The sequence below is a fragment of the Vulpes vulpes genome, chromosome 8 (assembly GCF_048418805.1).
Source record: "Vulpes vulpes isolate BD-2025 chromosome 8, VulVul3, whole genome shotgun sequence".
Taxonomy (NCBI): domain Eukaryota; kingdom Metazoa; phylum Chordata; class Mammalia; order Carnivora; family Canidae; genus Vulpes; species Vulpes vulpes.
In genome coordinates, this window is record NC_132787.1 from 24,889,376 (window position 1) to 25,177,733 (window position 288,358).

At 41.4% G+C, this 288,358-nt stretch overlaps 4 protein-coding genes and 3 pseudogenes across 15 annotated transcripts; 4 read left to right on the plus strand and 3 right to left on the minus strand.

The window, feature by feature from the left end:
- The first annotated feature begins 7,595 nt into the window (after positions 1–7,595).
- Positions 7,596–61,765, plus strand: GYS2 (glycogen synthase 2). 3 transcript variants are annotated; one of them, XR_012002929.1, is made up of 17 exons: positions 7,596–8,065; positions 16,846–17,027; positions 21,422–21,613; positions 23,877–24,059; positions 30,124–30,268; positions 32,682–32,799; positions 32,982–33,102; positions 35,476–35,582; positions 36,517–36,576; positions 37,501–37,579; positions 38,361–38,474; positions 48,836–48,962; positions 52,427–52,522; positions 53,337–53,500; positions 54,920–55,000; positions 57,382–58,317; positions 59,477–61,765. XR_012002929.1 is itself a non-coding variant. In XM_025995578.2 (16 exons), exons 1-16 carry the CDS (start codon positions 7,945–7,947, stop codon positions 57,601–57,603), a joined length of 2,112 nt encoding a protein of 703 aa, XP_025851363.1. In that variant the 5' UTR covers positions 7,596–7,944; the 3' UTR covers positions 57,604–61,765. The 3 variants fall into 3 exon arrangements, 1 of the variants encoding a protein (XP_025851363.1); XR_012002930.1 differs by having other exon boundaries at positions 57,382–58,281; XM_025995578.2 differs by having other exon boundaries at positions 57,382–61,765.
- SPX (spexin hormone) lies at positions 61,759–70,308 on the minus strand. Its single transcript, XM_025995538.2, has 6 exons — positions 70,303–70,308; positions 69,640–69,720; positions 69,388–69,445; positions 68,186–68,245; positions 67,164–67,247; positions 61,759–62,725 (listed from the first exon to the last, which is right to left on the minus strand). Exons 1-6 carry the CDS (start codon positions 70,306–70,308, stop codon positions 62,667–62,669), a joined length of 348 nt encoding a protein of 115 aa, XP_025851323.1. The 3' UTR covers positions 61,759–62,666.
- Positions 70,309–75,772: 5,464 nt separating this feature from the next.
- Positions 75,773–89,649, minus strand: GOLT1B (golgi transport 1B). The gene is made up of 5 exons (XM_025995123.2): positions 89,451–89,649; positions 83,283–83,374; positions 81,547–81,725; positions 80,552–80,633; positions 75,773–78,211 (listed from the first exon to the last, which is right to left on the minus strand). The coding sequence occupies exons 1-5, from the start codon at positions 89,632–89,634 to the stop codon at positions 78,173–78,175; spliced, it is 576 nt and encodes a 191-aa protein (XP_025850908.2). The 5' UTR covers positions 89,635–89,649; the 3' UTR covers positions 75,773–78,172.
- A 64-nt stretch (positions 89,650–89,713) lies between these two features.
- Positions 89,714–134,572, plus strand: RECQL (RecQ like helicase). 10 transcript variants are annotated; one of them, XM_072765856.1, is made up of 17 exons: positions 89,731–89,836; positions 90,207–90,401; positions 90,871–90,958; positions 96,032–96,079; positions 102,555–102,752; positions 104,028–104,207; positions 106,572–106,678; positions 112,888–113,086; positions 120,729–120,895; positions 121,745–121,826; positions 122,782–122,930; positions 123,023–123,140; positions 123,860–123,998; positions 125,765–125,856; positions 132,259–132,478; positions 132,780–132,909; positions 133,714–134,572. In XM_072765856.1, exons 4-17 carry the CDS (start codon positions 96,064–96,066, stop codon positions 133,855–133,857), a joined length of 1,941 nt encoding a protein of 646 aa, XP_072621957.1. In that variant the 5' UTR covers positions 89,731–89,836; positions 90,207–90,401; positions 90,871–90,958; positions 96,032–96,063; the 3' UTR covers positions 133,858–134,572. The 10 variants fall into 10 exon arrangements, with proteins under 10 accessions (XP_072621952.1, XP_025850910.2, XP_072621957.1 ...); XM_072765855.1 differs by having other exon boundaries at positions 89,735–89,840; XM_072765853.1 differs by having other exon boundaries at positions 89,735–89,836; positions 90,207–90,276.
- A 65,173-nt stretch (positions 134,573–199,745) lies between these two features.
- LOC112917467 (cationic amino acid transporter 3 pseudogene) lies at positions 199,746–201,577 on the plus strand (annotated as a pseudogene).
- A 29,100-nt stretch (positions 201,578–230,677) lies between these two features.
- Positions 230,678–232,495, minus strand: LOC140593727 (cationic amino acid transporter 3 pseudogene; annotated as a pseudogene).
- A 45,558-nt stretch (positions 232,496–278,053) lies between these two features.
- Positions 278,054–279,808, plus strand: LOC112917468 (cationic amino acid transporter 3 pseudogene; annotated as a pseudogene).
- Positions 279,809–288,358: the final 8,550 nt, after the last annotated feature.

A 288,358-nucleotide genomic window follows, 5' to 3' on the forward strand; every position in this document is an offset into this window, starting at 1 on the left:
CAAAAATGAGATGATTATCAATACTGGGAAAGAATTATTTTTAGATGATTGCCTACCTAAAAAATGAAACACCATTTAAAAATCTATCAGTGCTAAGAGACAATATAATAAGATGACAAATACAAGATAACTATGTAAATATTAATGGCTTTCTTTTATATTAGAAAAATTCAAAATGGAAATGAAAAAATCTTATTTCCCATATCACACTAATGATAAAGGCTTTTAAATACATATAAAGAAATCGAATAAGAAAAGTAAAATAAAAGTCAAATCTCACATGAAAAAAGTTATAAAATTACTATTATAAATTATAATAAAATAACTTTATGTTATAAAATATATTAATGAAAAAGCTTGAACACAGACATATTTTATATTCCTAGGTGGAAAAAAATCATAATAGTATCTGTCCTTCCCAATATGAAATTATTTGAACTCCAAGCAGAATCTGAATGAACCGATGCTTTTGTTTTTGCTCTGGTGGAGTGAAAGATTTGAGGGGAGGGTGGTCATTTTGGTATTGGTGGATTTAACCCAGCACAATAGAATTAGATGAGACATTTAAAGGAACCATAGGAACATGGTTCTAGTTTCCTATTAAAATAATTACTCTAGCTGCTGTGTGGAAAGTGGATTGTGTGTGTTTGTGGCAGGAGGAAGAGGCAGGGTGATGTGAGCAGCCTAGTTAGGAGGAGTAAGAAGCTGAGGCAGTTAATAGGTTATACATGAGGATGACTTGGACCATGGTGGCAACAGAGAAAGCAGAGAGAAATGGGCTCTTGAAATGTAATGACCCCCAGTAGAGGGTTATCATGAGACAGATTACCAAGAAACACTGGAGAAAGCATCAGTTAAACTTGGGCATCTCAAAAGAAAATGCAGAAATGATAAGACTTTTCTCTCAGCCACAACTAGCTAAGGACTTTCAGCATTTCTTGCAAAGAAGAAACTAGAAATTAATAACAGAATTATCATTTGTTTTTGCTGTACAATCTTGTGCTTCAGTGAAATGTTTACAAATTGCTCATATGATGGGGCTCCTGGGTGTCTTCATTGTTGGGTATCCGACTCTTGATTTCAGCTCATGATTTCAGAGTCCTGGGATCCAGCCCCACTGAAGTCAGACTCCACACTCAGTGTGGAGACTGCTTGAGATTCTCTCTCTCTCCCTCTCCTTCTGCCCCCCACCTCATGCACTCTCTCTTTCTCTCTGAATAAATAAATAAAATCTTTAAAAAATTGTTCCCATTATTAATGGCATAATGTGAATTCATTCATTCATTCTTACCTAACTCTCTTAACTGTATTAAATCCTAAGAAATGAAACACTCCAGAGCTTGATATACATTAAATAGCTCAAATGGGGGCAGCCCACTTGAGCTTGGGCAGCTGGTGGCTCAGCGGTTTAGTGCTGTCTTCAGCCTGGGGCATGATCCTGGAGACCCAGGATTGAGTCCCACATCAGGTTCCCTGCATGGAGCCTGCTTCTCCCTCTGCCCCCCACCCCCCTCTTTCTCTCTGTGTCTCATGAATAAATAAACAAAATCTTAAAAAAATATATCTCAAGTGGGTGAATGCTACTTGAATTGTACTCAGTCTTCTGCTATCCAGAATAAGGAAATTGAGTGAGCAGTGTTTCTCATAGAATTTTGTTTTCACAAGTTTAATTTCTGTGTCATTCGTTGACTCTAGAGAATAAATTAATTGCACCAGGAGATGATGGATTCCTTTCCACCTGACCTTTTAGGCAGTTTTAAGGAGGCTAATTCTCTGTGAAGATGTTTTTCAAAAATATCATTCTAGTAAATAGTTACCATCACTAACAAGAGTAAAAATCTAGCTATTATAATCTTTTGAAATCCTCAAAAAAGTCAAAAGGGAAAGAAACAGGTGTTTAAGACAAATAATAACTTTCTCTTCCTGTTCTTCTACAGACTTTCCTGTTCCTTCCTGATGAAGCAGAATTTTTTTAAAATTTAATTTAATTTAATTTAATTTAATTTAATTTTATTTTATTTTATTTTATTTTATTTTTTTATAAATTTATTTTTTATTGGTGTTCAATTTGCCAACATATAGAATAACACCCAGTGCTCATCGGTCAAGTGCCCACCTCAGTGCCCGCCACCCAGTCACCCCCACCTCCCGCCCACCTCCCCTTCCACCACCCCTAGTTCGTTTTCCAGAGTTAGGAGTCTCTCATGTTCTGTCTCCCTTTCTGATATTTCCCACACATTTCTTCTCCCTTCCCTTATATTCCCTTTCACTATTATTTATATTCCCCAAATGAATGAGAACATACACTGTTTATCCTCCGATTGACTTACTTCACTCAGCATAATACCCTCCAGTTCCATCCACGTTGAAGCAAATGGTGGGTATTTGTCTTTTCTAATGGCTGAGTAATATTCACTGTATACATAGACCACATCTTCTTTATCCATTCATCTTTTGATGGACACCGAGGCTCCTTCCACAGTTTGGCTATTGTGGACATTGCTGCTAGAAACATCGGGGTGCAGGTGTCCCGGCATTTCATTGCATTTGCATCTTTGGGGTAAATCCCCAACAGTGCAATTGCTGGGTCATAGGGCAGGTCTATTTTTAGCTCTTTGAGGAACCTCCACACAGTTTTCCAGAGTGGCTGCACCAGTTCACATTCCCACCAACAGTGCAGGAGGGTTCCCCTTTTCCACATCCTCTCCAACATTTGTGGTTTCCTGCCTTGTTAATTTTCCTCATTCTCACTGGTGTGAGGTGGTATCTCATTGTGGTTTTGATTTGTATTTCCCTGATGGCAAGTGATGCGGAGCATTTTCTCATGTGAGAAGCAGCATTTTAAAAGTTTAAATGATGGATTTTGGTAGAAGTGAGTTTCTAATATTCTACACAATTAAGATAAATTTCTTAATTTTATTTCACAGATTGATACATATATCTCAGTATGTCCCCAGAGTTCCTGTGGTGATGAACTGTGCTAGATATTGAACCAATAGTGAGCAAAAACCTAAACAAATTTTTTTCTCACTTGTAGAATTCACTTAGTTTCAAACATGTAGACTTTTTGTCTTATAAAGCTATTTAGGTATTTTTAAAATTCCTCATTGAGATTTAACTAGTGTGAGACAAAATACACTTTAAAAACAATTTTCAAGATCTTTTTCTATTTTTCCACAAGTATTCTTTTTTTTTAAGATTTATTTATTTTTTATATTCCCCAAATGAATGAGACCATATAATGTTTGTCCTTTGAGAGACAGAGAGAGTGAGCATGACTGAGGGGAGGGACAGAGGGATAGAATCTTCCAAGCAGACTTCATGCTGAGAGCACAGCTCAACTGGTGGGGGAGGGGGGAGGGGGGGCGGTGAGGGTAACTTGATCCCCAGATTGATGAGATCATGACCTGAATGGCAACCAGGAGTCTGACACAACTGACTGAGCCACCCAGGAGCCCTTCCACAAGTATTCTTATGAAAGCTGTATGTTCTATTCCCGAATCAAGACCTGATTTTAACCAATTGCAAAGTTGAGTTTCTAATGCTTTCAGAAAAAAAAACAGCATCTTTGAATTTCAAACTAGACATGAATTTGATCTAGGATTTAAAGACTCAACATCAGTTTTTTTTAAGTTTATTTATTTTTTAGTAGTCTCTGTGCCCAACGTGGGGCTCAAACTCATGACCTCAGGATCATACATTGCATGCTCTACTGACTGAGCCAGCCAGGCACCCCTCAACATCACTTTTTGATTGCATAATTTAACTTGTTTCTATTTGCCCATCTCTCCCCTGAAGGTAAGAACTGCTAGGCTATTTGCCAATGAGATAATTGATTGCCTGTAATTTAACTCCTCCTTTAGAATTTGTATTCTGATCATTCATTTCCTGAACTTACCTGAGAGATATCTGCTCATACTGCAGTTACTTTATCTTTCTTGATTGGTTCACCCTCAGGAATATGTTGCCCCTTATATTAGAATTACTGTTTATCTAATTATAATATTATATGATGTATTTTCAGAGAGAAAACTTTTTTTTTCAAGAATGAAGGCATTTGGGGGAAATCTGAAGTCAGGGGCACAAATCAATTCTGTTCACATTCCTTTGATGAAAAATCAGTTGCATATCTACAGCTGGTCTCCAGAAAGCTGAGAAATGTGTTCTCAGCCAGGTGGCCATCTTCCCAGCAGGAGTGGGAAAACCAAGTTAGTACATCTTCTAAAGAGGAAGCATTCTTAAAGTTTGCTTTTATTCATGAAATAAACTTTTGGTTCTGCAAGAAAAGCTAATGTTTCTAAGTAACATCTCTAAAAAAATATGAAGGAAAAACTTTTTTTCCCCCATAATAATGTTAACATGCCCTGTAGATAGTAGAACAACACTACCTTTAACCAATCATTCATTTATTCTTAATTGATTTATTCATTCATTTGTGGATTTAACTAAGTAGTTATACATGTTTGGTGAAACATTGAATTAATTTAAAGTAATAACCTGGGATCACACACAGACACACACACACACCCCAAAAATCAAACTCATGTTCTTAATCACTAAGTTATCAATATGATGAAGCATGGACTTCCACACATGCTTATCTTCATTGTACTATGTTAGGAAGGCCTCTCAAAACAAAGAATAGAACATATTTACCGTATGTAGGCTAGTGCATGGGCTTAGAAAAAAATCTTTTGGCCTTTTTTTTAATACCCCCTCTATACCTCTCCCCTCTTCTCAATCTTCCAACCTACTTTAACACTAAAAGATTGTATAACCACTTATCAGGAAAGTGACTCCACAGTATTCATTGGGAACCATTTCAGTGTTATAAGAACAACTTGTTGTCTAGTCAAAGAGCAAATGTAATTGCCAATTACTTCTCTTCCAAATGTAGCACTTGAGAAATAACCCTAAATTGGTATCGTGAAAGATACGATTTTTAAAAAACTTTAAATGTGAATATAATCTAATATTAAATTTTACAATCTTTTACCTCAGAATTGTGTTTATAATAAGGCTAGGTAATGTCTAGGACTATCATGACTTTTCCTTTTGTTCTGACACCATCATATCCAGATATCAATATCTCATTTGTATTTAATGAGAACAAGCTTTTACGCCTTCTACACACAAAAGTGGAGATTTATGAGGTTGATAGAAAGAGCTAAATTAAAAAAAATACATCATCTCAAGGAGACATCTGATGAGCATTGATGGTAAAAGAATTATTTGAGGTCTCACGTACTGCTGGTTCCAGCAAGATTGGGAAGGTTTACCTAACAACACTGAGCCATGACATGGAAGGTAAACAGAGTAATTACCAACAGGTGTTATATCCAACAGAAAACTGATTTAGTGCAATGGCCATACCACCAGTAGAGTTTCTTTCCATTATGTTAAAAAAAAAACAAGTGAATATTACTAAACCAACCATTTCCATGACACCATTTAGGAAGGAAAACAGTTTAACACCATCACACACATTATTTGACTTGTTATCCTTGTCGTATTTGGTATTTACACACATATATATATGTTTGATAAGCTTCTGCATAGTATATATACCTCCGTTTGGTATAAAATCACCGTGTAAAAATATTTGGCAATCTTGAATGTGGTGGAGAATATCAGAAAAGCAAGCCTCTACTTGGTATTTCTAACCTCCACACAAGTATCCCTGCATCTAAGTAGAGCTGGGAGAAAAGGGAATTTAGCGACAGCCAGCTAATGGTCTTCTGAATTGAGACCAGGGCAGGAGGCAGATTAGCAGCTTGAGCTGGGCTGCCAATAATCAAATTCATATATCTACATTGCAATCTCTGGATTCTGAGAAGCAGGATTTGGAAGACACTCGAGGAGGGACATGCATACATTCTCTTCTCTAACCCTCACAACATCCTCATGAGGTAAATATTATCACCCCTACATTACAGGCTAGTAAATAGTCCAATTCTCACTGAGATAAGCCCATCTCCAAAGCCCTTATTTTTAACTATTTCAATATGCTATCTCTCTAACAACCTTCTGGTAAACATACAGCATTTGGCTTTCACTTTTGGCAGTGTTTGCTGTCATCTTTACACACTTTTGCTCCAGATTCTAATTTTTTAACTGATTTTTTTAAAAAATGGTCATATTGATTTTATTGAAAATTTAGTAGGAAAACTAAGGACAGGTGAACATTGACAAAAACATCACAAAATGTGATTGAACTTCTCAGGGTGACTAACTCTTTCCAGAGAGATAGGTAACTCTTTTGTCTACCTGTTCACATGAAGGCAAGGACTTGTTTACTGTTTATTAAAATACCTTCACTTTCTAGAATAGCAGCACATAGTAGGTGTTCTATAAATACATTAACTGACTCTTTTGGATATGTAGGTGCAGGCTAATCAAGCCTTCAATATCCTAAAGACTTACAAGATTATACACTGTCAAAGCAGATGTGTGATTTTCTAAATGTATCTAGTGACCTCTGCTGGAATACTTACCAAGGAAACCAAATACAAGTCTTCATTTTTCCCCAATTGCCCTCTCACTTAGTTTTCATTGAATGATAAAATGTTAGTGTGAGTGTGAAATTAGGGATTAGAATTTTTGAGAGTCCTTCTCCCATCTTGGAGGAACTCAATCTGACTTTCAACTCCCAATTTATCAGTTTGTGTTTTTAATACAAAGCTTAGAGGAGAATATTCGGGAATATGGAAAGCAGAGAACTTTTTCTGATTACTCTCCAAATCTTTTTTTTTTTTTTTTAGTCTCTAAATCTTATTGCATAAATTACTGCCTTTCTCTCTTTCTCCTTCTCTTTCTGTCTCTGTCTCTCTCAAACTTACAGACACACACACGAAAGAAGAGGATTCACTCACATAACATGGATAGATGAAGATCTATACCATGGACATACTTAATTTAGTTCCATTTATTTCACCCCTCCTGACTCAAGGAACAATTTTGAAAATTGTATTCACCATTGAAAAGAATTGGTAAAGGGCAATCTCATGTTAGGAATTATAGGATCAAAAGAATTACATAAGTCTATTTTTGAAGGGTCGTTAGGAGATGCTATGTTGTTGACAATGCTTACTGGAAGCGAAAACCCCAAATGAGAATTGAAGACCAGGAATTTCAAAAAGTCAGAGTAATGAGAGTGGGAATGAGTGAAAAAATCATCAGGCGATCCGATTAAACTTTTGAAAACAGTATTTTACTTTTTAATTTCCATCGGTTGGTCAAAATTATATACTTTGTATGTTATACCCAAAGACACACTGGGGTTTATACTTTTTTCATACTTTTTAATAAGAGTAATTAAGACGAGAGGAACCAAGATCTCTGCCTAACATCAAATTTAGATGATAAGCATAGACTATAATAATTTAATGCTCTAGAAATAGGAATCAAAAGCATATTTAGGAAATTTAAAGGGATTTAAGGCACTAAAAACAGTCTCAGTGAATTCTACATGTAATCCAAAGTGGTCTATAAACTTAATAAGGGGAATTTGCAAATCTTGGATCACTTTAGAAGTGACGAAATAAGCATTGATGACTGTATGAGTCTAGGAGTTTGGTCAAAAGGACAAGGGCTAAAGGTCTGGATTTGTGTCATGCTCAGCCTATGAGGATTCCACCTTCTGAAGGAGTGCTTGCTAAGCCCCAAACCTGAGGATTATACATGTGATAGAGTTGCTCAGGTCAATACTGATTGGAGATACTGTCCTCACTGGACCTGCTCAGAAACAAGAGCTGAAAATTCCTCCTTAACCTGAGAGTTCTCTGGGAAGCACATGAGATTTCATTTGACTGGTTTATACCTGTGAGAAGTTCCCCAAGCCTGAAATCTTCCACCCTGAACCCGTGCGGCTGTTGGCACACCGCTCCTGGGATCACAATTTGTTGAAAAAAGGATTCAAAAAAGTTTCAGAGAACTGGAAAAAGAATGCTCCGAGGCCGATCTCTATCTGTGACATCCCTGAGTGGGCTGCCTCAGTGGGAAGTTGAAGAGCTTCCTGTGGAGGATTTACTGCTTTTTGAAGTCGCTTGGGAAGTAACCAACAAAGGTTTGTACTACCCTGGAAGGTGGCTATTTGCCAGATTGCTGAAGAATGTATTAGGATTTCACAGGTGACTCTAGTGAGAATGAATTGGTGGTGAGTGAGGAAAGTATTCAAACTGGATGTAAGTTGAGGTTACATTTAACCTTGTCTATTCCAACAGGCCACCGAGAACTTAGATGAGGCTGTGTATCGAAGGGAGAAAACGTTGAAAATATTAGTCGTTGTCAGGGAATGTGCATTTAAACTAAAATTTGAAATGCATATTATGGCCAAACAGAAATGAAAGGCTACTATTACTCTTTTGCTTTTATGCTTTCTATCAACAAAAAGGCATAACCAAGTACTTTAGTTTAGGGAGAACCACATGCGATTGGGACTCTTTACAAACCTTAATGCCATGCACCATTAAAGATGATACAAAATACTTATTAATAATGTTGCCAATAATTCATGACCAGCTTGGAATTAAAGTTCTAACCTACTAGCTGCTCAGAAAGCATTACACAGGGCTCCTATTAAGAAGAATGAGAGAATTTCAAACTTAGAGGAATTCTATTTGGCACCAATTCTGATTTTCACCTTATGCTAAGTATTCAAAGTTCATAAAATGCAGCAAATTTTTAATAAAATTAATAATATCATACAATCAGAATAAAAAAAATCAATCCTGCTTGGGTAGAAATGCAGGAATGAATGTGAGAGAACAAAGCAGGTTTCTTCTCTGTAGTGTGGAAGCAAAGAGAATAGAAACCTTATTACAGAGAAGTGTTTTGTGAAGAGCTGTTTCTAATGTTCTTTTCCTAGTCACCTGGTGTTTAAAATGCCCAAAGTTCCTGGGAATGGAGTCATCTCTATTATACATAAATCCCAGTATACAACTTGAAATGAAGGTTTTTTTCTACAGAGCAGGCAGGAACTCAAGGATATAGCTTATTGGCGGAAAAAACGGTGGGGGGGAGTGGATTTTTAGACCAGAGCCCCTGAGTGAGTTCCAGTACCTGAACAGAGTCCCTTCTCCTTCCTTCTCTCCTCCTTTTCTCTCCATCTAGCAAACATTAATGGAGCATTGTCTCCCAGTGCTAGGAACACCCTGGCAAACACTGTTATTCCATGGAGCTTATATCCTGGCGACGCGCAGGCTGATCTCAGGGCCCAGAATGGTGACTGGTGGGCAGAAAATGCTCCATGGATTTTTTTTTCTTTGGAATGAAGAACAAATACATTTTGTTTTCAGCCCTACATGCCTTTGAACCAATTTTCTTGCTTTTCCCATACAAGGGAAAGGAAATTGTTTTATGGAGAAGAGAACCACGATGTGATTTATCCAATTGACATCATCTCCAGCATATCTTTATGCTGATGTTTATTACAGTCTGATAGTTTAGAAATTTTTATATAAAAGGACAACTATTGTGTTCATCCCTGACAATACATTGACACTATAAATACAGTTTTTAAAAACATTACTTTTATCTCCCCGCAGTTCATGGCAGTGATATGCGGCATCTTAGAATCCAACTCCTCTATTTCAAAGATGAAATGGATGCCTCAGGCTTAGATGATCAAGCAAATGTCAGGGCTGGAACTAGCATTTAGGTCTTCTTCAAACTCACTTCTCTTTTTTACTACCACACAAAAATTAAAAATTAAAATTATTGCCTAAGGAAATGTCCTATAGATGAAAGAACATAGGACTTGCAATCAAAGGCCATAAATTTCTAAGACTTCGAAAAAAATATTTAAATCATCTGAATATCAAGTTTCTTCTTGAATGAAACTAATGTAACATGATCCAGCTCTCTTATGATGTTTCATAGCAAGCAATGAACTCTATTCAGATCCAAAAAACAAAAGATTCTTACAGAAAAAAAATCCCTTTCTGCCATAATCTTGCCAATGAACAATGGATATGTGTAAAATATAACAAACGAGAGAGTCACAGTTAAATTATTGGATATTCATTCTCAGACTTCAAATAACACTTTCCACTTGTTCATATTACCCTTGACATCTATTGCTTTTATTCATTTAAACATTTATTATTGCTCTTCATTTATTATTCAATAAATATTCATCAAGTGTTGATTTATTAGATGTCAGGCACTGGAAAATGAAGGAGATAGAGCTTAACAATGCAGAACTGATCCCCAGTCTTCCAGAATCTACAAACTTGCAGGTAGAGACTGAACATGCAATTAGAGTCAAATGTGATTACAGTAAGAATGAAAGAACAAGATGCTCCAAGACTATACACTGGGGGCAGGGAATGGAGGTATCTACCTAACTTGAGGTTAGGAGATGAAACTTCTGTAAGGAAGAGACAGTCGAACTGACATGTGGAGAATAAATAGCCACTCGATAAGGACAATGGAAGAAGGATAAAGACGGTTCAGTGTTCTTTGTGAAGGAGCGGGATGTGCCAAGATGCAGAGGTGAGAAAGTGTACTCTGTTTAAAGATCTGAGGGAAGCTGAGAGAGGGAAAGGAGTGGAGGGTGAGAGCAGATGGGAGGGACCAGCAGGGGGGAGTTTGTGAAATTTATGATTAATTATAGGAATCCGTTGAATTTCTAAATAGTGCGAAGTGCTAACTCGGGTGTGTTTTTGAAAAAGCACTGTTACTAGTTGGGTGAGAGGATGCGGGAAAGTAGCAGACAAGTTAGAGACTGTGGCATGATCTAGGATGGAGAGTTTTGCCCAAATGTTAGAAATAAAAAGGTTTATTTTCTCTGACCTGCCCAAATCATGGTAGACTACACAATATTTGTATTATATTAAGGATATCTGAGATTAAAAAGACTTTAGTGAATATTGTCACAATTAATGATTACTAATTTAATACATGTGAATAATTCTGAAGTATAGTCACTAAATGAATGCTTCTTTTTAAAATTTTACTAAAAATAGGGGTGCCTGGGTGGTTCAGTCGGTTAAGTGACCAACTCTGGGTTTCAGCTTAGTTCATGATCTCAGGCTCCTGGGATCAAGCCCTGTGTGAAGCTGAGTGCTGGGTGTGGTATGGAATCTGCCTGGGATTCTTTCTCTCCCTCTGCCTCTCTCCTCCCACCCCCATGCACTCACACACTCTCTCTCTCTAAAAAAAAAAAAAAGAAAAGAAAAAAAATTACTAAACACAATTCATTTTAGCCCTAGGCCAACATGTAATATAATGCATATAATACTTCTATTTTCTTCCTTCTCAAAACGGATGCCATAGCTCTGGGTCACATGGTATGAAAGGCATATGGAAAAACTCAGAAAACTACAATCAAGATGGTATGATAGAAACTGATTATAACTGTGAGTCTGCTATTCTGAGGCGGGAGTTCTGAAGGTTGGACCTTGATACAAGTGGGCTTCAAAGAGTTTGTAAACTTTTAAAATTATATCTGAAAGTGGTGTGTGTATGTCCTCCTTTGGAGAAGAGGACTGAATGCTTTCATCAGATTTCCAAAAGCCTCAGTGACTGATGTGAGAACCACTGCTCTCCAGTTCCCCAAACCCTGGGTTCCTTTTTGTTAACCAGAAATGCAAGTGCCAAAATAAAAAAGCTATTTCCACTAAGTACTGTTTTTTAAATGGCTTTTCTCTAGGGCAGAATAGAAAGGATTCCACCTTCCCCAAGACCTAAAGATATTTATCTTTCCGCGATACCACTCATTTTCTCCCTCTGACCCTCCCACCTACCACTCTTAAAAATCTATTAATACTTTACTCCAGATAGTTACTTGCAGTCTTGCTGTCTACAGCCTGTGGACTCTGGGGTCAGACTTTGGGGTTTGGAATCCCAACTCCATCATTACCTGTATGATGTTGGATGGGTCTCACAGCCTCTATGTGCCTCAGTTTCTCTATTTAAAAATGAAGATAATAATAGCACCTACCTATAATGGGGTTGTGAAAACTAAAAGAAATGTCAACTGCAAATCTCTTAGAACAGTGCCCCACACTTAGTAAATGCCTTGTAGGTGTTAGCTTATGATTATTTCTTCATAAAATTCATTCATCAAATGAAGAAGTTGTATCATTCATTTTCCTACTGCCTTTCACTTTGAGCAATTCCATCCTTATGTTTTTAAATGCAAAAGCCAGGAGGGGGGAAAGATATGGATCGGGGTTACAGTAAGTAGGGGTCAAGTTTCCTTTGCCTGGCATGAATATGTGGTGGCCATGTCAGTGGCATCCCAAGCTTCACCACATGAAACATAATCTATGCAAAACCCATGCTTGGTACACACATATCTTCAAGATGAGCACTAGTCTCCTCACTTCTTTTTCATCCAAATTACCATGTCTAAGCCCCTCCTGTCTAAAACATCTAGAGTTACCACTGTGGTATAATCAGGGTAGGAGGTATCTATAGTTTTGCTTTAAGTATGTCATCTCCCACTGCCCAAGACTGCAGATGCTTCATTTTGAATCACAGACCCAGCAAAGCTCTAGACACATAAACATTTGTTGACCATTGTTGCCAGTAGTAACATTTACTCTTTCCTATCAGGTTTGCTACCTCAGAGAATGATGTCTAACGGTAAAATGACTGCCACTGTTCTGCTGTTCTGTCACCTTGAGACAAGAGGGCCAGATTAGTAGCTCTGTACACTGAAGTCATATAACTTCCCAATTCTGCAACTTTTAAGCATTTAAAAAATAGTGATAAATATCCCAGTTTATATATAAAATATAGTCAACCCTTGAACAACTCCATTATGAAATGAATGGGTCCACTTATATGCAGATTTTTTCAATAAATACAGTACTGTAAATGCATTTTCTCTGCTTCATGATTTCTTAAATAACATTTTCTTTTCCTAGCTTATTTTATTGTAAGAATACAGTATAAAATACATATAGCATACAAATATGTGTTGTTTCTGTTATCAGTAAGGTTTCGGGTCAATAGTAGGCTATTAGAAGTGAAGTTTTTGGGGATTCAAAACTTGTATGTGGATTTTGGACTGCATGCGGTGTTGGCACCCCTAACCACCACATTGTTCAAGGGTCAACTGTATATCCTTGCTATACATAATATATATTTAGAATAATACACAATATATTATATGTATTATAATATATGTATGTGTGTGCACGAGTATATATGTATATATGTGTGTATGTGTGTGTGTGTATAGCCTTATTTTAGCTGGTATCCACTTTCCATATTGCTTTGGAATCCTAATTTTAGCAATATCAGCAGTGTTTCTAGATGAAAACTTGGGGTTTTTGCTATCTCCATGGCATATGCCATGGGACCTCATCTTTTCTTTCTTATGAAAGGCCTGATACTTTGCCCTCACACTAAAGATAGCTCCCATGCTGTTGCAGGAAAATATAGATCAATAAGATACAAAGTACATGTTTGAAAGTGAAGGGCAAGTCCAAATTCAATGACCTACACTGGTAAAACAATAATTCATTAAAAAATATGTGTTGGGGAACCTCTGGCTTATACTCCAAATTTGAAAATAGGAATGACCCTATTTCTATGCCACTTTACCTATCATTAGCATGCCAGGAGAGGAGATTGGGGTAAGTTTGGTATCCAGACAAAGTTAAACGCTGAGGGCAAGTAGTTGGCATACAAATATGGGGAGGACAGAAAGAACGTAAAATGGAGCTTGCATATGAAATAGTGGTAAGATGATCTCCTCCCAAAAAGTCTGTACACGGAGTCTAGGGGGAAATGATTCATTTACCATTAGGCCTCAACCAATGTAGGACTGAATCTTTTTAAAAATTTTATGTTTTTATTCCTGATAGACTGAAAGAATGTATCCATAGTATTTATGAACACTCTAAGGCTAGCTGGGGACTATCTCTATCAAGTTTGAAGGCCTCAAATGGGAAAAAGAAGAAGCAAATTAACCAACAGTGTTTAACTTTGCATTTCAATTTCCACATCTAATCATTCTTTTTTTTTTTTTTGAGTAAAAAATTTCTCTTCTCCTTTTTGTCCTTCAGCAAATAAAAATGTGTTTGCATTTACTCAAGTGTATTTGAATTTGAAACACATAGTTTAACAAACAAGGATGTCCTAAGATCTCTGGGCAAGATACATAGTTGCAAATAAAAGAGTTTTAAGAATAGAAATGTGAATCAGGCAATATAAATATGTGCCATCAGAATCTGGTAACATAACCCCCTGATAAGATAAAGGTGAAGGAAATAAGTCTACAGAAGAAATTATTTGAAAATTTTGCCTTTGCATGGATAGTAAGTACGAATAAAGCTTATATATGTTTAAATATGTTGCCAAGATGTGACTCATATACTTTAAAGGAAAATCTTTTGATTGTTCTTGCAAATTATTTCTCTAAATTTGTTTTCCTCAACAAATGGTTTTGACGGTTCATAAAATTTTCTGGAATTTGGAGAAATATTTAGGCATACTTGATGCTGGCATCAATTTAAGTAGCCTCAGATTCATTATTGATTGCGTAAGTGAGTCACGTTTGTCCTGGTCTAGTCTAGAAGCCTCTGCTTGCAGGGTTTACAAATCATCTTCACATGTCCCATGCTACTCTCATCACCTGCCATCTGAGTTGTGATTGAATGTTCTTATCGTTCTTTGTTCAAGTGATAGTTTTAAGTTTCTTTAAATTTTCCATAATCACAAAGTCTTTTCTTAGACATGAAGTTCTTAAAGACAGTAAGTTTATGTAGGCTCACGTTAAAATTGTTTGCATGTAATAATTACACGTTGTGAGTTATATTAGCTCTACCATTTTATGAATTAATGAATCTTGTTACTTATATAATAGTGCCAACATTTGCATTTTGTGGCTTATCTCTTAAGTAGCAATTTATCACAAAGTATATTTTGAGTGGTTTGGGCTTAACAAAAAAATTGCAGATGGCAAATTCTAGCTTTTGGCCATAGATTGTGATTATTGGTATGACTATTTAAAGCCTAAATTACTGAAACAATGTAAGAGATGCAATTGCTATGTATATCCTGATGAATTGAAATAACTTATGAAAACTCATAGTAAAAAGGGGAACCTTTCTTTTTTTTTTTTTTTTAAATACACAAGTAATAAAATCACTCTAGGAAACGGAATTAAAGATTGGTGCCAGGATCTGTTTGGCTCTAGAATTTCACACAGCATTTCTTGAGTTGTTTTCTCACCTATTGCCCATGAACTGAGAATTGCTCAAGAAATTGATTCAGACCATTTTCATATTCTCACACAAGATGGTTGCTTAGAGCCAGCACAAGATATCCTCCCTAAGTTCACTGAAGTCTTCTTCTCCTTGGTCCTCCTGCCTAGCTGTGGCCTCTCAAACCTTTCCTTTTAAATGCCTATTACTCTCCACTTGCATGCTATGCTTTCAACTTAGGATCGTGGCTCTAACTCTACTCTTTGCCTAAAAAGTTCTTCCCCATGATAGCTGCTTGCCTCATTTATTCACCCTTTTAAATACTTACTCAAATACCACCTTTTCAATGAGCCCTAGTCTGTGATACTGCTGCTACAACCTGCCTTTTGCCCCTAAACTAAGTAATATTTTATTTCCGCTGAACAGATGAGCTAATGGAGCCTTAGACAGATTGAGTTAACTAGTTCAATTTAAGTTGTTCCAAATTTTTCAGTATGAAAATGCTTCCATAAATATCCTAATACACATATCTTTTGGCATTCTTATTTCCCTGAATGATTTTCTAGATGTAGACATGCTGAATCCAGAGTATCCATGTTTTTCTAGAGTATACGTATTTTTTGGCTCAGTATTTTATTTTTTTTAAGAATTTATTTATTTATTTTACAGAGAGAGAGAGAGCAAGCACAAGCAGAGGGAGCAGCAGAGGGAGAAGGAGATGAAGGCTCCCCATTGAGCAGGGAGCCCAACATGGGGCTCGATCCCAGGACTCAGGGATCACATTCCAAGCCAAAGGGAGACATCTAACTGACTGAGCCACCCAGGCGCCCCTAGCTCTGTGTTTCAAAAGTCATGGGAGCAATGCCAGAGGGGGAAAAATGAAAGACCACATGAAAATTTGTATGTGAGTCACTGGGCTTGACATGAGGGTTGGGCCAAGTATTCCCCTATTAAATGCTATCACCTCTTTTCTCTTGTCAAAAGGTACCTTGTTGGGTATCTTCCAAGGTAAGTGGCTCTTTAGCTTGAAAGACTTATTCATAATTTCAACAGTGGCTGTTACTTGAACATACCCCAACCCCCTCTTGGAGCAGTGTAGGAGAAGGAGTAAAAGGTGACTACAGTTGCTGAGTGTGTGTCTTGACAATGGCTTTTGGAGGCAACTTTGACACTTCAGTGTAGATAGACCTTCAGGCCAAGTTCTGCTTTACTACAGTCATCTTGTCAGATTGCCTTGAAATATTTGTATTTCTCGGCTGCTGTCAACCTGCTGCTCTATGATATGCACCCAGAAAAGGCTTTAAAATATGCATGAATTAAACCAAATAGTTACTATTGTGTGTCCTTTAAAAAGCTTCTTTTAGAGGAGTGCCTGGGTGGCTTAGTCAGTTAAGTATCTGCCTTTGGCTCAGGTCATGATCCTGGGGTCGTGGGATTGAGTCCCACATCAGGGTCCCCACAGGGAGCCTGCTTCTCCCTCTGCCTATGTCTCTGCCTCTCTCTGTATGTCTCCGATGAAAAAATAAATAAAATCTTTAAAAAGATTTATTTTATAAAGTTAAATAAACCCTTGTGCTTGATAAATCCTAAATGCTAACTTAAAAATGAGAACGAATTTCCATGCCTCATCACTTAAAATGAAATACTAACCTGAATGATAAATGGAACCTTTTCTTTTTAACAGTTGGTGGCATCTATACTGTGATTCAGACAAAGGCCAAAACCACAGCAGATGAATGGGGAGACAATTATTTTCTGATTGGCCCATATTTTGAGCATAATATGAAGACTCAGGTGGAACAGTGTGAACCTATAAATGATGCTGTTAGAAGAGCAGTGGACACAATGAATAAACATGGCTGCCAGGTAAGGGCTACTGATTGACACTTCACTCAGCAAGACCTAGGACACTGTTACGGAAGAATAGAGCACCATTTACATGAACTCACAATGGAAGATTATTTATCTACCTAGGGAAAAGGAGCAGGTTTGTGAGAAAGGTAATGAACTTGTTTGTAGACTTGAGGCACCTTGTGAAAACCATCAAGAAATGTCTAATAGGATAACAGGTTTGGAGTTCAGCAGAAGGTAGAGGATAGAAATGTTTTGGGGAAAGTCATTTGTCTTTAAATTTTAGTTGACATTATGGGTATTGATAACAGCATTCAGTGGAAGTTTATTGATTAAGAGCAAATGTATTGAGCCAAACCTTCAGGAATGTCAACATGTTAGAACATCTACATTAAAATAAAAAACTCAGAGGTTGCGAAAGTAGAAACATAGTCATGCAGAATCAAGAATGGGCAAGTCCTAATCCTCAGAACCTGTGCATATGTTACCTTATATAACAAAAAGATTTTGTAGATTTGAATCACATGGTGGAGAGATTATTCTGGATTATCTAGGTGGGCCCAGTGTAATCACAGGGGTCTTTATAAAAGAGAGGCAGGTGAGTTAGAATCAAAAAGAAGATGTGCCAATGGAAGCAGAAGTTGGCCTGATGAGCTTTGAAGGTGGAGGAAGAGGCCACAAACCAAGGAATGCAGGTAATCTTTAGAAGCTGGAAAAGGCCAGAAACAGATTCCCCAAAGGACTACAGAGGGACTGTGACTCTGCCAGTATGTTGATTTTAACCCAAAAGACCCATTCAGATTATTGACTCCCAAACGTGAAAGATCATAAATCTGTGTTGTTTTAAACCACTAGGTCTGTGGTAATCTGTTGCCATCACAATAGTTATAGGTCAAAACAAGGGAAGAGATAGTTTCAAGTATAAAGGAGGAATTAAGTCAATGAAGGATTTAACTAAAGCCAATTGAGTTTAGCAATATTCAGGTTATTCATGGCAATCTTGCTAAATACAGCCTCTAGGGAGAAGAGGGTTAAGTCAGATTGCAGTAGGTTTAGGAATGAGTGAACAATTAGGAAAAAGATATAGAAGTTGTGGCAATGATATTTTTCTATGAAGAAAAAGGATAATTAAGCAGTTTGGGAGTGATATTGTTTTGAGAATTAGTGTTTCATTAAATGTGAGATCTGATCGCATTTAGATGCCAAAAGGAAATACCCAGCAGATAGGAAGAAGTCAAAAGTTCAAAAGAAATGGACAAAGAGAGAAAGATCATTGAGAAGTGGAGAAGGAACACAATCTAAAGCACTACTGAGAGGATTTTTCTTCCTCCTGTCACTCAAACAGAAAACAGGGCTAGGTGGCATCAGTCCTGGAGGTGACTATGTGATTGACTGAATTAATGATTGAATTGATGGACAGTGTGTCTGAAATGGATAGGAAAGGAAGCAGACCCAGAAAGGAGGAGATGATGTAGGGAAAAATGAAGAGATAGGAACTGGAGATCTTGAAGAGAAAAAGGAAATAGTATATACCCTTGGGGAAACAGAGTAAGAGAAGTGGGGTATTGACGTTGTGATCAAGGAATAGAATTTTTTTTTAATTAATTTTTATTGGTGTTCAATTTACCAACATACAGAAAAACACCCAGTGCTCATCCCGTCAAGTGTCCACCTCAGTGCCCGTCACCCATTCCCCTCCAACACCCGCCCTCCTCCCCTTCCACCACCCCTAGTTCGTTTCCCAGAGTTAGGAGTCTTTATGGTCTGTCTCCCTTCCTGATATTTCCCAACATTTCTTTTCCCTTCCTTTATATTCCCTTTCACTATTATTTATATTCCCCAAATGAATGAGAACATACACTGCTTGTCCTTCTCCGATTGACTTATTTCACTCAGCATAATACCCTCCAGTTCCATCCACGTTGAAGCAAATGGTGGGTATTTGTCGTTTCTAATGGCTGAGGAATATTCCATTGTATACATAAACCACATCTTCTTTATCCATTCATCTTTCGATGGACACCGAGGCTCCTTCCACAGTTTGGCTATTGTGGCCATTGCTGATAGAAACATCGGGGTGCAGGTGTCCCGACGTTTCATTGCATCTGAATCTTTGGGGTAAATCCCCAACAGTGCAATTGCTGGGTCGTAGGGCAGGTCTATTTTTAACTCTTTGAGGAACCTCCACACAGTTTTCCAGAGTGGCTGCACCAGTTCACATTCCCACCAACAGTGTAAGAGGGTTCCCTTTTCTCCGCATCCTCTCCAACATTTGTTGTTTCCTGCCTTGTTAATTTTCCCCATTCTCACTGGTGTGAGGTGGTATCTCATTGTGGTTTTGATTTGTATTTCCCTGATGGCCAGTGATGCAGAGCATTTTCTCATGTGCATGTTGGCCATGTCCATGTCTTCCTCTGTGAGATTTCTCTTCATAAGGAATAGAATTCTAAGATTGAATATTTCAGGGGAGGAAGAGTTTGGTTTTGACAAGGATAACAATGCAGCCATGAACATGGGTAGCTGGAATGTCATGGGCATGAAGTTTTTTGAAGTCAATAAAGTCAGAAAACTATGACATAAGTGTGTGGGATAAAAACCTGGATTCTGAAGTTGTCCCAAAAAAGGTGGAAAGGTAGCCAGATGATTAGTAGAATAAGGAAAGGTAGTATCCAAATATACTACCAAGTTCCAAAAATGTCTTTATACACAAATAAGTTTCAGTGTGATTTTAAAAGATCCAAACTTCCTTCATACTCATCCCAGGAATATAGTTTCTGGGGGTGAAAAAATAAGGAGCCTTCATTGAGATGTCTATATGAGTAGCAGGATCTACAAATATGCAAAGTTTAAGATGGTATATGCAAAGTTTAAGATGCAGAAGATTTAAATAAAGGGAACTTGAGGTCCCAGAGAACACCAGGAGAATAAATTATAGTGAGTGTAGTGTAGAGAACATAGAAAAGTAAGAGAGGGATGCATGTTGTACTATCAGGATGAAAGAATGAGTCTTTGGAAGGGGCTTACATTTGAAGCTCTCATGAAAGAAGAGGGAGATGAAAGTCATGATGGTGTGACAAGTCTCAAGATTCTAAAACTTTTTTTTAAAGATTTTATTTATTCATTCATGAGAGACACACACACACACACACACAGAGGCAGAGACACAGGCAGAGAGAGAAGCAGGCTCCACGCAGGGAGCTGGACGTGGGACTCGATCAAATGGGCTTGTAAGCTCCCCGGATTCAGAAGTCACAGGGTCAATGACTAAGCAATGTGGACACGTCCAGTTTACTAAAGAGGCCTGGATACCCAATGAAGGGCTCTTAGCTTTTGCCAGCTTCCAAGGGTTTGAAGTGATTTATGGAGATGCATACCATGTAATAGGAGAATAAACATAGAATACAAGTTAAGACAAAAGAATGAGTAAATTACTCATTCAGAAAAAATAGAGGCCAAAAAGAAAGTTAAAACTTACATATACAAGTGATTATATAATTACGATTAGAAAAAAAGTGAAATAGCCAATACATTAAAACTTGCACAAGAGGGATCCCTGGGTGGCGCAGTGGTTTGGCGCCTGCCTTTGGCCCAGGGCGCGATCCTGGAGACCCGGGATCGAATCCCACGTCGGGCTCCCAGTGCATGGAGCCTGCTTCTCCCTCTACCTGTGTCTCTGCCTCTCTCTCTGTGTGTGACTATCATAAATAAATAAAAAAAAATTAAAAAAAACTTGCACAAGATAAAATAGGAATAAAAATTCAATTTGAAAATAAAACAGGATTAGACTTTGAGCTGCTAGATTAAAGAGATACAGTTATCTTGGGCAATATATTTAGTTAGGACACCTGGCAGCAACCATGTTGGGAAACACTTTATGTCATTTTTTTTTTTTTTTTTTTGTAGGAGGAATGAGAGAATCATTTACGTTTGTTTACAGAAACAGATTTTTCTAGCATGGAATATTATAGAAACAGATATTTCTAGCAGATTTTTCTAGTATAAAGTAAAATAAGTAACATTGTAGACATTATATCCAACTGCAAGTTGAAGATACATAGTAGTTCACTTTAGTACTCTATCATAAAAACATAGACCATGATATTAAATCTTAAAACCATGAGCTCAAGGTCACAGGAGAAAGAGAAGGGCAGAGATTACAGAGATCTAGATACTTCATCTTTAAAATGACCAAATTTAATGAAAGATAAGAATTTGGAAGTTTAGATGAATGGATGCAAGCCCGTTCTATCTTCAGGCTCAAATATCAGATGCTTTGTGTTACCACTACAGTTCCCTGTATAGTTTGCACTGTCTGCTGTTGAGTTCTGAATAAAGTTTATCTACTCTAAGCACAAATACCTTTTTCTCCCTGGTATAACTGCAAAGCTGTATGTTCTTTAATATGGCAGGTGCACTTTGGAAGATGGCTGATAGAAGGGAGTCCTTACGTGGTGCTATTTGACATAGGCTATTCGGCTTGGAACCTGGACAGGTGGAAGGGTGACCTCTGGGAAGCATGCAGTGTCGGCATCCCTTATCATGACCGAGAAGCCAACGATATGCTAATATTTGGATCTTTAACTGCCTGGTTCTTAAAAGAGGTACAGTTTATTGTATAGACATACAATAGAGGAGAAGCATAATTGTGCTCTGTGCCCAGCAATGATCCTGTGATTTTTAGATTAAGCTAAATAAGATGATGTCATTATGATTGTCCTAATACATTTCAAAAGAATCTGAGGAAATATTCAGCCTTCCTCTAACTAAATACTAGCCTTTAGAACAGGTTAATAATTGTGCTTATTAGCATGTACCACATGTCAGATTTAAATAGAATGGTGTGTATAAAACAACCCATTATATTGCCTGATACATAGAAAGTAATATATATACAAGCAAAAAACAGTATACATCATGCACTATGCACATGAATTCTAGACTTATGGGAGTAAAAAATAGCTTGAAATATTTGGTGTTGTTTATGCATGCGTACTTGTGCTACTGCAGTGGCTTTTGGATATTTTCATCATTTTCTAAGGGTTGAAGTGATCTCCTTAGTTGCGAAGGATCTGTTAGCAATGAAATATCCCCCTAAAAAAAACAAACCTCCCCAAGTCTGCCCAAGTCCCAAGAGCTTTAGGTACCAATTCTTGTGAAATGAACCAAGCCTGCGCTCTCAAGTTCTCAAAGCATGGCAGAAAGATTTCTTTGCATTTCTTGCATTACCTCAAAATGATTATGCCTAACTTAAAAATCAGATGGTGAGGGAAGAGCATCCTTAGCAAAGTGAGGATATAGTCTAAGGATAAATCACAGAACTATATGTTGGCAGTGTGTCCCCTTGACCACCCTTTCTTGCTGATGAAGCCATATTCAATAGTCACAAAAGGCTGCCTTGAGGTGAAGGGAAAGGTGAAGGGGCAGTAACATTACCTTGTTTTGGTGACAGAATAGGAGAACAGGGTGAGGGTGCTAACAAGATCTGGCTTAATGGCAATAAGCAGTCTTGTTTTAGCATTGGTTGGTGGAACCAATTTTTCTTCTGCAAACTGCCTCCCTGAGCCACCACCCCAGGGCTGCGGCCAGCCTGTGTGTGCATGTGTGCGTGCATGTATATGTTCATGCGTGTGCTTGTATGTGTGTGTGTGTCTGTTCTCATCCTTTCTGCTAAAGGAATCTAGAGAAGAGAGAAGCAAGAAAGTGAAAGCCCCAATGTTCTCTGAAGTAAAGCTATTACAGAAACAGAAATTTTTTTTATTCAAATGGCAAATAAAGACATTGACAAAAATCTAAGGCACTTGGGCAAGCCTTATTTTTGCTGTCATCTCTCGGCTACCACTGATCTGTGCAACTGTTAATTACTGTAAGGAACTTTTTCAAGAGCAGGTATTTTAAACTACAAAGGTCCAGCCTAAGTCAGTGGTTTTCACAGAGTATTTCCATAGGCCACCACCAGCAGCATTGGCCACAAACTTAAAAGACATGCAAACTCCTGTCCCCAGCCCAGAATTAGATCATCTGGCAATGGGACTCAGATACCTGTGCTTGACCAGCCTTCCAAGTGACACCGATGTCCTCTCAATTCGAGAACTGCCTTCTTGGGTGAACTCTCCATTTCCCAATTCTCTGCTCAGTCTCCCTGAATGTGCATCTTTTGCATTATCAGTTCTACTCCCTCATTGAGGAAACAGGCAGTCATAAAGGTAGTGAAATGCAAATATTAAATTTCTGTAAGGGTTAAACCAGGAAACTTTGAGGCAAGGAACCTGATGCCCCGTCTAGTTTTAGAACTAGACTGGGATTAGACCTGGGTCCTCGGCGTGTTACTAAAATAGGATTTGCCTCTAAGCAAATCATTAACTTTCTTCTACCCATTTCCATTTTCTTAAAATAGTATATTAAAGTGCTTTTGGCTTCAAAGAACAGAGAATCCAAATAAGACTGACTTAAAGCATGAAGTCATTTATTGTTTATTTCAAAAGAAGTTTGTAAGTAGGTAGTGCCCAGTGATTCGGCTGCTCAGTGTTATCTTCAAGGATATTATTGCTATTATCCATTCATCCATTCAATGAATATTTATTGAGTGCCTACTGTGCATTTGTTCTCTTAGGCCCCTCTGTACTTACAAAAATAAATCTGCTTCATTACCGAAAGGGAGGATTATACCACAAAAATATGTGGGCTTTTTGAACATGCAGCTAAATCCTATAAAACAATTCTGCTGGCTAAATCTGCATACTTCTTGCTTAGTTCTCTTTAAATTTTGCAAAAATTTATGGGCACGATAACTTTCCTTATGCTGTGGGCCATGGTCAAGATCAAGCTTTACCAACAACTCTTCTAAATGTTTCTTTTCTGATGTAGGTGACAGATCATGCAGATGGGAAACATGTCATTGCCCAATTCCATGAATGGCAGGCAGGAACTGGGCTGATCCTTTCTCGAGCTCGGAAACTTCCCATTGCTACAATATTTACCACTCATGCCACACTGCTTGGGAGGTATCTCTGTGCAGCAAACATTGATTTCTACAACCATCTGGATAAGGTAAAAAGTCCTCCCTCCTTCCCCCACCCAACCACCTTTCTTTCTGATCCTTGAACCTGAGGGATGAGAAGTATTGATCTTTACATTTCCATCTGCCAACCAGATGGCAGAAATGCCCTTTTAATGAATCAACATTCATGACAAAGCCTCCCTTGAGGTGACAGAGAGTTGATGCAGTTTAATCGTCAGAGTGCAGTAGAGCGTAGTGGTGACAGGCTGGATGTGTATCTACTTTGGAACAGTGAAGCCAAGATCCAAAGAGGCACAGCAGGTGTAAGTGGGTTGGACTCCTGTGTATGAAGCTAAGGAAACACTGTGAGGGTGCTGGATCCACACACAGCTCAGAGTGGCAGCTAGACCCAGTGTTCTAGGCGTACAACTCTGGGTCTTCCTCTCTCTTTCAAGTGAACAGATGGTCAGATTTCTCCTGTAACCCTGTGATGTATAGGTGGAGTTGGTGTGTGGGTTGAGTAAGACAGTTCTTTAAAACAGGGTCCTTGGTGACCAAATAATTGGGTTTCCTTATCTTAAAAGACTGCCCAACTTTATGACCAAGGTCATTGTGTTTTGACATTTTCTTTTATTTGCTGACAGCTAAGTCAGATTAATAAAATTATACCTTTTATATCACCATGTCAGTGATATCAACAAAGCATTTGAATACCAGAAAGTCAGGGTTTTATAGACTTGGTATCTATACTGCCAATCAAATGAACTTAGCATTTTTGGGTTCTGTTTACTGTCAGGAAAATTAGGAAGTTGGAAAGTTGATTTCTAAAGATTTCTGTGGTTTAAAAAAGTTCTAAAATTCTATGAAACAGAATATGTGTGTGTGTGTGTGTTTGTAATACATGAACACTTAGTTAATGGTAATGGAAAGCTTTTCTACTATCCCAGAGATGTTTTGAGTGTAGGAAAGCTCTTTCTGACAAACTTTAACATTTGCAAAGCAATATGTGGTCCTAAAGAGAGCTTTCCTATGAAAAGGTCAGTCTAACCTAAAGGTCAAATTGTAAACATAAGTTGTACATTTAAAATAAAGTCATCAGAAAGTCAAATCAGGGAAATTTCCTGACAGTATATGATAATGATACACTAATAAGGTCAAGCCACTGATCTTTGATAAGCTCAGCGATCTTGTTTCCTAGAAAAGAATAGACTTTGATTTTTGTGAAAGACAAAATATTGGAGAGGCGTATCAAATATTTTACTTCAGAACATCTAAGACCATTATATAGTAACAATTAATAAAAACAACTAATAAAATTCATTAGATAATATTGGTTGTTTTTAAGTAACAAATGATTATAGTGTGTAGTTACATATTACAATATTATCCCTTGGACAAAAGGTTAGTATTTATACCATTTTATCTTCAAATATGATGTATCTTCTCATCTTAAGGCTCTTCACTGGTTGAAATGTGTGAGCTGAGTCAGCCCCAACCCATCATTCTAGTAAAATATCCTGTCCAGCAGAGTGACTAGGAGATCACAAGTAATTAGGAACTAGATTTGTTTTTTTAAAAAATAATTTATTTATTTATTCATGAGAGACAGAGAGAGAGAAAGGCCAAGACATAGGCAGAGGGAGAAGCAGGCTCCCCACAAGGAGCCTGATGTGGGACTTGATCCCAGACCCCAGAATTACAACCTGAGCCAAAGGCAGATGTTCAACCACTGAGCCACCCAGGTGATTTTGAGTTAAACTCATAATTATTTTTCATAGAAAAGGCCCCCATAATCATTTCCTACAGATCCTCCTCACCCCATGCTCACAGTAGGTTTAGAATTTGGATGTTATATAATAAATTAAATATATAATATATAATATAATTATGTGTATATTATATATATGCATGAAAACTTTTTAAACATTCAACATAAGAAATGAGTCATAATTTAGTCTTTGATGCAAGTCCCAGAATCAGTTGCAGTAAGCTTTGGCTCAGGCAAGTAAATATGGGGGAGAGATAGGAACAAGAATGAAAGTACCTAACTTGTATAAAAGAGAAAGAGTAGAATTATTTTACTCAAAAACTAATTGCAACATGAAAACATGCTCTGTTAAAAGTCAATTCACAGGACTTTGATGTTGGTTTAAGTTTGTAGTTAAATTTGTTAATGAAAATAGCAACTTGGGGATCCCTGGGTGGCTCAGCAGTTTGGTGCCTGCCTTTGGCCCAGAGTGTGATCCTGGAGTCCCACGATCGAGTCCCACATCAGGCTTCCTTCATGGAGCCTTCTTCTCCCTCTGCCTGTGTCTCTGCCTCTCTCTCTCTCTCTGTGTGTGTCTCTCATGAATAAATAAATAAAATCTTAAAAATAAATAAATAAATTAAATAGCAATTTAATCATTTTCAGCCAGTGTATGAATATTCTGAAACTGTCCAAGAAGATATGTTTTTAAAAGATTTATTTATTTATTTATTTGAGATGCGGGGAGGTGAGTGTGAGTGGGAGGGCAAGGAGGAAGCAGGGTCTCTGCTGAGGGTGGAGCCCTATCAGGGGCTCAAAGCAGGACTTCACTTGAGGCTCCACCTGGGGCTCCACAGGGCTTGATCCCATGACTTGGAGATCATGACCTGAGCCAAAACCAAGAGCCGAAGGCTTCACTGTTTGAGCCACCCCGTCACCTCTCCAAGAAGATATTTCCAAATTCATTCTTATGGGTCCAGCCATTGACTAGTTTTCCCCTCAACAATAAAGGCGATAGGAATGCCTGGGTGGCTCAGTGGTTGAGCACCTGCCTTCGGCCCAGGGCATGATCCTGGAGTCCCAGGATTGAGTCCTACATCGGGCTTCTTGCATGGAGCCTGCTTCCCCCTCCGGCTATGTCTCTGACTCTCTTTCTCTCTGTGTCTCTCATGAATAAATATATAAAATCTTAAAAAAAAAATAAAGGTGATATAGCTACTGCTTTTTAAAAAAAAGACCAATAATTTTCTTATGATGTGGCCTCTTTTCTTGATGGCATTAGGATTTCTTGGATGCAAATGTAAGGACAGTGCTGTCTGGGATAAAAAACTGTGAAAGAAAATCGTAGACAATCGCTTGATGGATTTTAACTTTTCCATCTGACCAAATTTTGAGCTCATCACCTTAATCATAGAGTTATCCTCCATTGTCACTGGATGTTGCTTTACTGACTAATATGTACTTTTCCTCATTTTTTGTTCTTTTATACACACTTTCCTGAATTTAACAAAAAGTAATGAGATACATGAAAATGTAGGAAAGTGAGATTCATTGTCAAAATAACCAGGGCCAGATATGTTAGATATTGGAATTACCGGACAGAGATTTTATAGTTAATCTTTTAAAGATTTTACTTATTCATTTTGAGAGAGAGACAGCATGCACGAAGGAGGGGGGGAGGACCAGAGGGAGAGAGAGAGTTCTGGGCTCAATCCCAGAACTCTGCAATCATGAGTTGATCTGAAGGGAGGCACTTGACCAACTGAGCCACCCAAGTGCCCCCGCAGGACAGATTTTAACAGACTACCATATGCATGTGGAAAAGTGGACAACATGTATAAACACCTAGAGTTGCCGTAAACCACAGGTGTGGCCATGCATACCATAGGCCTGCATGGTAAGGGGACCATGGGACCAGGAAAAGGCACATGCCTGTCTTCATTGAGACCTTTCAGGTTCACCAGGCCTTTGCTGTCCCTCCCTTAAATATTTGAACACTTGGTTTACTCATTTAGAAATCCTATTTTCTTATCTCTAAATGTCTAGATGTTAAACGCTGTCCCATATGTGAAATCTTATTACTCTCTACAATAAAACCAACAATAATCATAGTAACAATAGCTAAAGGTATTGAGCACTTTCCATGTACCAGGCACTTTTCTAAGCATAAAACATTTCATAATTTTTCCAGAGTTATCTTTCCTATGCATAAGCTGTCTTTACCATATGATTAAATGAACCCTTTCGGTCCTTTTCATTGTACATAGGACAAAGGCCAACTTTCTAGCCTTGTCTATCATCTTCTCTTATACCACTGCTGCAGTCATATCAGATGCTATTTCCTACACATGCTATTTGACTTAATATATGTGTTCTTTAGGGCAGCTAATTTTTCAATCCAAAATAACCTTCTTCAAATTAAACTTTCATGTCTCGGTCCAAATGCCATTTTATTCATCCAATCAACTTGGAGGTACAAAGATTAATAAGTTATGGTCCTTGCCCTTGAAAGTCTTAAATTCTGAAGGTGATACTGACGATATGAACACTTGCATAGTAAGAGATACATTTCTCTATTCTCAGCCAGTGTGAATCAGTCCCACTCTGATCCTATGCTTTCCTCAGGCACTTACTCATTTCTACTTAATTTTAACCTGTTTTCTCACTAATCTATAAGCTCTTTGAAGGCCACAGAAACAATAAATTACTCAACAAATGTTGGTTGAATGAGAGATTTGGTTGAATAAATGAGACCAGTCAAATAGAGCTCTTAGGATAACTTCAGCTGATCTATGGATGCCATAGAGAGCCATGTTTCAAACATTTTCACAGAAACATTACAATATTACAGTTAAGAAAGAATGCTCTAGGAATTTCTTTGTTGTAATCTCTAGAATCATATAATAAGTCTTTTTCAGTATTTTTTTTTCAGTCTATTTCAGTATATGGTGCAGTAATCGTTGGGACTGACTTGTTGGTTGAACTGGAGTCTAAAGGATAGAAAAGTAGAAGAGTGCACAAGCTTGGAGTCAGCCTGATTTGATATCAGTTCAGGGCTCTGCTAAGACACTTAATAGGAATGTGATCTTGGGCAGGTTTCCTAACCTTTACAAGCTTCAATTTTCCCCTGCATAAAATGAAGACAAAATACAAACCACAGTTGGTTTATAAGGATTAAATATGATACGTGCTTAGAAGAGAGCCTGATCCACAGTGTTGAGCTTCTAACGAAAAATGCACCCTGCTAATATAATGCGAGTAACCTTATACACTTTTCTCTCTTAAACACTGCTAGTTTCATCTGCAGCTATGTGAGACATAATGTTCAGCTAAGCAATATGGCAAAAGCCCACAACTGTTGCCAACTATTTAATTAATTGTTTGGTGCTTGGCTTATTGGTTTCTGAAGTTTTTTTTTTTTTAATTTAAGTTAAGATACCCAGGATATCTTGTGGATGATTGCACAATCTAACACACCAGCCAATTAAAGTGATAATAATTATCCTTATTTTCAATATAGAGCTTAATGTCACCTTTGTTTCTTTGTTTATTGGAAAAATAAGATAAGGACCTTGGGGAAAGGAATTAGCTCAATATTTGTAAGATGTAAGGTAAGTAAATATTAAAATACCAAAAAATTAAGAATTCTATGTAATTATAGCAAAGTAAAACTATTTACTTAAGGGATTAAATAGCAGTTTAGAAGCAGAAGTGAAGTGAATAATACTTCTTAAATCATGCATAACTGTGCATTTAGTAATAGGTTTAATAAAAAGTTATTACTTTTTTGTGGTTATAAAACTTTACACAGAATTGAGGAAAAACAATATGGATAATATATGATTTTGTTTCACTTGTGTAGAAGGATCAGTATAGTTGATCCTTGAACAACACAGGTTTGAACTGTGCGGGTCCATTTATACATGGATTCTTTCAATAAATATATTATAGTACTGTAAATGTGTTGTCTCTTCCTTATGATTTACTTACTAACATTTTCTGTTCTCCAGATTACTTTATTGTAAAAATATAGTATGTAATGCACATAACATACAAAATATGTGTTAATCAACTGTTTTTATCATCGGTAAGGCTTCCTGTAAACTGTAGGTTATTAGTAGTTAAGTGCTAGGGTGAAGTCAAAAGTTAAATGGGGATTTCTGACTACACCAGGGGTCCCTGCCCCTAACCCTCATGTTTGTCAAGGATTGATTGTATGAGCAAATGTATATCAAATGTATATGTGTTTTTGCTTTTTCTTCCTTTTCTTTTCTTTTCCTTTCCTTTTTTTCTTTTCTTTTTCTTTTCTTTTTTTTCCCTTTCCTTTTCTCTTCTCTCTCTCTCTCTCTCTTTTTTTTTTTTAACAGTTTAACATAGACAAAGAGGCTGGGGAAAGGCAGATTTACCACCGGTATTGCATGGAGCGGGCCTCTGTCCATTGTGCTCATGTATTCACCACAGTATCTGAAATAACTGCAATAGAAGCAGAACATATGCTAAAGAGGAAGCCTGGTAATTATTATCTCTGAATTCATCACCCACCTTTCAGTCCTAAATGACATTGGAGTCTAAAACTTTTGTTTGAAACAAAAAAGTATAAACTAATAGAGGAAAAATGGCATCCACTGCTACCACCCAAATCTTTGCACATATTTTAATTCTCAATGTCAGCTCTGTTGTAAAACCAATACTGAGCTATATCCAGAACATAGTAGTGTTCCGTCTGTGCTTGTTGAATAAATGGGTTATGCTAGAAATGGGCTTATGCTCTAGGGTTGTCACAGTGACCTGCTGTGTGTAAAGCAAGTTAACTTTTCTATTTTAAGGAAACAAAATTACAAAAAAATATCAAAAATTTGTGTGAGAATATTCCAGTCCTACATCTTGTGACATTTCATCATTGATCCCATTTAGTAGAAACTTATTGTTTTACTTCCCCCGTGACCTTGAAAGCTTTTCTGAGACCTATCCCCAGATCTATCCAGAGGTTACAATGCTGAGAGACATGTTCATAGAATGTGATTCTATCACTTGGTCACAGCTTATTGGTCTAGAGGTAGATACCCAGCCTAAACTGGCCAATCAGAATGCTCCCACAGGAGGGAGTCTAAACAGATGGGTCAGTATGTATGCACACTTGTAGAATAAAAATGTCAGCTCTGAAACTTTTGGCAGTGTCCAGTTTTCTTTTATGTTCCATGGGATGCAAAAAGCCTAATTAGGGGCGCCTGGGGGTTCAGTTGGTTAAGACAAAGAGTTTTGATTTTAGCTCAGCTCACCGTCTCAGGGTTGTGAGATGGAGCCTGGATAGGACTCCAGGCTCAGCTGGGAATCTGCTTGAGAGTTTCTCTCTCCCTCTCTGCCTGTCCCTCCTTCATTCGTGCATGTGTATGCACATTCTCTTTCTCTCTCTCTCTCCTAAATAACTAAAGTCTTAAATTTTTTGGTTTCATTTTATTTTATAGATTTATTTATTTATTTTAGAAAGTGAGAGTACGGAGGGAGGGGCAGAGGGAGAGAGAGAGTCTCAAGCAGACTCCACATTCAGCACAGAGCCGGATGCTAGGCTGGATCATATGACCCTGAGATCATGACCTGAGCCAAAATCAAGAATCAGATGCTTAACTGACTAAGCCAACCAGGTGCCCCCAAGTAGCCTTGGTTTTAAATCCTATCTCTGTTACTTTGTAGTTTCTTGATCTTGTGCAAATAGCTTAACCTCTCTATAGATCAGTTCTTCACTTGTAAAATTGGGATAGCAAAATAACTTACTTCATATAGATTTATACAAATTAAATTAATATTTATCAATTACACTAGCATCTAGCACAAACTAAGCACTATATAATGTTACGGGAAGAGAAATACATTATAAAAGGGGATCGTTTACTATCCTGATAAGACTATAGGAATTATTCACATGAGGGCTTTCACTAGAAACCTTGACAACCTAAAATTGACTCTGCTGTGGAGTATAGAATTTGTCCAATTACTTAGTAAAAAAGCAGAAGAACTGGCAGTTTGTTCTTCTTTTTAAGAAAACTGACCAAGAAGTCTGGGTTGATTTTGTGGAATCATTTCAAAAGATAGCTTGTTAACTGTAAAATATCCTTCAAAACAATAGCATATTTATAATTCTAGCTCAAATCTCCTTTGCAAAAATGCCCATTGCCATGTGTTACCGGTTTTTTTTAATATGGCTTTTTTTTAAATTTTAATTTGTTTTTCCTGCTACTAAATGCAGCAGCCCATGTATTCAAGTCACTAGGTAGTTCCCATCTTGTACTCTGAAGAGTCTCTATCTTTCTTGTCACAAACTAATAATTATTCTTGAAAGCCAAACATGTCCTCCTACTTGAGTAAGTTCTTCTGGGAATTAGAAAGAAAGGCGTGACTTTCCAATTTTCCAAGTGAACAGAGCATTTCCCACACTTTTGGTCAAAATAAGATGCTAAGAGGTAGTTTAGTGTACAGCATGGTTAAAGACACAACATGTGGAGGGAGACTACATGGATTCTACTTCTGACACTTGTGTTCTTGGACGGATACCTTAACAGCTCTGTGCCTATGGAAATGCAGATAAGAACACCTGCTCCATTGGTTCTTGCAGGGATTAAATGAGTTACACTGTAAAGTGTTTAGAGTGTTAAGAGCAATAATAAGACATCAATAAATGAAAACTATAATGATCAGTATTAGTGCTTTTAATTAGATGTTTCATTGTACTAGTTAATGTTATTTTGGTCACTCACTCCTAATTTCCTATTTCAATAATTTATTGTGATGTTTTATGAATTTTTGGTTCAATGATAGAAACTAGAAGTGTTAAGAGACATCTAATTTTATGTATCTAAACAAACTATTTTTCTACAATGATACCCTCTCTCAAAAGATTTTTGCCATGATATTATTTTTGCTTTTCCAGATGTAGTTACTCCAAATGGCTTGAGTGTTAAGAAATTTTCGGCAGTACATGAGTTTCAAAATCTACATGCCATGTACAAGGCCAGGATCCAAGATTTTGTTCGAGGTCATTTCTATGGGTATGCTCTTCTTTATTTAAAAAAGAAATAGCGTGTGTTTTGGGGACCTATGGCATAGAGAAAACAAGACTGTTATAGTAAATGTTTGTCTTTCCCAGCTCTCTTTGAACTTTAACAGAATTCATTTGTACATTTTGTTGCTGTTGCCTTATTTCATTTGAAACTGTTTTGTTTTGTTTTAGTCATCTGGACTTTGATCTTGAAAAGACTTTGTTCCTTTTCATTGCTGGGAGATATGAGTTTTCAAACAAAGGTGCTGACATCTTCCTAGAAGCCTTATCCAGGCTTAATTTTCTGCTGAGGGTAAGAATGCTCTAGTAATGCCACACGATACTTTTATAGGAGGACTTTCTTCTGTGGAAAGTAAAGAACTTTCTGGCTTCTTAAGAACTTTCCAAGAGATATGTGGTTGTAAATACTTACAATGTCAACCTTATTTTAAAAATGGCTCTAGTCTTTCAATTTACAGGTTGGGATCACCAAGTTGTTCATTTGTTTATCTGCCTATGTTATCAGGTATTTTAAAGAGAGAACCACAAGATTATTGTGATATATTTTAATATGACATTATGACATTCTTTCCCCTGTCCCAAGAGTTAACCAGTTGAAAGATAAATATGAAAAAGTCAAGCAAATGGAGAACAAAATTTGATGTTTTTAAAACTGATAAAAACTTGAATGGAAGATGTGGCTTGGTATATGGCACCAATAGGCTTCCGGATATTGAACCTTACTATTAGACCTAGCTATCTCACCATATTGCTGTCCTCCCTCAACCAAAGAAGGCCTTCAGAGGAACCTGTGCCATACAGCTGGCAACCAAACAATTTCTCTCCGTTCATCAGGGCAGCCATACACAAACTATTCCTCTCCCTACTCACCAGCCATACCCCCTCCCTAAGATTAAGAGCCTTCAACTATGAAACCAGGAGATATCCCACCACATGGAAACAAGGAGGGGAAAGGAGGTTCCTACTTTCATGCAGATTCAGTTTTTGCTCAGGAAGGTGGGACTTAATATAGCTTCCCAATTAAGCCAGCAGTAAAACCTGTGCCAATAGAAGCAGCTATACAAAATGGTACCATGTAATAGCTAGTGATTAAAATTATTGGTTTATATTCTAATCCTATCATATAGATATAGAATAAATAACAATAAGCTACAGGAGACCAGTGTAGAATTTCAATCTTACTGAGATACCAAGACAATTTAAACTTTCCTGAGCTCATACTCTTCTCCAGTTAATATTTTTCCTTGGACATAAATTTATTTTTGCCTTAGAGCAGATATCGTACCAAGTATACAAAAAGATTCACTGATACCACTTAATAAGGAAATAATACATTAATAAAAATTCAACTCTAAAATAGGACTGAAGACCACATAGATTATTCTAGAATAGGCTAGAATAATCTAATTCCATTATTTCCTGGTATGTATCTATTCAACAAGCTTTATAGATGGACTCAAAGTTATGTCAAACATATATCATGTTTAGGGACATGATTAATCAATTTATCTATACATTTATTAAATAGTCACTTTATTTTTAAATATGAAAAAAAGCCAATTGCTATTCTAGACATCAAAGATAATTACAATACTTGGAGAAATTAAAAGAAAGTATTCTCTTTCATATAGTACATTTATTCTTTCATAACACATTGGCTTCTCTTGAAGAGTTTCCTATTCTATGACTTCCAAAGATTTTTATTTTTATTTTTTTATTTTTTTATTTTTATTTTTTTGACTTCCATAGATTTTTAAAAATAGAACGTAATTAATAGACTCTTGAAGGGGCCACAGAGTTTGTGGTGCCCACACTTTGGAGATAGTCAATTCCAGACTACATGAACATTCATATGTTCATGGTTTTAAGTAAGTTTATGCTTCCATTCTCACGACTGGATGTATCATTTCCTTCTGAGACATGCTAGGGAAAGGGGAAAGCAAACAGAGTATAGAATCAAAAAACACCAGTTTTAATCCCAACTTTACCAATAATCTGTTGTAGGAACTTAGACAATTGATACCCTCATGCCTCTCTTTCAGTTAGCAAGATGAAAAGAGAGCCATCTATTGTGCACAGTTATTGTGAGGATGGAGTTAAGTTATGCATTTAAAGCATCCAGCACAGTGCCTGCCACACCAGAAGTGCTGAGCACATTTTCCTTTGCTTGTTCCTGGACTTTAAGACTAAAAAACCAAAATGTAGCATTATGATAAGACATGTAACAGGAAAGTGTAAATACTCTTTTTGTGCAAATCAAAGTGAATAAAAACTAGAAAAAAAATAGAATGAAACAAAGCCAAACTCCCATTAATTTTCCAATATGAAATTTTAAAGACAGCTCAGATTGATGTGACTTTTTTTAACCACAGAAAAGCACTATGATATCACTAGCCATTGTTATATATTTTAGCTGCTTAATGAAAATATTTTATGTTTGAATTTTCAAATTGTTAACCAGCAGTTCTGGACTGAAAGCCAGATTTAAATTTCTGAGTAAGCTTCAGGAAGGTGGGTTTAATGTCTCTGTAAATCATAAATAAGTATTCCTTTTATCTAAAGATAATTTAAAACACTATATACTTTTTAAAGTTTAAAGTCTATCTGTTGACGTTTTCTTTTATCTTTGGTAGTTGACTTGTTATGTTTCCTAATCCCTCATTAGATGCATAAAAGTGACGTCACGGTAGTGGTATTTTTCATTATGCCTGCCAAGACAAATAATTTCAACGTGGAAACACTGAAAGGCCAGGCAGTGCGGAAACAGCTATGGTAATCTCATGTTTTTTGAATGTTCTCAAGCAATAAGTGTAAAGAGATTTTTTTGACATGCATAATTTCTGATATATCTCCTTGACTGTTTTATTCCTTACGATGATTATAGCACAAGGAGTGCTGGACAGCCTTACAATGATTATAGCACAAGACACTTAAGTGTCTGCCTTCAGCTCAGCTCATGATCCTGGGGTTCTGGGATTGAGCCCCACGTCTGACATCCTGCTTAACAGACGGTCTGCTTCTCCCTCTCCCTCTGATCTACTCCCCGTTCCTGCTTTCTCTCTCTCTTTCACAAACGAATAAGTAAAAAAAAAAATAAGTAAAGATTATTATAGCACAAATGCTACTTGTTTCTCTTCTTATAGGCTACTATGTCATATTATGTAGTGCCTATCAAACTGTTACTATAAAAACTTTGGAATGAGCCACCATGGACGGATAAAGCCTCTGCAGCAATCTTTAACGATGGGTTGAATTTTTAAAAATTTTATTGTGAAAAGAATTTTTTTAATGTGAAAATTTTAATGTGAAATTCACATTAAAATTTTTTAATGTGAATTCCACAATAAAGAGGTTTGTATAATGACTCCCTACATGCTCATAGCCCAGATTCTACAATTATCAATGAATTACCCATCTTGTTACACCTATACTTCCATCCATTCCCCCGCCCTGCTGTCCACATTTGCCCTAATTTCATCAAGTCAAAAAATGTCAAGCTCTGTGGGCTGCTCAGGGTGTTCTGGTGCCTCAGCTCTGGAGATTTTAACTCAAGCTAAACTGGCAACTAGGAAACACAGTAGAGGAGGTTCTACAAAAGAGGCCTGTAATTTCAAAGAATATAGTGACAAAACATCAGCATGGCCATGGCAAACAAAGATTTTGAATTGGGACCCTATTTAAATTAAAAATCTTTCAATTCATACAGGGACATTGCACATTCTGTAAAGGAAAAATTTGGAAAGAAACTCTATGATGCATTGTTAAGGTAGGTGCTGGGAGTACTTAACACTTCAAATATTATAGGGTTTCCCTATTCAAATTTAACAACTTAAACGCTATAATGTATTTCTTTTAATCCAGATGTAAAGGAATGAGTAGCCTTTGAATATGTATTATATCACGTGAACAGATCTTGTTTTATCCTTCATCTGACAAATTCTTAAGATAGGTTGTACAAATGAGAACATATTCACATGTGCAAATAGGTTCTAATTCAATGGAACTCTTATTAAGGGTTAATATATCAATGCGAAACTGAGGAAGATTTCATGAGTTTTTTAAGTCAAAATATATGTTGACTTTATATATTAAATACACTTACTTATATATTAAATTAAAATATTTAGTAACATTAAATAATGTTAATTAACCTATATTTACTTAATGAATAATAAACGTTTAAATATGTAATAAAATAAATAAAAAATAGATGTATAAAATCTAATCAAATCAAACTAAAATGTATTATAAAATAATGATTATATATAAAATATATGGATTATGTTATAATATGAAAAGAAAGCTCTGCTGTCTCCTGACTGACGATGGCAGGCATGCATCATTTCCTTTTACCAGTTATGTCACTTAAAGACCTTTATGTCACATAAACATAGATAGTTATGTCCACTTTAGAACATAGTACTCAAGAGTAGGCAAAATATAGTGATATTCTCCTCCTGGTGATTAACATTAATACTTTAAAAATGAATTTTAATTTTCTTTGATGCTATTGAAATTGTTTTTTTATCAAACTTCTTCATGTTTTAGGAATTTGTCTACGAGCTTCATCAGGAAATCATGTTTGCTTTATAATTATTTTTAAAGTGTTTAGAACGCTGTCTGACACATAGGTGGCATTAAATTAGTGCCAGTTATTTTTATTTTATGATGAACATTGTTTTCCCCACAGAGGAGAAATTCCTGACATGAACAATATTCTGGATCGAGATGATGTAACAATTATGAAAAGAGCCATCTTTTCAACTCAGGTAACAAAGAGTGCCCATTCCTTCCCAAGGTTGTTCAAATCTATTTAGATCAATATTTTAATTTACTGGAATGAGCCAGTTTGGAAAATGTACAAACCTGAGAACTAGAGAAGTCATTCTTATGCATTCACCTAAATGATAACTTTGCTTTATTTTCTTTTATGAGTGCTTCTCAGGGCTCCTTTAAAAAATGTCACGGAACTTATCTTGTATCCACTTTAAAAATTTCTATTTTTAGAAAGAAATAAATATATCTTTTTGAAAAACTGTGTATATTGCAATGGCAACAAAATTGTCCCTAAAATTTTCAAAAAGCATGGCATTTTGAGTCATGATAGAGAAAAGGTGAATATCTCTCGGTTGAGCGGACATTGCAAAAATGCAAGATAGGCATGTGCCGACATCTTGTCATAACAGTGAGGCAGCAGGCACCGTCAGAGGACAGCCTTGCTAGAAGGATCCAGGAGAGGAGTTCATCTTAAGATTTCAGGACACATTCATTCCAAACAAGTCCTAAAAGTAGTCAAGAAGTGTAGGCCTTTCTTATAGTGGCTGCAGGTGAGAAACAAAAGTATCATGTGTTCACAATATCTGAAGAAAGTTCTTCAACCTATTATCCTTCTCTGGAACCCACGCAAAACTTAGTCATCATCATTAGTGTCATCCCACAGGATGGAAGGCATAAAGACTGGTTGACATGTTGCCAATGACCTATTGTTGACGTTAGTCACACTTATTAATTCTTTTCACCACTGACATTTTCTTTCCTCTATGACTTCAGCGACAGTCTTTGCCTCCAGTGACCACTCACAACATGATTGATGACTCCACTGATCCCATCCTCAGCACCATTAGACGGATTGGACTTTTCAACAGCCGCTCAGACAGAGTCAAGGTAGAACTAATTGTTTACAGAGGGCACTTCAGAAGGATATAGAATATACTTCTTCAGAGCTTATTAGAAGCTTCCTGGGTTTGTTTTGACACCTATCAAATGATATTTCTAAAAAAAAAATTAATTCTGTTTCCTGTCTTGGGTAATTAAAGTATAATGATTGTTTTTGTATCATTCTCAACATTGTACAATATTGCCGGTAAAAATAGGGAAATTGCCTAATTTTTAATGATATGAATATATTCTAAGAATTACTTTAATTAGTGAATCTCTGAGATGAATATGAATTTTCTTCTTTCTTCCTGGTAAGTTCAATACTATGAGAAGCCTCCAGTTTCAGAGAATATGGCTAATGATATTTTTATAGAATTTTCTATAGGCCAATTCATTGTTTTGATGCTTGAGTTTGTAAATGATTAAGCACAGTGTGAACTGTGTGGATAAGACCTGGTTTCTGCCACTGTGGAGCTTAGCCTCTGTGATGTGTCCTGAGGGTGTACTGGGTTCCAGGCACAGTGCTAGGTGTGGGACATAAAAGGGGACATGTGAACAGACAGTTGCTTATCTCTACTCAATTCCATTCACCAGTATTCCAGATCACATTTTCATAAGAGTTTACCAATCTTTTCAAAGGTCCCACTTTTTCTTCTTTCTTTCACCTTTAGCAGTTGACCTGAGAATTCAATGAGTTATAAACCTTCATTGACCCTCACATAAAGATTTTGGCCTATTCTTACTTCTTTTCACTTAGGTTCTGAGGATTGCTCTGGGATCTCATTCCCTCTGACATTCTTGGGAAACTTACCTTTTTAACCCTCCCTTATACAGCAGGTTTACTAGCTCCTTCCCTTGCTGTCTACAAATATTTCTTAAATTTTCTCGCATTAAAAAGCAAACAAACTTTGCCTTAACCTGGTCTTCTCTTGATTTTTAAAAATGTTTTGGTATTTTCTATTCTTCTCTGCATAATTTCTTGGAATAGTCTACTTGTAAATTCATCCCTCACCTTTCATTCACTCCTTGATATAGCTGTGAATGCATGTGGTAGAGGGAGACAAGCTATGGACCTCCTGTTACAGGAATGTGAGAGATGATAAGGGGCCCTTACAAAGGCCATGTCAGAAGTGTTGGAGAGGATGGAATAATGGGAGAGGTGGTTACATATAGAAAAGATCAAACTTAGTGACCAATGCTCATTGGGAGGGGAAAAAGAGGGAGAAGGCAAGGATCATAGCCTCCTGGCTTCTGTATTTAGTCAACACTTTCTAAAAACTAAGGAATGATTTTATCAGAAGTTGGATTGAAGACTGCATCATGAATTGACTTTGGTGTTTGTAGATTGAGTTTGAGTTATGTGTGAGCTACTCAAGTTGAGATGTTTCATGGGTACTTAGAAAACATAGGGCAGGGATCCCTTGGTGGCTCAGCAGTTTAACTCCTGCCTTCGGCCCAGGGCATGATCTTGGAGTCCCAGGAACGAGTCCCACATCGGGCTCCACGCATGGAGCCTGCTTCTCCCTCTGCCTGTGTCTCTGCCTCTCTCTGCCTTTCATGAATAAATAAATAAAATATTTAAAAAAAAAGAAAACATAGGGCAATCATGAAGGGAGCTATATCAGTGCAGAGGCAGCAGGGGATACCTGCCATGCTGGAAGACCAGGCTGAATGAGCAGAGAAAAGTGTTGACCCAAGAATACCTTAAGATTGAAGAGGAGATTAGAGGAGGAAAAGTCGAGAAAAAAAGGAGCAAGAATTAGAAGAGAAAAATATCTCAGAAATCAAGGCAGGAAAATTTTCATGGTAGTAGATAGCAGCAGCTCATAGTTCAGAATTAAATGATACAAGCTGTTTACAAGATGTCCCATGCCATGCTATCCCATCCATTTAAAATATATTCTCCACACACGCATGCATGTGTACATAGACACACACATATGTGTGTATATTTCCCTGTGTCATAGAATTATGGGTGACTTTTATTTACTCATTTGTATTTCTGCATTTCCAAAATTTTTACCCCTAGCACACATCCAATAATAGGCAATAGGCTACAAATTTTTCCTTGGAAATCCAGAGATGTATCTCCCAAGAGTGCTCCATCCTTACCTTTTTCAGCATGATTGGATCTGCAGACACTTACCTCATGTCAGAGTGTATCAGCACTAACTTGACCTCATTCTCATGTAGTTTAGACCAGTCCTTCTCAATTTTTTTTCTCTTGGAAAGGAAATAGTGGTGGAAAGAAAGCCTATTATTTTCTTGTAGCTTTTTGTTTTACAGAACTTTGCATGTCACACTTGTATTTAAATCTGCAGCTCTTCCCTGAGGACTTGTCTGGTGTCTGGCATGTAATCTGTACAATAAATATAGATGGAACAGGGGGCATGGAGCCATACCTGTGGTTCATGCTTTCTTTGCTCTTGGGAAGATTGAGCCTGGAAGGTCCCTTGAAATTGGGAGCTGTAAACAAAGTAGGCTTTGCTGATCTATGTGTTTTTTGTTTGTTTGTGTTTTATTTTTTTATTTATTTTTATTTTTATTTTTATGTATTTATGATAGGCACACAGTGAGAGAGAGAGAGAGGCAGAGACATAGGCAGAGGGAGAAGCAGGCTCCATGCACCGGGAGCCTGATGTGGGATTCGATCCCGAGTCTCCAGGATCGCGCCCTGGGCCAAAGGCAGGCGCCAAACCGCTGCGCCACCCAGGGATCCCTTGTTTGTGTTTTAAAGTATGGTAACAGTGAAGCAATTTCTCAGGAATGGACAAGTACATTATTTCCTAAGTATGTTAAATACTTCATCCCTCTGTGTCTTTGCTGGTGTTACTCTCCCTTTCTGAAGTGCCTTATCTCAGCCATTCTAACAGCTCCTTTGAGATCTGACCTAGAAGTCATCTCCTCCTTGTGTTGGTCCATAACATGCATCCATCTACTCCAAGCAGAACAATTGCTTTCGTATCTGCATTCTCAAGATGCTTTATATCTACTGCAAATATAGGAATCATCGCTCCAGATTATTTGCATTTTTAAAATATGTATGTCTATCCCTCTGGTGAGACTGTGAGTTTTTGAGGCAGTGAATGTGTTTCATATAAATTTTCTCAGTTTTGGGGCAGCCCCGGTGGCTCAGTGGTTTAGTGCCGCCTTCTGCCCAGGGCATGATCCTGGAGACCTGGGATCGGGTCCTGCCTCGGGCTCCCCGCCTGGAGCCTGCTTCTCCCTCTGCTTGTGTCTCTGCCTCTCTGCCTCTCTCTCTGTGTCTTTCATGAATAAATACAATATTTTAAAAAAAATAAATTTTCTCAGTTTTCATCCTCTGAGAAGCAGACACCAAGACAGGATTAGATGTGAAAACACTTAATCAGCAAAAATGCCTGTGAAGGATAGAGATTGAAAACAAAAGCAGGCAGGGAGAAGTAGTCAAACACCGTGGAAAGAGGCGAGGAAAGATGAGGAGGGAAGGCCCACAGACTGCAACCCAGTTCTAAACACCTCTCAACTTTTATTTTCCAAAAGGAAAGTCAAATATCATTAACAAAAACTAGAATTAATAAAAATTAACAAATAGATGAAAAATATACACACGTAGCAGCACTGTGTAGTGACTCATAAAGAGAAAAAGCAAACTACTAACGTGGCTGGTCAGTTAGGGGAAGGAAACGCACAAACACACACACACACACACACACACACACACACAGAGGCACGTGTACCCCTGTGCCCACCAAAAAAAAAAAAAAAAATTTCAACAGTACAATCTATAGCTAACACAGATTCAGAATTATTTTCCAGTACTTCCTTTCTTAATACAAAAGATGTCCGTGTGTGTGTGTGTGTGTGTGTGTTGTGGTTTACTGTTGACTTATTTTGAATATATTAACATTACCACATTTATCATTTCCCTGTGTCTGAACTTTTCCTTTATGTTTTACTTTCATGTGTTTCATTCACCTACCAGTTTCAGGTTGATAGGCAGATGGGTGCCTTATTCTATGAGCAACTGAATGCAATAATTTTAATAGGGATTCATATTAGTAGGAGTAGAGATTTTCCAAACAACCGTTGCCCATTAAAAGAGTCACTGGTTATGCAGAAATGAGTTAGCACAGTATCCATCTCTGCCAGGTCCATAGGCTAGGGCAGCTGCTGTAGCTGCTCCAGAGGGGAGGCAGTTGAGGCTGTCAATCAAGATTCTTTGTCTGGCTTTTGATCTCTGACACTTAATCAGTTTGCAGATTGACTTAATCTACCTCAGCCTTCTCGTCTGTAAAATAGTGGTAAAATAGGCCCCCACTCCCAGCATTGTGGTGAGGCTTAAATAAATAATAGATCCTGCAGTTAGTGCAGACCATGGGGACATGGTATGTGGCACATAATATATGTTACCTTTTATCTGTACTTAGGCCGGCACATACAATGGGTACTCTATAACTTTTAGAAGAGAGGTGTAAACAGAGTTTGATGAGAGTAGAAATGAAGGATTTATCTCAGCCTAGAGACTTGATAATATTTTATAAAAGTGTTGACACATTAGCTAGATCTTGACTGACAAGTGGAGGTTTATCATTAAGATAACAGTTCATCATGTAGAGAGAGTAGGCAGGAGAAGTGGATAAAAAGGCACAGAGATATAAAAGCACATGGCTTCTGTAGAGTGAATGGAGAAGGAAGTTTGTCTCATACAAATCATGTTTATATGGACAAACTCATGAATATTTTGAGATTTTCATTGGTTATTATCACAAACACACAAAAAATAAAAGAATAGCTCCTGCAGGGGCACCTGGGTACTTCAGTCAGTTAACCGACCGCTTTCAGCTCAGGTCATGATCCTGGGGTTCTGGGATGGAGCCCTGCATTGGGCTCTCTGCTCAGCGGGGAGTCTGCTTCGCCCTTTCCCCCTTTCCCTCCCTCCCACTTGTGTGATCTCTCTCTCTTAAATAAAATTTACATATTTACGTTGCATATTTACAGAACTCTATGGATTCGTTCTCTCAGAGTGGATTGACAAGTTCTTTATATGAATCTCAGAGTGGATTGACAAATTCTCTATTTATTTGATTCAGGAAACATTGCAAATAATTTTGAGCTTGAATTTACCATCAATTCTGCCTCAGCAGTGTGCATAGTGAGAAAAACCTACAGTGCAGATTCCAGGTCCTGATCCTGTGCCAGCACTCTGTGAAAGTAAATTAACTTCCTGGGATCTTGATAGCCTCACAGGATAAATGTAATTAGACTACATTTTGGCTTTTATTTGTTTTTTCCCTACTGATCTGGGGCCTGCTGTGAGCCAGGTGCTCTGTTGGGGGCTCTGGTACACAGGATCTCATTTAATCCTCCCCATAGCCTTGGGATGACCTCTAACATCTCCTCCACCCTAGGCCTCTGTAATCGCTGTCCAGGGCCCAGAGCAGCTGCTTTCGTATTTTAGTTATGCTGTCATTCTGCTTGGCTGGAAACAAAAACAAATGAGCCATGGTATTTTCATGTGCCAAAAATGGGCTTTGGAGAGTACAAATTTTCCCAGGCTTGGAAATGCCGAAGTAGGCACAATGAGTTTTGAATCCCTGTTTGCTGATACTTGCCAGTACTATGGGCTGTGGATTTGATGATTGCCTAACACAGTATCTGTGTCTTTGTCTCTTTTCCTCATGCAGTACTTTGCCCATGATAGGAACTCAAATCATATTTTATGGAGGAAACTATTTGATTGATTGATTGATTGATTGATTTTAAAGATTTTATTTATTCATGAGACTACACAGAGAGGAGAGAGAGGCAGAGACACAGGCAGAGGGAGAAGCAGGCTCCATGCAGGGAGCCTGATGTGGGACTTGATCCCAGGTCTCCAGGATCAGGCCCTGGGCTGAAGGCGGCGCTAAACCGCTGAGCCACCCGGGCTGCCCTATTTGATTTATTTTAACTTTGTAACTTGTGAATCTTGTGTTTTTTATAAATTTATTTTTTATTGGTGTTCAATTTGCCAACATATAGAATAACACCCAGTGCTCATCCCATCAAGTGCCCCCCTCAGTGCCTGTCACCCAATCACCCCACCCGCCGGCAGGATAAAAAATCAATGTCCAGAAGTCAGTGGCATTTCTATATACTAACAATGAGACTGAAGAAAAAGAAATTAAGGAGTCAATCCCATTTACAATTGCACCCAAAAGCATAAGACACCTAGGAATAAACCTAACCAAAGAGGTAAAAGATCTATACCCTAAAAACTATAGAACACTTCTGAAAGAAATTGAGGAAGACACAAAGAGGTGGAAAAATATTCCATGCTCATGGATTGGCAGAATTAATATTGTGAAAATGTCAATGTTACCCAGGGCAATTTACACGTTTAATGCAATCCCTATCAAAATACCATGGACTTTCTTCAGAGAGTTGGAACAAATAATCTTAAGATTTGTGTGAAGTCAGAAAAGACCCCAAATAGCCAGGGGAATTTTAAAAAAGAAAACCATAGCTGGGGGCATCACAATGCCAGATTTCAGGTACTACAGATTTTGTACTACAAAGCTGTGGTCATCAAGACAGTGTGGTACTGGCACAAAAACAGACACATGGACCAATGAAACACAATAGAGAATTCAGAAGTGGACCCTCAACTTTATGGTCAACTAATATTCGACAAAGGAGGAAAGACTATCCACTGGAAAAAGACAGTCTCTTCAATAAATGGTGCTGGGAAAATTGGACATTCAAATGCAGAAAAATGAAACTAGACCACTCTCTTTCACCATACACAAAGATAAACTCAAAATGGATGAAAGATCTAAATGTGAGACAAGAGTCCATCAAAATCCTAGAGGAGAACACAGGCAACACCCTTTTTGAACTTGGCTACAGTAACTTCTTGCAAGATACATCCAGGAAGGCAAAAGAAACAAAAGCAAAAATGAACTATTGGGACTTCATCAAGATAAGAAGCTTTTGCACAGCAAAGGATACAGTCAACAAAACTAAAAGACAACCTGCAGAATGGGAGAAGGTATTTGCAAATGACGTATCAGATAAAGGGCTAGTATCCAAGATCTATGAATCTTGTGTTTGAATGAACTACCATTCTTAGGTACTAGTTTTGGATATTTTATCATTTTATTTCTTAAGTTTAACCTAGCTCCCATTTGTGGATCTCCTGAGATACAACTTATTTATAATGTTTATAAATTATTTCTAAAATTAGAGAAATGAGAATGTTACAATGTTGCTAGAATTAAATGAAGTAATATGTGAGAACGTTATTTTTAATATATTAAAATATCATCCAACTGTTATCATTGTTGTTATATATCCAAATTAGGGCTTTTCTTCAAAGTAATATCTTTGGGGATGCCTGGGTAGCTCAGTTGGTTAAGCATCTCCCTTTGGCTCAGGTCATGATCCCAGGGTCCTCGGATAGAGCCCTACATCATGCTACCTCCTTAGTGGGGAGTCTGCTCTCCCTCTCCCTCTATGTTCTCTCTCCCTCTCTCTCAAATAAATAAATAAAATCCTAAAACAATAACAACAAAAGCACAAAGTAATCTCTTTCGAAAAATAGACACTTATTCTTTGATTATGTTATATATTATGTATGTGTGTATGTATATTATGTATATATACAATATAAATAAGATATATTTATACGTGTATATTATAATATGTAGTACTCATAATATATATCATATAAATATATGATATATATTATACATTATGCATGTACATGATGTATATGAGGTATATGTATACAATATAAGTACTATATGTTATATATAGTATATATATTATATATCATATACATGTATATATAATCCCAATGCTTTTAAATCAGATTTTATTTTTAATAACTACTTAACTATGGGGGGAGGCTGACAAATTACCTAATAATGGTTCAAGAAAAACTTTAATAAATAGGAGAAAAGCAGAATTTTTTTCCTCCAGGTGACCAGTTAAGTAGCTGTTCTAGTCACAGCCTTCCAACATAACCATTCTTTCTCTTTCATTCTCATCTCTACCTTTGCATAACATTACAGGGAGTGGAGTCTCAGTACAGGTTCATACCAGCACACGAGAGCCAATCACTACATTTTCAGAAATTTGTGAGCCAGTTTTTAAAGTAGCTATTTTTAAAAAATTATACCTACTTAAAAATATGAATCAATCATATTAAAATGAAAAGTAATGCCCAAAACTCATCACATCCTCATCGTTTACTACATTTTACAATTATCCATGCATTTGAAGTTATTTTACCCACATGGTGGAAGTATTCTATAATGGTGTGCTACTGCCTTTCCCATTTCCAGTTCAGTGACATCACGTTGGTAGCTTGAAAGTAGCCATAGTGGGAGTATCTAGAGAGTGAAACTAGGCAATTATTTTTTTTATCAATTGTCTAGACTTAAGAAGGCAATGGAGAAATATTAACAATGCAGATTTAACCTTCAAAGGATTGTGTCTAGAGTCAATACACAAAATTGTGAGTGGCACGAAAATTTGAGGAAATATTTTTCCAGGATTCAAAAGCTAACATCCAACTCAGGAAAGAAGCCACTCATGTCACTGATGAAGTTCTGACATATATCTCTGAATGGGTCAACCCTCACATCATAATTACATCCGGTTCTCGGGTGAAACCAGAAATTGGTTCTGAATACAAGATTTTATTTAGCAAAAGTCAACAAAAGCATTCGGGAACAGTTAACTATCAAGAATTTATAATAAGGCGTACATTACATATATTTTAATAGACTCTCTTCTTTAGAGAAGTTTTAGGTTCATACCAAAGTTGAGCAGAAAGTACAGAAAGTTCCCACAAATCCCCACTGTCACACATATACAGCCTCTTCCACTATCCATATATCACACCACAATGTATATTTGTTACAGTTCATGAACCTACATTGACACATTATTATCCACCAGGATTCATAGTTACATTAAGTTATACTCTTCGTGTTTTACCTTCTTTGACTTTGATAAATGTGTAATGATATGGATCCATCATTACAAAATCATACAGAATAGTTTCACTCCGTTAAAATTCTTCCATGCTCTACTTCTTCATCCCTGCCCCTATCTGAACACTGATCTTTTTAATGTCTCCATAGTTCTGCCTTTTCCAGAATACCATATAGTTGGAATCATACAATATGTGGCCTTTCAGATTGACCTATTTCACTTGGCAATGTACATTTAATTTTTTTCCATGTCTTTTCATGGCTTGATAGCTCATTTCTTTATAGCATTGAATAATATTCCATTGTCTGGACAGTTTATTTATTTACTCACCTGTTAGAGGTTATCTTGATTGCTTCCGAGTTTTATCAATTATGAATAAAACTGATGCAAATGTCTGTGTGCAAGTTTTTTTTGTGTGTAGGTTTTTTGCATACATTTTTTAATATTTGGAAATTGTATGGTACACATTCTTTATATCAATAAAATGTATTGTAAATTTTTGTACCAATATATACTTAAATTTGGCTTTCCATTCTTAAACATTTACCAGAACACCACTGCTTAAAAGTCATGGTAAATCCTTTGGCTTTTACTATGAGTAAAATGGGAACCCACTGAAAGATCTTGAGCAGAGGAGTGGCTGGTATTTTTAAAGGTTCACGCTAATTGTATTGAGTAGAGACTTTGGTAGAATAGAAGCAAGGAGCTAGGTTAGGAGGCGATTACCTCCAGGTGAGAGAGGCTGGTAAGAGAGGAGGTGATTACTTCCAGGTTCAAAAGCGAAGGGTGAAGACTTCTATTCTGATCCAATCTAGATGAGATTCGTAGTACATCTCTGTCCCTTAGATCCACTTCCCTGGGCTAACTTGTGTCGGAGGCAATGGAGGGCGGGCTCTACCTAGCTCCCCTCTTTCCTGCTCCGGGTAGGAGCAAATTGAGAAATAAGACAGCAGTCCGCCATTAGGAAGCAAAATAAAACCCTTACTGTTGGGATGCCCAGTTGGCTCAGTTGGTAGAGCATGTGATCCTTGATATCAGGATGGTAAGTGTGAGACCCATGTTGAATGTAGAGATTACCTAAAAATAAAATCTTTATAAAAAATACCTTTATTGTCAAAACAATTTGGGTTGAAGGATGTAGTTTAGCATGGGAACAAAAATGGGCATATTAACTACCTTTCCTCTGATCTAGGCCTTGGAACATGAGAGAAAGTTCACAGAGTGAATACTTACACAGAATGGAAAGAGAGGAAAAAGCACCCAAGCTTATTTCTTTTTCTTTTTTCTCTTCTCTCCCTGAATCTAGAACACACGGATTCTACAGTATCAAATACTGAACTATAGGAGATTTTTGGTTTTGATTTATTTTCTTTTTTTTTCTCATTAGAATTTTCCTTTTTTAGGTGATTTTGCACCCAGAATTTCTATCTTCCACCAGCCCATTATTACCCATGGATTATGAAGAGTTTGTCCGAGGTTGTCATCTTGGAGTATTTCCATCATACTATGAACCGTGGGGTTATACTCCAGGTATGTGGCACATATAGATTGCGGAATATTTAAAATTTTATTAATCTATTATTTTATGCACCTGGATATAATATTCAAAGCTGATATGTAATTTCCACTAAGGTTAGATGATTGTATTACAAAGAAAAAGAATGTGTTGTAAACATTACGTGTTATTGAGTCATCTCTACCAGGCCCAGCTAGTAATATTAAGGACAGATTGAGTGCAAGCAGGTTTAATATGAGAAATGATGTCCTGCAAAAGTGTTCTTTCGAACTTATTTTGGAAATGTTTCCTTTTGAACTAATGGATGCATTTAATTTTTAATAGGTAGCACATTCACTTAAAGAAACAAATAGTATAAGATGGTATACAATGAAAAGGCTTTCTCACACCCTTGTCATTCAAGAAAGAGGTGCTTTTATTTACATGCCAGTTCGGTGGTAGGTATTATGACCAGTGACATCATTCCATTCAGATCCTCCACCTCTTCATCTGCCTTTTTTTTTTCTCCTGAATGGTCAATTCTCAAATGCACTACCTATTTTTCTTTTTTGTCTCCTAATAGCACTGTTGTCATTAGTATCAAGAGCAATCAATTTGTATTTGTACTGAAATGGCTAATACAAAGAAATGCCAATGGAAAGAATATAATACTGACTTTTCCAACTCATGTTCGTAGTCAGAGATTGGAAAATCTCTGTTTTTGTTTAAATATAATTTCATTTATAATGTTAAAAGAAAAGGTTCAGAAAAATTTGTATGCATAATTAATAAATTTTGCTTTCTGATTTCAATGTCATCATTGCCCAGCTGAGGGGTGGCAGCAGTCAATATTAGGGAGATCATGGTTGAATTAAAGAAGAGGAAGAATTTTTCTAATCTTTATATTTTGAGCCCAGAATTTCAATATAGAATTTTAAATTCTATAGAAATAGGATCTTTACATAGGGAGCAACATGAAATCTCTGCATCTTTTGACATAAAGGTCCTATTCTATCATTCTAGGTTCCACCAAGTATAATTTGCCAGCAGCTATAAAAATACTAAAACTTTTGGGGAAAATAAATAAAGGATTATCTCCTCTTAAAACATGACATAAGAAAAACTGTTGAACTAACTCTTCCAACTATCTCTTTTGTAGTCCTAAAAATTGTTACGGGTATCAGTTATGATACTTATAATGATGGTGTCTTTTTCCTTCTGAAATACCTACATATTATCTTAAATTGTTTATAATAGAGTATCTTTCTTTTAAGATACATAAAATGTACCCATTTCACTGATGAACTTAGCATTTTGTTATTGACTTTTGTTCCTATTATTTCTAGTAAGTAACATAACTTATTATCAAGGAAGTTTCAAAAATAGAGAAGCACAAAACCAAAGCCTGAGTGACTGAGGGATGTGGGGAATCAATTATGTCGGGGGAAGAGAATGTTCTATAATTTACAGCAGATTTTCCACCAAACGTCATTTTTATAGGACAAAGATAGACTTAACTCAAAATGATAAGGAGATACATCTAGCGTTTTAAGATAAAGACCAGCAAAAGTGTTATAAAAGGTAAGTAGATGGAAAAAGAAGTTTGAGAGTGAGTCATTCTCTGTTTTGAATTAACCACAGGAAGTTGGCCACTCCTCACCAAACCTGTAGTTACAGAAATAACAAGACCTCTGGTGGTATATAAATTTGGTATTGGTATATTAGATAATTCTAACTTTTTAAAGAATAACTTATTTGATACTAAGTTTAACATACTCCAGAAAGTATTAAGTCTGCTTTTTTTTTTTTTACAAAATCCAATGAATAGAAGTACTTATTCCATAAAAATCATTCAATGAACATTTGCAGAGATTATGGGTATCTAGCATTTCATTACATGTCTGTTAATGAGTATTTGATAAAAATAAGGTTCTGTGAACTTCCGGGAATTGTAGGCAAGATTCTTTATACATATATGTATAATAATTTTTCTGGGGAAGAGCTTCAGGTTTTCATTAGATTCTCAGATGGGTCGAGAATCCCTGTCCCATTTTCTCCTCCACTACCCTCTCCAAAAATTAGGAAACCACATCTCTCTAGAGATTGACCACCAGGCAATACTTGCAGAGCAGAAGAAAAAGTTACTGTTTAAATTGCAGTACTTCTTGATTAGTGGGGAAATCTTTTTTTTTTTTTTTTGGCCCATCCCCATTAGCTAACCAAGACTTTTTTCATTTGTTTTTATTGAAGTTCGATTTTCCAAAATATAGTATAACACCCAGTGCTCGTCCCATCAAGTGCCCTCCTCAGTGCCTGTCACTAAGTTACCCTAACCCTCCCCCCCACACCTCCCCTTCCACAACTCTTTGTTCATTTCCCAGAGTTGAGTCTCTCATGGTTTGTCTCCCTCTCTAATTTTTCCCACTCATATCCCCTCCTTTCCCTTATAATCCCTTTCATTATTTCTTATATTCCCTGTATGAGTGAAACCACATGATGATTGTCCTTCTCCGATTGTCTTACTTCACTCAGCATAATACCCTCCAGTTCCATCCACATCGAAGCAAATGGTGGGTATTCGTTGTTTCTAATAGCTGATTAATATTCCGTTATATATATATATATATATATATATATATATATATATATACACACCACATCTTTATCCATTCATCTGTTGAAGGACATCGTGGCTCCTTCCTCAGTTTGGCTATTGTGGACATTGCTGCTATGAACATTGGAGCTCAGGTGTCCCAGCAATTCACTACATCTGTATCTTTGGGGTAAATAACTAGCAGTGCTATTTCTGGGCCATAGGGTAGCTCTATTTTTAACTTTTTGAGGAACCTCCACACTGTTTTCCAGAGTTAGTCAACCAAGATTAATTCCATAATCAAATATAAATTCCTTGTTAAAAATGCAGATATCCTTGTGAGAGGTATACTTCTTTTTTAAAAAACTATCCACTATTTTATAAAAATATTGTATTAAAACAGGTGTTGACTAGAGGGTGAGTGAAGACTGAAGAGGGTATGAGTACAATGGACAATTAGAGAAGTGGAGGGATTTGTGGCAAGGGAAACTAATCTGATGGGAGGAGTTGCTCATGTCCAACACCCACAAACTCGTCACATACGTAGAGACACAGCTTAGAATGGAGCACAAAGAAAAACCAGCTGGAATGAAAGAGGTGGTATAGAGTAGCAGTATCAAACAGGAGCCCTGGAGCTGGGCACCAGGCTTTAAGTCCCAAATCTACACCATTCTCTGGCTTTGTGATACTGGGCAAATTATTTAAACTCTCTGTGCTTCAATTTCTTCATTTGTAAGATGGGGATAATGACACTTCACATGATTGTTGACAAGATTAAATGAGTTAATACATGTAAAGGACTTCATACTGTGCCTGGTACATAATAAACATCGCTATTACTAGGCTGGCATAAGAGGATACAGGAGCTGGCCTAAAGCCAAGTCTTTGTCTCTTTTCCCCTGGCAGCTGAATGCACTGTGATGGGTATCCCCAGTGTGACAACCAACCTTTCCGGCTTTGGCTGTTTCATGCAGGAGCATGTGGCTGATCCTACTGCTTACGGTGAGGTTTTTCATCATTCGCCCAACTCAAGAAGTGACCTCTAACCAAACAAAGCACAGAGTCTTTACCGAGCCTAACCCTAAAGCTATCCTGATGATTAAAGTAATGTTTGCACTGCTTATTTTATTAAAAGTAGATTTAATTATGTATTTCATAGAAAAGCTAAAAATTCTATTAATATTAAATATATTGATGTTCCAATAACTGTGACCTTAGAGTACGTAGGCTGGTCAGCATCATTATTTTAAAGGCCTGTGCCAAGGTAGCAAAATTCACTTAAATTGTTTAAGACTGCAGAAGAATTTGCCTACAACCCTACCCTCTCTGTGTCCGTGTTGCCTAGCAGCAAGAAGAACAAGATGGGATGGATTGTTGGCCTATATATGCCGATTTCCTGGTCTTCTTTGGCCTCCTTGTCACGGTTCTTTTCTCTCAGTCTAGAGCTGTGGTTCTCAGCTGCGGCTGTGTGGTGGGCCTGGGATCCTGAAAATCATTGATTCCCAGCTTTCACCCCAGAGATTTGGTAGTGAGCAGTCCCAGGGAAAATCACTGACCCAGGGTATCCCTCTACTGCCAAGTTTTTTTCAACAAGATTCATTGTGTTGGCTTTGTGTTGGTGACAGTTGTAAAACATTAGAAGGAGATCACAGAAGAAAGACAGCCATGGAAGGGAAAAGATGACAGAGGCAATAGGGGAGTCAGGGAGTGGGTAATGCCTCTGTGGGTGGTCTATGATGGAACCTAAGGAATGGGAAAAGAAACATTCTAAGGTTAACCCTATGTTGACCTGGGCTTTGTTTTTTGTGCTGCTCAGGTATTTACATTGTTGACAGGCGGTTCCGCTCTCCAGATGATTCCTGCAATCAGCTGACTCAGTTTCTGTATGGATTTTGCAAACAGTCACGCCGCCAAAGAATTATTCAGAGAAACCGAACTGAGAGGCTCTCCGATCTTCTGGATTGGAGATATTTGGGCAGAGTAAGTTAAGTTCGGGATCAAAAGAACCACTTTGAAAATCCCACTAGACTGGGGCACCTGGGTGGCTCAGATGGTTGGGCATCTGATGGTTGGTCTCAGCTCAGGTTGATCTTGGGGTCATGAGTTTAAGCCCTGCCTTGGGATCTGTGGAGCCTACTTAAAAATAAAGCAAAAGAAAAAGAAAATCCCACTGGACTATAAAAATATAGATTCTAGTCATCAGCTGCAAAGTCAATTCAGTATCATAATTGTTAAAATCTCAAGTGATGTTTTCATGTACTTTTTTTTTACTTAATATGAGCTTGCAAAATCCTAACCCCACACCTACATATTTATTAGTTTGAGTTTATAACAGCAAATCTCTCGGGATCTAGCTGTAATCTTACTAGTTATTTTATTGTCAGCATTTAACTTGACATATTTCATATATTGGTTCATGAGTAAGAGGAAAACATCTAAAGAAACATATTTATTTTGTTTGACTCTACCCGATAATGTGACCATATTCCTTAAGTACAATAGGAGTGGGAATAATAATCTTTTTCAAATGATAAGTACAGGAAATATCTCCTTTCAATTATTTTTTTTCTCTCCTTTCAATTATGCCATAGGTTTGTAAATACCCAGATGACATATATTATAGCACTGGATGATTTAATAAAAAATAAATTGATTTTGTCTTGACATCACGTATGTGCTCAAATACCACTAAACCCTCTCTGACACATGATAGATGCTGCCTTTTGCCGAGTTTCTCCACACACTAATGCCACTGCTCCTCAAAACCTGGGTGATTAATTGTACTGTCTATGTTTTACAGTAAAAGCAGAATGATAAGGCTTTTAGAAGTTTTGTTTCTTGGGTGCCTGAGTGGCTCAGTGGTTGAGCATCTTCCTTTGGCTCAGGTCGTGATCCTGGGGTCCTGGGATCAAGTCCTGCATCAGGCTCTCCTTATAGAGAGCCTGCTTCTCCCTTTGCCTATATCTCTGCCTCTCTCTGTGTCTCTTATGAGTAAATAAATAAAATCTTAAAAAAGAAAGAAATTTTGTTTCTTATCTAAGGTCTCAAACAGGACTTAGGTACAGTTTGTGTGATTTTTCAGGCCCCACCTCTGCCCTGTGTCATGCTGCTTCTCTGTAGCATGAAGCCAATATTTTCAGTCCCCTCAGCACTCGATTCAGAGTTTTCAGTAAGGCTTTTCCCTCCAACTTTTTGTAGCATTTCTTTCCTTATTCACTGGAAAATATTAAAACTGTAAACTATCATTTTTTCTGATTCTTAAATTTAGGGACTTTGGGTTATTAGGTTCTGTCATTTTAAAACTATTGTTTTATAACTTGGAGAAGAAGATTTTATATAATAACTTCGGTCTTAAGTTATATAATTTTTTTAACCTGTGAATTGGGTTTCCTATCACAGTATTATCAGCATGCCAGGCACCTGACACTAAGCAGAGCTTTTCCAGATGAATTCCATATGGAGGCTCCATCACCACCAACGGTAAGCATTTTATGTATTGTGTATTTCTTTTGAAAGCTAAATTTTGGGGCACCTGGGTGGCTCAGTGGTTGAGTGTGTGCCTTTGGCTCAGGTCGTGATCCTGGGGTCTTGGGATCAAGTTCCTCATCAGGCTCCCCACAGGGAGTCTATTTCTCCCTCTGCCTATGTCTCTGCCTTTCTCTCTGTGTGTCTTTCATGAATTGATAAATAAAATCTTTAAAAAAAAAGAAAGGAAGAAAGCTAATTTTTTTATGTATCACAAGTCCTGCCAATACCTTTTAATTTAGAAGTAGTTAAGGACACAAACTATTTTTTCATAATGTTGCCATAAAGCAAAGAATAGAGGAATTGACAAATCAGATGAATTCAAAGCCCTCAATTTAGAGTTAGCCTTATGCAGAGGATGAGCAGGCCATCAGCTAATTCATGTCATTAGAGAAGTACTTCCACACTGAAACTCTCCCTGCCTTAGTGCTTAAAACCGCTGTGTTAGACACCCATTCTTTCTGGAGTTATTGAAAAGTGAACTAACTGGCTTGCTTTAACAGCAGGTGAATTTGCTATCCAAGGAAATATCGGGTGACTACTTGGCAAGAGTCACATAGAGTTAATTCAGGAACCATGGGATGAATTGAACTAGAAGAGTATTTATGGACCAGTCAGCAGTGCCCACCAGGGAGTCTTCTTCTGAAGCTCTCTTAGATATTTATATTCATGAGATGAGCATAGATTATTTGTCATCACATTCACATAGGATATAAGATAGGAAGCATGGCTTGAAGTAGGCCAGCCTCAGGCATTTCTTTTCAGTGGGATTAGTCCTCATAGCAGTCTACATACATGGCAGTCCAAAAGCCACTCTTCTTTGCCCTGCTGCCCACCAGGCAAAAGTTTAGATGCAAAAAGGTGAGACCCATATAATTAGGTATGAGATCTATTTTAGCTTAATAGTTTTGTGCCCCACAGGAACCAATATCCCATGTAAATTTCCACAGTTAAGCTTCTGTGGCTCCACAAGGAATATATGCAAGCACAAGAGTCATCAAATTCAGGGACTCCCCAAAGCTAGATCTTCATCAATAACTTATAAATCTCTAAGTTCAGATGTAATTTCTCAATCAAGAGTCTCTTTTACCACAATCGATTTTGCCTAATAATAATGTAATGGTATTCCATCTTTATCAAGTGTCAAGGGAAACATCTCAGAAGTTAACCCAAGGTAAAATTTGCACATGTAGAAGGTGACAGGGTTTTGGAAACCTTTCAAAATACAAATTCCAACTTCATGTTCAGGATTTTAACAGAATTAATTGCTTCACTTGTTTAGAGGCAGTCGTTCAACTTGATAATTCGGCTATATTCATCCATTTATTCAACTTATTCAATTAATAAGTACTGAGCTCCTACTCTGGGCCAGGTCCTAAGTGCATGAATCAGCTCCTTTTCCCTTCTTTTCTTTGTCTTAAATTGCTTTCTGGTGAAATATCTGAACCTTGAAATGATGTATAGGTATCACATGATAATAATGTACAAAAGAGTTGAAATACAGAATGACAAGTGCTGTAACTATTTTGTACAGCTGTCCTCCCTAGTCAAACATGTGCTCTCTCAAAGGGCAAGTATCATGTTTTTCTTCTTTGTTTCTTCAGTGGCATTAGAGTGGCTGACCCATAGTTGTGCTTAGTGCTCATTTACCAAATGAATTATCTCAGTGAATCTTAGGTAGAAGAGAAATTTGATTAAACCTAGTGATATTTGCTCATTAACTGAAATTAAAGTAACAGGTGAAATTTCAGGGTCAACTAAGTGACCTGGCTTCTGAATTTCTTTCTAGTGGTGGCTGTCCATGGCATGTCCAGGATGCCCATGTTCTGCAATTTTGTTCAGCAAATCTGCAAAATGGCATTGAGACAGACAATATCAGCAGTGTAACATGATGATTGGTGTTAAATACTAGGGAGTGATCACAGCACTGGTACAAATCTTTGCTCTACCACTTACATGCTGCATGACCTTGGTCAAGTTATCTGGCGTCTCTAACCCTCAATTTTCTTCTATAAATGGGAAAAAACAAATTTATTGGTGTTGTTACAAGGATTAAATAAGATTATATATAAATAGTATATATATAATTATATTTAATAGATAGATAGATAGCACCTGGAGTATTTCAGGGTATAATGAAAGAAAGCTATTTATTTAATGAATCTCTTGAGTTTGGTGGCACCAGAGTCAAGAGGAATCAAAGATAATAATAGCCCTTGAACAGACCACAAAAAATATCCAACTATGTTTTATATTAAATGCATATGCAAAGTGTTTACATCATTGAAAAATCAAGAAGTTGTTACAAGTTTGTGACTTATTTTTGTCTTTGGCAGACCGAAGGATTTAAATACCCCAGGCCTTCCTCAGTTCCACCTTCCCCTTCAGGGTCTCAGGTCTCTAGTCCTCAGAGCAGTGATGTGGAAGATGAAGAAGAGGATGAGCGATATAATGAGGAAGAGGAGGCTGAAAGGGATCGGTTAAATATCAAGTCACCATTTTCTCTGGGCCGTGTTCCTCGTGGGAAGAAGAAGCTGCATGGAGAATACAAGAACTGAATTCCATGCTGGTCGAACAGAGCTCATGTAGTAAGAACAGAGGAAGAGTGATTATTTAAAGAAAGTGCTACACATTTAATTCTCTTCTTCTCAATGTTACAACGGGATTTATTCTCTGCCTATGAAGGGGAGAAGATGAAGTGAATGGCAATTTGGTAATTTCTAATAAAATTCAAGTTATTTTCTTTTCCCCATTCCTTTATTCCCAGTAAATTTAGGCACGAGGAGGAGTGTTCATTAAAGGAGGAAGACTAGAAGTATTTTTAAAATGGTTAATTTAAGCAATAAGAATTTTCATTTGCTAGTGTACATTTTGAAATTAGCATCACCATAATCCTGTGCTTAGTATTTATACAACTGCCGTATCTACCAAACAAGTCTCCTATTTTCCCCAAAAGGGATCCTGAACTGAGCCCATATTTTAAATAACTCGATCTTTAGTGACTATTTTCATGCTTCACATGACTCAGAGCCATAAATTTCTATCTAGCTCTGAACATAATAAAAAAATCCATAAGAAAAAAGCTGTCTTAAATCCAGATCCTGATACATAGTAATTCATATTTACAAGGTCACTTCTCAACTTAATGATGGGAAGATGTTACCACCTGCACTATACCATCTGACTGTAACAATTTTTCTATTCTTTAAAAGGAAAGCTGTTTGGGGGATCCCTGGGTGGCACAGCGGTTTGGCGCCTGCCTTTGGCCCAGGGCACGATCCTGGAGACCCGGGATTGAATCCCACATCAGGCTCCCGGTGCATGGAGCCTGCTTCTCCCTCCGCCTGTGTCTCTGCCTCTTTCTCTCTCTCTCTGTGACTATCATAAATAAAAAAAAATTAAAAAAAAAAAAAGGAAAGCTGTTTGGAAGGAAAACTTGGTCAGTCTTCAGTTTTTTAAAATCCAAATAAATTAATATATCGATATTTAATATCAAGATCAAAATATCAATTAAGCTTTCATTGATGTCTTGTTTTCACTTGTTTAGACATTTAAATAAGACAAACAGTATAAAATACCTGCTATGAAATAGTGCCTTATAAAGGATAACATTTGCAGCTATCTTTTAAAAAATTAAAAAAAGAAAATATAGAGTCTACTTAATTATAATAAGGGCAATGTCTCTAACACATCCATGATGTGCTTAGAGACACTGTTGAATGATTGTAGTTTAACATATTTATGCTTTAAATGTAATGAAATCTATATAGGTAAAAAAAAGAAACAATCCACAAACCACACCTTCCCTCTTGGACTATTATTTCCACAACTTAAGTATTATTACACTTAGATCACAATGAATAGGTTGTTTGGCATATCAATTGACCTGGATCTGCAGAGGTTTTTTTTTTTTTTTTTTTTCTTCTTCTTCTTCTTCTTCTTCTTCTTCTTCTTCTTCTTCTTCTTCTTCTTTTCTTTTTTTTTTTTTTATCTGGAGAAGTTTTAAACAAGTTTTAGTCTGGGGAGCCTGGCTGGCTCAGTTGGTGGAGCATGTGACTCTCCATCTCAGGGTTGTAAGTTTGAGCCCCACGTTGGGTGTGGAGATTACTTAGCAATGAGAAAGAAGAAAGAAAGAAAGAAAGAAAGAAAGAAAGAAAGAAAGAAAGAAAGAAAGAAAGAAAGAAAAAGAAAGAAAGAAAGTAAGTAAGTTTTAGCCTGCTCAGTGCTGGATTGTTGATGGCAACAAGGGAAGAATAATAGGCCATGTGTGAGATGGTTCAAACTAGTGGAAAAAAAATTTTTTTTAGGTTTTATTTATTTATGAGAGACGCACAGAGAGAGAGAGAGAGTGAGTGAGGCATAGACACAGGCAGAGAGAGAAGCAGGTTCCACGCAGGGACCTCAACGTGGGACTTGATCTCGGGTCTCCAGGATCACACCTGCAAGCCGAAGGTAGCGCTAAACCTCTGGGCCACTGGGGCTGCCCTAGTGGAAAACTATAATACAGCTCTCCTACTGTCTGCCCCATTGTTAAGAAAAAGTAGATGAAGGTGGATATAAGCCACAAATCAGGTCACAATGGAAGATGGTTGCAAACTCACTTCATTTAGAGGTTCAGGAAAAAGAGAAATAAATTACCTAAAACCTAATCCTTGAAAAATGCCTGTTGATGCCAATTAACCCAATGTCTACAGAGCAGTTTGGGAATATCTGCACAGGAAATCAGAAAATATGAGAGGGATTTGTATTACAATATAAACACTCATTTGCTGAAGTGTCAGAAAAATCTTATGATAAAAAGAGGTTTAATGTTACAATAACCATAAAAATATATTCCTAGTAAAGTGGCATAATGTGTATATTCAAATGATATCCGTGGTTGGTAACTGGCTAGTCCACTGTTATAGAAAGCATGAGGTTTCCTCAGTAAAATGGCTTCTTTAAAAATATATATTTATTTGAGAAATCTCTACACCAAATGTGGAGCTCAAACTCATGATCCCAAGATCAAGATTCTCACGTTCTTCTGACTAAGCTAGCCAGGAGCCCCAGTAAAATAGCTTCTTAATATAAAACTTTAAAATTCAAGTGCTTTTTTAAAAAAAAAATGGAAGAACAGTTCTCTAATTAGAAATGAGTACAAATGATAGAGCTTGTGGAAATTCACAGACTTGCAAACACCTGGTTTTGAGCCACCTAGTTCTACCCTGCACTCGCTCCTCTATTCAGAGAGCTGCTGTCCCTGGATTCCATCCCCTTCCTCCAGTCATTTGTTTGTCCTCTCCCCAAGACTGACAAAGCCAGGTGAGGAGCAACAGACAGGATTGTTAGTAGAAGACTGTTCCTAGCACAGTGCCTTATATACAGTAGCTGCACAAATGAATGGTCTCCCTGGGAGTAGAGGTACAAAAAAATTGATGTTTTTAAAGTGTATGTATTCATAAGCTGGAGTACAGGAACTATAGAAAATAGTCAATGTGTGCTTGACCAGCTGACAGAAGACTTTTTTAATGCATTGAACCACCCTCTTCCTTCCACGTTAAGAATTAGGGTGAGCAGAGCTGGTTTTACATATACTGATGAAAATATCAAATGTTGCAAGTGCTCTGCTAATTGTTTCCCAGGGCACAAGGAGGACTCAGGAGAGGGACTGGGGAGGCCTAAAGGGTGAGGATACACTTTTGTGAAGTCACATGGGGGGGGTACAACTGCCAGCTTCACACGGGGCAGGCAGAGGGAGAGGGAGAAGCTGGCTCACCGCTGAGCAGAGAGCAGGACCTGGGGCTCAATCAAAGGACCCTGAGATCATGACCTGAGCCTCAGGCAGATGCCCAACCCACTGAGCCACCCAGGCGCCCACCCAGTTTTAAAACACAAGCCGTACAAATGTGAACATCTTTTGTCCAATTTTGAAAAAGCTAGAAATAAAGAGAATTGCAAAGATATTCCCAGAGACATAGAATGTTATAGCAGCTGGGCATTGGGGCTTGTATGCAAATACCATGTTAATGAGGCACATCTGTACAGCAGAACAATATTCAAGGAATTCAAGCACGTATACAATACTTGGTACTATATATCATATGAATTGTATTCTAATGTGATACTGTATTGTTTTAATAATTGTTGCTTATTTAGAAAGTTTTTGAAAACTTTTAAAATTTCAAGTGTGAAATGCTTGAGATTTTTCTATTTAGTAGTGGGAAGAATTATTTCACATGTTGGGGTTTTAAAATAGTCTTGGAGTAAGCATAATATTTAAATAGCCCGTATGTACACACCTATATCGATGAGCAAAATCTCAATAAACTGGACATAGGTATTATCTAGAAAATCCACTTAAAGTCAAATCATAACAAATCACAGATGCCTATTACGATACCACGTAATTTTTTTAATGCTAACATATTTTTTGGAAGAGATAAATGTAACAATTACTTGAATATAGTTTCATTATTCAATTATGATACAAGATACAGACAAATCTTATAAGCAGGGTTTTAATTTCATAACACAGTGAAATTGTAATTCCAAGGTACAGGTACATTCACATAAAGAAATCCTTTAGCTTCTGAATAATGACTATATACTGATGACAGTAAGAATTAACAATACTTTCCACTATGACATTTATCAATAACAACTCTCAACTAATTAGGTGAAAAAAAATTAACATGTTGATCATATTGTAATTCCAAATAAATAGGTTATTATGCTCGCTGTGGATGTGTCTGTGTGTTTGTGCATATGTATTTTTTCAGACAGTTTTCAAAGTTTTGAGGAGAAGCAGATTAGGCATATCACTGTACACTGATGTTATCGGGGTGCCTTTATATAACATTTTAATGTAAAATACAGCCTAGAGCTTTAGTTAATTAGAGTAAGCAGAGTCTATTTAGCTGAGGAACATGAGTCATCTATGAAAAACCGGTTTATTCCTTTTGTACAATATACACAGGAGTGGAGTGTGTCTCTGGCTTATTTCCCAGTAACTTCCTGAATTCAGGGTGATCCCCAAAGAGCGCAAATGGGAGTTCCCCACTGTGGGACCCTCTACCAGCCTCACAGATTCCCTTTTCTCCCCTTTCAGCAGCTACATTGAAGGGTTCTTATTCAGGGCTTCTTCCCAGTCACCTCCATCCCTCTTCTCTTTCTAACAACTTAGTCTCCAAGATGAACCACTAAGAGAACACGCTCTGCTCTTTCCCATCCTGCCATGCTCCCCACCTCACCCACCACGGAGTTGGACAAAAAGGCAGAAAAGGAGAGGGAGATTTGCAGCTGAGTACAAGACGATGCAAAGGATAAGGGAATGAAAAAGTCAATGACTAAGACCCACTAGAGCAAGATGGATATTTGTTGTAATAAATAGAAAGCACGCTCTAAAGAGTCTCCGGCTTTATAATTATGAATGGGAGTAAGACACAAGGTGACCTAAACAGGACCAGAAGCAATGATGTTCTCAGCTAAGAACCCTACATTACCTTTGCTTCTGGGAAGAATAAAACTGGTTATGCATATTCCCATCATTATGACGAGTAAAAGGGTTCAAGGGCTTTATTTACATGGTTCATGTTTTCAACGAGAATGGAACTGTATTGGACTATAATCTGGTTTATTTTCACCAGTTTAGTAGACTGTCTTCTAGGACACTGGTTTGATCAAAGTTTTCTTCTCTAGCTGTAAGAAAAAAAAATACATAAACACATTTCTGTGTTTTAAAAGGGGAAGAGATAAGATGAAGAGGTCCTCAAGAAATAAACAATTAGTTTCCTAAATTCTGGTAACCCCTGCCCTTTGCTACTGAGAATCCGAAAAAAAAAAAAAAATGTGTTTTGATTGATTGGGTTCCTTCCTCCTCAGCTCAAGACACATAACAGAACTCACATTTCACATCAGACTTCCTCCAAAATGAATGAAACTGCAATGTGCTATGTTTGGTAGCAATCCGAAAAGGCTATGTGTCTTGCCTCATGTCTTAAATATCCACCATTAGAACCATTCGATTGTCTCTGGTAACTTCCTGTTAACAGTGTGTCTTATTTGCACTTTTGCACATATTCTGCTTATTTACTGAGCTAGACTAGGCCTGGGGAGGAAATGAGACAAAGAGAAGGGACACTTGTTGGCCGGATGAAATTGCCAAATTTTAGAGCATGAGGTATCACTTCCCGGGCAGGGTAGCTAAGGAGTCAGATGACAGCAGTTACCTGAGACTGTAACAATGGGTGGAAAAACTAAAACCTACCATAGGGCAGGGAGAAGAAGTTGCCAGAGTAACAGTCTCAGGAACAGCTGCTCTTTAAAGAGAAGGAAAAAACAAAAAACAAAAATTTCAGTAAGAAGGGCATCCTTGGGGCACCTGGGTGGCTCAGTGGTTGAACATCTGCCTTAGGCTCAGGTCATGATCCTGGGGTCCTGGGATTGAGTCCTGCATCAGGCTCCACACAGGGAGCCTGCTTCTTCCTCTGTCTATGTCTCTGCCTCTCTCTGTGTCTCCCATGAATAAAGAAATAAAATCTTTTTTTTTTAAAAAAGGGCATTCTTGTATATCGTGAGCTAAAATAACTCACCTTATAAAATAAGAGCCTATCAAATAATACTTAGGTACTTTAGAATAGAAATATTAAAGGTGGCTAGTAATTAACATATCTTATGGAAATTCAAAACTTCCCATCAATTTAATCAAGTAGATTGTGTTTCCTTATTTCATCACCAGAAACAAGATACTCTGGAAACATCAGTGAGCAAAAAAAATACATTTCTTTTCCAAGAAAGACTTGAGGTTGGGACCTTTAATCATCCACCCTTCTCTAAAGTTTTTTTTCTTTTTTTTTTTTTAATTTAAATTTTAGTCAGTTAACATCCAATGCAACATTTGTTTTCCAAAGTCTTACCTAAGGTTTGGAATGAAGATCCTTCTTCCCCTCCTTAAAATTACCTTCCCTCTTTCCATTCTAGCTCTTTTTTTTTTTTTCTGACTCCATGCATCTTCCCAGCAACCAAATCTAAAACTTCTCTTTTGATCCATTTTTTACCAGCAGTCTCCTCCTACTAATTTCAGCAAATAGTAAGTGCGCCAAATGTTGATTTTAGAAAAGATCACTTTGGAGGTAGCATCCTCTACCCATTATCCAACTATTTCTCACCTTTTCATTGCAAGAGTTCTGAGAGCCATGCTAGCTAGTACTTGCTTTCTTCTTGTCCCAAATTCCCTCTCAAGAAGGTTTCACAAGTGGCAGGACAGTAGCAAGTAGTGTCACTGAGCAGGGGCTGAGCAGAAATCTTGTGGCCTGCTGTTCAATGACCCCACCTAGCCAACACGATCTTCCTTTCTGGTTGATGTCTTCTCTCACTAACCATTACTCTACATGTGATGCTTTCATCACTCATTTCTTGAAACTTTCCACCCTTGATTTCTGGATATGCTATTATTCGGGTTCTTCTCTTAACATTCCTGCCTTCTCCTTGAAATGTCCCTTCACTGATACGACCTTCCTCCTTTTCCCTTAATCTCTAGGTATTCTATGAGGCAAATCCTTTATGATCTGCCCTTTCCTTTAAGGCCTCAGCTGTAACAGGCCTTAAAGAGATTTCCATTTTCATGGCTCAGCCTTTATTAACTGGTTCTGCATTTCCAGTTGTTCCCAAATCTGCCCAATCATCAGAATCATTTGGGGGAACTTCTCAAGGATACAGATTCTGAGGCCTCATTCAAGTTTTCAAGAGTCAGAATCTCTGGTGGGTCTAAGGCTGAGAAATTAGTATTTTGAGGAAGCTCTCCAGTTAATTCTATGGAGCCAGTCCATAGATGGATAGTTGAGAACCACTGACCTACACACTTTTACTCACTGGACCATCTCTGTCATCTCAGACTGAACCTTAATTATACCCATGGAAATGTTCATTCATCACCAGCATCACCATTTCAAAATGGGCTTGACTCTGGATTCCCTTTCATCTCCTCAGTGAATAGTTATCCCATGTTATTTATTCTTCTTTCCAGTATTCCTTAGAGTGGAACTTCCCCATCTATTCCCACTGACTGGCTGCTCCTCATCTCTGCAATCCTGCAGTTTCTATTCACATTCCTTGGCTTCTCCCTGATTCCCCTCTGCGATCTGTCTTCTTGGAGACAATGCAGTTGGCGGCTGGCCTGGCATAATGGAGAGTGCTGTAGAGTCACACCGACGAGATGTGAGTTAAAATCCCAACATAGCTTCTTACTAACTGCGTAACCTTAGGAAAGTAAATACACCTCATAAAGGTTCAATTTTCTGAGCCAGAAAGATTCTCATTCACATCTGGCACATAGTAGGCCTTCCTGTATTGTTCCAATTGTTACAGTTCTTATTGTTACTCTCTGGGCCATAATCACATTCAGCCTTCTTCACTGAATCATCACTATGCTCTGAATCCAGAGGGCATTTTACTGATTCTCAAAGAGTAAATTACCTTTGTTCTTTATCCCAGTTCCAGTAAGTACCTGCTGTAGAAGAGTGCGCAAGCTACTTAATCTTTCTGTGCCTCCATTTCACCTGGCAAGTGTGGATAATGATATGCTTACTTCCCTGGGTCACTATGATGGTTAAATGTATTAATCTATATCACATGCTGGCCCCCCTGCATTATGGTAAGCCCTCAACAACTATTAGCTCCAGGTAGTAGTCATAGTAGCAGATAATCATCATCCTAGCCCTGATATAACCACTCCACCTGCGTTCTGCTATTCTACTTTTCAAAAAAAGTAAATTAATTAATTAATTAATTAATTTAAGAGAGAGAGAGAGAGAGAGAGCACATATGAGCACAAATGCGGGTGCAGGAGAGGGACAGAGGGAGAAGCAGACTCCATACTGAGGAGGGAGACCCCTTGGGGTGGGTGCTGATTCCAGGATTCTGAAATCATGACCTGAGCCGAAGACAGACACTTAACCAACTGAGCTACTCAGGTGCCTCTCACCCTATTTTTTTGCTGCAATGGTTGTTCTCATTCCTGCTTACCCTTAATCTGCTTTCTTTTCTGCCTGCTGCAATAGCTGGCACCTAGCAGGCATAAGTGCATATGTGCTGAGTTATGTATTATAATCCCCTCTACCCACCCACTCAGTCCTTGTTCTGAGTTCAGAAGGCTCCCAATCCCACTCTCTTGCATTTCCTTCTCATCAGTACTTTTTTTTTTTTTTTACAAGAAAACCATAAGCCTTCCTTCTTCTTTTCCCCGCATGGTCCATCTAATACTAGGCCCAGATGATATATATGTCTTCTCTATTAGCAAAAGTGTCGGAACACTAGGCCAGAAGCTTGTGCTTTGAACATCAGACTACTCACTATAAATCTTCTAAGTATTTAAACATTTAAATAATGTCACAAGATGGCATCATTTCAATTTTTGAGAGGGAAAATTCTAGGTCTGTTTATTATGCTTTGATGATCTCTATTGTTAATAGTAATTAAAATTATGTACCTTGTTTCAATTGGCTCTCATAGCAATCCTACACATGTGTATAATTATTCCATTTTACCAGAAATGATACTAAGACTCAGGGTTATCCAGCTGGTAGAGCAGCAGAACCAGGATTTGAACCCAGCCTGTTATATACTCGAAAGCTCTGGCTTATCTATTACCAAGATGCCTTAATTCAACTAGTGGTTTCAGTGCTACATGGGCAGAGTGTCTCTAATTGAAGATACACCTAATCTTTGTATAGAAGAAGTTGTATAATGTAATGAAAATTTCACAGGCTTCGAATCAGAACTGGCCCATATCTACTGGGATGAACCATATGATATTGCTATATGCAAATATAAAATAGTTCATTTTCAGCAATTTCATTTGGTTGTAAGTGAAATAAGGTTAGGGTAGGCTCTGGATTATGAAATTAATATGAAATCCCCCAGTGTCCTCAAGGAAATGTTTTTATGTTCCCGGGGATTCCTTTAATGAGTAATGTACTAATGTTTATATAATAAACATGTCTGAGTTTCTGGAGCTGGGAGCAGCTGTTAATTATATTAAAAAATCTGAATAAAGGCAACTTTGTTGTATTCAACACAGAATCCCAAAAGTAATTAAAGCTAGCTGTCCTGCAGCTGAAAGAGGTCACTATACTTGTACCTTCTTGTGGTTTCTGCAAGGAAGTCAAGAGCAGAGCTGCTGCCTCTGGAAGAGTTAGTAGTTGGGGATTTGGGCTTCGCCTTTCTGGAGAAAAAAAAAAGTACACACAGATTCTATTAGCATTTAAATATTCCTATTCGGATATGCTATACATTGAAAAACCTTCTGAAAGAGACTTAATCCCTTAACAAATCACCCCCCACCCTTTACACAGAAGATTAATTTTTATGAATTGGAACATTTTACACTTCTCTGGGATGTTACTTACAATTGGTTATGTTGTGTTGTTACAGGTATGGAAGAGAATTTATATACTACAGAGAATTTCATGAAAGGAGGATGGATTAAGGTAAATTACTCTGAATAATTTCACCCTTCAGAGCATAAAATGGACTGTTTGGGGAGAAATATTTAGATGTAATGGAGAGTCCTCGGAGCATGAGCTACTTCTTTCCTTCTGTCCAAAGCTATTTGAAATAATAATCTACATTCTTACATGAGTAAGGCAAATAAGTCTCTGGCCCTATTCTTAATGGCCCCTACCTATGAACTATTTCTGGTTTTGAACTGCTTTAGCGCCCCTTCTAGTAATGTAATAGGGGCGTACATTTGAAGTTTCCAGGTAAAGTACTAATAACAACAAAAACATTTAAAAGGAAATCGTTAAAGGTCTTGCCATAAAAGGGGAGGTACATTTTAGAGGCAGTTGCACCATTCTCGCTCCCACTCCTTTCCTCCTGGAAGGTGAACCCCCAGGCCCGGCCCGGCCCGGCCCGGCCCGGCTCGGGTAGCTCCCCCGGGACCAGAGGGCCGCCGAGCAGCCGAGACCGGATTCGGCTTCGGGAGCCTCAGTTCCAGCCTCTGCCGCCCACAGAGCGGGGCACCGCGGCTGCGGCTTCAGCTGGGCGCCGGCCGGCTGTCCCCGATGCGGCTCCGGAGCCACGTCCCTGCCCGAGCGCGGCCTGCCCGGGGGTCCGCGGTGAGTCGCCGCTGACCCCAAGCCTCCTCCCTCGCTCACTCACCCGGCGGCCGGTCGGAGGGGTCCTTCTTCCGGCTCTGGTCCGAGATGAAGCGGCGCCCCTCTGCAAAGGCGAGACGTGGGGCTCAGCGCCCTCCGGGTGCTCCACATCGGGGTTAAACTGGGCTCAGCGCCGGGAGTCCCCAAGGCGCGACGGACGGGGGCGGCAGCGGCGGCCAGGGTCCGTGCTGCACTGCCAGTTTTCTGGAGCTCGGCGTGCAGCCCCGGGCTGGATCAGGCGCCCTGCCTGCGCCCTGCCCCGCGCCTGCCTGTCCGGGTCCCGGTCCCGGTCCCTGCCCGCGCCCCGCTCCGGCCCTGCCCGCACCTGCTGCGCCCTGCACCCGTCTGTCCGCGCCCTGCCCGCACCTGCTGCGCCCTGCACCCGTCCGCCCGCGCCCTGCCCGCGCCCCGCTCCTGCCCTGCCCGCACCTACTGCACCCTGCACCCGTCTGCCCGCGCCCTGCCCGCACCTGCTGCACCCTGCACCCGTCGGCCCGCGCCCTGCCCGCGCCTGCTGCACCCTGCACGCGTCTGCCCGCGCCCCGCTCCTGCCCTGCCCGCACCTGCTGCACCCTGCACCCGTCGGCCCGCGCCCTGCCCGCGCCCTGCCCGCACCTGCTGCACCCTGCACGCGTCTGCCCGCGCCCTGCCCGCGCCCCGCTCCTGCCCTGCCCGCACCTGCTGCACCCTGCACCCGTCGGCCCGCGCCCTGCCCGCGCCCTGCCCGCGCCCCGCTCCTGCCCTGCCCGCGCCCTGCCCGCGCCCCGCTCCTGCCCTGCCCGCGCCCTGCCCGCGCCCCGCTCTCGCCCTGCCGGCGCCCTGCCCGCCCGCGGCAAATGATCAGTGGTCGGGTTCAAGGGTCCATGCGGTGTTTCCCAGGCCACTCGAGTCTTCCTGTGCGGCAAGAGCCAGCAACGCCCCAGTTCGGGATGGAGAGGTTCTAATAATCAGTCTTTCTTTTCCACTGCCACACCCCCTGCTCTCCCCCTCTTTTTCTTTCTTTCTTTCTTTCTTTCTTTCTTTCTTTCTTTCTTTCTTTCCTTTCTTTCTTTCTTTTTTATATTTTTATCAATACCAGGATGGCTTCGATTATTTAAGGGAACAAAATCCATGTTATTCTCTCCCCACACACCTATCCCATGGATTCATGCACCCCTAAGGATCTTCCTTTATTGCTGTCGGAAGAGCAAAGTATTTGGAACTTACGTGCGCCCTTCAGATAGAGCATAGATTGAGGAGTCCAGTTCCTTCTCTCAAAGAGTCGCTACAACCCAGGGAGAAGAGAAAAGCAGTTAGTAAGACATTGTAGCTCAGTCTTCTGTTAGAAAAAAGAAAGGAAGAGAAGGAGGGAGAAGAGAGAGAGAAAGAAAAAGAAAAAAAGGAAGGAAGGAAGGAGGGAAGGATGGAAGGAAGGAAAAGAAGGAACACCTAGGAGCCCCAGGTTTTGCGTTTGCTTACCTGTGGCGCACTGCTGGAACTTCCTAAGAAAGAAAACACTAGAAAAAGAGCCAAGGTTGTTGCCACCAGACTTCTGAGTCCCTACAAGAAAAGATCAAAGAAAGTAATTTCTGTGCCTATAGCATCTCATACTTTGTGACACCTGGACAATTACAAACCTCTTACTTTTCCATGTGCTCTGTTTTAATAATACTCAGTATGTGGAGGAGAGGGGAATTCTCAGTCTACCTTCTACTTAACTTACAAAAGAATTCTTTTTAAAAAAAAAAACATTTAGAGGGAAGCTTGTGTGGCTCAGTGGTTGAGCCTTGCCTTTGGCTCAGGACTTGATCCCAGGGTCCTGGGGCCCTCGGATTCAGTCCCTTCACGGGACTCCCTGCAGGGAGACTGCTTCTACCTCTGCTTATGTCTCTGCCTCTCTCTGTGTGTCTATCATGAATAGACAGATAATCTTTAAAAAAAATTTAGAAATATGTTATTTTCATTACTTCACCCAAATGAGTGATTTTTTTTGGTAGCAAAATCAAATGATTGATATTTTAAGGCATGTTGTTTAAATATCCTTTAGCCTATAAAATGCCTACTAGAGATAAAATAGGTAAAAAGTTATAAAGCTTTTTACAAATAGCTTAAAAGTCTCCAGTAAATAAAACTTTTACTTACCTTCATGTTCGGCTCCTTTCCAGAACCTGCGATAACTGTAACTTTACCTGTCAGTTTTCTAATCTTGCTCTGAGAGTGGAGCTTTTAAATCTTAGTGTCAGGGACCCCTCCTGATCTTCAGTAGAGTTAGGGAGTCAATAGGGAATTCTTGTCAATATTCAAGATTGAGAGGATCTGACAATTTTTCCAGGGAGGTTTGTTTGCAGGAAGTAAATAAATGATTGATGAGTGGACATCATTTATTTAGATACTGACCACATCGGTGAGGAGATATTCTGAATATATCAGCATCATTGCTTTTGCTTTTGCCACTAGCTTCCCGTATTTATTATTAGTAGCAGAAAAAATTATTAACAAGCCCAGGCTGAATCAAAAGTAAATGAATCAAGTAAGCAAACTTGTCTTGTGTAGCTAGCTATCAAGCTATCACTGATGACTAAAGATGAATCCTTTGGGTAAAAATAAAAAGGCTAGGGAATCTTGATGGAATTTGACACCACTCCTTCACTTATGTATCCATTCAGTTATTTAATAAACACTTATTGAATGCTTATTACGTATCAGACATTTTTCCTTTTAGTTCAAGAGACACAGCCATGCATTAAAAAGACATGGTCTCTGCTATGTTCAAGCTTATTTTCTAGTCAGAGGAGAAATATTGTAAATTAATAAACAGGTAAATGAGGTAATTTGAAAATGGGGTGTGTGTTGGAGTTAGAAAATATAGAACCTGTGGATAAATGGGATGCGAGAGTCCAAGAAAAATAAATCAAGGATGAGTCTTGGGTTTCTGGCTTAAACACTGGGTATGATAAAGCCATTTACTGAAATTAGAGTGTTCATAGGAGACAGTTAAGAGAGGTGAATTAAATTTGAATATTAAAATTGAAGCATACATTAAGCTTAAGTGTGAAGTAGGCAGTTGGCTACGTAAAACTCTGCAGAGTTCAGCAAAGAGGCCACCAGCCTACAGAATTTTTTCTAAAGGCAGAAATGGTCAAGTTTAAGAATTAAGAATTGTAAGAATTTTAAGGCAGGAAAATGATTGGGATTGAACAAGAACTCTTAGAAAGTGAATGGAGTTAAGGACAGATGAGAGGGAAGAGCTTTGAAAACAAACATCTAGAGATGAGCAGAGGGAGAGCCAGAAAAGCAAGTTGAGGTGAAGCCATCAGAAAACAAACAAACAAACAAACAAACAAAAAAAGATAAATTCTCAGAGGCCACAAGACCATGGAAGCCAACAGAATATCCAACACTGTTGAGAGGTCATGTCAGATGAGCACCAGGAAGTGTGCACTGGATTTGGAAATATGAAGGTTTTTAAGGACATAAGCTAGATTGGAGTGTGTTGTTAGTGAAATAGAATATAAGGAAATAAGGATGAGTTCAGGCAGCATTTTTAAGTTAGCCTCACTACATTTCACTAAAAGGAGGAAAGGAAAATGAAGTTTTCGTTTTTTGTTTTTTGTTTTTTTTTTTTTAAAGATGAGATATTTGAGAGTAGTGGAAGCGTATTATTTTTTTGCCTTTTGGTAATATCTGAACCCTTTCATTTTTAAGGAATTCCTAAAATTCCTTAAATTATGAATTATGGAATTACGAATCTCTGTGGGAGGCAGAGGCTTCCTTCATTGTACAAGGTGAAAATGCCAAACACTTACTTTGCCAGCAACCCTCACAGGTAGGATGTGGGCATATGAAACAGGCTTCCCCAATCAGACACGCTGCCTCAGATGGGAAATTGGGAGCTTGGATGAAGTTGGAATCAGGAGAAACATTTTCTGGTGCAGCAGTGGTTGTGGTAAGCCTAAGTTTGTGGGGGCAATACTGCCTACAGTGCTGCAGTCAGATTCCGGGATGGTGATACCACCTGCAGTGTCCTGCTAAAATCAGGTTTGTTGGTTTCCCCTAATGACAACAAACCATTTGCATAACACATATGCTGACGGAGATGATCAGGAGGAGACATTGATGATGCTAAAAAGAAGGTAACTGCAAGAAGAAATGTGTAGAATGTGACAGGGAAAGGATGCAAAGGATGTCGATATCCAGGTGAAACAGTTACATATATAGGCAGATACTGAACAAGGACCTGAATACTCACCATATGCTAAGCTATTGTAAATAAGAAAGATAATCCCTTTCCTCTAAAAGTTAGTAGTTCCGGGCAGCCCGGGTGGCTCAGCGGTTTAGCGCTGCTTTCAGCTCACGGCGTGATCCTGGAGGCCCGGGATCAAGTCCCACGTCAGGCTCCCCGCATGGAGCCTGCTTCTCCCTCTGCCTGTGTCTCTGCCCACCCCCCTCTCGTGAATAAGTAAATAAAATATTAAAAAAAAAATAAAAGTAGTTCCTCAGGAATTAATAAGTATGTGAATCACCTGGGAATGTTGTAGATTCCGACTTAGTACAAGTGGGATGAGGTCTGAAATTCTGCATTTCTTTTTTTTTCTATTTAAAGATTTTATTTATTTGAGAGAGAGCATGAACAGGTAGGAGGGGCAGAAGGAGAGGGAGAAGCAGGCTCCCCGCTGAGCGGCAGGGGTGGGGGTGGGGACGCTCCATCCCAGGATGCTGGGATCATGACCTGAGCCTAAGGTAGACACTCAACTGACCGAGCCACTGAAATTCTGAATTTCTAATAAACTCCCAGATGATGCTGGTAGATATTACTCTACTGATCCTAGGATATTTCGAATAGTAAAGATTTAGAGGATATTAGTGATAAAAATGAAACTTTGGAGTCTGTGTGGCTGGGAGAATGACTAGCCATAGAAATAGCAAGGAGTATGGGGAGAGAACAGATAAACTTGATATCTGCAAATACTTGTGTAAGAGAGATTGGGATTTGAGCACTTGATATTTAGATTTACCAGCCTGTGAAGACATGAACACTGAAGTTTGGTTAGTAAATGAGAAAAGTAGTCTGTAGGTAGAAACTTTACTCCCTTTAAGGCATAAATCAAGCCAGAAGGAGCCAAAGCTGTTACTGTAGTGTTTCCAACAATCTTAGGAGAGGGGAAAGATTAAAAACCAAGGACTAATAGATTAACACCAAAACTGGATAAAATCTAGTATTTTTTAAATGTCAGACTTCACGATTTTAGGATTTAATTTCACGGGATTACAGCAACTTCCAAAGAAAAGGACGATAAAAGAAATAAAATTATACATGTGTTTGTCTCAAAGGAACTTGTAAGTGAAACCCAATTGCTAGGTCACCTAACAAACAAGCAAAATGCTGATTTCCCCTCTCAGTACCAAAAAATCAGAAACATTTTAGAAAGAGGGACAGGAAAATGAGTCACTGATAAAACTGTGTTCTGAATTTACAACTTTAAGGATAAACATATGATGTAGTTTGTTTATAAAAGTTTCAGTAATGAATTCACAAGTAGATGCTTTCCATCAAAACTGCCATATTCAGTATAATATGCAGCAGTGAGGAGAATGGTTTTGACAGATTATCAATATTGTAGTCTTATCAAAAGCAATGTGCTAGAATGCATTTGTCTAAAATGGCATTGCCTCCTAATACGATTTTGTTAAATCACAACGTCAGGGCTTTTACAGGTCCAACTTAGATGTGGGCTAAGAAAAGTTATTTGATAAAAGCCTTGACAGATAAGACCACTGAATTTTGTTCTGCTGACATTATGACCAGGTAATGGGGACTGGACAAATTAAGATAAACCCTTTTTAAAGGTGTATAGTCAATGGGGAACATTTTGCCTATAACACTGACTTTATCTGAATTCTTCCAGTTGACTGGAGCATGCCCAGGTCCACTTATAGAATAATGGCCACTGTTCAAGTTGCAAATTTACCAAGATTAGTGAGTATTGTGTTTTTTTTTTTTTTTTTGTATTGTGTTCATATAGAAAACAGTTCCTATCTTGGGTAAAGTTACATGGATAATATGGCTATTATGATAATAAAAAGGGCAAATTACTTCTTTGATGACAGAATGAAGGATTTTGGTATAATATGAATAAGCTCAATTGGTTCAATATTCTACTTTGGCTAAATTCTATGCCCGGCTGGTCTGCCCCATAGACCAGCAGGCTCACGAACAGAAGTAACTTCCTCAGAAGGCTATCAGTCAGATTCAGGGGCACAGAGAAGTCCTGCTATCCAAAAATTAAACTCCACATTCATTGCTGTGTCTACTGTCTTCCTTTTACTTAAGACTTAGAACCTCAAGAATCTCTTTTCTGTAACCAAATAATACAGACAGGTGAAAAGTTCTATGAGAGGACAAGGATGGACCAGCTATTTTGCTATAGCAGATCAAGAAAGACATGATAGAAGTGAACTATTCTTGATTAGGTCTTGAGAGCTAGTAGAGGTAAGGTGGTGGAAAAGTGTGCCAGGCACTCTACTTTTGTATCCTACCTCTTACATGGGGTACAGGTAGCAGAAGGGTAAAGGTGGGAAACTTTCAGCACAGAGGACAAGGTCAGAAAGAGGTCTGTTAAACAGATTTAAGATTTCTGGTTCACCAGGCAATAGTCAAGACCTGCTTGCAGTTCAAGTACTAGATTCAATAGGTACTTACTAGGTACTTTAAGTGGTAGACACGGCCAGTGATTTTTAGCATTACCAAAATTCATAATCAAAACATTGAAGTAGTTTTGCCACAAAGATTTCTTTTTTTTTTTTAATTTTTATTTATTTATGATAGTCACAGAGAGAGAGAGAGGCAGAGACACAGGCAGAGGGAGAAGCAGGCTCCATGCATTGGGAGCCTGATGTGGGATTCGATCCCGGGTCTCCAGGATCGCGCCCTGAGCCAAAGGCAGGCGCTAAGCCGCTGCACCACCCAGGGATCCCTGCCACAAAGATTTCAATATTGGATTATTCTTTCCATTTTGAGAAAAAAAGAAACATTCCTCCACTATTTCTAAATTCACTGTCCACTTTTTTTTTTAAACCTGGCGTCCATTTCTATTTATGATTACATTTAAACAATTTGGAAATGGAAAATGTGATGACTATTTTATGAAAAAAAGGAAAACTGCATATAAGGCTAATTTAAAAAAAATGAGGTGAGTTATTATGCAATGCTAGTTTTTAGAATTCCATCATAAATATACATTTGACCACTGTTAAGGACTGAATATATATTCTCCCCAAATTAGTATGTTGAAATCCTAACCATCAATATGAGGGTATTTGGAGGTGGGATTTTGGGGAAGCAATTCAGTTTAGATGAGGTTAGGAAGATGAACCTCCCCATGATGTGCTTAGTGTCCTTAGAAGATGAAGAGACTAAAGCTCTCTGCCATATGAGGACACAGCAAGAAGGCAGTCATCTGCAAGCCACAAAGAGCATCCTCAACAATAACTGAATTTATCCTCAGATTCTTTTGGACTTCCCAGCATCTACAACTGTGAGAAATAAAGATCTGTTTAACCCACCCAGCCTACAGAATTTTGTTATAGCAGCCCGAGCTAAGACAACCACCAATTAATAGAAAAGTACCCTTTTATTGAGAGGTAAGACAAGTGTATTTACAATATTCAATTGTTAGGTCATATACTCTGACTGTGAGACTTTTTGAAGCAGCAATATTCCAGGAATTACAATTTATAAGGGGAAATGAAAAACATTGCAAGTATGTTTCTGTTACAGAAAATACATTTGAACAATGCCAGGTACACTTAAGGCTAAGTAGTATTAGACCTTTTCTTCCATCTTTATAGCAATAATCAAAGTACATTTTTGTCACAAAGAGAGAAGGCTAATTTTGGAAAGGAAGAAACAATATAATGTACAGTGCTTTCTGTCAGAAGACTAATATGTTTAAAAATAGAGCCTCATCAGTGGTTCTGAGTAAGAAATATACAATGCTGCCAAGCAGTCCCCAACTCACATTTGAAATTAACTTGTGGACTCTTTGAAAACTGCTCCAGCCTCTCAATCTTACTAAGGACTGGGAGATTATCAAATCCTTTACACCAACTTCTAATAATACTTCTGAAGTAAGATTTTGAAAAAGAGATCTGTTACAGTGCAAAGAACATTTGGTAGAAATTCATGTCTACAAAGGAGTTAAATAATACAGATGTTCCTTACATTAGCAGATATTGTTCTTGTTCTAAAAAGATAGAATTATCTAGCCACTGAAAATAATATGGATCAGTCAAAAATATGTATAAGAGTCCTACAGGGCAACTTGTATAAGTCGATCCCCAAAATATGTATATATTTGACACTCTCCAAATGAGGATATTACTTTTTTGAAGAACATTAGACACAACACTAGGTCTCTTATTATTCCATGAACTATTGAGGTAGGAGTCTCATTTTGTCAATATCATCTAGTTTCACAGATTATGTCATAAGTCAAATGCCAGTACCAAAAGACAGTAATCCACAAGACTGAACCATTAAACTATATACCAAGTCTTTCCTTCTTTAGACAAGCAAGGATGGGAGTTTTCTGTGCATCGAGATTTAACTAAAATAACATAAGCTGTGATATATTTTGTAGACATGTTTGTAAATAAAAATCACAAATTTCAGTTATGATTTTGTGCATTAAAAAGCTTTGCAACTGTTAAAAAAGTAAATAGTGCAATCATTAGTGGTAAAACAAATAGTACTATGGTTGTTGAAATGTGTTCTTACATCTACCAGAAAAGCTGCCATGTCGGAAAACTACTAATGAAAAAATGGGCCACTGTCAGTCAAGCATCCATGGTAGAAAAAAAACAACACATTTTTTTAGTGTCATATTTTTAAGAAACTATAGCTCATTTAATTAAAATAAACTAACTTTAGCATGTGAAATTCAGATATTTTCTCCATGAATTCAAGATGAAGAGTGATCTTATGAAGCATTCAACATGCATATTGATTTTTGTTAGGAAAAAGCTAAAAATAAAGGGAAACTCCACTTTACATGAAAAGCTCTTACCAAATATAAGTTTAACCTTTTAACATGTTACATCTTAAAGTAAACATTATCAATAGTTATTTAATTTATGAAAAGTAAAATGATAAAATCACTACTAAAATAAAAACAATAAAACAAAAAAGAAAGAAAAACTACACCACGACAGAAAAATCCATTTGGTTTGCATCGTTTGGTATCTTAAAGAAAAGACTATCCAATGAAACAAGGCACGTAACAGACTACTTCGTGGTTTTTGTTAGATGCTTACATGTAACGAAGGATACAGATAATTAAGTCAGACTCTCAGGAAGTAGAAGTAGTTCCGGAGTGTTTAGTTATAAAGAATGACCTCTGCGTATTCTGAGAGTGAATATCTAGTTCAGATTTTCATCTGGCTTTAAAATATTAAGAATCAGAAGAACCACAAATGTTTTATTTTTACCATACATTTACAAAAAAAAAAGTGATTCATACATCAAAACTGGGTTTTCCTTGGTTTTAATACATTAAAATGACATAATCCAATCTAACTCATGCATCACTTTCAGAGACACAGCGCAACTGGAAATACTTTTACCATTCCAGTGGATATTTCTAAAAAGCAAATGCCTACAGTGCTCCCGCACCTCCAATATAAGAAGAAAAGAAACAGGCAGCAGAGTTCTCCAAGGATGGCTGTTTCACACATTGTGGATAAACAATAAAAATTGCCTTCAAGAGTTTCAATAAGTATTGTAACATAGATTCACCTCCTTTAGTTTGCTTGCTGACTTCTTAGATCACTTGATTAGAAGCCTGATCTCATTGCCTCTTTGTTAACTGCTATTGGTACTTTGTAGACTATACGTTTTAAACTTCTGTAAAGAACATTACAAGCTATTTCATGTAATTTAATTTTGTGCTGAATATTCTTCAAAGGATTTTATAAATAATACAATATTTTAAATGAGTCTTCAATTCATTCGTTGTTATACCATATTGTTGCTTTCTCCAACTTTATCTACAAACTGCAAGAAGAAAAAACAGATAATTAAAAGAAAACCCACAGCATTATAAAAACATATCAACATTTTAAACGTTGATTAAAAAACCCAGCTTTATAAGATTTGTGGAAATTTAAGGCATGACTGACAATGGTTATTAATCCAATACTACTCACCACCATCTCCTGACACATAAATGTGTATTAAAAATTTTTCTTTTCTAAGGTAGTTTTTGCATGACATGTTATGCATATGACTTTAAGGGTACAACACGAGAAATACAACACAATGAATAAAAAAATTGGATAAAATGAAATTAACACTGCTAGCTTAACAAAAAATTAAAAAATGAAAAGCTGAGATGTCAGCCATTCATGCATTAATGAACCCAATAAGGCATTTCAACTGACCATTACTGAGGATCTCTTCTGGGCCTATGTAGTCTTTGAACAAACAGATTTAACTCCATTAAGTTCAATAATTAACAACAGCTATTGACTAAAAATACTTTAAATGTGTAATCTGGGCTTCAGACTGCAAGTGGTAATGACATTAAAAATAGATGTAATGAGGCAAGCATAAATTTATAGCTCCTGAATATAAATTTTAACACACATTAATTTAAGTGGTTATTTACTTTGGCTACTGCACCCCAAATGTAAAGCAACTGGGCCTTCTTCAGCATTCCAGATGGTGATGCGAATATTGAAACAAAATAATTAGTGGAGATATTAAAAGTTATGTAACCCAAGTGGTCATAATACTATCAATATCTAGCAATCACTTAACCCTTCCTTTCATTTCACTATTCACATTTTTACTGAACCATGAAGTAATAATAAAAGGAAACATAATTTACAGCATAGAGTGTCTATATATACAAATACTGAAGAATCCTTAAATTAAGGACGTGAGTAATGACTATAACTGTATAACAAAGTTTAGGTGAATTCAAAAGCCATTAAGTAAAAACAAAATTGACTATACAGTATGAGTTTGGAGATTAATGCAAATGAAATCAGGACATACCCCCTATAAGCCCACATTCCAACATTTTATCTTCTTATAAATAGGTGATTGGCACATGAAACTAAAAGTTGCTTTGAAAGTACCATGGAGGGATACCTAGGTGGTGGCTCAGTAGGTTAAGTGGCTGCCTTTGGCTCAGGTCATGATCCCAGGGTCCTGGGATTGAGCCCCACATCAGATTCCCTGCTCCATGGGGAGCCTGCTTCTCCCTGCCTCTGCCTCCTTCTCTCTTCTTTCTCTGTCTCTCTTGAATAAATAAAAAAATCTTAAAAAAAAAAGAAAAAAGAAAAAAGAAAGTACCATGGATTCATTAGGATTTTAAGGTAAATATAAGTGGAGAGAAAGCACAACAATCTCTCTCCAAAGGTAGCTTCAAACATCTAGGTTGTTACCTAGGCTGTATTTTTTTTTTTTAAGATTTTATTTGAGAGAGAGAGAGAGAGAGAGAGAGAGAGAGAGAGAGAATGAGTGGGGCAGAGAGGGGAAGAAGGAGAGGGAGAAGCAGGCTCCCCGTTGAGCAGGGAGCCCACCATGAGGCTCCATCCTAGGAACTTGGGAAATGCAAAAGCTGAAAGCAGATGTTTAACTGGCTTGAGCCACCCAAGTGCCCCCAGGCTGTAAAATTCTGACTCTAAAATCGACTTGAGGTTGGAAATGAGATTTTGTCTTACAGCAAAACCTATTCATTCTTCAGTGGGTAAGCCATCCTTTAGCTGATAATCCAGTAAATGCTATGCATTCTCTCTCTAGAAACACTCTAGAAACATCTACAAACGTCTGTAAACAACTTTAGAAAGTTGATGGCCCAATTTGGAGGAACAGATTTGATGAGATCTTTCAAACTGTAGAGAGCTGGGAACAGAATTTTATCATCTGACTTCCAGTATAATAGTGCTTGATTTAATTGTCTTAATGCACGCTATTTGGTGACACAGTCTAAGAAAGAAAATATTTATTAGAAATAATGATGTCCTTTTTACATAATAGCTTCTAAAATTAGAAATCATGTAAAAGTTAATTGAAAAGTGCCTTGAACTCTCAAAAAAAAGGGTAGCATAGCATACCAATCTGAATTACATTTAAAATAAAAAAACTGATAGTATTAAAAATGGATGTAGGGAAATCAATTTCAGGTTTTTTTATGGTTAGCAATGATGATTTTCTCTGGTATTCATGGTAACCATGATCTATGGTGACGTGACAATTTATATCATAATAAAAAAACTTATTAATTAGGTATCAATTTCTTGTATTTCTAGGAGTAGAAAGCATCAAAGAATATTATTCTTGATATTGATGGTTTAAAAATTTTATTTCTAATACATGATAACTTACTGATCTAATTCCAGGTAAATTCAAGAGGGATCCAAGGACTGGCACTCTTCTAATAAAGCCAATGACCACAGGAAAGAAGCCCCTGGAAGAAGGAAAAAGGTTCTCAGAACTTAAAGATTCTTTATTATCAAAATCAACAGCTAACCAAGTAAAAAGAAAGGATCCAGTTAAAATTTTAAATGTCTTAGAGACTTCACATTTCAAATGTTACCTTTAGCGGTAATGTTTCTTACCTCTCCCTGAATTTGATCTCTTTCTTAATTATACTCCTATAGTATTTTGCTTATACACCTATCACGCATTACTACTATATCCTGCTGGTATCTTTTTGTCTCTTTCCCATATCAGAAGTGAGAGATTCTCTAAAGTATATTTGACACTAATTCATTCTCCCGTGAAGAAAATGGTGTTTGGCAGATAGAAGACAAAGGATATACATTTCTTGAATAAATAATTAAACCAACCTTATTTAAAGGTATTTTCTCACATTGACTACTGTTTATTCACTTGGCAACTAGCATTTGTAAATGTTAACTGATCAAAATCTACCACAGTGTATTCAGTATTAAATATGTACTAAACGAATTGTCACTAAGTGGCAGTAATTATGCAGTATCAGGTGCGATGTATTAAAATGCTGTATGCATGTATATAGTATGTATGTATCATTGTTTAGCTGATAAAAATAGCAAAGTGCCTTAACAGAAAGACAGTGCCTTGAAACCCCAATAAAACGAATTTTATTGTGTTGAAATTATAAGATAATATATATTCTATTGGCAAATATCTAGGTTTAATAAACATTTTTGTAGCTGACTGAATTATCTAGTAAGACTCAATAAAAGATTCAATGGAAACAAAAATCCATTTGAGAAAATTATGGTCTTTGTACCCATGCCAATGCAAATATCTGGGTTTTTGTAATAATTATTTGACATACTGGTTTATTAAAGGAGAAAAAGTAAAAGATAAAAAAGGCAAAATAATTGCCTTACCTGAACAAGAGAAAAAATCCATAAATTTCAAAGATCATGCCTATCAAAGGCCAACCAATAAGGACTACAAATACTCCACCCAGGAAAAATCCTGTAGCTTTCATTTTATGTTTTTGGAAGAAGAATCTGAATGTTCTTTCTAAACCAATGACAAAAGCCAAACCAGCCACAAATAAAACCTAGAAGAGAAAGAAAAAGGGAGGTAGAAAAAGTAGTTAACCATACTGCATAACTCTGAAAAGCAAGGTCAAAGCTAAATATAAAAAGCAGCACATCTGGCTCTTAGTGTGGGCAACTGGCTTGTGGAACTGAGGATGCACGCCAAGAGGTAGAATCAAGGAGTGGGTTAAGCATGTGAAAGTTGAAGTTGGATTCCACTCTTCTCAGTCCTCTTCTTTTTTGATTAAAAGGAGAAAAAGAGAACCAAAGAAAGATCAGATGTTATCAATGGGCATGTACATATGCAATGGTTCTCCCAGGCAAGCTAAATGGAGATGGCTTTAGTTATGCAGATGAGTGTTTGGGCAAAAGAGGAAGGCTGGTCATAAAATATGTCACCTGGAGGTACTCCTGGTTCTGCACACTTCACCACAGGCTACAGGAGTGCCTATGGATGGGAAAAATACTGACATGGCCAAGCTGATAGGAGAAACTATGTAAAGCCAGGAAAAGGATTCTAGTCTTACTAATCCCAGAATATGTGGTGGCAGCAGAAATAAAAATAAAGTTGTATATTTTCAAATATACATATATTTTGTATGTTTCCAGAGAGTGAGCAAGAAATGGTGATCTCTTAAAAGCTTATTTTCCCCCAGGTTTTATTCCTAATACTTGCCTTTTTTTGTAACTACCTTGAATGAAAATTTTAACCAAGTACTAACTGAGCCTAATGGTTAAGGTTCATAGGCTCAAATAGCAGTACTCCTTATATTATTAATTAAAATACAAATTTGATTAGTTATCCTTTATATATTCTAATTTCCAATTAAAAGCCCTATGGTAATATACACTTCAAAGATATTTAATATTATTCATTAACTTTGTTGTCTTATTAAAAAGGTTATGATTTATCTCTAGAACTCTTGTACAATCTTCACAATGGACAACAAAGCACATTCCAAATACACAACACACACACCTTTCTTGGCAAGTCGGCTGTTAATAAACAGATATATTAAAAGGTTTAAATGGGTTTTAAGGATCTGTTTGTTTTATACTACTGAACCAAATGTTTCAAGTCATATGTTTTAAGTCAAACATATTAAGAAATTTGGGGGTTACCAAGTCACCTATTTTGAACTCCTATCTAGAGGCAGCCTTGATTTAATCCGTTGATATTACATAACCAACACTCAACAGAAGAGTCATTCAAAAACCTGTAAATGCTTACCTTTTGTTTAAATAGTTTTCTTTTTTAAAATTTTATTTATTTGACAGAGAGAGAGAGAGAGTGCACAAGCAGGGGGATCAGCAGGCAGAGGGAGAAGCAGGCTCCCCGCTGGGCAGGGAGCCTGGATGAATGTGGGGCTTGATCCCAGGACCCTGGTATCATGACCTAAGTAGAAGGAAGATGCTTAACTGACTGAGCCACCCAGGAGCCTTATTTCTGATGTAAACAGAGAAGGTAATACCTGAGTAACAGTGAATTACTTCCCTCAAATTTAATAGCAGGCAATTATTCATTTTAATTACAGTTTCCTTATGGATTTACTTAAAATATATATTGAAAAACTCACATTTCCAATGGCCAGTAGTGCTTTGTCAAAAAAGAGAATCATTCCAAAGAACAGGAAAAACACTCCAAATCCTGTTAATCCCATTCCAATTTCTGCAATATAAGTTATATAGTTAAGGGTAGAGAAAAACAAAAGTTACATTAAGATCCCCATAAACTAAGTAAGACAATTTTTCAGTTTTTCTTTTGGTGGATATAAGAAAATAGGTCCTCCACATTGCAGGTTAACTTTATGGCATTCATTAAGTTCTATAATAAATTAACATCAGCAAACAACTCCAAAATTTAAATTTTTTTAAAAATTTTATTTATTTATGATAGTCACAGACAGAAAGAGAGAGAGGCAGAGACATAGGCAGAGGGAGAAGCAGGCTCCATGCACCGGGAGCCTGACGTGGGATTCGATCCCAGGTCTCCAGGATCGCGCCCTGGGCCAAAGGCAGGCGCCAAACCGCTACACCACCCAGGGATCCCAACAACTCCAAAATTTAAAATATAAATGGACATTTCTAATCCTTGTATGAAAGATAGCACTTCTCATAAACATACATAGGAAAGATAATCAGGATTCTAAACCTTTGATTATATATTTTTTCCCTCCCAAGAACTCCACTGGCATCAGACATAAGTATAAGGGTTTTCTTTTACTATTTATGTCCTTTCATATTCAATGACTATTATTTATATGCACACTATCTACAGTTACTCCTTTCCCTTCTTAAATTAATTCCTTCTTTAACTCAGTGGTAATGCTACCGTAGGTCGGCACAATATACTCTACTCCATGATATACTGCTTCTCACAATGGCAATATTTTGAGAATCACATCAGTGTCTCCTCATAAGTTAATTTTCAGGAGGTTAGGCATTACTTTTAACTTCTTGATGGTATGGATTTATCTTCTATAAATTATCTAAAGCATGAACCCATTAATGCATTTAGTGTATTAAGTCCTAAAATCCACTCTCCAAAAGTTTCAAAGAACAGTTCTACTGAATATTAATATTCTGAGGTTTTACTCTTTTCATTCAAATACAAAAAATTGTTGATCAATTCCTAGATGCCAGAATCTCTTCTACGTACTGAGTATACGGTGGTAAAAAAAAAGTGTAAGCACTGAAGTTTATGTTCATCCTTATAGAAAACACTAGTAATTTTATTACCTTTACATTCTCTTGGTCTTATCTTTTTAGCCTGAGGATTCTTAACTTTCTAAGATTACAGTTGTCCTTTTCTGTTAATCCTAAAAGCATAAGCCACAAAGTCACCCCCTTGGTCATTTTAGTTTTGCTCTCAGGAAATACTTACCAATCGTTATTTTACCTAGACACAGACTATCCGCATGAAATAATGAAACAGCAGAAACCATATTTTTGGAAACCCTATTTTAAATACACTATTAATGATTTCTGGTCTGTTACTTAACTTTTTGGCATTGGCTCCAGAAAGCCAAAATCTAGGTCATAGCTATTCAAAAAATTTTTAAGCCCTGGAAAATGTTCTGATGAGTTGAAAACTTCTATCATATACCTTTCTCTACATCCCCCACCTCCTCAATGTACAGTTAACTACTGCTTTCTATTCCAACTACCTTTTTTCCCCCAAAGTTAGTCTAAAAGAATTCAGGTACTGGTTTATAAATATACTGATGAGTTTATTCCACAAACACAAAAGCCTATGAAAATGGCTAATGCTTTCATGCTTAAATCCCTTAAGACAATTGATCAAATAACTGTTTAGCTGTCAGATATAATTTCCTAGAGGAAAATACGGACAAAGGAACAATTAAAATTCCATCTTTTAACAATTTAGTAGTTAGGATTTAGTCACTGGCAGTTGAGTTATTTGAATATGAATAATTTCTACCTTTTCATAAATCATCCTAATGATTACATATAAATCTTTTTTTTTTCCCCCAAGATTTCATTTATTTACTTTAGAAGGAGTGGGAGGGGGGCAGAGGGAGAGGCAAAGAATTGCAAACAGGTTCTGCACTGAGCGGGGAGCCCAACTCAGGGCTGATCTCATGACCCTGAGATCACGACCTGAGCCGAAATCAAGAGTCAGATGCTTAACCAACTGAGCCACCCCGGCACCTCCAACATTTTGAGATCTTTGTTCATCAAAAGGAAATTATATTGAAGTATACCTACTATGTACTGTTAATTTGCCATGAATTATCCATTATGAGGTACTTTACATGCCTTATGTAACTTAATCCTCCTGACACGATTGCAAGGTAGGTGTGACTACAACATTTTAGAGATGGAGCAACTTGAGGTTTAGAGAAATGACTGTCTAGAATCACCCTTCTGGTTAAGCATTTGAACTCAGTCCCTGAGCTTAACTATTATTACATCACACTGTTTCCCACAGAATTTTTTTCAGGTTAACTATATTTAATTAAATAAAACTCAAGGGCACTAGAGCATACGGAACTTCTAGGGGAAGCATGTTTGGGTGACTCAAGTTTAACAGGATTGGTGTGTCATCTAACAACTAAGTAGGAATTAGTAGAAGTATTAAAAATCAACTGCAGTGAAAAGAGACAATATCTGGATATGGTTTCCCATCCACTGCAATGTTTATACAAATATGTTATAATTCCTTTAACAAAACTGTGAGGTGAAAATGGTACCAGCCCTACGTTTCATGGACTCAGAGTTTCATAACTTATCCTTGCTCATAGAATCAAATGTATATGTGTGTGGTGTGTGTGTGTGTGTGTGTGTGTGTGTGTGTGTAGCAGGGGGTAGTAAGGTAGGCTGTTGGGCAGGAAAGTGGTGGTTGTGTGGAGTCAGGCTAGAATTCAAACTCAGTTTTGGACTCCACAGCTTACAACTGTAGCATGGGCACCAAAATATTGGTACTATTTCACCCAGTGTAGCCCAGGAGGAGATATTTGCCTATTACATATTTGCCAGAACTGGTACTGGCATGATGTTGCCAAGTATTTCCCGGCTTAAACGGACCAAAAGTTTCTAACTGGCCTCACTGTGCCCTTCCTCACATCCTGAATTCCCATCTTCCCAGTGCCTACACATTCATTAGCCCTCTGGTTAATAAAACCCTACACCGAGCTGCCTGTTCACCACCAGAATCATACTTAGTAAAATAAATTTATCTTTTGCTGTGCAACTAACAAAACTGCATTCCTCTTGCCTACATATGTGGGTTTTTTCTTTAAAGAATTAATAATCAGATAAAAGCAATTTAATAAAATTTGTCTGAAATAAAAATACACTGTGAAAATTTTATAAGGAAAGATGCTTAATCTAACAGCAATCACTGTTAGCATTTTTATATCTTATTTGAAATTTTTTTGAAGATTTATTTATTTATTTATTTATTTATTTATTTATTTATTTATGATAGGCATAGAGAGAGACAGCGAGAGAGGCAGAGACACAGGAGAAGGGAGAAGCAGGCTCCATGCCGGGAGCCCGATGTGGGACTCCATCCCGGAACTCCGGGATCGCACACTGGGCCAAAGGCAGGCGCTAAACCGCTGAGCCACTCAGGGATCCCTTATTTGAAAATTTTAATATTAGCTTTCTCTTTCCTTCTATGCCTTTTAAAAAATAGAAAATTTCATAATAAGGAACTCAACTGAATATCAACCAAATCGAACAACTCAACTGAAGATCATGGGAGAATTTCAGGCAATGTGACATAATGAAGTAAAGATCTAGAGGCAGTATGGGAACTATCCTACTCTGTTCCTCTGAATAAATCTTGTGTTTTTATGGAGAGGGGTGGGGAGAGTGCTATTATAGAACCCCTTAAAACAATCATGAATTGCTTTTTATTCTGTTCGGTGCTCAGTCACCCTCTCCCAGAATCAGAATACCAGAATAATCTTGGCAAATCACTTGAATGATGGCCAATTTCTGCAGTTAAACACACACACAAACACCATTTGAAATCCAAAGAGCTTTGGTTCACTAATCGTTTTGTGTTCCAATCCACTGTCCTACCTAAAACATTTGGCAAATAATAAAGAATATAATTTCATCTTCTTCATCAATTTAATGAAGGAGAATGCTCTGTAATTTGCCCATATTTCAACCCAATCCCTTTGTTCTGGATTTTGGAAGAATGTAAATCAGGTGCTTTTCTCTATAAGAAATCTTCAATAGAAGAGAATCTCTTTGCAAAGCATAAATAAAAAGTTCGTATTTTTAATCTATGTAATAATCAGACTCAGATAGAAAGGAAAAATAATATTTTACAGTTAGAAAAGCTGTGCAGAGACTAAGTGCTTTCTCTAATTAGCAGAATTAGAAATAAGTTCTAGCAATTTGGGTATACAATTCTTATTTTCTTGGACAATTTAAAGTTTGGGTTTCAGTCAAGAGGAACAGAACACTATCACAAAGACAATGGACTCAATATACTACACAATCCCTCAAAAAAAATCAATGCATAACTTTATAGGATATAAAGTGGATGGGAAACCATATCCAGATATAAAGATATACTATCTTTATCTACTGTTGTTATCTATCCTTGCTATAAAAAAAACACACTATTCTAAGACAAATCTCAAATAAAGTTTGTATCTAGTTTTCTTCGATGCTGGAAGGGTACAGTGAACACAAAGGTTTCTGAGCCAGCAGACCTGGGATAAAGCCTTTTTCTGTCACTTTCCTTACGACCATACGTTGAATTTCTTTTGAGCCTCTTTTAATTTATAAAAGAGATATACTTCTCCCTGCCTTATAAGACTCTTATAAAAATTCAGTGTAATGATTTATATGAAAGCACTTGGTAAAATAAAAAAAAATGTCTTTATACAATTGCTAGTTTCTATTATAACAGTAAAAAAAAAGGACTTTATGTATCTTTTTATTTTATTTTATTATGATAGTCATACAGAGAGAGAGAGAGAGAGAGGCAGAGACATAGGCAGGGGGAGAAGCAGGCTCCATGCACCGGGAGCCTGACGTGGGATTCGATCCCGGGTCTCCAGGATCGCGCCCTGGGTCAAAGGCAGGCGCCAAACCGCTGCGCCACCCAGGGACTTTACGTATCTTCTGATCAAAACAGGTGAGGCCAACAGACAAAATGGGTACAGTTCCTCGCTCAGTGCAGGTGGCTCCAAGGTGCAGACCTATCCAACCACAGAATGAAGAGCCTGATTGGGGAGGGAGTGTATATATATATATGACCTTAGAGGCTCTGTCAAGTTCAAGTCATCCATGACTTCAATCCAAACCTTAAGACTCCACTTTAATAGACTGTTTAGTTCTTAAAATCTTGAAAATCAAAGCTAAGCAGAATAAAAAATGAAGACCATGGCAGATAAAGTAAAGTGAGACGAAAAAAAACCTATCATGACCATTAAAAGATAGGACCCACACGGTTGGGCAGATATGTAAATAAGAAAATGATAAAAGCTGACAATAGGGTAGAAAAGTAGGAGTGTTATAATGAAATAAAAGGAAACAGCAATGCTAACCTTAGACGTAAGATACGCCTAGGGAACTCTATCTCAGGCACAAAGAGATGCTAAAATAACGAAAAGCCACAGAGCACAATACACAACATGAAGGAAAGCAATCGTTTCACTGATTATTACTACTGTGGAAAGGTGAGGCGTAGAAAAGTGAAGTCGTTTCAAGGAATTTTTGGAAAGTTGTTTCCAGAGGTGGTAGAACGCAAAATATTCAAAATATTTAAGTGTAAGCATATTAAAACACACACACACACACAAACCCAACACCTAAAGTAGATGACATTTAAAATACCATCTCCCAAACAAGCGGCCAGTGACTTGTGGAGGACCCCGAGTCTGTGATGCGCACAAACGTCCCCAACAGTGAGCCCCGCGAACCGCGCACCGCGCACCCAACTTTCTCTCGCGGCCATCTGCGGGAACAAAGCGCCCATCTCCCCGGCAGCGAGAGCGGCGAGACCCCGGGGCAGGACCGACACCCAGTGAAGGCTTCCCCCTCCCCCCAGGCCAGGCCAGCCACGGCAAATCCAGCTCCCGCCCCCGCCGGGCAGCCCTCCAGGTCCCGCGTCCCCAGCTCAGTCCAGCAGGCCGCCGCCCCCGACGCCGAGCTTCATTCATTGACCCGGACCGAGGGGCGGGCGGGCGGCCGAGACGGGCTCGAGCAACGGCTGTGCGAGGCTCCAGGCGGGGACCCCGGGGGCGAGCGCTTACTCTGGGTGTCTGTTAAGGAGATCATGGCTGCAGTAGGGAGGGCAGCGGCCACAGCACCGCGGGGCGTCCAGGGCGTGAAGCAAAGTCGGGAGGAAAGAAGCCGGGAAACAGCCCCGGGGAGAGCCGCCACGTCTTCCGGAAACACGCAGCCACCCCCCACCCGCGCTTCAAGGCTGCTTCCCATTGGCTAAGCCCGCCCCCGACACAGACCAATCACCGCTAGTCTTGTTCGGTGACGCACCTGGTGGCCACGCCCCTTCACCAATCAGAGAAGGCTGTTACTTGCAATTGGTTGAGGGCACCTCGCCGGAAGGGCGGATGCTCGCGGCTGGAGAAAGAGGAAAGCCTGGTGGCGGGAAGTTTTCACTGCCGAGCGGCTAGAGACTGTAGGTAGTGGTCCAGAGGGGCCGGCGCTCTGAGGTCGGAGAGCGGGGCGGCTGCGGTGGGGGCGTGGGTTCCTTTAACCCTCTGGGGAGGGGTTTTGGGGTAAATCTGCTCTGAAAGGGCTATTTTTTCCTCCCTTTTCCGTCCCGAGGGTGAGGCCGGGCTATCGCGGATCACTTCCGCAGGGGGGAAACGGGCGTGCATCCTCGCCCATCTCCGTGGAGCGGGGGCCTCCGGGGGCACGTTGGGCTGCCTACCCCATCCTCTTCCCCGTGGGAGCTTGGTTTGCAGTCTGCGTATTGGCAGCCACCTTCGGGAGACGCATCAGCATAGTGGGGGTGTTCTTAGATTGCTGTTGTTTCCTGAACGCAGGTGGTGGGCAGACGGGGGTGTGCTGTCGGAGGTCCAGAAAGAGCAGAAGGAAAACCAGGGAACCACTCAGGTAGCAACTTGAAAGTAGCAGTTTACTGTGCACCCACCGGAGAGACGACTGTGAAACCAGGAGCCCACGAAGGGAATGAGGCTCCGGGCGTATATTGTTACAAACCGACTTAATACAGTTAAGAAGTCAGTGACTGTTTTTTCTTCACAGTGATTAGAGTATTAACTTTTTCTTAAGTGATAGGGACTTGGTTAGTGGGGTTACCTCAAATAAACCTTGGGAAACAGTTTTAAGTTTTGCTTACGATTTCTGGAGGCATAGACAGGAAATTATCTAGGTCAAGTTAGTTTCACCAAATAAGCTCTATTGAGCTTTGACTAAACCGGTTTTGTCTGCTCGGAATTTTCAAGTCTGGTCTCCTTTTTTAAAAAAAAATGTTTTTTTTTTTTTTAACAGTTCTTCCCTTTTTGGTTGTTCTGATCAACCAGTATAGTATTTTGAGTTTCCACTGTTGATGTACTCTGGCTGAAGAATCACATTTTTGCTGTTGCCATTAGTTGAGTCATCAGGCTCAGGCTGGCCATTAGTTGAGTCATCAGGCTCAGGCTGTTCATCATCTTCATCATTCATGTGGTTATTGTTGATTCTATCCAGTTGTCTGATCCTGATGGATACCGTTTGGCCTGTGAGTGGCTGCTGACAGACCTTCAAAACCCTTGAGAGTGTGCAGCATATTAGAGAGGTAAATATGATTTAAGGAGGACAATAGCCAAAGATTGAAAAATTCCCAGAGGAGATTCCCTTGTGCCAACATTTAACCAACCAAATAAATTAACTGGGTTTCAGTTTTTTAAAAGGTATTTACATAGGCATAAGACAATGTATTAACAATTACATCTTCATGATGACTTGGGACTGGATGAAGGTGAGGATGTTTTATTTTAAGAGGCAGTGCTGGGCAGCCTCAGTGGCTCAGCAGTTTAGCGCTGCCTTCAGCCCAGTGTGTGATCCTGGGGACCTGGGATGGAGTCCCATGTCAGGCTCCCTGCAGGGAGCCTGCTTCTCCCTCTGCCTGTGTCTCTGCCTCTCTCTCTGTGTCTCTCATGAATAAATAAATAAAATCTTTAAAAAAAAAAATAAAGAGGCAGTGCTACAGGTGAACTTCCACCTAAATTCGGCCTCTCTATGCTGTGAGCTGTCAGATATTTAGTGAGACATATTTCAATGAAAACAAAAGAAAAAAGATAATAGTTCAAGAAAATTCTAAATGCAGTGTCTTGAGTTTGGAGAGAAGCCAGTTGAGAAAATTTCTAGATGTTGGATTCAAATTATCTTCAGATGGAGTGAGGGCAAGAGTAACAATCTGATAGATTTTTCCTGGTTTGCAGTTTGGATGTCTCTGGTTATCTTGCTGGGTGACCACATAGCAACAGGCACATTGTTCTTACATGAGCTCTTGGTGGTTTCCCTGAAGTTTATATCCAGTTGTCTAGCTTTAGTTTGCATGACTTTAGGAAAAGGGCAGTTTTATTTTCATAGTGATTCCAAATCAGAAGACAAAATTGTAAATGTTAGTTTGGAGAGTTCTAGAAGTATTCAGGATCCAGTCCAGTGTATAAGTAGAAAATAAAACTTTAAAGAAATTAACAGCAGTAGGATCTGATGTCCATAAAGATGTGTTACTGAAACATAGTTTTTCTCTATAATCATCCCATTTCTATCAAGATAACTACAGTTATCTATCAAGTTTCTATCAAGACTAATTTGTTCGCAAATTGAGTCCAGTTTCAATAAATTTGGACTGATTATTTATATAAGTGCAGCAAAAATAGTGATCGTACAGGCTCTTTTAAATCCACTCTGCTAGAACTTTTCATAAAGAATCAAAAAATAAAAATCTTAGATTGAACTTTTCAAGGCTCTTTGGGCTAAGCAGCCAAGCTAAGGACTTGTCTAATCGTGCCCTATCACAAGGAGATCAGATCGAGCTTATGTAAATACATATACTGTCATGAAAAATAAGATTATTTAATAAGAGTTTTTAAATTCTGGCGAGATCAGGTAGGGAGAAAAAAAATGTTTCAACCTTTGATTACAAAAGTAGGTTTTTATGAATCCGTTTCCCACTAAACTTTCAGAAATTCTTGCCCCATTCAGTCTGATGACCTTAAAGTTAGCAGAAACCTGTACTTGCCAGTCTTTTCCATTAATCTCTTTGGAGATGAAGCACTTTTGTAGGAACAGTTTTGCAAAAACTTAACTCCATTTCAGTCTTAGCTAGACCACACATAAAATTCCTTTCTTGATTCCTTTTCCATAAGCCTTCTACAACTTTTCATATCCATCTAGTTTTTATTTCATCATTTTCCTTTCCCATTCTGGAATAATCATTTTACTTTTGGGCAAAATTCCTTTCCTTCTTCCCTTACCAAAACAACAACAAAAGCCCGTCTTCTTCATATCTTTCCTTGTCCAAAAAACATGTTCTGTTTTAACTACTTTTCATACGCTGTTTCTTCATCCTTATTATTTCTAGTATCTTTAATTACATATATTCATTAGAATTCTTAACTCTTATAATATTTATAGTAAAAGCCAAGAAGTAAGCAATTGTGGACTGGCAAATTTATAAATACACAATTATAAAACCTTTTTAGAAACATACATTTTTTAACAGTATAGTTTTTAATTGGCAAAGGACATAGTTATTGATAGATCCAAGTATCTTTTGTCTCTAAAAATTAAAGTCAAAAGTTAGGGTTGTTGTGATGAATCCTAGGCTACTAAAGCCTGAATGAACTCTTAAGGTGGTTTGAGCAAGCCAGAGTAGGGTAAAAAATGTTGGCAGGTGCCAATAGAATTTAGTGATTTCTCATAAATAAAAGGATAGTTGCCATAGCGTGAATTTATTCAGAGAGTTTTGCTAGGAATCACATGGCAGTGATTATTTCCTTTTTAACTTTCTTTTAATCCTTATTAGCTTCAGGGAAAAATTATTAGTTGAGGTTGTAGGTCTTTAGTAATTCTCTTATGCCTGCTAATAATTCATTTTAACAAAATGATCAATCCCCAAGCTCCAAACTCCAGCAGGCAGAAATATCATTGGTCTATGTTTATTACAGTTACAGGTGTGGTTATATTTTACTTCTAGTAAGTGACAGATTACTTCTTTTCCCCATTTTTGGTAGTAATGTATAGTTTTATTTCAGTATAAGCTTAAATAAAGTTAGTTTCCTTAAATAAAGTATTAGTGATACTATAATACTGTACAGAAAAAAAAGCCCAAAGTGGATAAACTTGTTTAGTATTTAATGATTCAGTATATTATCTCATTTGGAAATGATTTAAGTATTCATTATTTAGTTTAACTTGATACAAACTTTTCTGTTATTTACGTGTATTTAAATTATCTGTTTTTAAAAATTATGCTTAAATTAAACATTAAACAGCTAACCATCTCAGGTTATTTTTCTTGTTGAGAGATTGTGAAGACATACTTGCTTTTATTTTATTTTATTTTTTTTTAAAGATTATTTATTCATTCATGATAGAGAGAGAGAGAGAGAGAGAGAGAGAGGCAGAGACACAGGGAGAGGGAGAAGCAGGCTCCATGCCAGGAGCCCGACTCAGGACTTGATCCTGGGACTCCAGGATCGCACCCTGGGCCAAAGGCAGGCGCTAAACCGCTGAGCCACCCAGGCATCCCCACATACTTGCTTTTATTAAGCCAACAAACTTAAACTAGGTTTTACTTTTCAAAAGTTAGGTCTTGTGAACTCGAAAAACATTTGGGTTAGTTCTTATGTTTCTGAGGGTTTCAAGAATACTTAATTTACAAGTGCTTATTTTTCTTTAAACCAATTAAATGGAGCTTCTTACACATTAGTTTTGGCACTACCATCTGGAATTAGAAAAATATCACACATCAACAATATGCATGCTTAGACGTACATAAACATGCAGACAGATGCAAAACAGATCTTATAGCTTTTGTTTAAAAAAATTTAGTCAAGAGCTGATAGCCATTATAATGCAAAACTCACTAGTTTATAAAAGAACAGTTGGATCCAAATTGTGGGACTAAGTTGAGATTACTACTCTGATAACAAAGGTTTCTTTTTTTCCTAAGTTCTTTTTGTTTGTTTGAATGATGTAAGGATCTTTTAAAGCTATTTTTGCAGTCATTTTGTCTTTTAGAAGCTTCTGTTTATCCATCAAAGAATGCAGTCCATGGTCACTGAGAGGTTTGAAATTCTCTCTTGTCAGGATCCACTTCTCTAAATTAGAGTTGCCCTACAGTGGCGACTGCAGTTCCAGAAGTTCACCCATTTTCCAAAAAGGCACAAAATCCTGGTCCATAAACCAAGTGGAACCCATCTTTGCCCTTAGATTCCCTAAGAGTTCTTAACTATGAGGAACCCTGTTTTTCAAAAGCTTTTCCAAACCAAAGGGAAACAGAATAGGGTAATTTACTAAGAAGCTTCAACAAACAAAGTATTGTGCAAATTAAAGTCAGCTCAAAATGGAGAGACTGCAGCTCAGCTATAAGAAAGACCTTCAGACTCTAGGGTCTGTGAGGAAGCAGTGGACTCAGTTCTATCACCATAGAGGCCTCAGTTGAGAGGGATGGTGGGGTCGTGGCTTCTTTGGATCCCATTTTTACACCATAAACTGTCAATAGTTTAGAAATATTGAAGTAGTAATTAGTAAAAGTTTACTGTGCACACACCAAAAAGACAGTTTGTAAACCAGGAGCATTCAAACCAAAACATGGAAGGAAATTCAGAGGTATATTGTTTATAAAGCAGCTTACATAGTGAGAAGTTCCTGCCTTCAAGCCTCCTCTCCTCCCACTTGCTCATATGTACTCTTAAATTTTAGCCATTCAGGGCAGCCCCGGTGGGTGCTCAGCGGTAGAGTGCCTGCCTTTGGCCCAGGGTGTGATCTTGGAGACCTGGAATGGAGTCCCGCGTCGGGCTCCCTGCATGGAGCCTGCTTCTCCCTCTGCCTGTGTCTCTGCCTCTGTCTCTGTCTCTCATGAATAAATAAAATATTTTAAAAAAAATTTTTAGTCATTCAGAGGTATTTAAAGTTCTTTAATTGTTTTGTGTTTCCCCCGCCTCTGACCTTTTCCTGTTCTCTCCTGAAATCTGATCCCTTCTTAGGATACCAGCTCCTCTTTTGAACCTAAATTGTAACTCTTTAAGCAAGTATTCAATAAAATGTTGAATGACTGAGTATTTATATGGATGGATTTAGCCTAATCTGGGATATTTGAATCTGTATTGATAAGATAGGTTTAAGAACCCAATTTTACAGATAAGGAAAGAGGCTAAGAGGAACAGGTTGTTTAACTTTGCTAAGATTTTACAGTAATTTAGTGCGAACACTGTTTAGCCTCAACGCTTTACTCTTTTTTGCTAATCACTTTGTATGTGATGTTCAAGTGTTATTGATATGAGTGATCCCATGTGATTTTTGTACATTTCTCTGTAATCTAGAGAATTCTCCATAAAAATTAATGTAATCCTTATTTTAAAGTCACCTCTATTATAAGAGGTGCCTAGGTAGCTCAGTTGGTTGAGTACCCAGTTCAACTCAGTTTCAGCTCAGGGTTTGATTTCTGGGTCATGAGTTCAAGTCCTGTGTTAGGCTCCACACTAGTGCATTACACACAAAAAAGTATGAGTCACTACAATATATAATTTACTTTTTAACATTTTTCATGCTCAGTAGTGACATATTATTGTTGGTGAGACATTATCAATATAGTATGGTTTAAGAAATATTGCTATGATTTTTCTTTCATTTTTAGAAAGAAGTTTGGATCTCCAATTCAGTTTTAAAATGGCATCCATTTCAGGTTAGTGAAAGTGATTACATTTTATAGTACATTCTGTTTTATTTCTAATTGCATGTTCTTTGAAAAAAAATGTTTTTCTCTGTACTTTCAGTTTTGCTGTGAACCTTTAACTGCTCTAACAGGAAAGTCTTAGTAAAAATAAAGAAACATAAATTATAAAAAGATTTGTTTTAAAAGTTCTGATTATTGAAATGATGTGTGGTGGGTTTTTTCTTATTGTAGTAAAACATACCTGCCAAAATGTACTCTTTATACAGTTCAATGCCCACAATTTACATTATTGTGTAACCATCACCAATATCCGTCTCCAGAACTTTTTCATCATTCCAGACCAAAATTCTGTGCTGATTGTACATTAATGCCCCCTTCCTTCCTTCCTTCCTACCAGTTGCTGGTTGGTAACTATTCATATTCTGTCTGAATGAATTTGAATACTCAGGGTACCTCATGTCAGTGGACTCATAAAATATTTGTCCTTTTGTGTCTGGCTTATTTCCCTTAGTGTAATGTCTTTGAGCTAGGATTTTGTAACATTTTTCTTTTTAAAGCTGAATAATATTACGTTGTATATATCTCCTTTTGTTTATCAATTTGTCAGTGGACATCTGGGTTGTTTCATCTTGTGGCAATTGTGAATAATGCTTCTATGAACATTGGAGTACAAATGTGTTTGAGTCTGTTTTCAGTTCTTTTGGGTATATACCTAGAAGTAGAATTGGTGAAATCACATGGTTTTTCTGTCTTTAATTTTTCAGGAACTGCCATACTATTTTCCATACTGACTGTTCCATTTTACATTCCCACCAGCAATGCTAAGGGTTCCAAGGGATGACATGCTTGTTGAGGGAATTATAGGAACCTAAGAAATCATAAAGTAGAAAATATATATCACTTCGAATCCCACTGCTCAAATTAATACTGTAGATAATATCTCGATGAATGATTTTTCAACAAATATTTTAGTTTTCAAAGAGCTTTTATTATTTTTTTTTAATGAAGTACAATTAGTATATGTCATATTACTTTCAGGAGTGCAACATATTCCCCAATTCTATCCATTAATCAATGCTTACCATGGTTTAAGTGTAGTCATTGTCACTCTGCAATGTAATTATAATATTGACTATATTCGAGTGTTGTACTTTTCAACTCTGTGACTGATTTATTTTATAACTAGAAGTTTGTACCTCTTAATCCCCTTAACTTATTTTACCATTCTTTCTGCCTTCCTTCTTCTGGCAACTGCTAGTTTATTCTCTGTATTTAAGAGGTTTTTGTTTGGTATGCCTGGGTGGCTCAGTGGTTGAGCATATGCCTTCAACTCAGGGAGTGATCCTGGAGTTCTTGGATCCTCATAGGGAGCCTGCTTCTCCCTCTGCCTTTGTCCTTGCCTCTCTGTGTGTCTCATGAATTAATAAATAAAATCTTTTAAAAAAACAAAAGGTTTTTATTTGTTTAAAGGTTTTATTTGAGAATGAGAGAGAAAGCACACACGCACACACACAGATGCACACAAAGGAGGGGTAGAGGGAGAAGGAGAAGTGACTTCCTGCTGAGCGGGGAACCTGACATGGGGCTTAATCCCAGACCCCAAGATCAAGACCTGAGCCAAAGGCAGACACTTAACCAACTGAGCACCCAAGTGTCTTGTTTGTTTTTAACATTCCATGTGTAAGTGAAGTCATATGGCATTTGTCATTCTCTGACTTATTTTATTTAGCCTCCTACCTTTTAGGTCCATCCATCTTGTTTCAATTAGCAAAATCTCATTTTTTTATGGCAGAGTAATATTCCATTGTGTGTGTGTGTGTGTGTGTGTGTGTATACACACACCACTCTTGTTCATCCATTTGTCAGGCATTGAACACTTGGATTGCTTCTGTATCTTGACTATTTTAAATAACGCTGCAACAAAATATATCTTTTTGAATTCGTATTTTCATTTTCTTTGGGTAAATACTCAGCACTAGATGATATGGCATTTCTATTTTTAATTTTAATTAATTTTTTGAGAAAACTCCATACTATTTTTCACAGTAACTGTACCAAATTACATTCCCACCACAGCATGAAGGATTTTTTTCTCCACATCCTTGTCAACACTTGTTATTTCTTTGTTTTTGATACTAGTCATTTGGATTGGTGTGAGGTGATATCCCATTGTGGTTTTGATTTGCATTTCCCTGATGATTAGTCATGCTGAACATCTTTTCATGTGTCTTTTTGCTATCTCCATCTTTTTTGGGAAAATATCTGGTCAGGTATTCTGTTTTTTTATTGGACTATTTGGTTTATTTTGGTGTTGAGTTTTGTAAGTTCTTTATTTTGGGTATTAATTCTGTATCAGATATTCCTTATGTTTTGCACATAACTTCTGTTATTTACTAGGTTGCTATTTTGTTTTATTGATGGTTTCCTTTGCTGTGCAAAAGCATTTTCTTTTGACATAGTCCCAGTATTTTAGATTTGCATTTATTTTCCTTGTCAGAGAAGACATATCCTTAGATATGTTGCTAAGGGCAGTGTCTAAAGAGATTACTGTCTCTGTTTTCCTCTGGGAGTTTTATGGTATCAGGTCTTACATTTAGGTCTTTAATCCATTTGAGTTTGTTTTTGTGTATTGTGTACGAAAGTAGTCCAGTTTCATTCATTTGCATGTAGCCATGCAGTGTTTTGAACACCATTTATGGAAGAGACTGTCTTTTCTGCATTGTATTTTCCTACCTGCATTGTCATAGATTAATCAACCATGTAAGTGTGGGTTTATTTCTAGTGTGTCTTGTCTGTTCTATTATTCTGTGTGTCTTTTTTTGTGACAATAGCATACTGTTTTGATTACTACAGTTACATATCTTGAAATTTGGGATTTCATATCATTGATATGAGGATAATACCAGCCTTGTAGAATATATTTGGAAGCTTTACTTCCTCATTTGTTTTTTTCTGAACATTAGGGCTCAACAGTGCGCTTGAAGTACTCAGTAACCCATGTTATAAACATATGTGCTATCATCCAGGTTTATAGAACACAGGCAGAGTAGATTTAGCATAATTTTTGCCTCTGCAGTTTTTGGAATTATAAATGAGAATTGGCCTCAACTTAAAGTCACCAGCTGCTTTAGATCCTACCAAGAGTCAGCCTGTTCTTTTAAGCTTGAAACCAGGCATTGACTTGTCTTTAACTATGAAAGTCCAACCTGGCATCTTCTTCTAATAGAATGCTATTTTGTCTACAGTGAAAAAATCTGTTATTATAAGCCTCCTTCATTAACTATTTTGGCTAAATTGTCTGGATAACTCGGTGCATCTTACACATCAACACTTGCTGCTTTATCTTACACTTTTTTTTTTTTTAAATTTATTTGAGAGAGAGAGCACAAGCAGGGGTGGGGTTGGGGAGGGAAAGAAGGCTAGGGAGAAGCAGGTTCCCTGCTGAGCTCAAGGTAGCCGCTTAACAGACTGGACCACCCAGGTGTTCCTTTACTTTATACTTTTGTGTATGGAAATTAAACCTCATGAACCGACCTCTGCTAGCTTCATACTTTCTTTTGCCCATTTCTCTCTCACCTTTCTGAGCCTTCATAGAATTGAAGAGAGTTAGGGCCTTGCTCTGGATTAGGCTTTGGTTTAATTAGGGGAATATTGTGGTTGATTTGATCTTCTTTTTTTTTTATTTGATCTTCTATCCAGACTATTAAATCTCTCTCCATGTCAGCATTAAGGCTGTTTTGCTTTCTACTTTACATGTGTTCATGTGTTCGCTAAAGTAGCACTTTTAATTTCCTTCCAGAACTTTTTCTTTGCATTCACAACTCATCTAGCTGACTTTCAGCCTGTCTTGGCTTTTGACGTGCCTTCCTCACTAAGCTTAATCACTTCTAGTTGTTTTATTTAAAGTGAGAGACAGGCAACTCTTCACTTGAACAGTTAGAGGCCATTGTGGAGTAACTTAACTGGCTTAATTTCAATATAGATGTGTCTAAGGGAATAGGACCATAGAGAGAGAGAGAGACGGGAATGGCTGATCGGTGGAACAATCACAACATGTACCCCTTTTATTAAGTTTACTGTCCTATATGGGTGTAGTTTGTGGTTCCCCAAAGCAATTACAATAGTAGTATCAAAAAGCACTGATCCCACATTACCATAACAAATGTAATAATAATGAAAAAGTTTCAAATATTGCAAGAATTACCAAAATGTGACATAGAGACATGGAGTGAGCAAACTGGTAGAAAAATGGTGCTTGTAGACTAGCTCAACACAGGTTGCCACAAACTTACAGTTTCTTAAAAAGCTTAATATCTGCAAAATGCAGTAAAGTGAAGCTTGATAAGATGAAGAATGTTTATATATGTTGGAAAGTACAACTCTTGGTGTGTTTCATGTCTTTTTATGCATTACATTTGTATCTCATTCTTTAGGACTTCTTAGGTCTTGAAATACCGAGAGGTGACAGGGCAGATTCTTATTGGGAATAGCAAACCCTTGCAAAGCAGCTGCCTCAGGAAAGACCATCACAGGCAATCAGACAGGAGGCTGGTTTCAGGCCCCCAGCCTGCTTTGTTGGAATCTGCCTAGATGTTCCCTTCCCAATTGCAGAGTCTCACCTCTTCCTTATCCATGCCCTAACTTTGATGTAAGAGTCTGTGCAAGGCTGGAAATTCAATTTGCATTGGAATTCAGCCACCTGCAGAATGTTGGTATTCAGTAGTCTTGACCCTGTAGCTATAGGATATAAGGGATTCTTTTAGGATAATCATTAGAGACTGGAAGTTCCTTCTTTATGCAGATCCTGCATTTCTGTCAGGTTCTTCAGCATATTTAGAAGCAGCCAATCAACCCCATTATTCTCACAAAAATATTCTGTGACAGCAGATGCTCGGTCACCCAGAGACTCTCCCTCTCCAGATACTTACTTACTGGTGTCTAGGTTATATTTTAAATAACTTTGTCTACTGCATGCCATGGAATACCACTGTCCCTTTTACCACAGCAGACAAGGGTCATTAATGTCTGTAAATCTTTAAATCAGAGACTATTCTAGGTGACATAGAAGCAATTTAGCGAACCTACCTTTAAGTTTCTTTTCTTCTGGAACAGCATTTGGTGTTGGTTAGGGTTCACTCGGAAGCTGAATCATGAGTGATTTAAGGGACTTTTTTTAGGGATTAGTTCCTATATGATCACGGTACCTGGTTAAGCAGTCCATTACTGGTCCTGAAGTCAGCAGTGCCAGCAGCAGGGACAGGAAGATGGAGATGGAGTGTGGGAGGGTAAAGATGAGCTGAGACCTGTCTGTGTCTCATTTGGCCTTGTGTTTGCGAGTCATTGCCTACAAAGCTCTGACATCCAGGATGCTGGTGCCCTTCAGAAGAGCTGGTGCACTTGCCATAGAAAATTGTATAAGAACGTGGCCAACGATTTGGGGGAAGTTAGAAGAAACTGTAGGCTAACCTGCTACCCCTGAGAGATTCAGCAGGAGATGGAGGAACTGGCATCTGCCCATGTCAAGAAGGTGAATGAGCCCAACAGCACCTGATCTTATGCCAACCATCTGAATGTAAAGCTGGCTGCTGTTTCATGTCCACCTCCAAGTCTGAAACCAGAGTTCATTTGTGGGCAATTGTAACCCAGAATCATGAGGGAAGAAAATTTTGGTAGTTGGTATAATACAAAGCCACCATAGCATCCTATTTTAAATCATAACCGTGAGATTTCATCTTATGAAAATTTCAGGCATTAAGGCTAGATTAATGCAAGCTGATGTTTTAGCAAGCACCAAGGACATCTTTAAAACGTTTTGGTTTTTATTGTTGTGGTATCAAAGGGAATCTCATTTTGGCCTTAATAAAGGATTGCTTAGACTCCTACATTAAGACTGCTTTATAAATTAGTTTTGATTGGATTATAATGTCAGTTCAAGTTCTCTTTTTATTGTTACATCAGCTTGTTATAGTCATCAGCTCCTCCTCATGCCAACATATGAACCCAAATATGAGTGTTTTAGTGAAATAATATCTAAGTAGTTAGGGAATTACTTTAAAATACTTCCCTTTTGTTTTAAAGTCTGGTTGCTTAAATCACTTAGGAGATTGTTGGTCCAACTCCTACAACACAATAAAGGTAATAATGATCATTTATTAGATGCATAACTATATGTCGGGTACTATGTTAAGAACTTCCCACGTATTATTTGGCTTAATTCTTTAAAACAATACTAAGAAAGCTGGGTATTATCCCCTTTTACAGGTGGGGAAATTGAGGCTCAGTTAAGGACTTAGCTTGAGTTGAGACAGTGACTTAAGATTTAACTCAGGTCTGTGTGACTCCCAACACACATGCTCTTAACTACCTTGGTCTCCTACTGTAAATTTGTCTATAATTTGGATAGTGAAGAATATCCAAAAGTCAATAGGGAAACTTAAAACTAATTGTTTAGTTATTGTATCTTTTTTTTTTTCCTTCCTTGTAGCTCTAACTGAAGAACTGGATTCTATAACCAATGAGCTACATGCAGTAGACATTCAAATTCAGGAACTTCTGGAAAGGCAACAAGAGCTTATTCAGAAAAAGAACATCCTAACAAACCGAATAAAGCAGCACTTAGAAGCTTCTGACGCTGGGGAAAGCAGTGAATCGGATTCTTCACCTGCTGCTTGGAATAAAGAAGGTTTACTCTGTTTTTCTTTGCTAGTTTTATTTCTGTTTATTTCTTTACGTAGGAGTTCAGTCATTGTTCCTGGATCAGTGCTTTCCAGAGGGGAAACTGGCTGCTCTTTGAGTAGCATGGGAAACCAATAGGCAAACCATTCTTTATCCAGGTTAATTTTTTTTTGAAGACTTTATTTATTTTTTTATTCATGAGATGCACACAGAGACAGAGAGGCAGCAGAGACACAGGCAGAGGGAGAAGCAGGCTCCATGCAGGGAACCCCATGTGAGACTTGATCCTGGGTCTCCAGGATCATGCTCTGGGCTGAAGGTGGCGCTAAACCGCTGAGCCACCCAGGCTGCCCTTCATGTTCATTTTGAATGAAGCTTTTTACTATTCAGACTTCATTATTTTTCCAGATTTGGTTCTAGCATCAATCAGTGCTTAGAGAAAGATTTTTAAATTCAGAAACTAAATTTTTTGAATTTTAACTAGAAAAAAATTAAACCATTAAGAAAAAAAGAATATATTCAAAATTCTTGCCAAAGTCTACTTCATTTTCCTGCCCTAGTGAACACAACTTTCTTGAGTCAAGATCTTGCCAACCATCATGTACATCACTGGCTATCATGTTATAATGGAATACTATGACTCTCAAATGGCAGTGCTTTAATGAGCCTTGCTTCCCACATATTTGTTTTTAACAAGATATTTATATAAAAAAATTCTACATAACCATTAACTTGGTATTTAAGATTTTTATGATATTATGAATTCCTTGATCAACATTCAGACTTTTTTGCATACCAATCAAGCACCTTTTTCGGTGTAGGTTAATGGAAAATGTTTTCATTTTTTCTGATGTACTGTTTCTTTTCTTTTTTTTTCTTTTTTTTTTTTAAAGATTTTATTTATTTATTCATGAGAGACATAGAGAGAGAAGCAGAGACACAGGCAGAGGGAGAAGCAGACTCCATGCAGGGAGCCTGACATGGGACTCAATCCCGGGTCTCCAGGATCCCGCCCTGGGCTGAAGGCGGCGCTAAACCGCTGAGCCACCAGGGCTGCCCTGATGTACTGTTTCTTATCACATACCAGTTTGTTTTTGCTTAGCTTTGTGAGTAAAACTAATCACAAAATTGTTAGTATAAAAGTTAAATTGTTAATAGTATTACAAGTTTTATATAAATTCTTATCTGTTTTTCTCTAATATTAAAGCAGCTATTCATATTTGTATCTTGTTTATAATCCTAAATAGTTCTAATATATTTAACTTTTTTTTCTTCTGTCTAGATTTTCCCTGGTCTGGTAAAGTTAAAGATGTTCTGCAAAATATGTTTAAACTGCAGAGGTTCAGACTGCTTCAGCTTGAAACTATTAATGTAACAATGTCTGGGAAGGATGTATTTCTTGTTATGCCTACAGGAGGTGGAAAGAGCTTATGCTATCAGTTACCAGCATTATGTTCAGATGGTAGGTATTAGTAAAGATTCCTTTAAATTGAAGAAATGATATATCTCTTTTAATTCTTTAAAAAAATCATCTTTAACCATACCTATGTAAAAATCAAATGCATTTTTATTTTATCTTTATGTTAATAGAAATTTTAAAGGATTTACTTAAAGAAGGAATGTTAAAGACTGAACAGAATTAGTTCTTTTATCTGGTTCTTAAAACATAAGTTGAAAAACATGTAGGAGATAAAGTACTAGATAAGAAATTCACAGACCTGGATTCTAGTCCCAGATCTTTATCGAGCATCAGTGGTGGTGTTAGGCACTGTAACTAAGAGTAGTAAGCAGAACGGGCAAGGTCCTAGTTTTCACAGAGCTCCTGGTGTAAAGCAGTGCTTTCTCAAACTGTAGTGTGTGTAAGAATCGCTGGTGATGTAATTAACATGCAGATTCTGAGTTTGTGTGAGACCCAAGGTCTTGCACAGCTAATAGGGTCCCAGGTGATACTGATGCTGTTGTTTGGGGACTAATAAGGGTATGGAGCAGGGCTCAGTAGACTTTCCCTTAACAGAGCAGTCAGTAAATGGGATAGGTATGATCTGTAAGGTCTCTCTCTGGGCAGCTGCTGAACTGTCACTGTAGGGCAAATGTGGCCATAGACAACATGCAAGCTAATGGATGTGCCTGTGTTCCATTAAAACTTGATTTACCCAAAACAAGCAGCTAGTCCTTTGGTATATTGACCCCAGTCTAGAGAATATAAGTAATTGCAAGCATTTGCAATAAAGGTTTTGTGATAAAGATTTTTTTTTTTAAGATTTTATTTATTTATTTATTTGTGAGAGACACACAGAGACAGAAAGAGAGAAAGAGAGGGGCAGGGACATAGGCAGAGGGAGAAGCAGGCTCCATGCAGGGAGCCCAAAGTGGGACTCGATCGCTGGTCTCCAGGATCACACCCTTGGCCAAAGGCAGCGCCAAACTGCTGAGCCACCCAGGCTGCCCTGTGATAAAGATTTTAATAGGGAATTAAGTCAGTGCAAAGGTCTGGCCTGGGGCTGTCAGAGAAAGCTGTCCTGTGGAAGTGGCATTTGAGCTAAAAGCTGAAGGGTAAGAAGGCAAAGATAGGACAGGGGAGTAAGGAAGAGTATTCATGCAGGGGAGCAGTATTTCTGAGAGCCCAAAAGTAAGAACATGCATGATAGGGAGTCTTCAGTAACCTGGAAGAATTTCAGTGTGGCAGGCAGTCGGAGGGGAGGACTTGTGGAAAGAATCTTGAAAGATAGTATAAAAACTTCCTTAGATTAGTGGGAAACCATTGAAGGGTTTTATACAGGTAAGAGACTGGTCAGAATTGTGCTTTAGAAGATAGAGGAATTCTAGAAACAATTAGGAGGTAGATTCAGTAGGAGTTGGTATTCATTGGACACAGGGTGGGAGTGTGGGGAGGTCGGGTGGTAGGAGAAGGGATAGTCTAGAATGATGTCCAAATTCTAGGCTGGGACACATGGTGAAGTTGTTCACCGAAATAGGGTACGTTTGGAGAATGAACTTCTATGGGAATGCAGAGAGAGGGAAGATGAGTTGATGAAATGGAACTAATGAATGGAACCTTCTTTAGAAAGAATTGTATGAAGGGAAAGGGAGAGGGGCCCTCAGTTAGCTGTCCAGGGTGTTTCAAAGATAAGAGAGACTTGCCCATGTTTAAATGTAGTGAGAAGGTACCACTGAGGAGAATGTGAAAATATAGCAGAGAGACTATTTGAGATGATAAAACCCTGATAAATGCTGAACCTGAGTGTGTTTTATAATTGGTCTGCTCTGTCTCAGGTTATTTTAAGGGACAAACTCCAGAGACAAAGTCAGTGATTCTAATAATGTAGAATAACTCTTAGAACTGTGCACGATTTTAGTAATAAGAGAAACGGGCTGTATTGTCAGCAGTTCATTCAGTGTACTATTAACTGATTTCTACTCAGCATATATTAATCTGGTTCAGTAAGTGGAGCAATACTCATGTAACTATCATATGTAATTATACAGGTTCTATATTTTCTTTGGAAAACTTTGGAATAACTTTCTCCTGATATAACTGGGCAGTATTTGTCTTGATTTATATTATTTTGCTAAGATGATTAATACTGATTGTTAAAATAAGTAAAAATTCAGAATGGTATCTATTTTTACTTTTATAGTATTGAATAAGGAAAGAGATTTCTGTCTAATATTTGCTTATTTGGCTAATGAGCATTTATTTAGAATATCTCTTTTATTAATGAGGATGAAAAATTGGTAGTATATCAATGTTGTGATGCCCTCAGGTGAGTGGTCAAAACTTATTCTGGAGGTGTATAAAATTTAAAGTAGATACTTTCTCTTTTAGGTTTTACCCTTGTGATTTGCCCATTGATCTCTCTTATGGAAGACCAGTTAATGGTTTTAAAACAATTAGGAATTTCAGCTACCATGTTAAATGCTTCTAGTTCTAAGGTATGCTTCTGTGGCCTTTTTTTTTTTTTTTTTTTAAATTTAAACTCTTCACTCCAGTAGGAGCCTTGGTTACAATTGAATTGGTTATAGAATTATAAACTGATAACCATATCTGGAGTTGCAAACTATGGTTGATGGGCCAGTTCTAGCCCACTGCCTATTTTTATAAGGTCTGTGAACTAAGAATAGTGTGTATGTGTCTATTTAAATTGTAGTTAGTTAACATAGAGTGCAATACTGGTTTTAGGAGTAGAATTCAGTGGTTCGTCACTTATATATATAACACCCAGTCCTCACCATAACAAATGCCTTCTTATAGCCCTCACCTAGCCCATGCCCCACCCACCTCTCTCCATCAGCCTTCAGTTTGTTCTCTTTGATTAAGAGTCTCTTATGGTTTGTTTCCCATTTTCTCCCCCTCCATATGTTCATCTATTTTGTTACTTTTTATTTTTTAAAGATTTGTTTTAGAGAGAGAGTGAGTGTGCACAAGCAGCAGGAGAGGCAGGGGGGAAAGAGAGGGAGAGAGAGAAGGCTCAAACAGATTCCCTGCTGAGTGCAGAGCTTGATGCGGGACTCAATCCCACAACCCTGAGATCATGACCTGACTAGAAACCAAGAGTCAGATGTTCAACTGACTGAGCCACCCAGTTACCTGTTTTGTTTCTTAAATTCCATATATGAGTGAAATCATACGGTATTTGTCTTTCTCTGACTTATTTCACTTTGTATAATACCCTGTGGCTTCATCTACATCCTTGCAAATGGCAAGATTTCATTCTTTTTGATGGCTGAGTAATATTCCATTATCTATGTACGCACACACACACACACACACACACACACACACACACACACACACATCTTCTTTATCCATTCATCAGTTGATAGACATTTGGGCTCTTTCCATAGTTTGGCTATTGTTGATAGTGCTGCTATAAACAGTGTGTATGTACTCCTTTGAATCTATATTTTTATATCCTTTGGGTAAATACCTAGTAGTACAATTGCTCAAATGTTGGCTAGTTCTATTTTTAACTTTTTGAGGAATCTTCAAACCATTTTTCCAAAGTAGCTGCACCAGCTTGCATTCTCACCAACAGTGTAAGAAGGCTCCCCTTTCTCCACATCCTTGCCAATACATAATTGTTGCTTGTGTTGTTAATTTTAGCCATTCTGACAGATGGGGGTGATATCTCATTGTGATTTTGATTTGTATTTCCCTGATGGTGAGTGACGTTGAGTATCTTTCCATGTGTCTGTTAGCCATCTGGATGTCTTCTTTGGAAAAATGTCTGTTTATGTCAACCGACTACTTCTTAACTGGATTTTTGGGTGTTGAGCTTGGTAGGTTCTTTATAAATTTTAGATACTAACCCTTTATCAGATATATCACTGGCAAATATCATCTCCCATTCTGTAGGCTGCCTTTTAGTTTTGTTGATTGTTTCCTTTGCTGTGCAGAAGCTTTTTATCTTGAGGAAGTCCCAATAGTTCATTTTTCCTTTTGTTTCCCTTGCCTGTGGTGACATGCCTAGTAAGATAAGAAGTTGCTTTAGTTGATTGCTGCCTGTGTTCTCCTCTAGGATTTTGATGGTTTCCTGTCTCACATTTAGGTCCTTCATCCGTTTTGAATTTGTGTATGGTGTAAAGAAGTGGTCCAGTTTCATTCTTTACTGTACAGTTTTCTTAATTTCATTTGTTGAAGAGACTCTTTTCTCCATTGGGTATTCTTTTCTGCTTTGTTGAAGATTAGTTGACCATTGAGCTGTGGGTCCATTTCTGGTTTTTTTGTTTTATTTCATTTATCTATATGTCTTTTTTTGTGCCAGTACCATACTGTCTTAACTACAGCTCTGTAATATAGCTTGAAATCTGGAATTGTGATGCCTCTAGCTTTGGTTTTCTTTTTCAGGGTTGACTTGGTTATTCAGGTTTTTTTTGTGGTTCCATACAAATTTTAAGATTATTTGTTCTAGCTCTGGGAAAAATGCTGGTGGTATTTTGGTATGGATTGCATTAAATGTGTAGATTGCTTTGAATAGTATAGACATTTTAACAACGTTCCTCCAAGAACAGTCAAGAGCATGGAAAGTTTTTCCCATTTCTTTGTGTCCTCTTCAATTTTTTTCGTAAGTCTTACATAGTTTTCAGAGTACAGATTCTTTACCTCTTTGGTTAGGTTTATTCTTAGATATCTTATGGGTTTTGGTGCAATTGTAAATGAGATTGATTCCTTGATTTCTTTTTCTGCTGTTTCATTGTTGGTGTATGGAAATGGAACAGATTTTTGTACATTGCTTTTGTATCCTGCAACTTTGCTGAATTCGTATAGTCTAGCAATTTTTTGGTGGAGTCTTGGGTTTCCTACAAAGAGTATCCTGTCGCTTGTACATAGTGAAAATTTGACTTCTTCCTTGCCAATTTGGATGCCTTTATTTCTTCTTTGTTGTCTGATTACTGAAGCTAGGACTTCCCTTACTGTACTTAAAGAATAATACTGAGAGTGGACATCCCTATCTTGATCCTGACCATAGAGGGATAAGCTCTCAGGTTTTCCTTATTGAGTATGATATTAGTTGTAGGTCTTTCATATATGGCCTTTATAATAGTGAGGTATGTTCCATCTATCCCTACTTTGTTCAGGTTTTTTATTAAGAATGGATGCTATATTTTGGCAGATGTTTTTTCTGCATCTTGAGAGGATCATATGGTTCTTATCCTTTCTTTTATTAATGGAGTATCACATTGATTTGCAAGTATTAACACTCCTGCAGCCCAGGAATAAATCCCACTTGATCATGATGAATAATTCTTTTAATCCACTGTTGGATTTGATTTTCTAATTTCTTGTTGAGAATTTTTGCATCCATATTCATCAGGGATATTTGTAATTCTTCTTTTTAGTTGGGGGGGTGGTCTTTGGTTTTGGAATCAAGGTCATGCTGGCCTTGTAGAATGAGTCTGGAAGTTTTCCTTCCATTTCTATTTTTTGGAATAATTTGAGAAGAATAGTTACTAACTTTTCTTTAAATGTCTGGTAGAATTCCCTTGAGAAGCCATCTGTCCTTGGACTTTTGTTTATTGGGAGATATTTGATTACTGATTTAATTTCTTTGTTGGTTATGGGTCTGTTCAAATTTTCTATTTCTTCCTGTTTCAGTTTTCATAGTTTGTATGTTTCTAGGAATTTGTCCATTTCTTCCAGATTGCCTAGTTTGTTGGCCTATAATTTTTCATAAATTCTCTTAAAATTATTTGTATTTCTGTGATGTTGGTTGTGATCTCTTCTCTTTCATTCATGATTTTATTTTTTGGGTCCTTTCTCTTTTGTTTTTACAAGTCTGGCTAGAGGTTTATCAATTTTATTTATTGTTTCAAAGAACTAGCTCTTAGTTTCATTAAACTGTTCTAGTATTCATCAAGTTTTCACTTTCATTTGCCTCCATGTGGTTTTTTTTTTTTTTTTTTTTAAGATTTTATTTACTTATTCATGAGGGAGGCAGAGACCTAGGCAGAGGAAGAAGCAGGCTTCCTGCAGGAAGCCTGATGTGGAGTTCCATCCATGCCAGGACCCTGGGATCATGACCTGAGCCAAAGACAGACACTCAACCACTAAGCCACCCAGGTGTCCCTGCCGCCACGTACTTTTTGATTTCTTCTTTAATTTCCTGGTTAAACCATTTATTCTTTAGTAGGATGTTCTTTAATCTCTGTGTATTTGTGGTCTTTGCAAATTTTTTCTTGTGGTTAACTTCAAGTTTCATAATGCTATGATCTGAAAATCTGCATGGTATGATCTCAGTCTTTTTGTAATTGTTGAGGGCTGATTTGTGAGCCAGTATGTGGTCTATTCTGGAGAATGTTCATGTGCACTAAAGAAGAATGTATTTTGCTGCTTTAGAATGAAGAGTTCTGAATATATCTGTTAAAGCCATCTGGTCCAGTGTGTCATTCAGAGCCATTGTGTCCTTGTTGATTTTCTGCTTAGATCATCTATAAGTGGGGTGTTAATGTCCTCTAATACTATTATCAATGGATTTCTTTATGTTTATTATTAACTGATTCATACATTTGGGTGCTCCCAAGTTGGGGCCATAAATATCTACAATTATTAGATCTTCTTGATGAATAGAATCCTTAATTATGATATTAGTGTCCTTCTTCATCTCTTGTTACAATTTTTGGTTTAAAATCTACTTTGTCTGATATATGTATGGCTACTCCGGCTTTCTTTTGATGTCCGTTAGTATGTTAGATGGTTCTCCAGCCCCTCACTTTATTTTTATTGTATTTTATTTTTTTTAAAGATTTTATTTATTCGTGAGAGACACAGAGAGAGAGAGACAGAGACACAACACAGGCAGAGGGAGAAGCAGGCTCTATTGCAGGAAGCCTGTTGTGGGACTCGATCCTGGGACTCCAGGATCATGCCCTGAGCCAAAGGCAGGCGCTTGACCGCTGATCCACCCAGGTCCCTCCTGCCCCTCACTTTAAATAGTCAGGTGCCTTTAGTTCTAAAATGAGTCTCGTGTAGGCAGCATTTCAATGGGTCTTACTTTTTTATCCATTCTGATACTCTGTGTCTTGATTGGAGCATTTAGTCTATTTACACTCAGAGTAATTATTAAAAGATATGAACTTAGAGTCATTGTGTTATCTGTCAAGTTGGTGTTTCTGGTGGTGGTCTCTGTTCCTTTCTAGTCTTTGTTGCTTGGTTTGTGTGTGTATATATGTGTGTGTGTGTGTGTATTTGTGTGTCCGTGTGTGTGTATACATATATATATATTTTTTTTTTTTTAAAGATTTATTTATTTTAGAACACGCATGTGAGGTGGAGGAGGGGAGGGAATGGGAAGCAAACTCCTTGCTGAGTGGGGAGCCTGATGCAGGGCTTGATTCCACAATCCTGAGATCATGACCTGGGCTGAAACCAAGAGTTGGACACTCAATTGACTGAGCCACCCAGGTGCTCCTCAGTTTTTATATATTTGAATGGTTTAAAAAAATCGGAAAAAGAATGCTTTGTGAAGTGTGAAAATTATATGAAATTTAGATTTCAGTGTCCATAAAGTTTTATTGGGACACAACCATGCTTGTTCATTTACATATTGTCTACCACCATATTAAAAATTCTTTCCCTTTACCATTCTCTAAAGGTGATCAATAAGGTCTTTTTTTTTTTTAAGTATCATAAACTTATGGACATTTAACATATTTGATAGATCTTAATCTGTTATTCTTTATTTTGCCAAAATAGTCCTGTCTTTGGGCAGTAAACACCTCTTAATCTTTTTTCTTCACCGCATAGTTTTTGACTCCTAGCTTGCTTTATGAGAAGTTACTCCTTGCTCATCTTGCATATTTCCTCCCAGACCTGGTGTCAGCCATATCTCCAGGTAGCTAGGTTCCTTTAGTTTCCTCCATCTATTTCTGTTTTATTTAAACTCTCATGTCCAAATTGTTTTCTCCTTCAACAGAATGAACATGGAGAACATTGCTTTTTTCTATTATATTTCCGTAACCCTGAAAAAGAAAGTAATAGTAATGACAGTAGCTAGAAGTTGCAGATAATTAAAGATTCATGCCATATCACTGCTGTTTGAAAAACTGGAAAGAAAAGAGGATAAGTCAAGGTCAAGTCCAGTTTTCATTTGCTTTTACTAGTAGTTCATAGGATGTGAGTACAATTTTTTTTCTTTAATCTTGCTTTTTCCATTTACAGAACTGGAAGGTTCTGGAGAGTCAGGGATATTTCGTTTTAAAGATTTTATTTATTTGAGAGAGAAACAGGGATTGACTGGGTGTGGGGAGGGAGCAGACAGAGGGATAAGCAGACTTGGCACTGAGTGCAGAGCTGACATAGGACTCGATCCCATGATCCTGAGATTGCGACCTGACTCCAAATCAAGAGTCAGACACCCAACTGACTGAGCCACCCAGGTGCCCCAGGTGTTTTCACTTTTATTTTTTGTTTTTTGTCAAATGAGATTATTCTTTTATCAACATTTGAATACAAGTAAACAAATAAAATGCTATTTACAGCTGCCCTGAAGTTTAGTACTGGGACATGGGCTCAGTTTTAATGAACTCAGCATCTGCTAAAACAGTCCAAGGCTGTTGCTTTGAGTAAGTGCCTCTTCATTTACCACTTAGTATCCAGTCTGCCAGCTTAGTTCCATCATTGTGTCTGTTTTTGCTTCCAATAGGAGCATGTGAAATGGGTTCATGCTGAAATGATAAATAAGAACTCCAAGCTAAAGCTAATTTATGTGACTCCAGAGAAAATCGCAAAGAGCAAAATGTTCATGTCAAGACTAGAGAAAGCCTATGAAGCAAGGAGATTTACCCGGATTGCTGTGGATGAAGTTCACTGTTGTAGCCACTGGGGACATGATTTCAGACCCGGTATGTGTGATGTATCTAGAATACTCCTTGATGCTAGAGACTGTTTTCTTACTCACATGATGGAAATCCCTGCTTCTGTTAAAATTATTTCATCAGCTAGCTGTTGCTCATTTTCTCTTGCCTTATAAGGAAAATGGAGAGGCTGAGTCTTTAATCTCTTTACTTCTCTCACAGGAGTGCTTAGTCTTATTGCCATTATCCCTTGAAATGCATGTTTCTCAGCAACATGATTAGCTTCCACATTTAGCCGTAAAGATTTCCTGACACCAGGTTCTCCCTTACATTCAGTGAGGAATTTGTATCTGCTTCAGAGTTGTCTTCTTTAGTCATCATTCAGTCTCCAGCCTCCACTTCCTGGTCAATACCCAAGTACCACCTTGGGGTTACAGTGTGGGGGACTGGGGCAGGTATTTTAGGAACCTAGTTCTGTACTCCTCCAACATAATCCTGCAGTCATAGCTGGAAGCAGATCACTCAGACTTGTTCTGTGCAAAACAACCTTAAGCTTTAAGCAATCCTGTTCATGATTTTCAACCTCATTTCTTTCTGAACCTGCTTTCACATGCAGATGGTCCCCTGGGGTCCCCTCTAATCCCTCATTGCATTTGAGCAGGGCTTGAGACATTACCTGACAGTCACTCTAGCCTCCTTTCAGACTCTGCTCTTGCCACTTCTGTTTCTCCTGGATTGCCTGGCATTTTACCTGCCTCAGGCCCTGTGCCAGACTGTGCTTCTGGACTCTTCCAGGCCTCTATTCCCCCGTTCCTGCTGTTTCAGTATTAAACACTGGTGGGAAGAATTTTTACAGCTGCATTAATTTACACCTCAGGTCAGCTGCCATCAGACTGCTGTCCTTCGACTTGTTCCTGATTTGTCTCCTGTTAGCATTCCTCCCAGCAAGCTTTTCATGCCTTTAACTTCTCACTTCTCGTTAGGTCCTAACTCCTACTTGCAGATGCCTCTCAGTTCCCAGAAAATAGGTGCCAGCAGGTCTGGATGTTGCCCTCTTTCCCCTTCCAAACATTAGTGACTTGTTTTTTCTTCGTAAGACAAAAGAGACCATTTATTATAAGTGTTACCATGACTCCTCCCACTTCATCCTTTCCTGCCTGCTTAAGATCTCACTCTGTCAAAGTCTTCACTCCTGCATCTTTTTTTTTTAAGTTTTTATTTATTTATTTAATTTGAGAGAGAGATTGAGTGAGCGAGTAGGGGGAGGAGTGGAAGGAGAGGGAGAAGCAAACTACCCTGAGCCCGGATCACATCACTGGGCTCTGTCTCAAAACCTTGAGATCATGTCTTGAGCCAAAATCAAGAGTCAGACCCTCAACCAACTGAACCACACAGGCTCACCTCCTGAATTTTACGATTCCCTAAAACAAAGAGAGAAACTGAAATAGGCCTTTTGAGAATAGACCTTTCTCACCCCTTTATGGTGTTGTCCTGTTTCTGTTCTTCCTTTCACCTCATCCTCTAAACTTACCATCTGTTTCTCACCTTCCTTCCTTTCTGAATTCACTGAGTCCCTTCTGCCTTCACCACTCTGCTCAGAGGTGACCTTGGTCTCCTATCTATCTCCCCATGGGCTTAATCCAGGGGGTTCATCTGCATTCCTTTTCCCACTTTCTGGAGCAGGAGGAGCATTTCCTGCATTTATCTCTCTCTTGGCCACTTGTTCCTCCCTGGGTTTCTGTGATGGAGGCTTTTCATGTGTTTCCTTTCCATTCTCTCTGCCTTGTTCTCCTTCCTTTGCTGCCACCCTAAGTGTTCCCCATGGTTCTAATCTGTTTTCGTCTTTTCTTACACTACTTCAGGCATGGTGGACTCATGGCCTGAAGACACAGTTTTCTACTTTCAGAATTATTTGGGGGCATTAGGTATTTTTTAAAATTTTGATTTACATGTCTTAGGCAGGATATATACTGTCTTTTTTACTAGAGACCCCACCATGTTATTTAGACTATTCCAAAGAGTTGTTGCCTGGTAGCTACTGAAAATATCCAGTTTCTCACCCTTGCCCTATATTTCTAGCCTTAGTAGTTGATCACTTAGGATGAGAACTGTCGCTTGTGTGTTAGCATAACTTGCATTGCCTCTGTAAATTAGCTGCTAGTCGTCATCAGTGGTTCTATATCTAGTTCTCTTCCTCTTCAACTACAGATTTAGTTTATTGGAAATGTGTACCCATTTAAAAAAAATGTTTAATAGAGCTGTAATTGACATACAACCTTGTATTACTCTTAGTTATATAAAATAGTTGTGTAACTAGAAGTTTGACCTTTTGACTCCTTTCACCCATTTTGCCCACCTCTGTGCCTCACCTCTGGCAACCACCAGTGTGTTTTCAGTATTTTGGGTTGTTTTTCTTTTTAAAGATTCCACATATAAGTGAGATCATATAGTGGTTATCTTTCTCTATCTGACTTATATCACTTAGCATTATGCTCTCAAGTTTCATCCATGTTGTTGCCAATAGCAGAATTTCCTTATTTTTTAAGGCCAAATAATATTCCGTTGTGGGTGTATGTATATATACGTACCACATTTTCTTTAACCATGCATCAGTGCATGCTTAGGTTGTTTCCATGCCTTGGCTGTTATGCATAATGCTCCAGTGAACATAGAGGAGTAGATACTTTTTTCTTTTTTTAAATGTTAAGCACTGAATAGGTATTCACTATGGTCGTACCTTTTTTTTTTTTTTTTTTTTTTAAGATTTAATTGTTTATTTGAGAGAGAGAGTACACAGAGGGAAAGGGAGAGGGAAAGGGAGAAGGAAAAGCAGAATCAGAGACGGGGGGCTCAATGTGAGGCTTGATCTCAGGATCCTGGGATCATAACCTGAGCCAAAGGCCAGATACCTAAACAATAAGCCATCCAGGCACCCCCAGGCATAGCTATCTTTTCAAGATAGTGGTTTTGTTTCTTTGGATAAATACCCAGGAGTGGAATTGTTGGGTCATATGGTAGTTTTATTTTTTAATTTTTGAGGAACCTCTATATTGTTTGTTTGTTTTTTCTTTTTTTTAAAGATTTCTAATTTATTTTAGAGAGAACATGCTCTAGCCAGAGTGGAGGGAGGGGCACAGAGAGAAGGAGAGATGCAGACTCCCCGCTGAGCTCAGAGCCCATATGGGGCTCCATCTCATGACTCTGAGATCATGATCTGAGCAGAAATAAGAGTTGGATGCTTAACCAACTAAGCGACCTAGGTGCCCCACACTATTGTTTTTCATAGTGGCTACACAAATTTACATTGCTACCAGTAGTTCACCTGGGTTCTTTTTTCTCCCACACTTGTTATTTCTTGTATTTTTGAGGATGGCTATCCTAGCAATGTGTGAGGTGATGTTTCACTGTGGTTTTGATTTGCATTTTACTCATGATAAGTGATGTGGGAAACCTTTTCAGGTACCTGTTGGCTATTTGTTTTGTTTTGTTTTGTTTTGTTTTGTTTTTACTATTGAGTTGAATGAGTTCTTTGTATAGTTTTTATGTTAACCTTGTATCAGATAGTTGCAAATATTTTCTCTTAGTCCATAGGTTGCCTTTTCATTATATTGATGGTTTGTTTCCTTTGCTGTATAGAAGCGTTTTATAGTTTTATGCAGTACCACTTACACAATTTTGCTTTTGTTGCCTTTTCTTTTGATGTCAAATCCGGTAAATTGTTGTAAAGATCAGTGTTGGGAGCTTATCCCCTATGTTTTCTTCAGGTAGTGTTATGGTTCCAGGCATTATTATGTTCAAGACTTTAATCCATTTTGAGTTGATTTGTATATGGTATAAGGTTCTAGTTTCATTCTTTTGCATGTTTCTATCTAGTTTTCCCAACACCATTTATTGAAGAGACTGCCGATTCTCCATTGTATATTCTTGATGCCTTTGTCATAAATTAATTGACGGTATATGTGTGGATTTATTTCTGGATTCTATTTTTTTTTAAATTTTTTATTTATTTATGATAGGAACACAGTGAGAGAGAGAGGCAGAGACACAGGCAGAGGGAGAAGCAGGCTCCATGCACCAGGAGCCTGACGTGGGATTCGATCCCGGATCTCCAGGATCGTGCCCTGGGCCAAAGGCAGGCGCCAAACCGCTGCGCCACCCAGGGATCCCTGGATTCTATATTTTGTTTTACTGATCCATGTTTCCATTTTTATACTAACACTATACCGTTTTGATTACTCTAGCTTTGTGATATGGTTTGAAATGAAGTTTGATGCCTCCATCTTTTTTCTTATTTCTCAGGATTGCTTTGGCTATTGGGGGCCTTTTGTTGTTCCGTACAAATTTTAGTATAGTTGTTTCTAGTTCTGTGGAAATGCCTTTGGACTCCTGATAGGGATTGCTTTGAATCTGTAGATTGCTCTGGGTATATGGACATTTTAATAGTGCTAAGTCTTCCATTTCATAGACACAGAATATCTTTCCATTAATCTGTGTTATCTTCAGTTTCTTTTATCAGGGTCTTACAGTTGTCAAGTGCATATTTTACTTCCTTGGTTAAATTTATCCCTTGGCATTTTATTCTTCTTGATGTAATTGTGAACAGAATCGTTTTTGTAATTTCTCTTGGTATTAGTATATAGAAACACAGCTGATTTTTGTATGTAGATTTTGTGTTCTGTAACTTTTGTGAATTTTAGTTCTAATCGGTTTTTGGTGGAATCAAGATTTTTCTGTGTATAATTTCATGTCATCTGTAAATAGTGACAGTTTTACTTATTTTGTTTCAAGTTGGATGCCTTTTATTTCTTTTTCTTGCCTAATGAACCTGGCTAGGACTTCTACTAGTATGTTAAATAACAGTAGTGAGAGTGGGCATCCTTGTCTTGTTCCTGAACAGGAAGAAAAGTTTGGAAGTAATAAGCTTGAGAAGAAAGTCTTTGTGGAGCTGAAACTCCATCCTCTGAGGAGGCACAGCCCCATGCTTCTGATGTCTCCTAGTGAAGGCCGAGGTGGGTGGACCTGTGACGAAGTGGGTTCTCCAAAGTTTGGAAAAACTGCCATCTGTATTCATCTGCTCCTATGAAGACACAGTGCTTGTATAGGGATGAAGAAGCCTTCTGGGGTGACTTCTTGAGAATACAAGCAAGTCCACAGGAAGCAGAAAGGAAGGATTGAGACCCTTCTTCCTCCCCCAGCCTCGTACTCTGTCCTTATAGGGCCAGCTCACAAAACAGAAATGGAGTGTACGGATTCCCTGCTCCAGCACCACAGAGCGGGATAGAGAAGGATGGAGTTCTCTCAGCTAATAACTGTAATGTAATAATGGCACATCATCCTTCGTTTATCTTACCTCTGCAGATCCAGGCCATCGCCAGGTCCTGTCAGCTCTACTGCTAAACTGAATCTCAAGTTTGTCTACTTTGTCTGTATTGCTATCTCTTAGGTCCAGCTAGGCTCCTTTCCATTGGCCCACTACAGTGGCTCCCCAACTAGCCTGATTCCAGACTTACTCTTCTACAGTTTATTCCTCACACAGCAACCAAAGTGATCCTTTCTACATACAAATCAAACCCTGGGACTTCCCTTCCTAAACTACCCACCAGATCCTCTTTGTACTTAGAATAAATTCCATATTCTTAACTGGGGTCCATAAGACGGTACATATGATCTCTCTTCTGTTTGTCTCTACCTGATTTCCTATTCTTCTTCCTCCCTCTTTACATTCCTACTACACTAGGCTTACCACTATGAGCCCTTCTCACCCTCTGATAATAACGTACTTATTGATTTACTCTTTGTTTTGTCTGGTTTCTTTGCTTGAATTGTACTTCCATTTGCATAACATCCTTGTTTTGTTCACCACATAGTCTTCAGTGCCTGGAGAAATGCTTGGCAGGAATGGATGAATCTTGGATCCCTCTCTCCCCTCCCCTCGATACTCCCCACTCTCCCTCCCCCGGGGCCAAATCCCAGTAGTCACCAGGACTTACAGGGCTCTAGTTCTTGGGTTTCTCCTCAGTGTTTTCTTTCTGTTCTGTCCTCCTTGTCATGCCTTGTTTCCTGTTCTTACTGGGTTTCTAGTTGGCTGCTGCCATCTTTGAACTGTTTTCCCTTTCTTTAGTCTTTTTCCCTCTTCGAGCCCATACCTTGTGCTGCCACCAAAAGACGAGTCTATCTATATCCCTTGTGTGCTATAAAAATAACATGGTGACTCATTTCCTATAGGACAGAGGCTTAGCTCCTTCAACCAACTGATGGTTGTTCCCAGTCTTACTTAAGCCTGCCTTTCTGTGCTCTGCTGTCTTTCTGTGGTGCTATCATTCGAGGTGCAGGTGGGGAAGCAGAGCTACTGTGAACACCAGGTCATCAGGGATTTCTGTTAGGAAGCAAACCCAGTACAGTGGTATGAGGAGCTGGGGAAGTGAAGGATGGACAATCAGAGAAAGTCCCTGATTTCCTGAAGCACTGGTGTGGGATGACCAACTGGAGCTTGTAGTGGTGTCTAAGGAGCCTGTCTGGTGCCAGAGGGAGCCACACAGGGGAAGCTCTCGAGAGGGCTCTGGTAAGCTCTCTCCTCCTAGTAGCTGTCAGCACCGTAGGTCTACTGCTAAGCATCTGGTGGGGCCTGTTGGTGGGCACGGCCTACAGGTGGGAGGAAGAGCTGAAGGGAAAGTGGAAAAAAACTAGGACAAGCTAGAACTGCCTGGGCACCTGCGCATGTGTCCCTCATCCTGTCTGCCCGGAAAGATCCCCAGAGAGTAATGGCGGCTGCTTCACTTCTACCTGCCACACCTTGCACATGGTCTTCTTTTGGGCCATGTGCACTTGGAGCCATACAGGAAACGTGGTTTGCCCACTTACTGGAGTTGACAGTAGGTGCACCAGCTGGACCCCCTTTGAGTTAGCCGGACAGAACTGCCTGCTGTTATCTGACTGCCAGGTGATTTCATGCCAGTGTATTTGCAGCATATGTATGTGCTGTGTCGGTGCCTGGTGTTCTCTTCTACCCTGCCTAGTGAGCTTCTGCTTGTCCTTCAAGACCCAACTCAGATGTTACCTCCTCGAAACCTTCACGACTTCCTCAACGCCACCTTTTCTGTTTTCCTGGTAGTTCTCTAGCTTTGCATTTAGCAGTTTCGACCACAGTCCCTTTCCACGTTGTCCAAGAACTTCAGGTACGTCAGGACAACTCATCTAGTGATTGAAATGTTTATGACAAATATGAGCCCAGAATGGTTTCCCGGAAATAAGTTGTATAAAGACCAGTGCCTCAGCAAAAGTTTTCTGGTCTGAATTTGCCACACTTGGAGGATAGTGATAGTAGAAGGGGTTTGGCTGATGGCCTCTCTTCTCTCTCATTAGTTGTAAGGTTCACATGCTATGGCCACTTCCACTCTTGAATCCCCCAGTCAGAGGTTGCAGACCAGTGCACAGCTTACTGGAAATGTTTTGGTGTTTCCTCTCTCCAACAGGGAGTTCAGTTCACCTGCGGGCAAGAGCAGTGCTTCTGAAGAACCAGTTAAAAGTAGCCTAATACCTGCCTACTCAGAAAGGCCAGGCACCAACTACAGATTAGCAGTTGCAAGCTGGGGAAATGAAATCCAGCAACCATTGTTTAACTGTAATGGTAAGATGTCATTTTCTCCTTAAGGATAGAAAGTGGGCCAACTTGATGTTTTTTCTTTTCCAGATTACAAGGCACTTGGTATCTTGAAGCGGCAGTTCCCTAACACAGCCCTAATGGGGCTGACTGCAACCGCAACAAGCCATGTACTGAAGGATGCCCAGAAAATACTGTGTGTGGAAAAGTGTTTTACTTTCACGGCTTCTTTTAATCGGCCAAATCTTTATTATGAGGTATGTAACTTTTATGTCAATTTATTACTTTCCTGAAGGATTACAGCAGAGGTTTCCTCTTCATTATGTTTATTTACGTAACAGTTAACTCTATTTAAAAGTTTTTAAAATCAGGAGGTGATTATAAGCAGATCCTTGAGTAATGCTTTCTCCATGTGTCTCTGTTGCTGCATAATCCTCTGCTGGATTAAATAAAAGACATTGACTTGTGAAATTGATGCACATTCTTGTACAGGGATGGAGGGGAAGCATAGATTGATACCAAGGACCCTAATGACATCTCCACTGAAGTTAATCATAAAATAATATTAATAAGCCATTAAAGATTTGATAATTTAGATTATATAGGTTAACAGCTCTTTTTTTTTTCTTTCGAAACTTTTAAAAGAATAGACTTAATATTTTTTGGAGTTTTCACTGAAGTTATTTATGCCATGGTTTATGTTTTTATGAAAGTAGCATCAGAAACAGGGATGCCTGGGTGGCTCAGTTAGTTAAGCATGCAACTCTTGATCTCAGCTTAGGTCTTAACTTCAGGTTATGAGATCAAGCCCTACATTGGGCTTCCATACTGGGCATGGAGCCTACATAAAAAAAAAATAAACACCAGAAAATAAAAAAGGTCTCCATCTTTACAGGTTATTTGCTGCTTCTGTGCCTCCTCATTCCTAGTAAATTCAAAACCAAGGATCAAGAAGAGTCTGGGTGGTGGCAAGGTCAGGGGAGGTGAATATGAGTAAGAGATAAGCATTGTGCCCATAAAAGCACAGCACCCTGAAAGTTGTTAAGCAAATGGCCACGTGGATGAGGCTCATTAATTTACTTTGTACTAAGTTAGCTTTTTCTTAGATTCGGCAGAAGCCCTCCAACACTGAAGATGTTATCGAGGATATTGTAAAGCTCATTAATGGGAGATACAAAGGGCAATCAGGTAATGCAAAAACAAACCAACTTTGAAGACAGAACTTTAAAAAAGTAATTAATATTACATTGATCTAGTGAATGATGAGCTGCCAGAAATATTAATGCATGTTAGAAGATACTTGAAAATGTTAGGAAAGAATTAGTTTGCTTGGTGATCTTAGAAATTGGATGTGTCGTTTGCTCATGGGACAGATTATAAGAGTCCAGCACCTAATTGCTTTAAATAGTGGACCTAACACATAATGCTAAGTATCAACAGCACATATTTAGTAAGTATCCACTGTGTATAGGATAGAAGGTTAAGCAGTGATTTTCTGAAGAGATGTAATACATAGTCCTTTATAGAAAAGGATACAGTAAGGAATAAATAGTATATATTGAATGAGTTAACTGTAGGTGGAGAGTATTTGTATCCATGCTCCAGAATTTATGCATAGACAGGAGTTACTGAAGCACAGAGTTTGTGTAAAAGCATTTCAAAGCTGTTCTACAGATTTTCAGAAGATATTAATGGTGCCCTGGGTGAAAGGAGCTCCAGGGTCAAATTTGAGAAAGGCTGCAGCTGTTTTTCCCTTCTTGAGCTTCACAGGGTATATCAGTTGGCACATGAGAAGTTCTGGCCAGCCCTGCAAGTAGAGAAACTTGTTTAACTTTGTTCAGTGCAAACACAAAGAACAACTTTGTTCAGTGTGATGGTCCCCAAAGTCACTTGCACATGAAACCTTTTACATCATATTCGAGAGGAAAGAGAGGTGTAATGGGAACCAAAGTCGGTGGCCCAGGGCTTATTTGTCCTTTAGAGCAAGCTGCTGATCAAATCTTGAATTATACCGGAAAGGCATATGTGTTCAGGACCTTGGAATTTTTTTCTAAATTTTTTTTCCTGTGCATTATATTAATCAGCATCTTGAATGTATGTTAAAAATTATATATATCTAACAACTGAACATATTTTACTACAGGAATCATATATTGCTTTTCTCAGAAAGACTCCGAGCAAGTTACAGTTAGTTTACAGAAACTGGGAATTCAGGCAGGTGCATACCATGCCAATATGGAACCAGAAGATAAGACCAGGGTTCATCGAAGATGGTCAGCCAATGAAATTCAGGTTAAGTATATATCTTCAGTAGAAGCCTAATTAACATTTAAAAATATTTTTAACTTGATTTAACTAACAAAAAATGTTAAAACAAATTTTAGGTAGTAGTGGCCACGGTTGCATTTGGTATGGGAATTGACAAACCAGATGTGAGGTTTATTATCCATCATTCAATGAGTAAATCTATTGAAAATTATTACCAGGAGAGTGGACGTGCAGGTATGTACAACTACTATCCAGAAGTAACTTTTAACAAAGCTTTTCCAGAAAACATACTATATATGCTGTTTAATAATTCTGTATTTTTAATCTTCTTTATTAGCTAGTATATTAGACAATGAAATAATTTTTGCAGGTTTTAAAATTTTTATTTTTTTTGCAGTTTTATACTTATTTATACTTATGTTCTTAAGTGCCTATCTTACTTGTATGGGAGTGTTGGAAATTGTTCCTATGTTTGCTAAGATAATTTTTTTTTAAAGATTTTTAATTTATTCATAGAGACAGAGGGGCAGAGACACAGGCAGAGGGAGAAGCAGGCTTCACGCAGGGAGCCTGACTTGGGAATCGATCCAGGGTCCCCAGGATCACGCCCTGGGCTGCAGGAGGCGCTAAACCGCTGCGCCACCAGGGCTGCCCTGCTAAGATAATTTGATGTCCATCTTTGCCTTCTGGATTTTTAATTAGTGGTTTCAAATTTATAACTTCAGTAACTGGATTATATAGCACGTATTTTTTAACTTAAAAGCTGATCATAAATCTGTTCATTTTTTTCTTAGAATTTGAGGGCAGCTGATACAAATTAACTTTCAAATCTCTGAAATTTTTAGATTTGATATATGTAAACAATGAAGCATTGTGAGCTGATTATACATTTTTTTTTGCATATTTTCAAATTTTCAAGTAATTTTGCAATCTCAAGATTTCTCACACTACAGGTCGAGATGACATGAAAGCGGACTGTATTTTGTATTATGGCTTTGGAGATATATTCAGAATAAGTTCAATGGTGGTGATGGAAAACGTGGGACAACAGAAGCTTTATGAGATGGTGTCATATTGTCAAAACATAAGCAAGTAAGCCACATACTGTTTTATAACTTGTCATTTAAACATAAGCATGATATGAAATTACTTTGAGTACTTGCTCAGTAAGTAAATCTACTGGCAGAGTATCAAGTATAAACTTGTAAAAGCAAATGTCAGTACCTGAACCTTCAGGATCTGCCTTAATTCAAGAAGAGATTCTCTCTCTCTCTCTCTCCCTGATAATCTGAAACTTTTTTAATGGAGTTTTTGTTTTTTTTTTAAGATTTTATTTATTTATTCATGAGAGACAGAGAGAGAAAGAGAGGCAGAGACACAGGCAGAGGGAGAAGCAGGCTCCATGCAGGGAGCCTGACGTGGGACTCGATCCCGGGTCTCCAGGATCAGACCCTGGGCTGAAGGCGGCGCTAAACCGCTGAGCCACCTGGGCTGCCCTGGAGTTTTTTTTTTCTTTCTTTTTTTTTTTTTTAAGTAAAACAAGCATATGGAAATACTGATTTTATTTGAAGAATAATTGACATACAATATCCGTATTAGTTTCACATGTACAACATAGTGAGTCAGTATTCATATACATTACAAAATGGTCACAATAAGTCTAGTGACCCTCTGTCACCCTACAGAGTTGTTACAATATGATGGACTGTATTCCATCTGCTGTATAATACATCCCTTGGTCATCATTATTTTATAACTGGAAGATTATATATGATTATATCTCTTAATCCCCTCTATCATATTGAAAGTTTTGATATAAATTGACAGTGAGTCCAAGCCTTTTCTTCTGGAACCAACATATAGCTATAAACTTTACTCATTTTGAAACAGTATAAATGGTAAGCATTTTGAGAGCTGAGCTCAATAACATGTACCATTTCACCAGCTGATGGGTTGATGAAATAGTTGAGAGCAGGGTTAAGTTTCTCCTTAAAAAATAAATTTAAATCTGTATTTAGGGTGGTTTTAGTTAGACCATATAGTTCCCTGATGGCTTTTTAATATTAGTCATCGTTATACTCTTACTGCCCATCCTGAAAAGGACTAAAAAATTCTGAACTGATAAACAGTTATTGGACAGTGACAGAAAATGTAATTTCTTCCCTATAGGTGGTACAACAATCTAGGTAAAGAAATAAGAAAATGACAATTTTCTTAGATATTCAGTAGACTCCCAAGCAGCATATTTTGGGGTTTAGAGTCAAATACAAGAAACTGGTAAAATGCAAGAAACTGCTTTGGTATCAGGAAGATTCTCTTAATATTTGCACAATATTGCATCTCAAAGGGAGTTTTGGCTTCTAAAGGAGTGTTTTTTCAAGTACATAAAGAAAAAATTATATGTGGTAGGTGAAGGATAGTCCCCCAGAGACTAGGGATAGAACCCTGGGTTGTTTGGGTGGGCCCAGTATAATCACAGGGGTCCTTATGTGTGGAAGGAAGCAGGAAAGGTCAGAATAATACTCATTGGCTTTGAAGAGGGAGCAAAGGGGGTATGAACCAAGGAATTCAGGCAGGCTCTAGAAATTGGAAAAGGCAAGGAAACAGATTCTCCCTTAGAGCCTCCAGAAGAAATCCATCCCTGCTGACACCTTGTTTCTAAGCCAGGGAGACCCATGTCAGACTTCTAACCTATAGAAATGTAAGATAATAAATTCCTGTTGTTTTAGGCCACTAAGCTTGTGGTAATGTTATGACAGCAGTAGGAAACTAATATAATCTGTAACTGTGTTTTGAAATGGGGACTCTTAACGCTTATTAGGTCATTTAATAATTTGTATCTTTAAATGTATTTACAGGTGTCGCCGTGTATTGATAGCTCAACATTTTGATGAAGTGTGGAATGCAGAAGCATGCAACAGAATGTGTGATAATTGTTGTAAAGACATTTGTGAGTTCACTGTCTAACTGAAGTAGAGTTGACACATAATGTATTAGTTTTAGGTGTACAATATAGTGATTCTCTAAGTCTGTACACTCTGCTGTCCCCACTACAAGTGTAGCTACCACCTGTCACTATGCAAATGATGTTACAGTGCCATTGACCATGTATTCCCTGTGCTGTGCCTTTCATCCCATGACTCTAAGCCTCTATCTCCCACTCTTGTTCCCCCTTTTTGTGCATCCCTTCACCTCCCTCCCCTCTGGCAAACATCAGTTTCCTGTATTTATGGGTCAGTTTCTGCTTTATTTTTTTAGTTTCTACATGGAAGTGAAATCCTATGGTATTTGTCTTTGACTTATTTCACTTGGAATAATGCCTTCTGTGTCCATTCATATTGTTGCAAATGACAAAATCTCATTCTTTTTGATGGCTGAGTAATACTGCATTGTGTATATCAATGGCATATAGTGGACACTTGTGATGCTGCCATGTCTTGGCTATAAACGTAGTGGTACATCTTTTCAAATTAGTGTTTTTGTTTTTGGGTGTACTCGGTAGTGGAATTACTGGATCATGTGGTAGTTCTCTGTGGTAGTTCTGTTTTTAATTTTTTGAGGAACCTCCCTAGTATTTTCTACAGTGGCTACATTGGTTTGTATTGCTACCAACAGTGCACAGGTGTTCCATTTTCTCCACATCCTTACCGACACTTGTTGTTTCTTGTGTTTTTGATTCTAGCCATTTTGACAGATGCAAAGTGATTTCTCACTGTGGTTTTGATTTGCATTTCCCTAATGATTAGTGATGGTGAGCATCTTTTCATGTGTCTCTTGACTATTTGTAGGTCTTATTTAGGAAAATGTCTATTCAGGTCTTCTGGTCATTTTTAATAGGACTGGTTTTTTGCTGTTGAGTTGTAGAAGTTCTTCATATATCTTGGATACTAACCCTTTATCAGATATGACATTTGCAAATATCTTCTCCCATTTGGTAAATTGTCTTTTCTTCATTGTGCAAAAGCTTTTTAGTTTACTGTGGTCCCAGTAATTTATTTTTGCTTTTGTTTCCCTTGCATGAGACATATTCAGAAAAATGTTGCTATGACCAATGTCAAAAAAATTGCTGCCTATGTTCTCTTCTGGCATTTTATGCTTATAGGTCTTACATTTAGGTCTTTAATCCATTTTGAGTTTATTTTGTTATATGGGATGAAAGTGGTCTGGGTTTCCCAACACCATTTATTGAAGAGAGTGTCTTTTTCTCTGTATTCTTCCATCCTTTGTCATAGATTAATTGACCATATATATAAATGTGGGCTTATTTCTGGGCTATTCTTTTCAATTGATCCGTATCTATTTTTGTAGAAGTACCATATTGTTTTGATTATGGCAGGTTTATAGTATAGTATATTTTGAAATCTGTGATTTGAAATCTACCTTTGTTCTTTCTCAAGATTTCTTTGGCTATTTGAGGTCTTTTGTGGTCCCATACAAGTTTTAGGATTATTCTAGTTCTGTGAGGAAAAAGTGTTGGTATTTTGATAGACATTACACTGAATCTGTAGACTGCTTCATGCAGTAGGCATTTTACAGTATTTTCCAGCTCATGAGCATTGACAGTCTTTCCATTTGCTTGTGTAATCTTTGATTTCTTTCAACAGTGTTTTATAGTTTTCAGAGTACAGCTTCTTTTGTCTTCTCAGATAAGTTTCTTCCTGGATATTTTATTATGTTTAGTGCAAGTGTACATGAAATTGTGTTTTTAATTTACCTTTCTGCTACTCATTATTAGTGTATAGAAATGTAACTAATTTCTGTGTATTAATTTTATATCTTGCAACTTTACTGAATTCATTTATTCTACTAGTTTTTTATAGTGGAGTCTTTAAGGTTTTCTATGTATAGTATCATGTCTCCTACAAATAGTGATATTTTAACTTTTTCCTTACAAGATGGGTATATTTTTCTTGTGGTTAGGACTTCCAGTACCATATTGAATAGAGGTGGACAGGCTTGTCTTGCTCGTGGACCTTAGAGAAAAAGCTCTTGGTTTCTCATCATGGAGTATGTTAGCTCTAGATTCTTCATGTATGGGCTTTATTATGTTGAAGTATGTTCCCTCTAAACCTACTTTATGGAGTTTTTATCATGTACAGATGTTGAATTTCAACAAATGCTTGTTTTGCATCTATTCAGATAATACATGGTTTTTATCCTTTTGTATCACATTAATTGCTTTGCAAATATTGAACCATCTATATATGCCGGGAATAAATACCAGTTCATCCTGGTGAATGATCCTTTTAATGTGTTAAATGTGGTTTGCTAATAATTTGTTGAATTTTGCATCTATGTGGATAAGTGATACTGGCCTGTAGCTTTCTTTGTGTGTTGTCTTCGGTTTGGTATCAGGATAATTCTGGCTGCATGGAATGTATTTGGAAGCTTTCCTTCTTTTTTTGATATAATTTGAGGAGAAAGTATTTATAGCTCTGTTTTCTTTTTTATTTTTTTAAGATTTTATTTATTTATTCATGAGAGACAAAGAGAGAGAGAGAGAGAGAGAGAGAGAGAGAGATAGGCAGAGAAACACAGGCAGAGGGAGAAGCAGGCTCCAAGCAGGGAGCCTGATGTGGGACTCGATCCCGGGTCTCCAGGATCACACCCTGGGCTGAAGGCAGCGCTAAACCGCTAAGCCACCTGGGCTGCCCTATAGCTGTGTTCTTATTGCCATTTTGTTGATGGTTTTCTGGTTGTTTTTGTAGTTCTCTTTTCCTTTCTTGCTCTCCTGCTTTGTGATTGATGACTTTATGTGGTGTTATGTTTGCTTTTCTGTTGTTACTTTTTTCCCCCACATTTTTAAAGTTTGGCTTTTTATTAAAAAAATTTTTTTTTAAGTGATCTCTTTGCCCAATGTGGACAAAGATCTCATAATCCTGAGATCAAGAGTTGCATGGCTTTTGTTTTCTGTGGCCCAGGGTAGATGAATCTCCATTGACAAACCAACCAAGAGCCCCTATTTTAAAAAATTTCTTATCTTTGCCTTTATTTGACTCATCACAACGTTATATTGGTGTCAGATGTACAACATATTGATTTAGCAATTGTAAGTTATGCTGTACCCATCACAAGTGTCAGTACCATTTGTCACCATGCAACACTCTTACAGTACCATTGACTATATTCTATATACTGTACTTTTTCCCTTTATTTGACTTATAGGTTTTGGGTTTGTGGTTACCATGTTCATATATAACATTCTGAGTATAAAGCAGTGTATATATTAGGTGATGGTCATTTAAGTTTGAACACATTCTAAAAGAACTTCTTTTTCACTACCCCCCCCCCATGGTTTATGTGTATATTGCCATATTTTACCTCTTTTTATTGATAATTTCCTTATATCTAATTATGGCTTTTTTCTTTTCCACTTAAACAAGTCCCTTTAGCATTTCTTATAAGGCCAGCTTAGTGGTGATGAACTCCTTTACCTTTTGTTTGAGAACTCTGTCTCATTCCTCAATTCTAAATGATAATCTTGTGGTATTCTTGATTGTAGGTTTTTTTCCTTTCAGCACCAGGAATGTGCCATGCCACTCACTTCTGGCCTGCTAAGTGTCTGCTGAAAAATCAGCTGATGGCCTTACATAGTTTTCTCTTGTATGTAACTTTTTGTTTCTCTCTTGTTTTTACAATTATCTCTTTAGCCTTTTAAATTTTAATTTTGTGTTGTGTGGACCTTCTTGAGTTCATCTTGTTACAGGTCTCTGTGTGCTTCATGAACCTGAATGTCTATTTCCTTTCCTAGGTTAGGGAAGTTTTCAGCTATTTCTTCAACTTTTCTGCCCCTTTCTCTCTTGTCTTTCTGGGACCCCTATAATATGAATGTTCACTTGATGTTATCTAACAGATCCTTCAATTTATCCTCATTTTCTAAAATTATTTTGCTGTTCAGCTGGAGTACTGCTCATCATCCCAACTTCTGGATCACTGATGTGTTCTTCTCCATCCATTCATTGTTGATTCCCTCTAATGTATTTTTCATTTCAGTTGTTGTATTCTTTAACTCTGGTTCTTTGTATTTTCCAGTTCTTTGTTGAAGTTCTCAGAGTTTTTTCATTCAGTCCAGCAAGCATTTTTAAGATCATTAAACTCTTCATCAGCCATATGAAGTTCTTTTTCTGAGGTTTTTGTCTTGTTTTTTTTTTTTTTATTTGGAACATATTCCCTAGTCTCCCCATTTTGCTTGACTTTGTTTCCATGAATTAGGAAGAACTGCTATTTATCCCAAACTTGAAGGAATGGTCTTGGTGTGTAGTTGTCCCCTGTGTATGTAGACAATATATGCCTGGTGACTTTTGTTGGCTATCTGGAGCTGCGACTGGCATAGGCTGGGAGTTACAGGGGACCCTGCAATGGGGTCGTCTTGGTGGGATGACTGGAGTTTAAGTAGTTGTGGACTGAGGATTTCTGAGGCTCTTTGCAGAGGGCACCCTGGAAGGATGGCTAAAACCAAATTTATGTAAGCTGAGGTGTTCTGGAATGCATGGAAGGTGCCCTGGTGGGGGCAGCCATAGCTGAGGTGGCTTGCTGGCTGGGAAGGTCCCTGGGTGCTTTGTGCAGGGTGCAATCAGGAAAGACAGTTACACCTGATATGGGTGTGGGCTGGGATTGCCCCGGGGCTCTCTGCACAGATGGTGCCCTGAAAGGACAGCTGGAGTGGGTATAAGCCAGGGTTTCCTGGTAGGGCAGATGGAGCTGAGAAAAGGCATCAGCTGGGGGTGCCCTAGAAAGCCATCTGAAGGTAAAGCAGTGCAGGTTTGGAGTGTTCTGAGAGGCTTTGTGCCTGCCTCAGTGTGGTGAGAGAGCTGAAGCTGCAGTGAGCACTGACCTGGGGCTGTCCTCATGTGCCCCACGGTGGGGCTGCCTTGGTGGGACAGTGGGGGCTGGTGTGGTTTGGGGGCCTACGGGGCTCACTGTGTTGGTAGGCTGGTTAGGGTGCCTGGACCCGCTCCCCTCTATGCTGTCCAGGTGGTGGGGGAACATAAACTGTGGCACTCACCGGACCCTCAGACCCAGAGCTAGTTGCCTCAGCTCCCCTGCCAGTTAGGGTTCAAGAGCTATTCCCTTTATATTCTGGTTGTTCTTTTAACCATGGCTTTGATTTTCTATGGCCCAGGGTAGACGAATCTGCTCTGGGTACCTCATTACTATCCTCCCCCCTGCAGTTTGCAGCATCGGGGGTAGGGGCACCCTTTGTTACCATGGCTCAGTCTCTCCTGCTGTTTTCTGTGTGTCTATCTTGTTGTACAGAAGCTGTTCAGCCAGCCCTCAGTTCCTCTTCAGGAGGGACCACCTGTAAATAGGTGTAGATTTGGTGTGCCCACGGAGGGGAGGTCAGGATCTTCCTGTGTCACCATCTTGGACTGGAACACTCCCTAGTTCATTGTTTTTAAATCTTTATAGGCTAATAGATACACTAGGACTACATGGGGGTAATATTAGATCCCAAAGTAGATTAAGCAAGATGTGTATAGCATTTTCTAGATTTAAAAGTTAACAATGCAAGGATTTAAAACAAAGGTAAATAAAAAAAAAAAAAGTAAAAGTGCTATGTGGATGTGTATATCCTATGTTGCTATATTATAGGCATGTTAAATTTTTAAGAAGTGAAGGAAAGTTTAAATTCTTCTGAATAGTAATGCTATTATAAAAAAAAGGCTAGTCATTGGGAAGAGAAATTTAATGCAAAGGAGACTATAGTCAATCATTTTTGATCTAGATAGTAGCTGACCACTCAGATACTAACTTAGCAGTATTTTGGTGTATTTTAACTTTTTTCATCCTGTGTTGTGTCTGAGGAACTGGACTAACCAGTTCTCTCTCACAGAGTTCTGATGTCTTGGTGGGTGAAGGTCACTATACTTTTAACTTTCCAGCTAGAGAAACTTTTATATATAAGTTTATTATACTCTGTTATACTGACCACAGTAGCAAGAGTCTGATATATAAATCAGGGTGCTGGAATCAATAATTAGGAGTATCAGACCAAGACATAAATCACAGTACCAAGGAAGCCACAGTTTTCGGAATATTGCTCAATGAGCACAAATCAGGGAAATATGAATAGACCGATTCTCTTATAAGTCCCTCTCAGACATGTGGCAGACACTGGTTCCTAGAGCATACCCAAAGGCCTTCTGGTAACCAGCTTATTTTCTTTACTGTAAATTTAATAATGTCTTATAAAGACTCTTAACTTATTTTGGTGATAGACTTGAGGAATAGCCTAGTTCTAATGCAGAACCAACACAGTTTAGGGGGCTGAAGTTGAGGACTCATTTTAAACTACTACTATTAGCCCGTCCTTGTTGCAATTTCTAAATCCCAGTTGCCTGTCTCATTATAGCATGTGAAAGAAAGAATGTCACAGCACACTGCAGAGATCTAGTCAAGATCCTGAAGCAGGCAGAGGACCTGAATGAAAAGCTCACTCCACTGAAACTGATTGATTCTTGGATGGGAAAGGGTGCAGCAAAATTGAGAGTGGCAGGTGTTGCTCCTCCCAAACTTCCTCGTGAAGATCTAGAGAAAATTATTGCACACCTTCTTCTACAGCAGTATCTTAAGTATCTATAAATCTATTTCTTTTGGTGTTGTCTTGATGACTGTTTCTCATAACTGCAATGGAACAAGTGGTTTTCCAGTTCCATGTAAAACTCTTAAATGCCATATACAGTTTGTCTGATAAACTCTAACTGATCAGTGTATGTCAAAAAAATGCAATCTCTAGATACTGTTGTTTTGTGCAAGTTTCATTTCATATCAGTGTATTAAAATTACTGCATTTATGGTTTTTTTTTAATGAATTTTGTTTTTTTAAAATAGTTTCTGAAAACCTTTCTGATTATTGGCCTTTATTTTCCACAGAGAAGACTACAGTTTCACAGCTTATGCTACCATTTCATATTTGAAAATAGGACCTAAAGCTAATCTTCTAAACAATGAGGCACATGTTATTACCATGCAAATGAAGAAGCCCACGCAGAGCTGTTTCAGGGTAACTGACTATTAATTTTTATACACTGAAAAAAACTCATTAAAGCTTATAGGATGCTGGAATTAGTAATGTGCTAGGTCCAGTGGAACATAAGAGATAAGCAGTTTTCTTCTTAAAATCTGGGCATGGAAGAGAAAAAGCATACTTTTGCTTTCTGTAGAGATATTAACTAATAATTTAAACTAGTGTACCTTTTAACACAGACTAGAGTTTCAACCTATTAGAATGTGAAAAATCAGTGTTAGTATTGTCTAATTTGTGATGCACTCTGCTCTCACAACATTGACTGTGATCAACACTGGTTGAGACGTCAGCCTGTGCAGCAGAGGTCAAGAACAATGACTCTTGGGCAGCCCTGGTGGCTCAGCAGTTTGGTGCCGCCTTCAGCCCGGGGCGTGATCCTGGAGACCCGGGATCAGGTCCCACGTGGGGCTCCCTGCGTGGAGCCTGCTTCTCCCTCTGCCTGTGTCTCTGCCTCTCTGTGTCTCTCATGAATGAATGAATGGAATCTTTAAAAAAACAAACAAACAAACAAAAAAAAAACAATGACTCCCACACACTAAATACTCCCAAGGCTGTGAAAGCATGCTGTCCATGTACCATTGTGTCTCTGTGACACAATGTCTCTGTATCTCTGTCCCCTCTGGGACAGGGCTCATATCTGAGGAGATACCTGAATATAAAAAAAAACAGACCGCTGGACATTTAACCAATGGGCTGATACAGAAGGAACAATGGGATTATTAATCAGAAGAGAAAATGGAACAGCTGAGTTTTGACCAGAGTGTTTGTTTTTATTTGTAGATTGAATCATCTCAAACTTGTCGTTCTGAAGGAGCTGATAAAAAGAGGGAAGAAAAAAATTCAGGTAACTTCCAGAAGTCTGCAAATATGGTTCAGCAACCTAAGAATACAGGGACTAAGAAAAGAAAAATTGATGATGCATGAGATGAATGCTTCTAAATTTTCCAAGAAAAGTTTATGTATACACCATTATTTTGTAGTTAAAAGATTAAGATAATTTTATTGATATTTTATACATATGGGACTTAGCTCTGAAGTACTGAAGACTTGAAAATTTAAGATCATGAATTCTATAAATTTACAGTATGAAACGAGGAAAAATTTAATGTAAAATATTTAAGAAAGAGTTAATGTAACCACCTCAAGCTCTTTAAAATTAGGTATGTCAAGGGATATTTTCTTTTGATAGCAGTGTTATTTTACGGAATATTTTACAGAGGCTTATCACAGAAAGGAAATGATTTCAGCTCATAACAGCTGTAGAATCCAAATGTAAAAGGAATTAAGGTATCAATACAAAGGATATTAGCAAACAAGCTATTAACCCTCGTTGACATCTCATAGTCAAAGAATGATCCTGGCATATCAGACCCAAGTTGTTGTTAAGGAGATAACAACCTAGCTAAATCTGCTCCAAAGCTAAATCAGGAGTAACATTTACATACGTGGTCAGTTTTGTGTTGGAAAAACGTATTTGTAAATTATTTGATCTTTGCATTTAAAAAAATATTTTAATACACTCTTCTGAAATCATTATCACTTCTGTATTCTTCATTAAATCAGTGCATTTGCCTTATTGTGACTTTCTTCTGTTATTTGAAACTTCATTTTGATTAAAAAAGGCATTTCAAGAACTATATAATCGTCTAAATCAGTATTTGGATCTAGCAGATCTTCTCCATATGATGAAAGACTCTAAAATTAAGTTTTCAAATGTTTCTTCTAAATCAGTTTCACCAATTAAATTTGCCCATTCTGCATGATGACTTTGACATATTTTTGTCCTTCAGTACATCTCAGCATTAGTCCAGGTTCTGAACCTAAGCCCTGTGTGTTATATTTTCCCTGCAATACAACCTATATACAGAGATGATAAAGTTCTTCTAGTGAGTACCAAAAAGGAAACATGATAAGCAGTTAACACTGTGTTATTCTAGAATGGCCAGCACAAAAATATATTCATAAAATTTTACAGCTAAGTGTCACTGGAGAGGGTCACAAATAAAACATTTGAATGACACTGCAATGAATGATTTCAGCAACCAATGCTGGGAATTCATTTTAAATTCTTTCCTTACAACATTAGTAATTTCTCTCCTCTACTGTATTTTTACTGTATTTCTACAAAGATCTGGGAATAGAACAGAACACTTGCCTTGGGGGTCCAGAGATTTAAATACTAACTCTTGTACATATTTTTATTTAATTAACTGAACCTTGAATCCTTCACTTGAAAACATAAAGGTATATCACCTATTGCATGGCTATTGAGAGAATTAAATAAGCTAACCTACACTAAACAATTAGTTTTCCTTATATCCCTGTATGTAACTAATGTCCTTTTATGTGCAAAAATATCAAGTGTGTGATGCTTAACCTACTGAGCCACCCAGGTGCCCTGATAATTTTTTTTTTTCTTTTAATTCAGTCTCCTGTGTAAACAAGATAGGTTTGATGAAGTGAAAGGGAGTGTGTGTGGTAAGGGAGCAGAGCAAACTGAGCACAATGCTTGAGAATGGCTAGTGGAGGCAGCCTGCAATATCACACTGCTGGACTGTTACTTAATGTATACCAGCCTCAGAGTCCTTCCAGTTTTGGGTCTTGGATCACATAAAACTAATTATTGTACTTATTTATTGTTTCAAGGTCTATTAGATTCACTCCAAAGACACCTGTTTTTTTTTTTTTTTTTTTGGATATTGCTTATAGCAGACTATGACACCAATTAAAGATAAAATTTTCCTACAAAGTTTAAAATGTTAAAAATCCTACAAACTCTAGTTCCTAATTGAGAGTTGATGACAGATTGCCACAGAAATAGAATGATTGCAGAGAAAACTGAAAACAAGCTGGTAGTTTAGAAACAGGCTGAAAGTACTCTTCCTATGATTGTTATCTCTGCTGTATGTAAAAACATACAGAGAACTGAAGCTGCCTCTTAAAATACATCTAGCTCTTCTGCTACTTCACACTCCATAGTTAATCTGAGGAACTAAAACCCCCACCTATGGAGCTGGTCTCTCACCGAGTGTTGGCTGGCTGTTTTATCTGTGGTATTTACCTGTGTCTCTACTCTTCCTAAGACCACCTCACCTACGGTCATGGCCTGAGTATTGTCCTTAAGGACTTCTGCTCTGCCATGGGGAGGCCGGCAGCACTGAGGGCAGGAGGAAGTGGCCACCCAGTCAGACAGAGCTGTTCAGCTGAGGAACGGTGTTCACTCTAGGAAGTTTTTCAGTCATAATTCCCACAGGAACAGAACTGGGTCCTCAGAATTGCATAGGGTCATCATTCATCTATACAGTCAGTTTTTCATCTAAAGCTGCACTGTTCGGTCTGGTAGCCACTAAACACATGGAGCTATTGAAACGTAAATGTAAATAAAATTCAGTTCCTCAGTCACACTCAGCACATTTTAAGTGCTCAGCAGAGACCTGCGGCTAGTGGCTACCTGACTGGACACAGCAAAAGCACAGAACGTTTCTGTCGTCACATAAAGTTCCACTGGACAGTGATCAAAGTATTTGAAGACAAAAAACAAAGTAATAGCCCATAATTCTTTTTAAATCACAAGACATCCAAGTCTGTTCCATCACTATAGAATAACTTACCAAAGGGGAAAAATTCTGTTTTTAAAATGTCACAAAAAACTCAATGATAGCTTCCTACTTAAAGTAGCAAAAGTGGGAAAAACCAGGAAATTGCACTTGCTGCTAGCAACTCCGTCACTGTCAGACAGAATCTGATAAAAAGGCGTGATCATGGATGCTGGCTCACCTACTGCCAGACTGGGCTGGGCGGCCAGGATGCAGTGCAGATGTCACCCACAGCATGGACATCAGAAACAGATGTGTGCATGTGAGCATCCGCTTTCAGGCCACCATCTTCTCCTAGATCAAACTAAACAATGTTCCTGATAAGCATATGTGGGAAGAAAAATGAGAGATGACATTTTTGTTCTAAAGTAAAAGAACAAGTCAAATTTTTACACCTTGATATGCTGATATGTAGTGAGAAAGTAGAAAACAGCCGCAAAGACATCTCCGCTGCATCTCTAGGGAATATCTAGGACAGACCAACTAAAAAAATTCTTAGACTTTCATCAAGAACACTCAGTAAACCATATGACACCCCACTCATAACAACAGTATTTCTCAGTTTTGTGAGTTTCAAGTGCTAAAAGGCAGAAAATACCAGATAGTTTCTTTAAAAGAATCATTTGTAAGAATTCATCAACCTTTAGACAAATGAGTTGTGCATTATGTCCCATTAAGGAGGATTCTTACTGCTGGGATGTTAACTGCTTACGGACTGTAGGCAATATGAAATACTGCAGATCAAAACATGAATGTAAACTAAATTGTTTTCAGCTTCCTTAAGATAGTTTTACACTAAAATAATGAACATTTAGGCTTGAGAATCAGGAATCTCATACTACTTTAAAAATATTCATAGCAGGACAAAAAATTTCACCTTACATTGTTGCCACAGAGAAAAAGGCTCTATATTTGGTATAAATCCTGTAGCACTGACAATGAAATCACAGCCATATATCTTTTCAATAGTCAATTCCACATATACAGGCCATACCTCATTAAAAGAAACAAACCAACCCAACTTTATTTTTTAAATGAAATCCCCACCAGCTATCATTAGCATTATGTGCATATAATGCCTAGAAAGAAAAAGGCAGGAGAGGAATTTAAAGTGGACCTCTTAATTTTTATAAGGCACATTTGCTTAATTATGCAATCAACACTCTCCTTATTTTGGGTATACTTACACAATTACGGCATTCTAAACATTTTCCTTCAAATTCAAAGAACTTCTAACAAAGTGAATTTAAACTGATAATCACTTTATAAATTATGTCTTCAAAGATATTAAACAATTATACTCCACTGAGAGTTTAGTCCAAACAGATTACTCACTTTTCAATGTTTTCCTACTATTCATATTCAAACTCTAACACTACTTTTTCCTGTGGAAAATTCAATGAATCCAAAAACAGTGGATTATCTCATTTGCTGGTTTGGCTGAGCGTATTTCTTCAAATGGTGGTAGTTCTCAAAAGAAGTGTGGAATAAGGATTAGATTTGTTTCTAAATCCCAAATTTATAGGCTTTTTAATCTGTTGGATTTGGGGGAAGTCACTTCACCTCTGAGAGCATAAAGGATTTTTTTAGTTTGTATTTGTTTTGATCTGCACGATATTGTGATGGACTCACAGAAACAGAACTGTGGTGGTCATAGCACCATGAGCCCCATGTAAAATGTAAAGCTGAATACAAATGATCAAGACTGAAGACTAATAAGCAATGAAAATGAAATGACTTATATTAAGTAATGGTTTCATTTTTACTTTTTATGTTTAAATTTCATATGGAAATTTACTTTTTTAATACAGTAAGATTAAGTTTTCCTTTTAAATTGGTGGTATTGTATTTTTTCTTATTTTATTACTTGCCTTTATCAGTTGTGACTGATTATAATGGTCTTTGGGGAAAACGTAAGGACTTTTTCTTAGAAATTCTAAATTCTTCCTTAAGGTAGATTTTCTTTACTTCACACATAGTTTCAATGCGAATCTTATGAGAAAACTAAAAGAAATACTAGTTACCATAATACTTCTCCCCAAAATTACAATACACTTATAGAAACATAAAGAAAAAATAATTCTTACAATAGAAATGAAAACACATTGGATGCTCCAAAATAAGCCTCTCAATTTCTATGCATGAAGGGAGAGAGCAGAAATCCATTCAAAGCTTAAGAGAACAACTAGTTGTATTAGCAGGTAACATCAAGGGCATGATTTAAAAATATAAATAATAATATGAATATCAGCCTCACTGATAATTACAAATATAGTTTTTAAAAAATTAAACTGCTGGAGACTATAAAAACCTCTTGAGGGCAGGTCCATGCCCACTTACTGTTACATTCCAGAACCTTAGTAAAGTGCCAAGTATGTAAAAGAATGTTTACTGAACCAAACTGCTTAAGTTCTCAGATTAAAAATATTATTAATCTTTGGATCTGAAAGTGCAGGAAGAAATGATTTTGTATAATTCCTATCACAAAAATTAGATCTGCCATGAAGCCAGCTCCCCTCCAAACCATCCAAGCCTGAAAATAAATCATACATAGTAATAAGGACTCCATGTATGCTCCTTAAAGTATTTAAATATCACAGCCCTTTAACAACTATTTAAAAACAAATATCTAATAAATGAGTAAAAGCAAGTCATCTGCTTATCCAATTAGGGTGTTAAATATGTATTTTATTTAGAATTCATTCAATAACCAAATATTATAATGCATATGAAGTGACCTTTGAGAAAAGATTAAAAGATAAGACAGCTATATTCACTGTAGGTCTGGAAATCTCTCTGCCTGAGGAATTAAAAAGGGCAAGAGTCAGTTTTAGATGAACTAAGTACTCATCTTTAGTAAGGAACTGGGCCAAGTGCCATTGGTCCTGTCTATCCTAGCGCTTTGGATTTTAAGTAGAGTAACCTAACAATTATTTGACTTACTTGTAATCAGTCTTCAATGAATGGTTTAAGAATTTAAAAACTGCATCTTAAACATGTGTGTTTTTTTTTAAGATTTTATTTATTTATTCATGAGAGGTAGAGAGAGAGAGAGAGAGGCAGAGGAAGAAGCAGGCTCCACACAAGAAGCCCATGTGGGACTCAATCCTGGGACCCCGGGATCACACCCTGAGCCGAAGGCAGATGCTCAACTGCTGAGCCACCCAGGTGTCCCACATCTTAAGCATGTCTAATTAGTACATGAACACATACCTCTTTGTACCTTTAAGATTCAAGCCTTTATGCAAATCTGATCCCAAGGTACTGCCCATATTACCAGCATCAGCTTTGTTCTGTGCTTCTTTTTTCCTTCTAAAGAGATAAACTCACTCAAAATTCAAATAATCTAAAAACTGCAAGGCAAGAAGTAGCTTGTGTTCTCAAGCTTTTAGGCAATATTATGATTCTCATACATGTATATGCAGCATGCTGAGTTATATGTTTTGATCACTTTATTCATTATTTTAATATTTTGTGATACAGATATAAAATGGATCTTTTAATCAAAAGTTGAGTGTAAACAATGTGTTTTTTGGATGTTATATACATGGTTAATATGAAAGGTAGGATCTGATAAAAGGTTGATATCTAAAATATATAAAGTACTCATACAACTCACTAACAACAAAACAAAACAACCAAAATTAAAAATGGGGAGAGGACCTGACCGGTATTTTCCCAGACATACAGATGGTAACAGACACATGAAAAGATTCTCAACATCACTAATCATCAGAGAAGTCAAAACCACAATGAGGTATTACCTTACACCTGTCAGAAAGGCTAGAACAAAAAGGATAAGAAATGACAAGTGTTGGCAAGAGTATGGAGAAATAAGATCCCTCATGCACTGCTGGTGGGAATGCAAATTGGTACAGACACTGTGAAAAACAGTATGGTAGTTCCTCAAAAAATTATTAGAATTACCATATGATTCAATAACTCCACTACTGAGTACTTATCCAAAGAAAACAAAAACACTAATTCAAAAAGATATATTCACCCCTATGTTAACTGTAGCATTATTTATAACAGGCAAGATACAGAAGCAATCCAAGTGTCCGTTCATAGATTAGTAAAGAGGATGTGGTGTGTAGTGTGTGTGTGTGCTATATATATGTGTGTGTGTACACACACACAGGAATATTACTCAGCCATAAAAAAGAGTAGGAGCTTGCCATTGCCACACATGGATGACCTAGAGGCTTTTATTCTATGTGAAATTTAAGTCAGATAGAGAAAGACAAGTACTGTATGATTTTACTCATGTGGAATTTAAGGAACAAAACAAGGAGACAAAAAACTAGACTCTTTTTTTTTTTAATTATTTATTTTAATTTATGATAGTCACACAGAGAGAGAGAGAGGCAGAGACACAGGCAGAGGGAGAAGCAGGCTCCAAGCACCGGGAGCCCGACGTGGGATTCGATCCTGGGTCTCCAGGATCACGCCCTGGGCCAAAGGCAGGCGCCAAACCGCTGCGCCACCCAGGGATCCCAAAAACTAGACTCTTAAATTCAGAGAACTATTGATTGCCAGAGGGGAGGTGGGTAGGGGGAAGGGTGAAATAAAGGGGGTTAAGGATATATTTATCTTGATGAGCACTGAGTAATTACTGAATTGTTGAATCACTATATTGTATACCTGAAACTAATATAACACTGTATGTTAACTACAGTAAAATTGTTTTAAATACATGTAAGTTAAACTAGAAAAAATACTTAAAAACAACAAAATAGGTAAGTAAAACAGCAGAAACAGGCTCCGATATAGAGAACTGGTGGTTGCCATAGGGGAGCCACTGGCCTGCAAGCAAAACAAGTGAACACGATTAAGATTTACGAACTTCCAGTTATAAGTAAGTCACAGGGCTGTAAAGTGCATCACAGGGAATACAGTCAATACTGTAATAAGTTTGCACAGGGGCTCAGTGGTTGGGCTTCTGCCTTTGGCTAGGGGTGTGATCTTGGAGTCCTGGCATCAAGTCCCGCATCGGGCTCCCTGCATGGAGCCTGCTTCTCCCTCTGCCTATGTCTCTGCCTCTCTCTGTCTCTCATGAATAAATAAATAAAATCTTTAAAAATAATACTGTAATAGGTTTGCACAGTGACAGAGTGGTAATCAAGCCTACTGAGATGACCGCATCATATTGTATAAAAATATTCAATCACTATTGTATACCTGAAACTAATATAATGTATGTCAATTGTAATTCAATAAAAAAATTAGCCACCAAATCTTTTAACATTTTGTCAATTTTTAGCACCCTCAAAACTTACACAATACTTTTAAAATTTTATAGGGTAAACGTTAAAAACAAACAGAAAGCTCTTTTAAAATAAAAAACTGAGGGGATCCCTGGGTGGCTCAGCGGTTTGGCGCCTGCCTTCGGCCCAGGGTGCAATCCTGGAGTCCCGGGATCGAGTTCCGTGTCGGGCTCCTGAGTGGAGCCTGCTTCTCCCTCTGCCTGCGTCTCTGCCATTCTCTCTCTCTCTCTCTCTCTCTCTCTCTATCATAAATAAATAAAAAATAAATAAATAAAATAAAATAAAAAACTGAGGGGTACCTGGGTTGCTAAGATGGTTAAGTGTCCGCTTTTGGTTCAGGTCATAATCTGGTCCTGGGATGGAGCCCTGTTTTAGGCTCCTGGCACAGCACAGGGCAACGAGGAGTCTGTTTCTCCTTCTCCCTTTGCCTCTCCCCTGGCTCATGCTCTCTCTCTGTCTCAAACAAATAAATAAAAACTTTTTAAAAATTGGTTTAAAAAAATAAATGAGGTTTGTATTTCTTTTTTAACTCACTTGCATTTTCTGTAAAATTAACAAGTGCTGTCCAACTGTAGCATGTTTGCAAAGGTGCAAATTCACTAAATTTCCAGTTTTAATTATACATATTTTTCATGCAAAAAAATAAAAACCCTAGAAAATCTAAGTCATATAAGATATGCAAATAAATATTATCTATATTTCATCTCCCCCAGCTATAATATTTTGCTCAGTGGTTTTTGTTTTATTTTTTTTTAATTTTATTTATTTATTTATGATAGTCACACACAGAGAGAGAGAGAGAGAGGCAGAGACACAGGCAGAGGGAGAAGCAGGCTCCATGCACTGGGAGCCCGATGTGGAATTCGATCCCGGGTCCCCAGGATCGCGCCCTGGGCCAAAGGCAGGCGCCAAACCGCTGCGCCACCCAGGGATCCCTCAGTGGTTTTTTTATAGCCTTTTTCTATATAAAACTAAACAATTTCATTTGTGAATTAATGAACCAGATCCTATACCTTCAATTGTGTATCTGGTTGTTTTATGTACAATTCTAGCCTCTGGTTTTTCAGCAATGAGCTCTGAAGTTAAGAACTCAGCTGCTCCTGCATCAAAGTTTCAACTTCTAAAAAACCAAGAGCTGGAGTACCACGTATCTTGAAACAGGGAGTCATGGGCCAGATGGGTAACCATATAAATGAGTGAAGCAGGATGGGTATAAAAAATAAAAAGTAGTGGGGGCTGTGACTAGAAATCTCTAAAAGTGTGCATATTGAAATTGTTTTTCAATATAGTACTTGCTTATCAAACATATCTATGGATTACATCTATCTAGTCACCTGTGTATGACCCTTGAGACAAAATATTTCCTGAACTCATGTTTTACAATGACATTTCTGCAACTATGAATTCCATGAAAACTAAAAATACAAAGTCGATATTTTCCTTGAAAATATATGAAAAACAATTACATTTATCTTTGAATTTCAGAATACCAAGATGTTTTCTAGTTTGCCAATCACATAAATCATAGAGCAGTGTTTAAATAGTATTTAAAAATATATACTTAACCAGTTCAAGTGCAATGCCACCATTCCCTATGATCATTATTCTTTTAGCTTTAGTAAGCTGTTTCTGAAATTCCTGTGTTAAAGAGAAGAGGAGACAATTTCGTAAATAGTGGGAAAAATGTGAAGCAAGAGGCCTCACTGATAATATTCTTAAAATATAAGAATTTTACCCAATTTACGAAGGAACAAAATAAATCTCATTTTCCCACTCTGCAGGACACACCCTCCCAATATTACAAGTGCTGTTTCATCCAAGCTGCTTTCAGAGCGATGCTTCTCTTGATTTTCCTTGCCTCTTAGATCATTACATTTAGAGTAGTTCCAAATTTCAGCAAGAGCAAGATGTCTAGACCATCACATTCCCAACTACTTGATCAGATCAATTTACTAACAGGACATTGGTTTGTATCCTGCATACAGAGTTATTCCTTTTCGTCAGTTGGCACTTTCCCTGGAGTCACTCAACACTCAAAACTTGCAGGAAGAGTCCCTGCTCTAGGAGTTAGTAAATTGGGCAAGTTGTCTCGGGTTCTGCAACTTTAAATGGAAACAAGAAGTGACTTGATCTCATTAAGTGTCTGTAAGCATTAAGATAATACAAATAAAACTATTAGGAGAGGGCACAATAGTGTCTAACATTTATCAGAAAATAATGTTATGTTCTTATTATAAGACAACTAGTTGATGTCTCTACCACCTTCCTCTTCTGCCCCCTAAAAAAGATCACAACGAGCTTAGGGATGCCCTGGTTATTTTTATGGCACTTTTGAATGCTTTCAGGATGACATATGAATAGCTAAATTCCTCTTCCTACTATGTCAAGTTACCATTGCTATTACATTCATCCAAAAACTTATAATAATTGATAAATAACTACTGAAATTGACTTTTTTAAACATCTATAAGAAAAAGACCCTGAAGATAATTTTAGTTTGTCCTTCACTGACAACAGTAAATAATTTAAAAAGATCTATTAAAAGCACCGGACATGGAGATAAATGACATGAGTTTAAATTGAACTTCTGATAAACTTAGTAACTATTTTAGTATAGGTAAAAAATTAATTTATCAGAGTTTCGTATTTGTAAAGTGGGAGTAATACTGTCACAGGATTATCATAAGCAGTCAGCGAGCTCTTGTATTTAGAGGGTCTAGCTGGAACACAGTTATGAACTCAATCTTTGATAAAAGGATCCTGAAATGTTTACAATTATAATTAAATTAAAATTTATGATTTTTTCTACTTTTCTCTAAATTCTTATTTAATTAAGAATATACTAAAATAAAACATTATCAGTTTTTAAGAATATAAAATATTTTTATTAATAAATGTAAAATGATCATCCTATGGGACAGAACCACAACAATGAGCTTGAGCTGTAAGACAGAATATTATGAAACCAGGAAGAGCTTCTTGGAAAGAAGGGTCAGTGAAGCCCGAAGCCCTGAAATCCCTTACCAGAAGAAGTTGTATAAGGTTCCACAGACTCACCTTTTTGGGATAGTTTATTACTGTTTATTCCTGAGCAGAACAATAAACCAAATGAATTTTTCCGTTCTGGGATTCTATCATGATTCTGTATCTCAAATCTTGCTAAGGGGTAAGTTCAAGTTTGGGATATGCTTTATGTTTTTGCAAAAAGATTGCTACATTATTTAGGTTGCAAGTCATATATTCCCAAAGTACAATAATAAACATATGTATAATTTAAGTTATAACCTTCAGCTTAGTCATTTTATCTGGGATACATTGCACAATGGAAAAACACAGAACAGCAGCATGAACTAAAAAAACCCAAAAATTATCAACCAAAGCTAAAATGAAACTGGCAATAACATAACTATGATCTGGTTTATGGATCATAAAACAAACTCTTCTATAATTTAATAATTAATGTATAGTGGATACTTTGATTCAAATATAGAAAAATCTAAGAAATATTCGTGTTCCTTTCCTATGACCCAACCCCAGAATGTTACCTGAGCACTGTCTGTATCACGGATTCCTAATACATAAGGATTTCCTTCACATATCAACTTTGGTTTAGCTCCAGCACACAGACAGTTTCTTATACACATGCTGACTGCCATCTCCTGTTAAAACGCACTGTAAAAACACAGGGCAAGGAAGGGGAGGGGAGAAACATTTATCCATGAGTAGGTACAGTTTCATTTTAAATAAAAAATTCATTAAGACAAAAGCAAAAAATACATTAAGGTTGCCTCTTGGTGGCACTCAATACTTTGCTACAGTGATTGCAAATCAAAGTAAACATGAGAATGCAGTCTCCAGTCCAGTGATCAACCATCATTTTAGGTCCATGAACCATTCTAGGAATCTGGTTACAAGAAGTCTTTCTTCCCTGAGAAAAAAGGTACATTCATATCAGAATTTTGCATAAAACTTAGGGAATTTCATGATATTTAGGAAGGTATGTTGACCTCAGGCTATATACTAAACATTCAGAAATTTTAAAATTGAGCATTCTGATCATATTTTATATGTGGGGCAGGCCTTAATGAGTTTTTCTGATCTCAGAAGTTACTATAGGAAGATCTAGTAATTCTAATATTATACTTTAATAGCTGGTATGGGTAACAGGGAGTAGAGTGTGGTAGAAAAGGGAACATTATATAAAAACATTAGAAGTGCTAAAAACAGTATTTATATTCTTAAGTACAAATAATCACTTTACTGGCAAACATACTCTTTGGAGATATTTTCATATAAGTGAAAAACGTGTTAACCTTAAATCCGAGCATCTATTGGCTAAGCTATTCATATCAATATTTAATGACATCATTGAGTCTAAAACTGCATATCTGAGATCCATTGTTTTTGTTCCTTAATATTGAATGAAAACCTACATCTAAGTAGCAGCCTTTAGAAAGCACATATATGTAATAAGTACATATGAGTATGAGAGATGCCAGACTTTGCTATAGTGGTTTAGAAGTTAACATTGTCCCCTGTGTTTGATTTGTAAAACATGGCAAATTTTAACTGTAGCACTTGATAACTACTAAGACATTTGTTACCCATTTAACTCTCCAAATGCATAGCAAATACATAAAGCTAATAATTCCACACAGCATAATGCATATAAAAAATTTATACAAGTCTTCCTATCGATAATATGGTTAGAATTTTATCTGACAAACAGCAGTTATAGATACTGACCAAATTTATTTATTTTTGTATATTTTTATTGGAGTTCAATTTGCCAACATATAGTATAATACCCAGTGCTCATCCTGTCAAGTGCCCCCCTCAGTGCCCGTCACCCAGTCACCCCATCCCCCCGCCCACCTCCCCTTCCACTACCCCTTGCTCGTTTCCTAGAGTTAGGAGTCTGTCATGTTCTGAGATGTTGACCAAATTTAAAAAGTAATTTGCACTTAGCTACTGTAAAAACAAACACAAGAACTCTTTTCATTGGCTACTGTTAAATTTTTGGAAGTAGACATGAAGATTAAACCCATAATATCTAATTCATCAAAGAATATAAAGGATAGATAAGAAATACAAACATGATCTCGTTTAGGACACTTTAAATAGTAATGGGAGGCACTCTGATTTATTCAAATGCCCCAATAAAAATTCCCTCACAATTTATTAGTATACATTTGAGCATACCTCTCTTTGCAAATTAACTGATACAGATGTTATATGGGATATATACTACTGTAAACATTAGGATTCATTCTGGTTTTGGGACTCAGATTTTTTATTTTTTCTCATAAAATTCAGTACTTTTTATTTATTTTTTTTCCATCAAATTACTTGTTTTGAATGTGTTATATGTGTGTTTTCTCCCTAAGGGAGAACTCACGAATTAGAGCTGCTTTAGAGAAACAACTGCAACTCTACTGCCCATCTTGCCTGAGGCTCATCTGAGGATACTGCTGATCACTCAACAACACCCTTTCCTGAGCCTGCTGTCTGCATTCCCACGTGCAGTGGGTTACTGGGTCCTGCTGAGTTTATAGCGGAAATGTCACTCATATCTGGGCTGTTCTTTCCCATTACACTGTCCCTGTCTTAGTTCAGGCCTTCTACCATCCTGGATCACTGCAGCCACCTTCTGATCTGGTTGCTGGCCACAAGCCACTCACCCCACCTTATCCTTAATACTGCTATCAGATCTGCCTTCCTAGGACAGTATATCATCACTCTGCCTCCACTGATGATAAGTGAATTTCCTGGCATGATGCAAACAGCTCTTTGCAGCCCTATTTGTTTGGCCTTGTCTGCCCATCTCCTTTCCTTGTCCTCACCCAGAGTCTCTCTGACAGCGTCACTCTTCCATATGCCCCTTTCCTTTGCTTTCAGCCTTTGAATAAGCAACCTCCTTTTCTCTCCTACAATGCCCCTAATTAAGAACTCTTACTTCACTCACCTTTTAAACCTGTTCAAACATTACTCCCTCTGTGAAGTCCTCCCAAATCCCGCATTTCAGCCCTTTGATAAGAGTTCAACGACTGTGCTTTGCATGTCCCTAGCATCATACGTGTGCATGTGTGTATTCCCCATGACACTGGGAGCTCCCAGGGCAGATTCACTGTAATGTTCCTGTTGTAAGCCAGCACTTAATGTGGTGTCCAGAACAAAGCAGACACCAAACAAAAGTTAATGCTTATGTGAAATGTAAAACCAAAAATGCTAAATCAAACTAATTATATAATCCCAATAAACTCACAAGAAGTGCAAGTTTTTCCAGTAATAATACAAATCAATGTTACTAAACTTTATATGCTAAGGCCCTTGGCCATGGTGGGGGTACAGATGGGGTCAAAAGAAAGCAGGCGAAAACTCATCAAGATTGAACAGTGGAAAAAAAAAAAGATTGAACAGTGGACAGTCATTAAGAAATAAAATCCTCTTACGTGTTCTTTACTCTTCAGTTGCTTTACTTCGGATTTTATAACCTTAATGTTGGGAAAGTGATTTTCTAACACGGTTTTCGGTTGCTCTTCAACATCAAACTCCTCTAATACCTTAGAAACCTGCATTAGATCAGAAAGGTAAAAATGTATGTTTTTAAAAAATGTTTCCTTTTAAAAAATTTAAATAATAAAAATACTGTCACTTCTTTTTTTATACACTACTTACTTCACGTTCATAAAAGAAAGTCGGCCAGTCACACCACATACAGCATAAAGAGGGCTAACTCTGCATTTTAACACCTGAACTCAAGTATTAGTCCTAGCACTCAGGCAGGGCAGCCAGGTCACTGCACCTTAGTCTCCTAGCCTGCAAAATGAGGGCTGACTCTACTTACTTCTGCATACTTTCACCACACAGCTTGTCGATTTCCTTATCCTTACAGTTTTCTCTGTCCACTCATTAGCTAACTTTATTGTGATCTGGTCTTCAGACTCCTTCTTAATGTCCACACCCAGTAGCATCCTCTTGGACTCACTTTTCTTCCAGTGCAGCCATGACTCCATTGTAGATCAATTCATGTTTTGCCCAAACTCCTACTTCCTTGCTCTCTTATCTTTAACCATTACCCTGCAAAGCTGCAACCACAGATCCAACTAATGCTTTTTTCAGTCCTATATCCTGTCTGTCGTGGAAGGACCACACCTTGCAGATAGCATTTGACGTCAGCTGCCCCTTAAATACTACTTGGAAATCCTACTACATGGCCCTAGTAGTTCTCAAACCTTTTAGTCTCAAGACTCTTTTATACTCCGACAGATAACTGAGGACCCCAAAGAACTATTGTCCATGTGAGTTAAACCCAGTGATATCTGCTATATTACATGAAAAAACTAAGAAAAATTTAAAATATTTAATTCAGCTAGAATAATAAATCCAAAACATGTTAAAGAGATATAATATCCCGGATCCCTGGGTGGCACAGTGGTTTGGCGCCTGCCTTTGGCCCAGGGCGCAATCCTGGAGACCCGGGATCAAATCCCACATTGGGCTCCCGGTGCATGGGGCCTGCTTCTCCCTCTGCCTGTGTCTCTGCCTCTCTCTCTCTCTCTGTGACTATCATAAATAAATAAGTAAATAAATAAGTAAACAAATAAAAATTTAATAAAAGAGATATAATATCCTTTTAATTAAAAAACAATTTTTCCAAAACAAGAGAAATTAAGAAGAATGGCATGTTTTACATTTTTGAAAATTTCTTTAATGTCTGGTCTTAACAGAAGATCTGCCTCTGCATTCAAACTACTGCAATATGCTAATATAGTTGAAATATATGAAGATGGTTCAGCCTCACAAAGAATGCAGCCTTTTCAGAGAACTGTATATTCTTTGTTGTTACACTAAAACTCAACAAGTGTGGTTTCTTAAAGATTAGTTGCAATGTAGAATTTGAAAACCATATCAAAGAATTTTTCATACTGTTACTGTGAAATCCACTGGTCTATCCTACACCTTGAATGGATCTTGTAACATCACATTTGTCATCTGGACAATAGTGGTTTCCTAAGTTATGGAGTTCTTCCCAATGTAAACACATTTCAAATCACTACAATATCAAAAAATCACACTATTGTCACCAACAATCTCATCAGAGAAGTCTTACTGTGAGACTCACAGTAAAGAATACGGGTTTTCCAAAATTCTAATTCTGACTTGAAAGCTCTAATTTTGGGATGCCTGGGTGGCTCAGTGGCTGAGCATCTGCCTTTGGCTCAGAATGTGATCCTGGGGTTCTGGGATCGAGTCCCACATCCACCTCGCCACATGGAGGCTGCTTCTCCTTCTGCCTGTGTCTCTGCCTCTCTCTGTGTTTCTCATGAATAAATAAATAAAATCTTTAAAAAAAAAAAAGAAAGCTCTAATTTTGTCATATTGGCAACAAATGCTGTCATTTGTTTTCCTTGAAGTGACAGGCTCACTTTATTTTCCAAATATGAGTTACTTTAGTTTGTCAATTGTTATTTCAAGTAAAGTTGGTGTCTATAAAAGAGGAACTAGTTCCTCTTGCAACTTGACACAACACTACTCCTGTGTGCAAAACAAGTGCTTATGCCTACATCCCATTCCATCATACAGGATATTAAGAAGATGTACAATTATGAGTAAGGATTTAATAAAATTAACATTTTTTACTGGCTTTAATTTCTTTAACTGAGTGTGAGGCAGTGAAGAATATAATGACTCCTAGTACAGTTTTAGTTTTGAAAGAAATTTTCAAAAATGTAAAATATGCCATTCTTCTTAATTTCTCTTGTTTTGGAAAAATTGTTTTTAATTAAAAGGATATTATATCTCTTAAACATGTTTTGGATTTATTATTCTAGTTGAATTAAATATTTTAAATTTTTCTTAGTTTTTTTTATGTAATATAGCAGATATCACTGGGTTTAACTCACATGGACAATAGTTCTTTGGGGTCCTCAGTTATCTGTCGGAGTATAAAAGAGTCTTGAGACTAAAAGGTTTGAGAACTACTAGGGCCATGTAGTAGGATTTCCAAGTAGTATTTAAGGGGCAGCTGACGTCAAATGCTATCTGCAAGGTGTGGTCCTTCCACGACAGACAGGATATAGGACTGAAAAAAGCATTAGTTGGATCTGTGGTTGCAGCTTTGCAGGGTAATGGTTAAAGATAAGAGAGCAAGGAAGTCCATCAGTGTTTAAGTGGTAAATATAGTGAGAACTCGTATTAAAAACTGTGGACACTTTTCTTCACTGAAATATGGGAAAAGATTTACTTATTTAATTTTTTTGCACAGGCATTATAACATTCATAATTATAGCACGATAGTATATGTGTCTAGTTTATAAATACATAAATATACATATATTAGGATTTCAGTCAAAACTTTTTAACAGATGACGGGCCAGATCAAAACTGTTTAGAGATTGAGGCACCTGAGTAGCTCAGTTGGTTGAACATCCGACTCTTGATCTTGGCTCAGGTCTTGACTTCATGGTCCCAAGTTTGAGCTCCGCTTTGGGCTTTGGGTATGAAGACTACTTAAAAACAAAAGTCTGTTTAGAGATCACTCTTCTATGACACTATGACCCAAATGATCTTAGACCTCTAATATAATGTTATAATGTGTGTAATATAAATTTACAGAATTACAAAATGTTCTTAGATGCTTATTACACATCTGAAAATTATCTGCAAGTGTGACTGAGGAACACTTTTCTGATTTGCAAACACACATATATCTATTTACAATGATGATATACATATATATTTGTATCCATAGTTAGATTTGTGTAGCATTTTTCCCCAAAAGAACTTTATTTAAAATTTTCTAAAAGGTAATTCTCAGTGGGAGGAAAAGATGGAAAGAAAAATAAGAATAAATTCAACATCATTTAGGTACTTTTGATATTTAATATAATTGTAAACTTTGAGCTTTGATTTTAAAATGACTATCAAAAGAATATTTGTTACATGCAACTGATGAATTATTGAAAACTATATCTGAAACTAATGATGTACTATATGTTGGCTAATTGAATTTAAACTAAAATAAAGGGAAAAAAGAATATTTGTCATTTTAAACACTTAAAAACTATAATTACACTAAATGCTAGTCAAGTTGCTGAAATTTAAAAACTTTAATACTAAGAAAGTTATACAAAGGTTCTCAGCTGCTTGAAATTTGTAACCACTTTAATAGCAGAAGCTGTTACTAGGAGAGTATCTCCTAATAGAAAGTGAACAGCCAACTTACTTATTTATTTATTGGTATATTTTTTTATTGGAGTTCACTTTGCTAACATATAGTATAACACCCAGTGCTCATCCCGTCAAGTACCCCCCTCAGTGCTCATTACCCAGTGACCCCCACCCCCTGCCCACCTCCCTTTCCATCACCCCTTGTTCGTTTCCCAGAGTTAGGAGTCTCTCATGTTCTGTCACCCTCTCTGATATTTCCCGCTCATTTTCTCTCCTTTCCCCTTTTTTCCCTTTCACTATTTTTTATATTCCCTGTATGAGTGAAACCATATGATGATTGTCCTTCTCCGACTGACTTACTTCACTCAGCATAATACCCTCCAGTTCCATCCATGTCGAAGCAAATGGTGGGTATTTGTCGTTTCTAATGGCTGAGGAATATTCCATTGTATACAGAGACCACATCTTCTTTATCCATTCATCTTTCGATGGACACTGAGGCTCCTTCCACAGTTTGGCTATTGTGGACATTGCTGCTAGAAACATCGGGGTGCAGGTGTCCCGGCGTTTCACTGCATTTGTATCTTTGGGGTAAATCCCCAGCAGTGCAATTGCTGGGTCGTAGGGCAGATCTATTTTTAACTCTTTGAGGAACCTCCACAGAGTTTTCCAGAGTCCGCCAACTTACTTAAAAAAAAAAAAAAGGCTGGGAGAAAAAAATAGGACAAATAACTTTAGGTTTTAGTATATATGCCACAGGAGGGGTGAGACAGGAATAATGCACTTTTATTAATGTTATTAACCCAGCTAGGAAACTATAAGTTCACTTTTCTTCATGTGAAGGTCTCCATTATTCTGGGTCTTGTTCCTATTTATGGGGGTAGTGGTGGGTTATGTTTAACTCTGATATTGATAAAACAAATCATATGTTAATACTAAACACAAAGACCTCCTGAACAAGAAAAATTATATTAAGAAGTATTCCTTACTTACTTGAGCTACCTTATACACCAATTTAAAGTTGTCATGCAGAGAATGAGAATAAAATATTTTCCTAATTACCAGTTAAACCAACTTCTATTTCTTTTTTTTTTTTTTTTCAACTTCTATTTCTTTTAAAATAATGTTTTAATTTCCCTTCAGTGGGATGAAATTACAGCAAATCCTTACTAGTAAGTATTCAGAATCTTAGCCTGACTTTTCCTAAGTGCTTTGTCATCACTATTATGCCCCTTCTAAATGCCCAACCCCTATACACGCTGGGAAAACAGAACCATTTTAGTATTAGCTTCAACAAAATTTAGAGGCTTACTTGCCATTTTTTTTTCATCATTTTCCTCTGGCTACAACCTCTCTCTCACTTTAAGCTTCTTGAAAGAATCTTCTTAAATCACACTCTGATTCTTCAAAACCACCATGTTCTATTTCTCCCTACAATACCATTAAAAACAGAGCATGTTCAACAACAACAACAACAACAACAAAAAACCCTATTAGAATGAACAAATTAATGCAGCAGAAATGCAGACTACAAAATTTACATACGGTTGAGTTTCTACACACTAATAACAAGCTATTGGGAAGAGAAATTAAGAAAATAATTCATTTGCAATTGCACCAAAAAGAATAAAATACTTGGGAATAAATTTAACCAAAGAGGTTAACTGGTGAAAGAAACTGAAGAAAATATAGGTAAATGGAAAGATCTATCATGCTCATGGATTGGAAGACTTTATATTGTTTAAATGTCCACACTACCCAAAGGCAAACTACAGAGTCAATGCAATCCCCATCAATATACTAAAGGCGTCTTTCACAAAGCTGGAACAAAGAATCCTAAAATTTGTACGAAGCAACAAAAAGATCCTGAATAGCCAAAGCAATCTTGAGAAAGAACAGCAACACTGGAGGTATTATGCCCCTGATTTCAAACCATACACAAAGCTGCAGTAATCGAAGCGGTGTGGTACTGGCATAAAAAATAAGTCAATCGGAGAAGGACAAACATTATATGTTCTCATTCATTTGGGGAATATAAATAATAGTGAAAGGGAATAGAAGGGAAGGGAGAAAAAATGAGTGGGAAATATCAGAAAGGGAGACAGAACATAAAGACTCCTAACTCTGGGAAACGAACTAGGGGTGGTGGAAGGGGAGGAGGGGGGGGTGGGGGTGAATGGGTGATGGGCACTGAGGGGGACACTTGACGGGATGAGCACTGGGTGTTATTCTGTATGTTGGCAAATTGAACACCAATAAAAAATAAATTTATTATTAAAAATTTTTTTTAAAAATGGACACACACAGCAATGGAATGGAAGACAGAGCCCAGATATAAGCCAACACTTAGATGGTCAGTTACATACAATGGGGAAAAGAAAGTCTCTTCCTCAATTAATTTGGGAAAATTGGACAGCTTACGTGCTAAAAAAAAAAAAAAAAAGTGAAACTGGACAACTCTCTTATACCATATACAAAAATTAATTCAAAATGGAATAAAGACTTGAATATAACACACGGAACCATAAAACTCCAAGAAGAAAACATAAGAAGTCAGCTTTCGACACCAGTCTTAGTAAAATTTTTTGAACCATTTTCCTCAGGCAAGATAAAACAAAAAGCTTAAAGGTAAAACAAATGAAATTACATCAAACTAAAAAGCTTTTGCAGAGACAAGGAAACCATCAACAAAACAAAAGACAACCTACTGAATGGAAGATGGTATCTGCAAATCATACATCCAGCAACAGGTTAATGACCAATATATATATATTTTTAAAAAGGTATGTACAACTTAATTTTTCAAAAAAAAAATTTAATAATGGGCAGAAATTGAATTGACATTTTTCCAAAGAAGACATGCAGATGGCCAACAGACACACGAAAATATATTGAGCATCACAAACCAGGGAAATCAGAACCACAACGAGACACCACCTCACACCCAGGAGACTGGCCGTCCACTCCTCCCTGCGTCTGCGGCGAAGCTGGAGAGGCCGGAGGAACTTCGTCCAAGGGCCACCGCGCAGTCGGTACCTGAGAGCAAGGGTGGGGGGAAGGGGGGCTAACGAGGGATCCGGAGGAAGGACCTAAGGAGGGGCAGGCGGGTGCCTTGAGCGCCACCTCTCCAAGCCGGGGAAGAGGCGGAACTCTGCGCGCCAGCTTACCTGCTCAGCACAGGTGACACCGCGATGCCTCCGCCGACCACCACGAACCTCCCCGCCGTCGAGGGAGGGCGCGCGGCCTCCATGCTCTCAAACTCCGTGGTGGTTCACTAACACCCAGCACGCGAGTCCCGGGAGCGAGTGCTTTGGAGCGGAAGTCAAGCTGGGCGGCCACTTCCGGTGCCCGCGTAGGAGCCTGGGAATCTGAGCTACGGGTGCCCAGCGGCTCACACTTAGTGTCCTTGCGTTTGCGCTGCGGGTTGATGGAGGATCCCGAGGATGTCTCTTTGACTTCAGGGCTTTGTTGTCCTGTCTCTACCCCTGGATGTGGGGTTTTCCACGCAGATTTGCTAAAGAGAAGACACGAAACAAAAGGAAAGGGAATGGGTCTCCACGAGGAACGTGGCAAATTGGCTAAGCCCAGACCAGGGTTCTCACCGGGCGGCGCGTTCTCGGATGCACGAGCTGCCCCGAGCTTTCACTGCTGCTTCTTGCGAGGACTTAGGCGTGGGCTGAGCCTGCAGACCCTGATGCCGCAGACCGCCCCGTCCTCCCTGCCTTTCGCCCGGCAACCCAGGAGTTTATGTTTGGGACGCGCGTTCTTCATGGTGTATTAAAGCGAAGCAATACTGCTGAATTGTTCTCCAAGAAGTTATTTCCATTTGCAATTTTGACCCCAGCTGAAATTCCCAGTAGTAGAGAGAGCTGCTCGCCATTTTGTCAAAATAAGTGAACATTCCTCCCAAGTTTCTGGGAAATAGTGTGTGAAGCCTGGATGAAATATTCCCAATCTTACTGCTAATACCGTTTTGTTGTTGTTGTTGTTTGTTTTGTTTTGTTTTGTTTTTGGTGGCATTCATTTGTTCTGAAAAAATGACTAAATTAAAAAAATTATTCACATTATTACAATATTTACTATTTTCATTATTTTGCTATATACTCTTGCCTTTACTTTCTAACATCCTATTTTTCCCTTGGGATTGTATTATAGTATTAAGAAGGTACAATTTCTCTAAATGCTCGCTCTAAAACTAGCAATTACAACCCCTCCCCCCCTTTAATTCTTTAAGCTCTGGAATTAACTGTTCTATGTATTTTACAGGAAATATATTCTAACCCTATAACCATTCTATATATTCTATAGGAAAGCCTAGCATGTAATTACTGACATTTACTGATACTCTAATAATTATTGTGCTTTGTGCTTAATTTTAATAAATTAATTAGTAAGCAGTTCAGTATTGATTCTAATTCCTATTACTAGCTTAGACAACCAAACAAAATATTTCTAGGAGGAGGAAATAGTACTTTAAGCACACTGCAATCTAGTCCTGTTCACTTCTGCAGCTCATTTTCATGTGATCTCACTCACATTGTGCTCCATCTAGATGGAGCTACACTGACAGCACCCAGGGCAGGGTATGTTCTTTCTCTTCTGAGCATTTGCATGTAACTTTTTCTATGATGCTCTTCTTCCAACTGATTTTCCCTAGCTAAATTTTCACGAACCTTTGGTTTCAATGACCCACCACCTTCCAAATGTCCTTTGGGTCATCAAAAATCATCAAATTATCAAATGTCCTTAAGACTGAGCTAAGTGTCTTCTCTATATTAACCTTCTCAAGGTTCCAATAGCACCTTGTCATGCCCTGAATTTAGACTTTTATCACCTTATTTTGAAACACCTACTACCCCATCTGACCCCCAACCCCCCAACATCATAAACTCCTTAATCTCAGGGATTATTACTAGCCTCCCTTTATACCCCCAATCTTCAATTAGTAGTGAGTCCTCAGTGTAGACGTCCTGAATGAATTAGTAATTAGGTGGAGCATGAGACTGCCTGAAGTCCCCAAAGACTTGTAGATTCATTTTCCAGGGTCAAGATCTTCCTGTACATTATGAAAGCTAGCTACCCTTCAGCAAAGGCAAGGAGACGAACAATCTGGAACTCAACTACCCAGAGAAAATAGAGAAATGACACTGGAGTGGAATTATTGTATAATTACATTGATGTTTGACTATTTTCCATTTTAGTGTATAAAGCAACATTTTAACTTCAGTTACATTGAAGATAAGAGAAATGCAGATTGTTTTCTGATAAATAAATAAAATACTTCCCACAACTAGTTATACTAAGGGAAGAAAAAGGAACAATACTTTCTACTTATACTTTTAATTTATTGAAATCTCTCATAGCTACCATAAAATAAATTAAGATATAAAGAAGGTAAAGCATATTTTATTCTAAATGAAAAGCAAAAAGTTATGGTATCAAAGGGATGTGGCTAATTTATTTGAGTTGATAAAAAATACTGATATTAGAAATAGGTTGTATCAATTAACAAGGCAGGAAACCAAAAATGTTGGAGAGGATGCAGTGAAAAGGGAACCCTCTTATACTGTTGGTGGGAATGTGAACTGGTGCAGCCACTCTGGAAAACTGTGTGGAGGTTCCTCAAAGAGTTAAAAATAGACCTGCCCTGCGACCCAGCAATTGCACTGTTGGGGATTTACCCCAAAGATACAGATGCAGTGAAATGCCAGGACACCTGCACCCCGAAGTTTCTAGCAGCAATGTCCACAATAGCCAAACTGGAAGGAGCCTCGGTGTCTACTGAAGGATGAATGAATAAAGAAGATGTGGTCTATGTATACAATGGAATATTGCTCACCCATTAGAAACGACAAATACCCACCATTTGCTTCAACGTGGATGGAACTGGAGGGTATTATGCTGAGTGCAGTAAGTCAATCGGAGAAGGACAAACATTATATGTTCTCATTCATTTGGGGAATATAAATAATAGTGAAAGGGAATATAAGGGAAGGGAGAAGAAATGTGTGGGAAATATCAGAAAGGGAGACAGAACATAAAGACTTTTAACTCTGGGAAACGAACTAGGGGTGGTGGAAGGGGAGGAGGGTGGAGGGTGGGGGTGAATGGGTGACAGGCACTGAGGGGGGCACTTGACGGGATGAGCACTGGGTGTTATTCTGTATGTTGGCAAATTGAACACCAATACAAAATAATTTTATTATAAAAAATACTTTTGGAGAAAGTTAAAAAAGAAAGAAATAGGTTGTATCAAAGAATTTTATCTGTTTTAAAAAGAAAAAGTTATGTTGTTTCAAATAATACCGCAAATACTGCATTATCTTATCCATTACTTTTTTTAAATTAACACTAATCTGAGACGGATTTATATGAAAGTTTAAACATAATTTCTCCTTTTTAGTTTTGAAAATACTTTCAGGTGTCAAATAACTTTCAATCAAATCATATTTGGTAGCAACAATGATTCACATTGAACATGCCAACTCAAACATCAAGCTAAAAGTAAAAGGACATTTGCATTTCAACATTAAACTTGGGAAGCACAAGTTTTAACCAATTTATGGTGTAGGTCATTTATTGTATGGGTCTTATTTATATGTTTATTTATTTATTTATGAGAGAGAGCAAGGAAGGAGGGGCAGAGGCAGAGGGAGAAAGAGAATCCTCAAGCAGATTCCCTACAGAGCACGGAGCCTGACATGGGGGCTCGATATAATAACCCTGAGATCATGACCTGAACCAAAATCAAGAGTCAAACACTTAATGGACTGAGCCTCCCAGGGACCCATGTATGGGTCACATTTTGAAGAACAGTTATTTTTAAAAAACATTTTGCGTAACACCAAAAAAAGTTATCATTGTGGCATTCACACATTGTGGACAGTTTTTCTTCAGAAAGATGAAACATTTATTTAAAGGGACACATCAACTGGCTGTGCAGTGATTCACTTTTTTGACGTGTTTGAAGTAATCTAATGTAATACCAGTTATAGAACAGTTGCAGTGTCTGGTATTTGTACTGAGTTGGACACCCATTCATTTCTTCCTTTCTTTAGACCCAGCCATCTGCCCCAGGAACCTACACTATCTTTTTTTTATAAAAAAAAATTCCTTTTGAAAAGGAATATTAATGTCAATTATCAGCATGACTTATGTAATCATAATGTGATGATTTTCCTCACATTACAAAGTAATTCAGAAATGTGTCAAAATATTATTCAAACGTAATAATATTGCAAAACATAAGTAACTCTTTTAATAATATTCCTATTTTCCATTTACATCTCTAGGTTCTCTTGCTCTCTGTACGATCCATTTTCTTTTGCCTACCCCTAAATGTACGCATTTCTCAAAATCCTATGTGAAATTCTTTTCTCTTTCTATCCCATCTTTTTAACACATCTTTTCCTTGTTGACTATTGAATATACATTCTTTCATTATTTTTTACTAAAGAATTACAATTTTGTTTAAATCAATTGTGTACTACCAAAAATATCTGTCTTTCCATACCTTTTGCTGCTGAGGTGGCCAAATGACACAATTCTGGTGACTGAGTAAGTTTAAGTCAGTCAGGGATATAGGAAATGTTTGTTCTCCTGCCACAGGTACTACTAGTTCCTCCTTTTCTCTTTCTCCTTCTTCCTGCCTGGAATGTGGATGTGAGATTAAGGGTAGAGCAACCATCTTGCAACCATGAGATCAGAAGTATGAAGATGAGGAACACCTGGGTGGCTCAGCAGTTGAGCCTTTGGCTTAGGGTGCAATCCCGGGGTCTGGGAATCAAGTCCCACGTCAGGCTCCCTGCGAGAAGCCTGCTTCTCTCTCTGCCTATGTCTCTGCCTCTCTCTCTCTCTATGTTTCTCATGAATAAATAAGTAAAATCTTTTTTTTTTAAAGAAGTATAAAGATGAAAATATATTTGCTAATGATATACAGGGGAGAGGCAGAAAGACTCTTCTCTAAGGCTTAATCGAGCCCCTTTAAAACTCTGGATGGCCTACCTCCAGGCCTCTTGTTGCCTGAGACAAATAAATCTTTCAGCATTTAAGCCACTATTAGTTTTCTGTCCTTATGGCTGAACATCATCCTAACCCAGCTCCCTTTTATTTTATTACATAAGGAATGAAACATCAGATTCACTCCTGTTATATCTTCAAACTATATTTATTCCTATTGCTTGTCTCGGATTTCCTTTCAATGTGCTATTTGAAAATGTACAGAACTGAAGGCGATATTTTTATCATTTTCAAAGTCAGACAAATTGCTTTTAGTTCAATGAGTTCACTGATTTACAGTGGCATCTCTTGCTGTGATTTATCTGACACATTTTGCTGAGGTATGATGTAATTTATAATTTGGGGAACTTGCTGATAATTTGATTTCCTTATGCCATTCCTGACCACACTGACGTTAATTTGTGCTAATTGTTCCTGGAAATCCAATCCAAATTTATTTTAGTGAATATACTTTATGGCAGGGCATGACATATTTTATTAGACACAGATTTAAATTTCCTACCCTTTCTATATTGAGGTTGCTTAGCAGTGAGTAAACAGTAGGCGGCTGTGCAGATGAACTTCTAGTTAACACCTGTATGTGTATATATATATATATGTATGTCCACTTCTGAATGTATATATGCATGTCTATATTTATGTCTAGATCTGATTGGGATATCAAATAGTTACATAAATTTAACTATTTCCAAGGCAATGGCTTTGTTTTCCTCCCAATCATCATGGATTCTATTTAATAATTTAACATAGCAAATTTCTAAGTCTGAATATATTTCGTCACTTTCATAAAAGTTTACATAAATCATAATTAGTCAAATATGCTAAATAAGTTCAATAATTTTTACTTGGTAATGAGAAATATAATAATAAAGTGAATTGAAAGAAGTAATTTAGGTTATGCAAATGCAAATCAGCATGATCATTCTAATGTCATTTAAAAGTTTAAAAATCATTACACTTTCACTGATTTATTCATTTAACAAATATTTACTGAGCATCTACTATGACCCAGACATTATTTTGGGCCCTGGGATATATCTGCGATTCTGTGAATAAAACAAACAAAAATTTCTGTCCTACCAGGGAATGACAGACAATAAAATAAATAAAGTATATAAGGTCATGTTTAAAAGTGCTTACATGTATAGAAAACAGAACAAGAAAAGTGGGATCTTATTGAAGAGATGATATTTGAGGTAAGACATGAAAGCAGGGGGCAGCCCCGGTGGCTCAGCGGTTTAGCGCCTCCTTCAGCCCAGGGCATGATCCTGGAGACCTGGGATCAAGTCCCACGTCCGGGTCCCTGCCTGGAGCCTGCTTCTCTCTCTGCCTGTGTCTCTGCCTCTCTCTCTGTGTCTCTCATGAATAAATAAATAAAGTCTTAAAAAAAAGAAAAAGACATGAAGGCAGGGAAAGAGCCTTGTGGATGTCTGGGAGAAGAGTAACATAGGTGATGGGGCAAGGACAGTAAGGGCAAAGGCTTTGAAATGGGAACATATCTACCAGAACAAGGTGTTGTTAGGAGGCCAATCTGGCTGGAGCAGGGCCCTGAAGGGGAAAGAGCAAGATAGAAGGAGAGAGAATCAGTGAAAGTGAAGGGGAGCTCTGTAGGCCATGTGAGAACTTTGGCATTTATTTAAAGAAATGAGGAGGGCTTTGAACATAAGAATGACAAACTTGGAAGGTAAGATCAAAACCAGAGAGACAAAGTGCAGCAGGTGAAAGGAGATGGTAGCTTGCGTCAGGAAGAAGCCTTTGGATTCTGGATATATTTTGAAGGAAGAACCAACAGGACTTCGGGAGGTTGACCATATACTTTTTATCATGTACACATTTCTAAAATGGAAAAGGGATACTATTAAGTACTACACCAAGATAAGAGACATAAACCAGAACTGTCCTGGATAAAACTGGACATAAAATCATTTACAGATGTTAGTGATCTTGAAAGACTTTTTTTCTCCCTTTGCAGAATAATTTCTCCTTTTCTTTCCTCTTAAATCTGCTCCAATTAGGTCTTGCCCTGTAATTCATAAAAATTGCTCTATTTTGCAATTGTTTACCCTGGGTCAGAGAAATGCCCTCTGGGAAAAATCAGCATTGAATGCTTGGAGAGATGTATTGGAAGATAAACAAGTATCCTCCAGAGTTTTTGGCTTAAGTAGCCCTCATTAGAGAAAACTATTTTTAACATTTTCATTATTTTTGTTTTTTCTGGCATCACTTTTTTTTTTAACTAACTGACTTTATGCTTTTTATCTCCTTCCTATGGAAGATATAACTCTCTGAAATAACCCATTATCCATATATCTACATGTATAATAGTCCTTTTGATAGCACTCACCTCAATATAGTCAACCATAATTTTGATTAAATATGTATTCAAAGTTTATATAGTTATGACTCATAAATATTGTTCATAGCAACTATTATACTATGATTACATTTCTTGTGTAAATTTTTCATTTTCCCTGGAGTTAACAGCTGCCTTGCTTTTTTATTTGCTTAATTTTCTTTGTTCCTATCACTTACTTTCTTCCTAAACTGCCCCAAAAATGAAGCTATGACAGAAATATCGAAAATTAATATATTGGGTACTACTACGTGCTACATACTGCTCTCATGGAGTTAATATTCTAGATCAGTTAGTTCAAACACTTAATATTTCAACTCAATAACTTCAAACACATTAATAACATATTCCTTAGGATTTTCCCTCCTTGAGCTCTTTATTTCTCTGATCCAGTTGAATTGAACATTTTTTAAAGATTTTATTTATTTCTTCATGAGACACACAGAGAGAGACAGAGACATAGGCAGAGGGAGAAGCAGGCTATCTGTGAGAAGCCTGATGCGGGACTCAGTCCCAGGACCTGAACCAAAGGCAGATACTCACCACTGAGTCACTCAGTCACCCCCAGTTGAACTGAATTAATAAGAAAATTATTAAAAGATTAAAAAACTGAAGTAATGAATTAATATAGTAGAAGGTGATCTAAGTATATCAGTAATTAAAAGGAAATAAAATTAGATTGAACAGTTAAAAGATAAATTGATAAATAGGGTAAATAATCTAAATGTATAGTGTTTATAAAAGAAACATGCAAAGATCATGTATAAGATCACATGTATAAGAACATGCAAAGATCAGGGGATCCCTGGGTGGCGCAGCGGTTTACAGCCTGCCTTTGGCCCAGGGTGCGATCCTGGAAACCTGGGATCGAATCCCACGTCGGGCTCCCGGTGCATGGAGCCTGCTTCTCCCTCTGCCTATGTCTCTGCCTCTCTTTCTCTCTGTGTATCTCTGAAAAATAAATAAATAAAATCTTAAAAAAAAAAAAAGAACATGAAAAGATCAAAAGTAAAAATATGAAAAAAATTACATTAGGTGAATATTAGCCAAGATAAAGTTGGTACAGTTATTTATATCCGATAAAGGAGACCTTAAGGTAAAAAAAAAATAATTATTAAGAATAAAATAAATCATTACACTATGATAAAGATTTAATACACTTTGTTTTTTGTTTTGTTTTTTTTTTATTTAATACACTTTGAAAAAGATTTAATACACTTTGAAAATATAGAAATTTGTGACATCTGGCTGGCTCAGTGGTTGAGTGTCTGCCTTTGGCTCAGGGCTTGATCCAGGGTCTGGGGATTGAGTCCCACATCAGGCTCCCTGCGAGGAGCCTGCTTCTCTCTCTGCCTGTGTCTCTGCCTCTCTCTCTCTCTCTCTCTCATGAATAAATAAACAAACTTAAAAAAAAAAAAGGAAATATAGGTATTGATCATAGTGAAGAAGCTCAGTTTTGATGATAGAGCAATGCATTATCATTGTCACCATAGGCGACTGAGATACTAAACTTAAGTATACCAGAGCACCGAGTACTAAAAATATGTGAGACTTAAAGGATAGTGAAGAGCCCCAGGACATTATGTTTGAAGATAGCCACATTTAAGGTTTTGTTGAATTGTTGTATGAAGATGTTCATGTTAATAAACAGAAAGGTCCTCTCTACATTCAAACAGGCTTTAGAAGGCCAATCATACACTTGCAAAATTTTACCAGTTGTAGCTATTAGAATCTCCTGAGCATCCTGACATGGCTTTACTTTTTTCTTATTTTTTAATCAAAGTTCTTAGAATCAAGTTCAAATGTGAACATAGGAAAACTGTATAAGTTTTTAATACTTCCTGCCCTGATCAAGGCTATATCCTGGAACTGAGTTAATAATTACCACAGCTAAAAGTTGTAAAATGTAGGATAGCCAGGTATAATTATATACTAAGTGCTTTTCATGCATTATCTCTATCCTTTTATCTCTCTACAGATAAAGCACTTTTATATTATATTACAGATATTATCTTTTTCATATATAAATAAAGGAATTGAAGCTTAAAGAAATTAAGAAATGTATGTAAAGTTTTGAAAAGAGCCTGGATCCTAACAAAGGTCAGCCTGTTCTGAAGCTCATCCTTCCCACCATACCAGCAGCCTTACTGTAGTAGCTTCCAATGTCCTGTTAATTTTTTGCTCTTCACCATGACAATAGGACATCCTTGAAGTGCTTGATTTTACTTTTCTATTATGGAAGTTGAACACACTTAGACAATATCACCTGGGTATAGACAGATACTAATTATAAACTCAAATCCAAAGAAAGCTCCAGAAACTGGCTTTGAATGTCCTGGTATTCAAAGCATTTGGTTTTGTTTCAGAGCTATTTACTTTCCTGTTCCATTTCTGTAGATGAGTGACTCTGGACAAAAGTGTTCCCAAGGATCCGATACCATATGAGGAAGCCTGAGGAAGCTTCAGAGAAACAAATGGTTTTCATTGTCTTATTCTTTTACCTGTTTTATCCTGCCAGCCTTCTGTATCCTACTGATCCAGGCTACATTTAGGATCTTTATAACTAGAGTAGAATCGTGCTTTCCACATTGTCGTGCCCAACTGTGGGCAAGGAATGGTTACAAATGAATGTAAGGCCCCAAACCTGACCAGAGAAACTGTAAGGTAATCAGGACCCCTTTATATCTTTTCTCACTGCTCCTTCTCCTTTCTCTTCCTTGCAGATAGTTCCTGCCCTGCCCTACCCCACCCTACCTCTTTTCTTATCTTCAGGTGCTTATTCAATTCTCCAAGGTTTGTTCTTAGTCAAAGTGTTAATGTACCGAAAGTAGAGTATTAGTTGATAGTAAGGATTTCCCTGTCAAAAGGGATTTCTCTTTTATTCAGAGACTTTTGAACTAAAAAGCCTTTAAAATGCAGAATGATTGATTTCAAATCATAGAAAGTTATGGGGGTTAATTGGGGTAGGAGTTTTGCTTAAGCAAGACCTTTTGCTTATTCAGATCATTCATATTTCTGGAAGTGGAGGTGCATATTCAGTAAACAAAAATCAATTATCATATATAGTTTTATCACATTTATAGCTGGGCACAGGACCATGGGCTCCTAGCCCTCAGGTGAGCTCACACTGTTTATTTCAGGATGTCAGTTACATAGGCCCATGGTTCACATGTCTATAGGATAATCAAAATGAAGATGAAGAAGAGATGTTTTTCCCCTGTATCTACAATTTGTTGAAAAATTAATTTTCCTTTTTATAATGCCTGTCCTTGATTTCAATTTTAAAAGTATTGAATTTTGTTATTATATAGATTTTTTATATGTATACAGTAACATTTCTGGCTACTTAAATTTCATTCTTTCAAAATTTTAGAATTTGCTCTTACTCTTTTAATCTACTTCCAGCCCAGGTAAACTCAACCAGATGTGCTTTTTCTATATTGTCTATAATTTCCTTGTAAGGATTTGTATGCCACTTCTTCCTGTTTGTGACCTTTGTTCTAACTAACAAAAGCAAAGGACAACCCCCATATCTCAGTGGCTTCACATGACAAAGATTTATGTATTACATAGTCCAATGTGGAGATCTGTGGTCAGGTAACTCAGGAATCCAGACCTGCTCAAGCTGTGGACCTGCCATCTCAAATATGTGACTTCAGGTGATGCAGGTGTCACCTTGCCAGCAGAGGAGAAGGCATGTGGAGAAGGCACAGCCACCCTCAGCTTCCTCAGCCTGGATGTTTATCCTCCATTGGTGATAGCCAGTTGAATGGCCTCACCTCATTGCAAAGGGGCTGGAGATCATGTTTAGCTGCTATCAACACTGAGTCCAGGTAATATTCTAAAGTTGACAGAGTTGTCCTGGGAGAAAGATGCCTTTGGAGAGAATGATTCTAACCTGTACACATGCTCATGCCTCCATGTATCTCTCATTCATCCCACCAGAATTCACAGAACACCAACTTTATGAGCCACTCATAGTCAAAGATCTCCTGGCCTAAGAACAGATTGGAGCTCAGTCAATCAAAGTGTTGTGGGGCATCAGACCACACAGGCTGATTGGTGATGGCAGTAATATTTTCCCTTCAAGAGGGTTTTGTTATTCCTATAGTTTTTCTTTATTGTTTTTTTTATTCTATTGAAAAGTCGGAAAATGTTTACATTATCACAAAATAAACTTTTTTTTTTTGGTCACAATTCCTGGAATTGGTTTCATGTACTTAACAATTCTATTACCTGTCCAGCAGTTTCAAAATACTTCTATCTGGGAAACTGTGGTGAACACATCCTACTTGCTTCCTGGGCCTCCCTAGTGCAGGAGGAAAGGAAACGGTTAGCTCTAGAGCCTGGGAAACAGGAAGGAGGCAGCTTGGTTACCCTGCTGTCACACTCATCTGATAGAACGGGGCAAAGTGGATAGACTCTAGAGTTATTTAGGAGGTATCCTGGGCAGGGTGTGGGAGGACAGGAGGCAGGACATTTTGATTTGTGAAGTCATGTTGATGTTTGTGGATGTGTGACCCTAAAAACGTTCAACTTTTAGCTTAAAAAAATTGTCACTTAAATTGCTTAATGCATGTAACAGAGTCCCTAACCGAGAGAGAAGGAAGAGTTATGGCTGATCCCAGATGCCTGGTTAGGTAGACAGTGATGCCTCCTTGAGATGAGAACCTTGGCAGGAGGAGAAGATTTGGGGTAGGTGTGGGTGGGATTGGGATGGGGGAGGCTGGTCCTCTACATTAGGACAATGAGAGTTTGAAGTACTTCCTTGTTTTCAGGAAACCATTCCTTGCGCTGTGGAGCTCAACTTTTCTGGCCATTTTCTTTAGCTGCAAACTTTTTTTTTAGATTTATTTATTTATTTATTTATTTATTTATTTATTTATTTATTCATTCATTCATTCATTCATGAGAGAGAGAGAGAGAGAGAGGCAGAGACACAGGCAGAGGGAGAAGCAGGCTCCATGCAGGGAGTCTGATGTGGGACTCGGTCCTGGGACTCCAGGATCACACCCTGAGCCAAAGGCAGACGATTTAACCCCTGAGCCACCCAGGCATCCCATGTAGCTGCAAACTTGCTCTTAAAGAAGGTGAAGGATGGTTCAGAAATTCAGGTGCTGAGAGAAGCAGAGGAGTCATTGTTTTATGTGTCTGCCTCGGCTGCAGACCTGAGGGTGGGAGGTGAGATGGGGAATGCTGCTAGTCAGTGCTCAAAAGTGTCTGTTGTCTGAAGAGATGAAATTATCTCTGCAGATTGTACTTCCATGGTAAGGGCCACAGTCCAGAGACTCTGGTAACAAGAAGGGAGAGAGTAGAGGAACTCCAGTGTGGGCCTGGAAACTGGAAATAGGTGTCCTGTGGGTTTCCCTGCTTTCCCCTGGACATGCTAGCCCTCTAAACTCTAGAGGTCTGGGCTCTGCATCCATAGAAGGGAGGAATAGAGTGGTGTGTATGTGTGCACAGGTGTGCTTGATGAGTGTACAAGACTGTGTAAGTCTGGGTGTGCAGATCTGTCTGTAAATATATGAGTTTGTGAGAATGCATCTTTGTGTTGCATACGTGTAAGAATGTGACATGTGGGTGTGTATATAGGTGTATTTTAAGTGTGTGTGTCTGTGTGTATGTATGAGTGTGAGCGTCGTATCTGAGTCCTCAGGCTCAGATCTCTGTATGTGTATCAGCATGTGTGTGCATGTGTGCATTGTGTGTGCTGTCCCAGGGGAGCTTGAGGACTCAGATATGAAGTTGTCTTTGATGTTATTTGTGCACATTTCCAGCAGGTTCAAAGCCCTGCTATATGGTAGGGGGAGGGGACGCCAGAAGAGGGAGGCTGCCAGTGCTGGGGTGGGGGATGGGAGCCTGAGCAGGCGGTGCCTCTGCCCTGCCAGGCACAGGGGGAGGGCATCAGCGTCCCGGGTCAGAGGCTGGGTGCAGACTGGGGCCTGAGGCCAGCACTCAGGGCTGCATGGGAAGGGCTCAGAGGCCCTGCTCTGACCAGGGAGGGCCATAAAGAGGGGGGGCTAGGGTAGAAGGGAGGCCAGACAGTGGGGGTCCAGGCCTGCTCTCTCCCATTCTCCACTCCAGGATCGGGGATGAGGGCACCAGGCTGCAGGTCCTAACTCTAGGCTCCCCTCATTCTGCCTGAGGGCCTGAGGTCCCCAGAAGTCTTTGTGTGCCACCTTCTGAGGCCGGGATGACCTGAATCAGGGTGGAAACTTCTGTCTCAAGTCAGTACTACACAGACAGGTCCAGAACAAGTCCTTGTCTCCTGGAGGCCTCTGGTGAGGCCATGTATGCATTTTTACTGAATTTCATACAAGGTGAGTCTTTCAGACCCCTTGTTCTTACTGCATCTAACTCAAATCCTCTTGTTTCACTAGGTGCCATATAAGGCCAGGGTCCGTTTGTGAAATTGAACCCTGGCACCCCAACCCCAGGATATAAGTAGTTTCCTCTGGATAGGGAAGTGAGTCCAAGGATAGGAACCCTGAGAGGATGTGGGGTAAAGCCTGGTGAGTTGCAGGGGTCAGACCTTTCCTGGGCAGGAGGGCGGTGATCAGCAGGGCAGATCCATAGCAGGGAGCTCAGAGACCACCAGCTTTCCCTCTGTTTCCCCTGTCTCCACAGCCACTGCCAGGGAAGAACACAGAGGCTGTGGTGGGAGGGACCCGAAAGTGCTTCCCTGTGTGCAGCTTCCAGGAGCCCCTGGACACACAGGGCAGGGAGCAAATGAGGGATGGAGAGAAGCTCCTCTGGCAGCTCAGGAAGGAGGAGCAGAGGGCAGGGCTGGGGGAGTGTGAGGAGCAGAGGAAGTGGGTGCTGAGGCCGGGGTGTGCACAGCAGGTGTGTGTGGCCCGCAGGTCTGTGCTGCGGGGTTCACAGTCCTTGTGCCCAGGTCTGTGTGTGAGCAGGTATCACCCGGGAAGGGGTGGCTGTGACATCAGGTTATTGAAGCCCAGGGCTGCGAGCTGCCCTCCCACTGGGCCTACAGAGTGTGCTTTGCTTTTAGGAGCAGCTGTGGGCACCCAGGGAGGACCCCTGGATTGGGAATGGAGCCCACGTGGGCTCCAGGGCTGGCTCTAGTTGTCAGCTGGGCCCCTGGAGGCCTCACCTCTGGGAGCTGCGCTGCCACCTGCTGTCCAAGCATAAAGGAAAAGCCAGGTGGCCCTCCTGCCTCTCCTCACTCCTCTTCTCACAGAATATTCCAGACACATGGACTCAGAGACAGGAGAAGGACCCAGGCTCAGGGGGTGTGAAAGCCATGGACCGAGAGCCAAAGGCAGATCCCTGGACAGGGGGGCCAGGGTGAGGAGACACCAGAGAAGGGCCCACAGGGAGGGAGGGAGAGGGAGACAGAGGAGGGTGAGGAGGAGGTGGGGGCAGGGGGGAGGCAGGGAGAAGGGGCAGGGAGAGGCAGCAGAGGGTGGGGTGCAGGCTCTGAGTCAAGGGCTCTGCTGGCCTCCCAGGACCTGGGGCTGTGGTGGGAGGAGGGACTAGGGTGTGTGTGTGTGTGTGTGTGTGTGTGTGTGTGTGTGTGGCAGGACCCCAGCAGGCCAGAGCTCTAGTCACAATGCCAGAGTCCTGTGGTGCTGAAGGGACCCCTGCACCCGCTCCCTCTGCAGCCCCTGCTCTGAGCAGGGGGGGCGGGGAGAGACACCAGATGCAAGTCAGGGACAGCCTGAGCTGGGAAAGAAGTGGCAGCACCACCCCCACACCCCGAAATCAGAGGGAGAGGACCTGAGAGTGGGGAAGGGACAGAGGACTGAGGGGGACAGGGCTGGAGCAGGACACCTGTGGGAGGCAGGGGTGCAGGAGAGGCAGGGGAGGGAGAGGCGCTGGGGGAGCCAAGGCTGTGGGGCAGCAAGTCAGGGGCAGGGGGGAGGCCAGCAGGGCTCCTGTGTCCCCAGAGACCTGGGCTGGGTGGACACAACCCTGTGCTGAGGTGGGGAGGCCGTCAGGGCTGCTTCTAGGCTGACCCTGTCCCTCTGCCCTGTTTTCAGTACAGTGAGCCTGTCCCTGCCTGCCACCTGCTTCCCAGTGGTGGTGTCACCTGTCCCTGCAGGAGCCTGGCTCCTGCGGCCTCCTCTGTGGGGATGGCCCTCACAGCCTGCAGGGCTGCCCTGAGTGTCCTCACCAGGGGCCCCGTGTGTCCTTCGGGGCGGATCTCAGTGTGAGGATCGCCTAGTGCTCTCCGAGGCCGGGGGGAGAAGGGAGGACCCAGCCGGGGGCAGGATTTCCAGTGAGAAACCAGGTGGATGTGGGAGACACAGTGGAGGATGTGCCCCCTCCCACATGGCTCTGAGAGGTCATTGTGAGGGAGAAGCTCCCAGCATGTGACAGAGGGGACATTCCTGGTGGCTGCTGGAGCCCCAGTCACCTCTCTCTCTTGCTTCTGAAGCAGGAGGAGCAAACCCTCAGCAGGCAGGAGACAGCTGGGCTGGCCTGGGGTAAACAGCTGGATTGGGGACCCAGCATGAAGGGGGGGGAGCAGATGTTCACAGCCAGGCAGGGTGTCCCGAGGTTGCTGGGTTGGGAGTGAGGCCCACGGAGGGAGCCCTGGGATGTGCTGGGCAGTGATGCGCACGTGCACAGGTGTCTGCAGAGGTGTGTGCCCCAGTGAGCGTGTCTTCTGTGCGTGTGTGTATGGGGGGAGGGGGAGAGGTCACATTCAGGTGACTGTGTCAAGTGACTCTGTGCCCCAGGCTCCTGCCTTCCATCCGTGTGGGTGATGGCACGTTGGACTGTCTGAGCACCTTTGTTCATTTGTGTGTCTCCATGTGGTCATGTGTGAACAGCGTCTTGGTCTTCGGGTATTTTATTTGGCTGCATGTGGTGGAGGGCTGCGTGTGCAAGGTGTGTGTTGTGCGTGTGTGTGTGTGTGTGTGTGTGTGTGTGTGTGTGTACCTGCGCGTGTCTGCAGGAGGAGAAGAGTCTGCAGGGCCCTGGCTGCCCCAGCATCACCTCCTGCTCTCCCTCCACTGGGCAGATCTGCCCCTGCTGAGGGCCTGACCAGGGGGCAGGCAGCACAGTGGCAAAGTGCTCTGCCCACCGAGACCAGCACCAGGTAAACCTGTGCAGACGCTCCCTGCAGGGGGGGAACCCGGACATAGGCCTCAGGGCCCCAGACCCACACCCAGTCCTGCAGGCACAGGCTGTTCACGGAGCAGGTGCACTCACTCATACACACACACACACACACTCTCAGGCACCCACAGGCCTGCCCCACACAGAAGGACACACACTCACTGGTCATAATAGGAGGTGCCTGCCAGGGTGTGGGGTGGTGGGGTGGGGGCACACCCAGCCTCAGAGCCAAACACCAGACACTTGTTGCTTTTGTCTTGGATAGCGTGGGAGAGAAAGAGGGAGAGAGAGAGAGAGAGAGAGAGAGAGAGACTCCTTCACTCCTTCTCCAGTCCTGCCACCTCACCCCCTTCTCTAATTGCTTGAGGCTACTCTCACACCCCCTCTGAGCACTGCCCCTACCCCTGGTGCCTCCCCTTAGTCCCTTGTCTCCTCCATGCTCTCTCCCTCCCTCCTGCTTCCATCCTTTCCCCTGGACTCTAACTTTCCTCCTCCTGCCCCCTCTAGGCTCCCACCCTGGCGCCCTAACCCTGTAGCCCTGTTTCTCCAGAGTATCACCCTTCTACTCTGTCTACACCCACCTTGGCCTCTCCCTGCAGGTCCTCCTTCTGCCCTCCCAGCCTCTGGCTTCTGCTGCTGCCACCTGTCACCTGTGCTCATGGGTGTGTTTCTGTCTTGCTTCTTTCTAGCATTGTCCCTTCTCAGCTGGGGTGCAGGTGTGCTCGTTGGGCTTTGCCCCTGAGCATGGGGGCTCTCCTGCCCCCCCCCCCAGAGCTCCAGTGTGGCCTGTGTCCCCCTGCCCTGTCTTGAAGCTGCAGGCATGGCTTTTGGCTCACAGGCTGTGTCAGGACTTCCCTGGTGGGGGATGGAGGTGAGAAAGCAAGAAGTCTGGGGCTGAGTTTGATCCCTGTCCTGTTCCTCCTGGTGTAGCCTCCTCACCTGGACTCACTCACCTGGAACAGGTAGGGAATACCTGTCGGGGCTGCAGGAAAGCCTTCCAGGGTCTATAGTGAGCATCAGCGCTGTGGTAGGAATGCCACAAGGAGTACACAGTGTGCGCTCTGTAAATGTGCCCTTCCTCACTCTGCTCCCCTGGGCCTTATCCTGGAGTCCAAAAAATCTGTAGAAGGGAGAAGAGTGAGAGTAATAGACCGTGTAAGCCCAAACTGACTATCAGGGATTGCATATGGTTCAGCCTAACAAAGGCTCTAAGCTCTGCGCACAGGAAATGCCCTTGAGTGTGGACAAGAAGGGAGGAGGGGGCAGGATTGAACCACGGGACACAGGAAACCAAATCCACTTTGAATGAGCCAATTCACACGCAAGAAGGAAGGAGGCATGTCCACGGTCCACCCTGCATCCATCCTGCTGTGGCCACACTGACCCCCTCCGTCCCTGCGCTCATGGGCCTCTGTGTGCTGGGAGCTGCCCTGCTCTGGGGTCCAGCTCCCCCAGTCCTCTCCCCTCCACACAGGACCTGGACTCCTGGAGCCTCAGACCCACATCCTCCATCCTCTCCCTGCATGGCAGGTGCAAACACATGTACACACTCACACAGAGGTGCCCTGGGATTTCTAAAGGAAAGTACTACCCTCCTGAGATGGGTTCCCTCCAGCTGCTGCTGCCTTGACCCTGAACCTCACAGGGCAGGGGAGGCTCAGATTGCTGCCTCTGCCTGGCTTTTTCTCTCCCTTCCCTCCTTTCTCCTGGGGAGCAGAAGCCATCAGTCCCACACCTGCCATACCTGTGTGCTGGGCACCCAGGGGAGGCCCAGAGGGAGGATCAGGGGCCCTGCCCTGGGGGAGCTTCCTGCCAGCTGGGAAGAGGAGGCTGACAGCCAGGGCAGAGGGACACAGGGCTCTGGGTGCTCCCTCAGCAAGTGTGTGTGTGTGTGTGTGTGTGTGTGTGTGTGTGTGAGCAGAGTGGGTCAAGGGCAAGTGGACCAGGACAGATGAGTCAGATGATGGGAGCCTGGCAATGACCAAAGGAGGGAAAATGGAGGAGGACACAGAAGTCTGGAAAGTTTCTGAGGAGACAGGAGGATGATGCTCAGTTAGTAGCAAGGAGCAGGAACCTGGAGAGGGGATGGTCGGAGAAGTCAGAGCTCTCAGGAAGTGCATGACCTTAGGGGAGGGGATGTGAGCCTGGAAGACACTTGAGGAGGGAGGGGGAGAGAGAGAGAGAGAGAGAGTTGGGGAGTGTGTGTGAGGGAGGCAGAGGGATGGAGGAGGAGGGTCTGCTGGATGCAGGGCCACCATGTAACCTGTGCCAGGGCTGTAGCTCCTGGGCTGGATGGGCAGGATGCTGGGAGTGACACTGACTTCCTGGCCCTGATGTGTCCTACTGGGCTGTGAGGATGGTGAGCCTGGACCCCACAGGCTGGGGAGCCATATCTGGGGGGACACAGTAGCTGGAACTGGACAGGTGGGGAAGGGGCCCCTGGGGGTCAGGAGACAGAAAGAGAGAGAGGGAGACAGTGGTGGGATGGGGAGGGTCATGGGAAGCCTGAAGGCTCTCAGACCTTTCTCTGGGCTCTCCCCATCACCCACCCCTTCCAAGGACAGAATTCTATGTTCTGGGCTCAAAGTCCTCCCATAAATGATGTGTATCGGGATCCCTGGGTGGCGCAGCCCTTTGGCGCCTGCCTTTGGCCCAGGGCGCAATCCTGGAGACGCGGGATCGAATCCCACATCGGGCTCCCGGTGCATGGAGCCTGCTTCTCCCTCTGCCTGTGTCTCTGCCTCTCTCTCTCTCTCTGTGACTATCATACATAAAAAAAATATTAAAAAAAAATGATGTGTATCAGCCTCTCATGTGCAGAGGGTAAGGTATTCCTGCCCCACTTCCCAGCTGAGGCCTCAACTTGGCAAAGCTCTTCTGGGCAGGACATGCTGAGAAGGGCCCCAGGAGTGGGGTCTTTTGTCCTCTGGAGAGTTTCCTGTCCCTTCCACCCCTGGCCCCACCCCTGGCCCCTCCCCTGGCTGCTTCTCAGGGCAGAGCCTGCGGGATGGGGCCCCACAAGCAGTCCTGTGATTCTCTGCTCTGCCCTCACCTGCTTTGTGATTTGAGGCCAGTGACTTCCCCTCTCTGTGCCTTAAAGTCATTATGAATTAGCAGCACTGACTTCTGCTTCGGGAGCCTGTTATTAGAGGTAAAATGAGCTCCTGCAAAGACCCGTGCGCAGTTGTAAAGAATCATACGTCTGAGTGCATGAGGTGTTTAATCCATCCTCCTCATCAGCTCTGAGGTCTGCTCAGCTTCTCCTCTGCAGACCTGCTGAGCACACCGGCCTCCTGGGTCCCAGCCCTTGTACCTCAATCTGGCATCTCCTGCCCTCTCATCCCTCTTTGTATCCTCCGCTTCTGTTCCCGTCCTTCTTTCCAGAGTCCTTCAGCCCTGGAAGGATCTGACTGCATCGTAGGAACCTATTTCATCCTTCCCCCTTCCACTCTCCCCCTCTCCTGCCTGATGCTCTTCCTTCCTTCCTTCCTTCCTTCCTTCCTTCCTTCCTTCCTTCCTTCCTTCCTTTCTTTCTTTCTTTCTTTTCTTTCTTCTTTCTTTTTCTTTCTTCTTTCCTTCTTTCTTTCTCTACCAGAGTTTCTTATCTGGTGTGTCTCACTCCTCCGATCCCAGAGAACAAGGACCTGTGTGCTCCTCCCTGGGGTGCTTTCCTTCTTTCTGGGCTTCACAGGAGGACTACAAAGAGTGGACGCTGAGACATGCAGGGAGGTGAGATCCACAGGACAGGGAGGCCTTGGGTGACAGGACAGGTAACCGGGCATCTGCATGTGGGCTCTTCCCTCCAGGCTGTGTCATCCTTCCTCAGAACATTTGCCATAACCTGGGGAGGGGAGAAGTCATTCTCTCCTGCAACTCATGGTTAGACAGGAATCTATTTCCTAATGTTTAAAGAGACTATTGTTTTCTAAATGTGGGACACATCATCTGGAGGTCCATCCCACAAGCAAAGAAACAGCAGTGAAGAGAGACTTTCCTTTACCTGCGTGTGTGTGTGTGTGTGTGTGTGTGTGTGTGTGTGTGTGTGTATTTCTCTGGTTCTGGCATTTACCTCCCCTGGCTCTAAGGAAATCCTCTTCTAGGGTATTCTTTTTTTTAAATAAATTTATTTTTTATTGGTGTTCAATTTGCTAACGTATAGAATATCACCCAGTGCTCATCTCGTCAAATGCCCCCCTCAGTGCCTGTCACCCATTCAACCCCACCCCCCTCCTACCTCCCCTTCCACCACCCCTAGTTCGTTTCCCCGAGTTAGGAGTCTTCATGTTCTGTCTCCCTTTCTGATATTTTCACTCATTTTTTCTTCTTTCCCCTTTATTCCCTTTCACTATTTTTATATTCTCCAAATGAATGAGACCATAAAATGTTTGTCCTTCTCCGATTGACTTACTTCACTCAGCATAACACCCTCCAGTTCCATCCACATTGAAGCAAATGGTGGGTATTTGTCGCTTCTAATGGCTGAGGAATATTCCACTGTATACATAAACCACATCTTCTCTATCCATTCATCTTTCGATGGACACCGAGGCTCCTTCCACAGTTTGGCTATTGTGGACACTGCTGATAGAGACATCGGGGTGCAGGTGTCCCGGCGTTTCATTGCATCTGCATCTTTGGGGTAAATCCCCAGCAGTGCAATTGCTGGGTCGTAGGGCAGATCTATTTTTAACTCTTTGAGGAACTTCCACAAGTTTTCCAGAGTGGCTGCACCAGTTCACATTCCCAGCAACAGTGCAGGAGTTTGTGGTTTCCTATCTTGTTAATTTTCCCCATTCTCACTGGTGTGAGGTGGCATCTCATTGTGGTTTTGATTTGTATTTCCCTGATGGCAAGTGATGCGGAGCATTTTCTCATGTGCATGTTGGCCATGTCTATGTCTTCCTCTGTGAGATTTCTGTTCGTGTCTTTTGCTCTTCTAGGGTATTCTAAATTTCTTTCTGAAATGAAACCCATCTCTAGTGGAGGCAGCTACTGATCCAGGATCTGGTTCATTGTGTTTTATAAAGATGTGTGTCCCTGGGGGAGGAAGAGGGTTACGTGTAGAATGTGAGAGGTAATATGATTACCCAGCTCCTGGCTGTAATTACCTATTAGCATTGGATATTCAAACTTTATTACATTTTTAAGTGTCCATGGAGGTGGGATAGACCTGGAGAGCTTTGCTCCCTGGTCTTGTCTTTAAGACTTCTCTGGAACGTTCCCTGTGCACCCTCCCTTCTGCTGCTACAGAGACTCCCTGGGCTCCAGCTGTGACCACACATCTGGCTCAGGGACCTTCACATGTGGCTGACAGAGCCGGGGGCGGGGGAACAATTCTCCTTTAGGTTGCTTGGGTTAATGTTCTCAGGGTCTCCCCTGGCCCTGAGGGGAGCTGGGGGAGCTGGTCTCTGCAGAGCCCTGAGAAAGCCTGGGTAAGAGGTGGGGGCCAGCTTGCCATGCTGTCTTAGGTCTTCACATACTTGTGTGGTGGTTGCTTCATCACTGGTCCCTTGCAACCTAGATTCAAGCATGTACACTGGCCTCCAGGTCTCTAGTCTCTGCCTCAGTTTCTCCTTTGTGGGTTTCATTAGTGTATTACTGGAGGCCTTTAGTGAGGAGCTGCTTGAAGGCATTGATGCTGACTGCTCAGAGGTTGTCTACACTGCTGACCCCAAATTAATGGACAGTCACTAGTAGGTTATTTTGTTCTCACTGTGGAGGGGGCTTCCTGAGCTGTCAGTGCAGACACAGTCCAGGCCTTCTCTCCTTTCCTCCATGGGATCCCTAACTAAGCTATCCCAGCACCTTCTCCAGAGCTGGTCAGCCTCCCTTGCCTGCCTGCCTCAGTTTCTCTTTCTCCTTGTCCCCCACTTCCCTGCCCTGGGTGTGCGAGGCTCTGAGATATTAGGGCTGAGTTCAGGCCTCCTTTGATGGCAGCATCATCGGGGGGGGGGAGGGCAGGGGAGACCATGTCCATATCCACGTAGGGCCCTAGGGACCCCAAGGTGGGCACAGGAGGGAGCCTGGGGCAGCCCTGGCAGCAGCCTGGCCCTGTCAGCTCTCTGGGCCCATCCAGCAGCAGCAGGTCCTGAGAGGGGCCCGGGCTCAGCAGGAGCCAGGAGGGAGGGCAGAGGCTCCTGGAGCCACTCTGCAGCCCCCTCCCTGGCCTGGCTCCCCCTCCTGCTGCACACATGCCCCCTTCTCTCTCCCTGTCTGCTCCCTCACCTCCTCCCTGCAGCCCTGGCTTCTTCCTTCCATCTTGGCCTCCTTCACCTTCACCTCTGTCAATGCATCTGTTTGTCTAGGGTCTGTCTGTCTGACTCCAGATATCCTGTGCTCTGAGATTTCCCAGCTGGGGCTGCCCTCAGCTGGGTCTGTCCTTATCTCCTCCCTCTGGCTGTCCCCCGCCTGTGTCCCTCCCTCAGGGTCAGAGGGTCTCTCTTCCCCTCACATCTGTGTGAGTCTCACCCTGGGAGCCTGTCAGTGTCTCCCCCTGCATGTCCTGCTGTCTGTCTCCTGTGCTGCCTCCCCCATCCCTGGTCCCTCTCTGCCCTCCCTTCCAGGGCTCTCCCTGCTTCTCTCATCTCTGTGTCTCTCAGCCTCTCCCCCTGTCTCTTGCTCCTGAGACAGACACCCTGGCCTCCTCCCCTCTTCTCTCCTTCCCCCCTTCAAGTTTCAGATACTTCCTGTGACATCACTAGGGTCACCCTCCAGGTTCCTCCATCTTTGCCTGAAGGAGGGACTTAAGATCTCAGCTCTGCACCCTCTATTTCCACGCAGCCCTGCAAAAGGAGGGATGATGAGTGTGAATGGGCAGCGGACACAGGAACCAGATGACATGGCCAGGGCCACAGCTCCTAGGAGAGTGGGTGAAAAAAAAATATGGGGTGGACAAGGGGTGGCGGACACCGTGGGAGCATTCTGCCCACTTGCAGGAAGCTCCTGTAGTTACTGAAACCCCTACTGCTTATCCTGGCACCTAAAATTCCATCACTCGTTCTGTCTCTGGCACTAGTGGCTCCTTCTTTTGCTGCCTTTGGCTTATTTTACCCTGACAGAGCTTAGGTAGGATGATGTTTAGAGCCTGGACCCAAACACCCTGGCCTTATGAAGTTGGTTCCCCGTCTTCCCTGCTTCTGCGCCTTCTCCAATCTCACCTTTTCCGCACTTTAAGACAGATCTTTGATGCTTCTCTTCCTAACCTCCCTCTCCATGCTAAAAACAAAACAAAACAAAAAAACCCCACAGCTTTCCGGGGAGGGGCGGCGGGCAGCAGACAGTGGTAGGGGGTAGGGTGGAAGGAGGGGGAAGGACCACCAAGGCTCCCAGATCCCTGGAAGGGCAGGGCAGGGGGTCCATAGAGGAGAGGGGTGAGGGCAGGGGCCGCTCCTGTCCTCTCCCCCCTGCCCACTCTCCAGGGGGCCTCAGCACAAATGAGGGAACAGGTGTGTGTGGGGTCAGGTGTGCCAGGCCACCATCACCACTGCTGCCCTAGGACAGACCTCACCTGTAGCTTTGTTGCGGAGCTCAACGACATGGTGAGGGCCTGGGCAGTGCACTTCTTGGCATCTCGCCACACACGTGTTGTCCCTCCTCTTGGTGCAGTACTATGTGCGCCCACAGTAGATCCTTAGTAGCAAAAGCTGCCACCCGTGTCCCATTCGAAGGCTGTCTGTAGAGCGCATATTTTGAGCCTAGTGTTGAGGTGACGCTGCAGGCGATGCTCTATCACACTGGGGGCCGTTGTGGGGTTATGCACTGTACCCTATGTCCTATGTACATTCCTGGTAGCTCACGAGGTCCTTGTGCTTGCGGTGCTGCTGGCACACAGGGCACGGGCAGGGCTCCTTGTCTGAGTGTCACAGCTCCTGTCATTTTGGATGGGAGACGTTACTGAAGGCCTTGCCTCACCTCACAGGTGTGCTTCCCAAGGGTGTGCTTTCCAGAGGTGGGCGCTGTCACCTGCCTCCTATGGCCCCTGGGCCCCTGTGGACCCTGTGGTCCTGCCTGCACCCACATTTCCCCCTCCCCCACTGGCTTCACTCAGCTGGGGACATGCAGGAGGCCCTGGGGCACCACGGTGGGCATCTCCACAGCACCCAGGAACCCAGATAGCCCGGATCCCATGTGGATGGCCTCCTGCCTCCAGAGACTGTGGCTGTTCTGGACTCCTTGGAGCACAGGGTGCATGTGTAGTTTCCCTTGCTCTTTGTCTTCTTCTCAGAGGCAGATGTGACCCAGGCCATGGGGACCATCCAGATTGAGGCTATGAAGGTGGTGGTGGTGGCTGTGGCGATGGTGGAGGCAGAGACAGGGGTGCAGCTTGGTCATCTGGTTTGGACACAGGTGGAGGCTTCAGAGCTGCTCTGTCCACTGTGGAGGCAGCCAGGCCAGGGGCACAGCAGCAAGGGCAGCAGTGGTGAGGCTGGTGCTCAGCCCTGACTTGCAGGGGGTTCTGGGTGTGCCCGTAGTGTGAATAGAAGGAATCCAAGGCTGCTCACTCCACCGGGCAGATATGAGGGTAGCAGCATGCAAGGGAACACGGGGAATATGGCCTCAGCCTTGGTGGGGCCTCCAGAGCTCAGTGGGCTGGAGGCAGGAGTCCTGTAGTGCCCAGGCTCAAGGCACCACCCCTGGCCCGCTGGGCTTGGACAGGCCTCATGGTTTGCCCGAGGGCCTCCAGGCTGCCAACACACCCCTGCTGCCCTGTGGGAGGGAGGGAAAGCAGTGCCTCTGCCAGTTTTTTTTATTCCCCAGTAACTGGGGACCCTGGCCTGTCCCCAGCCTCCCACCCTCTCCCCAGCAGGCAGTGAGTAGCGCAAGGAGAAGGGGAAGGGATTGCCCTGGGGACCAGATGCAGCATACACAGAAACCTCCCCTGCACCTGCCCTTCTTTCCCTCAAGCAGAGACACATCTGGGACAATCCCAGCTTGAAGCAGGGAAAACCGCCTAGGACCCTGGGAACAGACAGAGACCACACACCCAGCTGCCCTTCCCCTACTGTCCTGTCATCTCAGCCCTCCTGCCAATCCTGCCAGGCTCCTTTGCCTCTGGGAATCCTGGCTCTGTGGTCTGGGCTGGGCCACTCACCCCCTCCCCAGCACAGTGCCTGGAACAAAGGACCTGCCTCCTGGAGATGTGTTAGGACAGGGGTGCTGGGATCTGTAGGTTTTTCTCAGGTGGAGGTTCTTCCTGAGATCTGGGGCAGTTCTTTCTGCTGCAAGCTCAATGCTCTGTCTTTATGGAGCTCGTATAGACTGTCTTTAGGACCGGCTGCTCCCCTTCTCTCCCCTCTCTCTACCTCTACCGCAGGCTTTAAGGAACCTAATTGAGGCTTTGGAATCTCATCACTATCAAGTAGAGGCAGTGGTGCCCCTTTTCCTTGAGACCCATTTTGTGGGTCCATCACATGTGCGTTCAGCCCTGGTTGTCCAAGTAGGCCTCATCTTCTCCATCTCAGGAAGTCTTACCTCCATTTGAAGGCAAGGAAGAGGCCTCTTCCATTGGTGACTGTTTCAGGGTCTTGGAAGTGCTATGTAATGAATGTCTAGAACAGAAAACTCTGTAGCTGAGACTGTATCTTTCCTTGGTCCACACAGTGATTCAGTCAGAATGTGCTATGAATGCTGCGTGACTATCTAAGGACATCCCTCGTGGTGGAGCTTAAAACAACTCCCTTTTAGTTTTAACCCTGGAGTGATTGGAAACATGACGGAAGGGCCAGGATGGGTGGTGCTGGTAGAGGAACCTGTAGGAGATTCTGGTAGATGTACCTGGGGTGGTGGGGTGCTTCTGTCCTTGTTATATAACTGCTTAGTGGGCTCCTTAGTTGGATCTGGGGCTGGCCTCCATAGACCACAAACTGGGCTCCACTGGGCTCCCCATACTCTCCTCCTACGAGCCAGGACCTACTCTATACCCAGGACCCTGGAGGGCTTGTTAACCCCTAAACTCACCCCTTGCTACCAACAGAGTCTCCAACAAAATCCTATTTGAGCCCCTAGTCCACCTCCTCACCATGTAGGGCCCCACTAGTCTTCCATTGCCCACCTCTAGCCTTCCCCCAGGGTTCCAGCTCAGTCACCTCTTTCCTAATTCACATCTTCCCAGACCTCTTCACCCTTTAGCCCCAACAAAATGAGGCTCAGCCTGGTTTGTGTTCAGATTCCTAGGCCCCTCCTCCACGAGGACCTTGCCTCCTCAGGGCCTCACTTCCTGAGGGCACCCTGTGAGCTCTGCTCCAAGTCCTGACTCTGCCTAGCCAAGTTCCTTTCCTGTCCCTGGGTTTGTCTTGCACTTTCTTCTAAGTATTTCTCCTAGAAGGCAGACGAATCTCCTGGGTGAGGGATTTTCCTTGTTTAAAGACCTGTTAGGAAAACTGAGACAGAGCCAGAGAGGAAGAAGCCTGGGCTTGGGACACCATTGGGTATGGAAGCCCTGTGGGGTTTGAACAGAGGGTATTTCATGGTGCCAGAGCCAGACTTTGGTTTAGGGGTGGGGTGTGGATCAGAGGCTTTGTGAGTTTGGGAAGGGTTGGTAGGTTTGCTGGGATCAGGGGGATTTGGAAGGCTACACATTCTCCTCCAGACGAGACAGGTTCTCAGCTCTGCTAAGGAAAATCTGAGTTAGGGGAGGTTATTCCTCGGCACTTCTCCTCCAGGGTCCTCGCACCTGTTTACCCCACCCTCCTTCCGGTCCTTTCCTTTCTCACCTGGTGCACAGCTTGCTTTCCTCATCTATGTCTCTCCCACAGGGCCCAGCACGCAGTGCGCTTAGACACGCTCTTTGAATGAGTGAAGATTCTTCCCCCTGACTCTGCTGCCTCCATGATTTGCCTCCTTTTCTCATCGGAGATCCTGGAAGTCTCTTTATCACATCTTCTTAGGCAGGACATTGGTGTGGACTTTGCAGATGAGCAGGTCCAGTTTGGTAAGGTGGTTCCGCATCACCCAGGTGGGTTTGAGGAGCTTCTTCTTCCAGGCTCAAGGAGCTAAATATTTTATAGCTGCTGAAGGTATCTCCCTGCCTTTCTTACATAATTTAAAAAAGTTGTAGTGGGGATGGATTATAGTCCAGGTCAGGCTTAGGAGGAAAGATTACCAAAGTCCCCTGGGTGTGACCGCCTAGTGATCATAAAAGCACTGACTCACCAAGAAGCACTTTGCTGTTATCACAAAAAATATCAGCAACTCTTTAATTTTGAAGGCCTTTGGAACCTATACTGTTCTCTACTCTTCCTACCTCTCCACCACTGTGTACACTGTGGGCCATAGGCTAACACTAGAAGCCCAGAGAACACTTATCCATGCACTCCTTTTATCTTGATTGTATATGGAAAATGTTGATTTATAGGTTGTCTTTCTCTTGCCCTCTAGCAGTTCTTGGGCCATGTCTCTCCATTATCACTTCAGGGCTGTTATGTGCTCAGTGAGATCAAGCCCCACATCAGGTTCCCTGCTCAGCTGAGAGTCTGCTCTGCCTCTGCCTCTGCCTTACCTCCTTGCTTGTGTTCTCTCTCTCTCTCTCTCTCTCTCTCTCTCATCTCTCTCATGAATATAATTGAAAACAAAGCAAAAACAATTCTCTCTCCAATGAAGATGGTGGTAACGTAGAGCATCCTTCTAGGGCTATTTTAAGAACCAAGCCTAGTCTGGTGAGACAGGTTGGAAAGAGAAATAGCCAAGTCCTTACAGAGGAGGAAAGGAAGACGCATTTAAAGATATGAAGGAAGATAACCAGACAGACCGTCAGCCTTTCTGACCGTCAGCATAATACTGAGGGTGTGTGTTGGGAGGATGTTCATGGAAGAAGGCACCGTAGGTCTGAACACCCCTAGCAACTAGTCTAAATGTGGAAACACTATAGTGATGGATTAGACCACTGGAAGGGTCTCATGATTCTGGGCTTACAAGGAAAGGGAGAATTTAGGGGACAAAACAAAGGTGTTTAGTAAGGCTTCTTGGAAAAAAGGACTGTGAATCAGTGCTCCCCTACACTATACTTGTAGTTTGGAAAGGTAAATGGATTTCCTTCTTCTGCATTCTCCTGAGGACTTTTATTAGGTGTTTTGTGTCAGCAGGATTCAGGATTGAGAAAATGGATTGGAGAATCATAGGGAGAAGTAGAGAAGAAAGCGAATTTCACTGTTGACATCAATGTCTCCTATCACTTTCTAATCCCTTAATTACTCACCCTTGCTGGCTTTCCCAGTTCTCGTTCTACTTCCTGTTTGGAAAATCTCATTCTAGTTCTTCCTGGTAGCCCATCTTGTTTCTGAAGACTTCTAGGAGCAGAAGCCCAGGCTTTTATGATTTGTCAGGTTATCGTCTTGTTTTGGTGTGATAGAAATATGAAGAATTTCCTTACTGGATTCTGACTGAATCTAAACCTGTAAATGAGTCAAATCGTGAATGAGGAATATTGCATTTCACTCCATCTTTTCTAAAATTATCCCAGAGGGACTAAGAAAAGCCACCTGTTCACAACCACCCCAGAATGATACTAGATAATACAGAGCCTCTACAGCCTCCATAGAAGCCCTGGTTATCTGATTGTTTACCCAATTAATGGTGCAATGCTACGAGCATAGTGTTGCTGCTGGCAGGGACTACGTGTATTTTGTAGGAGGAAGCAAAATGTTTTGGTCTCCACCTACATAGATTTTGGAATCTATTGGGTGGATGGATTTGGTCCACATATAGTTGGTTTGGAGCCTATTAGTCTGCATCAGGATAGGTTTTCACTGTTGGAATTCAGCCTCTGCCAGACTGGGATGGGATTTGTAGTGCTGGAGGTGGTAGGGTAGGTATGTGAGTTGGAGGAGGTGGCTGTATTTCCTCTTGGTCTAATGAGCAGACAGTGTGGGAGCTGCCATGCCTTCAATTTCAAGTCTTGGCTGCACCTAGTAATATCTACTTGGACAATTTGGCATTCTAGACTCATGGTGAGAAGATGCAGCAGGTTGTATGTAGAAGTTTTTATTTTAGAAAGGGACACAAAGGCTTCTTCTAAGTTGCGTGTAACCAGAATGTAGTCTGAAGTAAGATCATAGGTGGGAGGATGCCTGGTAAGTGATACGTTTGGTGAGGTGGTTTTCACAGGTCTCCTGGGAGATAAGTTAGGATATTATTTTCTTCAGCATGAGCGAATTTGGTTACTTCAGCATTCTTTCCAACTTTTGAAGGAAGTTATCTGACCTTTCCTTCTCCCTTCCTAGGAGAAGTTACACATTTATTATTACTACTATGGTTTCCCTCTTTCTTTCCTGTATAGGCCAGTACTGAGAAGAATTATTAGCATCATTATCATTAACATTATATTTTAGTACCTGGATTTATATTAAAAGCTGTAGCAAATATTTAAGTGGATTTGTCCATTTGGGCAAACTGGATTTACTGGCTCAATGTGTGGTGGAATTTGTTTTGTGGTTTTGGTGGGGGGCATAGAAGGAAGGCCTTAGGGAGCTCTACCTATTGGATCATGGCCCAAGTGAAGATGTAGCTCGAAGTGATGTTTTCCCTGGAAACAGTTATGCACAATATCAAGATGGTTATAGTTATACACAATATCAATTCCCACCTCTTCTACACAGTCTTCTCAGGCTGACCCACAGTGCACAGAGGATTTTCACTAGTCTTGCCAACACTGGAAAATGTGGTCCTTAGTACCCTTCCCTTTCATCTACTAGTAAGCCAAGTGGGATCTGACATACCTTTGCCTTGACTGTTCATTTCTTACTTAGGAATGCCCTTTCTGGTTCATAGTGGATCTATCTTTTACTTATTTCAGCAGGTGGGGAGGTGTTCATGAAATGCACTAAGTTGTAAGTTCCCAGAGAGGGGAATTCTGTATATGCCACCATTGTCTTGCACTGTGTGTAACTGAGTGTGTGATGATTTGGGGATATTGGTGGTGGTGTTGATAAATTAGAGGGAAGGAAGATATTTCTTTTGCTTGAATTCTTTTGTGCAAAGAATCACTGTGGTTCCCGAATTTTCTACTTTGGAATTTGCCTTTGTATTCATTATACTTAGTTGAAATCTGATCTTTAATAGATTGAATCCAGTCTTTCTCATGTAGAAATTTACGTGGTCTTTACTTGAGAGACCATCCAATGTCTCTGTTTAGCCCCAGTGCAAAATACATTGAATGCACCTGTATAGTTATTTACAGATTATAGGAAAAAAGGTAACAAATCCAGGAATATCTTTTCTCTGGGTGCTTACACTATAAGGATACTTCCTTATTCTCCTGAAACAGGTGAAAATCCTATTCTACACCCCCTTCAATCCTTTGACTGTTGTACACTCCTCCCTTCTGCAGGCTAGCCCTACATGTAGTTATTGAAGTTGGAGAATCATGTCATGTTGCCTAATGTTAAAGTGTTGGGTGACTTGTTTTATAAACAAAGTAAAAAGTGGAAGTAGCAAAACTCTGTCCTGTCTGTTCAGTTGTCACACATCAAGGAGATGACACTGGAGCAAATCATAAATGTCATAGGTAATGCCCTTTGTGTCAACTGACTTCCCTTGTATTTTCACTTCATGGTGGTGAAAGAGACTTGGACCTCAGTTCTTTGTCAGATTTCTGTCTTTGCCAAAATGGGCTTTAGAGTCTAGGGTCCTTCCTTGGCTGTGGCCAGTTAACTCTTTGTACCTCAGGCTCCATCTGGGGAAGGAAAGGCAAGCTGAGAGTGTCATCACACAGAAGCTCTGCTCCTGTACTCCAAACACCACCTACTACTCCTACCCACTTCCCTAACTAGGAATTCTCCCAGTGCAGAGTTCCAGGCCCACTGGACATTAATGAGGGGAGATCAGGGAGCAAGTGGAGCTTCATGGAGAGACTGGATATCTATCTGGAGGTGTGCCCAAGCTATTTCTGGAGGTAGAGACATGTTGAATAGGGTTGGGAAGAATGTGTTCTAGGCAGTGTGAGGCTAACACCAGCAAGACATGCATGTGTGGGGAAAAATTTGTTTTGTTCAAGCAGAGACACAGAAAAGTTTGTTAGTAGGAAAGTGGGAAAAACGGTGCAAAGAAAGATTTAAACTACCATCTTAGAAGTTTGGATCAGATAGAGAGGAGGAAACTCTGTGTGTGTGTGTGTGTGTGTGTGTGTGTCTGTGTGTGTGTGTGTGTCTTTTTAAGACTTGAAGAAAGTGTCATTTTCCAGAAAGACAGTAGGGATTACTCCCACTTCAGTTTTCTGGGGCAATATAGTAGTCAGGAAGAATGTGATTTAGGGCCTTTGTCTTGTGAATCTGAGTGAGAGGTGAGAGTATCTTGTATTTAGAGTTACCAATTTTATGGACCAGGAGGGTGGACCACGGAGTATGGCAGGAGGTTGGCCCCGGATATGCAATATTGGCAAACCATAGGAACCTAGTAGGTAGGTAGTATGGACAAGGTGCTAAGGGTCCATGTGACTTCATGTCAGCTGAATTGAATTGAGGGTGAGGTTGGTGATCTCCAAATATCTGAAACCAATGGTTTCAGTTGGAATTCCTTAGATGTATTCCAAACTTTTATGTTATTATCCCGAATAAAGTCCTTAGAGGCTGCCTTGTCAATACCCTTCTTTCTGGTCATATTTAGGGTTTTCTTTGTTTTGAAGCTAAAATTTAAAAGCAATCCTTTATCTTCTTTATTGATCTTCCTAAGGTAATAGCATGTTCACAATGCCCATTATTCCTTATGTCAAGTCTGTATTTGTTAATAATTTAAAAAATACAGTGAGGTGATCCACAAAGAGACAAAGTAGTCTGTAATGATGCTTGATGTCCATAGGTCCTAGTGATTATTTCTATGAGTGATCAATAAATATTCTCAATGCTCTAGGTACTATGGGCTTAGAGCTGGTGACAGACATGGGTCACAATGGGGAATACTACTGCTCATTTTTAGTCAAGGAGGGTGTCTTATATTGACTGATGACTCACTGACATGGATCTCTGAAACCTATAATACATTACATGTTAATCAATTGTATTTAAATTAAAAACATAAAATAAAAATATTAAACGAATTAACAAAATGTAATATTTCAGTCTGCAACTATAAATTATTCCATGAAATGGAATGCCATAGAGAATATAGGGGCAATTAATCCTTATAACAAGAGTATTCTGTTTGGCATGCATTTAAAAATGGAATTCACATTTTCTTTGGAAATGCCAAAGGATTATTTCCAATTTTGTTTCATAACATACATTCTGAGTATATGACCACTCCGTTGAATCTGTCTTCAGCAGGGTTTTTTTGTTTTTATTAAAAAGTATCATGGCACATTTATGCTGAAAAAAATGTGTGAAAATGAATGAATGAATGAATGAATGAATGAATGATCTGGAGACATTTTGGCCCCAAATTTGGTTTGGTTTTAGCAGGACATGTTTAGATGGAGCTCTCAGACTTAACATCACAGTACTTCCAGCTCTGGTCCATCACTATGTATATGGGAGGAGAGGGAGACATTGGCAGAGGGTGACCTGGTCTCAAAGAGAAGAATAATACTTAGGTCATGGGGTTGTTGTGGGGGTTAAATGAAATAACGTTGCATATTACTTGAAGCTCAAATTCTTGTTCTCTTTCATGGCTCTGTCCATGTGGCCATAAATTTTGCACATGTAAGTGGTTCCCCTATATGCCAGACACCATTTTTCTCTACCTCCAACCTTTGCACATATTCCCCAGTGCCTCTAGAGTTCAAAGCCTAGGGCCCTGGTTTATTACTTTGTGTCAGCCGCACAAAATAACAATAAAAGAGTTTAGAGTTTTTATAAGCATTGTAACATGAGTCAAGGTTGCTTTTTCCAGTAATTTTTGCTTGCTGACAAATTTGGTTGTAAGTCAAAGACATGGGAGTTCTATCTTCCTACTCACTCCTCTGATCTAATGTTCCTGATTTGGGGCTAGATCATTCTGGATAAAAATTGATTGCATCCAAATGTCACGGCAAGCTTGTTTATAAAGGACATCTAGGGAAGGAGAAACCATAACCTTTGCTACTGGGACATTGTTGTTTTCTTCCTACCCTTTTAGTTTGACAAATACCAAACTTACAGAAAGTTGCAAGAATATTAGCATTAACATTCCTTTATCTTTCAATGACATTGAGCAGTTGTTGATATATTGGCACATTTTATTGCTCTCTCCACTGTGTGTGTGTGTGTGTGTGTGTGTGTGTGTGAATATGGTCCATAATCAAAGATTAGTAATTATTCAATTTTTATAGTAAAATATATCTCCCTGATTGAGGTGCAGTCCAGGGCTCTGCAATGCATCTCATTGTTATGTGTCTTTATTTTCCTTTCATCTGCTACAGTTCCTCGTCCTGCTGTTCCTGCCATTCCTGCCATTCCTGACACTGACAGTTTTTGAACAACACAGGTCAGGTGTTTTATAGAAAGTCAAGTTTCTGTGGAACGTACTGTTTGTAGACTGATCATTTTTATTTCAAATTTTTTGTTTAAATTCTAGTTAGCTAACACATAGGCTAAAATCGGTTTCAGGTATAGAGTTCAGTGATTCATCATTTACATACAACACACATTGCTCATCACAACAAGTACCCTTCTTATAGCCCATCATCCATTTAGCTCATCTCCTACCACCTCCCCCCAGGACTCTCACTTTGTTACTGATCATTATGAGTCTCTTATGGTTTGCCTCACTGTTTGTTTTCATCTTATTTTATTTTTCTTTCCCTTCCCCTATGTTCATCTGTTTTGTTAAATCTCACATATAAATGCAATCATATGATATTTGTCTTTCTGTGACTGACTTATTTCACTTAGCATAATACTCTCTAGTTCCATCCACAAGGTTGTAGATGGCAAGGCTTCATTCATTTTGATGTCTGAGTAATATTCCACTGTATATAGATACAATATCTTCTTTATCTACTCATCAATCGATGGACATCTGGGCTCTTTCCATAATTTGGCTATTGTTGATAATACCGCTATAAACATCAGTGTGCATGTGCCTCTTCAAATCAGTATTTTTGTATCCTTTGGTAAATACCTAGTTGTACAGTCGCTGGATGAAGTGTAATTCTGTTTTTAACTTTTTTGAGGAATCTCCATACTCTTCTTCAGAGTAATCTCATTAGTTTGCATTCCCACCAATAGTGTAGGAGGGTTCCTCTTTGTCTACATACTCGCCAACACCTGTTGTTTTTTTGTGTTGTTGTATTTAGCTATTCTGACAGGCATAGGTTATATCTCATGGTGGTTTTGACTTGTATTTCCCTGATGATGAGTGATGTTGACCATCTTTTTATGTGTCTGTTAGCCATTTAGATGTCTGCTTTGGACAAATGTCTGTTCATGTCTTCTGACCATTTCTTGACTGGATTGTTATTTTTGTGGTGTTGCATTTGATATGTTCCTTATAGATTTTGAATACAAACCTGTAATCAGATATGTCATTTGGAAATGTCTTCTCCCGTTCTGTAGGTTGTCTTTTAGGTTGGTTGATTGTTTTTTACCATGCAGAAATTTTCATATTGATGAAATCCCTATAGTTAATTTTTGCTTTACTCCCCTTGCCTCTAGAGATGTGTCTGTAAGAGGTTGGTATGCCTGAAGTCAAAGGGGTTACTCTCTGTGTTCTTCTCTAGGATTTTGATGGATTCCTGTTTCACATTTAGAGCTTTCATTCATTTTGACTTTTTTTTGTGTATGGAGTAAGAAAGTGATCCAGTTTCATTCTTCTGGATGTTGCTGTCCAGTATTCCCAACACCACTTGTCGAAGATGCTGACTTATTTCCATTGGATATTGTTTCTTGCTTTGTCAAAGATTATTTGACCATATAGTTGTGGGTCCACTTCTGGGCTTTCTATTCTGTCCCACTGATGTATGTGTCTGTTCTGTGTCAGTATCATAGTGTCTTGATGACTATAGCATTGTAATGTAGCTTGAAGTGCATAATTGTGATGTCTCCAGCTTTTCTTTCTTTTTCAAGACTGCCTTGGCTATCTGGGGTCTTTTGTGGTTCCATACAGATTTTAAGGTTGTTTGTTCTAGCTCTGTGAAAAATGCTGGTGGTATTTTGATAAGGGTTGCATTAAGTGTGTAGATTGCTTTGGATGGTATAGACATTTTAACAATGTTTGTTCTTTGAATCCATGAGCATGGAATGTTTTTTCCATTTCTTTGTGTCATCTCAATTTATTTTGTAAGTGTTCTATAGGTTTCAGTGTACAGATGTTCAAAAATCATAAGATACATAGGAATAAATTGAGACTGATCATTTTTTATCATTAGATTCAGGTTCACATTTTGGGTAGGAATACTATATAAGAACATTGCTAAAAACAATTAGTGCCATGTACACAGGAAACACCACTTTTTCCTCTCCATTGTGTCCATAGGGTCAAACACTAGGACTGGCATTTCGAAGGTACTTAATATATATTGAATGAATGAGTGAATGATGAATGATGTAAGACTTTCACTGCAACTTAAGTCTATTATTTTTCTACTTGAGGACCAGAGAAAGAGCGGCCTCCTCCTATGTTCTAGTCCCATTTTTAGAATACATGTTTTAAAGTTAAATGTAATCCAGGACTTCTATAAAGAGTGCACAGAGAAGGGAAATGAGATGGGGACTATGATGTGAAGTAGGCTGTGGAGTCTGTTCACCTTGAGGTGGAGGGTGATCATACTATGTTGGGAGTGGAGGATGAATCAGGTGGTCCTCAGCTGGAAAGAAGCACAGCACAGAGAACCTAGGAGTACATAGCCTGTTTCCTTGCTGAGAGAAATTAGTTATTTAGGTTTCCAGAGTTTACTATCCTTCTCTCCTCTACCCCCATTTGAATCCTAAGAATGCCATTGACAGTGGTTGGGCAGCCATTCACTCCAGATTATTTTGTTGTTGAGAAGCTGTCTAATTCCTTCGACTTCTTATTTGGATGTAGAAGCTTTCAACCCATCAACCTGGTGAAATGAGGTTATAAGAGGTATTCTTTGCCTTTCGGAAATGTATGTTTAGGCTTCCCTTGAGGGTCTTTTCTCTCTCTCCAGCTCTGAGAATCTCAGACATTTCTGACAGTCCTTTCTGATGCATCTGGGGCAGGGGACTGAGTTCATCAATTTAATTCTATAAGGCTTCTGAGTGCCTGATTCACATGGTTCCTGCTCCCTGTGTGAGAGTCTACTTACCCTTGTCCTTGCAGTCCTTAATTTCACCAGGTTCCAGAAAAAAATGCCCTTTATCTCCCTGTCAGCTCTATTATCCAAAATAGTGGTGGGAATAGCCTACAATAGTGAAAGATATTACAATGCCTTTTGTTTGATAAAGTGATAGAGTCCTGTGTAGATACAATCCATAAAGTGAATAGCTTCAGGGAAAGAAATCTGTCATGTCATTGTCCCATGGGAGGCTATGTGACATCTCTTCTTTGGCATCTAGAGAGGGAAGCAGATGGAAGCATGCAGCTTGTTCAGTCCTCACTGTGTTTTCAGAAGCTCCAGGCAGCTATTGAGAGCTCTGCAAAACCTGTCTCCATGCCTTGTTTTCAAACTCTGGAGGAGGTCATTCCTTGGACCCCAATACTTAGTTCAAAGGTCATGAAAATCGGTATACAACATGTGAAGCTCTGTTTTTCTAGGATTTCTATCATATCAGGTGTAACAGCCAAAGCTTCATAGTAACTCTCAGACCCTATGTGAAGCATCTGGCTTCCTAGTTTCTCTCTGACCTCATCCCTTACCTGTTTTCCCTCACTCATTCAGTCCTGGCCTCATAGGCCTCCTTGTTATTCCTCAAAACTAGCCAAGTGCCACTTCATACCCAGTAGGATGGCTGCTATTAAAAACAAGGAGGATAACAAGTGTTGGTGAGGACCTGGAGAAATTAAATGCTCGAGGGAATGTAAAATGGGGCAGCTGCTTGGAAAAACAGTATTGTGATTTCTCAAAAAATTGCATATACAATTACCATGTGATCCACCAATTGCACTTCTGGGTATATATCCCAAGGAATTGAAAGCAGGGACTCAAAATATATTTGTATACCTGTATTCATCACAACAGCATTACCTACAACAGCCAATTCATAAAACAAGAAGCATGTGCATCATGGATAATTAGATAACCAAGATGTGGGATATACACACAATAAAATATTATTCGGCCTTAAAGTGGAAGGACATTATGACACATGCTGTATCATGGAGGAACCTTGAAGACATTATGTCATGTGAAATAAGCTGGTCACAAGACGATAATATTATATGATTCCACTTACATGAGGTACCTAGAGGAGTCAAATTCCTAGGGACAGGAAGCTGCCAAGGACTGCAGGGAGGCAAGAATGGGGAGCTGCTGTTAAACGGGTAGAGAGTTACAGCTCAGGAAGATGAACAAGTTCTGGCAAAGGATGGTGGTGATGCCGCACAACAGTGTGAATGTGAGGCCATCTTGGATCACCTATTTCAAAATCACAACACCCACTCTAAACACCCCCTACCCTTTTCCGGCTTTCTTTTTCTCTGCAGCAATGATTGCAAATCTGACACAATATATATTCTTATTAGTAATGTGATTATTAATTTGCTTCCTATTGCAGAATGTTAGCAACTTCAGGGGAAGGATGTTTATGTTTTACTTTACTTTATCCATAGTACGAAATAAATAAAATAAATAGGGGGCAGCTTACTTGTTGAATGAATAAATGAAGGACCATGATTGAACACAGACTTCTACAAACAGAAAGAGAAAATGGGAAAATTACAGTTTCATTTGAGTTTGTAAACTTTTTTTTTTTTTTTTACCCTTGGATATGAGGCTCAGCCTGTTTTCATTCTGTTTGCATTTTCATACGTCTTCTGACCCGTATCCACTATGGAAGTGTTGGTGAGACATGCACCATAGTTATTAGTCTTTCAAACTCTTGCCCTTAACTCAAAGTCTCTATTCTTGTATTCCTGACTGCCCCCTGCCAGAATTGCAGGGCTGCTTGAGTTAAGACTTCAGAAACTCCGGGGAAGCCTAGCTATCCAAAAGACTTTGTTTGAGAGCCATGGGTTTGATGGGCTCTGTAGCTTCATTGTCTCAAAATTTAAAGGTAGGGGATCCCTGAGTGGCTCAGTGGTTTGGTGCCTGCCTTTGGCCCAGGATGTGATCCTGGAGTCCCGGAATCGGGTCCCACGTCGGGCTCCCTGCATGGGGCCTGCTTCTCCCTCTGCCTGTATCTCTGCCTCTCTCTCTTTCTGTGTCTCTCAGGAATATATAAATAAAATCTTTAAAAAGATTTAAAGGTGGACGAGAGTTATTTATGCACTTTGGGATCAAGAGGGAGCTATACTTGGATATAGAGGATTGATATAATCTCTGGTGATGTTGCATTTTCAGTCCATGTCTTTGACACTTTGAGAACTTGAAAATCATCATTTAACAGCATCATTAGCCTTTGTTTCAAATCTTTCTCAAACTTCCTGCAAAGTAACTAGTATGCAACCTACCTTTGAAGCTATTCAGGAGGATCCAGAAGGCCAACTTCCTGATATGAGTATTAACTTCCTACCATGGAAACCAGTGGGAGTTCGTGCTTTGGAAAAATGTTTGGAAAGGAAAGGTCCAGAGTGAGGGCAGTGCCCTTCTCAGAGGCAGAAGAGTGAACACAATGACCTTAGGGACAAAGGAGATTGGGAGTGGGGTGGGGTTGCTGGCTGGGAAAGCAAGACAGCCAGCAATTTAGGGAGTGGATTGTTGGACTTGACAAGAGTTCTTCCAGGCAACATGGGATGGAACTTCTGGAGTTTGGAATAAGCTTAGAGACTGAGAGATACACAGGGAGGAGGAAGGAGGGAAGGGGGGCCATTATGGAAATCATAGAAGCTGGCTTCATGTTCCCTGGCCCCTCTCTGCATTTCTCAAACACCTCCCCTTTATCAAGCACTTCTCTTGGGAGAGATTGTTTCCTAATGAAACTGAGATTCACAGACCCAGGGCCCTCATTAGGAAATGTCCTTGGGACTCTCTTGAAATAGGTGATGATGTATGTTATAGTTTCCTGTTTATACCACTGTTTGGGATTTTTCTCTTTATCCAACTAAACAAAATGAAACAACCCTTCTTCTAGGAATCTCAAGATATAGTAGTTAATCAATCCATCTATGTATTCATTTTCTCTGTTCTAAATGCCTCTTTTGGTTACTTAGTATAATTCTGAGTAGATCCTTGTCCTGGATTGTAAGGTTTGGAGATGGGAGTGTGGAATCCAGAATGAGGATGTATATAGATCCTGGCACAATGCTCTGGAAGCCTTCTGAGTATAAAGGAATCTAAGGAACACCCTCATGACGCCAACTGACAGGGAAAATTACTTTCAGGTGATCATCAGAATAGGCTGTAAGTGCTGGTGGGAAGGGGAAGAAGGTTGGAGATGGGGAGATCCAGGACAGCTAAGGAAAGGCTTCATACATGCAGGTCGGAGAAAGGTTGTAGAAAATTACTGGAGAGTCTGCAGGGTCAAGACAGGACAGAAAGGAGTGAGGAGGGCCTCCCTGGCAGGGCAGGTACTTACCCAGGCCACAGGTTCATCCCAGAAAGGGTAATTCAGGATGTGATGAGCTGAGTTAGGAAGGAGCTGATGGGCCTGAGGGTAGGGGGAGAATTAGAATTAGAACAGCTGGGTCAGAGTTTGGACTGAGTATAAACCATTGGATAATTGTAGATTATTGCATGAGAATGGGCATTCCTGAACCTGGCATTTGAGGACGATGTGTCTCTGTTGTCTGAAGCTGGACTTGTGGTAGGCTCTCTCAGAATTCCCCATCATGGATCTGCTTTCCCCTCTATATGTTTACTTGTTCATTTGTTTGTTTTGCCTACTCCTGTTGAAGTCATAAAACATGGTTATTTAATTCCTAAAAGTTTTGTTCTTTGAGTTGCTTCTCTTGTGTCTTCATACTTTCTGTAGGCCTCTCTCTCTCCTCTTCAGTAAAAGTGGGAAGAGCACAAGGACCACCTTGCACAACACAGTTGAGAGAAACAACTTATTAAAGTATTGCCCTGTTCAACCCTGCCATTCAGATGGTTCTCACTCAGGGTCCATGGATGGACTTCAGAGTAGTGTAACACATTTTTTTTTGAGGTGACCAACCTCAGGGGTCTCTGTGATTTAACAATGTGAAGAACCACTTTTGTGTCTTTGTTGGGAGGTAGTTGGCTGGGGACTGTTCCCTAGAGAAAGAAACATGATACAAACATCCTTAGTGCTAAGTGTAGGCGCCTACAAGGATACTTGAAGGAGCTGAAGGTGAAAGAGGAATTGGGAAAAGGGAAATGGGTTCAGAGGGAATAGTATGAAGGGTGCCTCATGTTCCCCGCTCCCCCTCTCTTTGGCACGTTCCTTCTTTGTATTCTCTGTGTCCTGATGATTACACAATTCTGGTTCCCCTTCATGTTACATCTACTGAGTTCCCCCCATATCAGGGTCTGTACCAGGTCCTCTCCTGGATTCCTGTGTTGAACCTGCCTTGCACAGAGTGGAGTCAGTCCCTTCTTCCATTATGGTATGTTAGGACCACCACTTCCTGTCAGGCTACTTTCAATGCATTTATTTTCCCCTTTCATCCTTATCTCTATTCTCATTTACCCTCCTGGAGGCAATTGCTTTAGTGTATTTAACAAATGCTCTTCCAGTCCACATTCTATATATGTTTTAGATACATTCACCCATTCAACAACTACGGTGCACAAGCGTGTGTGCATTCTTAATTCCATTAAGGTTGTGCTTCTAGATGGTCCCCCAGTGGCATTCCTACCAGCAGTGTGTGATATATACACACTGCTGGTTTATATCTTCTTATTGAATTCTCATGTTGATCCAGTGAGGGAAGTCAAGTCAATGGATGAGGAGCCTAAGGCTTAGAGAGATTAATCAAATTACCCAAGTTCATATAGTCACGATCCAGGATTTCTGTTATATGTTCATTGTTCTTATCTTCATAGTACCCAGTACTCCTTGTTCCACATGGGCAAAGATATTATTATTACTGTTATTATTAATTATTATTATTGTATTGAATCTTGCATTTCTCCACACCTGGCCTAATGTAGTAAGCCTAGGACTCCCCAGTGTGTGATCACCAGTATGTATGAGGGTGTCTAATTAGAGTCCTTAACATTTGAAGGTGAATCATATGGAATAAAACTGTTTTCACTGTCTTTGAGGGCTAGCTGACAAGCTTGAGTTTTAGTGGATGGTTTTGAGTCTGCACATTTACACAGACTGATAGATTTTCAAAATTTGATTACTTTGACCGGGTTTCAATATTAAATACTAGGTAATCATATTAAGTCCTGATTGTTTTCTAGGCACTGAGGTACGTACTTACAGGCATCATTTCACTTACTCCTCACCACTGTCTTGTGAGTATTCACTTTTACTTCCATTTGACTGCTGTGGAAGCTAAAGCTCTAAGAGGTGAACTAATCTGACCAGAGTCACCCAGGTATGAGGTTGAGGTGAGATTTCAACCTGAACAGTCTACCTGCAGAACCTTACTCATAGCTATTCAACTATGCTGCCTCCTGTGAAGGAAGTTTTCAGAATCCATTCCTGTTGAACTTGAGGATGATTTCTTGTGAATTGGGGTGGTTAAGAGCAGCCATGGGAAGTAAGGGCTAGTGGACAAGAATCTCCAGAGGGAGAGATTGAAGTTTGAAAATGTCCCCAGGTGTCTTCATTATGCCTGCCTCTGCTCCCTGAAGTGAGAACCTCTGCTTTAGGACATCCTACCTGGATTATAGTGCCTGAGCCTATGCCTTCCAAAAAGTAGGGATTTTCAAACTGGGCATGGGTATCGGTTGTGTATAATCCAAAGCAGCCCTATATTTTAAAACAAGTGTCCTCAAAGGCAAACAATTGTTTACCACTTAGGTGTGGTTTATACCTGCCATGAATGATATGCAGTCAAAGTTTCATCACAGTTGTTTTCCCCTTCTCACTATCCATTTTGCTCACCTTCCACAAGGAAGGTAATACCATGTTTATCTTTCCCTGATCTATATTTATCAAGGTTGCTTGACTACAAAATAGGTATATTAATATCCAGTATATAGGAATTCTGGATAATGGCTTCTTGCAGGTTCTCTTCTCAGTGTGGTCATTTGTTCAAGAAATATTTATTGAACACCTAACCCACAGTTTGATGGAGGAGACTGGCAGCTGACCTGGAATTTGGATATATTAGGATCAATGGCACCGAGGCGAAGCCTGGTGCTATGAGAGCACATAAGAAGGGCAGCATAAGGATCAGTGGAGGCTTCCTGGGGAAGTAACTGCTGACCTGGGAACTGAAAGAGAAGTGAGAGTTAGCTAAGTGAACGGGCCAAGAGGGCATTAGAGGGCAGGGAATAGGGCAAGTGTTGAATTTCTCAGCTGGAGGTGGAACTGGGCAGGGAATGAGGCTGGAGGAATAAGGACAGGTCAGATGATGAAGAAAGGAAAGACTAGGAAGAAAGGGCGGTAGGAACCATGGAGGGGGGGGATGTGAAGCCTGGTTGTGGGTCAGGGACAGTTTAAATAGTGTAGAAAGAATCCATAAGTTAAGAACTGAGCCTCCTTATCTGTCTCACGTGCTTGTTGTTTAGTGATAAGAGCTTTAAGATTGATACACCAATATTTGTATTTTAAACTCTGATGATAGGGATCCCTGGGTGGCTTAGCGGTTTAGCGCCTGCCTTTGGCCCAGGGCGCGATCCTGGAGACCTGGGATCGAATCCCACGTCGGGCTCCCGGTGCATGGAGTCTGCTTCTCCCTCTGCCTATGTCTCTGCCTCTCTCTCTCTCTCTCTCTCTCTCTCATAAATAAAAAAAATGAATAACTAGATAAATAAATAAATAAACTCTGATGATATATAAAAAGTGAGTCTGTAATTTCATCATGGCCCTCTAGTCCATGAATTAAGGTGTCATAACCTATGCTCAAGCACAGCACACACTTTTCACAGCATGTGAAAATCCCATGATACATACAAACTCTGTTGTGTCTTAATTAGTATGTGAAACTACATGACTTATGAGATCAAATGGGATTATGTCACACGGTGTGTGACGCTAAAATATACGTTATTAACTCCATTATATAACAAAAATAAACAGTGGGAGAAATTTGGAGGGGTTTAATAATGAAAGTTATTTCATTTGATTCTATAAATATCAAAATATTTGAGTACCTTTTAAGCTTAATGATGATATCAATTTCCATACTATTCATTCAGTTCAAACTCATTTGAAATTGTTACATTAAAAAAAAAAGAAATTGTTACATTTAAGTATTTGTTTTCATTATTTGGTTTATAGACGCTTGAATTTTCCTGTTACCCCCTTTTTCTTAGGAAAAGAACTTTAAGCTATTAGCAAATTCTAAATCCTATTGGTGAAAAATTGGGCTTTCTATGATAAGAGATGTGACATATGTATTTATGGCCGGGTAGGACCAGAAATTCACTTTTGCAGAGTCTTTAAGCTTGGTTGCTATAAAATGGAACAGAAACAGGTATTCCTCTTAGTCTTTATTAATGGTTAAAGTTCTTCTCAGGAAGTCTTTCATATTATAACTGTTCATTATCTTTCTTTTATAGTATCATCATTTCCCTTTTTGTAGAGTGAAAATTGGAGTAGCTACTAAATATATTAAGGTTAATCCTCCAGAAATGGACTGGGAGACATTTTAGTCACAACAACTTACATTTGGTTTTGGAAGTTGTTAACAAAGCATAATTAATGTTTTTAAATCAAACAAACTGAGTATAACTACGATTCGTATCTTGAAACTTATGTTTTGGCATTTGAATAAAACAGAAGTACTAAATGAAAAAAAACACGGTGTGTATAAAAGGAGGATTTTGGGGTGCTGGGGTGGCTCAGTTGAGAGTCGAGTCGTGATACTGGTTCTGGTATTGATTTGTTGTGAATTTGGGCCGTGTGTTGGGCTCCATGTTGGGCATTGAGCCCTCTGAAAAATACATTTTTTTTAAAAGCAGAATGTTGGATGGTCTGTGGTATTTTTTCTCGGGGGGAAAGCAGGATTGATTTCTTAATGATGTCTTTTGGTGTCAGTTCCTGTGATGCTTGGCCTGCACCATGTTACACGTGACTTTTGAGTTTCATTTGGTTGGTTGAACACCAATGTTCAGTATACACTTATTGTTTCCCTAGGCATTATGGAAGGAAACAGATCCCAGAAGAAATATGAAGCAGCAACTGTGAAGCTTGAGCAACCCAACCTTTGCAGCCCTAACCTGGCTTAATTCAGCCTCACTGAACCAGATCTAACACTCTTGGCTCCCAGAGGTTGCTACAACTCTCTGATCTTTAGAATCTTCTTCAATTCCAGCTAGAATGCTGCGACAAGCACTTCGCAAGTTTGGTCAAAAGCTGGGACACAGACGTCCACTGGAACAAAAAGTACATGAGTTTGAATATGGTGGAAGCCTGAGCACTCTGGATTTAGTGGCCCTGGGTGTGGGCCGCACAGTGGGGGTTGGTGTCTATCTCCTGCTTGCTGAGGTGGCTAGTAGTCAAGCAGGACCGGCCACTGTGATATGCTTCTTGGTGGCTGGCCTAACCTCGTTATTGGCTGGGCTGTGCTATGCAGAGTTTAGCGCCCGGGTTCCGCATTCTGGTTCCGCATATCTCTACTGTTTTGTCACTGTAGGTGAACTCTGGGCATTCATCACCGGTTGGAACCTCATCCTCTCCTTTTTTATTGATGCAATCTTTATGATCCGGGCCTGGACCTTAATTTTTGACTACCAGTTTGAAATTCAGATCTCTGAGAGCATCTCAGAGCACATTCCCCAAATCTTAGCAGATAATCTAGTCTACTTTACTATGGTCCTTTGGTTTCTTCTCTTAGAAATTCAATATCTGGGTTTTCGTGAGTTCTTCAGGGTTTTCAAACTTTTCACATTGGTGAAACTTTTGGTTCTCAGTTTTGTCATCATCTCTGGCTTCGTTAAGGGGAACCCGCACAACTGGAGGCTCACAGAAGAGGACTACATAAAGGCTGGACTCAATGACACCTCTAGCTTGGGCCCTCTGGGCTCTGGAGGATTCGTGCCTTTTGGCTTCCAGGGGATTCTTCGTGGAGCAGCTACCTGTTTCTATGCTTTTATAGGTTTCGCCATTATTGTTACCAGAGTCAAAGAATCGCACAAGCCTGAGCGTTCCATCCCCATGGGCATTGTTATTTCACTGCTCACCTGCGTCTTGGTGTATTTTGGTGTCTCTGCAGCACTTACACTTATGGTGCCTTACTACCAGCTCCGACCTGGGAGCACCTTGCCTGAGGCATTTCTCCATATTGGCTGGGGCCTTGCCTACTATGTTGTAGCTGTTGCAATTTTCTTTAGTATTTCTGTCAGCATGTATTGGGGCTTTACGTACCCCATACATGTCGTGATATGCATGATGGCAGACGATGGCCTCCTGTTCCCTGTGCTTGCCAGGGTCATCACTGGCACATACACCCAGTTAGTGTTCAGCATATTCATTTATGTTATTGCAGTAATCATATTATTATTCTTTGGATTTGCTGATCTCTTGGACCTCAGGTCAATTGCGACCCTGCTATCTTATTCCCTGGTAGCTTTTTGTGTTCTCATCATCAGGTATCAGCCTGAGAGGAGGAATAAAGAAAACGAAGCAGAGGAGCAAGAGGAGAATGAGGGAAATGAAACAGAGGTGCAGGAGGAGAACCCACTTGCAGCAGAGAAGCTAACTCTACGGGGACTATTTTTTCCAGGCAGCCCCACCCCTACTCCACTCTCTGGCAGGGTTGTCTATGTTTGCTCCTCACTGCTTGTTCTGCTGTTGATTGTTCTTTGCCTGGTGCTGGCCCAGTGGCCAGGTCTGCTTTCTGGAGACCCAGGGTGGATCACAGTAGTTGTGCTGCTCCTGGTGCTCATCACTGGGATCACTGGGATCATCTGGAGACAGCCACAGAGCTCCCATCTGCCTCATTTTAAGGTACCTGGTCTGCCTCTCCTCCCACTCCTGAGCATCTTTCTGAATGTTTGCCTTATGATGCAGATGACAGCGGGCACCTGGGTCCGATTTGGTGCCTGGATGCTGACTGGGTTTATTATCTATTTCGCCTATGGGATCCAGCACAGCCTTAAGTGACCAAACCATAGACCTTGAACTCAGCAGTGCCAGTACATTTTTGGTTTGACGTCATCACACCTGAATTCAGTCTGGTTCCCTACACAGTAATGGGGAGTACTCTTGAGCACATGGGAATCCAGGGCTCCTATGAGATATTGGTGTGAGAATACTAATAGAATTCCATATTTATGGTAGAGTGAAGGATGAGACTTTGCTCTTTCTCCTCTTTTTTTTCCTTTCTACTTTTTAATTGTGTCTATACTGCTTACTGCCATTTACATAATTAGTATTAAAAGAAGCTTGAAGGCATTTTCCTCTTCTTTGGTTAAATATCCACTAGTGAAGGATGTAGCTAACTGTCTCAGTCAGTATAGCATGATTCCTGATCTTAGTCTGGTGAGTATGATCTCCGCAGTGGCTGTAGTAATAAAGAAAATATCCAGTAGCAGGATTACCAGATCGCATGGTAGTTCTTTTTAAAATTTTTTGAGGTAATTCCATACTTTTTTCCATAAAGCCTGCACCATTAGCATTCCCACTAACAGTGCATGAGGGTTCGTTTTTCTCCGTATCTTCACCAACACTTGCTTTTCTTCTATTTTTGATTTTAGATAGTGATATCTGATTGCAGTTTTAATTTGTATTTCCTTGATGATTAGTGAGACAAAGCATCTTTTCATGTGTCCATTGGCCATCTGTATGTATGTCTGTTTAGAAAAATATTTAGGTCCTCTGCCTTTTTTTAATTTGGATTATTTTTTTTTTGGTATTGCACTGTATAAGTTCTTTATGTATTTTGAGTGTCAACCCCTTATTGATATATCACTTGTGAGTATCTTCTCCCAATCAGTAGGTTGCCTCTTTTTGTTGTTGATGGTTTCTTTTTCTGTTGGGAAGAATTTTAGTTACATGATTTGGAAAAGATATATGCATCCTATGTTTATTGCAGCATTATTACAGCAGGCAGGATATAGAAGCAACCCTTGTATCCCCTGATAGCTGAATCGATGAAGAAGATGTGATATACATATCACGTGAGAAAAACAAATGCCACATGTATGTTTTCACTGTTATATAGAATTTAAGAAATTAAAAAAATTAAAAAGAAAAAAGAGAGAATCAAAAAACTCACCCCAGACTCCTAAATAGAGAGCCAAACTGATAGTTGCCAAAGGGAAGATGGGTAGGGGAATGAGTGATTTAGATAAAGGGGACTAAGAGAACACTCTTCTTGATGAGCACTGAGAAATATATGGAATTGTTGAATTCTTGTATTGTACACGTGAGAGTAATATAAGAACACTGTATGCTCATTATATTCAGTAAAAATAAATAAAAGAAACTAGAAAAAGACCAAAAAAAGATGACATATGGCCCCTGCACTTAAGAAGCTGATATTCTAATACAAGGTGTAAAGCAAAGCTGTAACACAAAGAAGAAAGTGTTGTCATAAGTAATATGCAAATTAAGTATTTTGGGAATTCAGAGTAGAAGATGATCATTTGTGGCTGGCACAGTGGTGAGGGTTAGTTGGTGAAATTAGAGAAGACTTTGTACGGGAATGGACTTTTAGTTGGCTGTCTTCAGGGATAGGATTTACCACATATGGGCGGCAGGGAGAAGCTGTAGGCAATGGGAATACCAGGAGGAAAAGCAGAGGAAAACAAAACTGTTCAGAGCACTGAGCAGGCTGTGTAGCCTGAGTCCTGGCTGTGTGAGGGGGCAACAGAGCCATTCACAGGTGGATTGCCACCAGAGCTTTCCTCTGAGCACAAAGCACTTTGGCCTTGAACCCATTACCCATGCTGAGAACCCCTTTGTTGGTACTTAGGGACATCTGCATTCTTGGACTTTGAAGTTTTTCTACTGCAACAGTAGAAACCTGCTTTGGTCCACCTACTCAGAAAGCACACAGCTGAGAGCCATGTGCCCTGGGTCATGGTCTTGTTTCTACCACTAACTACCAATGTGAACTTGAACAAATGCTCATCCCTCTGCTTGTTTATCTGTAACAGGAGAGATCAGGACTGATCGTTTCTCAAGTGTGTTTACTTAAAGAATTCTAGGATTCCCTCTGGCCCTTCTGTTATTCTCTTAACTAGGTCTCTTTACTGAACATAATCTGTACCCTCTTCCTGCCCACTTTTCACCACAACCCATTGTTGGAGCTGTAGAGGTCCAATAAATAACATGCCATTCCCCCCACCCCCGCCCCATGTTTGGAATCTATTGATAATCATGACACAGAGACAGATGATTGAATCATCAGCTGTAGATGTGCAGCTTATTGCCTTGCTAATCCCGTATCACTAGATTAGACAGACTTACTCCTCATCACAAATACTGCTGAGTATCCCTCACTTTCCATCACGAGTCTGCTTTAATTAGTTTTTCTCCTGTATGAGCAGGTTGGATTACATGTGTCCAGTGGTCAGGTTTGTTCTGGACAAAATAAGAGAGCTAACACTGAGTATGCTGCATGTTATGTCTTCATTAATCAAGGTCACAGAGAGCCATGTGGAGAGAGGCCAGTTGTAGTACTCTGCTTAGTGGTGCTCAGACTTCATGGGGTGCCATGAAACCTGGAGGACTTGTGAAAAGAGATTGCTAGACCACTGTCCCCAGTGTTTGAAATTCAGGAGGTGAGGGTGGAAAAACCAAAGATCCAGCTGAAGCCCCTTCACGTGCATAGATGAAGGGAAGGAGACAAAGATGTCCTTTGAACACTCACCTTCATTTAATGTAACATTTAGATTAAAATGCCATTATTAATTATTTCACAGAGGGAAATCTAAATGAATCATTTCACAATTACATGTATATCAAATGTGTACTTCAAGTATCTTACAGTTATGTCCATTGTACCTGAAGAAATCCGAAATAAAAAATAGCATACCTGATATCTGTGTATCTTTCTTTTCTTTTTTTTTGTTCCTGATTATAGTCATAGGTAAGGAGTATAACCTGTTCACTTCCTAGGGCATCCAGCTGGTGGCCAACCATACAATGAGGATTTAATAAATTCATGTTAAATTGAATTGAGCCTTACACATTTCCTTGGTACCAAAAATTCTCCTTTCCTTCAGACTAACACTGTGCTACTTCTCTAAGGCTGTCTTCTGGGGGACTTCCTTGACAAACAGCATTTCTCTCCATCCAGAACCGTATCCTTACTCAGCAGCTAGATCTGTCCACAGGCACTTGTAGTTTTGCCTTTGTGTGGCTATGCCTGAGTTCTGGTGACTGTCCTGTCTGTTCCATTACAGTGGAATCATGCTCAGGGCCAGGGATAGGTTCTCCCCTTCCTCTAGACCCAGCGGTAAGCAGAGTGTTCATTCCAAGATCAACAGGGAAAACAAGTCCTGGGGCAGAAGGATGCCTGATATAATGTTCCATGGTCCTGCTCTATCTCTTCCCATGGTATGTGGGAGGGGATGGGAGGAGTGAAATTGATAGAAACCCCAACCTACTCTACCTGACTCCAGGGAGTCCTTGGAGATGAGACTGGCTCCAGTGTGAGCACAACAGGCATCCTTCTTGATGCATCAATTTTATGCTTTGGTATACGAGGGCCAGTGTTTTTCTACTGTAATTATGTATGGGGCCCACGCTGGGAAGGAGGGAGGGAAGCTACTTTCTTACTTGCTGAATTTCTCCTCTTCCCAACAGGAAGTAGGTGGCTGCAGGGAAAATTATTCGAGGCAGGATTACCCATATATTTACCCACGACTTTAGATGCTCCTTTGAGAGACTGGTGCAAAACCTTGTTAGAGCATCTATGATTCTTTAGGGAAAGAGAATTGATACCCCACATATGGAGAAAAATGGACAAAATAGATATTAATAATTGGATAGGAATGGAGGCATCATTACTCTGGAAGGGAAGGTATGAGTAGAAACTGAGAGAGAGGGATATTGATCAAAAGACACTTCCTGGAGGTGGGTGCTTATGGAGTAATTTGGGAAATAGAAGAGGGGCAGGCGAGTTGGAAAGGAAAAGGAACAGTAATTCTAGGCTACATAGATCCTAAGAGTCATGAAAGATGAGACTCTGGTGAAGGGTGTGTTTTCTCACATTTGAAGGGAATTTATGCTTCAGGTTTTATTGTGCATTGTGCCATGGAGCGTGGTTTCTGACCCAGGAAGGATGAGATATGATTCTCACAGCCATCTGGAGGATAGACAGACAGTGGTTATGGATAGAGAGACTCTTCCTGGAAGAGAGTTGTAGCTCCTGCTACAGTCATCTAGATCCTGCTCTTCGTAGTGTGGTCCATGGACCAGAAGCATGGGGGTCACCTGGGAGCTTGTTAGAGCTCCTGTTATCGCAGGCACCAACCCAGACCTCCTGAATCAGAATCTGCATTATTAACAGGCTCCCAAGTGATTTGTATGCTTTTTCAGGTTTAGGAAGCACTGGCCTGAGATGATGCATGACAGGTGTCTGGGCTCAGATGAGCACTATGGCAAGTCTGACAATTTTGGAATTGGGAGTGATAGAGGAGGGCACTAGGCTGTGGAAGTTGAATTCTGGGAAGAGGGATAAGTGTGTGGTCTGTGTCTTCTGTCCCCAGGATTCCAACTCCAGTCACTATGCCAGGGTGTGGACCCTGCCCACTGTGGGGAAAAAAGCCTGTGGTGCCTCACTGGGGTCTGTCTGGTCCTCAGGGGCTCCGCGGGTCAAGCATTGGGTGGTGGAGATGGCCACCAATTCCTTTTCCCATCCTTAATATGATGGACAGAAAGGGACTGAGGAGGTCATATTAATCATGGCCCCGTCTCAGGGCTGTACTGTCACTTCATCAAATGAGTTATAACTTGAGAGGCTCTGGAGGTTGGGGGATGAAATAGGAATTCTTAACTGTTTGTTATGGAAATTAGGATACTTACATCCTCCAAACGCTTTCAGGAGAGACCAGATTTCTACATAAGGGGTTATATACTGGTAGGAACCAAATTAATGCTCCTTATGGGATCATTTGATGATTTTTAATGAGTGAACAACAAAAAATTTTAAGCCCTATTAATCCAGAGACCTGGCGAGATAGGCAATGGAACAGTGTTACCAGGTGGGCATTTAAGAATTTTCTTAGGCTTTTGGGGATTTGTGTACCTCATCCCCAATCAGAATGGGTGATAAATAGAGGTGAGTGTTAAATAAAATAGATTGAGATTGAGCAGAAAGAAGAATTTTCTGAGATTAGAGGGTGACCAGGGGAGACGGGAGGGCACAGGATCTCTAGCCCTGTGCATGTCTGTCTCACTTGGGTGTGGAGTGCCTCAGATGGGCTCCTGCTCAGAAACAGGATAATGTACAAAATGAACTCTCAGAATCTTTGTTATCCAAGCATTATCCAGTCAACTTCTTAAATGAGAGGTTGTGGTGGATGTGTGGTGTATGTAATGTGGTGAAGCATGGGGATGATGAGTGACAGAAGAAAAACACCAATCGTATTAGAGCACTGAAATCCGCTACCAACTCTCCTAATCCTATGGGACATTAGGGCTCGAATAGAGTTTTAAGTTTACAAGTTCTTCCTCTCCATGAATTTATTTTGTGTCAAGGAGATATTAAAATTTCCTAAGGGGAAGGAATATCCCTTTATGTATTACTTCTATCTCCACAGTCCCAAAATGATGATGATGATGATGATGATTATATACCTATATTTGCTAAGTATTCCAAACACTTTCCATCATCACCTATTTAATATAAAGTTGAATGAGGTGACTATTGTTATGCTCATTTTGCAAAAGTTGAATGGAAGACTCAGAGAGGTTAACTTATTTGTGCAAAGTGAGTAGTGAAGCTCAGATTTGTACCAAGGTTGAGCAAAATCTTGTGCCTGTAACCCCTGAGCTATACTATGCAGGGAGTAGTGGCTCAGTGAGGGATAGATGATCATTGAAACTTGATGGCACAGAGTAATTAAAAGATGCTGGATAACTCCAAATAGTGAATTACAAGGAAACAATTCTTGTGTGTTTCCTGGCGTGTTAATCAGAGACACACCTAGTGACACAAGCAGCTCATACTCACTCTCTCCTTTACCCTCACTGGGCCCCACCCTGCAGGCAGGAGCTTGAAATGGGGGAGAGGCTGGTGCATATATTCATAAAGCACCTCACTGAGAGTCATGTGTGTGTGCCTAATATATAGACATATGTGTTTAAATTTGAGTGGAAATATCCACCAAAGGTGGGGCACATTTATCTCGGTATGTCTATAAACACGAGCATATGTTTTAGACTTTTTGGGTATGGGATGGGTGTACGTGCACAAATCCTGAAGGAGTTCAATCAGCACTAAGGTACCAGCTCCGTTCCAGCCCTGTCCATGGTTGGTGTGCTTCCACCAAATCCTGATATTTATTTCCCATTCTCTCTCTCAAGAAAACTTTAATGAGTTTCCTTTCAGGAGTTCATGGCCAAGATGCTGGGTTGCTGTGGAGCCCCCATACATCTGCTACAATCAAAAGGGGTTTGCAGAGAAAGAGAAAGAGCAGCTGCAAGGCAATGCTCTCCTCTTTTTTACTCTGTAGCCTGATACAAGCTCCCCTTAGAAGTACACCACCCTTGTAACCAAGGGCCTCTCCTGGAAACCCCTCACGGAAGGTACTAAGAGAAGCCATTTTATTTGCATCTTTGCTTCCAAGTGGGATTCTCTATTTGAGCCATCCCAGGAAGAGGAGAATTTAAAATTATACCGATTAAGGATTCTGCAGTGGAGATTGTGAGAAACTGGTCATTTGTAGAACTAAATTCATAAAGAAGTAATGAGCTCTGAAAGAAGCAAGGTTGTTAGAGGATTCAATGTTTCTGTTTCCTTCCTGGAAGCAGGAGACAGGTGGACCTGTGCGGGCGTGGTTTGAAGGCAGAGACACAGCACAGGAACTCCCTCCTCCACCTTCCAAAGCCAGTGCCGAGGCCTGCTTTATGAAGGATTGTTTTAAAGATTTTATTTATTTGTTCATGAGAGACACACACACACACACACACACACACACAGAGATAGAGAGAGAGAGAGAGAGAGAGAGAGAGAGGCAGAGACACAGGTAGAGGGAGAAGCAGGCTCCATGCAGAGAGCCTGATGCGGGACTGGATCCCTGGTCTCCAGGATCAAGACCTGGGCCGAAGGCGCTAAAACCCTGAGCCACCTGGGCTCCCCCTTTATGAAGGATTTTTATGAGAAACTTTACATCTGACATTTCATAGTATCTCTTGTCCAGAAAATGAGGAAATATAGATATTTATTGACATATAGAGTCAGAAGATCTAGGAAAACTGACTATGGAGATGGGAGAAGTTTCTCCCTTTCCCCAGGCATGCAAATTATCTAACTTAGTTTGTGCCTTTCTGTGCTTTGTGCTCTTCCCAGTAACAAGATTAGGAAATCCTTTCCTTGTTAATAAAGAACTACTTGGGGGAGAAAGGAGATGTGAGGTATATAGATGGAGGCACAGAGGGTTCCCTGTCCCATGTGAATTGAATAATAAGATCAGGTGTAAGAGAAGTGAAGATAAATGGATCTTGAGCTGGGACCCAGGTCCTGGCTCCCGTCTTCTCTATTCAAAGCCTCGAGCTTCTACAGTTTTACCTTGAATTTCACTGGTCCTTGCATCTCACTCCCTCATGATGAATAGAAGTTCAATATCCAATGATGCCCAAAGTCAAGAAATCCTTCCCATTAGCTATGTCTTTCCTTGGAATTCCATCCTCCCAATCTCTGACTACTGAAATCCTTCACAATCAGTGGTTACATGATTACCTCCTGCTTACATGTTCCTGAATCATCTACCCTGAAGCAATTTATTTCCTCTGACCTCCTCTAGTCCTTTGTGTCAGTCTCACCATAGCTGGCTCTCCGCACGCTGTGTTCAGTTGTAGTTACCCTGCGTCTTCTCCTTGTTCTTTACTCATCTGTAAGCTTCTGTGGTGGGGAGACTCTGCCCCATACATATTTATATCCTTTCCACAGGGCTTGACACAGAGCTAAAGACTTGCTAAGAAGCTTTTGCATAGTATAAAATAGAGGAAAAGAGGCCAGAGTGAGAGATGTAGCAGTAGGGGCATTAGGAATATTGATTATAGATATTATTGTTAACATAGGTTCTCACGTGATACTTTCAGGAATGGATCATATATTAGGAAATGTTTCTCTCACTAGTAAATTTATTCCCGCACAAACTATTTATTCATCGTTCATTCTTTCTCTAAACAAATACAGAGCTTTTCCTAGTGGGAATTAGACAATAAGGAAGAAAACCAATGTTTAATAATTCCAGAGTGTGATGAACCCCTGAAGGAGATAAATGGGGTCTTATCCTAGACGAACACAAGGAATGTTCTTTAGATAGAGGTTAGGAGCACCTTACTGGTCGCTGTCATATATCACACTAATGTGATTATGAGTCAATTCAATTTCTAACCTGAAACTCTAACAATAACATTGACAATGAGAATAAAAGCCTTCGGACCAGGGTGTGTGTGTGTGTAGATCCAGTCTTAGGATTGGTTCCTACTTTGGTCCAAATTCCCGAACTCAACACTGCCTTGGGAAGAGGGGAATCAGGGCCCTCCCCATGCCTCAGGATGGACCCTGACCCCTCCTCTTCAGCTGAGGATTCAGCAAGCAAAACAGGGGTTAAGAGCTTTGATCTTGCTCAAGACCTGGAACAGATCAAGGCAGAGGCCTCTAAAGTAATGCCCCAGGATATAAGGAGCTGGGGGAAGAGATGGAGACAGAAGTTCACAGAGGGGCTAATTGCTGTCACAGAGACTCCCTCTCACCTCCCACCTCAGTCTTAGTGGATTCTGGGCTCCTTGGGGGCAGCTGCTCAGGGCTTTTGGAATTTTGGTAGAGGTAAGACATCTCCTCAGTGACTTTAGAGTCTCCCACCTCTCATCCCCATCATCCATGGATCCCCGCTCCAAGCCTAAGACAACCCAGGCTGTGGGGAGCAGGCCGTCTGCCAGGATCCCAGCAGCCTCAGCCACCTCTGTCATTACCGGGGTCTTCCTTTAACTACTTGCCTGCCCCTTCCTCCTGGCACCAGTTGGTAGCATTCCTTCCTGTCTCTTGCAAAGCAGTGATCTCATTAGGAAATGCTTGGGAGTGGGTAAGCAGAATCTGAGACTGGGACCTGGAGCTTTACACCCACTCACCCTTTCCCGACCTGCCTCCTGTTGGGATAACAGGTTTCCATTAGACATACTATAGGGGTACTAAGAAAGATCAGTTAATCATGCTGTGGGCTAAGGGAGCTGGCTAAAGCTTGGAGACTACCATGTTGACAGCAGGGGCTCAGGGAGGTCACCGAAGTTTCTGCCAGGATGGGGGCATTTAGGCTGGGGTGCAAGGTGAGTGCTCAGAGATCTGGAGCCCTGGCTGAAGAGGGTTGTGTGTGTGGTTGGTGGGGTGGGGGAGCAGTGGCTCGGCTCCTGGGGGGGGGCTGTCCTGGTGTCCTGAGAGCTGGGCTGGGTGGAGGTGGATGGAGGGGAGGTCACCCTCTCAGCCTAGGGAGGACTCCAGGCTCAGGTCTGTCTTAGAGCATATTCTCTCCAGGTGGCCCAGAGCAGAAGGGAAGAGAATGGGGAGCAGACAGTTCAGACCAGTTCAGACCAGTCCAGCCTCACTCCTGTCCTCTGTGCCCTCCCTCACCTCCCATTCCCAGCTTCTCATTGGGGCATCTCACACTTACTACACACCTGCTGGGTTTACAGAGCTCCAAAGTGTTCTCTGGCCTTTCTCAACCCAGACACCACTGCCTTCCCCGTGCAGCTCACAGAGATAGTCAGACTCCTCAGCATCTGGGTTGAATTCCATGCCCAGAAGCCTTCCTGAAGCCTGGGATCTGGAGTGCAGATATTTGGGACAAACCACCGAGAAGCTGAAGAAGTGGGGAGAAGGGGAAAGTTGGGAGAGAGCCCCACAGTTTTTGGGGACAATATGATTACTTGCAGCAGCACGAAGGATTAAAGCAAGAGGAGAGGAAGAACTTCCCTTGAGCACACAGCGCTGCTTGTTTTCCAAAGCACAAATCCTGGACCTGATACTGGGAGGGACAGGGTGAAAAGAGACCCTTCGAGGGAGATTGTCTCCCCAGGAGTGTTGGGGTTCAACAAGGTGTGGCGGGGGAAGGAGAGACCACACAGAGCAAACCAGCAGAAAACAAGGTGACACTCTGTGGGGATCTTGGCTTCCAGGTGGAGGCTCCAGGCCCGTCCTGCACACACAGGGTCGCTGCTGAACCAGGCGCCCTCAGCTGGGCTCTCAGACCTCAGTGATCTGCGGGGAGGAAAGACTGAGGCTGAGCAGGGTCCTTGTGTCCCCCAAACTGCCCTGGGCGCTGAGGGGGCGTCTCCCTCCAGATGGAAGGAGGCCGAGGTGGTGGGACGACCGAGGGGGAGCAGTCACCTTTGGCTCTGTCCTCTCCTGAGACGGAGTGGCTTTGGGATGACCGGGTCATTAGGCCTTTCCTAGGTCCTGGGGCTGTCAAGGGGGCCTTAGGACAGGGGGCAGGATGGAAGTGACGGCTGACACCAAGGACACCGACAAGGGGGCGGGGCTCTGCTTAGTGGGCGGGGCTTACCCAGGTGACTCACTGCCTTGTAGGTATACCCTGGTTTTGGAGTTCCTCTGCGCAGCGCCCCCATCACTTGCTGAGGAGGAGATGTCTTTTCAGCTCTCTAACACCTGACCAGGTCTGTCCTCAGGAAGGGAGGAGGGGACGACAGTCAGAGGACAGGAGGACAGAAGGGGGCTAATGTCCTTCCTTTCACTGGGCTCTGAGCCCTGCCCTACTCCCTAGATTCCTAAGGGTGGAGGAGGTGTGAAAGCAGATGTAGAAATGACTAGAAATGGGGCAATGTGGTAGGATGCAGCAGGATGGAGAGATGGAGGTAATGGGAAGGGGGAGCCCACTGGGAGGTGGGGATGCCTGGGGAGGTGGGCCAGGAGGGGAGGGAGGCAGGCTGGGTGGGGTGGGAGGTTGTCCAGGTGGGAGGGCACTGGATGGAGGTGGGCAGGGGAGGGGTCAGAGGGATTGGCGGCCTGCAGTGGGGATGGTGGGGGCACCAGGATGGGGCAGTGCCAGGGAAACTGAGAGATGTTCAAGCAGGCCAGCTGTCTAGAAGGAGCCCTGGAGGAGGATCCCACTGGGAGGAGGGGAGACAGACAGCAGCTCACAAGGAGTCAGAGCCTGGGAGGCTGCAGGGAGTAAAGGCTGTGGCAGGGAAGGCAAAGGTGTTTGTGGGTCCTTGGAGCATCCCAGGAAGGTGAGGGTAGGACCTCAGAGTCACTTCCCATTCAGGCTGAGCCATGACTCTGCAGGGGAGCTGGGGAGGCCGCCTGAGCTCCAGGGGTAGGGGTAGGATCCCCACCCCCTTTCCTTCTCCTGGGTGCCCTCTGCCCACTCTCTCCTTGTCCATATTCTCTCCAGAGTTCTCTAGAGCCTAGAGGACTGGGCTCTGGATCATTCGAGAAAGGAATAGGGTCGTGTGTATATATGGACAAGTGTGACACGTGTATGAGTGTGTGTAGGTCTGGGGGTGCAGGTGGTCTGTTTGAGGGGATGTGTCTTTGTGTTGTGTACATGTGAGAAGTTCGTAACAGGTAGGTGTGTATATGTGTGTATTTGAGGTTATGTGTCTGTGTGTATGTAGGGGTGTGAGCATCGGTGCATGTGCACATGGATGGATGCAGGGGCCTGTGTGCATGTGTGTGCTGTCCCAGGGGAGCCTGAACATGTGACTGATTTAATTTGGGCACATTTCCAGCAGGGTTGAGGCTGTGCTAGGGGGTGGGTGGAGGGGGAGCCAGAAGAGGGAGGCTGTGAGTCCTGGGGGTGGGGGAGGGTAGCCTGGGCAGGGGGTGCCTCTGCCCTGCCAGGCACAGGGGAAGGGCATCAGGGTCCAGAGTCTGAGGCTGGGTGCAGACTGGGTCCTGGGGCCTGCACTCAGGGCTGCATGGGAAGGGCTCAGAGGCCTTGCTCTGAACAGGGAGGGGCATAAAGAGGGGGGCTACGGTGGAAGGGAGGCCAGGGAGTGGGGGTCCAGGCCTGCTCTCTCCCTACCTCCACCTCCAGGATCTGGGGATGAGGGCACCAGGCTGTAGGTCCTAACTCTAGGCTCCCTCATTCTGCCTGAGGGCCTCAGGGTCCCCAGAAGTTCTTGTGTGCCACCCTCTGAATCTGGGATGACCCTAATCGCAGTGGAAAGATCTGTCTCAAGTCAATACTACCCAGGTAGGTCCAGAATAAGTCATTGTCCTCTGGAGGCCTCTGGTATGAATTCTTTTTTTTTAAATTTATTCTTTATTGGTGTTCAATTTGTCAACATATAGAGTAACACCCAGTGCTCATCCCGTCAAGTGCCCCCCTCAGTGCCCGTCACCCAGTCACCCCCACCCCCTGCCCACCTCCCCTTCCACGACCCCTAGTTTGTTTTCTGGTATGAATTCTTGATGAATATCATACAAGGTGGGCCGTCAGACCCCTTGTGCTGGGAAGTTCTTACTGAGTCTAACTCAAATCCTCTTGTGGCTCTTCCAGTCCTATCTACGGAAGCTGAGTTTGTGAAGTTGGACCCACTTGCATGCAAGTGGTTTCTTCTGGATAGGGAGGTGGGTTAGAGTGTAGGGACCCTGAGAGGAGAGGATGTGGGGTAAAGCCTGGTGGGTCGCAGGGGGTCAGACCTTTCCTGGGCCGGAGGTGCTGATGAGCAGGGCAGATCCAGAGCAGGGAGCTCAGAGACCACCAGGAGCAGCCCTCCCACCTGCAGACAGGAGCCGAGGCCCCCGGGGTGGGAACACTCAGTGTCCCCTGCTCCGTGATGGCCGCCTCAGGCAAACAGGCCCTGACCCTGGTCCAGGAGTCCTTCATGTGCCCCAGCTGGAGGCCCCTAAACTCTGTCTAAGGGGCTTTATGGGATGGGGAGAGGGGACGAGTACTCAGCTAGACTGGGGTGCTCTCCCCCTTCCTCCACCACAGTGACTCCTGCCCAGCCTTCCCAGCTGGGCTTCAGGGCCTCCTGCCCACTGACACCTGTCCCTGGTCCTTCCCGCCCTCCCTCCACAGGCTCCCTGCATCTGGTCTCTTAGCTCCCCCTGGGAGGCCAGCCCAGGATTCAGCCCCTGCCCCCTCCTAGCCTCATAGCCTGTCCCCACTCTGAGCCATCCTCTCTCCTCCTCTCCTGCAGACCAGCCTCTCAGCTCCTTGCAAACTCGCCCCATCCTCTCCTCTGGGAAGTCTTGCGGTAGTAATTCCTCTGGTTCTGGACCCCACACTGTTTCTATCTGAACCACCGCCAAGGTACCTGCAGGCCTGTCCTGTTCCTCTGTCTTCTCCTTCCTGGCTGTGTGCCTGGTCCCTGCTCCCCCTCTGTCCTCACCCCTCTACATAGAGCTGTGCCCCCATAGGCAGGGCTGGGTTTCCCCTCGACCCCCTCCAGGCACCAGGAGGACCAGGACTGCCCTGGACAATTGCCTAGGCCCTTCCCCATGTTCTGTGCTCAGGGAATAGCAGAGATGATGGTGTCCAGCTGGGGCTCATCCCGAGGAGGGAGGGGGCAGTGTGGACCCCTTATTGAGGTGTAGGCCGCCCCTGGCCCCCCATCCTCCTGTCCTTGTTTGCCTCTGACCCAGTGCTCAGGCCTGTGGAGACGGAGGCCCCTGAGCCCCTGGGATGCTGGCCTGGGGTGTGGACAGCAGGGAGCCCACTGAGATTTCTCAACCTGGGCCTCAGCTGCCCCTGCACACCTGCTTCCTGGTTGGGGCTCTGCACACCTGTGCTCTCCCAGGCTCCTCTTCCAGGCTCCCTTCCTTCCTCCCCTCCCTCCTCATGCAGCCCACCTCTCCCCACTGCCTGGGCTCCTTCAGCCCCCTCTGCCTCTCCTGAGACCCTTGGGGTTGGCCTCCTGCCTGGAGAGGAGGGTGGGTGGTGGTGATGCATGTGGAGGGGAGGGGCCTGGCTCTGGGGAGGCATCACCCTAGCTTGAGGACTGGCTCTGTGTGGGTTGCTCCCTTGTGGCCTTTCCCAGAGCTGCAGGTCGGGGGTCCCTGTGCTGAGATGGGGCAGGGAGGATGTCCTCTGGGCCTGTTGGGGGAGGGGAGCAGGCCTCAGGGACCCTGGAGGCTTCCTCAGGGAGCCTTTCAATTCCTGGTTGACAGGGGAGTAGAGACCTGGGGGGAGAGCCAATCAGCAAGGACACATCTACAGGGGGACATTGAAACTCTGTAAGTGACCAACCTCCTAGTCAAATTCTCCCTCCCCAAAAGAGCCCTAAAGGGAAACAATGTGAAACTACAGCAGGAGGAGCTGACTTATGACCTGAGAGGAACTTCCCAGGCAATCCTGAAGTGCATTTGGATGCCACTGCTTCTGACAGGTCACAGCTTTTGCAAAGCTCCCCAGTTTCCCAGTAGGTTGCCCCGCCTCCCCCAGATGACTTGGCCCCATGCTCAGCTCAGGGGGCCTATGCAGAGAAGCCCAGGGTCCTCCCCCACCCTACTGCAGCCTGTGTGTGGCTATGGCCAAGATGCTACTGTGGGAAGTCCCTTCTCTGGTCTCCCTGCAGTCCTTCCTGTGCGCTGGGAATGGGGGGATCCGCCAACCAGCTAGAGGAACTGCAGGTGGGAAGGTGGCTAGAGGACAAGAATCTGTGTGAGGAAGGTTCTGGGGGAGGGCTGTTGTGCCTCACTTTCTCCACCACCCACCCTCCTCTTCCTTGCCCCATGGACCCGGGGAGATGAAGGCGATGGCACAGAGTGGCTCACACACTGGAGAACGGTCTCTGCTGGGGCTTCAGGCCTCACAGGTGCTGGGGAAATACAGCTGAGTCCCAGTCATGGCCCTTGTTCTTCTCTGCTGTGGATGGGTCTAGGGGAGGGCAGATGGGGCGGGGTTGGAGTCCATCTTCCTGAGGCCCTTAGAAGCCCTTTCCGTTCCTGGCACCCACATTCCAGTTCCTCAGGATGGAAGCTCCTCCTCACCCCCACCCCCAGTCCAGAGTGGACAAGGAGGCACATGGGGGGCGGGAGGAGTTTTGGTCTGTTCAGGTTCCCCTGTGGGATGAAAGTAGGAATAAGGTGTTTGAAAGGCTGGCAGGTTTCTCTGGTCTTGTTCTAGAAGGAAGGGGTCCTGGACTGGGGAAAGGCAGGGAGATCATGTGGAGGGTGCTGTGGGGAAGGGGTGGGGGGCCCTCCTATCTGCGCCCATTCAGCCCATCAGCTCAGGAGTTTGCACCTGTGCTCCCCCCCCCGCCCCCCCCCCCCAGGTGTCTCCATTCCACTGAGGCAGTGCAGTCAGTGCAGCCGCCATCCTCTAGGGCAGCTCTTCAGCTTCAAGGAGAGGTGGGGGGAGGGAAGGACGAGCCAGGACCCGGGGTCACACTCACACCAGAACCTTCCAGTGGAGGGTCAAGGGATCAGGACAGAGCCAGTCCTGCTCTGCATTAGGATTTCTTCCCTTCCCCACCCCCCACCTTCTCTCTTTTCAGTGCTCACCTCCCAGGTGACCCAGCTACTGTGGTTAAAGGGGGACCTGTGATAGCAGGAAGGATCTGGAGCAGGAGCAGGAGCAGGTGGGTCAGCAGATGGAGGGAGAAGGAGGGGCAGGGAGGGCCTGAGAGAGAGGATCCCTGGGAAGAGGGGGCTCAGCACCCTGGGTGTCCCCTCAGCTCCATGTGTCCAGGGCTGTGGTGGGAGGGACCCGATTAGAGCAGGGAAAGTGCTTCCCTGTGTGCAGTTTCCAGGAGCCCCTGGACACACAGGGCACAGAGCAGATGAGGGATGGAGAGAAGCTCCTCTGGCAGCTCAGGAAGGAGGAGCAGAGGGCAGGGCTGGGGGAGTGTGAGGAGCAGAGGGTGTGGGTGCTGAGGCCGGGGTGTGCACAGCAGGTGTGTGTGGCCCGCAGGTCTGTGCTGCGGGGTTCACAGTCCTTGTGCCCAGGTCTGTGTGTGAGCAGGTATCACCCGGGAAGGGGTGGCTGTGACATCAGGTCATTGAAGCCCAGGGCTGCGAGCTGCCTTCCCACTGGGTCTGCAGAGTGTGCTTTGCTTTTAGGAGCAGCTGTGGGCACCCGGGGAAGACCCCTGGATTGGGAATGGAGCCCACGTGGGCTCCAGGGCTGGCTCTAGTTGTCAGCTGGGCCCCTGGAGGCCTCACCTCTGGGAGCTGCGCTGCCACCTGCTGCCCAAGCATAAAGGAACAGCCAGGTGGCCCTTGTGTGCCAGCAGCCCCAGGGCTGGGGCCAGGAAGGGAAGGGGCTGCCGCGGGGGATCAGGGACGCCGGTGGGGAGGGCGGCAGGAGGCTTCCCTGAGCTCGGAAATTCCCGGGTTCTCGCTGGAGCCCCGACCCCCCAGGCTGGGCGCCCCCCCTCTCTCAGCGCCCAGGGCCCAGGGCGGGCTGTGCGGGGAGCGCCCCTCTCTGCCGCCCTCTGGTGGCCGCGGAGCGCGTCGCAGGCCGCTGCGGAGAAGGTGCCCCTCAAGTCCCCAGGGCTGGGTCCCTCCCCCTGGTGGAAATTGCATTGATGAGGAGAAGCAAACTTGATTGTTCCCCTGCATCTCCCCGGATCCCGCCCTGGCCCCTGCTTTCCAGGGGCAGTCAGGAGCTCCTTAAGGCTGAGAAAGTCTTCCTGAGATTTCAACCCCTTTGTCATTGCCTAAGTTTTCATTTCTCCTGTTGGGAATGTGATGTGAGCACAAAGGGCTGAGATCAAGATATTGAGGAATGAGACCAATTTCTGTTCGTCCTTGGGGTCCATCTACAATTTCACCTTAAGAAGGTCATGGGAAGGTTGCAAGGAATGATGGCAGAGGTAGTGACATTCCTGGAGAACATGGGTCTGGAGCCCACCAGGCATGATGAGTCTGGGCTTCTGTGCATTTGCCCCTGAGCTCAGCCCATCAGCCTCAGCAGAGAGATGGATGGGCAGGAGCCAGGAGGCAGGAGACAGGGATGCTGGAGGAGATGGCAGATGGACAGATGCTGACAGGACTCCTTATCTCTAGCTCTGGAGCCCCCTCCCCCCCCCCCCCAGACTGCCCTGGGCCCTCCCCTTCTTGTGCTGAGGACTCATTAGGAACTGCCTGTCTTTTGGGAGACACCCAGGGACCAGGCTGTACTGGGTGGGCAGGGGAGAGAGAGCAGGAGTGAACCCAGATAAATGAGGGAGGAGGAGGGTTTGGGATGCTTAGGATTTGAGCTGGGGTCCCTTGATCCCTGGGGCACTGGGCAGGCTTGGCAGGGACACTGTGCTGGGCACACATACTGAGGCGCTGGTGTGAGGGAGTGGGGGTGGGATGGAAAGGGATATTGAAAGGGATTGAGTCCACTGGTTTAGGGGCTTATTGTGGGAGACCTGGTGAAATAGGAGCCAAAGACTTTGTGGAGAGCTCCTTGTGTGCATGGAACAGTTATAGGTGCCATGAGGGCCTAAAAGAGGGACACCCATATTTCTATTCCCATTCCTGAATTTGGAGACCTCACACATCTCCCCAGACTCTGTGCCCTATGTCTGCCTGTCTGAGAGGTGCAAAGAGCCACTGGGCAGTTCTCTCCAAGGATTCAGAGGCAGAGCTCCCAGGCTCTCTGCTGTGTACACCCTGACACCCCTCTGGCAAGCACCTTTTGTGGGCCTCCCTCTTCTCCTCACTCCTCTTTCACAGAATTCTCCAGACACCTACATACCTGGCCTAGGGGATCCTTGAGTGCCCTCCCAGAATTTCCAGTCACTCCTAGTGGACTAACTGGGGGTAAGCCTCAGGGATAAGCCTCAGGCCGGCTCTGCCAGCATAGTAGGCAGGGAGACAAGGGACTCTGGAGTCACAGAGAATGTTCATGAGGGGCAGGCTCTGCTTGGAGAGCCTGAGCTGCATCCTAACTGACCAGCCATCTCCCTTCCACACAGGTGTGCCCAGCTTCTCTGCTCCCAGAGCTCTGCACCAGCTCGTACCCAGAACCATGGGGCAGGGCTGGAGGGCGAAGATATGGAGAGATGGATACACAGACAGACACCGAGGGGCCCAGTATATTCAAGCCAAGACACAGGGACTGGGAACACTTTATCCATTCATCTTTCGATGGACACCGAGGCTCCTTCCGCCGTTTGGCTATTATGGACATTGCTGCTATCAATTTTTCTGTGTGGTTTCTACAACCAGGTAGCAGTGTTCCCAGGAGCACCCCAGCCTGGTGCTGGATGGCAAGGCCTGGCATTTGCCTAAACAATTTAGTCAAAGGCCTGGAGGAGGGGAGTCTTAAGTGGGATATAGCAGGACAAACCCAGCAGGGCAGGGAATGGAGGAGAAGAGGAGGAGAACCTCTCTCTGTGCTTCTGAAGCAGGATGAGCAGACCCTCACCAGGCAGGTGACAGCTGGGCTGGCCTGGGATAAACAGCTGGATTGGGGACCCAGCATGAAGGGGGTGGGGGAAGCAGATGTTCACAGCCAGACTGGGTGTCCCGAGGTTGCTAGGGTTGGGAGTGAGGCCCACGGAGGGAGCCCTGGGATGTGCTGGGCAGTGATGTGCATGAGCAGTTGTCTGCAGAAGTGCGTGCCCCAGCCAGCATGTCTTCTGTGTGTGTGTGTGTGTGTGTGTGTGTGTGTGTGTGTGCATGTGTTGAGAGGGCAAGATGTAGATCCAGGTAACAATGTTCTGAGTGGCTTGTGCCCCAGGCTCTTGTCTTTCTATCCGTGTGGGTGATGGCATGTTGGCCTCTCTGAGCACCTTTGTTTATCTGTGTATCTCATGTGCTCATATGTGATGATGTCTTGGTTGACTTCTGTGCATTTTATTTGGCTGCATGTGATAGAGGTCAGCGTATGTGCAGGATGTGTGTGTGTGTCTGTGTGTGTGTGTGTGTGCGCGTGCGCATGTCTGTGTGTGCCTGCGCATGTCTGCAGGAGGCGTGGGGACTGCAGGGCCCTGGCTGCCCCAGCATCACCTCCTGCTCTCCCTCCACTGGGTAGATCTGCCCCCGCTGAGGGCCTGACCAGGGGGCAGGCAGCACAGTGGCAAAGTGCTCTGCCCACAGAGACCAGCACCGGGTAAACCTGTGCAGACCCTCCCTGCAGGGGAGGAACCCGGACATAGGCCTCAGGGCCCCAGACACACACCCAGTCCTGCAGGCACAGGCTGTTCACCAGAGCAGGTGCATGCAAACACACACACACACACACACACACACACACAACACTCTCTCTCTCTCTCTCTCTCTCAGGCACCCACAGGCCTGCCCCACACAGAAGGGCACACACTCACTGGTCATGGCCCCCTCTCCAGCCCTCCTCTGAGCTCTGTGGCCCTGCCTTCCATCACCTCCAAATTCCTTCCATGGTTTAGGATGATGGGGCTGAGTGTGCTTACTGGGACTCTGAGCAATCAACAGACAATTGTCCTTTTTACCTTGGAGTGTGTGTGTGTGTGTGTGTGTGTGTGTGTGTGTGTGTGTGTGTCTGAGTGCAGCTTCCTTCACCCCTTCCCCAGTCCTTCCACATCCATCCCCTCTCTGGGGCTGACCCTGCTCCTTCTCTGAGCACTGTCTCTACTCCTGGGGCCCTCCATGTGCCTCAGTCCCATGTCTGTGCCACAAGCTCCCTCCCTCCCTCCTGCTCCACCCTTTTCCCTGGACTTTATCTTTCCTCCCCTGTCCCCACTAGTGCTCCCTCCTTGCGCCCTAGACTCTGCAGCCTTGTTCTTCCCTGTCACCTCCCTTCTGTTCTGTCCATACCCACCCAGGGCTTCCCAGTCTCTGCCAGAGGCTCCTCCCAGCTCTGAATGTGTTTTTGACCAGGTTCTTTCTTGGACAGGCCCTTCTCTGCTGGGGTTCAGGTGTGCTCCCTGAGATTTCTGCCTTCCATAGGGGCTCTCCGGCCCCCCCAGAGTTCCCATGTGTCGTGTACCCCCTGCCCTCCCTGTCCTGAATCTGCAGGCATGGCCTTTGGCTCACAGGCTGTGTCAGGACCTCCCTGGTGGTGGATGGAGGTGGGGAAGCAGGAGGCCTGGGGCTGAGTTTGATCCCTGCCCTGTTCCTCCTGGTGTAGCCTCCTCACCTGGACTCACTCACCTGGAACAGGTGGGGAATACCTGTTGGGGATGCAGGAAAGCCTTCATGGGGCTGTAGTGAGCATCAGCGCTGCGGTAGGAATGCCACAGTCTAGCACACGGTGTGCGCTCAGTACACATGAGCCCTTAGTATCTGCCCTTCCTCACTCTGCTCCCCGGGCCCTTACCCTGGAGTCCAAAAGAATATTTAGAAGCAAGAAGAGTGAAAGTAATAGACTGTGTAAGCCCAAACTGACTATCAGGAATTGCATATGGTTCAACCAAAAATAGGCTCCTAGCTTTGGACACCAGAAATGCCTGTGAATGTGGACAAGAAGGGAGAATGGGGATTGGATTGAATCACAGGACACAGGAAACCATGTGAATGGTTTCACACTCAGGGAAGTATGAAATCATGTCACACTCAGGGAAAAGGAGGCATGCGCATGGTCCACCCTGCATCCATCCTACTGTGGCCACACTGGCCCCCTCTGTCCCTGCGCTTATGGGCCTGTGTGTGCTGGGAGCTGCCCTGCTCTGGGGTCCAGTTCCTCCAGTCCTCTCCTGTCCACATAGGTCCTGGATTCTTGGAGCCTCACACCCACATCCTCCCTCCCCACCCTGCATGGCAGGTGCACACACACACACACATACATACAGAGGTGCCCTGGGATTTCTAAAGGAAAGCACTACCCCTGGAGATAGATTCCCTCCAGCTGCTGCTGCCCTGACTGTGATCCTCACAGGGCAGGGGAGGCTCAGATTGCTGCCTCTGCCTGGCTTTCTCTCTCACTTCCCTCCTGTCTCCTGGGGATCAGAAGTAGTGAGTCCTACAGTCTACCCTCTCTGTGTGCTGGGCACCCAGGGGAAACCCAGAGGGAGGATCAGAGACCCTGCCCTGGGGAGCTCCCTGACAGCTGGGAAGAGGAGGCTGACAGCCAGGGCAGAGAGACACAGGGCTCTGGGTGCTCCCTCAGCAAGTGTGTGTGTGTGTGTGTGTGTGTGTGTGTGTGTGTGTGTGAGCAGAGTGGGTCAAGGGCAAGTGGACCAGGACAGATGAGTCAGATGATGGGAGCCTGGCAATGATCAAAGGAGGGAAAATGGAAAATGGAGGAGGGCACAGAAGTCCAAAAGGTTTCCAAGGAAACAAGGTGGATGATGCTCTGTTAGTAGCAAGGAGCAGGAACCTGGAGAGGAGATGGTCAGAGAAGTCAGAGCTCTCAGGAAGTGCATGACCTTAGGGGAAGGGATGTGAGCCTGGGAGATACTTGAGGAGGGAGTGTGTGTGTGTGTGTGTGTGTTGGGAAGTGTGTGTGAGGGAGGCAGAAGGATGGAGGAGGAGGGTCTGCTGGATGTGGGGTCACTATGTAACATGTGCCAGGGCTGTATCTCCATGATGACCCAGCTGGGTGGGCAGGACACAGGGAGCGACACTGACTTCTGGCCTTAACCTGTCCTCCTGGGCTGTGAGGATGATAAGCCTGGACACAGCAGCTGGGGTCTGGACAGGGGCCCCTGGGGGTCAGGAGACAGGAAGAGGAAGAGGGAATCAGGGGTGGGGGGGAGGGTCATGGGAAGCCTGAAGGCTCTCAGACCTTTCTCTGGGCTCTCTTCCTCACCCACCCCTTCCATGGACGGAATTCTTTGTTTAAAATTCAAAGACCTTCCAAACATGATGTGTGTCAGCCTCTCATGTGCAGAGGGTAAGGTATTCCTGCCCCACTTCCCAGCTGAGGCCTCAACTTGGCAAAGCTCTTCTGGGCAGGACATGCTGAGAAGGGCCCCAGGAGTGGGGTCTTTTGCCCTCTGGAGAGTCTCCTGTCCCTTCCACCCCTGGCCCCATGCCTGGCTGCTTCTCAGGGCAGAGCCTGCAGGATGGGGCCCCACAAGCAGTCCTGTGATTCTCTGCTCTGCCCTCACCTGCTTTGTGATTTGAGGCCAGTGACTTACCCTCTCTGTGCCTTAAAGTCATTATAAATTAGCAGCACTGACTTCTGCTTCTGGAGCCTGTTATTAGAGGTAAAATGAGCTCCTGCAAAGACCCGTGCGCAGTTGTAAAGAATCATACGTCTGAGTGCATGAGGTGTTTAATCCATCCTCCTCATCAGCTCTGAGGTCTGCTCAGCTTCTCCTCTGCAGACCTGCTGAGCCTCTGGTCTCCCCATTACTTTGCACCCCCCAGCCTCTCAGTCTGGGATCTCCTTCCCTCTGATCTTGCTTGGTATCCTCCATCTCTGCTCTCCTGCTCCCTTCCACAGTCCCTCAGCCCTGGAAGATCTGGCTACACTCTATGATGTTACAAGCTTTTCTTTCTTTTCTTTCTTCCTTCCTTCCTTCCTTCCTTCCTTCCTTCCTTTCTTTCTTTCTTTCTTTCTTTCTTTCTTTCTTTCTTTCCTTCTTTCTTTCTTTCTCTTCTTTTTCCTTCCTTCCTTCCTTCCTTCCTTCCTTCCTTCCTTCCTTCCTTCCTTCCTTCCTTTCTTTCTTTCTTTCTCTTCTTTTTCCTTCCTTCCTTCCTTCCTTCCTTCCTTCCTTCCTTCCTTCCTTTTTTTTTTTCTTCCTAGAGTTTCCTATGTCTCTTTGTTCTCAGATCCCAAGATGGGGTCCTGAGTTCTCCTCCCTTGGGACACCTTACTTTCCTCCTGGGTTCAAAGGTGGAGTGCAAAGAAAGGACACATGTCAAAGAAAGATGGGCTCCATCTATTTTAAATAGAGAAATGTGTTAGATGGCAGAGGAGTAGGGGTCCTCAACCCACCTGGCCCCACCAATTTACCTGGATAACTTTCAAATCACCCTGAACACCTACGAATTCCACATGAGATTTAAAGAGAATAACAGCTGGAATGTGACACAGAGAAAGGTTTTCACTTCTAACAAGGTAGGAAGGCAGAATAAAAAAAAAGAATCAGGTGGAGGAGAGGCCCCACGAGGAGCCAGGCTAAGGCCCCACAAAAGCCTCCAGGACAGGAAAGCCCAGCCCCCGAGAAGCGGGAACTTTAAAATCTTCACTGGCATCTTCCTGGATGGATCAGCAGGGAAACCGGGTAGAACCGCAGGAGGGCAGTGGAGCCTCCAGTCTCCCGGGGTCACTAACAGAGGAAGGGCGCCCCGGCAGAGGGCGCCCCACACCCCGCGGGCCGAGCGCGGTAAAGGGCTGGAGCGCACTGGGGGGCCTCGGGGAGAAGCCCCAGTCGGTCGGGGGCGCTCCGCGGACGGGGCTGCGCCCTGCTGCCTTCCGGAGCTGCAGCCTGGGAGCGCGATTCCAGCAGCTCAGGCCCCGGAGCCCAGGGCGCGGGGAGACACAGCCCAGGATCCTGCGCTCCCCCCGGAACAGGCAGACCTGGGGAGGGCACAGGACAGCATGGACTCTCCTGCCACCCGGCGCCCCCAAGTTGTGCAGGTCAGCACCCCCACCAGCCCGGGAGCACTTAGGCCAGTGCACACTGGGAGACTGTGGTAGTTACTGCAGGAGCTGACTCCAGAGATGGAGACCTGGCTGCTGCCAGTAGAGTTGTTCCTCCTGGTGTCACCCTGTGCCTGGGAGGGGCGGGGCCTCAGGGAACAGAGGCCTCACAGGGTAAACAGCTCCCCCTGAGCCCAGCACCTGGCTGGGGGCAAGGCAGCTCCCCCAGGTGCACACACCTGAGAATCATCAGCACAGCAAACCCTCCCCCAGAAGACCAGCTGGAAGGACAGGGGAAGAGCAAGTTCTTGGCCAAGCAGCGCTGGAAAGCTCCAGGGGAAGTCGAGGAATTTACAGTATATAGAACTAGAGGGTACCCCTCCTTTTTTCCCCTTTATCCAGGACAACTCGTTTTTATATCAGACGAAAAAATGAGTGGGAAATATCAGAAAGGGAGACAGAACATGAGAGACTCCTAACTCTGGGAAACGAACAAGGGGTAGTGGATGGGGAGATGGGTGGGGGATGGGGTGATTGGTTGACGGGCACTGAGGGAGTCACTTGATGGGATATTCACTGGGTGTTACGCTATATGTTGGCAGATTGAACTCCAATGAAATAATATACAAAAAAAATCTAATAAAAAAATAAAGGAATAACACAGTGCTAGCCTAAAAGTATGTAGAATTTTCTATACCAAAGAAATGTATAAAGTTCAATTCATTTTAACATTAATTTGTTAGATCCTCTTTATGTGCCTGGCCCCCAGCTGGATGGTCTAGGGGATTGAAGAAGATATACTCCTCACCTAAAATCTATAATGTAGGAAACAAATAAAGACACACAGACAATTGTGGGTTTTTTTATTTTTTAAATATCAGTTTTAAAAGGCTTATAATAAATAACATGTAAAATTGTAAAATATTTAACACATATGTTGTGAGGATTTGATATACGTATCCATTGTGAAATGATACACTATGCTTATCCTATTGTTAAAGGATTAACTCTGTTATTTTAACCTAGATATTTCATTAAATGAAGGTAAATGTTCAGAGTGCTTTTGTTTTTCTTGCTTCATCTTAATATTGAAGGGGCTTCAGCTGGAGCCTTGAATTTAAAAGTGTGGTCCCTGGAGCAGCAGCATTCATTTTATGGGGGAATTTGTTACCAGTAAAAGTTCTAGCACCACCCAGCCCTACATTATTCTGAACTTTGGGGGCAGGGTCCAGCAATCTGTGTTTTCACAAGTCCTCCAGGTGAGGTGACACCTGCTGATGTTTGAGCACCACTGAGTAGAGTACTACTCCTGGCCGCTATCCAGCACTCTCTTCAATGTGACTTTGATTAGTGAGTTGAAGAGGCAGCACTGAGTATGCCCAACTCAACCTGTTCCACTATTTTGTTGGTTTTCTTTCTTTATCAGAACCAACTTGTCTACAGGATACATACCTACCAACCTGCTCATACACCAGAGAGTCTAATGGAAGTAGGCTCTCTTCCATGTCGGGAGGCAGGGGTTGCTCAGTGATGAATATGTCTGTCTAGTGATGCAAGATTAGAGCCAATTAGGCTGCAGATCTAAAGAAGATGGTTTAAACATTTGTCTCTATGTCTTGATTATCAAATGGTTCAATTCATAGGAGGGGGAGATGGAGTTAGTTATTGTGCCTCCACAGCTCCAACGATACGTTGTAGTGAAAAGTGGGCAGGATGCAGGTTCGGATCACATGCAGTAGAAAGACCTGCATGTCTTTAGTTAGGAGGCTAACAGACAGAAGAATCAGGTGAAATCTTAGGATGCTTTCAGGAAAGGGAACATCAGAAATGATCAGTTGTGATCTCTCATATTACACATAAATAAGCAGAGCATGGAAGGACTGAGTGGCTTACCCAAGCTCACATTGCTAGTTAGTGGTGGAAACAAGACCAGGATCCAGGACATGTGGCTGTCAGCTGTGCACTTTCTGAGCAGGTGGACCAAAGCAGACAACAAAAGAGAAACTTTAAAATGCAAGAATGCAGATGTGGCCAAGTAGAAGAACCAGCCCCGGAGATTTTCAGTGTGGGCAGTGGGATCAAAGTGCTTTTTACTCAGAGGAAATCTCTGGCTGCAATCCACCGGTGCCTGCTGTGTTGCCCCCTCACACAGCCATGGCTCAGGCTACGCAGCCTGTTCAGTGCTCTGAACACTGCTTCGTATTCCTGTGCTTTTCCTCCTGGTGTTCTCTCTGCCTGCAATCTCTCCCTGCAGCCCATGTGTAGAAAATTATCTGTGTTTGGAGAGAGCCAATAAAATGCCAACCTTCAACAAAGTCTTCCCTGATTTTACCAATCAACTCCCACCACTGTGGCAGACACAAATGCTCATCCTCCACTATAAATTTCCTAAACACATTATTTGTGTACTACTTATGGCAACACTTTGTACTTTGTGTTGCAGCTATACATCCCCCTTATATTAGAATATAAGTCCCTTAAAGGCAGCAGCCCTATTTTACCTTTTATATTTCCGTCTTTTTCTAGTTTCTTTTATATTTAATTGAAGCATAATTAATATACAGTATTGTTATTTTATTTTCAGGTGTACAACATAATCATTAAACAATTCTATACATACTTCAGTGCTCATCAAGATAAGTGTGTTTTTAATTCCTTTATCTATTTCACCATCCCCCCCCCCCTTTGGCAACCATCAGTTTATTCCTTTAATTAAGAGTCGGGGGTGGTTTTTTTTATCATTTGTCTTTCTTTCTTTCTTTCTTTCTTTCTTTCTTTCTTGCTTCTTTCTTTCTTTCTTTCTTTTTCTTTTTTCTTTCTTTCTTGTTTTATTCCTTTAAAAAATTTTTTATTAGAGTTCAATTTGCCAACATAAAGCATAATACCCAGTGCTCATCCCGTCAAGCGCCCCCCTCAGTGTCCATCACCCAGTCACCCCAACCCCCACCCACCTCCATTTCCTCTACCCCTTGTTCATTTCCTAGAGTTAGGTGTTTCTCATGTTTTGTCACCCTCACTGATATTTTCACTCTTTTCCCCTATAATCCCTTGGCAACCACCAGTTTATTCCTTTAATTAAGAGTCTGGGGTGGTTTTTTATCATTTGTCTTTCTTTCTTTCTTTCTTTCTTTCTTTCTTTCTTTCTTTCTTTTCTTTCTTCTTTCTTTCTTTCTTTCTTTCTTTCTTTCTTTCTTTCTTTCTTTTCTTCTTTCTTTCTTGTTTTATTCCTTTAAAAATTTTTTATTGGGGTTCAATTTGCCAATAGAAAGCATAATACCCAGTGCTCATCCCGTCAAGCGCCCCCCTCAGTGTCCATCACCCAGTCACCCCAACCCCCACCCACCTCCATTTCCTCTACCCCTTGTTCATTTCCCAGAGTTAGGTGTTTCTCATGTTTTGTCACCCTCACTGATATTTTCACTCTTTTCCCCTATAATCCCTTTCACTAATTTTTATATTCCGCAAATGAATGAGACCATATAATGTTTGTCCTTCTCCAACTGACTTATTTTACTCAGCAAAATACCCTCCAGTTCCATCCACATTGAAGCAAATGGTGGGTATTTCTCATTTCTAATGGCTGAGTAATATTCCATTGTATACATGGACCACATCTTCTTTATCCATTCATCTTTCCATGGACACTGATGTTCCTTCCACAGTTTGGCTATTGTGGACATTGCTGCTATAAACATCGGGGTGCACGTGTCCTGGCGTTTCATTGCATCTGTATCTTTGGGGGTAAATCCCCAGCAGTGCCATTGCTGGGTCGTAGGGCAGATCTATTTTTAACTCTTTGAGGAACCTCCACATAGTTTTCCAGAGTGGCTGCACCAGTTCACATTCCCACCAACAGTGCAAGAGGCTTCCCCTTTCTCCGCATCCTCTCCAACATTTGTGGCTTCCTGTCTTGTTAATTTTCCCCATTCTCACTGGTGTGAGGTGGTATCTCATTGTGGTTTTGATTTGGATTTCTTAAGTATGCATGTGAATGTTATCATATGGTATTTATGTTTCTTGACTTGTTATTCTACTTAACAATGCAACCTCTGGGGCACCTGGGTGGCTCAGTTAGTTAAGTGTCTTACCTCAGCTCAGGTCATGATCCCAGCATCCTGGGATGGAGACCCACATTGGGTTCCCTGTTTCTCCCTCTCCCTCTGCTGATCCCCCTGCTGTGCTCTCTGGCTCTCTCTTCATCTTTCTCCCTCTGTCAAATAAATAAATAAATAAATAAAATATTTAAAACAAACAAACAAAACATACAACGTCTATGTCCATCCATGTTGTTACAAATGGCAAGATTTCCTTCGTTTTTTGCTGCTGAATTATATTCCATTATATATATAATATAATATACATTCCATTATATATTCCAATATATATATTCCATTTTATATATATATTTATATATGTATTGCATCTTCTTTATCAATTAAGCTTTACGTGGACTCTTGGGTTTCTTCCATATCCTGCCTATTGTAGATAAACATAAGAGTGCATGTATCTTTTTGAGTTCATGTAAATAAAAACTTTTGCACAGAAAAGGAAACCATCAACAAAACAAAAAGGTGAAATATAAAATGAGTGATGATATTGCAAATAATATATCCAATAAGGGGTTAATATCCAAAATACATAAGGACCTTTCATAACTCATCATTAAAGAAACACAAATAATCCATTAAAAATGGGTAAAAGACCTGAATAAACATTACTCCCAAGAAAACGTACAAGATGGACAACAGACACAAAGAAATATGCTCATCATCACTAATTATCATGGAAATGTAAGTTAAAATTAAATAAGATATCACTTTACACCTGTCACAATAGCTAAAATCAAAGAGACAAGAAATAAAAAGTGTTGATGAGGATGTGGAGAAAAGGGAGCCCTCATGCACTGTGGGTGGGAATATAAATAGGTGCTGTCACTATGGAAATCAGTATAGATGTACCTCAAAAAATTAAATATAGATATATCAATATTTCCACACTGGATATTAACCTAAAGAAAACAACATTTTTGTAGCTCTTAAAAAATATATTTATCTGTGTATTTGAGAGAGCGCATGAGTGGGATGAGGTACAGAGGGAGAGGGAGGAAGAACCTTAAGGAACCTGAGATCACGACTCAAGCTTGACAGAGCTACACAGGTACCCCTATAGCTCTTTTTAAAAAAGACTTCAGTTATTTATTAGAGACAGGAGATAGAGAGTAAGCACAAGTAGGGGAAAGAGCAGAAGGACAAGCAGACTCAATACTCATGAGTGTGGTGCTTGATATGGGGCTTGATCCAGGACCCTGAGATCATGACCTGAGCTGAAGTCAGACATTTAACCAGCTGATCCACTCAGGTACCCCCATCTAGCTCTTTTAATAAGAACTTAAAAACTTTCTTAAAGCTAGTGTGCTGTAAAGACACAATTGAAAATTAGACAACTTGAAAAGAGAGCGAGCAGCGACACATTCTTCACTTCACAATAAATACAAAGTGCTATTAATGTTCCCTTACAAATAACTCATGGGAGGCATAGCTTTCCATGTCCTCAGAAGTACTCCCTATTATTGTGCAGGGGTCCACACTACATTCAGGTGTGATGATGTCAAACCAAATATGTACTGGCACCACTGAATTCAAGGTCTACAGTTCTGGCCATAAGTGAAGTGGGGCTAAGGACCCAGGTGCTGCTGGATCACATAAGCGAGGTAGATAGCAAACCCAATCAGCATCCAGACTCCAAATAGGGCCCAGGTGCCAGCTGTCATCTGCACCATAAGATAAACATTGAGAAAGATGCTCAGGAGTGGGAGGAGAGGCAGACCAGGTACCTTGAAGTGAAGGGAAGTGGAGTTCTGTGGCTGTCTCCAGATGACTCCAGTGACTCCAGTGATGAGCACCAGGAGCAGCACAACCACTGTGATCCACACTGGGTCTCCAGAAAGCAGATCTGGCCACCGGGCCAGCACCAGGCAGAGAAGAGTCAGCAGCAGAGCGAGCAGTGAGGAGCAAACATAGACAACCCAGCTAGAGAGTGGAGTGGGGGTGGGGCTCCCTGGAAAAAATAGTATCTGTAGAGTCAGCCTCTCTGCTGCAGGTCTGTTCTCTTCCTGCACCTCTGCCACATTTTCCTCACTCTCCTCCTGCATCTCTGCTTCATTTTCCTCCTGCACCTGTGCTTCATTTCCCGCATTCCTCCTCTGAGGCTCATACCTGAGGATGAGAACACTAAAAGCCAGCAGGGAGTAAACTAGCAGGGCCCCAACTGACATGAGGTCCAAGAAATTGGCAAATTCAAAGAATAATACCATGAGTCCTGCAATAATCCCAAAGATCACAGTGGCCACAATGGGTGTGTATGTGCTGGTTTGCATCCTTACAAGGACAGGAAAAAAGAGGCCATAATGTGCCATCATGGAGATTAGCTGCCATATGGGAAACATATAATCCAAGAGGCTGACAGAAATACTACAGAAGAATGCAAGAGTTACAACATAGTAGGCCAGGGCCCAGCCAGTATGGAGAAATGCCTCAGGCAAGGTGCTCCCAGGTTGGAGCTGGTAATAAGGCACCATAAGCATAAGTGCTGAAAAGACACCACAGTACACCAAAATGCAGATGAGTAGTGAAATCACAATGAACATAGGAAAGGAATGCTGGGAATTCTGGGCTACTTCAAATCTGGTAACAATAATGCTCAAGCCTGTAAAAGAATAGATACAGTTAGCTGATCCATGGAGTATCCCCTGGAAGCCAAAAGGCATAAATCCTCCAGAGCCCAGAGGTCCCAGCTAGAAGTGTCCTTGAGTCCAGCCATTATGTAGTCTTCTTCTGTGAGCTTCCAGTTGTGCAGGTCCCCCTTCAGGAAGCCATAGATGATGACAAAACCAAGAACCAAGAGGTTCACCAATGTGACCACTCTGGTAACCAGGGAAAGCTGCCTAATGTTCCGAGTCAGCAATCCCATGAGCAACAACACAAGGAACATAAAAAAGAAGCCTAGAACTTCTGCAAAGACCCTGGGAACATCATGAAATTGTCTCCTGCAAGGTCTGAGATATCTTGTTTCCAAAAAGGTTGTCAAGAGCTAAGGTCCAAGCCCAGATCCTAATGGCTATAGCAGTAACATTGTTGAGGATGAGAATCCAGGCAGGGATGAAAGCCCCAAGTTTATCTACGATGACAAAGCTGTGGGGATGTTTGGAGCCCGAGTGGATAATCTGGGGACTAAACTCTGCAAAGTACAGCATAGCCAACATAGAAGATAGGCTGGCCACCAACAAGCAGATCACAATGGATGGTCCTGCTTTATCTCTAGCCACCTCACCAGCCAGGATATACACACCTACACCCACTGTGCGGCCCACACCCAGGGCTACTAAATCCAGAGTGCTCAGGCTTCTGGCAGGGGCAGGTTCAGCCACAGTTTGCTCCAGCGGATGTCTATTTCTCAGGTTTTTACCAAATCTGTGAAGTGCTTGATGCGGCATTCTAGCTAGAATTGAAGAAAAATCTAGAATCAAAGAGCTGTAGCAAGTCCAGGGAGCTGTAATTCTCAGATCAGGTCCAGGGAGCTGAGTTAAGTTGAGTTGGGTTGGGCTGAGGATGCCTTGATTGGTTGCTCAGGCTTCAAAGCTACTGCTTCATATTTCTTCTGGTATGTGTTCTCCCTCCATAATGCCTAAGACATGGCAAACAATACATATTTACTGAACCGATTATTTAACCCACCAATGAAAACTCAAAAATCACATATCACCTGCTACAGCCCAAATATTACAGAAACTTACACCAAAGGAAAGATCAACCCTGCTTTCCCCCTCCAGAAAAAATACCAAATACCTCCCAATATTCTCCTTTTTTACACACCACAAAACAAAATCCCATTTTTTTCACATAACTCACATAGCTTCATCTACTAATTAGGTGGTAAGGCACAAGAGGGCGTGAATGTATTGTGCAAGAATTCACACACTGGATGTGTGTGCAGTGCTTAAGCATGAGTGATGATGCATTAATTCATGGACTAGTGGACCTCATTGCAATTACAGACCGATCCATTTTTTAAATATCACCTGAGGTTAAATACAAATATTGGTCCTCCAGCCTTAAAACCCTTAGCCTCTATGTTAGTTAGCCAAGGCCAGGAGGCAATTTGGCCCCCTTTCTCCTCATCCTGCCTCATCCATTCAGCTGTACTGATGGCCACAAATATACAGACCACACCTTCCCTTTACCCACGTAGAACCACAAGGGTGCTGTGAACAGAGAGGAGGAGGGAGAAAGGGGCAGGGCCTTCATAACCATCTGCAAGAAGGAGAGGACCAGGCTGCCTGGAAAGGAAACCCTGGAGATGTGGGGGCAGAAACCACCCCAGGGTTCAAGACTGAGAAGGGAGAGGAGCCAGGAAGGTGGTTTTGTGAATTCTGACATTCAATACATCTCACCCAAAGCACCCAAACAAAATTCACTATACTTTTTATGTGCATTGTTATGAGAACGTGGTGGGAAGGGTGAAAAGAAGTAAGTCACCTCAGGAGTGGCTCACAACCAAAGCAATTCCTTCTGTCTCCTCCGTCTCTGGCTCCAGGAGAGAAGGTGAGCTCACTTCTGCAGTCTCCTCACTGGCCACACTGGGCTCTACATACCCAGCACCATCTGGGATGTCAGCTGCCAGGGGACTGAAGACCCTGCCCTGCTCTGTGAGCTTGTATTAAAACATTCACTAGTAACTGTCTATTAAATTTTCACAAGGAGCTTTTTTAACTCCCACAAACCATAGTCTGACCACATTAAATATAATTTCTTAATGAACAAACTCCTCGTGTGGTTCCTCTTTCCCCCTACCGCACTGCTGCTATATAAACGGTTGCCTCCTCAAGGTTGAAAATTCACAATAATGCCCCAGAAATGAATAGTGGAGATTAGAAAAAGCAAAGTCATGCAGCCCCCACTGTCCTCCCGACTCAGGCTTCGGGTTTGAGAGAATTTTAGGAAATGCTGTCAGAAGCTTTTAAAGACCGAAAAGATCAAATCAAAATCGAAAGATCTTCTCTATAAATTATTAAATGGAACCTTTGGGTTATGGGTCAGCCCTTCTGTCTACAAATCTATCTATCTTCCCTTTTGCTACTCACCAGTTCCAATATAGTGATTTACCAACAAGCACACCAGAGAGATAAGGAGGCTCAATTATTCCCTCAGGGAACCTTTCTATACTATAAATGTGCTTATTCTTCTGTGCTTATTCTTCTAACCTCATCCTCTGCCCAGTTAGTTCCTACTTCAGCTGAGAAATTCCACACTCACCCTATCACCTCCATCAGACTGTGAGTTAGGTGCTCATCAAATATTTGCTGAACAAATATACAAACCAAGATAAGAAACCTAATAGAGTACATAATCCAGAATTCCTGTATACTTGACTGTGAGATACATAGTATATAATAAGCCTGGCTCAGGTAAATATATAAACAGTATTACCTTCCTTACGGAAGGAAATAGAAATGAAAAGTGTGGAGGAAAACCCTGACTGCCAATCATTCATGCAGGTAAAAGCTGCAAAAAAGTGATAATTGTTTGCCTTTGAGGACATTTGCTTTAAAAATATCATGCTGCCTTGGAGTATAGGAAACTAACCACCCCCACCCAGTTAGAGAATCCCTACTTTTTTAGAAGGTATCGTAATCAGACCTTATAATCTAGGGAAGATGTCCTAAGGCAAAGGTTCTCAGGTTGTGAGAGACAGTGGACAGAAGACACCTGGGGAGCATTTTCAAACTTCAGATCCTCTCCCTCTGGCCCTTCCTGGTGATTATATGAATGTGTAATTTGCTTAATCTCTTAAGCCTCAGTCTCCTCACCCATTAGGAACCTTACCTGTCCTTCACTAGATCAAATGAGAATTCAATAAGAAGATATAAACAATCATGCACCACTGGTAGGCGTGTTACTTGGGGGCCATCCTTAAGCACAATCATAGTAGAACTCAGAAGGCATACACAATTGGGCATAGAGTTGCTGAATGAGTGAATGTATCTAAATACACATACAGAGCACAGACTGGAAGAGCATTTGTTAAATGCATTTGAAAAGCAAGTGCCTTCAATGAGGAGGGGAAATGAGAATAGAGATGAGGATGAAAAAGGAAAACAAAATGAACTGAAAAGGGGCCTGACAGGAAGTGATGGTGCGAACACACCATGACTGAGGGGGGCACTGACCCCACTCTGTGCACTGCAGGTTTCACCCAGGAATTTCAGGAGAAAATGTTGTGAGAGGACCTGGTACAGAGCCTGATAAAAGGCAAACACTCAGTAGATTTAATGTGAAGGAGAACTGGAATCCTGTGATTGTCAGGATATGGAGAATACAAAGAAGGAATATCTGCTAGAATAAGGTGAAGATAGAGAAGATGGTGCACCCCTCCTACTAGTTCCCTCTGAATCCATTTCTCTTTTTCCAATTCCTCTTTCTTCTTCAGCTCCTTCAATTGTCCTGGAGGCTCCTGTAGTTGGCACTAGGGATTCTTGTCTCAAGTTTCTTTCTCTGGGGAATCATCCCTAGCCACATACCAAACAACAAAGACACAACAGTGGTTCGTCACATTTGTTGAATCGCAGACTCTTCTGGTTGGATACCTCAAAAATAAAAAAAAAAATGAGTGGGAAATATCAGAAAGCGAGACAGAACTTGAGAGACTCCTAACTCTGGGAAACGAACAAGGAGTGGTAGAAAGGGAGATGGGCGGGGGTGGGGGTAACTGGGTGATGGGCACTGAGGGTGGCACTTGATGGGATGAGCACTGGGTGTTATGCTATATGTTTGCAATTTGAACTCCAATAATAAATAAATAAATAAATAAATAAATAAATAAATAAATAATGAAATGGGACTTTTCTGGATACTTTGTTGGCAGCAAGATTTGAACTCAGAAGGAAGAAGCAAGCTCTCCAGGGTCCTGGGTATGGAGGAGGTCCTGGCTGGCAGGAGGAGAGTGTGGGGAAGCAGGTGGAACCCAGCCTGTGTGATATGGAGGCCAGTCCCAGATCCAACTGAAGAGCCCACTCAGCAGTCCTGAAACAAGCACAGAAGCAGCCCCTCCCCCAGCTGCCTCTCTCAGAATCTCCTACAGGTTCCTCTACCAGCACCATCCATCCCAGCCCCTCACCCTGGTTTCCTATCACTCCAGAAATAAAACTAAAAGGGGACTTTCTTCAGCTTCACCACGAGTGATTACCTGAGACAGGCACTCAGCATATTCTGGCTGAATGTACATTGAGCATCGTGCTTGAGGAAGTAAAGTACAGTCCTTGCCTATAGATCTCCCTGCTCTAGACATTCACAACTTGGACTTCAAGACTCTGAAACAGTGACAAAGGAGGGGCGTCCTCCTTCCCCGAATGCTAATCTGCAAACAGAGGCAGACTTGTCAGAGATGGAGAAGGTGGGGTCTACTTGGACACCCAGGGCTGAATGCACACATAATGGTCTCACAAGCCCTGGGTCTCAAGGAAAGTGCAATCATTGCCTCTACTTGATGATGAGGAGATGCCTCTAATCACTCAATTACCTGCCCTAAGGACAGAGGTAGAGGTGGAGGGAGGGAGAGAAGGGTAGCAGCAGGTCCCTTGAGGGACAGAGTCTGAACTAATGATATGAACACAGAACCTTGAACTTGCAGAAAAAAAAAAAAACAACTGCCCCAGATCTCAGGAAGAACTTCTATCTGAGGAAAACCTACAAATCCCACTGGCCAACCCTAACACATCTGCAGGGGGCAGGGAGCAGGGACCCTGATTGAGCACCTCCTGTGTTCCAGGCACTGGGCTGGGGAAGGAAGGAGAGGCCCAGCCCAGACCACAGAGCCAGGATTCCCAGAGGCAAAGGAGCCTGGCAGGATTGGCAGGAGGGCTGGGATGACAGGACAGTAGGGGAGGGGCATCTGGGTGTGTGATCTGTGCCTGTTCCCAGGGTCCTAGGCGGTCATCCCTGCCTCAAGCTTGGATTGTCCCAGATGTGCCTCTGCTTGAGGGAAAGAAGGGCAAGTGCAGGGGAGGGTCTGTGTATCCTGCATCAGGTCCCCAGAGCAATCCCCTCCCCTTCTCCCTGTGCTACTCACTGCCTGCTTGGGAGAGGGCGGGAGGCTGGGGACAGGCCAGGGCCTCCCATCACAGGATAATTAAGAGAACTCATTCAAGGACCCTCCTTCTCCTCCTCCCACAGGCCAGCAAGGGTGCTCTGATGTTGCCCCCGCAGTCACCCCCCACCCCCCAAGGGACCCAATCCCTCCAGGTGCACTTAATCCCTACTCCCACCCCCCACTCTTTCCCAGGAATCTGTTGCCACCACTGCAACCCTTATTGCCCGCCCCGCCTGGCTGCCTCCACAGTGGACACAGCGGCTCTGAAGTCCTCAGGGGTATCCTTGCCTGCTGTGCAGACAGTGCCAGTCTCCTCTGCGACCATTGCTGCAATCGCTGTCCTTGTAGCCTCAACCCGGATGGTCACTGTGGCCTTGTCGCATCTGTCTTGGAGAACAAAAGAGCAAGGGAACTTACATTGTGCTCCAGCTGCAAGGAGTTCCAGAAAGGCTGCAAACTCCCACACAGGATCCAAGGCTGGTCTGGGCCCTCATGTGCTATGGAGATGCCCACCATGGTGTCTCTTAAACCTCCTGAGCCTGAAAACTGATTGGAGCCACCCAGGGAGGGGATACATGGATGCAGGTGACAGGTGACCAGGACTGCCTGGGGAAAGTACATTCTGGAGAGCACTCCTGTGAGAGGTGCAGCAAGGCCCTGCCAAGCCTCCCACCTGAACTGACAGGTTGTGATACTCAGACAAGGAGCCCGACCTGCCCAGTGTGCCAGCAGCACTGCAAGTGCAAGGACAGGAGGGCTCAGTGCACAAGCCCTACAGCTGCTCCCCGTGTGGGAGAGTTTTCCAGGTGGGATCACCTCAACAGTCACACCCACAAGAGGCTCTTCAAATGTGACACATGTGAGGCAGCTTTTGCTATGAAGAATCTATTGCAGGTGCACACAGCAGGACACGAGGAGAACATACCATGTTATATGTGTGGCAAGATGCTGAGGGCAGCTTATATTTTAGGCCACATGAAGGTTCCTTTCCTGGGCCCTCATCATGTCTGCGAATGCAGCAACTAAGATACATTTGAGGACTGTCCTAGGGCAGCAGGGGCAGTGGCAGTGACAGTGTCAATGACACCCACCCCCCAGCTGTGGGCTCCCTGTCAGGGAAGAGGGGATGCCCCAGGAGCTCTCAGGCACTCCCCTCACAGCCCTGCTGAGCTTCACCTTGGTGGCAGGGAGAGTGGAAGGGGGAGGAAAGTCCCTTGAGACCCTCTCCTTTTCTACTCACTTCCCACCATCTCCTCACTACTTCCCACCAACCAAGGAGCCTCCAGAAGGAAAGGAAGAGGACATGTTTTTTAGGGGAATTCTCTGAGTTTTCACAATTTCTTTCTCTTGCTCTTCACTACTCTCTCTCAGACCTACTGCACACACCTGTCCCCCTGGTTGTGCTGAGGCCTCCTGGACACTGGGCAGGGGTGAAGAGGACAGGAGCAGCCACTGCCCTCACCGCTCTCATCTTTGGATCCCTGCCCTGCCCTTCCAGGGATGTGGGAGGCTTCTCCTGAATGATACTTGCTCCCTCCTTCCTCACTCCTCCCAACTACTGTCTACTGTCCCTCCCTGGAGAAGTGGTGCTTTAATTTTCCAGGGAGAGGGAAGAGAGGACAGAGGGGAACCCAAGCAGGGGAAAAGGTAATATTAGAAAAGGGGCAGAAGTAGGGGAGGCACCAATAGTACCTCTAACAGGTGGGGTGTTTGGACTCAGATCCTGCACATCCTTCAACCTGAGAATTTGTCAGAATAAAACAAGTCAAGAAGAGCAAAATAAGGAGCCCCTAGGGTCAGAGGCAGGACAGAGATGGAATCCTAGGGTGCCACTATGAAAGTGGGATTCAGGGACAGCAGGTTCTTCCTGAAAGTGGGGAGAAGCAGCCACATGCCCCCATCCCTCTTCCAATCCAGATTCACTCCTGGTGTTATTTTTTTTTCTCATCCATACCCCATGAGAGATGGTGGCCCTGGGCATGTCATCCTGCTCCTCTGTCTCCTGCATGTTATAAAACCTGCAAACCTCCTTTCACGTAGACCACATTACAATGAATTTAAAAAGAAAAAAGAAAGGAAAAGAACTGCACAGGGCTGGAGAGATGCATCAGATGCAGAGCTGGGATCATAGCTCTCTTGGAGTCGGGGCACATATATGGGGGGGCCTGGAAGGTGGAGCCCACTCAGGTGATGCCACAGGACGTATCTGAACCTTGAGAGAGGAGAAGAGAGGAGGAGGCAGGGCTGTGGGCCAGAGACAGGGAGAGAGGCTGAGAGACAGAGATGAGAGAAGCTGAGAAAGCCCTGGAAGGGAGGGCAGAGAGGGACCAGGAATGGGGGAGGCAGCACAAGAGACAGCCAGCGGGACATGCAGGGGGAGACACTGACAGGCTCCCAGGGTGAGACTCACACAGGTATGAGGGGAAGAGAGACCCCCAGACCCTGAGGGAGGGACACAGGCAGGGGGACAGCCAGAATGAGGAGCTGAAGGCAGACCCAGTCCTGGGAAATCTCAGACCACAGACTATCTTGGGTCAGACAGACTGTCCCTGAGACCGACAGATGTGCTGCAAGAGGTGAAGGTGAACGAGGCCAGTATGGAAGGAAGAAGCCAGGGCTGCAGGGCGGAGGTGGGGGAGCAGACAGGGAGAGAGAAGGAGGCAGGTGTGCAGCAGGAGGGGGAGCCAGGCCAGGGAGGGGGCTGCAGCCTCTGCCTGTCTCCTGGCTGCTGCTGAGCCCGGGCCCCTCTCAGGACCTGCTGCTGCTGGATGGGCCCAGAGAGCTGACAGGGCCAGGCTGCTGCCAGGGCTGCCCCAGGCTCCCTCCTGTGCCCACCTGGGGGTCCCTGGGGCCCTACGTGGATATGGACAGGGCTTCCCCTGCCCTCCCCACCACAATGCTGCCGTCAAAGGAGGACTGAGCTCAGCCCTAATCTCATACAGCCTGGCACACCCAGGGCTAGGGAGTGGGAGCCAAGGAGAAAGAGAAACTGAGGCAGGCAGACAAGGGAGTCTGACCAGCTCTGGAGAAGATCCTGGGTCAGCCTGGTTAGGGATCCCATGGAGGAGAGGGAGGGAAGGGAAGCCCTGCGGCTGTGTCTACATTCAGAGCTAAAGTGGTACCAAGCACAATATGAGCAAAATAACATACTAGTCCATTAATTTTGGGTCAGCAGTGTAGACACCTACTGGGCAGTCAGATCCATGCCTTCAAGCAGTTTCTCAATAAAGAACCCACAGAAATGAACATGAAACCCACAAAAGGAGAAACTGAACAGAGAATGGAGACCTAGAGGCCAGTGTACATACCTGAATCTTGGGATTTTTTTGGTAGATTTTTAAATTGGAGTTTTATTTGCCAACATATAGTATAACACCCAGTGCTCATCCCATCAAATGCCCCCCTCAGTGCCCGTCACCCAGTCACCTCAACCCCCTGCCCACCTGCCATTTCACTACCCCTTGTTTGTTTTCCAGAGTTAGGAGTCTCCCATGTTCTTTCTCCCTCACTGATATATTTTTTGATATATTTTTTATATTCCCCATATGAATGAGACACTATAATGATCGTCCTTCTATTGACTTACTTCACTCAGCATAATACCCTCCAGTTCCATCCACGTTGAAGCAAATGGTGGGTATTTGTCGTTTCTAATGGCTGAGTGATATTCCCTTGTATACATAAACCACATCTTCTTTATCCATTCATCTTCCGATGGACACCGAGGCTCCTTGCACAGTTTGGCTATTGTGGACATTGCTGCTAGAAACATCGGGGTGCAGGTGTCCCGGTGTTTCATTGCATCTGAATCTTTGGGGTAAATCCCAGCAGTGCCATTGCTGGGTCGTAGGGTAGCTCTTTTTTTCAAACTCTTTGAGGAATCTCCACACTGTTTCCCAGAGTGGCTGCACCAGTTCACATTCCCACCAACAGTGCAGGAGGGTTCCCTTTTCTCCACATCCTCTCCAACATTTGTTGTTTCCTATCTTGTTAATTATCATCATCTCACTGGTGTGAGGTGGTATCTCACCGTGGTTTTGATTTGCATTTCCCTGATGGCAAGTGATGCAGAGCATTTTCTCATGTGCATGTTGGCCATGTCCACGTCTTCCTCTGTGAGATTTCTCTTCATGTCTTTTGCCCATTTCATGATTGGATTGTTTGTTTCTTTGGTTTTGAGTTTAATAAGTTCTTTATAGATCTTGGAAACCAGCCCTTTATCTGATAGGTCATTTGCAAATATCTTCTCCCATTCTGTAGGTTGTCTCTGAGTTTTGTTGACGGTATATTTTGCTGTGGGAAAGCTTCTTATCTTGATGAAGTCCCCATAGTTCATTTTTGCTTTTGTTTCTCTTGCTTTCATGGATGAATCTGCAAGAAGTTACTGTGGCCAAGTTCAAAACGGGGTGTTGCCTGTGTTCTCCTCTAGGATTTTGATGGAATCTTGTCTCACATTTAGATCTTTCATCCATTTTGTGTTTATCTTTGTGTATGGTGCAAGAGAGTGGTCTAGTTTCATTCTTCTGCATGTGGATGTCCAATTTTCCAAGCACCATTTATTGAAGAGACTGTCTTTTTCCAGTGGATAGTCTTTCCTCCTTTGTCGAATATTGGTTGACCATAAAGTTGAGGGTCCAATTCTGGATTCTCTATTCTGTTCCATTGATCTATGTGTCTGTTTTTGTGCCAGTACCACACTGTCTTGATGACCACAGCTTTGTAGTACAACCTGAAATCTGGCATGCATTGGCAGAATTAATATTGTGCCTCTGAGCCTCAGTCCCATGTCTCCCCCACAGTCTCTTCCTCCTCCTGCTTCCATCCTTTCCTCTGGACTTTATCTTTCCTCCACATGCCCCTCCAGCCCTGGCACCACAGACTGTGCAACCTGGTTCCTCCCTGTCACCGCTCTTCTGTTCTGTCCACACCCTCCCAGGCTCTCCCCTCTGGGCCGCCACCTCTCAAGCTCCTCCCTCACATCCCTGTGTTTCTGCCCTGCTCCATTCTAGCACTGTCCCTTCCCTGCAGGGGTGCAGGTGTGCTTCGTGGGCATTGCCCCCGCCCCTTCCAAGGGGGCTCTCCTGTCCCCCGCCCCAGAGCTCCAGTGTGGCCTGTGTCCCCCTGCCCTCCCTGTCCTGAAGCTACAGACATGGCCTCTTGCTCCCAGATCTGCCAGGACTTCCCTGGTGGGGGGTGGAGGTGAGGAAACTGGAGGCCTGGGGCTGAGTTTGATCCCCACCCTGTTCCTCCTGGTGTAGCCTCCTCACCTGGACTCACTCACCTGGAACAGGTGGGGAATACCTGTCTGAGGCTGCAAGAAATCCTTCGTGAGGCTGTAGTGATCATCAGCACTGTGGTAGGAATGCCACAGGCTAGCGCACAGTGTGTGCTCAGTAAACATGAGCTCTTAGTATCTGCCCTTCCTCACTCGGCTCCCCTGGCCCTTAGCCTGGTGTCAAAAAAATGTGTAGAAGAGAGAAGACTGAGGGTAATAGACTATGTAAGTCAAAATTGACTGTCAGGAAATTCATGTGATTTAGCCTAACACATGCTCTAAGTTCTTACCCAGGAAATGCTCCTGAATGTGGACAAGAAGACAGGATAGGGATTGGATTGAATCACAGGAAACCATATGAATGAACCACTTCACACACAGGGAGGAAGGAGGCACATGCCCACGGTCCACCTGCATCCATCCTATGATCACCACACTGGCCCGCTCTGTCCCTGTGCTCATGAGCCTGTATGTGCTGGGAGCTGCCTTGGGTCTGGGGTCCAGCTCCCTCAGTCCTCTCATGTCCACACCGGACCTGGACTCTTGGAGCCTCAGACCCATATCCTCCCTCCTAGCACACACAGAGGTGCCTTGGGATTTCTAAAGGAAAGAACTACCCCCTGGAGATGTATTCCCTCAAGCTGCTGCCCGACCCTGAACCTCACATGGCAGGGGAGAATCAGAATGCTGCCCCTGCTTGGCTTTCTCTCTCACTTCCCTACTTTCTCCTGGGGAGCAAAGGCAGTGAGTCCCACACCTGCCATATCTGTGTGTGCTGGGCACCCAGGGGAGACCCAGAGGGAGGATCAGGGGTCCTGCCCTGGGGGAGCTCCCTGACAGCTGGGAAGAGGAGGCTGACAGCCAGGGCAGAGGGACACAGGGCTCTGGGTGCTCCCTCAGCAAGTGTGTGTGAGAAGAGTGGGTCAAGGGCAAGTAGGCCAGGACCCATGACTCAGATGATGGGAGCCTGGCAATGAGCAAAGGATGGAAGGTGGAGGAGGACATAGTAGTCTAGAAGGATTCCTAGGAGACAATAAGAAGTTGCTTCCTTCGTAGGAAGGAGCAGGAGCATGGAGAGGAGAGAGTCAGAGAAGTCAGAGCTCTCAGGAAGTGCATGACCTTAGGGAGAGGGAGTGTGTGTGTGTGTCTGTGTGTGTTGGGGAATGTGTGTGAGGGAAGCAGAGGGATGGAGGAGGAGGGTCTGCTGGATGAGAGGCCACCATGTAACATGTGCCAGGGTTGTAGCTGCACAGTGACCCTGGGCTGGGCGGGAGGACACTTGGAGTGATGCTAACTTCCTAGCCTTGATGTGCTCCCTGGACTGTGAGGATGATGAACCTGGACCCGACAGGCTGGGGGGCCATGACTTGAGGATACAATGGTTATTGCCTGGAAGGGTAGAGAAGGGTCCCCAAGGGATTAGGATACAGAAAGAGTGAAAGGGTGACTGTGGTGCGGTGAGGAGAGTCATGGGAAGCCTGAAGGCTCTGAGACCTTTCTTCAGGCTCTCCCCATCGCTCATGCCTCCCATGGATGACATTCTGTGTTTGAAGCTCAAAGACCCTCCATAAATGATGAGTTTCAGCCTCTCCTGTGCAGAGGGTAAGGTATTCCTGCCCCACTTCCCAGCTGAGGCCTCAACCTGCAAAGCTCTCCTGAGTAGGACAACCTGAGAAAGGCCCCACGAGGTGGATCTTTGGCCCTCTGGGGAGTCCCTTGTCCCTTCACACCTGGGCCCAAGCCTGGCTGCCTCCCAGGGCAGAGCCCGCAGTGGGGCCCCACAATGTAGTCATATGAAAGTAGTCCTGTGATTTGGGGCTCTTGCCTACCGGCTGTGTCATCATTCCTCAGAATCTTCGCTATGACCTGAGGAGGAAAAAACCACATACCTCCTGGAGCTAAGGTTTAGAGAAGAATTAACTTCCTAAAGTTCAAAGAGACTATGTTTTGTTGCCTGACGTGGGACCTGTCATCTGGATCAATCTCACAGGAAAAAATAGACTTAAGAGAGGCTTTTCTTTTCATGTTTGGGTTGTGTGTGTGCTTGTATGAATGTGTTTCACTGGTTATAGCATGTGCCAATCCTAGCTCTAATGAAATCCTTTCTAAAGTATTCTAAATTTGTTTTGTAGAAATTAAATCCATCTCATTACTAGAGGCTCTTTATAAAGAGGAGATTCTTTTTTTTAATTTATTTTTTATTTGTGTTCAATTTGCCAACATATAGCATAACACCCAGTGCCCATCCCATCAAGTGCCCCCCTCAGTGCCCATCACCCAGTCACCCCCACCCTCCGCCCACCTCCCCTTCCACCACCCCTTGTTCATATCCCAGAGTTAGGAGTCTCTCATGTTCTGTCTCCCTTTCTGATATTTCCCACTCATTTTTTTCTCTATAAAGAGGAGATTCTGGTTCAGTGCTTTTCATGAAAGATGTATGTACATGGATAGGAGGAGGGTAAAGGGTAGAATGGGAGATGAAAAGAATTTTGAGAAGAGAATCCAGCTCCTGGCTTTAATTACTTGGAAGCCAAAGCCATTCTGAACTTTATTAAACTTCTAAGTGTCCATGGAATTAGAACAAACAAGGTGGGTTTTGCAGGACTTCTCTGGAACCAGATAGACTTCTCTGGGTCCCTCTGCACCCTCCCTCCTGCTGCTACAGGGACTCCCTGGGTTCCAGCTGTAACCACACATCTGGCTCTGAGACCTTCACGTGTGGCTGACAGAGCAGAGGGCGGGGAGAACAATTCCCCCTTAGGTCGCTTGAGTCAATGTTCTCATGGTCTCCCCTGGCCCTGAGAGGAGCTGGGGGAGCTGGTCTCTGCAGAGCCCTGAGAAAGCCCCGAGGTAGAAAGCCGGGGCCAGCTTGCCGTGCTGTCTTAGGTCTTCCCACATGCGGCTGGTTGCTTCATCCCTGGTCCCTTATAATGTAGATTCCAGAATGTACAGTGGCCTCCAGGTCTCTATTCTCTGCCTCAGTTTTCACTTTTGTGGGTTTCATCTGTGTATTTGTGGGGGCCCTTCAGTGAGGAGCTTCTTGAAGGCATGGATCTGACTGCTCGGTAGGTGTCTACACTGCTGACCCCAAAATAATGGACAGTCACTAGTACGTTATTTTGCTCCCACTGTGCATGTTGCATCTTCATCTCTCAATGCAGACACAGTCTCAGGCCTTCCCTCTCTTCTTTCTCCACCATGGGATCCCTAACCAGGCTGCCCCAGCACCTTCCCCAGAGCTGGTCAGCCTCCCTTGCTTGCCTGCCTCAGTTTCTCTTTCTCTTTGGCTCCCACACCCCAGGACTGGGTGTGCCAGGCTGCATGCACTCAGACATTGGGGCTTAGCTCAGGCCTCCTTTGATGGCAGCATCATGGTGGGGAGGGCAGGGAAGCAGTGTCCATATCCATGTAGGGCCTCTGAGACCCCCAGGTGGGTACAGGAGGGAGCCTGGGTCAGCCCTGGCAGCAGCCTGGCCCTGTCAGCTCTCTGGGCCCATCCAGCAGCAGCAGGTCCTGAGAGGGGCCCGGGCTCAGCAGGAGCCAGGAGGGAGGGCAGAGGCTCCTGGAGCCACTCTGCAGCCCCCTCCCTGGCCTGGCTCCCCCTCCTGCTGCACACCTGCCTCCTTCTCTCTCCCTGTCTGTTCCCTCACCTCCTCCCTGCAGCCCTGGCTTCTTCCTTCCATCTTGGCCTCCTACACCTTCACCTCTGTCAGCAGATATGTCTGCCTCAGGGCCTGTCTGTCTGACTCCAGATGTTCTGTGATCTGAGGTTTCCCAGGACTGGGTCTGTCCTCAGCTCCTCCCTCTGGCTGTCCCCCTGCCTATGTCCCTCCCTCGGGGACTGAGGGTCTCTCTTCCCTTCACATCTGTGTGAGTCTCACCCTGGGAGCCAGTCAGTGTCTCCCCCTGCATGTCCTGCTGTCTGTCTCCTGTGCTGTCCCCCCATCCCGGGTCCCTCCCTGCCCTCCATTCTAGGGCTCTCCCTCTCATTTCTGTGTCTCTCAGCCTGTCTCCCTGTCTCTAGCTCATACCCTTGCCTTGGCTCCTCTTCCCTCTTCCTCCACTCAAGGTTCAGACAATTCCAGTGATATCATCGAGGTGGGCTCCACCTGCCAGGTCCCCCATGTTTCCCTCTCCTCCAGGAGTGATTTATGGACCCAGCTCTGCAGCCTCTACTTTCCCCCAGACCTGGACTCATCCTTTTCACTACCTGATGATTATCTGGGGGCCCTGGTCTGCCACCCAGCCTCCCATCCTCTCCTCAGCAGGCAGTGAGTAGCACAAGGCAAAAGGGGAAGGCGTTGCCATAGGGATCAGATGCAGGATAGATAGACCCTCCCCTCTACCTGCTCTTCTTTTCCTCAAGCAGAGGCCCATCTGGGACATTCCCAGCTTGAGGCTGGGAAGACAGCATAGGACCCTGGGTACAGACACAGATCACACACCCAGTTGCCCCTCCCCTAGTGTCCTGTCATCACAGCCCTCCTGTCAATCTTGTCAGTCTCCGTTGTGTCTAGAAATCATGTCTCTGTGGTCTGGGCTGGGTCGCTCACCCCTTCCCCAGCACAGCGCCTGGAACACAGAAGGTGCTCAGTCAGTGCCTCTGGTCCTGCCTCCTGGAGATGTGTTAGGGTGGGGGTAGTGGGATCTGTAGGTTTTCCTCCAGTGGACGTTCTTCCTGAGATCTGGGATCTGGGGCACTTCTTTCTGCCGCAAGTTCAATGCTCTGCCTTAGTATAGTTAGTACAGACTCTCCCTTTAGGGACCGCAGCTTCTCTCTCCCCTTCCTCCATCTCCACCCCAGTCTTTGAGCATATAAAATAGGTTTTAGGGTACCTTAGAAGTATGGAGTAGAGGCATGGTGCCCCTTTTCCAGAGACTGCTGGCCCTTTGGGCCCATCACGTGTACATTCAGCCCTGGGTGTCTAAGTAGGCCCCACCTTCTCCATGTCTGACAAGTTTGCCTTTGTTCAAAGATAAGAATTCTGAGAAGGAGGAGGCATTTTTTTCGTCAGTCATTCAGGGTTTGGAAGCTCTAAGTTTTGAATATCTGGAGCAGGAAGCTCTGTAGGCAGGGACTATATCTTTACTTCCACCAGCACAATGCCTAGTGCTTATGCAGTTAGAATGTGCTATGATTGCTGAGTGATTGTCCCAGGAAATCCCTCCTGGTGAAGCTTAAGGCTGATCACTTTTAGTTTTATCCCTGGAATATTGGCAAATTAGGTGATGGAGTAGGAATAGGTTGTTGTGTACAGAAACATAGTAGGAGATTCTGAGAGAGGCAACTGAGGAGGGTCGCTTCTCCTCTTGTTTACAGGGCTGCTGAGTGGGCTCCTCAGCTGCATCTGGGACTGGCCTCCATACTCTACCAGCTGGGCTCCACCAGGCTCCGCACATTCTCCTCCTGCCAGCCAGGACCTCCTCCATACCCAGGACCCTTGAGAGCTTGTTTACTTCTAAATTCACATCTTGGTGCCAAGAAAGGCTCCAGCAGTCTCATTTAAGTCCTCAGTCCACCTCCCCACCCATGCAGGGCCCCACTGGTCTTCCATTGCCCACCTCTAGCTTTCTTCCTGGATTCCAGCTCACTTACTTCATTCACCCTTTCTCACCCTTCCCATGTACCCATCTCCAATTGGCCCCAACTCTCTGAGATGCAGCCTTGTTAGGGCCCCGCCTCCCATGGCCCAGCCTTCAGAAGGGCTCTGCCCCGGGGAACCTTAACTCTCTGAAGGTCCCACCAAGCTTCACTCCAAGAGCTGACTGCTTGGCCAAACTCCTTTCCTCTCTTTGGTTTCGGCTTGCGTTTTCTTCTCAGGTCTTCCTGGTTGGCGAAGAGAAAGCCCCTGGGTAAGTAATTTCTCGCTTTTATATATTTGGCAGGAAAACTGAGACAGAGCCAGAGAAGAAGAAGGATGGAGAAGAAGAAGGATGAGCGCCACTGGCTATAGAATCCCTGTGTATTTGAGCACAGAGTATTTCATGGAATCAGAGCTAGGCTTTGGATTGGGGGTTGTAGATCAGAGGCCTTGTAAGTTTGGGAAGGGCAGGTAGGTTGCTGGGGTCAGAGGGATTTGGAGGCCTACAGCCTTTTTCTCCAGACTAGAAAGGTTTTCCACTCTGCTGAGGAGCATCTGAGTTAGGGGAGGTTATTCCTTGTCCCTTCACCTCCTGGGTCCTCCCACCTATTTGCCTTGCCCTCCTTCCTGGCTTTTCCTTTCTGTCCTGGTGCACAGCTGCTTTCCTCATCTTTGTCTCTCCTGCAGGGCCTACCACAGAGAATGTTTAGACATGTTCTTTGAATGGGTGAAGATTCTTCCACCTGGCTGTGCTGCCTCCTTCATGTTTTGCCTCACTTTCCCACTGGAGACTCTGGAAGTCTTTTTATGACATCTTCTTAGGGAGGACATTGGTGTGGACTCTGCAGAATAGCAAGCCCAGTTTGATAAGATGGTCCCCCATCACCAGGGAGGATTTGAGGGGCTTTTTCCTTCAGGCTCAAGGAGCTAGATATCTACTTTTACAGCTGCTGGAGGTATCTCCCTGCCTTTCTTATCTAATATAAAAAAGTTGTGGTGGGGATTGATTATAGGCCAATTCAGGCTATAGGAGGAAAGATTACCAAGCCCCCCTGGGGTGTGGCTGCTTATTGGTCTTGGAAACACTGGGTCTGCAATAGGCAGTTTGCTGTTATCACAAAACATATTTGCAACTTTTTATTTTTTGTGTGAATTTATTTTTTATTGGTGTTCAATTTGCCAACATATAGAATAACACCCAGTGCTTTAATTTCAAAGTTTCTGGAGTCTTAGACTGTTCTTTCCTCTCTCCCTTCCGCACCACCATGTACACTCTGGACAATATCTCAACGCACCAGACAACACTTCTCCATGCATGTTTTATTGATTATTTGTGGCAAATGTTAATTTCTGGGTTGTCTCTCTCTTGCTCTCTAGCCGTTCTTGGACAATTTCTCTCCATTATCAGTTGATAAATTTTACATGCTTCCAGAAGACAGATGCATTTTAACCTTAATTTAAGCAAAATCATGTGGAAAGGCCAATTTATCACACTAAGTATATTCCAGATTGATATATATGGTTTTCATATTATATTCTTTTGATTTATTCTTGTCCTTTTCTTCCCTATTATCATCGCAGATACCAAAAATGCATAATGTGGATCAGAAGATACAGGGAGGCAGGATGAAGGATGTCTCTTAAAATGTGGTGGCAGTAGATCTTGGTTTTAGATTAGGTTGCCTGAGCAGGATTCAGGCAATGGGTCTTGGTGGAGAAACCATATTGATTTATATTTGAATAATAACTCAGGTCTTTGAGGCATAATACAATATTCATATGACTCAGATGATCTGGTGTTTTTCTTACAACACAACAAAATAAAACAAAACAATTAACTTTCCAAAGGAGAGGGTGGTGGTGTGGAGCATCTACCTAGAGCTATGAAAGGAAGCAAGCACAGTCTGTTTAGAGAGGACAGAGAGACAGAGACAGCCAAGTCCTTACACAAGAGGACAGAAGAACACATTTAAAGATATGAAGGAAGATAACCAGAGAGATAATCAGCCTTTCTTAAGCCATGGTGGGTGAAGTATATTACTGAGTGTGTATAGTGGAAGGAGGTCCATGGATGAAGGGGCTCTGGACTGGGACCACTCACAACTGTTAGTCTAAATATGGAGACAGAATATAGTGTTGGATGGGACATCTGGATGGATTTCTAGATTCTGTGCTTACAAGGAATGGAAAGATTTTGTGGAAAAAACAAAGGTGTTTAGTAAGGCTTCTTGGAAAAAATGATGTGGCTAGATCCTCATTGTAGACTATGTCCAGCCTATATTATATTTGTTATTGGGAAAATAAGGTGGACAGTCAGATGGATTTTCTTCTTCTGCTTTCTTCTAAGGACTTTTATTAGATGTTCTGTGTTGACAGGATTCGGGGTTAAGAAAAGGGAGTAGAGAATCATAGGGGGAAGTAAATTGATTTTTCCTGTTGACATCAGTGTATCCCATAACTTTCTAATCCCCTAATTGCACATCCTTTCTGACTTTTCCCATCTCTCTTTATGATACTTGTTTGGAAAATCGAATTCTGTTATTCCCGGCAGCCCGTCTAGTCTCTGAAGTCCCCTACAAGTAGAAGAAGCACATGTTATTCTGATTTGTCAAGTTGATTATAATTATCCTGCTTTGGTGTGATGAAAATGTTAAGAATTTCCAAAACTTGTTTCTCACTGAAACTAAACCAGTAGATGTGCCAAATTATGAATGAGGAAAATCACACTTAAGTCTATTTTTTTTGCAGTTATCCCAGAGAGACTAAGAAGAGGTATTATGTTCACAACCCTCCCAGAGTAATCCTAGATAATATGGAGTCTATACAGCCTCTAGAGAACTCTATCTTCTTGTTTACCCCAGGTAATAGTGCAATGATACTAGTGTAGTCTGTGCATGTAGCAGGGACTCCATAGATTTTGTGGGACAGAAGAAAAAAAATATTTGGTCTACACCTGCATAGATTTTAGGCTATATTTGGGTGGATGGATTTGGTCTACATACAGTTGGTCTGGTGTTTGTTAGTCTACATCGGGATGAGTTTTTCATGACTTGGAATTTAGCGTCCACCAGATTCAGAGGCTAAATGTTTTGATCTACATCTGCATAGATTTGGGGCTCTATTTGGGTGGATGGATTTGGTCTACAAACAGTTGGCCTGGAGTTTGTTAGTCTGCGTTGGGATGAGTTTTTCCTGACTTGGAATTTAGCCTCTGCCAGATTCAGATGGGTTTGAAAGTTGTAGTGCTTGGCCTGAAGGTAAGTAGGTGAGTTAGAAGGTGGCTGTGTTTTCTCTTAGTTTAATGAGCACAGCATGAAGTAGGTTCTTCTTTCAGGAAGGGAGACAAAGGCTTCTTCCAAGTAAAATGTAAACAGAATATAGTAGAAAGTAAGATCATGGTTGGGGAAGATGCTTGGTTTGTGATCTATTTTCTAAGGTTGTTCTCAGAAGACTCCTGGAAGATAAGTTGGGATATTTATTTTCTTTAGCATGAGTTGAATTTGGTTACTTCAGCTGTCTTTCTAATCTTTCCAACCTTCCCTTCTATTTCCCAGGAGAGAGGTTACACTTTTTTTTTTTTTTTTTACTGCTGTAGTGGTGTCTGTCTCTCTCTTTTCCTTTTTTGCAGATACCAAGACTGAGATGCAGATGCAGATGATGATGGTGATATAATATATTGATCTATATTAATATCCACAGCAAATATTTAGCTGGATCTGTCTAATTGGGAAAACTGACCTTATTGTTTGAAGCTGTGAGGGAGTTTGTGTTGTGATCTTGGCGGGAGGCATGGAAGGAAGGCCTAAAAGAGGCTCTATTTATCAGATCAGACACGGCCCACACTGAAGATGTAGCTTCAACTGATATTTTCCTGGGAAACATCATACACAATGTCAAGATGGGGTCATTCCCTCCTCTTCTATGCAGTCTTCTCTGGCTGACCCACAGTGCACAGAAGATACTACTAGTCTTGCAGGCAATGGAAAATGAGGACCTTACTGCTCTTACCTCCCTTCAACTAGAAAGTTATTTGGGATCTTGACATACCCTATTCTACACACCATTCAACCAACTGAACTACTGTCCCACTCCTCCATTCTGCCGGCTAGCCTTACATGTAGTTATTGCAGTTTGAGTCTCCTGTCATGTTGCCCGATGTTAAAATATTAAGGGTCTTATTTTCCAAATACAGTAAAGCAGTGGAAGTAATAAAACTCTGTGTTGTCTGTTCAATTGTCGTACATCAAGAGGACACTGGAGCAAATAAATCATAAGTGTCACAGATAATGCACTTTGTCTCAGCCAACATGAGTTATGTCTTTTGTATTTTCACTTTGTTGTGGTGAAAGAAACTTGGACTTCAGTTCTGTGTCAGATCTCTGACATCACCAAACTGCCCTGTAGAGCCTGGGATTCTTCCTTTACTATGAAAAATTAATTCTTTGTACCTCAAGTTTCAGTTTGGGAAAGAAGGGCAAGCTAAACACATCAATAGGCAGAATTCTGATCTTATGCTCTGCCTACTGCTCCTATCCTTTTCCCTAACTGGATGCCGTCCCAGTACAAAGTTCTAGGACAGTGACTTATACCACTGGACATTGAAGAGAGGAGAGCAGCAGAAGGAAAGCATACTGGGAGATCAGATGTCTTAGCCATAACTATGTCCGGAGAAGCTTCTGGAAGAAGGGTCATGTTGAACAGATTTGGAAAGAGCTTGTTCCAAGCAAAGTAGGACAACCTATTTGAGGCCTGATGTTAATGCCAGCAAGAAGTGCATGTGTGGGGAAAGATTTTGCCTGTTTAAGCAGACAGCTACAAAAGGTTAATAATAGGAGTAAGTGGTAGAAAAAACAATGAAAAGAAAGACTTAGAAGTACAATCATAGAAGTTTGGACTTAATAGAGAAAAGGAAACTGCAGGTCTGGTTGGTAGTGTGTGTTTCTGTGCATGTGTGTGTGTGCGTGTGTGTGTGTCTTTTCAAGACTTGAGCAAAGTGTCATTTTCCATAAGGATGAGAGAGCACTCATATGTCAGTTATCTGATGCAATGAAGTAGTAAGGAAGAATGTGATTTAGGCCTTATTCTACTACAATGGCAGTAACTCTGATGACTACTGAGTGAATCTTAGTGAGAGCTGAAAAAATCTCCTTCTTTAGAATAACCAATTCCATGGACCAGGATGGTGGACCAGGGAGTGTGTTAGGAGGCTGGCCCTGGATTTGCAGTTTTGCAAATCATGGAAACCTACTAGATAGAAGTCTAGAGTGGACAAGATGCTAAGTGTCTAAGTGACTTCATGTCAGCTTAATTGAATTAAGGACTAGGCTGGGGATTCCCAATTATCTGAAACCAATGATTTAAGTTGGAATTTCTTAGATTTGTTCCAAATTTTTATGTGATTTCCCTGAATAAAATCAGGATCTTTAGAGGCTGCTTTGTTGATCCTGTTGTTTCTAGATATATTTGGGGTTTCTTCCTTCTGAAACTAAAATAGAAAGTCAATCCTTTCTCTTCTCTGTTGATCTCCTGTACCAATAGCATGTTAAGAATACCCATTTTCCTTATCTCTAGTCCATATTCATTAATAACTTTAAAAAATACTGAGGATATCCAAAATAGGCTAAGAGTTCTGTGCTGATACCTGAGACCCACTGGCCTTTGTGCTTATTTCCATGGTGGATCACTAAATACTAACTGTGACTTTAGGGCTGGTCACAGACATGGGTCACAATGGGTAACACTAATGCTCATTTTATATTCTACTTTGTCATATCTTTGGCTGTCAGCAAAAAGTAAGTCAGAATGATCAATCTGAGATAGCTGAAGTCCTTTTACCAGCATCAACCTGCTGTTTTATCTCTGGAATGGGATTAATCATTTTTTGCAGTGACTGGGAAACTGACACTTTTCTTGTACTGGTTCTTTGAGTTAAAGGTAAAGAAGAGATTTCCATTCTCTGGCAAACATTCCGTGCCTGCTCCTGATTGGCAGCCAAGTTTATGGAGTAAACGGCCAAGTGAATTAGAAAATTCAAAAAGATGATTTGTTAACCCATCCTGGCACCATTTTACTCTCTTTTGTCACTTTTGGGGCTGTCTTTTATGAAAGAAATTTCCAAGAGGTGTGTGTTGGCATCATATGGAAGCCTTGGGTGATGGCTGAGGTTTGGTAAAGCCAAACCTGGAGGTATTTAGGTTGTCAGGGAGATTACAACCATCTTCCTGCCATTGGGCTCACATTTTAATTAATGTCTGCTCTCTATTTCCGTCTTTCTTTACACAATGAGAATCAAGGTTTCATTTTCTTCTCTAGCACTCCATAACTGCCCTGAAGATGGTTCTTTTTCTTCTTAAGAATGAGGTAGCAACTAGAAAAGACTTGGAGTAGAATATTGAAAGAACAGGAGTGAACGAAGTCTTATATTTGGCATCTAGAACTCTGTTATTCTATATTTTCAGAAAACTCAAGTCAAAGAAGGGAATGCCATTCCTGATATTGACAGTTTTGAAAGCACTGATCAATTGTTTTTTAGTAAGTCAACTTTGTGTAGAAAGGTTTTTTTTAATAGTTTGACTGCTTTAATCATTATATTCAGTTTACACATTTAGGCCAGGAATATGATATAATATGACATTGTTATGACAATGAGTACCATGTAATCAGGGAATAGGCTTCTCTTCCCCATTGTGTTTGTAGAATCAAGCACTAGCATTCATAAGGTACTTAATATTTATTGAATGAATGAGGGAATTAATGTCCTAAGACTTTCACTGGTCTATTATTTTTCTACTTGAGGCAAGGAGGAGCTGCATTCTCCTATATCTTAGTACCCTTTTTAGTATCTGTGTCTGAAACTCAAATGTAGTCAGGACCCCTGTAAAGAGCCTATAAGAAGGGAAATGCGATGAGGACGATGTGAAGCAAGCTCTGGAATCTCTAATCCTGGAGGTGTTTGGTCATCATACTATGTTGAGAGTGGAGGATGAATAAGGTCGTCCTCACCTGGAAAGAAATGTAGCACACACACCTCAGAGTACATGGCCTACTGCCTTGCTGAGAGATATTAGTTATTTAGGTTTCCAAATTTTCCCATACTTCCTTCCCCTAACTGGCATTTGAATCCTAAGAATGCCATGGTGAAAATTGATTTCTGCCTCTCCTCTTTTCCCCGTGGGGAAAGCCCCATACTTCTCTCCTTCTATACCCTCCAATCTCTCCCCGATCTGTACACACAAGTGTGTATTTTCAATCATTTATAAATGGTGTTTGGGTGGCCATTCTCTCCAGACTATTTGTTGCTTACAAAGTCTACAATTTCTTGGACTTCTCATTTGGATGTAGAAGCTTTGATCCCTGTTGCTGAGGGGAAGTGAGGTTATAAGAGCTATTCTTTGCTTCTCGTGGATGTATTTTCAGGTTTCTCTCTGGGGGCCCTTTTCCCCTCCAGCTCTGAGCATCTATGACATTTCTGACAGTCCTTCCTGAGGCATCTGGGGCTGTGACTGGATTTATCTATTTAATTCTAGAAGGCTTGTGAGTGCCTGAGGCATCTGGTTCCTGCCCCTTTTCTGAGAGCCCACCTAACCCTGTCATCGCAGACCTTAATTTCACCAGGTTCCAGGAAAAGTGCCCTTTGTCTTTATGTCAGCTTTTGATTATACAATACTGGTGGGAATAACCTAAAATAGTGAATGATGCTAAAATGACTTTTGTTTGATTTTTAAATAATGGAGTCCTGTCTGGAGATAATCCAGAAAGCGAACAGCTTAAATGAGACCAATCATCATGTTTCTGGCCCCTGGGTGGCTGTATGGCGTCTCTTCTTTGACATCTAGAGAGGAAGGCAGATGGAAGCACACAGCTTGTTCAGCTCTCAGTGTGTTGTCAGGAGCACCAGACATCTACTGAGAGCTCTGCAGAACCTGTCTCTATGCCTTATTTTCAGACTCTGGAGGAGGACTTTACCAAGTTTGAGAACCCAAATATTAGTTCACAGAACAAAAAATTAGTAGGCAGCTTGTGAAACTATCAGTTTTTCTAGGGGTTTCATCACACCCAGAGTAACAGCCAAAGTTCTCACAGTCTTTCAGACCCTACATGAAGGATCTGGTTTCCTGATTTCTCTCTGAGCTTATCCCCTACTGCTGCCCCCTCACTCACTATGTCCTGGCCCCATGGTATTCCTTGTTATTCTTCAAAAGTATCCAAGTGTCACTTCACACCCATTGGGATGGCTGCAATTGATAAAACAAAGGATAACAAGTATGAGTGAGGATGTTAAGAAAGTGGGATGCTTGTGCATTGCTGGATGGGAATGTAAAATGGGGCAGATGCTGTGGAAAACAGAAGGGTGATTTCTCAAAAAATTACATATACAATTACCATATGATCCAGTAATCCTATCTCTAGGTATATATCCCAAGGAATTGAAAGTAGGGACTGAAAAAGATGTTGCTATACTCATATTCAAGATCGCATTATTCACAACAGCTTAAAGGTAGCATGACCTACATGCCCACCAGTGGATGGAAAGATAAACAAGATGTGGGACACATGCACAATGGAATATTATTCAGCCTTAAAATGGAAGAATATTCTGATACATGCTGCAACATGGATGACCCTTGAATACATTATGTTAAGTGAAATAAGCCTATCACAAAAGAACTATATTGTATGATTATATTTATATGAAGTACCTCATATAAATTCAGGGACTAGAAGTAGAATGGTGGTTGCCAGGAGCTGTAGGAAGGAAAGAATGGGGAGTCACTCTTTAATGGGTACAGAATTTCAGTTTAGGAAGGTGAACGAATTCTGGAGATGGATTCTGGTGATGGTTGCACTATAGTGTGAATGTGAAGCCCTCTTGGACCACCCATGTTAAAATCACAACAACCACTCTGAGAATGTCCTAACCTTTTCTTGCTTTCCTTTCCTCTGCAGCACTATTAAAATTGAACACAATGCATGTTCTTATTATATGTTTACTGTTTGCTTTCTACTGCAGGAATGTAAGCAACTTGAGGGGAGACATGTTTGTGTTTTTCTTTGCTTTATTCACAGTACTAAATAAATGGGGAGCAGTCTATTCATTGAATGAATAAATGGAGGATGATGATTGGAAACAGACCTCTATCTAGAGAAGGCACAAAGAGAAAGAGAAAATGGGAAGATTCCATTTTTCATTTGGTTTTGTCAACAAATTTCTTCTACCCCTGGGTATGAGACTCAATCCTAGTGTTGATGGTGGCTTTTATTTTGTTTGCCTTTGTATGTATTCTCACCTGTTTCCACGATGGACGTGTTAGTGTAAACATGCACCACATTTAATATTATTTCAAGCTCTTGCTATGAACTCAAAGCCTCTACTCTTGTAGTCTTTACTATCTCCTACCAGAGTTGCAAGGCTGCTGAATTAGAAGTTTGGAGACTGTGGGGAAGCTCAGCTATTCAGAAAGCCTTAGACTTCTTTTTTGGGAGTCACTGATTTGAGTGTCTCTGAGATTTTCATTGTCTGAAAATGTTAAGGAGGATTAGAGAATTTATAAATTTTGGGATCAGGAAGGAGCTGTGCTTGGACACAATGGAATTGCTCTATCTAGAGATGTTGCATTTAAAGTCCACTTCTCTGAAACTTTGAGAACTTGAAAAGAGTCATTTAGTGCCCTCATTAACCTTCCTCTCAAGTCCTTATCAGACTTCCAGGAAAGCAACTGATATCCAAACTATCTTTGAAGGCCAACCTCCAGACTGGTAGGAGGGTTAACACTCAACTATGGAAACCAGTGGAACTTACTGCTTTGGAAAATTTTTCGTGTTTTGAAAAGGAAGGTCCAGAGTGAGGGCAGTACCCTTTTCAGACAGGTAAGTGAACACAATGACCTTTAGGACAAAGGAGAATGTGCAGGGATGGCTGGGAAAGCAAGACAGCCTGTAATTCAATGGATGAATTCTTGGATTTGACAGTTCTTCTGGGACACCTGGGATGGAACTTTGTTTTGGAGTTTGGAAGGAGCTCAGAGAATGAGAGAATCACAGGGAGGAGGGAGAGAAGGGTGGAGCCTGAGGACCTTATGGGACTCATTCAAGCTGTCTTCGTGTTCTCTGGTCGCCCTCTGCATTTCTTTAACCACATCAGTGCCATGCACCTCCTTTGGGAGAGATTCTTCCTTAATTAAAGGGAGATTCACAGACCCAGGGCCCTCATTAGGAAAGATCCTCAGAACATGCTCTTGAAATTGATGATTGAGCATGTTCTAGTCTCTCGTTTCTTCCTTGGACTTTTCTCTCTTTCAAAAAAAAAATCCTACTTCGAGGAATCTAGATAATCAATACATCTATATATTCATTTTTCTTTCCTAAAAAATTCTTTTGATTGCTTGCTACAATCATGAGCAGATTTGGCTTGAATAGTGAGGGTTGGAGATGGGAGTGTGGAATTCAGGAAGAGGAGGTACATGGATTCTGGCTCTGCCTTCTGGATGCTTTTAGGCCGTAAAGGAATTTAAGTGATACACCCAGGACACAAGCTGACAGAAAAGGAAATTAGTTTCAAGAGAGCATTAGGAAAAGTTGTAAGTGCTAGTAAGAAGGGGAGGAAGGTCAGAGATGGGTATCAGTCAAGATGGTTTAGGAATGGATTCTTTGACATGGCAGGGAAAGGTTATAGATAGGAATGAGAAGAACTAGATGCTTAAGCCTGGGCAGGAGCAAGAAGGGCATCCCTGGAAGTGTAGATACTTATCCAGACCAAAGACATCCCAGGAAGGGTAAGTCAGGATATGAGAAGCTGAGTGAGGAAGGAGGTGATATATCAGAGGTAGGGGCAGAATTAAGGTGGGGCTCTGACAGCTGGGTCAGAGGGTCTGGACTGAATAGAAACCATCAAAATAATCACAGATAATTACAGGGAAAAAGGTTATTTTGGAACATGACGTTTGAGGATGATGTTTCTCTGTATTGCTATAAATTGGATTTATAGTAGGTTCTCTCAGGATTCCCCATCATAGATTTGCTTTCTCTTCTTAAGTTTGGTTGTTCATTTGTTAATTTTGCCTGCTTCTGTTGGAATCATAAAATATCATCATTTAGTTCCCAGAGTTTTGTCCTTTGGGTTGCTTCTCTGGTATCTTCATACTTTGTAGGCCCACTGTTGCTCATCTTCACTAAAAGTGGGAAGAGTGCAAAGACCACACCGCATAACACAGTTCAGAAAAACAGAAATTATCAGGTATTACCCTTCTTTGACTCTGCCATTCAGAGGGTCTTCCTCTGGCGTTCCTGGTCAGGGTCCATGGATGGACTTCTGAAGAGTATATTACATTTTTGAGGGTGACTAACTTCAGAGGGATCTGTGATTCAACAAATGTGAAGAACCACTGTTGTGTCTTTGTTGGGAGATAGGAGAATGAGGATGGTTCCCCAGAGAGAGAAACATGGTACAAGCATCCTTAATGCCAACTACAGGAGCCTCCAAGGATAGTTGAAGGAGCTGAAGGAAAAAGAGGAATTGGGAAAAGGGACATGGGTTCAGAGGGATCTAGTAAGAGGGGTGCTCCCTCTTCCTTTGTTCTTCCTCCTTTTTCTAGCAGGTATTCCTTCTTTGTATTCTCCATTCCCTGATGATCACAAGATTCCAGTTCCCCTTCAATTTAAATCTATTGATTGCCTGCCATTTATCAGGCTCGATAACAGGTTCTCTCACAACATTAGGTCTTACAATTCCTGTGTGGAACCTGCAGTGCACAGGGTGGGGTCAGTCCTTTTCTCAGACATGGCATGTTCATGCCATCTCTTCCTGTCAGGCCCCTTTCAATGCATTTATTTTCCCCTTTCATTCTTGTCTCTATTCTCATTTCCGCTCCTCAGTGAGGGCACTTGCTTTAGTGTATTTAACAAATAAATGCTCTTCCAGTCCATGCTCTGTATATGTATTTAGTTACATTCAGCCACTCAACAAGCACAGTGCTGATTGTGTCAGGCACAGGTATAGGTGTAGGAAAAAGAGCCAGGAGTAAAAGATTAAAAAAGAAGGGAACAAAGGGAAAGGAGAGAAAATGAGTGAAAATACCAGTGAGGGTGACAAAACATGAGAGACACCTAACTCTGGGAAATGAACAAGGGGTAATGGAAGGGGAAGTGGGTGGGGGGTTGGGGTTACTGGGTGATGGGCAATGAGGGGGGCACTTGGTGGGATGAGCACTGGGTGTTATGCTAAATGTTGACAAATTGAACTCCAATAAAAAAAAATAAAAAGAAAAAAAAGAAAAAAGAAAAAAATATGTTTTGATGGTGCTTACATCCCTCTGGAATGAGACAAATTAGGAACAAATAATAAGACATGTAGCTCCTTAAATAGTGATCTGTTCTATGGGAAAAGAAGGACTGGGGTAAGTATGGTGGTTAGGAGGGGACTGCAGCTGTATGTGTAGTGAATCAGTAAGGCTGGGCAACAAACATGCTATTTCACCCAATGCAGTGAAGGGATCCACCATGTGGATATCTGGGCTAGAAGTGGTGCAGTTATAGGGGACAGCCAGTACACAGGAGGCCAGAATGGTTAGGAGGCCAGTAGCTAGAGAGAAATGAGTGGAAAGAGAGAGAAGCAGACAGTGAGAGCTAGTTTGGTCAGTGGCAAATACTATAGGACTTTGTAAGTCATTGTAAATGCAGACTTTGACTTTACTCTGAATAAAAAGAGAAACCAATGTAAGATTTTGAGCAGAAGAACAACATGACATTTTTTTAAACAGATATATGTGTATCCTTGACAAATACACCACATTTTTTACTGTTTTATAAATGTACATAATGGCATTGCTCTATACACCTCATCCTGCCTTTACTTTTCCTACTTAACATTATTTTTGAGATCTACCCATGTTGCTATCTGTGTATCTACTATATTATCTCTCACTGCTGTGCCATATTTCATTGTGCACACATGGCATATATTCCTCTAGGAACAGATGCTGGCACAGCTCCCGCTTCCTGCAACCACAAACAGTCCTGTGATGAACACACTCACATGGGCTCTTATGAACTCAAGAGACAGTTTTCTGGGTGTGCACCTGGGAGATGCATTGTGGGATGGGAGGGTGTGTGTGTGTGTGTGTGTGTGTGTGTTCTTAATTCCATTGGGATTGTGCTTCCCGATGGTGACCCAGCGATGCTCCCATCAGTGGTGCATGATGTATCTTCTCACTGAATTCTCATGCTGATACAGTGAGGAGGGTCAGGTGAGGTCCCTTACGGATGAGTGAACTGAAGCCTAGAGAGAGTGAACAAATTCCCTGAGTTCATGTGGTCTCACGGAAGAGCCCAGGGCTCACTCACATCCAGCATTTCTGCCATAATAGTCATTGCTCTTACCTCTATAGTACTCAATACTGTCTCCTCCAGAAATAAGATGAGGCATCTGTAGGTAATGATATTATTATTGTTGTTGTTATTATTATTATTCTTGTACTTGAGTCTTGCATTTTTCTTTTTCTTAAACTTCTTTAATCATTTTTTGGTATTTTTTTTTATTGTAGTTCATTTGGCAACATATAGTATAAAACCCGGTGCTCATCCTGTCAAATGCTCCCCTCAGTGTCCATCACCCAGTCACCCCAACCCCCTGCACAACTCCTTTTCCATTACCTCTTGTTCATTTCCCAGAGTTAAGAGTCTCTCATGTTCTGTCACCCTCACTGATATTGACAAATCATTTTCTCTCCCTTCCCCTTTAATCCCTTTCACTTTTTTTTATATTCCCAGAATGAATGAAACCATACAATGTTTATCCTTCTCCGATTGACTCATTTCACTCAGCATAATACCCTCCAGTTCCATCCCCGGCGAAGCAAATGGTGGGTGTTCATCATTTCTAATGGCTGAGTAATATTTCATTGTATACATAGACCACATCTTCTTTATCCATTCATCTTTCAATGGACACCGAGGCTCCTTCCTTCCACAGTTTGGCTATTGTGGACATTGCTGCTACAAACATTGGGGTCCAGAGGTCTCAGTTTTTCACTGTATCTGTATCTTTGGGGTAAATCCCCAGCAGTACAATTGCTGGGTCGTAGGGCAGATCTATTTTTAACTCTTTGAGGAACCTCCACACAGTTTTCCAGAGTGGCTGCACCATTTCACATTCCCACCAACAGTGCAAGAGAGTTCCCCTTTCTCCCCAGCCTCTCCTTTGTTGTTTCCTGTCTTGGTCATTTTCCCCATTCTCACTGGTGTGAGGTGGTATCTCATTGTGGTTTTGATTTGTATTTCCCTTGTGTCAAGTGATGGAGAGCATTTTCTCATGTGCTTGTTGGCCATGTCTACATCTTCTTTGGTAAAATTTCTGTTTATGTCTTTTGCTCATTTCATGATTGGACTGTTTGCTTCTTTGCTGTTGAGTTTAATAAGTTCTCTCCAGATTATGAATACTAGCCCTTTGTCTGATATGTCATTTGCAAATATCTTCTCCCATTCTGTCAGTTGTCTTTTAGTTTGTTGACTGTTTCTTTTGCTGTGCAGAAATGTTTTTATCTTGATGAAGTCCCAATAGGTCATTTTTGCTTCTGTTTCCCTTGCATTCATAGATGCATCTTGTAAGAAGTTGCTGTGGCCAAGTTCATAAAGGGTGTTGCCTGTGTTCTCCTCTAGGATTTTGATGGATTCTTGTGTCACATTTAGATCTTCCATCCATTTTGAGTTTATCTCTGTGTATGGTGTAAGAGAGTGGTCTAGTTTCATTCTTCTGCATGTGGATGTCCAATTTTCCCAGCACCATTTATTGAAGAGACTGTCCTTTTTCCAGTGGATAGTCTTTCCTGCTTTGTTGAATATTAGTTGACCATAGAGTTGAGGGCTCATTTCTGGGATCTCTATTCTGTTCCATTGGTCTATGTGTCTGTTTTTGTGCCAGGACAACACTGTCTTGATGACCACAGCTTTGTAGTACAACCTGAAATCTGGGATTGTGATGCCCCCAGCTATGGTTTTCTTTTTCAATATTCCCCTAGCTATTCGGGGTCCTTTCTGATTCCACACAAATCTTAAGATTATTTGTCCCAGGGATCCCTGGGTGGCGCAGCAGTTTAGTGCCTGCCTTTGGCCCAGGGCGCGATCCTGGAGACCTGGGATCGAGTCCCACATCGGGCTCCCTATATGGAGCCTGCTTCTCCCTCTGCCTATGTCTCTGCCTCTCGCTCTCTCTGTGTGACTATCATGAATAAATAAATAAAATCTTAAAAAGAAAAAGATTATTTTTCTCAATTCTTTGAAGAACGTTCATGGTATTTTGATAGGGATTGCATTGAATGTGTAAATTGCCCTAGGTAGCATTGACATTTTCACAATATTAACTCTTTCAACCCATGATCATGGAATATTTTTCCATCTTTGTGTCTCCCTCCACTTCTTTTAGAAGTGTTCTGTAGTTTTTAGGATATAGATCCTTTGCCTCTTTGGTTAGGTTTATTCCTAGGTATCTTATGCTTTTTGGTGCAATTGTAAATGGGATTGACTCCTTAATTCCTCTTTCTTCAGTTTCACTGTAAGTGTATAGAAATGCACTGGTTTCTGGGAATTGATTTTGTACCCTGCCACACTGCCAAATTGCTGTATGAGTTCTAGCAGTCTTGGGGTGGAGTCTTTTGGGTTTTCTACATACAGTATCATGTCATCTGCAAAGAGGGAGAGTTTGACTTCTTCTTTGCCAATTTGAATGCCTTTTATTTCTTTTTGTTGTCTGATTCCTGAGGCTAGGACTTCTAGTACTATGTTGAGTAGCAGTGGTGAGAGTGGACATCCGTGTCCTGTTCCTGATCTTAGGGGAAAGGATTCCAGTGTTTCCCCATTGAGAATGATATTTCCTGTGGGCTTTTCATAGATGGCTTTTAAGATGTGAGGAATGTTCCCTCTATCCCTACACTCTAAAGAGTTTTGACCAAGAATGCATGTTGTATTATGTCAAATGCTTTCTCTACACCTATTGAGAGGATCATATGGTTCTTGTTTTTTCTCTTGTTTATATGATCTATCACGTTGATTGTTTTAGGAATGTTGAACCACCCTTGCATCTGGGGGATAAATCCCACTTGGTCATGGTGAATAATCTTCTTAATGTATTGTTGGATCCTATTGGACAGTATCTTGTTGAGAATTTTTGCATCAGTGTTCATAGCGGATATTGATCTATAATTCTGCTTTGTGGTGGGGCCTTTGTCTGGTTTTGGAATTAAGATGATGCTGGCCTCATAAAATAAATTTGGAATTATTCCACCCTTTTTTATCTTTCAGAACAGTTTTAGTAGAATAGATATTGTTTCTTCTTTAAACATTTGATAGAATTCCTCTAGGAAGCCATCTGGCCCTGGACTTTCATGTCGTGGGAGGTTTTTGATGACTACTTCAATTTCCTCCCTGGTTATTGGCCTCTTCAGGTTTTCTATTTCTTCCTGTTCCAGTTTTGGTAGTTTGTGGTTTTCCAGAAATGCGTCCATTTCTTCTAGATGCCTAATTTATTAGCATATAGCTGCTCATAATATGTTTTTAACATCGTTTGTATTTCCTTGTTTGTTGTGATTGCTCCTCTTTCATTTGTGATTTTATTAATTTGAGTCTTTTTTCTTTTTAATAAGGCTGGCTAATGGTTTATCTACCTTATTAATTCTTTCAAAGAACAAACTCCTGGCTTTGTGGATCTGTTCCGCAGTTCCTCTGGCCTCTGCTTCATTGAGTTCTCCTCAAATCTTCATTATCTCTTCTTTTGCTTGGTGTAGGTTTTATTTGCTGTTCTTTCTCCAGTTCCTTTAAGTGCGAAGTTAGCTTTTGTATTTGAGTATTTTTTTTTCCAATTTTTTGAGGGATGCTTGCATTGTGATGTGTTTCCCTCTCAGGACTTCTTTTTCTGTATCCCAAAGATTTTAAACAGTTGTGTCTTCATTTTCATTAGTTTCTATTAATCTTTTTAATTCTTCTCTAATTTCCTGTTGACCCATTCATCTTTTAGGAGGATGTTCTTTAACCTCCACGTGCTTGAGTTTCTTCCAAATTTCTTCTTGTGATTGAGGTCAAGTTTCAAAGTGTTATGGTCTGAAAATATGCAGGGAACAATCCAAATCTTTTGGTATAGGTTGAGACCTGATTTATGACCCAGTAGTTGGTCTTTTCTGGAGAAAGTTCCATGTGTACTTGAGAAAAATGTGTATTCTGTTGCGTTCAGGTGCAAAGTTCTGTATAGATCTGTGAAATCCATCTGGTTCAGTGTATCATTTAAAGCTCTTGTGTCTGGGCAGCCCAGGTGGCTCAGCGGTTTAGTGCTACCTTCAGCCCAGGGCATGATCTTGGGGACCCAGGATTGAGTCCTACATCGGGCTCCCAGCATGGGATCTGCTTCTCCCTCTGCCTGTGTCTCTGCCTGTCTCATTCTTCTGTGTCTCTCATGAATGAATAAATAAAATCTTTAAAAATAAAATAAAATAAAATAAAGCTCTTGCATCTTTGGTGATGTTGTGCTTAGAATATCTGTCATTTGCAGAAGGTGCTGTGTTGAAGTCTCCTACTATTAGTGTATTATTATCTAAGTACGTCTTTACTTTGGTTATTGATTGATTGATATATTTGGCAGCTCCCACATTAGAGCCATAAATATTCATGAATGTTAGGTCTTCTTGTTGGATAGACCCTTTAAGTATGATATAGTGTCCTTCTTTGCCTCTTACTACAGTCTTTGGGATAAACTTTAATTTATCTGCTATGAGGATTGCTACCCCAGCTTTCTTTTGAGGACCATTTGAATGGTAAATAGTTCTACAACTTTTGATTTTCAGTCTGTAGGTGTACTTAGGTCTAAAATGAGTCTCTTGTAGACAGCAAACAGATGGGTCTTGCTTTTTTATCCTGTCTGAAACCCTGTGTCTTTGATGGGATCATTTTTCCCATTCACATTCAGAGTTACTATTAAAAGATATGAACTTAGTGTCATTGTAATACCTATTCAGTCCCTGTTTTTGTGGATTATTTTTTTGGGTATCCTCTTTCTTTTACAGGGTCCCCCTTAATATTTCTTGCAGAGCTGGTTTGGTGGTCACATATTCTTTCAGTTTTTGCCTATCTTGGAAGCTCTTTATCTCTCCTTCTATTCTGAATGAGAGCCTTGCTGGATAAAGTAGTCTTGGCTGCATGTTCTTCTCATTTAGGACCCTGGATATATCCTGCCAGATCTCTGTGGAGATGTATGCTGATAATCTAGTATTTCTCCCCATATAAGTTAGGGATCTTTTCTCTTGCTACTTTAAGGATTTTTTCTTTGTCTTTGAAATTTACAAGTTTCATCATTAAATGTCCAGGTGTTGAAAAGTTTTTATTGATTTGAGGGGGGGGGGCGGGGAAAACCTCTCTATCTCCTGGATCTGAGTGCCTGTTTCCTTCCCCAAATTAGGGAAGTTCTCAGGTATGATTTGTTCCAATATGCTTTCTGGCCCTCTGTCTCTCTTGGGGCTCCCTGGAACCCCAATTATACATAGATTTTTCTCTCTGAGACTATCGTCTATTTCCCTTAACCTTTCCTCATGGCCTTTTAATTGTTTTTCTCTTTTTTACTCAGCTTTCTTCCTTGCCATCAACTTGTCTTCTATGTCACTCACTCTTCTACCTCATTAACCCTGTTGTTAGGACCTCCAGTTTGGATTGCATCTCATTTGATTGATTTTTAATTTTGGCCTGGTTAGAGATAAATTCTGTAGTCATGAAGTCTCTTGAATCCTTTATGCTTTTTTTTTTTTTTTCCAGAGCCACCAGTAGCCTTACCATTGTGCTTCTGAACCTAGATGATTCTGCCTAGGTCAGAGACCAGAATTGAAAAGAAAGATCAGAACAAAATAATACAAAAGGACCACTAAAGTGAAAAACAAATTTTAAAACAAAGTAGTAAAAAATAGAAGGCCAAGAATCCCAAAGAAGAAGAGAGAAAAAAAGGAAAAAAAAGGAGAAAAAAATAAAGGGGGGGACTGGGAGATGGTGGGGGTGATGAAGTTGTAGTGGAGGGAGAATGTAGTCTACCTGAGGTGTCCTACCTGAGGTGTCCAATTGACCCTCTTGGTTGTGAGTATATTAAGTTCTGTATATTAGAAGATGCTCAGTCCAAATTTTATATAAACCAGAAATACTTGTAGAAGGCTCAAAATTGACCACCAAAACATAAATGAGTTAAGAGAGGTGGGGAGAATGGGAATGAGGAATCTCACAGAATGAACCAGCATGGTATACCACTTGGTTCTGAGTGCATACTGGTCATGTTTTTTTTTGTTGTTGTTGTTTTTTTGTTTTTTTGTTTTTTGTGGGTTTTCTTTCTTTTTATTTATTTATTTTTTTAAATTAATTTTTATTGGTGTTCAATTTACCAACATACAGAGAAACACCCAGTGCTCATCCCGTCAAGTGTCCGCCTCAGTGCCCGTCACCCATTCCCCTCCCCCCCCGCCCTCCTTCCCTTCCACCACCCCTAGTTCGTTTCCCAGAGTTAGGAGTCTTTATGTTCTGTCTCCCTTCCTGATATTTCCCAACATTTCTTTTCCCTTCCTTTATATTCCCTTTCACTATTTTTTATATTCCCCAAATGAATGAGAACATATAATGTTTGCCCTTCTCCGATTGACTTATTTCACTCAGCATAATACCTTCCAGTTCCATCCACGTTGAAGCAAATGGTGGGTATTTGTCATTTCTAATGGCTGAGTAATATTCCATTGTATACATAGACCACATCTTCTTTATCCATTCATCTTTCGATGGACACCGAGGCTCCTTCCACAGTTTGGCTATTGTGGACATTGCTGCTAGAAACATCAGGTTGCAGGTGTCCTGGCGTTTCATTGCATCTGAATCTTTGGGGTAAATCCCCAGCAGTGCAATTGCTGGGTCGGAGGGCAGGTCTATTTGTAACTCTTTGAGGAACCTCCCCACAGTTTTCCAGAGTGGCTGCACCAGTTCACATTCCCACCAACAGTGTAAGAGGGTTCCCTTTTCTCCGCATCCTCTCCAACATCTGTGGTTTCCTGCCTTGTTAATTTTCCCCATTCTCACTGGTGTGAGGTGGTATCTCATTGTGGTTTTGATTTGTATTTCCCTGATGGCAAGTGATGCAGAGCATTTTCTCACGTGCATGTTGGCCATGTCCATGTCTTCCTCTGTGAGATTTCTCTTCATGTCTTTTGCCCATTTCATGATTGGATTGTTTGTTTCTTTGGTGTTGAGTTTAATAAGTTCTTTATAGATTTTGGAAACTAGCCCTTTATCTGATATGTCGTTTGCAAATATCTTCTCCCATTTTTTAGGTTGTCTTTTAGTTTTGTTGACTGTATCCTTTGCTGTGCAAAAGCTTCTTATCTTGATGAAGTCCCAATAGTTCATTTTTGCTTTTGTTTCTTTTGCCTTTGTGGATGTATCTTGCAAGAAGTTACTGTGGCCAAGTTCAAAAAGGGTGTTGCCTGTGTTCTCTTCTATGATTTTGATGGACTCTTGTCTCACATTTAGATCTCTCATCCATTTTGAGTTTATCTTTGTGTATGGTGAAAGAGAGTGGTCCAGTTTCATTCTTCTGCATGTGGATGTCCAATTTTCCCAACACCATCTATTGAAGAGACTGTCTTTCTTCCAATGGATAGTCTTTCCTCCTTTATCGAATATCAGATGACCATACATTTCAGGGTCCACTTCTGGGTTCTCTATTCTGTTCCATTGATCTATGTGTCTGTTTTTGTGCCAGTACCACACTGTCTTGATGACCACAGCTTTGTAGTACAAACTGAAATCTGGCATTGTGATGCCCCAGCTATGGTTTTCTTTTTTAAAATTCCCCTGGCTATTCGGGGTCTTTTCTGATTCCACACAAATCTTAAAATAATTTGTTCTAACTCTCTGAAGAAAGTCCATGGTATTTTGATAGGGATTGCATTAAACGTGTAAATTGCCCTGGGTAACATTGACATTTTCACAATATTAATTCTGCCAATCCATGAGCATGGAATATTTGTCCATCTCTTTGTGTCTTCCTCAATTTCTTTCAGAAGTGTTCTATAGTTTTTAGGGTATAGATCCTTTACCTCGTTGGTTAGGTTTATTCCTAGGTATCTTATGCTTTTGGGTGCAATTGTAAATGGGATTGACTCCTTAATTTCTCTTTCTTCAGTCTCATTGTTAGGGTATAGAAATGCCATTGATTTCTGGGCATCGAATTTGTATCCTGTCATGCTACCAAATTGCTGTATGAGTTCTAGCAATCTTGGGGTGGAGGCTTTTGGGTTTTCTATGTAGAGTATCATGTCATCGGTGAAGAGGGAGAGTTTGACTTCTTCTTTGCCAATTTGAATGCCTTTAATGTCTTTTTGTTGTCTGATTGCTGAGGCGAGGACTCCCAGTACTATGTTGAATAGCAGTGGTGAGAGTGGACATCCCTGTCTTGTTCCTGATCTTAGGGGAAAGGCTCCCAGTGCTTCCCCATTGAGAATGATATTTGCTGTGGGCTTTTCGTAGATGGCTTTTAAGATGTCGAGGAATGTTCCCTCTATCCCAACACTCTGAAGGGTTTTGATCAGGAATGGATGCTGTATTTTGTCAAATGCTTTCTCTGCATCTAATGAGAGGATCATATGGTTCTTGGTTTTTCTCTTGCTGATATGATGAATCACATTGATGGTTTTACGAGTGTTGAACCAGCCTTGTGTCCCGGGGATAAATCCTACTTGGTCATGGTGAATAATTTTCTTAATGTGTTGTTGGATCCTATTGGCTAGTATCTTGTTGAGAATTTTTGCATCCATGTTCATCAGGGATATTGGTCTGTAATTCTCCTTTTTGGTGGGGTCTTTGTCTGATTTCGGAATTAAGGTGATGCTGGCCCCATAGAACGAATTTGGAAGTACTCCATCTCTTTCTATCTTTCCAAACAGCTTTAGTAGAATAGGTATGATTTCTTCTTTAAACGTTTGATAGAATTCCCCTGGGAAGCCATCTGGCCCTGGACTCTTGTGTCTTGGGAGGTTTTTGATGACTGCTTCAATTTCTTCCCTGGTTATTGGGCCATTCAGCTTTTCTATTTCTTCCTGCTCCAGTTTTGGTAGTTTGTGGCTTTCCAGGAATGGGTCCATTTCTTCTAGATTTCCTAATTTATTGGTGTATAGCTGTTCATAATATGTTTTTAAAATCGTTTGTATTTCCTTGGTGTTGGTAGTGATCTCTCCTTTCTCATTCATGATTTTATTAATTTGAGTCTTCTCTCTCTTCTTTTTAATAAGGTTGGCTAATGGTTTATCTATCTTATTAATTCTTTCAAAGAACCAACTCCTGGTTCTGTTGACCTGTTCCACAGTTCTTTTGGTCCCGATTTCATTTAGTTCTACTCGAATTTTAATTAACTGTCTTTTTCTGCTGGGGGTGGAGTCTATTTGTTGCTTTTTCTCTAGTTCCTTTATGTGTAAGCTGGGCTTTTGAATTTGAGTTCTTTCCAGTTTTTGAATGTATCCTTGTATTGCGATGTATTTCCCCCTCAGGACTGCTTTTGCTGCATCCCAAAGATTTTGAACGGTTGTATCTTCATTCTCATTAGTTTCCATGAATCTTTTTAATTCCTCCTTAATTTCCTGGTTGACCTTTTCATCTTTTAGCAGGATGGTCCTTAACCTCCACGTGTTTGTGGTCCTTCCAAACTTCTTGTTGTCATTAAGTTCTAATTTCAAGGCATTATGGTCTGAGAATATACAGGGGACTATCCCGATCTTTTGGTATCGGTTCAGACCCGATTTGTGACTCAAATACTGGTCATGTTTTAAAAGGTATTAATTTCTGCCATTGTAGAACAAAATGAGGTAGAGAAAACAAAAAACACAAAACAAAACAAAACAAAACAAAACAAAACGTATCTTATATATCTCCCCAAATTAAGTTGAGTATGATGAAGGGAATCTAGAAGTGGAAAATATATCTAGGACCTGTAATTGTAGAAATATGAGAGTAAAAAAGGTAGAATCTTAAAAACGAAGAGGTGGTAAAATATTGTAGTTAAGGTGGGAAAAGAGAAAAATAATTGGAAATTTTTAGTCTGATTTAAAAACGAGTTGTATTGGAAAAAGGGGGGAAGGAGGGGTACCCTCTAGTTCTATATACTGTAAATCCCTCGACTTCCCCTAGAGATTTCCAGTGATGCTTGGTCAAGAACTTGCTCTTCCCCTGTCCTTCCAGATGGTCTTCTAGGGAGGGTTTGCTGTGCTGACTCTCAGGTGTGTGCACTTGGGGGAGCTGCCCCACCCCCTGCTGGGTGCCAGGCTCAGGGGGAGCTGTTTACCCCATGAGGCCCCCATTCCCTGGTAGCCTTGCCTCTGCGAGGCACAGGGTGACACAAGGAGGAACAGCCACACTGGCAGCGGCCAGGTCCACAGCTCTGGAGTCAGCTCCCCGCAGTAACTACCGCCGTCTCCCAGTCTGCACTGGCCTAAGTGCTCCCAGGTCAACGGGGGTGCTGACCTGCACAGCTTGGGGGCACCTGGCAGCAGGAGAGTCTTCACTGTCCTGTGCCCTCCCTGCCTCTGCCTCCGCCTGTCCTGGGAAGAGCACAGGAGCACAGGCTGTGTCCCCCGGTGCCCTGGGATCTGGGACCTGCGCTGCTGGAATCACGCTCCGGGGCGCAGCTCCCGAAGTCAGCAGGGAGCCCTCGCCTGACCCACCAGCTTCTCCCAGAGGCCCCGCCGGCTGCACACACCCACCCTTCACCACGCTCTCCCCTGCGGAGCACCTCCTCTGTTAGCGCCCGGGAAACTGGAGGCTCACTGCCCCTCCTGTCATTCTGCCTGATTACCTGCCGAGTGCTTTTGGGTCCAGAAAGAATCCAGTGTGGAATTTTTAAAGTTCCTGCTTCTCAGGGGCTGGGCTTTCCTGTCCTGGAGGCTCTCACCTCTGGGATGTAGCCGGGCTCCTCGTGGGGCCCCTCCCCCACTTGCTTTTTTTCTTCTGCCTTTCTACCTTGTTAGCAGCAAAAAACCTTCTCTCTGTAGTGTTTCACCTGTTCTCTCTTTAAGTCTGAGGTCGAATTCATAGGGTTTCAGGATGGTTTGCAAGTTTCCTAGATAAATTGGTGAGGACAGGTGAGTTGAGGACCCTACTCCTCCGCCATCTTCCTGAGTCTTGCATTTTTCTTTTTTCTTTCTTTTCTTTTTTCTTTTCTTTTCTTCTCTTCTCTTCTTTCTCTTCTCGTCTCATCTCTTCTTTTCTTTCTTTCTTTCTTTCTTTCTTTCTTTCTTTCTTTCTTTCTTTCTTCTTTTGAGAGAGAGGCAGGAAGCACAGAGGGAGAGGAAGAGAGAATTCTCAAGTAGACTCCCTGCTGAGTTCAGAGCCATTGTGGTGCTTGATTCCAGGACCCTGCTCATGACCTGAGCCTAAATCAAGAGTCAGTTGCTTGACTGACTGAGCCAACCAGGAACCGCAAGCTTTGTATTTTTTTAAAAGAATTTATTTATTTATTTATTCAGAGAGAGAGGCAGAGACATAGACAGAGGGAGAAGTAGGTTCCCTGCAGGAAGCCTGATATGGGACTTGTTCCTAGGACACCAGAATGATTACCTGAGCCAAAGGCAGATCCTCAACTGCTTCGCCACCCACGTGTCCCAAGCCTTGTATTTTTTGATACTCAGTCTAGCTCAGGAGCTAGAGTCCTAAACACTTGGAGCTTAGGACTCCAAGTGTTTAGCACCAACATGGATGAGCTAATTAGAATCCTTAGGGTTTGGAGGCAAATTGTAAAGAATAAAACTGATTTCATTGTATCATGAAGGCTAGCTAACAGGCTTGAGTTTTAGTAGGTAATTTTAAAACTAGACATTTATAAGGACTAATTGATTATCAACATTTGGGAACTTTGGATCAAATTTCAATATGAAATATTAGGCAGATGATATTAAGTCCATATTGTTTGCTAGGCACTTAGCTACATACTTTGTAGGCACATTTCACTTACTTGTCACAACTACCCTAGGAGGAATTTAACTCCCACTTGACTCTTGTGGAAACTAAAGCCCCAAGAGGTGAACTAATTTGTCCAGAGTCACTGGGTATGAGGCTAAGTTGTGATTTTAACTGGAACCATCTACCTGCAGATACTTACTCCTTTTTTAATTTTTATTTTTTTAAGATTTTATTTATTTATTCATGAGAGACACAGAAAGAGGTGGAGACTTAGGCGGGAGGGAGGAGGGAGAAGCAGGCTCCCTGTGGGGAGCTTGATGTGGGACTCCATCCCAGGAACCCAGGATCATGACCTGAGCCAAAGGCAGATGCTCAACCGTTGAGGCACCCAGGTGTCCCCAGATCCTTACTCCTAACTACTCAGCTGTCCTGCCTTCCTGTGAAGGAAGATTTTAGAATTTCTTCCCTTTGATCCTGAAGCTAATTTCTTTTCAGGGGGTGGTTTAGAGAAGTCATGGGAAGTACAGGGCCAGAGGACAAAAGTCTCCAGAAAGAGGATCTGAAGTTTGAAAATGTCCCTAAGTGTCTTGATTATGCCTGCCTTTGTCCCCCAAAGTGAAAACCTCTTCCTCAGGACATCCAACCTGCATTATAGGGCCATAGCATGATGCCTTCGAAAAGACAGAGATTCTCAAATTGGGTATGGGTGGTTGGTTGCCTATAGCTCAGGGCAGCCTGATATTTTTTAAAACAAGTGTCCTCATGATGTGATGAACACTGGTGTTATACTATATGTTGGAAAATTGAATTTAAATAATAAAAAAGAAAAAAGGTAATTAAACAAGTGTCTGCAACGAGAAACAATTCTTTATCACCTGGTATGGCTCATACCTGCCATGAATGATGTGTGGTTAATGTGTTTTCACAGTTAGTTTTCTCTCCACACTTTTCATTTTGATTGCCTTATGCAAGGAAGGTGATATCATTAATGTCTTTATCTGATCCAGGTTTATAAAGGCTTCCTGTCAATGTCAAGTAGATAAGAATTCTGGATTATGAGCTTTTTCAGATTTCTCTTCTCAGTATAGTCATTTGGTTAACAAATACTGAATGAGCACCTACCTCACAGTCTGATGGAAGAGACAAGCAACTGGCGTAGAATTCAGATACATTAGAATAAATGGCACATGGGGGAAGCAAGGTGCTCTGAGAGCACATAGGAAGGCAGCATAAGGGTCAGGGAAGGCATCCCGGGAAGCACTTTTGAACTGGGAACCCAAAGAGAAGTAGGATATAGGAATATGAAGGGGCCAAGAGCGCAGTAGAGGCAAGGGAACAGGGTGAGCCATGAATTTTGCAGCCAGAGCAGAAACTGGGCAGGAGATGAGGCTGGCAGAATGAGCACAGGACAGAATATGAAGGAAAGAAGGACTATGAAAGAGGGCAGTGGGAACCATGGAAGCATCTGAATCCTGGGGATGAGCAGGGTATACCTCAGTTACATTTATAGTGTAGAAAGTTTCCATGAGTTAAGAAATGACCCTCCCGGGATCCCTGGGTGGCTCAGCAGTTTGGCACCTGCCTTTGGCCCAGGGCACGATCCTGGGGTCCCGGGATCGAGTCCCGCATCGGGCTCCAGGCATGAAGCCTGCTTCTCCCTCTGCCTGTGTCTCTGCTTTCTCTCTCTCTGTGTGTGTCTATCATGAATAAATAGATTTTAAAAAATCTTTAAAAAATAAAAAAAGAAATGACCCTCCCTTGGTGGGAATGCAAACTGGTATAGCCACTCTGGAAAACAGTCTGGAGGATCCTCAAAAGGTCAAAAATAGCTATCCTACAACCCAGCATTTGCATTATAAGGTATTTGCCCAAGGAATATAAATTTAGTGATTCATAGGGGGTGCGTGTACCCCAATGTTTATAGAAGCAATGTCCACAATAGCTAAAATATATAAAGAACTGAGATGTCCTTTGACAGATGAATGGATAAAGAAGATGTGGTATATATATATATAGTCAGCCATCAAATAGAATGAAATTTGACCACTTGAAATTATGTGGATAAAATTAGAGTGTATTATGCTAAGTCAAATAAGTTAGAGAAAGACACCATATGATTTCTCTCATTGTGGAATTTAAGAAACAAAACAGATGACCTAAGGGAATGTAAAACAGAGAGATAAGCAAACCATAAGAGACTCTTAACTATAGGAAACAAACTCAGTGTTGCTGATTAGGTGGGGAGTGGAGGGATGAGGTAACTGAGTGATGGGCATTAAGGAGGGCACTTGTTATAATGAGCACTGGGTGTCCTATACAACTGATGAGTCACTAAATTCTATCCCTGAAGCTAATAATACACTATATGTTAACTACATTGAATTAAAAAAAAAAAAAAAAGAATCGACTCTCCCTATCTACCTCACTGCTTGTTGTTAAATACCCACCATTTGCTTCAACGTGGATGGAACTGGAGGGTATTATGCTGATTGAAGTAAGTCAATCGGAGAAGACAAACATTATATGGTCTTATTCATTTGGGGAATATAAAAATTAGTGAAAGGGAATAAAGGGAAAGGAGAGACAATGAGTGAAAATATCAGTGAGGGTGACAAACCACGAGAGACACCTAACTCTGGGAAATTAACAACAGGTAGTGAAAAGGGAGGTGGGGGCAGCTCTGGGTGGCTCAGTGGTTTAGCACAGCCTTCAGCCCAGAGCCTTATCCTGGAGTCCCGGGATCGAGACTGCCTTAATGGAGCCTGCATCTCCCTCTGCCTATGTCTCTGCCTCATTCTCTCTCTCTCTCTCTCTCTCTCTCTCTCTCTTTCTGTATCTCATGAATAAATAAATAAAATCTTAAAAAAAAAGGAAAAGGAGGTGGGCGGGGGGTTGGGGTGACTGGGTGATGGGCACTGAGGGTGGCACTTGGTGGAATGAGCACTGAGTTTTATGCTAAATGTTGGCAAATTGAACTCCAATAAAAAAATTAAAATAAAACATAACATTGAAACAGGTGAATGGCAAATCCGAGATAGATTTCTAGGTAGATGGCCTAGCTATCCATAATCCAAAGGTTCCTTTTGATCATCTATAGCGAAGACTTTTCAATTTGACTTGATCTTTCTGTCTTTCAATACCTCTGGCAACATTCCTAAAGTTCTCTCTTAACCAAAGCTTGAGTAGGGAGGAGGGTGGGGGCCACGTGACTTCATTCTCTTCTCCACTACTCATTTCCAGGCCATTGCTGTGAATTCTATATCCAAAGCCTTGCTTCTCTTGAGGAGGGGACCATTTGAATAGCAGCAGAGGAGGGGGAAAGAAGAACCACATGTGGTGTTCCTTCATTAAAATATTTTGCATCTTCAGACAATGGTTTGTGGGAGTTAAAAAATAACTCCTTATGAAAAACTCATAGGGAGTTACAAGTGAGGGTTTATTTTTTTTAAAAGACTTTATTTATTTATTCATAGACACAGAGAGAGAGGCAGAGACACAGGCAGAGGGAGATGCAAGCTCCACACAGGGAGCCCGATGTGGGACTCGATTCCAGGTCTCCAGAATCACACCCTGGGCTGCAGGCGGCGCCAAACCGCTGTGCCACCGGTGCTGCCCACAAGTGAGGGTTTAAATACAAGCTCAAAGCACAGACCTTGGTCTCCAGGTTCATGGAATCTGACATTACAGATATTGCAGGTGTGTACAGAGCACAGTGTTGCCAGTGAGGAAACTGTCTGCAGAAGTGAGCTCACCTTCTCTCCTGGAGCCCAGAGAGGGAGAAGACAGAAGGAATTGTTTAGGTTGTGAGCTACTGAGCTAGGTGACATTTTTTTCTCCCTGCCCATCACATTCTCATAACTGTGGACACAAAGACTGTAGTGAATTTTGCCTGGATACTTTGGGTGAGGTGTACTGATTGTCAGAATTCCCAAAACCACCTTCCTGGCTCCTCTCCCTTCTCAATTCTGGACATGGGGTGGCTGCTGCCCCCATTTCTCTAGCATTTCTTTCCCAGGCAGCCTGGTCCTCTCCTTCTTGCAGGTGGTTATGAAGACCCTGCCCCTTCCTCCTCCCCCCTCTCTGCTCACAGCACCTCGGCGGGACTAGGTAGGGAAAGGGAGGGGTGGACTATACACTCTTGGCCATCAGTAGAGCTGAATGGATGAGGCAGAATGAGGGCTAGGGGGCCAAAGTGCCATCTGATCTTGGCTAGGTGATGTAGGGGCTAAGGATTTTAAGGCTGGAGGACCAATATTTGTATATTAACAACAGATGATTTTTAAAAATGGGTCTGCAATTACAGTGAGGCCCACTAATCCATGAATTAATGTTTCATAACTCATGCTCAAGCACAGCGCACACACCCCACATGTGAATTATTGCACAATACATTCATACCCCGCTGTGTCTTACAGCTTACTTGGTACATGAAGCTAGAGGTGTCAGACATACCCAAATTGGAATAAGTTATGTAGTATGTAAAAGAGCAGAATATTAGGGGGTGCCTGAGTGGCTTAGTTAGTTAAAAGGCTGCGTTGGGCTCAGGTCATGGTCTCAGGGGCCTGGGATTGAGCCCTACTTGGAGCTTCTTGCTCAGCAGGGAGTCTACTTCTGCCTCTCCCTCTACCCCTGCCCCCCTTTTGTGTATGTGTGTGTGTGTGTGCACGTGCATGCACACGTGCATATGAGTGCCCTCTCTCTCTCTTCAAATAAATAAATAAAATCTTTTTTTTTAAAAAAAGCAGAATGTTGGAGATATTTGGTACTTTTTTCTGTAGGGAAAGCAGGGTTGATTTGTCTATGGTGTCCTTTAGAGTCAGTTTCTGTGATATTTGGGCTGCGACAGGTTACATGGGACTTCTGAGCTGTGGTTGGTTGGTTTAGCACCATTGTTCAGTAAATATTTACCGTTTACTTAGGCATTATGGAATGACAGCACGTACCAGATGAAATACGAAGCAGCATCTTTGAAGCCTGAGCAAAGGAACTCAGCAGCCCCAACCCATTTCAGCTTAACTCAGCCTCTCTGAATCAGATCACAGACTCTCTCCACTCTGGGCTTGCTACAGCGCTGATCATCGAATCCTCTTCCATTCCAGCCGGAATGCTGTGTCAGGCACTTCGCAGATTTGGTCAAAAGCTGGTACGCAGACGTACATTGAAGCAAGATGTGACCCAGACCAGATATTTGAACACATTGGATTTAGTGACCCTGGGTGTGGGCCGCACAGTGGGTATAGGTGTATATGTCCTGGCTGGGGAGGTGATCAGTAATCAAGCAGGACCTTCGACTGTGATCTGCTTTTTGGTGGCTGGCCTAGCCTCATTGTTGGCTGGGCTGTGCTATGCAGAGTTGAGTATCCGGATTCCTCATGCTGACTCTGCATATGTCTATACCTATGTCACTGTAGGTGAACTTGGTGCTTTTGTCACTGGCTGGAACCTCCTCCTCTTCCTTGTTGCTGATGCAGCTGTGTTGGCTTGGGTGTGGATGTTAATTTTTGACAACCTGCGTGGGGACCAGATATCTGAGGCCCTGACTGAGAACATTTCATCATATGTTTCCCGTGTCTTTGCAAAATCTCTAGGCTTCTTTGTTATGGGTTTTGTGTTCTTCCTCATTGAACTCCGGAGTCTGTGGATTTATGGGTTTTCCCAGATTTCCAAATGGTTCACATTGGTTAAAGTTTTCTTTCTCAGTTTTGTCATCATCTCTGGCATCATTAAGGGAGATCTGCGCAACTGGAAGCTCACAGAAGAGGACTACATGAAGGCTGGACTCAATGACACCTCTAATTTGAGCCCTCTGGGCTCTGGAGGATTCATGCCTTTTGGCTTCCAGGGGATTTTCCGTGGCGCAGCTACCTGCTTCTATGCTTTTGTTGGTTTTGACAACATTGTGAGCAGAGGTAAAGTAGCCCAGAATCCCCAGCATTCTATCCCCATGGGCATTGTGATTTCACTGTTCATCAGCTCTTTGTTGTATTTTGGTATCTCTGTAGCACTTACACTCATGGTGCCTTACTACAAGCTTCGACCTGGTAGCCCCTTGCCTGAGGTATTTCTCCATATTGGCTGGGTCCCTGCCTTCTATGTTGTAACTTTTGGATTTTTCTGTATTCTTTCTGCACGCATCTTAGACTTTACACTCCCCATATATAGTCATATAAGGATGATGGCAGACGATGGCCTCCTATTCTATGCCCTTGCCAGGGCCTATTTTGGCATGTTCACCCAGGTTGTGGTCATCATGATCATTTGCGTTATTGCAGCAGTCGTGACATTCTTCTTTGGACTCACTTATATTGTGGACCTCTGTGCAGTTGGGTCCCTGATACCTCACTCTCTTGTTGCTATTTGTGTCCTCATCCTCAGGTATCAGCCTGAGAGGAAGAATGAGGAAAACGAAGCACAGGTACTGGAGGAGAATGGACCTATGGCAGAGAAGCTGACTCTATCTGGACTATTTTTTCCGAACAGCTCCACCCCCACTCCACTCTCTGGCCAGGTTGTCTCTGTTTGCTCCTTACTGCTTGTTCTGCTGCTGACTCTGCTTTGCCTGGTGTTCACTCAGTGGCCAGGTTTGCTTTCTGGAGACCCAGTGTGGATCACAGTTGTTGTGCTCCTCCTGGTACTCATCACTGGGATCACTGGGGTCATCTGGAGACAGCCACAGAGCAACACTGCCCTTCACTTTAAGGTACCTGGTCTGCCTCTCTTCCCACTCTTGAGCATCTTTCTGAATTTTTACCTAATGATGCAGCTGACAGCTGGCACCTGGGCCCTATTTGGTGCCTGGATGCTGATTGGGTTTGCTATCTACTTTGGCTATGGGATCCAGCACAGCCTGGTCACTTAACCCCACTGAAGTTAGGGCATGAACATTAGACTTGAACTCAGCAGTGCCAGTACATATTTGGTTTGATATCATCACACTTAAATGCAGTATCATCCTCCTGCACATAAAATGGAGAGTCCTCTTGAGCACATGGAAAGTTCGGCCTCCCATGGGATTTGGTGAGGGAGGACACTAATACAGCTCCGTATTGTGGAGTAAAGGATGTGTCTTTTGCTTTCTCCTCTTTTTTATTAAATAACTTTTCTACTTTTCAGTTGTGTCTGTATCTGCTTACTAGGTTTAAAACAATAATTATTAAAGGAAACTAGAAAATGTGTTTTTGTTTTCTTTGAGTAAATATCCAGTCGTCGAAATACTAAACCATATGGTAATTCTATTTCTAATTTTTTTAGGCACCTGAACACAGTTTTCTGTAGTGGCTACATCAATTTACATTCATACCAACAGTGCATGATGGTTCCTTTCTTTCTATGTCCTAGCCAAGACTTGTTATTTCTTGTCTTTTTAATTTTAGCCATTCTGAGAAGTGTAAAGTGATACTTCATTGTATTTTTAATTTGCATTTCCTTGATGAGTAGTGATGCTGAGTATCTTTTCATGTACCTGTGGGCCCCTGCCCATTTTTTAAATGGAATTTTTTTTGAGGTTGAGTTGTATAAGTTCTTCATATAGTTTGGATATTAAGCACTTATTAGATATATCTTTCACAAATATCTTTTCCAATTTAGTAGGTAACCTTTTGCATTTGTTGTAGGTTTCCTTTACTATTCAAAAGCTTCTTATTTACATGAATTTGGAAAGCTATATGCACACATAGGGCTATTTTAGCATTATATACAAGAGCCAGGATTGGAAGCAACCCATGTGTCCACAAATAGATGAATGGATAAAGAAGATGTGTTATGTGTAGATAATGTAATATTAATCAGCCATTGAAAAGAAAAATCTTGCCATTTATAACAACATGGGTAGACCTAAAGGGAATAATGTTAAGTGAAACATCTCAATTAAAGGGAGACAAATACCATATGATTTCACTCATATGCAGAGTTCAGGAAATAAAACAAATGAACAAACAAAGGGGGGAAACCCACTTCAGACTCTTAAATACAAGGAACAAATTGATGTTTGCCAAAGGGGAGGTGGGTGGGCCAATAAGGTAAAATAGATAAAAGGAATTAAATTTCCACTTACCTTGATGAAATCCTGAGAAATGTATGGAAATGTTGAATCATTATATTGTACACTTGAGAGTAATATAACAACACTGTATATTAGTTATACTTTAATTTGCTTCTATCAGCAAAATGGTGAAAGAGTAGTTAGTGGTCCTCATTTCATCTGGTCCCTTTAATTTAGTTGGGTAACTATCAAATCATCCTGAACATCTATGAATTCAATCTGAGATGTAAGAAAAGAAAGGCTGGAAATGTACAAATAGAAAAGTGACCACTTTTTGCAAGGTGGGAGTGCAGAGAAGAGAAACAGAGGGGATATACCAGAAGATAAATGGTGGGGGAAAGGAGCCTCTGTGAATCAGCTACCAAAAAGTGATATATAGCCCTGGAGCTCAAAATTCGGACCTTTAGAGCTTTGCTCCAGAAAAGGACTTCTCTGCCTGAAAGGTGCTCAGGGGAATTGGGGTAGAATCCCAGGTGGGACAATGTGGTTCAAGATCCCCAGAGGCACTGAAAGAACAGGGACTCCAGAGCGACAAAGTTCCCAAGCATTTAGCCAGGAAATTGGTTTAGTTCAGAAGCCCAAGAGGGGGCTTTCAGCCCCGGTTGCCATTAACCACCAACTGTGACCCAAATGGATGACAGTTCTCTGTGTTGGGACCCTGCAAAGGACTGGAATACATATTTGTATATGTATGTTTATTTATTTATTTATTTATTTGTTTGTTTGTTTGTTTATTTATTTATTTATTTTATTTATTTATTTACTTTCTTAATACTTTTAGAATTTAGTATCTTCTAGAAATAAACCAAAATATACAAATGCATTCATGACCAAGTGGATCACCCTGTTTTGTCCACTCTGTGAGATTATATTCCCCCTTTTTTTCTTTCTCTTTTTCTTTTCTTTGTCTGTTTCTTTGACTTTTTCTTTTCCTTTCTGGTTTTTGACCTCTTCAGATTTGTCTACTCTGTGTTTTGCTTGAGTCATGGTTGATATTTTTGATTCAGTTCCCTTGTTCTTCCATTATTCACTGGACAAATGACTAGAAGGAGGTTCACAACAAAAGAATGAATCAAGGTAATACTCTGTGACAGATCTAATGGATATGGATTTAAGTAAAATGTCAGACATGGAGTTCAGAATAACAATTGTGAAGTTACTAGCTGGGCTTGAAAAAAGCATAGAAGACTTCAGATAATCTGTTAGATTAATCTCTTCAGAAATAAGATCTAATCAGGCCATAATTAAAAATATTCTGAGATGCAGGCTATATTGGATGCTTTAAAAGACAGAGTAAATGAGGCAGAAGAGAGAATAAGTGACATAGAAGACAAATTAATGGAAAGGAAGGAAGCGGGGATCCCTGGGTGGCACAGCAGTTTAGCGCCTGCCTTTGGCCCATGGCGCCATCCTGGAGACCCGGGATCGAATCCCACGTCGGGCTCCCAGTGCATGGAGCCTGCTTCTCCCTCTGCCTATGACTCTGCCTCTGTGTGTGTGTGTGTGTGTGTGTGTGTGTGTGTGTGTGTGTGACTATCATAAATTTAAAAAAAAAAAAAGGAAAGGAAGGAAGCTGAGGAAAAGAGAGAAAAAACCAACTGATAGCACATGAGGAGAGGCTCCAAGAGATAAATAGTGTGGGATGCCTGGGTGGCTCAGTGGTTAAGCATCTGCCTTCAGCTCAGGGCATGATCATGGGGTCCTAGGATCAAGTCCTGTGTTGGGCTCCCTGCATGGAGCCTGCTTCTCCCTCTACCTATGTCTCTGTCTCTCTCTTTATGTGTCTCTTATGAAAAAATAAATAAAACAAAAGAGATAAATGATGCCATGAAGAGAAACAAATCAGAATTATTGGAGTGCCCAAGGGTACAAAGAGAGAGACAGAGAGAGCCAAAAGTATATTTGAGGAAATAATAGCTGAGAATTTCCCTAATCTGGGGAAGGAAACATGCTTTCATATCCAAAAGGTAGAGAGGACCCGTCCCAAAATCAATAAAAAGAGAAGAAGACCCTGATATGTAATAGTTAAGCTTGTGAATTTCAGAGATAAGGAGAAAATCCTGAAAGCAGTTCCAGACAAGAGATTCCTAACATATAGGGGGAAAAGTATGAGATTGACAGCAGACCTATCCACAGAGACCTGGTAGGCCCAAAAAGGGTGGCATGATATATTCAGGGTACTAAATGAGCAAAGCACACATCCAAGAATACTTTCTCCAGCAAGGCTGTCACTCAGAATGGAAGGAAAAACAAAGAGCTTCCAGGACAGACAGGAATTGTAAGAATATGAGACCACCAAGCCAGCCCAGCAAGGATTATTAAGGGGGATCCTTTAAGCGAAGAGAGAGCCCAAGAATAACCTAGATCAGAAACACAATCTATAGAAGCAGGGACTTTACAGGTAATACAATGGCACTCAATTCATATCTTCAAACAGTTACTCTGAATGTAAATGGGCTAAATGCTCCAATCAAAAGACAAAGGGTATCGGACTGAATTAAAAAAAAACAAAAACAAAACAGGACCCATCCATATACTGTCTGCAAGAGACTCATTTTAGACCTAAAAACATCTTCAGACTGAAAATGAGGGAGTGGAGAACTATTTACCATGCAAATGGACCTCAAGAAAGCTGGGGTAGCAATCCCCATATCATATAGATTAGATTTTAATCCAAAGACTATAGTAAAAGATGAAGAGGGAGAGCATATCACAATTAAAGGTTCTATCGAACAAGAAGATCTAGCAATTATAAATATTTATGCTCCCAATTTGGAGCAGACAATTACATCAAGGAATTAATAACCAAATAAAGAAATACATTAATAATAACACAATCATAGTAGGGGAGTTCAACATCCCACTCACAGCAATGAACAGATCACCTAAGCAGAAGATCAACAAGGAAACAAGGGCTTTGAATGACACATTGGACCAGATGGACTTCACAGATATATATGGAGCATTCCATCCTAATGCAATAGAATACACATTCTTTTCAAGTGCACTTGGAACAATCTCCAGAATAGATCACATGCTGGGTCAAATATCAGGTCTTAACCACTACCAAAAGATTGGGATCATTTCCTGCATATTTTTAGGCCACAATAATTTGAAACTTGAACTCAATTACAACAGAAAATTTGGAAGGAACTCAAACACTTGGAGGTTAAGAGCACCCTACTAAAGAATGAATGTGCCAATTATTAAATCAAAGAAGAATTTAAGAGATTAATGCAAACAAATGAAAATGAAAGCACAACTGTTCAAAAACTTTGGAATACAGCAAAGACAGACCTAAGAGGGAAGTACCTTGCAATATAAGCCTCTTTCAAAAAATTAGAAAAATCTCAAATACAAAAGCTAATATTACACCTAAAGCAGCTGGAGAAAGAATAGCAAATAAAGCTTAAGCCAAGCAGGAGAAGAGAAATAATAAAGATTAGAGCATAAATCAATGAAATAGAAACAGGAAGAACAGTAGACTAGAGCAACAAAACTAGAAGCTGGTTCTTTGAAAGAATAAGATACATAAACCCCTAGCTAGAACCTCCCCCCAAAACAAAGTCCAGGGCCACAGATGGCTTTCCAGGGGAATTCTACCAAACATTTAATACATATTCTATGGAAGTTGTTTAAAAAAATAGAAATGGAAGGAAAAACTCATTCTGTGAAGCCAGCATTATCTAGATCCCAAAACCAGGTAAAGACCCCATCAAACAGGAAAAATACAGATTGATATCCCTAATGAATATGGATGCCAAAATATTCAACAAGACACTAGCCAATAAGATCATACAGTACATTAAAAGGATTATTCATCACAACCAAGTAGGATTTATTCCTGGGATGCAAATTTGGTTCAACAATCACAAATCAATCTATGTGATACACTACATTAGTTAAAAGAAAAAAAATCATATGATCCTCTCAATTGAAGGAGAAAATACATTTGGCAAAAAAAAAAAGCATCATTTCTTGATTAAAAGTCTTCAAAGTTTAGGGATAGAGGGAACATACCTCATTATCATTAAGCCATCTATGAAAGCCCACAGTGAAAAACATTTTCAATGGGAAAAAACAGAGCTTTCCCCCTTGGATCAGGAACACTCTTACCACTGTTTTTCCACCTAGTCCTAGAAGTTCTAGCCTAGGCAATCAGACAACAAAAAGAAATAAAAAGCATCTGAATTGGCAAAGAAAGTCAAACTCACACCTCATAGATGACATGATACTGTATATGGAAGACCCAAAAGACTCTACTCTGAAATTTCTAGAACTCATACAGCAATTCACCAACGTGACATGATACAAAATCAAAACACAGAAATCAGTTGCATTTAATGCACTAATAATGAGACTGGAGAAAGAATAATTAAGGAATCCATGTTATTTACAATTGTACCAAGAACATAAGATACCTAGGAATACATCTAATCATAAAAGTAAAGGATCTGACGAGTTTGGACGTGTTCAGGGTGGTATGACTGTAGAAAGACAGTCTCTTCAATAAATGGTGCTGGGAAAATTGGACATCCCCATGCAGAAGAGTGAAACTAGACCACTCTCTTTCACCAGACAGAAAGATAAACTCAAAATGGATGAAAGCTCTAAATGTGAGACAAGATTCCATCAACATCCTAGAGGAGAACACAGGGAACACCCTTTTTGAACTCGGCCACAGTAACTTCTTGTAAGATACATCCATGAAGGCAAAAGAAACAAAAGCAAAAATGAATTATTGGGACTTCATCAAGATAAGAAGCTTTTGCACAGCAAAGGATAGAGTCAACAAAACTCAAAGACAACCTAAAGAATGGGAGAAGATATTTGCAAATGACCTATCAGATAAAGGGCTAGTTTCCAAGATCTATAAAGAACTTATTAAACTCAACACCAAAGAAACAAACAATCTACAAGACAGGAAACCACAAATGTTGGAGAAGATGCCGAGAAAAGGGAACCCTCTTACACTATTGGTGGGAATGTGAACTGGTGCAGCCACTCTGAAAAACTTTGTGGAGGTTCCTCAAAGAGTTAAAAATAGATCTGCCCTAGGACCCAGCAATTGCACTGCTGTGGATTTACCCCAAAGATACAGATGCAGTGAAATGCCAGGACACCTGCACCCCAATGTTTATAGCAGCAATGTCCACAATAGCCAAACTGTGGAAGGAGCCTCGGTGTCCATTGAAAGATGAATGGATAAAGAAGATGTGGTCTATGTATACAATGGAATATTATTCAGCCTTAGAAATGACAAATACCTACCATTTGCTTGGACGTGGATGGAACTGGAGGGTATTATGCTGAGTGAAATAAATCAATTGGAGAAGTACAAACATTATATGTTCTCATTCATTTGGGGAATATAAAAAATAGTGAAAGGAATAAAGGGGAAAGGAAAAAAAATAAGTGGGAAATATCAGAAAGGGAGACAGAACATGAAAAACTCCTAACTCTGGGAAACGAACTGGGTTTGTTGAAAGGGGAGGTGGGTGGGGGGTGGGGGTGACTGGGTGACGGACACTGAGGTGGGCACTTGACAGGATGAGCACTGGGTGTTATTCTATATGTTGACAAATTGAACACCAATAAAAATAAATTTATTAAAAAAATAAAAGTAAAGGATCTGTACTCTAAAACTACAGGGGGACCCCTGGGTGGCGCAGCGGTTTGGCGCCTGCCTTTGGCCCAGGGCGTGATCCCGGAGACCCAGGATCGAATCCCACGTCGGGCTCCTGGTGCATGGAGCCTCCTTCTCCCTCTGCCTATGTCTCTGCCTCTATCTCTCTCTCTGTGTGACTATTATAAATCAATAAAAAAAAGTTATAAAAACTACAGAACACTTATAAAAGAAATCAAGGAAGATGCAAAGATTTGGGAAAATATTCCATGCCCATGGATTGGAAGAATAAATAATGTGACAATATCTATCCTACCCAGCACAATCTGTACATTCAATGCAATCCCTATTAAAATACCATCAACATTTTTCAGAAATTTGGAACAAATAATTCTAAAATTTGTATGGAACCAGAAAAGACTCCCAATAGCCAGTGGAATGTTAAAAATAAAATAAAATAAAAAATAAAGCAAAGTGGCTTTTTTTTTTTTTTGCCAGTCCAAACTCGCCTGTTTATTTTCCAAGCCAAGTGACAGCCAGTCCTTCCCCTCCCTCCAGAGCAATATACAGCTGGGAGTCCACACACCACTCCTCTTGAACCTTATACAGCAGATAAATTAGCGAACTCTTTTATAAAACATTGTACAGGGAAAATACATACATATACATAGGGCCAGTGCCAGTGTTGGGGTGGAGTTCACTTCTTGAACACAGGTAACCAGATCCTGCCCCATCAGGGTACTTAGCATTCTCCTTCCCTGAAATGGCTCACCTGCTGTCCCCACAACCTGGTACCATGTGTGGCTGGTTACCTCGAGTCATAAAGGTTCAACATCTTGCCCCCAAAAGGCACTGCTTCCTGGCTGCTCCTACCACCCTGCTCCTCAGGTGGGCCCCTCCCTGCCCTTCCTCCTTACCGAGGCAGCCTGCCTCAGCCTGATCCCAGGAATTAGGCCCATCAAAGCCTGAAGACAGGGAAGACACATAGAGGACTATTGTCTCCTGGTATGTGTGGGGAACATATATCATCCAAACTAGGGCTTCTTTTGAAAGTGGATGGGGGTCTAAGTCACTGGAAAACAGGCATGAACCCACACTGCCTGGGCAAAGGACAAATGGTCATCCTACTGATTGGTCTCCCCTGATCTGAACAAGCCCAGTCCTCCCACTCTAGACTTCCCAAAACGCACTCCCCATTGCAGCAAACACCCCTCGGATCTCAGTGCCCATCACAATGGCATCACAATGCCTGACTTCAAACTATATTAGAAAGTTGTTATGAAAATACCATGGTACTGGCACAAAAGTAGACACATAGATCAGTGGAATAGAATATAGAACCCAGAAATGAACCCTCAACTCTATGGGGAACTAATCTTCAACAAAACAGGAAAAAAGATCCAATGCAAAAAAAAAAAAAAAAAAAAAAACAGTCTCTTCAATAAATGGTGCTGGGAAAAATTGGACAGCCACATGTAGAAGAATAAAACTAGACCATTCTCTTATACCATACACAAAGATAAACTCAAAATGGATGAAAGACATAAATGAGAAAGAGGAATTACATCAAAATCGTAGAGGAGAACATAAGCAGCAACCTCTTTGACTTTGGCCAGGCAATTTCTTGTTAGACACATCTCTAAAGCCAAGAGAGAAAAAGCAAAAATGAACTATTGGGATTTTATCAATATTAAAAACTTCTACACAGCAAATGAAAAGGTCAAAAAAATAAAAGACAATCT

Coding starts and splice junctions, on each gene's coding strand:
- GYS2 (XM_025995578.2), top strand. CDS start 7,945: ATGCTCCGAGGCCGATCTCTATCTGTGACATCCCTGAGTGGGCTGCCT. Junction 17,028..21,421: donor TGAATAAACATGGCTGCCAG/GTAAGGGCTACT, acceptor TTAATATGGCAG/GTGCACTTTGGAAGATGGCT. Junction 33,103..35,475: donor GGCTTAATTTTCTGCTGAGG/GTAAGAATGCTC, acceptor ATCCCTCATTAG/ATGCATAAAAGTGACGTCAC.
- SPX (XM_025995538.2), bottom strand. Junction 69,446..69,639: donor GTTCCAGCAGTGCGCCACAG/GTAAGCAAACGC, acceptor CCTGGGTTGTAG/CGACTCTTTGAGAGAAGGAA. Junction 62,726..67,163: donor CTTGCAGAAACCACAAGAAG/GTACAAGTATAG, acceptor TTTTTCTTACAG/CTAGAGAAGAAAACTTTGAT.
- GOLT1B (XM_025995123.2), bottom strand. CDS start 89,634: ATGGGAAGCAGCCTTGAAGCGCGGGTGGGGGGTGGCTGCGTGTTTCCG. Junction 81,726..83,282: donor CACTACTGGCCATTGGAAAT/GTGAGTTTTTCA, acceptor TTTCTCTTCTAG/GTTTTATTTGTGGCTGGTTT. Junction 78,212..80,551: donor ATTTACCTGGAATTAGATCA/GTAAGTTATCAT, acceptor TTCTTCTTGCAG/TTTGTAGATAAAGTTGGAGA.
- RECQL (XM_072765851.1), top strand. Junction 102,753..104,027: donor TGCTGCTTGGAATAAAGAAG/GTTTACTCTGTT, acceptor TCTTCTGTCTAG/ATTTTCCCTGGTCTGGTAAA. Junction 120,896..121,744: donor GGCCAAATCTTTATTATGAG/GTATGTAACTTT, acceptor GCTTTTTCTTAG/ATTCGGCAGAAGCCCTCCAA.